The following is a 288358-nucleotide window of genomic DNA, read 5'->3' on the forward strand; positions in this document are numbered from 1 at the left end:
CTCAAAGATTCTCCTTTGGTTTACCAAATCTGTGGGTTAGAAGTCTGGGCTCTGAGTGGGGCAATCTAAAATTACTTTATTAAATCAATAAATCTTAATTATTTGTCTTCTGGTTTCCATCTAAAGAATGGGTAAATGGTGAAGCCTCTAAACATGAATTATTGTGAGATTACATCTTAAGTCTTTATTCATATAATGTTTTTGTTCCAACCCATCTTTCTTTCTCTTTCTTTCTTTCTTTCTTTCTTTCTTTCTTTCTTTCTTTCTTTCTTTCTTATGGTTATTTGTTTAAAGTATTTGATAAAGACTTCAGTCTAAACTCTTCATGCCGATGCATTTAGACAGATCCATATGCTGCGATGCAGCTGCTTTACAGCTGAGTAACTGAGCCTGAAGCCTTTTCACTGACATCCAATATTAGACAGGTGACTTTTGAACATCACACTTGGCTGCGCTGGTGTTTGGCTTCACCGATTGTTTGCTTCTATTCGCTGCACTGAATCTATGGTAAAAGGTCAAAAGGGCCATTTTAAGTCACTTCAGAATTTCACATATGCTTCTGTAATACAGTTGAAAACACAGTTCCTACTTGTCTGTTTCATCTTAGACTTTAATTTTTAGAAACCTTATTTCTTCAGGATGAGAGAGTCTATCTTGCACTCAATGTTAAATTGCAGTGATGAGCTAAGCAAGGTGATCTGGGTTGGAGCCATTTTGTTTTCTTTCCCCCTGTACAATTATACCTCATTTTGCTGCTTGTTATGAAGTCCCAGACTACTCAATGATGTTGTCTCTGGCACTCAACAAATGGACAGTCCAAAGTCAGCCAAGCATACCGTCACATCTGCTTTAATCTCGCCTGCCAATCCGGCATGCCACAATTATTCGTAATGTTGTTGCTTATTCCCATAGTGAAGGGGTTAATTATGCTCATGAGACGCCCCAACGATCTTGTCTTGAGTGTCTGGGACACAGCTGCAGGTCTGTGAGCTAAATCATGCGCTAAATGTGTCACCTAGAATTAGAATTTGGCCTCGGCTGACGGTGGTACTGTTCACAGTGAAAGGGGCCCAGGCAGCTGCCTGGCTACGGTCAAGTCAGGCGGGAGCAGGTGGGTGGAATCAGTCATTACCCACTGGCCTGGATGAGATACAGCAAGTCAAGCAGAGCTTCCACTGTATCTTCAAGATCATTTGGACAATAAAATTTTATGCACCTGTGAACAGGAGTGTATTTCATTTTAAGTGTGCTCCAGCATCAGAGGAGCGCAAAGATTCACATGGACAAATCAGACAACCTCTAACTCACTAATTAACTAGAAGCACTCAGAGAGCACAGACTCTCTGAGTGCTTCTAGTTAATTAGAAGGTGGTTCTAGAGGGTTTTGGTATGTTCACTGTTCAAGTGTTAAAAAAATTCCTGGATCCAGGCAGTGATCGGGGTCACCTCCAAAATTTAATCAGTTGTTTCTTATTCCATTTAGGAGATTTCCTAAAAACTTCATTAAGATCTGTCCCTTACTTTTTAAATTATGTTGCTAACAGACAGACAGACAGACAAACAGAAGTACGCAACCGAAAACATATCCTCCGGCCTGGCAGAGGTAACAAGGTAAATAAATAAAATTTGAATGTTTAAATGTCCCTATTGTAAACTGTACTAGTTTAACACAATGTTTTTCTTAAACAAAATGTTTGTTGTTTACAGTAATTTTAAAACCGCACATAACAGATAATTTATAGTACCATTTATACCCATGCCATTAATAAACAATACTATCAGTAAAAAAAAAAAAAAAAACAAGACAAAACTGCAGAAAATAAAACTGTAATTTCTTAACATAAAAAAAGAACTTTCCAACCAAAATACACCACCCACTCTCAGTCACTGACAGTGTAATTGTAGTGGGTAAATGATGAAGTCGAGTCTCCACCAAGAAACATATTTAATTTAAATTTAAACTGGTTTGTTTGAAGGAAGTTTATGATTGACAATAATGAACCAGTACATAAGCTTGATTCTTGAATGATTTATCTACTGCCACACTAACAGAGCAACTAAATGTATTGTTAGTGTGTAAAGGTCAATAAAGCTGTTGCTGATATGAAAATGTTAGCAAACTGATTACTGTATGAAGCACTGGCATTACAGTGACCTATAGCTTTAAATGGATCACTCCAAAAACGGCTTGGTTACTCACTTTCTAAAAACTTATTTCGAAAAAAATCGAAAAAATATTATATTTCTGTCTTCAGAATGCCTCAGAGGCTTTTAGGAAAAGCTGACGGCTGCTGTTGAATGCTACTGTTTTATAATCGTGCCAACAGTATTATTTTGAAGTGATCACAGCTAAGTACACAAATAGGCTAAGAATGAGCCTGCTTTTGGCAGAAATCAGAAATCAGTTCATCTTTAAATTGTTTTAGCTTCTTGGTGACGATAGAACATTCTCGTCATGCCATTTCAAATATAAATTGAACTAAAATGCTTTGTGAAGTGGTTTTATTGAGCCTTCCATAGTAGTATTGATCAGTATAGATAGTATCATTATGTTCCATGCATGTAATAGATGTCTGCTTATTCTGTAGGTCCAGATTTTATTCAATTACTGACTGACTGAGGCATTCTCTGTCGAGCTCTGTCAAGCTTTTTCTTAACAGCTAGATAAAATTTATTTTGAAGACACATTTTTATGGATAAAGCTCTACCTACCTAAACTAGTGAAAGCAAAATTGTCTTGCAAACAGCTGACAATCCACATGGCTGCCTCCATCTGTCAAGGGTTTAAAGATCTGCAGATTCAGGCTACAAATTGCAGCCAAATAAATGCTCATTGTCCACAAACCATGATGGTCATGAAAAACCTGAAAGGAATATAAGGTATTATATAAGGTGGACGAAATCTGTTCATTGTAATGTACTGAAAACACAGCAATTCTCATTTCCATGCAATTCTACACTAATGAAAACACGTTTGTAAAAATAGTGTTACTGCAAGTGAAAAACCTTAAGTGTTGCAGCTTGGCTCTTAAAGGGGAATTTCAGATTTATTTTTAAATTTACAAGAGGAAGAAAGTGGAAAAAAGAGTAAAGTAAAAACATCAACAACAAAACATTGTTTTGAGAGCAGTGGGAAAGTGTATTCATCCCATTTCAAACGATTCTGCAGTAGCTACTGGTCTTTATCAGAAAATCGGTGCATGTAGCCAGGTGCAGATACCATGTTTCATTGAGGATGCTGAATCCAGACCCACAACAATGGGCCCAGCTCATTTATCTTTATTGAAACCCACATGTAACAACCAAACATGGAGGCTTTAAAACAATAAAAGCACAAAAAAAGAAGCAAGACTGACTAATTTTTCCTATTAACAACAACAAGGCAGCGTTTGGTATTTTATGTCAGCAAAAGAGCAGCAGCGTGCAGGTATGGAAGCTAGTAAAAGAAGCAGACCAGAAATAGTTTCAGAAAAAACTAAAAAGCCTTGGCATCCTGCTAAAAAACCAAACAACAAAAAACGGAATAAAACAAGAATCAATATTGGAGAATCTTTGGCAAGGTGGAGAAGTCTGAGCTGGCAAAGTTTCTCCTCCACAGGTAAGCACCGGAATTTTGCTTAAATTAACCAAAAAGTTTATCTTGATTTACAAAGATTTTAGTCTAATTTATTTCTCGGCACTCAATAAATTAATTTGTGTGACTGTACGGATGTATTAGTGGAGTAAATTGGTAGCCCGTTAGTTTACAACAACAAATGTAATGATGTTTGCGCCAAGTGAATACTGTGTTTGTCCTTATAAACTTATGAAATTACTATCAAATTAATTTATTAAGTGAGACTAAGGGAAAACTGCCGCTGCGTGGCATTTGTTGATTAATGTAGCGTTTGTTTATACTCTATGCTAACGTAAATTAGCGTGTAAAATTAGCGCTAGCATTGCAAAGCATAGCAACTTACTGTGTGTGTGAATGATCTTCGCTCCTCATCATGATGCTTGCTGGTGATATGATCTCCGTCCTTCATAGACTGTATAAAAGAGCCTTCCTCTCACAAACCGCCAACCTACGTGAAACTCTCTGAGGGGGAGGGTGGTAGAGGGCAAGAACTCTCTCCGTGTTTTTCTCTTTCGACTGCAGTTCTGATTTGAAACACGAGGTGTCAATGCTACTTATTTTGCCTTTAATTATCCTACAAGGTTGACTATCACAAACTATTGGCAATACACTCGCAGCTTTTTCGAAGGACCGTAGTGGTATACTGCAGCTGTAAATTCAAGCTACTACTGGCAATGTGAAAGTATTTAATCTGCTTTTTAGTGGGCGTACTTACATTTTTTTTTTTTTTTTAAATCCATTTAAACAGACTACTTTGGTGTAAGCAACCACAAAGCTTTAATTACATGCTTCTCATTTGCATGCAAGAACAACCACAATGCAACATTTTATTTATTTCCAGCTTAGTAGACAAGCAATAAGAATCAAATGCACAGGGAGACTGTTGTGATTTAACTTCCACCAAGCTTTGGGCAATGTCTTTTCCTGTTTTCATTTGATTTTAATCAGCCTGGGATTTTCTTCTGCTTGAGAGTTGGCACAGAACAACAGAGTTAAATGCTTTGCTCCTCATTGGTTTTCACATATTTATTCAGATCAAAAGTAGACTATACCTGGAAGCGTCAACTGATTAATATGTCATCAACTTGTATCGTGTACACACATAAATCTCTTGATAATTTGCATGCAGCAACTGTATCACAGAGAACAGCAAACAAAACACAATCTGGGGCCTTCACTCTGGTGAGTTTGGCTCCTAAACTGCAATGAATTTTCAGCTCATCTTTGGCAGTTTCTATCCTGAGCAAACATGAAAGAATCACCCCTCCCCAATCATCCAACATGTTGGAAAATAGTAGAATTATGTTTGTGACTAATTAAAGGAAACTGAATTGAATGAAGTTATTTCTCCAAGGATACAGCTTAAGCATTTGTCTGATGACAAACACCAGAGAAATCCTCTGACACTGTGCAGGATCACAGGGGGAGCAACTAATTCTCTGCGTTTGTAAAATCAAAGTACCTAAAAGCTGCATGATATTGTCATAAAAGCAGTAAGAGCTTATTACAATTTGAGTTATTGTTAATAATCTTCAGTTAAAAAAATATATAATACTTACACAATAAACACAGATCAAAGCAAACACCCATCAGAAGAACAAGGGTAGGAAGTGATACTGCTGTGTCCTTCCCTTTCATTTTAACATATCATATTTTGGATATTGTCTCTATTTTTAAGGGTTTGCCAAGAAACGACATTTAAAATAATTCCAGGGGTCATCACTGGCCACATCTGCTGCTGTCATGCCATCACGGCAAAGTAAAGATTAGAATGGAAATGATGCACTGTATCTTTTCCATTTCATATACTCCTCATCGTCTTCTTCGGGGTCACACTCCTGCTGAGATGTGTCAGTAATTTGACAGTATAATCAGCTCTTTTTTCCACTACACATCTATATTGTTTTCACACTCACAAACATCAGAAATGAAATTGTTGACAGCACTTCAAATCACAGTGTGAACAACTGCTTCTGGGTATGGATGATTGGAGTTGTACACCGAGCAGCCTTAACATGCAGCCACCTGCATCATACTGATCAGGGTCCTTTTCATACCGTCATTGACTCATAAAGCTTTAGAGAACAAGTTACATTTAGCTGCATAGTACCTCCACCATTAACATACAATAGTTGCAGGCTAATAAATGCATAAGCAGCAGGTGGAGGTTTCTGTCTGCCAACATGGTTCTTTGACTGGATAGGACCAATCAGTGGATAGTTACTGTATTTCCAGATCCACAGGTCAGCTATCTGGGCTCTTAAACAACAAACTGATGTTATCCTTTAGATGCAAAAGTGGCTCAAAATTGACCCAGAGAAATGTTTCTCCAACAATATCTTCATAATAAAAGGTTACCATTTCATATTCCAGCTATTTCTTAATAAACATGTTTTTGATATGCTGTTTAAATTGTTAATTAACCCTTAGAGTAGTGATTCTTAACTAGTGGGTCCCGACCCAAAAGCGGGTTGCAGACCTGTTTTCAGTGGGTTGTGGGTCTTTACCTGAGCTGAAAACATCCTCAGTTCTCCTATTCCCCAGATCAATGTCTAAGATGTTGGTGATACACCTCAGGTTGCCGTGAGCTTGACTATATTTTCTCGAAAGGACCCTGTTTTTCAGATTTTTGTTGAAGCTATTTTAAGTTTGTGGTTAAAATCTGCTGTATTGGTTATCAAAGATTCAGTTAGTATTCCTGGCTAATTTGATTTTATTTTACATTTAAATACATATAAAGAACAAGCTTTTATTTACTTCCCAGTAATGTTGTGCTTTTGCATAAAAACACCAACTTAAACTGATAAAAATGGCTGTTATAGTAATATTTTGTTATGTTTAAAGTTTGATTAAGTGACTGAATAGCTTAAACTAGTACAGTGTTTGTTATATATTCAATGAGAGACTACTCTATGTATTTCTAATTTTTTAAAACTTCTTCTCCGTTAAGTCTTTCATTATTCTTTGTTGTGCTGTCAGCACTATTAATTCTGTACAATCTGAGGTAAAAACATTAAATAAATAAGAGAAGTTGAACATTTTTGACAACCTGGGCCTCGGCTTGTCATTAAGGGGTGATGGTGGGTCTCTAAGCCAAACCAGTTTAGAACCACTTGCCTCAAAGAATTGTAGTTTGTGAATTTCTACCCCAAGTGGGTCAGGAATTTCCCACACTGGAATTTCTTGATACCAATGGACTGGCAACGAGTCCAGGGTGTACCCTGCCACTCACCTGATAATTGCTAGGAAAAGATTAAACTTTCCTGTGACCCTGAATTGGAATAAGTGGTATATAAAATTAATTAATTTCATGGGAACCAGTGATTGCGACTGTCAGGAAAAACACATTTGGTGGGATACACGTGCAGTATTATAAATGTCACCCCTTAGCCTCCTAAAACCTGAATTTATTTACAATTATATCAAACAAAATAAATGCTGAAAATTTCAGTCTGAAAAAGACTGAAATAAAATAAAATTCTTTTTAATATTAAAAAAGTTTATTACAATAAATAATTGATAATAAATAATATAAAATTAATTCATAATAGTAGAGAAATAAAAATGAATCAATAAAATAAAAACAAATAATCTTTTAAAATACTGGAAAAAGTTTGTGGCAAAAGAGAAAAAGCTAGCTTACATGTACTAAATGTGTGTATTTCATGACTCATGATTCAAACTAGCCATAATACTGTTAACACTACACTGTGCGTGCATGTGTATGCCTGTGTGCATTCATTTATGGCTGCTGTTGATGAATAGGTTTGCTTGTCATTACATGCTCTTACTTTTATATTTCCTCATCTAAGGTGGGTGAAGTTCATAAAGTCAACAGTCGTTTTTGGAAAATAAAATGTACCTGTGTGCAATGATGACAGCCAGAAACAAGCAGGTTGCCACAACTGCACACAGTGAGTAGTAGTAATAAGCAAGAAAAGACTGCCAAACACACATAACATGCAACATGCAAAATGGAAGTTGACATTGTTCTATTGCTGCTGTACAAATTTTCAGTTTTCAGTGTTCTAGAAATGTTGAAAACTAAAAATATTGCAAAGCACTTTTCAAACATATTTAACATTTGAAATATAATATACATTTTATTATAAAACATTTCAGAATAGTACAAAATGCATACAAATGATCACTCTAAACCAAAACGACGTTAGTTAGATAAAAACACACTGGTTCTGATGAGTCATTTTAGTCCCACTCATGGATTGTAGGCTGCAGTTGCTCCAACTGGGTTAAAAACCAGTAGCGACAGCTGCAAACCACTTCTGTTTCTCCTCATATCACCAGTGCATGAGGGAAAAATGCACTTGAACACGCCACAATATGACTTCCAACTGCCAACTAGCACATGCAGTCATAACTGAGGACATAATTTTGCAGTAAAACGTGGGATGTAGTCTGTCCTTTTTTTCTGAAAAATTATTTAAAAATATAAATAATCCAGCACTAAACATTGTGGGTAAAGTCAGGACAGTTTTAGTTTTGGATTTAGTATCCAAAATAGATCTAGCTCAATTAGGCATGTCTTGACTCAGAAACCCACATTTCAGTTTAAACCAATGCATCATATTGATTGTTTTCCTCTTGCATGCTGACATTAAGCATCATGTGTAGTTAAATTAACTTTAACATAACAGGTAGAGTGATGTCTCATAGTGACATATTGCAAATCAGGATAAATTCTCCTGTGGGACCCATTATTAGGAGTTATTGGACGACTTGAAGGTCAGATCTGTCTGACATGAGCAGATGATTCTGTATCAGTCCACCGATTCCTTCAAAGACCATATCCTACTTATACTATGAATATTTGAAAGATAAGGTTGTTTTATATTTTGTCACTATGATAATCCAACAATGCTAAAGAACTTGATTAGTGACTGCACATCATGGATTTACAGTGACAGCTTTGAGGTCACTGCAAACTTGCTTGAATGATTGAGAAATAATGGAGGACCCAGAGCTTTTAAGTTAAACATTAACCTACATTTGAGCCCGCCATTCCCCAAAATATACTTCAGATGATTTAAGAAAAGAACAAATGGAACAACCACAGTTTCTAGTTACTACTTATTGTTCATACACTCAATAAAAATTAAGTGCTTTGGATGCTAGTTATGCTTTTTGTCAAAAAGAAAAAAAAAAAAAAAAAGCATTTTTTGAGCCCTGTAACCTTGTTTTTGTCGTTACCTCAGAGGACTTTCTGTAAAGTAGCAAAAAGCTCTGCCACCTTCATCCAAAAGTCAGCATCCAGGCCATGGAAGCTGAGACAGCCTGGGCTTAAATTAAGATAAAGTGTCACAACTGGGCTCTGTGCTCTAGTTATAACTTTCCTGCAGGTCGGAGGTCACACCTGGACCATTCTTTCTCTGCTCTGCCTCCTGTGTCACTTCCACCACTGAGGTCAGTCCCATAAGGACCCCATGTCAACACTGGACCAGTGTGTGCCTCACACGGTCACCCTGACCAGGCTTATCTGGCCCCTTGCTGCTCAACATTTGGGTCTTTTTCGCAGAGCCTAGAGCGACACAGTCAAGTTTTTGTATCATCTGATTGTAGGATAAATCCTTTAGATGTTAAATTTTCTGAAACACATTGTTTAAAAAACTGATTGACCATGCTAGTTAATGAAATGTAGCATGTGCCAGTGTTTTATTTTTTCTCTCTCTCTCTCTCTCTTTTTTCTGGGTTGTTCATCAAATGCAGTCTGCCTACTCAACATGCAGTTGATGTTTTTAAATGACATACTCTGACACACTTTCCAAGCTATCCAGGACTTGTCATTCTTCTTCCTGTTCTTTTACAAAGATGTCTTCTGTGTCTATGGAAGAAAATGGATCAAAGAATATGGGAAAAAAGGGAATAAAAATAGCTAAACAGAGTCAGAATAAGTCAGAGGTACAGGGAAAAGAGGCGGGGGACATACAACCTCCAAAATTAGCTTTTTCTTCATAGCAAATACAGCTTCTTTTGCTGTCTTTATAAACAACTAACAGGCTGTAATTTAGATGTTAAAACATTCAAATCTAGTGCAAAATATACATAATTCTCTGCGTGATGTACACTGTACGGTGTGTGTGTTTTTTAAAATAAAGGAGGTGAAACACTTCAGAAAGTGGAGGAACTGATAACAGAGGACTCCAAGGTACCTTTGTACAACAATCACACGGGAGTCACATGATTCAGAGACGTTACTAAAAAAGAGTTGTAGCTTTTCAGAGTATGAATGAGAGGCGTTGTGTTTGGAATATTTTCACAGATCAAACTTGGACGGTCCTATCTGCCAGTGGGAGGCCTTGTTCCTGATAAGCCTTTGAGACTAGAAGGATCTCTCCCTTTACTGTCATGCATATAGAGTATTGTTTAGCAAAAATAAGGGAAAATTTATCTCCCCTTCGCTGTCGGACACCCTGTGTGGATAAACGCATCCAGACCACAAGCACAATCTTCAAAGATGCATGCATTATCTCGGAGAGGAAGCGAGTCAAAGTTGAGGAGCAAAGCAAACAGCATGTCCTTCTCCGTCAACAATGCCTGCAGCAATACCTCCTCCACCCAACTTACAGCCCCTCTCTGCTCCAGCAAAGTCACGCTGGGGGGGAGCTGTTGCATATGCATGGCAGTCAATATGTTCAAACCTGCCTCCTTGGCGGCGTCATCCAGAGTCTGTGCTGCAAAAAGATGTTGTGGCAAGCAAGAGGAGTCCGATTGTATCTTACAAAGTCACAGCCGATTGACCAGCTGCAAGCCAGGCACTGCCGACACAGACCAGCAGAGTGCTCCTCTGTGTGGCTCCATCATGCTGTCAACACCAGCCAATTAAGCAGATGATGCCTCCCCACTCAGACCAGCATCAATGGCACAAAGAAGTGGGTGATATTCATGGCCCCTTATCAGACTAACAGATTGCCTCACAGAGCAAAAGAGTTCAGTTGGTGAGGGACATTGAACCAGTGGCAAAGTTCACTCTTACTAACTAGTCTCTTTTATTCCAGACGTTTCCTGTGGTGGTAATAAAATGTTTGGTGTAGAGAATGACATATTATGTACTTGATTTACCCACTTGAAATGCTGTTTTTAAATAAACTTCTAAACATAAGCAACAATAGCACACAGGCAAGCAATTTTCTATCACCTAAATATCCAGGTTTCCATTTCCTAGCGAAGCACATCTTAAGTGATGTTTTGAAGTCAGACAAATTTGCCTGAACTTGTCTGAGGTGAATAAAATAAGCGGAGTTGTGTCACTATAGGGTGGAGTTATGAGCTACTGTATGCTGCCATTACTTGTAATGTACGGATAATGAAAAAAAGCAACAAAAAAAAAAACAAAAACAAAACAACAGCAGTTGTTGTACAAAACCCAGACAGAAACATGGAAAGAGCATTTCTTGAGGAATTACATTTCCAGTCATTTCTGGGATGTTACATCATCTGCAATGATGCAATGATGCTGGTAAGTCACATGACCTTCTTTTGCCACGTCAGATAAGAACCGACCTGTTAATCAGGTCATTTTAATTTTCTACCAGGCTCAATGTGATCTGAGAAATTCTGTTTCTCCTAATATGTATAAAGTATTCTAATATGCAAAACATTTTTTTAATACATAAGTTATACTTTTATAAGTTTCAAGCAACTTTTATTTATTTATTCCAAATGTATTATTTTACCATTTTATAAAAATATATATATTAATGTATTATTTTAATTCTTTAATGTCTTAAATGTATTTATTCCATATATATATATACATATATATATAATTTTTACATGTAAAATATGACTATCCAAATGGCTTCTTTCTGTTTCCCTAATATTTGGCTCTTTACCATTAAAATTCAAAATTTTCATCGAAATTCGTAGACAACAGCATTGGTATATTGTCATTTACAAAGCAATACAAACTTCCACTATACCTCTGTAACCTTCTCTCTGTTTGCTGTAATACCTATCAGTTACGCTCCTCAAAGTGGTTACTTTTTAACGTTCCCAGAGTTGCAACAGAATTGGGAAAAACTGCATTCTCCTATTCAGCACCTCGGGGATGGAATAATCTACAGAAAGATCCTAAACTAGAAACACTTATGTCCATAAATGAATTTAAAGCTTCTATAAAGAATGTGGTGATGGAGACATGTGCTTGTTTTTTTTTTTTTTTTTTTTTTCAGATGTTTTTATGACTATGTACTTGTTGTCTTATTATGAAAATGTAAATTGTTATAATATGTGTCCTGCATTTACTTTGTGGTTTGGCTGCTACCTTGGCCAGGTGTCTCTGGAAAAAGAGATTTTGAATCTCAGTGGGACCTCCTGGTTAAATAAAGGTTAAATAAAAAAGTAAAGTGCTATTATTTAGCTTTTTCCGTTAGGTAGAGCTGTCATATGACTGAAGGATGATTAATTTATTTCACATATTTTTGTATCAGAAAATACAGTACATCTTAAATACATTGGCACAGTCTTCTTAGCATTAAAATAAAATCACTCAAACTTTAAACAATCTCTCCATACTTGAGTAACGGATGTGACGGGACCACATTAAGGAAAAGAACTTCCTTGGCACTGTCACACCTGATTAAGGCTAAGAAGTCCAAATCCTTATAAATGCATTAACAACAGTGATTTTATTTATTTTTTTATATTTTCACTGTGAAAAGCTTTAAAAGTACAGAACCTCATCTTACCCTGCCAGACTGAATTCAAGTTTCATTTGCAAGTGAATAACCTCAGTAGCCTAAAAAGCAGAAAGACCTAGATTTATATACAGTACAATAACATATACCACAGATCCTGTTTCCATCTATCAGAAGTGTGTCAGCACTGTTACTGACTCCGTCTCTTACACCAGAATCCTGGCAGCTTGAAACAGTTTAATAAAGCAGAAGCAGCTGCACAGATGAAATGGATATCTGCTATCAGATGCACACAGTTCTGTTCTGCAGCCCACCTCTAACTCCATAAAATCGCCGCTTACATTGTTATCATGTATAGAATGAGCAATACATGCTGTAGTTGTTGGAGGCGCACATTTGATATCCATCGGTACTCGGACAAAGGCAATTCAATTCTGAATACTATGTATACTGCACATTTGCCCGAGTCGCAGGCATTCTTTTGATTCAGCTTTTTCTCTCATCTGTCTGAAATGCAAAATTGAAGTAGGCACCTTTGTTTATGGTCATGTGGTTACTTGTAGAAATATTGGTCTGACATATTTTGTGAAATGGCAAAAATATTTAATCAAGACTTGGAAATGGATCTTGTGTGTCTGGATGTATAACTACTGTGGAGAGTAAAAGTACAATGTTCTTCCTTTTGCAGTGGATTAGCAATGAAAGCTTGTCCATTACAGGATAGTGCAAGGTGATATTTGAACTAGTCCCTCTGGAATATCTTACGGACATTGTACACAACAACGTAGATCATTTCTACAGGGTTTGGCAGCCCTGCTTGGATTCTCTTGGATATCATCTCTCCTCAATTATAGGTAGGGAATTCATTAACATGCACTCTTCTGACCTATTGTTATAAAATAGGTTATGTTCCTCTACTTTCTGTGTATTGGTGTTCTCAGCTGTTTTTGTTTTGTTCTATTTTTGTTATATGTCTTTTGAACTATTAATAAAAAATCTTAAAAAAAGAGAGATGCACATTTAAAGTACTGTTATTCACCTGCACAAAGTGCAACCAAACAGGAAATTGACTTCTGTTAGCTCCATTAGTTAAAAATGATGGATTCTATTTCCTTCAGAGCTGGAGTTTGGCCTTCCTAGTACCTCCTACACTACACACAGTATTGATTTAAAAGAGAAAAAGGCCTTGAAGTGCAAAAGTCTCTGTGGGATGCATCAGCTTTATTGTCTTAATTGACCATACCTGTTGCTAAAATACATTTCTTACTTCCTACTATGACAACATTACTGGTTCTGTCAAAAGCCTTATTAATATCAAATCTAAATATGTGAACATTGGTGTAAGCTTTTCTTCTTTTACAGCTTGGAATGTTTTTTTTTTTTGTTTGTTTGTTTTTTTTTTTTTTCTGGCTCCATTCTACAAACACTACCACCACTATTCTTGGCCCTGTCAAGTTGTTTTGGTTGCCTGATCTCAACTGTAACATAACTGACTTGATAATTTACATGCAGTGAGAACAGAAAACATAATGGCATTTTATTTCAGTTTCAACAACAAAAACAACCTTGTTGCATGGTGTTTTCTTACTCCAAATTGCATGAGCTTAGCTTCAACAAAACCCATTTTACCCCACTCTAAATAATAAATTGGCTTTGGCTAAGGTCCTTTCACCCTTTTAACTTTCCCTCAATACTTCAGCTCACATTTTCTGAAAATTTAACTAAATTTTCTTGTGTGAGCTCCCTTCATGCCCTCTCAGCTCAGTTGTTCTGGTTAATCATTGAGAATGTGAAACACTGCTGCTTGTGCATGAGGCAGGAACCATCCCTCTACCTCCAATGCCCCCCCACCACCACCAACTCCATTTGCAATGACCCCCCTAGTAAGCTCCACTTTCCCTGCAGCTGCCCAGTCGTTGCTCCACTTTCAATTACACTTCCCTCTTGGCTCTGCAACACTGGAATGGCCTTACCACTCCACTCCGGGCAGCGAGGAAACCCTGGCTCTTGTGGATGAACTGAAAATTCTCCAATTCATGAAATACATCACATTCTCCTTGCTTTCACCTGAAATGTGTTGACTTCTTTCTCTTTTCTCCTCTCCAGATCCTCTCCTCATGCACTAAAAACACTTCTATTCATCCCTCCTCTTGTGTTATTACGCTTATCTGCGTTCATGACATTTTCCTCACGGTGTGCTATCTCACATTCAGGGTTTAAAGAAACAACTAACATTCTCAACACAGTTCATGTTTGATTCAAAATGCTTTTAACCTGAAATTTCGGTGAAAAAAAAGGGTGCAAACGATAAGCAAACTGGAAATGCATTTTTGTCCCATTTGGTTGTTGAACTAGGTAATTAGTGTCTAAAAAAGCTGCTTTGAGAAATGTGTTATGTAGCAATATGTTTAGGATAAAATGCTGGTAAATCCCTTTTCCACTATCCACTTCTGAATAGGACTGACATAATGACCGTTTCACTAATATGATGTCAATATCATAGCAGAAACATAATGGGCTGAAATCTCTGAGGTCATGATTACAGCACATTTGTCATCATACAATGTGAAATCAAAACAAGTGGTTTATTCTCTTAACCCATCACTCAGTATTCAGTAATCGGTACAAATTGGTATAATTGTTTAATCAAGGCGTTAGCTAAAAACAAATTCACACTTAACTCTTGAACATAGGCATATACTCCCATTTCCTCAGTGGTAGTTGTGGTTTATGTCACCTGTAGCTTATGGTAAAAATATATTTTCATTTATTGTTATAATCTAAAAAAAATTATATAAATGTCTTTAATTTCCTTTATATAAAACATTTAGGGAACTATTTTCAGACAGTTTGTCAGTGATAGGCCATGAGAGTACAGCAACATGTGAGTTTGTCAAACAGATGTGCAACAGCAGCCAATATAAACAGCACTGTGTTGAAGAGCTGGGCTTGGACCTGAAGTTTTGGGATGGGATACTAGTGATGGGATTTAAGGCTCTTTTTAAAGATTCGGCTCTTTTTGTTGAGCTCACTTAAGGCCTATTTATGCCATATAATAAAGATGGATACAGAGCTATCTGTGAATTTTCTGCATCCTTTATGCATAAAATTTGATCTGTTTTGAGGGCCCTGGCGGTTGCCCTGGCGGATGCTTACCATTACAGAGCAAACAGATTATTAACACTGGAAACCATGGGAGCAGTGTTGAGCAGTATAGCTGATGCGACCTGCGAAAGTAACAAAGAAGAAAAGGAGGCAGTAATGTTTTGCTGTTTCTTTTTATGTCTATTTCTAAGAACTTACTTTCATGATCTCCACCAATGTTCATGTTTGCTATTGTCTGAAACTGATGGTGGTGAACTCTGAGCTCTGCACTGCCACCTGGTGGATGTAATGCCAAACAACCATGCCAACATAAGGGACACATGGAAGTATGAGCAGTGACGTTTAAAACGGACGTATGTACATGTAAAGGGAGCATAAATTGGCCATTAGAAGAGCCAGTTCATTTAGCTCTAAAATGGACCTTCATTTAGTGTCACTCGGGACTTCTTTCATAGCATTTATAGATGGTTTGTGTCGAAAACTATTTTTCCCAATAAAAAAAAAGTCCTAATTTTATGCATTATTCTTAAAAAAATTAAAATAACATTTTAATAAAACCTTTAAATGAACAACTAAATACAGAAACAAAAACAACAATAAAGGCCAAAGTCAAACATTTTATCACTAGATTCACTGATTTGTCCACTTTTTTCCTGAAACACTTGTATCTAAATGTGTCTCCCTGTTCCTGTTCTGTGTTCCTGGACTGTACCACTACATGCCCTATCATCTGAGAGTCTGCCCCCTTCTTTCTCTGACATTATGGACCAATCCTAGTCTTTACTTATGTATGACTGGCTGCATGATGTGCACATCAAAATGAAGTACTGCCCCTTCTGAAGAACTGTCTTTTCCCAACATGAGTTGGCTCTTTTCATTGACTGCACTCAATCGGCTCACAGAGCCTGCTCATACTTGAGAAGGAACTATCACTATCGAGTACTTGTTGAACTCCATAGCTGCAAAAGCCTGCTATGGCAAAAAGGAAAATTATGAGAGCCAAAGCTGGCAGGAAACACACATTGGGAGATCCTGCACTAAAGCCCTTTAGAAAGTGATATAGAGTGGGTGGTCTTACCAAGGGATGGGTGATGGGTGATTTCCTGTTGATACATTACCATTAGTTTGTAGTACTTTTCCATCAATACTGATATTATTTGCACCTTATAAGAAAATAACAATTGTATGAGTGCCTTAATATCTTTATTGCAAGAGCAATATGAAATAAAATAAAACTCAAGAACATCAATAAATGAAAGAAATGATTTGAAAACAATAATAAATTATACTGATGGATAAATTAAAAATAAGATTAAAAGAAATCTCTATTATAAAATGATTAAACTACAGATTAATATAAGATTGTTTACATTTATTAAATGGAAAATAAATTAATATGTAATATGGTAATATGGTAAACATAATAAAAGAAACTGTTCAATAACCTGCAGTAAACCAGAAACACATCAGCACAAAACCGCATCATCATCAACAGTAGGCACATCATCATAGCATCTGATAGGCTGCCATGATCCTGTGACACAGAAGGAATACACTGCTGCTGAACTTCACATGCTATTTTATTACCTAAAACTCTCAGAAGTAAAAACAAATAGAGTGGTTTCTCAATATTAAAAAAAAAAAAAATTGAATCTGACATTTAGAGTGGCTGATATTGAAGTATCGATTCCAAAATATCGATTCCAGAGTATCGATACGCCCGTCCCTAGTCTTAATAAGGAGTCCAGTGATTAGAACAGGTCATTTGTTGTGGATCACTGATGATGCGTCTGACAAAATCATCGCCGGTATATATCAAGGGTCTGTTTTTTTTTTTTTTTTTTGTCTAGCATCAAGGCTTAATATAATTGTTTTTATTGAGCATTTATTTAACCTCCAGTACATAAACATGGAATCATGAAAACTAAAAAGTGAACATTGTGGCTGTGGCAGCTGCACGGCGTTCCCTGCAGCCCGGATGATCAACAAAGCGGTGTTAGAAACTTGCTGCTCTTGCAACAGGCCTGGCACTGACCTGTGTTTAAAGGGTCAATCCAACTCATTAACCAAGGTTTGTTTGCTCATAACATCAAATACAAACTTGTTTCAGTGGTGGACTTTATCATGAAAAAGTAAAACAACCAATACTCGATGGAGGAGAGCTTCAGTCCCAAAGCCAGCACTGCAATATGAACAGATTTGGTCATTTGGTGCACTGCATGAGCTAGTTAACACTTCTTAAAAAGATAAAATAAAATAAAATAAAATAAAATAAAATAAAATAAATCAATAATGATATGGATTCATAAATGTAAGTTAAAACTGGTTAATCAAATCACTAGATTACATAAAGAAGATCCTAAAAAAAAATCCACTAAATATGTTGTGATCTAACAAATCAAGACTGAAATTGTATTTGCCAAACAAGGATGCTGTATCCACTAGGACCATCTGGCTTGAAATCAGTGGGCACTTCAAAAGCAAGCATCCTTGGTCACATGGGGGTGCATTTGTGTGCATGGAATGGGTAATTTATACAGAATATGAAGTAACATATGCTCCTCAAACATCTAAATAACAGGTCGAAAAGAAGGTGCCTCTTCTTTCAATACATTCATCCCAAACAATACTTTGCTTGTAGAACCAGAATTCCAAAATAACTTTAAAGCCTTGTAAAATGCAGAGAAATTAAAAATGTCAAAAACTGAAATGATTCTTTTTTTCTTTAGTCAAATAAAAAACTGTTTTCGAGGTTTTCAAGTGATTGCATTCTATTTTCACGAACCTTCCTGTTCGTGAAAATAGAAAGCATTGCAACAGTGTGGCTCAGTGAGAGTACAGCAGGTAAACATTTATCCCAGACCTTCCAGAGTCACTTTATAGATGAAAACTTTGACACAAAATTACAAATCTATACCAGATAACTCCAAATTATGAATAAAGACTGATGGGCATGGGTGTTGACGAAGCAGAAAGGTAATGAAGTACACCTGGGGAGTTTCTATCATCTCAGGTGCTGCTCTATCAATATCAACCATTTTAGCTAAATGAAAGTGCTTTTTTCTTAAACTGTTAGTGTGATACTTCCAGATGAAGGTAATTTTAGTTGACATTATGGATCTCAGAGGTGCAATTCCCGAGCAAACATAGATTTCTAACTGTTACTATTTTCGCATCTGATTTAAATGGTAAAGACGGAAAGTATGCCTTGTATAGTTTAATTAGGTCAGCTTTCAAGCCTGTAAACATACTGTGGCTGATATTTCTGCCAGCACATACTAATGCGCCACACCGCCCTCATCTAAAATGATTGTGAAGTTATTATGATTAGTTGTAGTCATGTTGCATTGTACATGAATACATCCAAGAGCTCCTGCATACAGCAATCGCTATATCATTGCAGATTATGGATTAGATGGTATATTTGGAATTAAATCCAAAGGAATTGATGAGGATTAAATCATCCAATGCTTGATGCACTTAAGTGACATTTTCTTCCTTTCTGAAAGGCATATTGGCAATCTTCAGAAGAGTCAGTAGTGTCTCCTGTGTTCAGTAAGTCTATATAATTGCATCTTAGCAGTGTTGACAATGTGCATCAACAGTCTTTAAAAAATTATTGATGGCCAACTCAGTATTCATTAAATACACAGCATCTATGACGGAGGGCATAATTCAATTCTCTTTGCACAGAGATCTCTGTAGTCAGGACTATGGCCACAGAATAGCAATGCACCGAGCTAGGTTATTATACCTATCAAGCACACTAATGATCTACCTCAGGGGCAAGCGTATACCCAAGTAATTTATTGGAGCTGGCAGAAATCTACAGGTTAATGCCCTCCATCAAAAGTCCACAGAGAAATGTGCAATATAACACACGTTGTGTCACTTTGCCACCCTCTCTAAACCACATTATATGCCGGCATTTTCTGTGATTGCCACTTTTGTTATCTTTAGTTTTTTTCTTTAAATACCACATGCCACTTGACAGCACTGCAAATGATATGTTGATGGGGCTGAGTGTTCCTGTCAGTTCATTGTTGGTTTGTGAGTGTGAAATGAAAGGTCCGCTTTGGGAGGCAGCTTTGGTGTGGTAGCTATCATAACAACCATAGCCCACCCCACCGCCCTCCCTTTCTTGTTTATTCCTCTCGCAGCGCTACGCTTGAACGAGCATACGCTGTGCTCGCTGGAGTGACGTAAAAAGCCACCCACCCAAAATGCTGTCACCGCGGTCGTCTTACCCTCCCTTCCTCCACCACTTCCCCCCACCGCCTATCCCCAGAAGCCGCCGAGGTGACAGGTCATAAATCCCTACAGACATGGGCATGGGGGTTTCAGAAGAGCGGGAAGGGGGTGGAGGGTGGTGAAGATGATGAGGGTTTGGGGAAGGGGGGTTTTGTAGCTGCAACACAAACCTGAAGGAGATTTCTCCTCATGCATAGAAAGCTGTTTCCCCCTCACCGACAATGTCTCCCTCGGGGATTCTCGCACCAACTCACTGCATGCAAAGTAGTCTCTCTCTCACTCTTTCTTTGTGTCGATCTCTCGCTCTCTCCCTCGCTCTCTCTGTGCAAATGGGGGACGGGTCTTGGGGAACTTTATGGCACAGGATAAAAGCCGAGGAGCAGCGTCTCATGGAATTCGCCACCCTCCCTATCATCCAGATGATCCTGAATGCCAATTACCCTACTCAGCTCTGCAGGGAACAGCCTGTCACTCAGGATGTGGCTGGTGTGTGTCGGGCACTAAGGAGTTTGCCACTGGATGAGTCAAAAGCTACATTATAGTACTGTTGACTGCTGGACAGCAGGAGTGATGCTACCAGCCATCTCAAAGGCATGGAAATAAACTGCCTACACACATTTGCACAGCCTCACTTGCATATCAGCGGTTCAACTCAGCCATAACTTTTAAATCTGGCCTTAATGCTAACATCTAAAACTTTCTTTGGGAGTGCGCTTTGGAACTAGTAATTCTCAAAAGAAATAACAGAAGACAACCTGCAGGTTATTACAAGATATATGAATAATATCCCATAGAAAAGTTACTAGTAACCTGTAGAGGTGTTTCTGCTCCAACGTTTTGAACAATATTTGTTCAAATTTATTAGTCATGTTTGGCTGCATAAACTCAGACATTTTCAGAGTCCATGGTTTTCCAGATAATAAGGAGCAATCAGTGCTGCCTTTTCAGCCTGGATGCACTTTGTGCAGGTGAGGAGGTGGGACTTGAAGCTAGAACAACAAACTAAAATAATGTGTCAGGAGAATTATTTACCTGGAGATTTGATGGCGTTAGATGAGGTTTACAGAGCGGAATCATGAGAGTTAATTCTATGTCTGTATGGACATCAGGCTACTGGGACACCAGTGTAAAACAGCATTGATACACAGCTTGACAGCTCAGGAAATATGTACTATATGTTTTGTTTTATAGTTCAGTAGTTCTTATTTCATCTCTTCATTCCCTTCCTCTCCTACTCTACTCTGGCTCTGTACAACACAGCTATGTCTGGTTGTACCATGTGATGTGACTAAGTAGCTCTTTGGCGTTGGGCTTTGATAGCTATTTATCATTCCAGTTGTAAATGTTGTCTGAAATGTGATGACAAACCGTACAGTACTGTGAAAACACAAGTTATCATTTAACAATGTAAACTAAGCAGCAAAGCTCAGTTTGCTAAAGCTTCTCCAAAACAACTTAATTTCCATCTATCTTATTTTCTATAGTTATTTTTACTTGTCAGGCTGCTGTCATTTATGTGCTTTTGCATGCAGTTTTTAATCTCCTCAGTATCAAAACTTCTGTGTGGTTCTGTGTTTGTTATAGTTGATTTGTCCTAGCCTGGCTCTTTTCTTGATGAATAACCTTTTTTTTTTTTTCACTTTGACTTTTTCACTTGATACCAAAATGGCTTGAATCAGTATTGTAACGTATAAATTGGCATGTTTCCAAACTCTACATCTTGTTCCATGTTTCTACATTTTAAACAGTTGAGGCTGTTAACCTGCAAGGCACATTTTAATGTTTGAAGCAAAGCACATTTTGCTATGTGACCAGATTTAAAAAGGGAAGAAATAAAAAAAAGAAAAAATGAATGGATTTTATTTTCAGAGCTTAGAATCATAAATGAAGTTGTTAATTAAGCTACAAACATCAAAACATGCATCAATCTTTAATTTTCTGAGAAAGATGCTCGAATTAAAGACACGTCAGTCACCAAATAGATGTTATTGCTTTTATTTTTCTCCACACAGTAAAGCAAGTTGTAACTTCATAGTCCATACCTTACACAGAATAACTGTGTCAAATGGCCCATTTGTACTTTACAGCTTATTATTCTAACAATATTTTGTCAAAATAACAGGGCACCAGGGGACCTCAGAATTCTACATTTATTGTTAAAACTTAACTAAACACAGAGAAAATAGTTTGAAAATACATTATAAAGCAATGCATTTTTAGTTCATTAAAAAAGGAGTGAATTTGTTATTTAATGAACTCGGCATATACTAATGTCAATGTTTGTGTCAAGTAAATTTAATTGTAAACATCACTGCAAACTCTTAATCATAATTTAACTTGGTGGATAAACTGAGAGCCAACAACATATTCCCTCTATGTGAGCCCTTTTGGTACATATTAGCTACATAGCTTTAGCATGTATGCTAGTAGTTTAAACAAACAACTGCTTTCATAACACAGTAACCAACTTAATGAACTGTGGTAATATTTATTGCTGTTTTTTTTTTCTCTCTCACACAGTGAAATACTGCAGTCAAATTATATATATGTGTGTGTGTGCATGTGTGTGTGTATTATTTATTTATTTATTTTTTCTTAACAATCACATAGAATTGGAAGGTCAGCAGTTATTAAACTAGCTTATCTTGAGCATTAAAGGTTAGAGCTTGGAATGCCAGCCTTAGGCTAATTACTATATCTGACCTATATCTCCTCATACAGTGAATTTACATTATTGGCTGAAATGAGGATTCATTATATTGTACTTTTTCCCCCTTCATACTAGATTTGAGAATAGTATTATTTAACTATTCTGATATTATCTAGGCCTTCTGTGTGTCTGCCTTCCAATGAATCTTCTGCTTCAGTCTGCAAGAATGAGGGGAGAGAAATTTAAAATTGGCTGCAACTGCATGGCTGAAACCTGAAGGTGAACTGCACACTTTTCTAATATAGTGAACAATCCAAGCAACTTCTGTAATGCAGCAATACCTGGTTGTTTTCATTCTTCTGAAACCCCTAGGTCACAATGGGAAAAACTTTCCAGGGTGGTGGAGAATGAGAGGGCCAAGATCCTGTGGGACTTCTAGATACAGACCAACAAAATGGTGGTGGCCAACCAACCAGACAGAGATAATGAATAAGCAGCAAAGAAAAGCCATAGTGATCGATGTAGCCATCCTCAACGATGGAAATATCAGGAAGAAGGAACACAAGAAACTGTAGAAATACCAAGAACTCGAGGAAGAACTGGAGAAATCCTGAAAGGTGAAGGCAACAGTAGTACTCATAGTCATCGAAGCAAGGGGGGCCTTGTGGAGGCCCCCTGTGCAGTGGCCCCGACAGATACCTGGAGAAACATGAGACATATCCAACCAGAAGAGTGCAGTCCTAGGAACAGCTAAGATACTCTGTAGGACCCTCAAGCTCCCAGGACTCTGATAGAGGACCTGAGCTGGAGATAAACAACCATCCAGCCTACCCAGGGGAGATGGATATATTCTAATATTCATGTATGTCAAAAGGAAGGAATCAACATCAAAATACAATTCATGCTTTTTGACCTGACAAAGCCACAGCACTGACATTTCATTACTCATGCTTATATTAGAATGGCCTGCATTATCTTTCCTTCATCTTTTTCTTTCTTTCTTTCAACCACTTTTTGATGAATCAAACAGCTCTGTGCTTTCGGTCATTCTTGTGCACAGATGCTACCCAGATCCCTCTATGTGCTGCCATTTTGCCTTTATTGCCAGCCAGCTTATCCGCCACTGATGGAATTGTTAAAAAGCAGATACGAGCAGAATCTATGAGGACCAGCCTTTGTCAGTGCATGCGTTCCCATCAGATGAGCATATGATGATAAGAATCTGAGCAACGCCTGCAGGTCGTGTCCCTCTATGCATAACAATCTATGGCTGTGAGGCTGAAGAAAAAACAGTGACAGAAGAGGAGGGGTTGTTGGAAAGAAGCGTTTTGGCGATAAATATGTATAAGGTGTCTTGAATCTCCTTTTTAGCAAACCTGAGTGATCAATATTGCACAGCGCTCTGTTTCAAACAAAGACAAATCAAGGTCTTGTTTGTTCTGTCTGGAGCTATATACAGATTTTTACAAGGTATTTCTGTGTATTTGTTTGTGCATACACAGGTAGAAAAATGGATAACAGAGCTTAGAGCAACTATTATCAACTCTGATTAATTAAGTTGGGTGAAATACACAAAATAATAAAAGTGTTATTTTTTAAACATATTTCAAACCAAATAAATAAGAACAATAAACTGTCCTGTTTAAGCACATGATCAGCATGCTTCGCATGGGTTTCGTTAAAGCTTTGTACCACAGAGACAAGCTACAGTAGAAAGGCCACTATAAAATTACAACTTATTATTAAAAAGTTTTAGCTCTTTCTGTTTGTAGCTGTGTCAAGTATTTTTAATAACACTAAAAATGTAAAAGAGGTTTCTACAAAATATGGCAATAGACTGAATAAATCTACTTTCTCCCTCAAAAGGCCTTGCCTTTGCCAGGCCACAGTTGTAAATAACAATTTGTTCTTGATTTGTCTTGCCTGGCTAAATAAAGGTTAAATAAATCAAATATCCACATAAAAAGGAAATCAGCAATACAGTCATATGGTAGCCAACTTTTAAATAGCTTCCCCGATGTTTTTCTTGAAAAGCATGTCACCTGGATTGAGCATAAATAACTGTAAAACCTGCATAACTTTCCGCACTCATGATGACTTTCAAGGTGTACAAGTAAATTTAACCCCAGTCCATCAGGGAGCTTTTGAACTGGTGATAACAGGTCAAATTATGCTGCTTCTTTTTAGTCCAGAAAATGTGCCATTCAATATTTTTTCTAAAATAATTAAAATTTTTAATTTATCTGATTACAGAACAGTTTTCACTTTTAATCAGCTTTGGCTCAGAGAAGACAGCTACACTATGTTTCTGGACAATTTTCGCTGATGGCCTCTTTTCTGAATAATAAGCTTTTAACCTGTATTTGTAGAGAACTCTGCTTACAGATGGTGGTTTCTGGAAGGTTTCCTAAAGCCAGGCAGCAACTGAGGAACATTTTTTTCTGAAATGGCTCCACAACTTTTAAATGTGGTTTCTCGCAGGTTGCTAAACCTCTGTCCATCTTTACCTCAATGAAAGTTAAACTTAAGTTTCCCATAAACTTATTTAGCTGTGTTCCTTTTGCTGTTTCTTGTTATTTGCACTTCTTCAGTCCATTGTTACCCCATCCCTACGTTTTTGATACGTCCTGCTGCCCTCACATTGAAGATGAGCTAGTATTTTTAATGGAATATTGTACAATGTGCTTTCATTGAATAGTGTTGGTTTGTGAGATTTGCAGATCTTTTTATTCTGTTATTTCAATTTTAGACAGTCTCAATACTGTTTTAGAAGGTTATAATTTATGCTAGAATTCCTTTTCTAATTTTTTTTAGCTGCTGCATCTAAGGAGAAGTTTTCCCATGCAAAGTGAAATTATTATGAGCTCAACAGAAAGGTGATTGGTTCAGTCATCGTAGCTGCACAATAATTGGTTGATGTATGACATTGTACCCTGAAACATTTGTTAGTGTTTGTCTCCATAAGCCTACACAAAAAGCAAAAGGATAAAGTTAATCATTTTAGCATAATGGCATTTCTTCTATCTGTATTGGTGAAGTCGAAGCTGCAGTGAAAAGCCCTCAAAGCTTTCAAAACTCTCCGGAGACCCCCAGTTCCTATACCACTCCCACTCCTAGTCCTAATACATTTTCTCTCTCATTCCAATAGTAGCAGAGATTTACAGAACTGGTTCCAAAGGAAACTTTCTGCACACCTCTGAAACTCTGACCATGAGAATCAGCTGCAAGACAGGAGCATGTAATCAGTCAGCTCTGAGAATTTTTTTTTTCTTCTCCTAAAACAATGTTGAACAACCTAAAGAGGTTGTACTTCTGGCCAGAGCCCACACAAAGATACAAACCATCTTCAAGTGTCCTGCTAGAAGACAAAACCTATAGAAAAGCACAAAAAATGTTCTCCTTCTGTTCTATCTTAAAACGTCACAGCACTGACATCGTTTTACCCATGTCCTGTACCTGTTATGATGGCCTTCATTATTTGGTATCTGGTTATCATGGTAAATTTTTTAACCATTTCTAGGTGTAACCTTTTCATGTAACCTTTTGTTGATTTAAGTAGTGCTGCCCAACCAGAAAACCAGTCAGCCAGTCTCCATAAGGAAAGAAGGCCTTTGGCACATCTGCTGTAACTTAATAGATTATTTAAATCCTGTGGTGTTTCATCTTGAGCTGATGGATCATTTGACAGGTTACATGGATCAATACAAGGAGATTTCAGTTTTGCTGATTAAATGCAATATTTTTTTGCAATAGTGGCAAGCATGGAATTTGTCTAATCACTGAAGTAAATAACAGCAAGCCAACAGATAACCAGGCTTATAATGACAACATGATTTACTGCTAGCCTGCGTGTTACAGTAAATACAACACTGAGCCACTGCTGCAGTCTGCACATCAGAAACCAAGTACAAAACTGCAGCGTATAACGCTAGGCCTGTCTATTCAAGTGGTAAACATTGTTCTTCCCCCTAGAATAACGTTCATTCCCTCCTCTTCATGATATCCATCCAGACAGTCCCATTTCAGAGTAAACCTCACTGCCTTAGTGGATGGGAATTCATTTTAGTTTCTAGTAAGTAGTATTAAAAATGTGAACATCAAATTTAACAGCAACTATCTTTAATCCATGTAAGTCAATCCAACCCATTTTGTGCACCACAGTGTCACAGCAAGAAGGTCGCTGGTTTGAGCCTTTACTGGAGGGAGTTTTGAAGAGTGGCCTTTCTGTGAGTTGTTGGTGTCTCTGTGTTGGCCCTGCGATGGACTGGTAACCTGTCCAGGGTGTACCTGCCTCTCACCTGCTAACTGCTGGGTCAGGCTCCAGCTTACCCGTAACCCTTAATTGGACAAAGCAGTATAGAAAATGTATATATATATATATATATATATATATATATATATATATATATATATATACATACATCATACTTTTAGATTGTATTTTATCTTCTCTATGCACAAAATAGGAGGGATCTTTTATATTAAATAGCAAATGCATAAAAACCCCTCTTTCCTGTGGTTTTTAAACACCGTTACTTTTGCACATCTCAGAACAGTCCTTCTGACCTTTGGCTCATGTCGCCTCACCATTCTTCTGCTCTTTCAGGTAGAGCTCAGTTGGAGAGGAAGACAGGAGCTGGCATGCTGAACAGCCCCAAACAAATCAGGGCTTCAACGGCGCGACGAAGCACATGCACTTGATCAATAGAGACAGTTGCCTGTAAAGGTCAGGCGGGGCTGTTAGGAAACACTGAAGTGAAACTTGGGATGAGGCTCGATTTTCCTACTTGACCTGCACCCAACGTTTTTTTTTTTTTTTTGTTTGGTTTTTTTGGCACTTTGTGCCCTTCAGAGCATTGTTGGATGGGTGTTGGTTTTTCTCTGTCGCTTTGTTGGAGCACAACATTAAGGCAAACACAGGAAATGCCACGAAATAAAGAAAAGATTGATTAGCTTTACTTTGACACACCTCCAACCGCCATCCAAACCACCCACACGAACATCTCTACACAGAAAGTGTGAGCGTGCACACATACACCGAATCGGTCTACAGGACGAGGCTTTGTTCTGCTTACTAGCAGAATGAATTCTGTTTTAGCTTGATTAGGGTTAACTGTAACATGTTATATGTTTTCCAAATTATTACATTCCTTAATTTGCAAGTGAGCCTGTAGTCTGTTAACAATACCAAATACAGAAAAATAGTCTGAATTTACAATAATTTGTAGACATCAGAGAGAAAATATATTTTTTTTCAAGAACTGATAAACATTTCTTTATGAATATTAATTATTTTGTTCTTCTGTGTGGGCTGATCATGTTTATACTGTCATATCTTTTAAGCTGCCCACACAGTTCGCTTTCTACACACAAACATATGTAAGTTTTCATAGTGACACCTGTCAAACCCAAGTTATATCATCTGCTACACGCTTGGAATCCAAATGTCATTTTTATGCAGCGCTTCTGCTTTTAAAGGAAATGAATTATGAATGCCAAAAAAACGAAGTCTTCATCCTCAGTTGCCACATCTTTTTTTTTTTTTTCTTCTTTTTTTTGGCAATGCTGTTGTCATAGAAATTGCTACTCTGAACAAAATCCATGACCAACTGCTGTACTATAATGTTACTGAGGCTCTGAGCCAAACAGATGAATTTCAGCATGATTGTGTCTGGGTTCAGGTGTTGTAACTGTGTGATCAATGAAATGTCTCCCAATACACAGCTTGGTCCCAGCTTAATTTCTATCAAGGAAATCTGAAACAGAAATCAGCTTATTTTAGTAGAATCACTAATGAGCTGATTTATAGAGGAGAAAGGGAATCATTTGCATAGCATGCCAGGACAGCATAACATCCTTTTACTGTAATCATACTTAGAATAAAGGGAGGGATTTTCTACAAATTTCCTTCCCATTTATTTGTATCTCAGACTTTAACACTGATATTTTTACATCAGCCCAATCTCACTCCCAATTTATCACATCTAGAGACTTCATCAGGACCCCTTACGTTTTTACCCACAGATTATCTCTTTCACATGTAGGGGAGTTGGATAGATTTCATTATGTCTTATAATGTATGAAAGAAGTGTTTTTACTTACCCCAAGGTAGAGGTCATATATTCGGCAGCGTTGGTTTGTCTGTGTGTCTGTCTGAAATGTGAGAAAGGAACAAGTGATTAGATTTTGTAGGTGATCTGGATCACTGTCTGGATCCAGGAATTTTTTTTAAAGGATTCCGTACTATGGAGAGATAGGATAATTTGGCCATTAGAGCTTCTAACTCAAAAATAATACAATCATTGTACCTTACCTGTGTGGTGCTTTTTCAGTCTTGTCTCCCCTCTAAACAGTGGTTCGTCGTTCATACAAAAACTCAACACACCTCTCATACCATATCATAATAAAGTTCCACAGTACACCTTTACAATATACTCTAAAGCTCAAAAGAACATCTTCATCATGTATATGATATCCATCCACATCTCCAAGACTGCAGCTTTTCAGACTGTAGCACATATTAGTGAGACCTTACTCATGCGTATTGCCAACTACACAAGGCAATACACATTTTGTCAAGCTGTTTATTGTTTTCCTTTCTCGTCAGGGCACTGTGTGTTGTGAGGAATCTTGCTGTAGGGGAGGCAGGTGTGCAACGGCTGGTCCTATGTGCTTTTCAACATGGCAGCGCCACACACAGGTTAATAAGATAGTCCCCTGCCTTATCTAATGTGACGACGCGCTTTTCTTGGCCGTGCCACAAAGCTGCTTTGAAGCATCTGTCACTGCCCTCCCCTGGATAAATGTCATGTGTAGAATATCTCAGGAGGCAGCTGCGCTTTTGCAATAGCAACGGCAGGAAGCCAGTAAACAGCCTAAAGCCCAACACTCCCAAGTTTGGGACAAATGAGGCTTCCTTTTTTCTCCTTTTATTATATCAATCTGCAAGGTCACACATCAGCAACGTGTAAAAGGAAATAAATATCTCATTTGATCCATTTCTTCTCTAGATAAAACTGCATTTTCTCATACACTGTTCGTGTCTTCCAGTCACCTGATTATTTGTTATTTTTATTTATTATCTAAATCATTGGTGCTTAGGCCCCCAAAGCAAGGCACTGCTGTTTACACAGTCATGGATCATAAGACTCACAGAGCTCCAACATGTCCCTTGCTGTAAACTTTGTTACCTGCTATTAGACTTTGATTTAGAAATGGAGTTAGCTTTGAGAATCAAATCAGTTTGTCCTTGGGTGTCATCCAAGGACAAGCTTATTTTCCAGTTCCGCACCATTCAGTTCAATAAGAAACCTTTCACTCGTGTTTTCTCTACATACTTATCATAACAGCATAACATTGACATTCGTAGCCCTCAATGATAAACTTGTCTTCACCAAAGGAAGAACAGCATTCATTGTATTGATGCCATCAGTGCAGTTTTGTTTTTTTTTGGAGCTAAGTGTGTGGCCATGATTAAATGGATTCATGCATTCTGAATGTAGCATTTATGATTAATGGAAATAAATGCTTTCAATTAAAGTTAAGAGGTTCGTAATCATATTCTTGTTCCATTAAAAGTACTGGTTGCTTTATATTTATGTAAAAGTGTCCAAAGTAATATATGTAAATGTATACACACATATAGAGTGTGAATCTGTTGAGCCCAGTTTCTACCAAGGGGTCCAGCTCAGCACGGGATTTTGCGGTGTGGTTTGGTTTGGTAAACTCTGATTTTTGTTGCATTTCCACTGCCACCCGGTACCTTCACCAGTATAAGATGAATGGCGAAAGATATTTCAGCTGGATAATACTGTGATGTCATAGTGGCGGGACATCTTTCTTGAATTATAACAAAGACTGCGGCACAGAAACAGAAGAGAATGGTGGACATCCAGCAGTTTGTTCTTTCTTTTTGGCATGTGGCTTTAAGCAACAAATTCATGGTGTATTTAAATATGGTGCTGTTTCTGCTTTGTTCTTTTTGGGGTCACGTGAGAAGTGATGACTGTTTTGACCAATTGATAGATTGCAGTCTGTCAAACTCCACAATTAACATTGGGTCAGTAAGATTGGGACCCCAACAGAAGAGTGCCAAAAAAGTGGAATGGGTCAAATTTGATTATTTGGCACCCTTTCCAGATTTTGCCTGTTGAAGAAAAAAAAAAAGAAAGAAACTTATCTGCACCCGTTGTTGGAAACAGGGTTGTACTTATTGTGGTTGACATTTTTTATCATGACAAGTTAACAGTAACCAACCAGAATGACTAAAACTGACCGCTTTTATAAACAATCTTACTTGGACCACACCATTCCCTTAGGTTCCCACAGACAGCGATATACAAAATAATGGAGGACACTGGTGGGAGGTGACACTGATGGCAGGTAAGTGACGCTAATGCTGTAGGTGACGTAGTTCCAGGGAGACGGCAGATTCATACTAGGTGTGCCCAAACATTTATGCTTTCATTCAGTTGTATTTTGCGCCAACCTAATCAAAATATTCTTTAAAGTAGGAAAATAGTGTCTTTAAAAGGTACACTCTGGAGCACAGCTGGGAGGACTTGGCCAGCCTGACAGATTTTATAGATCATTGTTACGACAGAATCGTCATGGGAAAACCAAACAACATGTCAACCCCCTCCACCACATCTAAGGCCAAGAGACAGCGAAATGAGGATTCACCTGGAGCTATTTCACCACCAGGGAACGACTCAACAGATGTTCTGATCTCTATAGATAAGAAACTCAGTAGTTTTGATGCGCGTTAGAGCCTGGTAGAAATTCTCCACAAGGAGTTCCAGGCGCTACGTGAATCATTAGAATTCAGCTAGAAGCAGGTGGAAACTCTGGCTGTAGAAAATGCTGGTCTCAGAGAGTCGGTAAAATCCCTCACCGAGGGCTTGACCCGTCTCTTGGAAGAAAATAAGAAGATGAAGGAAACGGTGATCGATCTGCAGGCCCGGAGCATGAGAGATAATCTGGCATTTGCAGGGATTCCAGAGCAGACAGAGGAGGACCCCGAGACCACGTTGAAAAACTTCATCAAAACTCACCTGAAGCTCCCGGAGGAAACGGTGAAAAACATCTCCCTTCACAGAGTCCATCATCGCAGCGGGAGGAAACCCGGGTCCAGCAGACCAAGACCTATTGTGGCGAAGTTCGTCAGCTTCAAACAGAAGGAGCAGGTGAAGAACCAGGGCCGCGAACTGAAGGGAACGAACTTCGGAGTAAATGACCAAAATCCGAGAGAGATTCTGGACCGACAGAGAGTCCAGTTTTTCATCAGGAAAAAATCCATCACTGAAGGCGCTTGCGCTGTCATCGCAGCAGATAAATTATTTATTAATGGACAGCTGTACCGCGACCCGTACATCACTCCGTGGCTCTACTGACTTGGTATGTGCTTTAATTTTCCTGTTTTTTTTGTCTGTTTAATTTTTAAATAAAAAGTAGGTGCTCCTTTTCTCTTGAGATCAAGTAGTGCATTTGTCATGTAACTAACTACATGGCCCCTAAGGTTCTAGGTAAAGGACTAGATGTCCACAAACATTTCATCCCCGAAAGAAAAGGAGCATTTAAATTGTGGAAGATTGAAAGGAAGGTCCCAACAGGAATTGGAATTGAACGCTGTTATTGCCACTAGTTTTTTGTGTTTCTCCAACAGAAGTCTGATGTACATTATCTGTCCCCTGTGTTTGTGTAGATCGTGGGAAAATTGTTTTTCAGTATGTTCTTCAAGCTGGAACAGTCTACAAAACACTTTATAACTTCAAGACCTTGTCTGTTAATCGTTTAAAAACTATATTGAAAGACACAGAAAAGTAATCATTAACCCACCACTGTTTTAGTTTTTTATTATATTGCTGGCCATTTGTTTTTATTCTATCTGTCTTTATTCATGTTTTTTAATTGTGATTGTCTCCTGTTTGTGGGGTATGCTGGTGCTTTTCTTGGGCTGGACTCCCTTGAAAAAGAGGTCTGATAGCAAAGGAACATTCCTGGTTAAAGATTGGCTATATAACACTAAGAAAACATTGAATATTTTGACCTTCAGCACATATTTCCAACAAAGAATTGCTGAGTGAGGCAGAGTGTGTAGGCTTTAGTGACTCTATCCCTTTCCTGTGGAAACATTGGCAAATTGTTGTTTACTGAGCCAATTCTATGCGATCGTAAAGGTAACTTTATGTGAATACTCAAGAAGGCATGCTTGGAATTTTCTTATGCAAAAGACTAAATTCTTGAGTATTTAAACAAGTGTTTAAATAAAGGTTCAAATCACTTTTAAAAAAGGATCAGACATGAGTCACAAGACTAAATTGAGATGCACACCACCCCATTATTTCTGAAACAGGAAGAATGTCACTGAAAGTTTTATCAACCATAGTTTCTCAAGTTCTAAAACAGCATCGTAAATCTGCCTTTCTAAAGCTTAGCCTCAGGAAAGTAAGAGCAATAGTTCCTTCTGTTACAGAGAGGTTTATTAGAGTCACCACCTTCAGAGACCAGCACCTCCGATTACAGTCCACATCAATGCTTAGGAAGCTACAGACACATCTGAACATCAGCGGCTGAGAGGAGATTGTATGAATCAGTGCTTCATGGTCAAGCTGCTATAAAGAAATAACAGATATAAAAACAGAATTAGAAATGTTACTGAAGTGACAAAAACAGAGCTATAACATCAGTTTAGCACCAATTATCACAAATTGTCAGCCTTAAATGGGTATTTACAAAAAACAACTACTAAGACTTATAAAGTTTTATATATTTGAATTCTTCACATTTATAGTCCTCATTGTTCATCAGGTTTTGAACTACAGTACCAGCACAATATATTCAAGTAGCTGATGATCAAAAATGTCCAAACTTCACAGTTAATATTGTTAAAACTTGTATTAATATTGTGCCAGAGGGGCCTGTTTATATTTGAAAGGCAACAAGGGAAGTAAAGGACATTTCCACAGCCTAACAGAAGGCACAAAGACAGTTTCTTGAAAACCTGTGGCTGTGCTCTTACCACACCTGCTGTGATCTGTTTGGTTCCTTTGTTGGCAGACACTAATGGGAAAAAGCAATTTGTTAAATTTCATCTCAAAAAAACAACTAAGCCCACAGTTGCATCACAATTAAACGCTTTAGACTAGGCCTGTCACGATAACATTTTTGCTGTGCGATACATTTTCTCAGAAATTATTGCGATAAGCGATAATATTGCGCAAAGCTGTCATGTGTTGTCGTTTTGAGACCATTTTCAACTAATATAATGACAATGCCATAAAGACACACTTTCAAAAATTATTAAACTTTAATTTCTAAAGAACATTTTACACTGGAACTGGAAGAAATTTTAAATAACAAAACAAAAATAATAATTAGAATGGACTCACAGTCTCATTACCAATGAATAAAAACCAAAAATAGTAAATATGATACATATTAAAATCTCTGTTCTGTAAACTACAACAAACAAAAAATATATAAAAAAAATATTAAACATGGGTTTCAGATAGGGAAAACTAGTGTGCCTCTAGAGAGAGAGTGGCGCCACCGGAAGCTCAAAACGCTTGCCGATCACGTGGTCCATGTAGCCTCCAAAAGTTCCAGGAAGTGCTTGGCGGCCAATACAAAATAATAGGAAAACTACGATAATCGGTAAATAATGATCAATGAAGGCTTTGCTCTGCAATATTTTTATAGTTGTGTTCATTGACATGAATCATCAAAGTTTTACTAAACCTGTTTGACATCAACAGCAATGTAAATCATAATATTTTCTGTTTTTTTAACTTTATCTTTCAGACTGAGGCATACCAACAGGTGAAGACAATGATTTATCAAGTGACTACACAATAAATCTAGGCTCACAGCATAATGATAACTGTTTTTACAGGAAATCTATATCCAATAAATAAAATTTAGATCCCCAATTCATTTCAAATAAATGGGTTATCTATTCTTACTTATTAGTATCTACTTGTGTGAATTGCTTTTAAGTCTTAAGACTTAAAAGACTCCATACGCCGCCATTGCTGTGAAAAAACTAAACCATTGCAGTGAACGGAGATGACGCCACTCTCTCTCTAGAGGCACTCTAGGGAAAACCACAAAACTGCCAGTTAGTACCATTTTATAAAAAAAAAAAAAAAAGGAAAAAAATTACTGTGCGTCGTTGCTGTTGGTGAAGCTGAAACATCTCCCCTCATCACTGCGTGTCAGACTGATCTATGAGCAGTGAGTTGTGGGCTTGACACACGGGAGGCGACATTCGTGCATGTGAAATGTTGCACTCGTTCATGTAGACATGCACACGGGGTTTGCGATGTGGCACAAGAAAATAAAAAAATGTTCAACTTTTGTCGCTGTCGCATGGCACTACAACCAATTGGCGGGGGGCTTCGTGGACTGACCAATGAGAGCAGGCTAAACAGCGCAGTCTGCAAACACTTTGAACATGGAAGAACAGATCATTTTAGCTGTGTCTGACTTTCCCACACTTTACGCAACTTCACACAAAAATTATAGAGATCTAAATAAAAAGGCAGCCGTGTGGCGCCAGAGTGAATTACTCCAAACGTAGGTTCTGGATTGATCTGGATCAGCCTTGAGGTCCATTCAAATGATGATATTCATGATGCTGTTTCCTATTTTGTAAACTCGGATGAACCCAGGGTTGTCTTTCTTTTATACAGTAAACAGCAAGATTTCTGTCAATTCGTGCAAAGTTTTCTGACTCTCCATCTGTCAAACTTTGTCACATCATGGACTGGTTTGAAAATGTCAAAACCCCCACCAATATCATAACCAATCAAATTTCTTGGAGAAAAGCAATCTTAGAGTGCGATGCACAGCATCGCTGCCGTCGCTGCTGTTTCTCGCATCCCGTGTGTTCGGTTTCACGAAGGTTGCAATGAGTTTCACCTGTTGCTGTTGTTGGTCACTTCCTATGTGTCAAGCCCATGTACTGCGCTGCTGCGACGTGACGCTGCGCTTTTTCACAAACCTATTGTCATACACAGTCTATGGTAAAGTAAGATAGAAAGGAAAAAAAAAAAAACAAAAAAAAAAACAAAAGTTGTCGCAGCCGGCAAACTCATCACACACATTTTTTCTTACCGTACAATTAATTGACTTGTGGCTTATCGTGACAGACCTACTTTAGAAATTTAGAGGTGCCATGCCATTGGACTGACCAGCTTAACTGAAACCATCCGAACGTCCAATCCGAACAAAATGCACCATGTAAAACTATGTTAAACCTCCTCACGCTCGGCTCAGAGGAACCATGTACATGTAATAACCATGTATACACTCATTCCAATAGTTTTGTGGTGTATGTTGTTTCTGTGCATGCTTGCACGGGGGTTACGTGACGGATTGAGTTTCCGGGAAGACTTGAACAATGGCGGCAGCAAAGCAGAATGGGACTGTGGCGAATACAATGTTCTTGTTAGAAATTTAATGACTTAAGGATTATTGTTAATTTTGGCGTTGAAAAGTTAAAAAAAAAAATTAAACAAAACAAATAAAACAACACTTCTTCCCAACTAGTAGGCACTGCACATAACAAAAGGGTTACGTATTGAATCCATAACGTAAATACAACTGATCGGATCACTTTACTTTCTATGTAAACATGTCAGCAGGAATCTCTGATCAGATTGATTTCAGTCGGACAGATAAAATATGTGTTCATGTAAACGTAGCCAATGTTTGTAACATTAGCTGCGTTTACATGAACACACAATGTAACACACAATGGCAGACTTCAGGTGAAATGTTTTTCTCTAATATTATAAACAAAAACACGTCCAGTCTTTTAAATGGTTTCTTCCATTTAACACTAATATCTATGCTAATCTAAAAAGATACAAGTCACATTAATCAGGGTTCCGTTCAAGAGAAAGAGATTTCACAACAAGTTACTTACAGTTTAACCCCATAATGCTGAGTATTTCGAATTTGCAATAAACCATTTCCTTTACAGTAACAGATTTTGTATTCCACCATTGCTGGTTGGGGCGCATGTTCAACACATATCATTAAAAAAAAAAATATATATATATATATATATATATATATATATATATATATATATTCAACACGTATCCAGAAATCTTTTGTAGGTGCTTGTTTTTCTAGCAGGACCAGTCAAAGTGGGAACTACATCTAGTCGAACAAAGCTCTCACTTTTGGTTTTGAAATTTGTGAAACAAGGTTGAAAACTTGGAGCAGTTGTGCTATAAGGTGAGTAAAAACAACAAATGTGTGTGTGTGTGTGTGTGTTTGTAGGTGTGCACTTGTGCCTTGCCCTTCCCGCCATATGATAATTAACAGATGAGCATCACCTGTGTCAGAAGACACAAGGCGAGGGACTGCATTGTGGGTCCGGCCCTTTATCTTTGGTGGTGGACACAGGTATGACAGGAGGGAGCTGCAGGAGGACAGCTGCAGAGTGGCGTCAGGAACCAGTGGTCAGGACGGATAAACACTGGCTAGTAGCAGTATCGTCAACAGTGATAACAGTGACTTCTCTTACCACTGGTCCGGATGACGCATCGGAGAGGACTGCACCCCCTCTGGTTGGTGCTAAGGGTTACGAAAGACTTATTGGTTTTAGTTGGACTTTTATTGTGTTGTAAATAAACTGTCTATGTTTTACTTTAACCTGACTTGTTGACTGAGCATTGCTCCTCAGCAAAACTAATCCTTCACCACTTGGGAGGGCGGACAGTTGTCCTACCAGTCAGCTTCTCCCCGTGACATTACCATTTTATTGTGTTCTTATACAGAGAATATAATGACGTAAACTCTGTGTGAAAAAAAACAAAAAAACTATTGAATATTTTGGTTTGTAGCCAATTATTAAAACTCCTCAGTGTATAAACAGTGTATTAAGGAGAATTTTAGTACTTGTGCAAATTTTCTTTAGGGACAAGTAGCATTTTTCTTTAGGAAATGCCATTCTAGTTCCTTTCTGTAATCATTAGAATATCATGTAATATTAATGCATTTTCTGCCATTTATTTTTACACAGATAAAAATTAACACATCAGTGTTTTATGGGAAGTAAACTGGTTTACATCACAGCATCAGTCATGAAAGCAGGGACAAGGATGAAGAATACCTTAACAGGGAATGAAAACAGCAGTAATGATGGTTCACTTTCAGCTACTTTATTAACACATGGCCATATGTTTATGAACATAACCAGTAATATGTGCTGTATTTATGTTCTAATAAAAATAGCTGTATTTTCTATTGTGAATATTTTTTCCCACACCAGGTGAAAGTAGAAGTAGTAAGAGTACTGACAGCAGGAGCAGCAGTGGCGACCAAGATGAACTTTCTAGCACCAGTGCACCAGTTGCAGGAGAGAAGTCAGCTGTTACAGCAACAAGTAAAAGTGGTGCACAGTGGTGTGGTAGTTTGCACCGCTGCCTCACAGCAACAAGGTTACTGGTTTAAGCCTTGGCTACAAGCCACTGGTCTGCCTGTGTATTTTGCATTTTCTCCCCGTGCGTGTGTGGGTTCTCTCCAGGTTCTTTGCACAGTCCAACATAAATTTGTTTTATTTATATACATGTTTATGTTATGATTCATGTCATAAATATCATAAAGGTTAAGCCCTGTGTTTTATATTGGGTTGCCATAGTTTACTATAAATTTACTTTTATACGTTATTATATTATGAAGTATAATAGGTGACATTAGTTATAAAAGTTGGGTGTCGCCAGGACAGAAAATAGTTTTGTGGCATCAATAAAACCATTTATATCCACTGAGACAGGAAAAATCTGTTTTGTGATATTTTTCATTACTTTTGAATAACAGTGTCACGAATTAACATTTTACCCAAATTTCCAAATTAACAAATTAACAGTCTAACCTTTACCATTTGACAAAAAGCAAAAACACAAATAATTTATTTTTGAATTTACTATAGAACTTTATAGGAAATATGTAGAACTCGTGTAATACAGCTGGAAAAGGTTTTATTATGACCCCATAAAGCTGGCTGAGAGAACGAAGAAAGGGCAAAGCTGTCATCAATACATGTTTCTAAATGTTAATGTCATTTTTCATTACTTTACTGTCTTCAGATTGTGTTATACACAGAGGAAAACAGTATAAATTAAATAAAATAAATAAAAGAATGAAATAACGCACTGACCAAAAATTTGACTAGAACTATTAAACCTGGTATTACTAATTAATACCTTTTAAGAAATGAGAAAAATAGACAAACATGATGAATAATCATACACATCACATCCATTGATTTTTACTAGTGTCACACGTGGACTACATCTGTAACCACACCTCTGGAGTGAATTACATTTTTTTCTCTAGCTGTGAGTAAAGATGTAAAAATAAGAAAACAACCTATAAAATATTTCCTAACAGTTCCACTGCCAAATTGAATCTGTCAAGTGCCAAGTGATCACTCCTGAGGCAAGGAGACATCATCTTCTGATGGAAGTACTGTGGATGGGTTTGGATTTGAACTGTCCAAAACAATTTTTGTAGCACAACACGTTTAAACTGAAGTTTCCAAAAGCAAAAATAATAAGAAACCAACTGTAAGCATGTCAGATTAAAGGCTTTCACAATTAAAAACAATAATTTAAACAGGTCAAAGAGACGTGCAAAAGGCCATCACTGTGGTAAACAACAGTTTTAAGAAAATGAGTAAAGAACAGTCAAATAACTGCAGCTCAGCGTGAATGTAAATTCGTGTTGCTCTACTTATCCCGCCAGGATGGAAAAGCCAATTCTTTCCACTCCAGTAAGGACTTGGATAATTGGGGTTTTGTATTAAGATTGACACCAGATGAAAGTTGGTTATTAACAAGGGGTGAAGCATGGCAGATTGTTTATTAGAATCCTGTCACTATTTACAACTCAAAACAGTAGTGCCTTGACATTGAGAGTTCGATTGAAAGTGAGCTTTAAATTTATATTCTAACAAGGCAAGTTGGAGATGTGGACCTTCGTCCCCCTGATGCTTTTAAGGTGATTTAACCACTGACAGGGTGTGGGGAAAAATAAAGTGTGATGTCCATTTTCAGCCAAGCTTTTTTTCCACCTTGCCAGTCACTGTTAGTGTGGAAGAAGTTCTGTATCACAGATATTTTAGGTACATTAACAAACAATGGTATCAATACAGTTAATTATTATTATTAATGTATATTATTATTCTTATCAGGACTAATTTTTTTTGACCATATGAAGTCATTGTATATATATATATATATATTTTTATTTATTTATTTTATTTATTTTATTTATTTATTTATTTTTTGTAGAATCCATTTTCAGAAAATATTTTTAAAAGTTAGAAAGCAGTGTGTTTTTGGACAACAATCTCTAACTTGGTCACTAAATCCTCCCAAGGAGTGAGCTTGAGAGGTTGTCTGTGTTGGCCCTGAGATGTACTGGACACCTGTCCAGGTTGTCCCTGTCTCTCGCCTAGTAACAGCTTGGACAGGCTCCAGTGTTCCCACAAACCTGAATTGGAATAAGTGGTATAAGATACTGGTTCCTACCTTGGTCTCTTGACCGCCCAATGGGGTTCCCCAATAAGCACAGGGGATCCCTGAGGAACACTAAGAGCTAGTGTAATTAATGTCCACACATTGTCCACATAAAAAAAATGTAAGGCTCTATGTTAATTTAATTAACTTAATTTAACTTTGGCTTTATCAAAGGACAGGACTACGTTATTTATGGTAAGAATCTCACTTTTCAAAGCATAAAACCAAGTATGGTTTCAGCAATGTTGGGAGTAACGCGTTGTAAAGTAAAGCCTTACAGTAACGATATTACTTTTTTGGGTAACGAAGTAAAGTAAAGCATTACACTTAAAATATTGGTAACAAAATTACTTTACTGAACTACAGTAACATGTTTTTCTGCGTTACTCGAGGCGTGTTTGCCTATATGTAAAGTTCCAGTACCAGTAAAAAGTATGAGTAATATTTTTTTAATCTATTTGTCTTGTCATTAGAAACTATGGTCATCTTTTCCTTTTTTTTTTTAAACACATTTTTAACAAATATCTACATCCCATTGAAGAAAGTCTGTGTACTGCAAAATGTTTTTCTTTATTTTAAAAACTAAAAATAGAAACAAAAATGTGGTTCTTCAAAAATGACAACAAATTTCCTATAGTAGATATTTATCAAAAATTTAAAGTTGTTTTTTTTTTTCAAAAAGTCTTCTAACATTTGCAGCTCTAAAGTAGTTTTATTTAGCTGGACTGAGAGAAAAATGGCTCTTTGGATTGTAAAGGTTGCAGACCCCTGCACTAAACACAAACAGATTTAGCAGCAGTTTTCTCTTTAAACAGCAACAGCTAAATTATTTCTTAAAGGTCCCATATTATACACTTTATTCCCAATCTGAGACCATTCATTAATATCTAAATGAAATATTTCCGCCATGGTATGGACAAATCGACCCTCAGTTTGAGTGCAGCGGCTTCTCTTCACCTCCCTCTTTTTGGCAGCTTCAGAAATGTGCCGTTTATGGTGGGCGGAACCCTGGTGAAGCAGCTCAGCTGTTGGCTCCGCCCATCGCATCGCCCGTCATGAGGTGATTGACAGGTTAGGCCTTAGCGGTAACTAGACGCTGATTACAGCGTAGTGAAGGATAAACAAACGCCGGAACACCGGAACCCATTCCTGAAGCCCCCATTACCGACCCAAACCGCGACGCACGGAGAACACAGCTAGCTACGCTCATCAATCTGATGCACAATGGCACCGGATACAAACAGTAGAAACAGTGACTTGGCTACATTTACAACAGTGCTAATATATTTTCAAGCTATCAGACTAATAAGGCCGAAACGATAAAATAACTGCCAGCTCTTACCTCTCCAGCTGTGTCACGGACAGTTGGTATTGAACCTGGCTTCAGCTTCAAACGGTTGGCGAAGCCTGCTTTCCATGCCCCCATGTTGTGGAAACAGTCCTCTTTGAAATGCTGGCCACAGACATGCAAAACCTTTGGAAGTTTTCCGGGTACATTTCCTCCAAAAATAAAATTAATCCACTCAGTCCTCGTGGGTTCAGTGGATGGAAGTAAAAAAACGTTTTCGTGTTCATTTATGCAGCCACAAACAGAACAGTGCTTCTGTCGCTTAGCCATGTCCGCTAACAAGGGTTGCCGAAGAGGGAAAAACACTGGGCGCTAGGTGATTTTTAGAGGGCGGGCTTTGAGAGCCGGTAGACGGGTCCATCGCTCTGTGGGGAGTGGTTATTGTCCCTTATGACGTCATAACGTACACGCTTTCAAACAAGCTCATTTCAGCGCTTACTTCCCTAGAGGTGGAGCAGGGGGGAGAGAGAGCGCCTGAAAGAGTTTCACACTTACGGGTCTCCTACACATGCGGGGGGACCAGTATGACTGTTCAAAAACCATTAAAAAGTGAATTTTGCATAATATGGGACCTTTAATATATACAAAACTTCAGTTCAGTTTATTTGCCATTTGCAGTATAAGAAACCACATTGGAAAACAGCTGCAAAATCAAATATTTATTACAAAGAAGGATGAAATTGTCAGGATTTACTAACTAAAAGGTAAAAAGTCAGCAGGATGGATTTAAAGCTGTGAAGCTGCTTCCTCTAAACACAGAAGGAACAATATCTGATGAATATCAGCATCAGGTGAACAGACAGAAAGCATTGTTAGAATCTCACAGCTTCTAGATGGTGAGGAGAAAGAAATATTCACAATATTTTCAATAACTTCCATCCATGCATCTTTAGTGGTTCGTTATCCAGATTTCTGGCCTATAATTTCTTTAACTTTGCATTTTTAGCTTGACTGTTTAGCTGAACCTTTTGCACTTGCATCCACTGCTGTGAGTTAAGGGGTTAACATCCAGTTTTACAGGTGTAACGTCAGGTCTGTAAATGTAACTATAAACATGTGTGGTGCCCACAGAAAAGTCCAGAATCTCAGCTAACAGCTCAGTACTGTAAAACCATTGTTTGACCAACAAATTGAGTTAAGACAACAACAATTAAAAACTGGGAACACAAAGTCCAAAAACTATGTAAAAGGAAATTATGGCTCCCCGTGTCTACCCGACGGCATGAACACGGACAAATGACTAAATTTCATCTCACCATGACCAAGATTCGCCGAACCAGAGACAAAAGAAGGCCCAATTTAAGCATTACGTTTGTAAAACATAGTCATAAAATGTCTTACCTTTGCTGTATTGTACAGAAGTAGGGAGCTGTCACCCAAATAAAAAATTATCACGTTATAATGAGATAGTTTATTGTAAAAATGGGAAACGTATTTCATTATAACATGATAAATTTTACTGTAAGAACATGCTAAAGTAGCCTGTACTGTATGCAGATGTTATACAGTAATGCTATACAGTAATACAGTAATGGTATGTCAAATCTGATTTATTAGAAATCCCACGGCCACCTCAAGAAAAACTGATAGAACCCATTTTGGTCACCGGAAAGCGTTTAGATCTCAACTGCATTTGAATTCATTGATGACTAATTGCATGAGTGCGCTAGTGGTGGTGTGTTGCCCTGTGCTGCTATTTGTCCTGTAATTGTGCTTACTGGTGTACATCCAAACAAACAAAATGGCAATTACTAAATATTTCAGAGTACATACTTGGCCTCTGTTGGTTGGGAGATAATAGCATAATTGCTAATTGTAATGAGATGTACTCTTTTGTGCATATGTATATCTACATACATATAAATATACACAGAGGCATATGTGACACGCCACGAGAAAACCAGGAACAAGTCGGCCTGACAAAAGTCCGAAAAAAAAATGAAAAACGTCTTTTTTTTTAAAAAAAAAATGTGATTTTCACTTTTTTGCAAAATATGCTAGTTGAATACATGAAGAAGGCACTCCCTGCTTCAAATAACAATATGGGCGGTTTTAAAACCGGAAACTTTGTGTTTGAATTTGGGTTGTTTTAGAGGGCAATCCCCCGGGAACCGCTTCCTGGTTTTGGGGGTGGGCATACCACAGCAGATAAACATATCGGCTTTCTTCAGCCAATCAACAGCACATTCAAGTGAAAGCACATGGCTACTCAAGCAGCTGTTCAAGCCAGGAGCTTGTATTACTATTCAGCTGCGTGTGTTTACATCATTGAATGAAGATGGACCAGGAGGAACGCAATGCACAAGCACAGAATCGTGGCCGTTAGGAAGTACTTATTCCAGAAGACAGATTCTTCCGACCATGCGACACCAATCTCACTTCTGATTCTGAATCTGAATTAGATAATGAAGCTGAAAAAATCGATGAGAGCGACTGCATTACACTGGGGAACATTCCTAATCTACAGCTGACCTTAGCTGAAGATGAGGAAGACGAAGAATCCATTGGATTTGCGGCGGAGGAGCTGGACCGTAAGAGTGCAGGACATGAGAATAATAGGAAATCTTGAAACTAACAGATGTACAGTGGTTATTGCAGAGATAACTACATCCACTGAGAAGCCCCCGATGAAAAGAAAGCATCCCAGAACCTCTTATATGATCAGAGGAAATGAAGGCTGCAGGAATACTTTTCAGTTTCTCATGGGGTGAGTTTCACAATGCAAAATTATGCACACATCGAAACTGCAATCACATAATAAGTGTTAATGGGATGTTTAGGTGTGAAAATGTGAGCAACAGCTATTAATTTGAATAACAGAAAACCGTGATGATGTGCTAACACACTCGTGTACCGAAAAAAAGTGTTGACTGTAATGATGTAGCAAGGTATTTAGGTGTCATGTGAACATAGTCACTTTAATAGAAGTACAGATTCTTTATTAAAAAATGGCCCAAGTAAAAGTTAAAGTCACTCTGAGTGCTAGTACAAGTCAGGGCCATACTTAATGCATACTGCAGCATTGGGAGCATGTTTTTTAAATGTATTATTTTATTTTGTGGGGTATATTGTTATTTATAAAACGGGTGTTTCTCATCCTTAATTGTGATTGGCTGAGCAGCGTTCCATGCCGTGATAAATTGAGTGTAACCCACACATAGACCCGGTAAGACCTCATCACAAAATATTCCTGCGCCAGTGTCAACGGGCGTAGCGTTGCCTAGCAACCAATAGCTCTGAGCGCAACTTACCTGTTCCGTTGTAAATTGTTTTTACAATTGCTAAAAAAGAAAAGAAATGTCAGACTTTGTGGTAAATTTCGATTTGCTGGATGGCCTGAGCCTTGATGAGTGGTTGGAGGAAGGAGGTTGATGCTGGCCTAGAGGCACGGCAGATTATGTCCGTGACGGGACATAAATCTGACAGTTCTCTCCAATCGTATTGGCATCCGAATTTTGACGACAGAAGATTGTGGAGCAACATCCTTGCCTCTGACAGCGGCACAACAGATACGTCCGGGCAAAAACGCACCTGTCCTGAAACACAAGCCTCCATCTTACCTCATAAAATTGGTCATTATTATAACAACTGCACCATTGGAAATGTTCAGCTCAACATTAATGAGCCCAAATAAGATATATCACTGTGTTTTTTGGTTGGCCACCATCCACTTAATCTGACGTGAAGGAGAGAACACATAGTTCTCAATTAGTTTTATTAGCAATAAATTATTACTTAATTTTCCTCACTGCTATTTATTATTATTATATATATATTATTATTATTATTTTTATATTAAACTGCCAATAAATTGTTAAATTGTTTTGTGTATGTGTGTGTTTCTTTAATTAAATTTATATTTTATAAGCAATATGAAGGGTAACCGTTTTATAAAAGCTATAAGCCCCTTGAATCCGTGGCTTCGCGTCGGGCCTTAGCACACCCCTCCGCCGTTGTAAAATCCCTGTAACCCACGGCTTCTCGGGGCTTATTGCTTTAGTAACCAGTTTTAAAGTGAAGACAAACAACAAACCAGTCACACTCAAGGAGGGTTCCCAGAGCACCTTTTGTCAACCACTGTGGGGGGTTGGGTTTATACAAAGTAATGCAAATGGACAGCTTTTGTTACCACCCCCACCTGGCTCCCTTAGGGAAGGTGAAAATCTTTGGAAAGTTTGACGCTCTTTTTCTCAGAATACTAGTCTGAGAAGTGCAAAAATTCAAATGGCCACATCATCTTCAAATATTTTCTGATTACCATGTGTTAAACATACTTGGAAAGTTTAGAATCCACACTTTCAGAATCTGTAAATAACTCAAAATGCCCCTTGGGAGATATGTTACTGGTTTTTCCATGGCTGGTCACATATAGTTGTAGCAGTATATGCAGTAATAGTGCAGATAGTATGATCTAATAGTGGAACTGTTGTTGATGAAAGTGGACTCTTTTCCCAAGATACACAGTATTAAGGTTATGATTTAAAAAATTTTTAATCCACACTTGAAATAAGTGTTTCCATTGATTATTGGGTTCATGGCAGATTGTGTCCTGCTCATTTAATATATTCATTCAAAGAGATTCAGTTGGTGTGTTATTTTTTTAAAAAAGGAAGATACCAGAACTGTATCATTTGCAAATTCTCTTGTATTCCTGACTTGTTCATCTTATGCCATGTCTCCTCATAAAACCTAGATGTAGATAAATCTGCTGAGTAAACATAGCCGCCAAGCAGGTCTCATATGGACAACACAAAGTACAATACTGTGCAAAAGTCTAAGGCCACCCCTCATCTCTTTATATTTTGCCTTAAATGAGCCAGACTTATCTGTAATGTATTAAAGTGGCTGCAAACAATATTTTCCCAGGATTTCTCAAGATCATTTAAAGATTTCAGACATTGGCTGCTTTTTCAGTCCTGTATATATATATATATATATATATATATATATATATATATATATATATATATATATATATACATATATATATATGTATAAGTAAACTTCAAATTCTTGCAGTGTTCTTTGACTTGCTGCAGTGTCAAAAGCAGAAATGGAAGACGCTTTCAAATCAGATATGCATGCTGCTGGGAGGCAGCGCATAATATGTGTGTGCATACCTGTGTGTGCACCATATGTAGACATGTTCTGTACGTGTTGTGAGCAAAGTCAGAGCAGAACCATGTGTGCAGTCTTGCTTCAAACTTTACTTCCATTGTATCCTAGGGAGCTTGGGGAAATACATTGGTGTGTGTGTGTCTGGCTTAGAGATTGAGAGTTGTGGTTTTACCCACCCAGTAAGTCACTGTGCAGCAATCTGCCACAGGTAAACCAAGGCTGACTCCATCTCTTTCACTTGCACTGGTAGTTACTCCTTTACTCATTCTTAATCTCTTTCTCTCCTTAACACACACATGCACAAACACACAAGTGAAAAATGTTAAGGCATTCTTATCTGAAGCACAGCAGCCTGCTAAAAACACCACAACATACCTAATGAATCTGCATGGATTTCACAAAGCATAGAGTCTGCCCCTACAGTATGAAATCCCTTGATGTGTTTTGTATTTGCACAGTTAAATCATGCAGCGTCCTGACTTCAGCCTCACAGCTTCAGCTTCTGGTAACTAATGATGACATGTAGCTTCATGCTTTTTTACAGCAAACATTGCAAATAAATTGGCTTACCTGCCATGCTTTACAAAAAAGATATACAAAAAAATGCAATGTTCTGCACCCACTCCACACCCCTTCCCACCACTCCTATCCCTTCCTTCTTCGCAACAAACAACCTGATTTCCTCAGATGGCTGCTAAATAGAAATGGGAGCAGCACTAAATTATGCACAATGGGGATATCTATTTTCCTGTTTCCTCACAAGATAGCGGCTTGTTGTTCCATCCTTTGTTATGGACGGTCTGTGCCCATGGGATGATTAGTAGAACAAAGAATGGGAGAAAGCAAACCTGCTTGTAGTTCAAAACAAGCTCTCTATGCCTTTGAAGATGCGCACTTACTTCAGGCAAAAGTGGGTTTGGTAGAGGAGATGTGCTTGTTGTCAGATGCACACATATCACACAAACACATGTATTTATGCACTGACAGCGGAGTAATAACCAAGACCTTCGCCCATTTTGATCCCTAACTTGCTGCCTGGCGACATGCACATGCAATCAAGGAAGAGCTCGATAGGTAACAGTGCACACCCTCAAGGTGAAGGTTATGAGATTGTTGTTTAGGAAAAATATTTGATCCATTATACATTGTTTGTGTCTACAGCTGGTGCAACGAGAATAATAAATATTGTATTAGCCATGGGACCTACATCTCCGTCTCTCAGACAAGTTCATAACATTCTCAGCAGGGAAGGGCGGGACCTCCTGTGGCTTTTTTCCAAATTATCTTCTGTTCTTTTCCCTCCTGCTCACTCAGATCAGTAGCAGAAAATCACTGTTTACAACATGCAACATGTGCACCTCACCTAGGCAATCGCTGCATTTTTATTTTGCCATTGAGCAAGCGGAACACCAGCATCAGAAGCTTGTTAACAATTATCACTTTGTCACAAATCAAGCTGTGGTTGCATCCGTTGCCTCCTAATTCCATGGAGGTTTCAGCAGGAGACTGGTGGGAGTGTTGTGGTGTGCGCTGTTGACAATGACCTATAAATAACAAATATCCCTACTTATTTGTCATGGAATCTTTATTTTTTTCTCAGTTTTCCAGTTTGACCAGATCCTTTTCATGATTGGAGGAATTTGGGGTATAATGGAAAATGTTTGGAGTTGTGGGTTGTCATATTTTCTTGTTCAACATCTGTTTCAATAAAGAGAAACTACAAAACTTGTTTGAATGAATAAACATTACAGTTTGTAAGTGCATCGTCAAAGGATGCATTAAATTATGCCATTTAGGGCACATTAACAGTGGTTCAGTTTGGCTCACTTTGAACAAACCCTGGTCTGCTTACTTGGATAATATGGTTCATTTGGAGTGGTGTGAATAGGCAGTTGTACTTTGGTGCGGACCAAAGAAGTGAACTCTGGTCTGCCTAAAAACTGGGTGTCTCAGTTCACTTGCAAGTGAACCCTGGTGCAGTATGCTTGCAGTGTGAAAGCAAACAGACCAACCCATGAAACAAAGAAAGGAAGTTGGGTAGAACCAACGACACGTCACAGCACAACTTGCTGGATATCACACTGCTTCTTCTGGTGCTTATGAACACATTCTTATGAAATCTTTATTTAGTCTGAACACCAAAGTAAAAACAGAAGCCTTGAGACTACATAAATATTTTCTTGTTTTGTTTACTTGCTGTGCCTCTTTTGTAGTCCTGGCCAATTGATGAGCTTCTTGATGAGTGGTTGTTTTTTTAGGAAATACCTCCCCTGGTGAATAGCTGTTGTACTGTGTGACATTGTTCAGATAGTTTGGTCTGCTTGAGTACACTGTGAAACCAAACCAAAATAAATTGCTAACTTTTTTGTAAATTAAGTATAATAAACTGAGTCCCCCAGACTATCCTGGTGTGAACACACCCTCAGTTTGCCTTGTGTATCCAGGAGAAGGTGCTCTCCTATATTTGAACAAATGTTAATACTGTTTGCAAGGTGTCTACATAAACATAGTAATAGTAAGAGCTTGAATAAACTGGACGCCTATTTCTTGGCTCTTGAAGATGTTTCATGTCTCATCCAAAAGGCTTCTACAGCTTATACGTATTAAAAGTACATTCACATAGGCACAACACACTCACACAGACATAAAACATTTTTTTACATCAGCAATGATGATGGGCGTATTTGGGTGTACCAGTTAAGTAAACTACATATTATGAATCAAACATACTTTAAATTTACTTGCTTTTCTCCCTTATTTATTTATTTATTTATTTATTTTACTATTCTACTATTTTTATTTAACTATTTTCTATAAATCACCTTACAACTGTGTGTCTATTTACTGAATAAAACCAAAAGTTACACAGGGTTGACTCCATGTATTAACTATCATTTACAAGCTAACAGTGTATTTGTGCAGTAAAGTTCACATTCCTCACTACAGGCTGACATCTGCCTGGTATAATAATTCTACAGTACAAATCACACTTAAGTTGCTTCAAACTGACGCTAAGTTACATTAGGAAATAATATTTCTAAGCTGCTATTTGTAGGTTTTATGAGTTGACAGTTGAAGTTGAGTAAAGGTAATCCCTACACTGGAGGACAAGGTAAATGTGTTAGAATATATCAGAAGAATTACAGGCTGCCACACAGCGCTGTTATTTCCCTAAAGGTAAATTTTGTGGATGGAGCATCTTCTCCACCACTCTGGAGAATGAGGGCTTCACCACAAACTGTTAGTCAGTCTCCACAACTGTTGCCATTGACTGGAGTGGCAGAGCCAGAGAGAGAGAGAGAGAGAGAGAGAGAGATGGATCATTTGTGTTCTTATCAAACTCACTATGGATTTAAAGGAAAGACATCAGGTAAAGCTGTTATGCACATTTAATTAATTTTAGATCCATGCTGCTGTGATTCACACTGATGATCACTAGTTTTATTGTTTTATCACCATCACTTCCATTATTATACATAAAATTGTGCATATGTTCTGCTGTCAACCTGCATCTGTTCTCAGAACATTCATTACATATGGAGGACATCCACTGAGCTCGTCATGCAGTCTGCTGTTTATAGCAGACTGCAGACTGCTCTGCCTCGACAAAAGGTGTTGACATGGCTCTATGCTGTTCTCTCACCTTTAAATGCCTTCTCAAGCAATTCATGTCTCAAACCTTTAATAGCTGTGCTGGTGTTATTAGGGCAGCACTCATACAATTCCCAGTAGACAACAAGAAAATTCAACTTAAAAATATTAGTTTTAACCAGAACAGCAAACTGAGCAGTGCAGATGTGTGAAAGGTTTAAGATAACCTTGATTTTTGAGACATTGCCAAATGACTGAATTCGCCACAGGTGGTGTGAATATATGCTATAGATGGATTATACTGATAAAAATACCTCATTTTTTTTTATTTTTCAACAATGATTAATATTGTTGCTGTCTTTTATTTCTATTTGCGAGAAGCAAAGCTTATTCAACATTCCCTCTTAGCCCTCAAGTAACACTAAATGTTGTCATCATGCATTGTGAGAAATGAAGAGGAGGAGGACCCAAATGCAGAACAGAACAACAGGCAGATGAATGTTGGAATTACGTCTAATTAAACAATAAACGAGGGAGTTCTTAGAGACATAAATAAATGCAAGCCTGACAAGTAGGGCCTTTTCGAAGGCCAACTTGGATTAAAAAACAGTTAACAAAACGATGCCGGCAAACAACTACTCTATTTTGTCCTACAAGGCCACAATCCAGGTTTTCCATGTCAGTGCTTCCTGACTCAAATCAACAAGTCATTGTGCAGAACTTGATAGGCTTTTAGATCCATTTTATTTGATTCAGGTGTGTTGAAGCAGGAATACATGGAAAACCTTCTGGATTGTGGCCCTCGTAAGACCGAATTTGTTGTTAGTTGTGTCACTTTCTTGTCGTCACACTTGTATGATGTTACAGAAGGCATTTGGGCTAAACCCTGCTTACATAGTGAGGGTCTGACTTGAAACGCTGACCTGACCAGGCCAGAACATTGCAAACCACATTGTACCATACCAACCAGAGCAGGAGCAGTTAGTGGAAATGAGGCTAGAGTTTACATCACTAATAATACATGCTCTATTAATCCCTACTGGGAAATAAGAAGCCTCCACATTTTGTCATGATCTATGGGTTTTGGTTTGTTTTTTTTTTAGTCTTGTAATTATGAGTTCTGTCTCTGTTTTGTAGTTTTTCCTCTTATGTATTCTGTTTTGCTTCCTGGTTATTAGCACACCTGGTTTAATTAGCTCATTTGCTTCACCTGCTCCCTCTTTGTGTTCCTGGTTTTAAGTAGGTCCTCACATTCCACTCACCGTGAAAGTATGAGCTAGCCAACCATGGACCCTGCAAACTGTGACCTGGAGCTGGACCCGGTGGTCCTCCTTACTTCTGAGGACTTCATGGCAGCACATAGGGTAGTCAAGGCCCTTCTCGACACACTCGCAGAGGACACTGGACCCTGGGAGAGACTGTGTGTGGCTGAAGACTTCATCAAACTGATTCGAGCAAGACCTATGCTCCTGTTTTCTCTGGGTATTTCTAAGCTGGTGGAAGAGGCTAAGGTGGAGCACAGCACTGCTCTGGCAGAGATCCAGCTCCTGTCTCCCTGGTGTCCGTCTCCATCGCCTTCCCACATAGTCTGCATTTGACTTTGTTGTCCAGTTGAGTGAAATACTGCAGCGTTGCTCTGGTTTGTTGCTTCTGCTGTACGTGCACAGTCAGGTAGAAAGAGCATTGTCAACATTAGTTCTGTGTCCCTGTATAGTGAAACACAACTCTCCTCCTGCCTCAAACATAGGTCAGTTGACTTATAAAAATAGTAACCATGTGCACCATTTCAACTTATCCATTAGCCATGCACATCCCTGACAATGACTAAATGAAACATGAGCAATACAGATGGCAGATCATACATGAGTTTTTAAGGACAAACGGTTTGCTGTGTGATCTCACCACAAGCTGTATTAGTCAAACATTCAGACACTGTAGTGAACATGAAACAGGTCAGTGTATGTTCTCTGGTTTGTGTTAAGAAGAAAGTTTGGGGTTCTCCCAAAATGTATTCTGGTGATGCAATAAACTGCAAATCCCTCCCCCCACCCCCCACCACCCCTTGCTGGTGTTTGCTGTGATAGAAAATGTTTTGGTGTCATGTTCGTGTTACAGTATCCAGGGGAAAATCCAGGAATATGCTATTTACCTGTAGCTCTTTACTATAATAGATAAGTAAAATGTAATTTCCTTGTGCAAATATGTGTGAAATTAAATACACAGGAAAGGACAGAGCTTTACAGGCCCCAGATTTATCCTGACCATATTTACTTAGAATTTCCTTACATGTTCAGTTTAAGAGAGAGAATTATCACAAATGAGTTTGTGACATTTCATGTCTGGATGGTTGTGTTTTGTGGAAGCAACTTGAAAGGAGATAGGTAAGTATATCTCTATTGACACTCTTGTCAACAGGATGAAGGATGGTTGTGATTAAAATAAGCTACAAACAAACTAAAATACTTTCTTATATTTCTAACAAGTTGATGATAAACAAGGTGGATGCATTTGGTTTGAAATGAAGTCAGAGATTTGGGCGCAGAGTTTTCAGGGGGGTTCTAGCCCCTTTTGCATTTACATGCCAACTTCCCCAGGTTTCCAAATTCATTTTGAGCTTTAGTCACATTTTCAAGTTTGGATTGGGCCATTTTGCCCGGAGAAGTTGTAAAACTACAATCAAACTGCACTAAACTTTAACCACTTGAAGTGCTTTCATGAGCTCCATTTTCTATACAAGCTGGTGAGGGACCTCATCCCTCAAACATTTCAGGGGAGTGTTTTTTTTAACAATGCCTGTCAGCTTACATGGCCAATTCAACATCTTGAGTGTAGCTGGCACCCAATTTCCACCCCTTACACGCTGAAGTCATCCTGTGGGTGGTTTAACATGAAGTAATGGAAATTACTGGCTTCAATAAATGCAGGCTGTGAAATGCCAAAAAAGGCACATACTGCTAAAAAAAAACTTCACATGTAAATCAAACAGTTGTGTGGAGTATATAATATGATCCCAACTCCAAAGACTGAAACATGCCGTGTCTTTGAGAATTTGGGGCTAATAAAATGTTTCTAAAGGTTAAAAGAGCGCTTTTAAGAGAAGTTTTATTCCATTTCATAAGGGCATTCTGGTTAGGGAAAAAACTAAAGTACATAACCCTAAAGTTTACTATGACACTGAAAAGAGATGGGAAAGATGTGCCATGCACCACAGACGCAGAGACAGCTTTGTACTGAAACTATTTAATTGGCAACTAAATTAAAAAAATGTAGCCATACATCTGCACTTCTTTGATTAATGCTGTGCAATAAACAGTGATTATTCTACCAGTTTCCTCTGGGAAATCCATGGTGTGCTGTGAATTTGCAATTCACTTGATTTATAAGTTTGAATGAAAGGGAAAAAAAGAATAATCAAACAGTGAATAATGTTTACTGTCTCCCTGATGGAGCCATCAATTGAATCAGTTTTGTACTTCCTTATGTGCTTGCCTTGATAGCATATTCAGAACCTCAAAGATTTGATGCAATGCATCTATTCAGCAGCACTTCACCTATTGATGTACATAACAGCTGTGCTGGCACTTCACAAAAATCCATTTCAAACAATGTCATTGGGGGTACCACTGATGGTGACTCTTGAACAAACCTGCTTCCTGGACAGTCAACAAAACTTACAATCTGTGAACAAAGATTGTGACAAGTTCAAAACCTACTGAAATATGACAAATGCTTTCACAAAGACCAAGAAGGATCAATAAATGGACTGTGACCCAGTCAACATATCTAAACAGTCCTCAGAGATGAGAAACACAAACAAGCAGATAACTTAATGTGATATTAAACTACATATGATACAGGGAAATAATGCTTTTACGTTTTCTGAGTTATTTTGCAGCTTTAAGCAACTGATATTAGGGTATATGAAGCTATGAATGCTCCCCAAGGAGTAATATCTTCACGTCTGTGCTGGGTGGTATGCATTGTCTTTCATTTTAATCATGTGATCCATTCCTACAGTTTTGGGCACAAGTTAAAATTTGTTTAACAATCCAAGGGAAGCAGAAAGAGAGAGAGTGAGAGACGGATGATAGGAGGATATATGATTTAATAAATTAGAGTTTTGTACAGTAGTACAAAACTTTATGAACCCAAAGCCTGTGCAAAATTATCCTTCATTAAAATGCAGCAAGTCTACAATCCTGCCTTTTTCTATTAATACAAACTGTATGGTTTATAATGCAATGAGCAATTTCTGCTGGAGACAGATTGAAGATGATGGGGCCACTTCCTTTTGTCATATTTTGACTAAATTTTCTAAGCTTATAGCTGCAAAACAAAGGATTCAGCTCTGTCACAGCTGTCAGAGACAATCAGCTGCTCATGACTAGTTCTGTTTTTGTTGACTGTTTAGATATCCACATACATTTGTGTCCTGGTAACTTCAGCGGGTCGACAGCGTAAATGTTGGAAAGAAGCGATTATCAAATTTTAGATAAAATTATCAACATGAAAACAAACTGGTTCAATCTTCACCCCATGAGCCTGCAAGAGGACCCTAGACTAGGGATGTTAGGATTATTTATTTAACAATTAATCACGGTAATAAACGCCACAATTAATTAATCATAAATATTCCTCAGTATCGTCACTTTAAAAGATCATGTCTGAACTATAACAGCAGATCAGCACATGCGCATGGAACGAAAGCAAAGTTATGTGATTTATCAAATGCGTGGTCCTTCTAATTATAAGGCTGGAACACTGTCAGAAACTTAATAAATAAGGAGGAAAAAAGGTTTTTTGGTGCATTCTGTTCACAAGGCATTTATATGACCAAAATCAGCTTTTCTCGCCGAGATAATGCCAAATTTCCTTTTTAAATACAACATAAGTTCATACACAAAAAAAGAAAATGCGTTAACTCCACAGATTAATCTTGCATTAACACGTTGATTTTGATAGCCCTAATTAAAACTTAAAGACCTATAAGGAGCGTTCATGTGATTTTACACATTTATAGTTTGGGTAAATTAATAAACACATAATAATCATGATAATCCTAAAATCATTTCTTTGACAATGACCGTACCAAGAAAATCTGTGATTGCGACATCCCTACTCTAGACCAGAACTAAAATCAGCACCGGTGATGAGAAAACAGCACAACACAGCAGAAAGTATACAGACAGCCATAAGGTGAAGCCCTCCAATGGCTGATGACGTTCACATACACCCAAAACAGTTTGGATATCTTCAAACTATCAGTGCAAAAGGAGCAAGTAATTGTAGGAAATGGTGATATTTCTGCTTGTGAGATCATGTGTAGGTGAAAGGCGGCAGAGAGACAGGATGGGAGGGGAATGGGAGAAGGAAAAAGAGCAATTTGTACTTCTCCGCCTACAGCTCTGCCAGCTCTGTGATGTGAGGGTCAGAGTGTGACTAACCTACTAGCTCTGGCTGGGCTGCCCTTTCTGTCTCACTGCACCTGTTTCACCACATTAAACACTTCACATGTTCCTCAGGGTCCCAGCCCCACACTCTTCTTTACACTCATACTCACAGCTTCAGAAAAGTCCTTTCACACACACACCAGCGGGCTTTCACAAACATTCATAGGCGAATGCAGGACTACTGTAAAATAGAGCGAGAATGAAGGTCGAGAATAATAAAGATGTATTGAGTAAAGGTTATCCTGTCTCTAAGATGCTAATTGTTCTGTCAACAGTATTCATTTGCCAGAACTCCCAAAGGGCATGCATCCATTTTGTTTGTTCCACACAGATGGATTCTTTGCAATCTGATGTGTGTGTGTGTGTGTGTTTGTGTGTGTGTGGGAAGTTTACAGGTTTTTGTATTTCTGCACAATTATTAGCTAAAACATCATCAAATTTTCATACAAGTGAAAAAAAAACAACAACAACAACAAAAAAAATACTGGATAAAAAAGAAATCCAGAAAAACAAATTAGGCAAAATGAATATACTGGTTGTTTATTTATTGAAGATAATTACCCAAAATAACATCTGAGTGGTGAAAGTATTTGAATCTTTGCTTTAGGTAATCTAATGTGACCATCTAATGCAGCAATAATGGCATCTAATTATAAACTCTTTATCAATCCTTTTCAATATCTGCAAGCTTCGGAGATAGGCTGGACTCCAATGTTCCTCTTTTTTGTCTTTTTAACTATGTTTCTTATTAAGCCAATGAAGTTTTCTTTAGGCCTTTGTCTGTGAAACATTTACTCTGCTTGGATACATTGACTGTAGACTGGTAGAATACAACTCTTGGTGGTATTTTTGTCCTTTTCCACCCTGATAAACATCAACATTTCTTTTTGTACACTTCTCAGATATCAGCCCAGGTCATGTTATCACACATTTGCGCAAATATGTGCTGTGAAGGTCAGATTTTGACAGATCCTTGTTGATGTTATAAAGCACGGCGTCCATTCACACCTGATGGTCATCTTGTGGACTGACAACACCTCACACTCACTTCACCATCAGATTAATTGCAAGTCCTAAACTTTCAGATACATTTGCCACTCACAGTTATGTAATACTGTAACAGTTCACTGATATTTTACAGAAAATATATTTGCTCAAAAAGTGTTTAATTGGGTTCTTTTTATCCACTTGGGTTTGGTAATATTCTGAAAGTTTTATGTGTAGCTTACAACACTCAACATAGATAATCAGAAAAAAAATGTTAATATCCTTCCTGATGCCATCAATGGAAAAATGACTAATTTAAAATATATAAAATGTTTTTAAAGTTACTCCACATAACTTTTCAACCTTAAAACTCTGTGATTCTGATTTTGTTTGGTAGCATTTGGTATTAATTATGTACATTCCTGGAGCCACCTGCTCTGCAGCGTCCTGAGACTAAGAAACTGCACTTCACAACTTTATTCCAGCTCGGAGCATCACGTGACAGCTGTGTTTTGCTTCACAACATCTTGTCACATGCCAGCAACCACACATCAACTCGTTGGTTACTTTGGATGTGCAACTTAGCCACTCGACACGGCCCCGTGGTTTCTGATTGTGCTGCTCCATTTGCTGCCGTGGAAATGAGACCAAATTATGCCCATATTGGATACTGAAGATGGACAGAAGGCATCGTACCTGTCTGTTGCAAAGAGCAGTGGTGAGGAACCCTGGTCCTCAAGGGCCACAGTCCAGCATGAGTTTCATGATTTCCTGTTCTAAAACACCTGATTCAAATAAAATAGATCCAACAGTCTATCAAGTTCTCCACAGTGACTTATTAATTTGAATCAGGTGTGTTGGAGCAGGGACACATGGAAACTGTGGAGGATGAGGGCCAAGGCTCCCCACCACTGGCATGGAGCATAAGTGGGTCTTAATGCTGTTAACTTTTGGGTTGTGTGATCAGTCTGTAAAAAATGTTTAAGTATGCAGAAAGCTCAAAAGGGTGGAGTGCATTCTCCGGGTCGGGAATGAGGTCCTGCCCCACGTGGAGGTCTTGTTCGTGAGTGAGGGAAGGATGGAGGGAGAGCTAGACAGGCAGATCGCGGTGGTGTCTGCAGTGATGTGGATATCGGTCTGTCGTGGTGAAGAAAGAACTGAGCTAAAAGGCAAAGCTCTCGATTTACCGGCCCATCTATGTTCCTACCCTCATCTATGGTCATAGCTGTGGGTAGTGGCTGAAAGAATGAGATCGGGAACAGAAGCAGCCGAAATTAGTTTTCTCCGCAGGGTGGCCGGGCTCTCCCTCAGAGATAGGTGAGAAGCTCGGTGATCGGGGAGGGGCTAAGAGTAGAGTCGCCACTCCTCCAGATCGAGAGGAGCCAGATGAGGTGGCTCAGGCATCTGTTCAGGATGCCTCCTGGACATCTCCCTGGTGAGGTGTTCCAGGCATGTGCAATTGAAAGGAGACCCCAGGTAAGACCTAGGACATGCTAGAGGGACTACATCTCTTGACTGGCCTGGGAAAGTCCCACATCCCCCCTGGCAAATGTGGCTGGGGGGAGGGAAATCTGGGCTTCCCTGCTTAGGCAGTTGCCCTTGCGACGCAACCCCATATAAGCTGTAGAAAATGGATGGATGGATGAAGAAAGTCACAAAGTAACTTAGATGTGACTGTAAAAGTCGGGATGCTCTGTAACAAAATAGGCTGTGATACCCATCGAGCTTTCAGTAGTTTTAAATTTGTGGCATTTCAGGGTATTTCCCCTTGTTCCAGTGTTACACTTAGCTTACAGTACTCACTGTTTTTTCCGAGCCAGCAAGACAAAAAGATTACACATCCATTGCTGCTGCAGCTTTTTTCACCACACATCTTAAAAGACCACTTGTCAGTCTGATGCTTGGATGTCATGTCTAATTAGTGTATTCATTATCCTGTGTTGATTGTTCCAAATCCTAACTAATATCTATTTTCCAAAAGTGTTGGGTTTGAATTAATCACACTTTAAATGAGTTACTGTGTGCACAAATACGAACAAATATGTCTATAACTCAAACCTGAATGGTTGTAAGATAAAGAAGCCTACACCCTTGAGTCAATCCAACATGTGCAAATTTATGTAATATTTAAGTGTTGCTTGTGCTTTACATGTATATGAAAAAGCTTTCATGTGAATGACAGTAAGACGTTGGGTCGAGTCTTCAATCTGGCAGACGTGGTCAGAGGTAGGAATGGAATAAATGGCTCTCAGTGGGAGCAGTAGGTTGGTCCCTTTGCCACAGGCTTGGTTTCAGTTAAAGAGACAACTCTGTCAGAGTGTGGTCGGTAATGAGGGGCACACAGCGACAGAGCTCACACTTACACCGTACAGTCTTAAGGTTAAATGATATGACAGACTCTAACTAAGTCTTTTTTGCCTTAAAGGTCAGCTGAATATTTTATTGCCAGCCAGGCTTGGCAGTGTATTGAAATGGTAATGTTAATACCACTACAGGACAGCTTCAGTGAGGGAGGTCTGCTGAAAGGTCAGCCAGTCTCCCAACTACTCCCTCACACATGCATACAGACAGAAACACAAACACACACAGTCACGACAAGTAAAATGCCGATTCTTACTCAGGCGCGTATGATGCCAGTATAAAAACACATTAAATTGCGCCTTTGTAACTGTCTATGCTTTTATCATTTCCCCCCTTTTCATTTCTGTGTTAAACTTCAATGCGCAGTTTCATTTTGCGGCATCATTAGAGCACAAGACAATTTCCTGCCCGGAGTCCAGTCATGGACATGCAATGAAAATTACTCTGTGTGGCTGCTGGAAAGAGGTAATATCTGAGCTTGTGACAAGTTAAGAAACATTTCTCCTTTAATGGAGAAAGCTGGTGGAAAGAAAGTGAACTTATTTCATCACAGTGGGAAGTTTTCAGTGGTAGGCAGAGAAGTGGAAATATACACTAAGACTGTAAGACTGCTTTGGTGCTGTATTTCTGTGTCATTGCATCTTCTCAAACTCAGATTCACTCATTGGAGGACAGAAGGGAGTGATCAGTTTTTTTATGCTGGAGGAACACTGTTCAGAGTATTTCTCAAGCTTCTGGGGGTTATTCACCAATAAACTATATTAAGTCCAACTTAGAGATGACAGCTTTATCATATGGATGTGTACTTGTTTGTGATCAACAATGTGGAAGTGTCATTGTTAATGCCATTAGTCACACCTGTTCCTAAGGGGATGTGAATCCTGAACACTGAGGTCGATTTGATACACATCTCAATATGTTGCCAGCAATACGATACATTAACAATACAGTGAAGCCCCTGTCGATATGCTGCAATACAATTCACCCTGTTCACAATATGATGTGATTTATTAATGATTTGAAAATGATTGCGATTCAGTTTGATATGATTCATGGTGTGATTAAAAATTATTCAACACAATACAAAGAATTACAAGCCCCCATCTGGTTTCTAAATAACATTACAATTATGATATCCTTGTATGTATGACTGAGTAGCACAAGGTGTCCAGCCATCCACTGGGAGTGGAACTCACCGTGCATTGTTCAGGGACTCAGCTATTTCTCTTCTCACTTTGTTATACAGAGCAGGGACGTGTGTGTCGGTAAAGGTCCACCTAACTGGTATTTTGTACCTAGGGTTTAAAATATGGAGGAGCTTCGTTTTCAACAACATTGTATGGCTGAATTTATTCAAATAAAATAGGCATTGCGCTGGTAATTGCCTGTGAGCAGCTGCCAGAGGAGTGTCATAGTCAACAAAAAACTAGAGATACTTCTCTCACCAGTTCTACTACTGTTTGCTTTGGATTTATGTGCATGAGTGAAATCATCTGAGGAAGAGATGGGGGAAGCAGTGTCCAACGTATCCACGCCATGCTGCTTTTTCATGTGAGTTGCCATGTTCATTGTGCTGCTAACATATTTTAGCAGCATGACATTGTTGGAAAATTGGCAGATGTCTTGTTAAATCTTCCATCTTCCTTCTTAAAAAACTGACATTTGACTAATGTGTCTTCAGGGGGGATAAAACCATGCAATAATCAATGTAATCTTGGATTTTACCAATGCAGACATGCTTAGAAAGATACATTGCACATTTAGTTGGCAGCTGGATCCGATTACCACTGACGCTACCAGTGCAGTTGCAAACCTCCACCGATTCAAATCGGTGAATCTATCCATCCCTACTGCTCTTCTTCTCTTTTCTGTCCAGCTCTAAAGATCTGCAGTGCCTGACAACTCCATTCAACCATGACTAAAAGAATCATCAAAAATCTGTTGGTACAGTTTTCCTAAACTTTAAAACTCACCATTAAACTTTTAGATCAGCTTTTTTCTCTTAGTGAGCTTCAAGAGATGGTCTTTTTCTCTCTAGAAATGCTTGATACCAGTAAGGCAGCAAAATGAAATGCCTTTTCCAGTGCCCTGTCACTGACAGGATGTGTAAATACTATTGGTTACCTTGTTATAATGCCTTGCATTGCAAAGAAATGTTAGCTGTTATTACATTACCGACTCTCTATGAGCTGCAGTTGTCTTCAAGCGCAAAAGTGTTAGGCCATTTCCATGAAGACAAGTGAAGTTTTTATTGTTTGTTCCATGTAGAATTGACCTTTTGTGAGCCCCAAAATGCTAAAAGTGAATAAATCTGAAAAAGAACATAATTTTGTGTCTGTGTTTTCAAGCCATACCCATCTTTAGGACACCTAAACAACACACTTCTACAATATTTGGAATGCAGAGATTGGTAGAAAAGATTAAATAATCTATGCGTTACCCTTATTCATGCAGATAAAGTAACAAGGAAGCTTTCTGTTATGGAATGGACCTCACGGAGTCAGATCTTGGTGAATGCAGATTTACCAATATTTTTTCAGGAAAAAGTCTTACTGAACAAGAGTCCGGGGTTTAGGGATCAGCCAGGGATTTCAAGACCAGGAAAGGGAAGGCAGATCGTCCATCCGCATCCAAACGAGGTCCGACGGCGAATGATCCAGTAGCTGTTGATTAAGAAGGCAGGATGGTGATTGGCAACAGGTGTGGGTAGTTAATACTCAGGGGAACGGTTTTGGTGGAGCGTTGCAGGATTTGGTGCGGGTGTGACACTTACATTACACAAATGTAGATCATTTTACAGACAACAGTTCTTTATATTGCTACTTTGCTGAGCGGAGTTCATTCTCTGTGTATCATAATGAGTATGCAGACATAAATAATCATTTTTTTTTATTATTATAGCCTATTTAAGCTATATATAAACACAAATTTTATGCAATCTCCCCTCTGATACTTACTCAGCTTACCTGTAATTATGCTGTATGCAGAGCTGATTCTGCAGTCTCTTCAGGCCCTAGGCAACATTGCTGAGGTCCTCCAACCAGCATTCACCAACCTTTTATTATATTTTATATTAATAACAATAACATTTTAATAAAATTATCTTTAAAGGCTGTGTTGCTAATCTAACAAATTCCACAAATTCAGTTGCTGAATGTTCTATGGTACCTTTCACTGTTTTTCTACTTCTACTTCATTCATTTCCATTTTCATTTAATTAAACAGGGGCAACATGATTTAACATGATGCCAATACACAATATTAAACTGTGTTAAGGCCAGTATTATAACTCTTTAGAATTACATTTACATCATAATACAGGATATAAATAAATAAATGTAGTTTTGAGAAGCATAAAGCCAAGTGCAGCCATGTGGAAAATATAATATTAACACCATCTGTACACAGCACACAGTAACTTCCAACAATGAAGTAGGCACGCAGTTTATTTGTACAGCACATTTCATGTACAGGACAAGTCAAAGTGCTTTACATAAAACAAAAGCATTACTGATATTAAATAGTGCATTTTTTAATTTCTTGCCCGTAAATTCTATAACTCAGCATTATAAGCCTGACAGTTCAACTGGAAACAGCTTTAATTTGATAAATAAATAACGTGTATAGTCCGAGTTATCTGTTTTTATTTTCAGCCTCATCAGGCTATGACTCAACAGGAGGACAGACTGAGCTGCTCTAAGCTAAATTAACTTCTGTGTTATGTACACATTGTCACTGCTCAGCAGTGATGGAAAGTTGGTTGGCCACGCCTCAATCTGTTTTTGGTCTCTTCCATAAAAAAAAAAAAAAGACCAATGGCTGTGATGCAGCGCTACTCCTAGCCACCCCACCCCTCCACAACTGGGCGTCTTATAATCAAACTGTATTTGCAGTTTCTCTCTTTTTCCCTTCACTTGCCATTTTAGAGCAGCTCTGCACCTGTGTTACCATTGAGGATTGCTGGTATCTTATGTTACAGTGTACAATGCATTGTGGGTAATGCAGTGTTAATTAGCTGTAGCACAGGGGGAATGTCTGTCCAAATATTCTCTATTTTCACTGTTTTGATTTTGAGGTTTTAATGTTTTAATGCAAACAATTTCTTCACTGCCTGAGTTTCCCATAGATTAAATCTTATATTCTGAAGTAGCTGCTATTAGCACCGTAAATAATTCTCAAATGAAGGATGAATATGATTTTGACACCAATATTTTGAAGACCTATAAGCAGTGGTGTAGTCTATGTGATACGCAGATATACGCCGCACACCCACTAGAAAAGGTCACAAATTTCCTATAACCACTAAAAAATGCGCAATGACGCATATCAACATGTTTGGTGACATAACTTTCATTTTACCAGTCATAAATTAGCCACGAAGCCGGCCCGTTTAGACCATGAGGAATTCCATCAAAAGTGACGTTGAGCCGCCGCAGAGAGAAAGCAGCTTGACCATCTGTCCGGATCCTGACCTGCGTTCCTATCAGCTGGTCAACCGTGAATTAAAGAGTGGCAGATGAGAGGAAGAAGAAGATGCAGCAGCAGCAGAAAAAGAAAAAGATTTTTTTGGCGGTACAAGTAATTAGTGGAGAGGGAACGCAGAGGAAAAACATGAGAATAAAACAAAGTCAAATCACACTGTTTCAGCTTGTCAGTGAGCGTGCTGCTACTGGTGCTGTTTCCACTGTCGATTCGGGGGACACTAGTTCAGAAAGGGAGCCTGATGACCTCAAAGAGGCTGCCACAGCTTATGACGGGCGGGGGAGGAGAGCCTGACGCTGTTGTCCAACCTGGGCCTCGTTTCAGAAAGCGGGTTTAGATTGGCACATTAATTGATATAAAACTAACTAAAGCGGTGGTTTCATACTACTGTTCTCTCTGTGTGTGTGGGTGGGTGTGTGTGTGTGTGTGTGTGTGTGTAGTGTGTGCGCGCATGTTCATAGACTTCAACCTAGCCGACCTTGTGGAGTGAGTCAGGTAGGGGAATTAAAAAGCCAGCATCCTTGGTTAGAGTGGAGAAACGGAAAGTTAGGTAAATGTTGGACATTTAAAGCTGGTAGAAACTATTTAAATGTACAAAGTTAAAGCTATATTTGAATGTTATTATAGTTAAATAAAAATGAAGAAAACCCATAGTAATCTTAAATGTCCATTATTACGACACCTTGTACACCATCAAATAAATAACTTATGTGTGTTATGTGTAGTTGTCTCATTATTCAAGCTATTCCAAGAGTGGAATATTTGCCTCTATATTTTTCATGAATTTTTATTTATTGAAAATGGATTTGTCTTGTTCTGTCAGTGGCTGTTCAGTGGTTAAAGTGCAGCTGCTAATCAATTTACATCAAACTTTATTTATAAAGCACTTTTCTTGCCAAAGGCAACACAAAGTGCTTTACATGATAATATATATATATATATATATATATATATATATATATATATATATATATATATATATGCATATTAAAGTAAAACAAGCCTTCACACACAATTTCACACAGCAATTTAAAAATACACCCATCATTGTCTCTTACAGTAACACAGATGTCCACATACATGCACAAAAAGGGCAGTCCTCCCTCCATTATACACAAACAAGAACTCTACAGTTTCTGTTTTTTAGTAGTACAAAAATAATAGTAATAGTAATAAACATCTGACTTGACGCCGCTGTGAGGAAACAATATCTTGGGGATCCGATCACACCAAGAGCCAGCCCACCCATTTCCACAGAGGGCAGCACAGCAACCACCCAGATCAGGGCAGCCCAGAGTCCACATCACAGCTGTAGGACTGCAGTGCAGAACCCCCAGCCACTAGCAGTTGCTGCTTTGGGAAGGGTGTTGTGGGACAGATGTTGTACCAGGACATAATGTATGAGGGTGGGAGGGGGGATTAGAATATACTAGAATAAACTAGACTACACCACTGACTATAAGGGCATTGTTTTTTAAACCCAATGCAGTTTTGATTTTTGTGCCTCCTTTCCACAGAATTTGCAATCCTTCTGTTTACTGAAAAGATAAAATCTTATTTGGATAACCATAGATATGTAGGGACAATATTCTTAGATTTAAAAAAGGCCTTTGATACAGTTGACTTCCGGGGGATTTTAGCAAAAATGACCAATTTTAACTTTTCAGGGAATGCCATGAAATGGATGACCTCATATCTTTTAAATATGAAACAATGTGTTTGTATCACTGGTGTCAAATCATCATACTTAGAATGCCCAGTAGGGGTTCCACAAGGCTCCATACTTGAACCCAACTTTTTTCTTTTTGTATATTAATGAGCTACCCAATGTTTACACAGATGTTTACATACATAGGTTTGCAGATGATGCTGTTATTTTTACTTCTCCAAATGACATGAAAGAAGCTGAGTTGACTTTATCCTCTCCCTTGACTGAAATTCAACACTGGCTGAAGAAATAATGTCTTCTACTTAATACCAAGAATGTATGCATGATGTTTTCAAAGCAGGCCCCAGAAATCACTCACTCTAAATGAAGAGCTGCAGATTGTAAACAAGTTCAAATATCTGGGAGTTATTTTAGATTCAACCATGTCTTATGGAAAAACATATCAATAAGGTTATGAAAACTGTAAAATATTAATATTCATAACTTAGAACATCAATGAGGCACCTTTAGTCAAATTTGATTGCATTCAAGGATATTTTCACACATAGATTACCGCATAACGAGCTGTCTTTTACAGGTTCAACAGTATTAAAAACTTCTAGAATCTCTTTGCAAGAAAGTTCTAAAAATATCAGATAAGAAACTTCACTCTCACCATCATTGTGGTATACTGTCTAAGTATAATTTGTGGAGCTGGAAACATTTTAGAAATTTAAAGTCTGCTGCATAATTTATAAGATATTACATGGTTTAGCTCCACCACCATTGAGCAAATACATTAATTAAAGAACTACTGGCAATTACACGACTCGTACCACCAGAGCAGTGAGTAGAAGTGATTGTGTGATGCTATTCAGAAAATACACCTTTTGAAAAAAAAAACGCTGTCTGTCAGGAGCAGCTTCTTATGGAATAGTTTACCATCTTCAGTCAGAGAAAGTCCCAGCTTCTCTGTAGTTTAGAGAAACCTGATAACTTTTCTGAGGCCCAATCAGGTGTCTTGTGTAATTTGTAACTTATGCAATAAAATTTGTACTGTAAAATTTTTACTTATTTTCTTGACTGGTGTAGTGCATTTTATAATGGTGAATGTGCAATTATAGGGATCAAACATACATTGTTATTTTATGTAATTATGTTTGTAATAATTTAATAATTTATGTAATTATGCATTTTAAGATTGTTGTTTAAATAACATCAACCTGCCCAGGGACAACAGATGGAAAATAGTCAATGGATACACAGAAGTATTCATTAATGTGTACTGTCCCTATTTTAATAAAAATTAACTAAAAAAAAAAATCACTGACAGTCTTCACAGAGAAAATTCCATTTATGGTGTTGATCTTTAACAGCTTAAATTGTTTTCTTTTTAATCTGAGCTATAAATAAATACCAGTCAGTCATCGTTTTGTCAATGAAGAGGGAATTATTAAAGTTTTATAGCCATGTTTTAATCCTCTGAAAATTGAAGCTTCCAGCCACTCCACGGGCATGTACACACACACAAACACGACTCCATTCTTCTTCCCTCTCGTCATCCCTCACCTCCCTCCGTTTGATTTTGTCTGGGGTCAGCAAAGCTTCCTTTGCTCTCTTCCTCATGGATGGATTCCAGGCTGAGTTTTCACATATGCTAGGTGGTGGGGAAAGTTGCTGACGCTGGTGTAACAATGTGGAGCCCCGTAGAGCACATCTGTGATTTCAGCCCTCAATGAGACCATGCTGCGCAGCAGAAATTAACCTACTCTTGTACACACTAGTGGAAGGCTAGAATTAGAAGTCAATTTTTCATAAATACCACCAAGTTATTTTTCCTTTCATTTCTCCATTGATCCTTGAAGATGAACTCATGAAAAACTGCACTACTGCAGATCAGCAAAGTGAAAAGTGCATCCCCTCAGCTAAAGTTTCAATTTTTCCTTTTCTGTCTCACAAATCTCTGTTATCCGTTTTCTCTACCAACAGAATTCACATAATTAAATGATTGAAATAAAACTCATCAGCGTTGGTGTCACCACCTCGAAGCTTGCCTGTTTTCTACATCTTGTTGCCGTGGTATCTTTTAATGTGCATCACAGAAAGCACAGACCATCTGGAGAGGTTAATATTCTTCTTGTACACTTTAAAACCACTGCATTATTGCTGCTCCTTGTCTATTAACAGCTGCCCTGTGAAAATGCACACATAAAACAACTCTGATAAGCAACGTGGGATGCAAAACCTGTTTGAGATAAATGCTAAATTTAATAAAAGGGCAGTTTGGGTAGAGACTTTAATTATCATTAGTTTATATATTTGAGAATTTAAACAATAATTTATCAGCAAGGAGATATTCCCTTTGTAACAACATGGCAGAGTTAAGGCATCCTTAGCACTGAATGGAGTCACACTCCATTTGTTTCATTTGGTTTAGTTTTTTCCACCTTCAGGGCAGATTAAGCTGGTCCACTCTGAAATGGTTTGTTCTTACTGGCTTCTTGGAGAGAAAAAAATTTAAATCAAGACAGCAGAGTATATTCTGATGGCAGCATCCAGACTTTCTTCCAGGTAAGAAACTCCATCTTTACATCAAAGTGTCTTAGACAAAGAGAGGATGATTTGTCTGCAGATGGCAAGAAAAGGATGTTAGATGTACACCAAAGTTGTTGAAATCACATAGAACCTGAAGAAACATCAGACAGGATGCTGCCTGCAAGATAACATTTTCTGTAAAAAGGTAGAGCCTAGAAAGTGATTGTCAACTTAAACCTCAACCTGGATTTCAGATGATTTTTCCATCTTTTTAACCAGCTAGGCCATTACAGCACAGCAATTTATACCAGCCGGTATACTGAAATAAAATTTGGATGTGTGCAATTTTAATTAATGTATATATTAGGGCTGGATAAGGCAAATATTTAATTAAAAGAAACCACATAGTTTATGCATCTGCCTTCTCTATATGCAGCTGTCCTGCTAGTCATAGCTCTTACTGAAGTATTTTGATCACCAACCAATTTGGCAAGTACATTCATTAAGTTACCAGCCAGAATTCCCACTAGCCAGATATTATTTCTGGGTAAAACAAGCCAAATTATAAGTGCAGCTGAATGCATATAATCAATCATGTTTATTTAAATTGTTTGTTTGTTTTTTATTTTATGGAAATGCTTAAAATTCTCTCGACGTTCTCTTTTCCTGCAAAGAATAAGGTGACTTACTAACCAGTTAATAACCATCTTTTTTTTTACACCGTCCAACCACCACGTTTTTGTCTTTGCTTTTAAAGATGCGCTTCTTAACTTTTGCCATTTTCACAATGTCATGCCCCCTATCGATGGCTAATCCAGCATCCTACGTGCACTGCAAGCTCTCTCCAGACAATTAAAATCCAGTCTTATGGGCTCGACACAAGGGAGGCGACCAACAACAGTGCCGGCAGCAGTATCGCGCATCACGCTCTCCTAACACTTTTCTCCAAGAAATTTGATTGGTTATGATATTGGAGGGAATTTTGCCAAACACTCACACAGCAACATTTTATAAAACACACTGAGCACATATCCTTTACCCCACACACGCTCACACATAATGAGGGGGCAACATGGGATTCTGAATCTTGCCCAAAGACAGGAGCCCTGTGGAGTTTTTGACCACTCAGCGCAAGGACAGTATTTTTATTTTACTATTTTTTTCTGCAAACATGCAGGTGCATGCACATATCTTATTCTGCCAGGATTGTAACTGCCTTTTGAATAATGAACTAAACTATAAACAAAAATTATTTGATGTCTGCATTTGTGCCCCAGCTTTAAGATTTGCTAGGTAGTTAATAATTAAATAAGAGTATGACATTATATATATATATATATATATATATATATATATATATATATATATATATATATATGTGTGTGTGTGTGTGTGTGTGTGTGCTTCTGTTTTAAGTTAAAAAAAAAAACACCTAAATGTCCCTCCACTGCAGTCCTGTGGCCACACATATTCAGATCAATAAGACAAATAGGACCAGCTGAAAACAAAGAGTGTGCTGTCCAAGAACTCCATGAACCTATTTATAACCGAGGCTTTGTCCATCGGAATAATGATCCCACAGCAAGGCTGAGACATCTCCTCGGGCTGGGATCCATATCCATATAAAGGCTACCACTGCCACAGCCAAACACATGCCAGGACCACGAAAATAACCCCTGGCAGTGGCCTTTGTCATGTCTTACACATTATTTAAACATGCATGGTGGGTTTCATCAATCTTCTCACTGCTGCAGAGGTTGGCTGTTACTTTCAAACTTGCAAAACTAGACTTCATCAAATCTGATAACTTCAGGTAGCAAGAGGATGTGGTCCAGTGGAGACAGTGATTTGGTTATTGTGGAAATAAATTCCAAATATGTAATTCATGCAGGCTAAGTAAAGTAAAAAGGAAATACACTTTAGAGGAATGGTTCAATGTAAATGTTTCATTTATGCATGGTGTAATGTGGTTTTCGAGGAAGACAAGGCACTTAAATATTAGTAAATTCGATAGATGGTCTTATCCACTGTGGTCCCTATGAGAAACCAAACACAGAAAATTAAATTACAAACTGTTGGTTTTTGTCTTTATTTCCATAATGTGGACCTTTAATGGAATTACTTCGCTAAGAGCAGAATTTTCATTTATCATTTGAAATTCAGATGGGTACACTGTGGGGAAACTTGCTGACAAAATTGAAACACATAAAAGTGAAACACAAGGCTGTTTCACCCCATTTAATTAGAGACAGCAGAGGAAGACAGGAAAAGAGAGGAGGCATGAAGACATTCAGTGTTCACACAGAACAATATTAATAATTGCAGTTTTTTTTTAGCTATGCTGTAGAAAATTAAGACTAAATACTCTGCTGGTTCTCTATTATGTTGCTATTTTTTATGTAGGGACACATACACAGCGGCAGACAGAGCTATTGGATTCATAATGCATCAAGCTAATACACTAGCACAGCCCAATCATTAAAGCCAAGGCCAGAGCTTTGACATATTGATCATGCAAGGATAATTCAGGGTTAATGTGTCTGTTTTTTCTTCCTGCATGCTCTGTATGAATAGATTGTATGAGATTTAAGTTGCTGTGAATGAGTTTCTTTCACTTCCTAAGGGGACAAACAAGGGCTCAGCTTATTTTTCTGAGGAGGCTGTTGGGGAAAATCTTGATATATTCTTTGCCTCTGTTTCAGTCCAATGTTTACATATGTTTTAGCTGATAATAGAAAAAGGTTTGAAGTGCATATATCACAGTGGTTACATGAAAAAATTAGACATAATAAAGCATTTTAGCACATATAGAAAACAAATGTCTCTGTAAGAGCTTTTGACAAGATATTAGGTATGACATTAATTTGACTAAAATAATGAAATAAGGTAGAGCATACAGTAATCTGCGGACATAATGCTCATCATTTGTCTTCTTTACGTGGCAATTGTGGTATGCTATAGTTAAATGCATCACATACTGCAGCATTACAGGTGCAATATACAACATTGAGAATGACTGGATGTCAAATAGAACTTTGAACCTGTTTGCAGTTCATAGTGTTTGTTTCTGTATTTGTGGGAAGCCTTTATGGATAAAATATTCACAAGTGATTCATATGCACTAATGTGTGCACTCCCTATATGGCTGCAACAACATGGTACAAAGAGACATGGATTATGACAACCACATCTAGGGATGTCAAGATCTAGATCAGGTTCACTGAAGCCAACACCTCAACCTTAATGATGTCTATTGTTTATGCAAGCAGTGCAATATTATGGTTTCCTTAAACAGTTGGGGTAGAAACTTGCTATCATATGTGCTGTCTGGAAATATCTTAAAGACAAAAATAAGAGCAGTCCACATACACACATAAGTACTTCACAGGTATTATGAAGTATGATCAGTTCGTGTTTTACCTGAGGTAAGCAGCAGTCCAAGTCAAGAATGGATTTTCACCATTATATTTGGATATGATATTTTAGATGATATCTAAGACAGATATTACCATTTGACACTGCACTTTGATTTTTGCAAGGGTGACATGCGACATTAAGCACAATGTGGAAGTTTTTCTCTTGAGAAAATGCCGTGTCAAAGTGAAACAAACATGTCCCAACATGGTTTAAACTTCAAACATCAAATGTTCATGAAGCTTTATTAGACGGGCAAACACCTACACGTCTCTGTGTTGAATATGTAGCTTGGCTAGCCATCACACTGCTGTAGCTTTACATATAGTAGCAAATTCTTCTTTTCAGGTATAATAATTATGAAAATCTCACGCACCAAACCATTATCACTATATTGATAATTTGTAGCCTAGATATGCTTTCCAAGCTTGATCTCTCATCTTAGTGATGTTGGCAAGAAATGTTATGAAGCTACTAGTGCAGAAACTTGAAGATGAATGAAATGCATAAGGACATTTGTAATCCCACCCTGAATAAGTGGTTTTGAGTTTATTTAATTATCTAAATTACTATCTAAGGAACACCAATTATCCATTATGCCTGTGATCAAAGTTTGAGATTAAAGGCAGAGTTTTTTTTTTCTTTCACCACAAATATTAACATTCTGACTTGTTTAACAATGTAAAATCTCTGCACTGTAGATACCTGTAATATCTGTAGAAATACAGTCTCAATGTAGAAAATACAGCTGTAGCCAGGTTAATGTAACAAAAACAAGTCAAATTTCTTTTTTAAAAAACTCTGATTTAAAGACATTTGGGACACTTTATAATATAAATAAAAACATTGATTTAAAAAATCATAAATATTAACAAATGTGGCAATGTGATATGTCCACTGTCACGTCCCCTGGCCTCTGGCCTGGGTACGTGCTAGTGAGATGCTGCATAGCCTGCACCCTGCACCTCGCCTCAGAGACCTCCTCCTTCTTCCTCCTTCCTGGGGATTGGTCGCCGTCGGCTCCACCTTCCTTCGGAGGAGACAAGCCTCCGACACCTTAGTGGACGACTCCTTCACCGCACTTCCTCCTCTTCAGCCAACCAGCACGACGCCTGGCTTATAAAAAGGAGGCAGCAACGCTGATCATGGCAGCTGTGTTCCTTCGGCCCACAGCTTGCCAGTGCTGGGATTGTGCTTGACGTAGTAGCTGGACTGAGAACCTTGGTGGTTTGTAGGAGCATTAATCTTCCCTTTAGTTATTTATTTAGACACCGGAATAGGTTGTTGTTTAAGATTCTGCGCCCTCTTTTGTATTCCTTGGTTTAGCGGACACCTTTTGTGTCCGCTAAATGCTGCATCAACAAATTTTGAAACAGTTTCTTTAATGTAAGGGCAGTTATGGACCAGATCATTTCTCATTACATCCGGATTCCTGAAAGCTCAGACCTTAAAGACATTGTGCTTTTTGTTTTGTTTTTTTTTTTTCCTTTTCCTTGATGTTTTTTTTCCTAATAGCTATGCACTTAAGCTAAAACAAAAAGAAACAAAAGTTGTGTAATATTAAAAAGAAACACATTTACCAACTTACAAATTATAGGATATCATAAATAATTTGTGGGACTTCTTTAGAAAAAAGTATTTCTTTATATTTTTAATATTTAGAAAGTATTGTGTACGAATCACAAAACACTTCAGGGACTTTAGCACTTTGCATACTCAACCAGTGGACTCAGTTCTGCTCTACTGCACCAGTTCACGTTACATCCTGCATTCACCTCAGCAATCAGCTACTATTTGCACCTTCCACTTGTTACGACCCACCTTTCAGGGGTATGAGGAAGGGTGTAACAAAGAATAAAAACATTGAGGACAGATGGTTAATTTAAAATAAGCACATTTTATTAAAACTCGTGAACGGTGAATGAAACCTGTAACGGAAAATACACAAAGTAAACAAGTGCTGGAGTTAGCGGACCTGCTGAAAGAAACAAACCAAACATCTCCCTAAATCCACCGAGTGCAACCCACAACATAACTGCAATTCGGGGTGAAACCTAAAACCAAATAAAAAGCAGCAGATCCATAAACTAAGGTGACCGTTGTCACAACATAACACGCTAACCTAGCCCAACACAGAACTAATCACAATTAAACTTAAACACCACAACACACACCCAGTGCACAACATGGGAGGGAAAGCCGCCTGAGCCATTCTGCCAATGTGCAGCTTTCTGCTTTGACTGGTTGGAAGGTAGGAGACTGTGCTAATGTGCATCCTGCATGATCCTCATGCATCCTATTGGACAGTGTGAAGTGTGTTCAAACCAGGTATTACTAAATCTTTCCTCACTTGTGACTGAATCTCAGTTACAGGGTATTTTTTTTGGAAATAAATATGTAACTTATCTCAGCTGTTGGCTGAGCAACAGGACATCAAACAAGCGTCAGATTTGCCTAAGGAAAACTTCTTATGGTATTAGTCAACAAGAATTTCAATGAGCTCAATAAGAGACATGAAGTGAGAGAGGAAGCATACATTTTAGCATAAAATGTTGTCCCTGTCAAATACATTTTAAATAAAAAAGAAATTATCTGGTGAGTGGAGAGGGACCACCTGGACTGGTCGCCGGTCCATCACAGGACCAACACAGACATCAACAAGACACTGGACCAAAGATCATTTACGCAATTTATTTCCATGTATTTCAGTTGTATCATTTCCAAGGAGCTACCCCCTGAGTAATCTCAGATTTATGTACTTTTATTTGTCTGGTTTGCATGAGAACATTCTTGATACAATAATGTTAAAGTCAGCTTTAATTGTGGTTCTAGGAGCTTCCATGTCATGTCCACAGCTTACAGTATTCATCTGTGCAGCAAGGAAATGCATGGCCGCCTTCTGCCATGTGCACACTGAGCCAGCTGTAAACGAGCTGTTTTGAGTGAGGCCTGTTAAAAAGTAAATTAACATCAAAGCATAGCAGGAAGTTGGTTGACGATGCTTTATTGCACAAAGTCATTTTTCCTAAAAACGAGAGAGAGAAAACCTCCTGGCGGGAGTTTAGCTTCTTGTGGGGAGTTACGTCAAGTCAGTGGGTGGTCTCAAAATGCGTCACCAGGATGGACTGCATTCAGGTTATCAAAATATGAAGATAGAAGAGGACTCGGATACTGTAGGTACACTTGTATATAGCATTGTCCACTTGTGAAGTGGTCAGGATGGGTGTTTGAACCAAGTGTCAGAAACAAGGACAGGACAGAAAAACCAACAAATACCGACTTCGAAACACCTGCTGGTGGAATAGACTAAGAAAGAATAAGTCAATGACAGTAAAAATGCCATGTTCATACAGAGTAGAGGCAACTTGTACTGTTTGCAAAACAAGTCAATAGTTGATTCTATTGAAACAGGAAACTTTTTATAAAAACTGTTTAAATAATTTTATATGAGAAAATATATTAGTACAATAGTACACTTTAGTACAATATTATTTAACTGTTTCCTCTTTGCTTTTGTAGGTGGTATTTATTTGTTTTATTGGTCTACATTTACAATATTTTATTCTTCTACATTTCAGTTTTGTAGTCTATAGTAGGGGAATGGAACTGGGGAGGCACAACAATAAAGTGATGTGGTGCCAACTTTTTGCTGTGGAACAAAACATAGTTTTCTACCAATATTTCTATTTACTCTGTTGCTTCTCTCTTGGTTATTCCTGTCATATTCACATTGCACCAAAATAAACTACTGATTCAGTGGCTAAGTTTTAAATTCTGCTTCATTTGGCTGAGTTTGAAAGTCAGTAAAACAAACTGTGAGTGAATTTTCTGGGCCACATTATTCTAATACAGAATGTGTCATAGCAATGGAAGTACTGCCAGAAAACTTTATACAAGAGACATGTCATTAAATACTCCTAAAAAAATATTCTGTGTTAGAAAAGTTGAAACACCTGAGAGGGCAGTTGTATAATGCAATTCCCCCCAAGAAGCCAATCATCTGTAAAACCAATAAATATATTCAGTCAATCAAGTTTAATCTTAAATCCGGGACTTTTCCGTGGCTGTTGTGACCTAAAAAGCCTGATTTTCATGGCAGCTCTTGTGAAAAGTTGAGGCAAAAGTTGTAGGTTTTTTTTTTTTTTGCAGAAGAACATTGAATTTATATAAATATTAGTCATTAAATTGAAATATTATTTATTGAAATGAGCACATAGTTTTTTTATGCTTTTTACTATTTAGCAGTGTTCTTAGAGCTGCAAATATTGTTCAAATAGTAAGCGCAAAAAAAATAAAACACAGGGGAAGGGAGGTGGTAGCGTATAGTTTGATTTGTTTACCATTCATAGCAGATCTGGATGATTTAGACTTTTCATGGTGATTTTTCTCATCTGTTTGCACATGTCATCATCTGGGTGGGTTTTGCTGTAGAGAAAATGTCTGTGAGTGGACCACTTTTATTAGTCTTCCACCAAATGTTACACACAGTACAAAACAACACAATCAAACACTGGGGGAGTATTTTCAGGCTCTGGGACCTTTATTAGACAGGAAAGGTGGGTCAGAGAAAGAAAGCCCCCAGCTGAGATCCAAAGCTGCTCCAGCTCTATGTGAGGGGGGGTGGGGGGTGGTAACACTGGGGAGGTGCGATGTACAGATCCTCACTGTAGTTAGAGATGGCAGATGCAACACATTCCTTCTACACGCATCTTTAACATCATGAATCAAACGCAGAAGTAAAATTGATGGCTTAATCAAGTAACGTGCATGCTGAGATTTGTCAACGTTAAAGTTTTGCCGAGTTCATGAAGATTGGCATTTAAATTTTTTTTTCTTCAGCTAAAAAACAACTTTCCATGAATGAACTTTATTTTTTTCCCCCCTGCACTGACTAATGCATCTTCTCCGGTTAAAAAGACTTCCACAAATGAGTGATATTAGATATGATTTTAGACAACCAGAAAACTCTGTGGTCTATTTCCAGGGTCTCCTGGTATGAACCGGAGATCAGGGATGAGGAATCTATTCATGCATTCATTTGCACGATTTTCTTTTTTTTTTTGAACAATTATAAAGTGAGAAAGCATTAACTTTAGCAGCTATAAGCACTAATATAAGAGACAAAGAGAAGAGCCTGTTCAGACTAAGTTTGTTTAAGGAATAAAGATATGGATTTAAAGTTGATTTTTTTAACAGTGGTTGTAATAGTTACAGTTAATATTAAGGCAGGTTTATTGATTGCAGCATCACATACAGACTCAAATTAGAGTTTATAAAAACAAGTGTTTAACTAAAAAGAAAAGAAAAAAGTTAAATTCACTTTCAATATTTTTTCAAAGGTGTGGCCAATTGAGACAGGTATTAGTACCCAGGACATGCTCCAGCATTAGAGTCTTGTAGCAGAATGGATCCATGTTTTAACATTGTTTCTGTCAAATTCTGAGCCTACCATCTGAAAGCTGAAAAGAAGACTCATCAGACCAGGCAGCACTTTTCCATCTTCCATTGTCCAGTGAGTCTGTGTGAATTGTAGCCTCAATCTCCTGTTGTTACCTGAGAGGAGTGGCACCTGGTGTGGTCTTCTGCTGCTGTAGCCCATGGATCCTTAACCCTGGTCCTCAAGGCCCCCTATTCTCCTAGTATTAGATGTTTCCCTGCTGCATCACACCTGATATAAATTAAATTGATCTCTGATGAGCTCTGCACAAGTCTGCTGTTTACCCATTAATTTCAGTCCGAAATGTTGAAGCAGGGAAATGTCTAAAGTCTTCAGGACCGTGAGCCTTGAGGACCAGAGTTAGGGATCCCTGCTGTACCCCATGACCTTCAAGATTGGATGTGTTGTGTGTTCAGAGATGGTAGTCTGTATACCTTGGTTGAAACCAGTGCTTATTTGAGTTACTGTTGCCTTTCTATCATAACCAACCAGTCTGCCCATTCTCTTCTGACATCCACAAGACAGTTTAGTCCCGACATCTGCAGCTCACAAGATATTTTCTATCTATTCTCTGGAAACTCTTGATATGATTGTGTGTATGGACGTTCCTAGGGGATCAGTAGTTTCTGAAATACTCAGACCAGCCAGTCATGTTCAAAGTCACTTAAATGCTGGCTTTGACACCTTAATGCATTGAATTGCTGCCATGTGATTCAAATCAAATCTAATTTTATTTATAATGCACTTCACAAAGTGCTTCACATAACAGCAATGATTAAATATCAAATTAAAATAATTTCAACATCAAATTAAGTTAGGTAAGTAAATAACATAACTGAATTATAAACACACACCTCATACATTATCTCTCACCCACTCATACAGATAAAGCACACAAGACGCCCCCCACCCACCCACCAATCCTATTTTCCACAGACAAACTCCAATCCCTATTATCAGGCTTGATGCTGCTGAGAGGAAGCAATATCTTGGTCATCCGTCCACACTGAGAGTTACCCCACCCATGACCACAGAGGCCGCTCTGGAACCACCCGATACATAGCTCTCGGCATGGCAACTGAACAGGTGCCCATAATAAAGTGACCAGTATGTGTATGATGAAAACTCCTTGCTAACTGAGCTCTCTCTGTATTTTGCTGTATGTATATGTGTTGTACATTTTTTAAGTAAAGCTATCTATTTGCATCTGCACCATTTATTTGCAGCACATGTGTTGTTTGTAAAAGCTGTTGTCATCCCCACAACAAAAAGTAACAGTTTCTATTTAAACACTCAAAAAATTGTAAAATAATCTTTTTCCTTCTGGCTCCAAAAATCATTATATGCCCACTTTTACCATCCTAATATAACTATATGTTTTATTACCGTCAGTCTGGATGTTTATGCTACATTGGCCACATTTACATGGGAGTTTTAATTCCTTTTTAACTCATAATAATATTAATCCTCTTTAAAATCACCTTGTAAACACCTAATTCCGAATGAAAATGGTCATTCTGCATTAAACTTAAATCCGAAGTAAGTGGCTGGTTGATTCTGATTTTAAATCTGAATTTAAGAATTCCTCGATCACGTATTAATTCTGCTTTAAATTAATTCTAGTCATTCTGCGCATGCTCGTTCTCTTGTCCTGTCTCGATGACGGTACAGTACTCTAAAAACTAGAATCAACGTGTTTACTTTTGGTAGACGTAAATACATCACATCCACCCCCTGTCCGATCAGAATCCTTCCCAACCCCCTAAAGTGGAATTGAATAAAGACAATTAAACGTGTTTCCTCAATTTGGAATTACTATTTCCATGTAAACGCGAAGAAGAATATTTTAATTCCGAATTATTTAATTCTGAATAATGAATTCCAAATTTTAAACCACCATGTAACTGTGGCCGCTATGGACTATCATGCCAAATATCAAAGTTATATCAGATAAACATTTCCCTTTAAAAACCAACAGCCGGTGTAAAATGTTTGATTCGGCTGGTTCACTGGTTCATGTAACTCTGAAAAAGATTACAAAGGCAGGCATGAGTAAATGTTAGTGGCATATTAATTGTTACATTTAGTATAAGGTTTGCTTTGGCATCCTTTCTATGCTTACTACTTTAGTGAGGCTGTATAAATAAATCTGTCCTGTTTAATTAAAAAACCATAGCAGCAGAAACACCAGAGCAATTTATTCCTTACAGTTTGTATTCAGTCCATACACCATTGTTTTATTAATAATGCATAAAAGCTCTGTTTGTAAAATTCTCTAAAGCTTGTTCATCAGTCCTGAATCAGAGTGTTGTCATGAAAGTAGAACACAGTTTCTAACCCCAGAGGTATTGTGTTTACTCTCGCCGATCACCATCACCCTCCCATTACTCCTAACAGCATGCCAGACTGGCATCTGTTGAGTGGGAGCTCCACTTCTTCAAGTTTAGACGGCCCTGTATGCCTTTGTAGTGGCCTTGAACTGTAAAGCAGAGAGCATGTTTTATTCAGATTTCAGACTGACTTGGAATCAGGTTCCTTTCACGTCCATCTGCAGCTGAGAGATAGCCAGGGATTGATGCACAATCAAGGGAGGAGAGTTTCAGTGTAGTGTAAATCATTTCTCTCTCCTTACCTCCATCTCCCTTCATCTCTGTTGGTACCTAAATGCATTTATGTTCATGTAGTTTTCTCAACTGTTGTCTGCCTCTCCTTTCCTCTTTCACTCCCTTTAGACAGTTCAGACTTACTTGTGTTACTTCAGGGAAAAATAAAAAACGTCTAAGCATTGAAAGAAAAGAACATTTAAGGTCTGTTTCCTAAGAGAGAGATAGGATGAAGATGGGTGTGGAGCACTGAAGTGGAATAAAAAGAGGGTTTGCACAAAAAGAAAGAGAAGAGTGCAGTTGTCCCCAGGGACCTAATTAGGTCTAAGAAGGCTAATCATTGGACATGAAATACAACCCCTCTTCGTGAATTAACACATAACCTCCTCCCTTCATTGCCGGAGGGATTGAGGACCCCGTAATCATTTATGTGGTGTCACATCACTTCCAGAGAGCCTGTGCAAGAGGATAGGACAGGAATCTTAGAGGAAAAGAAAAAAAAATCACTGCCATCAAAAGCCTCCCAAGTATCAAACACGTTTCCATAGGAATGTCTCAGCTCGAGCTCCAAGGTGGTTTGGGAAAGAAGGTGGAAGAACTACAAGACAGAAGGGAGGAAAGAAAGGGAAGCCTGTGTGTCTGACAAATTAGTCAGCCTCATATGTTCTGCCTTCCTATGAATGAGTTTTAAATCTGGCTGCCGGTTTGGTTCCTGTGGCCCCCTGCTGTTTCGTTGCGTGGTAGGTATGAGCCATTTGCTAGCTCACTGGGGTGTCTTTAGATCTGCCTCTCAATGGCCATATTGGAAAATACATGGTCTCGGGGTGAGAACATATTTGTAATGATTAAAACATGCAGCAGCCATAAAAGATTCACATTTTTGAACTTCAAATTTCTTTCATCAATTGCTGCTTGTTTGAGGAAATCCACTGAGTTTAATGATGCATGGATCGGAGATGAGGCAACACCATGTTTGAAAGAAGCTGCTGCTGACCTGAATACTGTATGCTTTTAGGGTCAACGCAGCAGGGAAAGTGTAAACTTGACAGAAATTCAGCTCAACCGGTGTTCAGCGTCTCTCAACAGCAACATTTGGCCTGCAATAATCTTACCCCCACTTTTTCCCCTCCTTTTTGCTATCTCTCCATCTCCATGTCTGCCTCTTTGTCTCCTTCTTTAAATACTTCTTTTTCTGGCTATCCTTCCTGCTATCTCACCTCCCGCTGACTCGGCGTCCCTTGACTCCACTGCATCTTTCTCTCCTCTTCCCGTAAAATACAATATTTATCTCAGTCTGTTTGAGTTCACTCACCCTTATCATTGGGTGTGCTCCCAGTGGCTCTGAGGTGGATTAGTCTAGGACTCATTGACATTACATTGGCCATGAAATATGCATATCACGATCAAAGGTGATGACAAGAGAGGCGGCATCTCTACAAGAGCTCGCAACCAGGAGCTGATGTGCTCCTTGAAACTCTAAGCGGCTGTGAATCACATTGTGCAGAGCTGCAACGTTAAAAATAAATTACTCATATACAACATCATTTGAGGATGATTTGTGGACTGGAGAGGGTTTGTGTGCATGAGAGGGAGAGCGATTTAAGAGAGGCAGTCAATTTATTTATTTCCCATACACATGCATAGAATACTTTGAATGCTTTGATTTGGATTTGGATTTAATGGCATTGATTGTTTATAACAGAGCCCAGCTGGAGATAAGTTGCAGTCATCTTTTTTACCTGAGGCTTTAGATCGAGAAGCTTGCCAGCTCTTTCATTCCCCACATCAAAACATCTCACAGGATGAATAATACATTGGGTTGGGGGGGTATTAGGTTTAAACCAGCAGGATAACAAACCAAGGAACATCCTTGAATATGTAAAGCCTGGGAAAATAGTTTAAACAAACACAGAATAAACACTTAATGATCTTGTATGTATAGATAGGTTTAACATGATAGTTTATGATTATTAAATTATTTCTGTATGGAAAGTTGATCAAAGTTTACTAAAGAGTCTGCAGCCATTAGAGAAGCGCTGTGGTGAATGTTCTTTTCCCTCAGTTAAAACGTAAAGCTAATGTGGCTAACATGATTTCTGAAGTATGACAAAGCCCCCCCATAGTTGTAATGAGCAAAGAGGAGGTGAAGGGAAATAATTATAGTTACATCTGGAGGCGGCTGGAAAGATGGATGCAGCAACAAAACACCAGAAAGCATTTTTTGTTTTTTGTTGTTTGTTTTATACAAAGTCATTGTATCTTTAAAAAAATCAATAATTTGTAAGTCGTTGAATTTATTGCATTATTTTATCTGTTGTCATGATTATGTGGGTGAGTTTTATTTGTGTGAATTTTATTGTTATTTATTGTGGCTGCAGCTGAAAGCCCAGGATAAATTTCCTTTTAGTGGGGCAATAAAGTTTAATCTTGTATCTTTCAACCAAAACCACTCAACAAATTTAACTTCTTCTTGATGAAGCCTCCTAAAACAAAACTACATTATTTTCAGTATAGCAGCCCGTTTCAGCTAAGAATGAGTAATGTCTCATGAAGAACTGTACAAAAGTAGAAGCTAAAAAATTAACCTGAGTAGTTTAACTGATGTTTTAATAAAGGTGTTACGCAGGTAAATACCTCAGAATTCCTTAGTCATGATCATAATCAATACGTCTATCAATCATCCGAGGCAGGAAAATCAGGGCATAGAACCCAGATTTAGCTTAGGGCACCAGAGTAGTCCAGGAGATTTGGTTTATTTGAGCAGGGATTTCTGAAAATGTTTGCACCTGTGTTTGGTTTGCTTTGCTTTTACACTGCACTCAAGCAAACCAAACCATGACCATGTCACACAGTTTTAACAGCTGCTCGCTTGTGGTGGTATCGCCCCAAATTTATCAAGTGACACAGAAGAAAGAAGAATACTGGCTCGTTCACTGCAAGTACTCAATGGAGCAAAAATTCATTTACTGAGTCTTTGGGTTTCTGTTTTTATTTTAGTGTTCAAACCTAGTGTAAGAAGCCATCCACCATGAGCAGCAGTAGGCAGCGAGATATCCAACATTTATTTGGCATTTGCTAGAGTTCACTTAAAAGCAAACCGAGACCCCTCGTTTCTGAGTGGTGCTTGAAAAGATAAATTAGCTGAAGCTCTAACGTGGACAGTCCTGTTCTCATGTTGTTGTTCTGTGCCCATGAAATTGCTTGGAGTTTGAATTGTGTTTTGCTTGGGTGCCAATGCGAGGTAGAGTCTCTCCCATCATTTTGGTATGCTACATGTTAGGATCAGTGCTTTCTAGTGTGCACAAAGCTCTTCTCTTCTGCACATATCTCATTCTTCCCCCTGTACAGGGAGTTCTCATTACAAAGAAGTTAAATGTTCCTTGGAGAAAGGAAGGTTTCTTAACTCAACAGCTTAAAGCAATACTAGATAAGTTTTCAAACCTTAAAACAATGTGTTTGACTAATTTGACTAAATCAACCTTTTGTTACACATATATCTGGGTCTGAATCAGCAGATCTGACGCTTCGAGTCAAAACTTTAGCTTACAAACCAGCACCTCCTGGCAGCTAATCACACATCAACAACTACATAGCAACATACTTTTGACATCCAAAATAGTCAATTATTTTATCACATTTTTATTCATTTATTTATTTTATAAAGAGGCATCTGTCACCGCTGCAAATAAAGTATATGAACAGACACATGAAAAAATGCTTTTCATGTTGGATTTTACTGCTGGAAAGAACTCAGAGCTAATGTATTCAGGGTTAGCTATGTTGTTGCTATCAATAAATAATGACTAATTAGCTTTCATTCTGCGTTGCATTTACTTTGACTCTGTAAAATTGTAGGTTTATAATCATAAAAAGAAATCATGATAATTTCTTCATCTCCCCTCTCCATGGCTTTGATTTGATTTGTACGACAGTGATGTTACATACCACAACCGTAGGGAATGTCAAAGAGGTCAAAATGAGCCAAACTCTCTATTGAGGCTTTAACAAACACAACCTATCTCATTTTCGTGGAAGCACAGTATCCACAGCAACACACCAAAAATGTGGAAATGTGACCAAAAATCACATATTTCAGCTTTAACCCAAAGAAAGTAAAAAAAAACAAAAAAAAACATAAATAAATAAATAAAACAGTGAAAAATGATGATTCACACAAGCATGAAAGTAAAGCCTATTATGTAAAACTTATTGCCATTTTGACTTGACACAGAAATTTTCTAATGTCCTGTGCCTGTTTTTTTCTCTCTCTCTTTTGCATCCAACAAGCTTAATGTGGGACATTTTCTGCATCTGATAAAAAAAAAAAGACAGATACAGGTTTATTAGTGTAGCTAAAAGATTATTCCAGGTCTCAAGAGGCTGCAATTCTTCAAAAAATGTATATTTACATTGCAAGTAAAATCATGTTCTGCAATTAAAAAGTCAATTATAAAATGTTTTCTAGGAGTTTTAATAAAAACAATTTAATTAAGTAGAATATATTTTAACCTTTTAAGTGCCAAAGTCTCACAACTGCAACTAGCAATTGGTGAAAGACAGCATACAGAGCTGATGAGAAAGCGTTTTGGTGATGCAGAGTGAATTACTGAGAAAACACACAACATATCCACTTTTTCTCTTTTTCTGAGGTACTTTCTCAGCTATCAGCCATCTCTGATTCTGAAGGCGAATATTCCTGCTGAGGTTGAAAACTGGTCATGTAGCAGCAGTAATGTGACGCTTCTCTTGGAAATCCTGGTACATCCATCCATAGTAACTTGGGGGAGATAAAAAACTCTGAAGCTTTACCTAACCGAGGTCAGGGAGACAGAATTCAAGAGTTTCTGGACGTGGTCATGGCAGCAGGGGTGAAAAACAGCACTGAAAATCTTTGAACCATCACATCAGATTCCAGTAACAAACATCTTCTATCTCCTTGTTGCAGAAGCAGGAGACAGTTAAATGGTTGAAACTGGTTATTGTTTGCAAGCTGGTGGGTGTGGCCTGTTAATTTACTTCTGATAAAAGCAGGTAAATTAGATTTTGTAAAATCTAATTAGATTTTGTAAAATCTAATTTTGGTGAAGTCCAACAAAAACAATTTTCTTATAGAAAATATTGTTACAAACACAACCACACTTTTTATGTTTGTGCTCCTTAAAAAAAACCAAAAGAAAAATAACACACACACACACACACACATAAACAATGATTACATACAGAACACACCTCACACCTTAAAAAAAAAAGACTTCTCAAACCCACTCCGCAGTTCCTTTCAGCTCCTTCCATTTGGCTGCAGTTACAAAGTTCCATTAGCAAGAACAGACATCAGAAATCATTCATTCCAGCTGCAATCAACATTTTAAATAAGTCTTCAATTGGGTTTTCTTCGCTTTGTTGGTATGTCTTTTACGTTTTTTATGGATCATTTAACTTGCATGTTTTTATTCTGTGAGCTGTTCCGTTGAAGACAAATTTCCACTACAATAAAATTAAAGCCTTAATATCACCAACACCCTTAATATAACAAGTAAAACCGTGTATAATATAATGTCCTAACCTACCAAACAAGTGGGGGGGAGAAGTGGCCTAGTAGTTAGAGAGGTGGGCTTGGAGGAGATTAATAGTGTTAAAAAAATTAAATAGAAAACACAGTGTGAACTTCTGAGTTGTAGGAATCGATTGCTTTGTTGTGGCTTTTAACTTCCAACTAATGTTTGCAAACTAGCACACCGTTGTTTATAGACTTGAGTTTGTGAAGTTTTTCAATAAAAACAAGCCAACTTTAGCTTCAGAAAACCAAGAAAGATTTAATGTAATTTTTTCAGCTGCTGTCCAACAACATGCAAGTACATTTAAACTGATGGTTTAAAACTGACTTTAGGTAAAGGTACGGATGTGTAGTTTTCTGCCTCCCTGTTTGTCCTGTATTGGACTGGACTCCTGTCCAGAGTGTGTACCCTGTCTCTCACCCTGACTATTAAAAAAGGCTTCAGTCCCCTGTGGGTCGCAATGAAAAAGTGTAAAAATGGATAATTCATCTGGGAGATGTTGGAATATTTAAAATGGACAGACATCGTCGACTCTCTTACCACTAGAACAGATAAAAATATATTCTTCGACACATCACCATTATGATCCTTTGTCGAATGCTTAGATCCACCAAACACTCTTTTGTAGTTTTTATTGTTTTGCTTCTTTTATTTAAATTCAGTAGTGTCACATAAGCTGCTGCAAACAGGACGCTTCTTTGATTGATTTTCCTTTGATTTGTCTCAACTTTCCGCTCTCAAAGAGTTGCCTGCATGGCAAACTGCACCCATCTGTCACATGAGTAAGGTAAACTGAAGGCAAATCCCAGTTCTAAAAACTTCTCAGCCAATGATCCTTACTCAAAGAGACACAACAAACATAAGACTTCACACTTTGAAGTGACAGTGAGGGTATAAGCCATTTTGTCCTGACCGCTGTTGCTCCTGCAATGCATTGGTTTTCTCTTTAAACTTCACATACTATTATATTTCAACAGCATGCTGATCCAATAATTACATTAGACTCTAAAGGGACATATTGCTATAGAACAGGGTAAAAACTTAATATGTTACTGAATATGTTTTTAAGTGTTAGGTTATATGCTGGTCATAATATTGATGAATTTCTCTAGATTAATACAGAATCTGGTGCTAAATGGCCTATAGTCTGTCATAGATATTTCTTTGTCTTTTTTTTTAAATTAATTTCCTTTTTTAAAGAAATGGCCTCATTTTGGGAAGATCTAAAAAAAAACATCATTTTATGCATACTTTACTTTCAGATGCTGTTAGGTAAATTACCAACCAGAATTATTCTTCACCAGTTCGTCTACTTTATTGTGATGATAAAGATGTTAAAAAAGAGAGATTTAAAACTATAATTTACCATGTAACGCAGAAGCATTTCTTTACATAATACACATTTATTCTTTACTCTCAATATACTCCGGGGTCCCGCTCTCCCTCTCATCCTGTCACATGAATAATTAAAATAATTTTATGTCTGTGTGTTAAAATTATGGTTGTAAAATGCTGGAGAAGGGTGATAAGCATTGTCTATACCTGAAAACTGACATGTGTTAACACTTACGTAAGTGTAAATTCTCAAACATCTATGCACTTAACTGTTTGAAAAAACAAACGAAATAAAGTTTATTTGTTTTACTTTTGTAAATCAACTAAAATATTCTCCTCTCAATTGTAATTAATTCACTTCAGCATCACTAAAGTGAAAACATGTTCAAGCCCAATAAGAGATGACTATACACTATCATTGTGCAAGTTCCCCAACACAGATCTTCTTTTCTGTAGTTGTCATTGCATTAGCACTAATGGATCGCATGATACACACACATGACCATATGAGAAGACTGAACATTTTATTGTATGTGAACTTCTATGTTGTGTGTAACTCTTGTGTAATTCAGGGGCTGCATTTGTGAACATTCAGATCGAATGTTGAAATTTTTGCCTGACAAACAACTGAAAATTCAATGCAAAGCAACAAAATGTAATTACATTAATTTGCAATAATTCTTAATATTTTATTTTATTCTTTTTTTCTTTAATGCAGACAGTATAAACCTGAAATATCTCATCAACTTAATTTACGTTCTTCCACTTTTAGCAACAGATTGTATTAAAAAATGGGACAGTAAAGGTTTTACGCTTTGGTAATCTTCCTGTTCCTGCTTATAATATGTCATTATTCAGCTTAATACGTCATTGTTCTGGCACTGATAATAAAAATAGTTTCAGTTATTTTGTCTTGTGTCTGTCAAGGTGTGCAAGAAAAGGAATTGTTTCATTTTTATACTTGCCTAATCCAATTCAAGGTAACAGGGGCTTGTCCAATCCCAGCTGTAATCAGATGAGAGGTGGGATACACTGTGGATAAGTCACCTGTCCATCACAGGGCCTTTTGTGACATTTTTCCTTTCAGAAATCTTCACACTGCTGTGGACACGTCAGAAGAGGTGGGAGGGCAGTCCAGTACCTGTACCTTCTTCTTTCTCAGTCTCGTGATGTGTTCATTGTAGTTATGCATTGTCTCATCATAAGTCCATGAATGTGTTTCTGATTGCTCAAAAACCTTAATGCACTTTCTGCATTAGTGCTTCCATTACTAAAGTAAGCTGAACTAAGAGCACAGATGAAGCCTCATGAACCTGGCTTTTGGACTTGCTGCTAAAAGGATGATCCTGTTGTCTTTGGTTTGGAGCAAATGCTGTCCATTTATCAACAAAAGACCTGCAACACTAATTCAGATCAGTAAAACTTTTTCTTCTCTGTTTGGTTTTTAACCCAGTATGAGTTCATTTTTACACCAGATTCACTTCCTCTTATTTTGTTTCTCCTATTTGAGTTAACTAACATCCAGGATCCTATTTTATCCCAGTTTGGCCTTTAAAAGCTCAGTTCAGTTTCTATCAGTCTACTGGTGCTTCTGCTGATTACTGTAATCACAGCAACAGCCTTCAGTTATCTTTTGAAATCAATAACAAAATAATATGCACTTTTAGCATCAAAGAAAAAAAAAAAAAATTTCCACAATCTCTGCAGTTTCCCACATTGGGTCCTCGCCATCTTGTCTCCACAGACTTTGGTAGGTAACCACAGAGAACTTTTTTACAAGAAAAAAAAAAAAAAAGAACATGGCCTGTATGTATTGTGCAATTTACAAATACACCAAATTTCAGACCTACGGAAGTTTGCACCTACAGGTCAGTAGTCACTCGGTACTGAACAACACCCTATATGGTGAGGGGGTCCAACAACCACACTATTTCCACTTTGTTTTTTATTTATTTATTTTACTTTTTTAACTTACCTCCCTTGCCTGTAACTCCTTGAATCATAATATGACTGTCAGTGATCAGCTGATCAGTTTTTCTATCGCAGGTAACATTGGTCCGCACCACTTTCCAAGTGGGCGGAGTTTTCACTCCATTTAAAATCGGCGATCAGCCAGAAGACCTGCACAGATCCAATGGCTTGTTCAGCGAGAACAAACTTTTTGTTTGCAGATAAACTTAGAAAATGTTCCAACTTGATAAATAATGTTGATGTTTGGCCTTTAGGTTCGGTAGATAACTTCACATTAATATGATTCCTCAAATGTCTAATGTCATGATTCTCTTCAGCTGCTCTAACAAAGTTATCATCCAATCCAACTAATTGTCCTCATTTGTTAGGAGACCTCCAGTGGACGCTGTTGCCTTATGCAGACTACAACCTGAATGAAATGTGTACAAAATTATAGCTTTACTGTTACCTTTTTATTATTTTTTTGATTAATTTTGCCTAGAAAACAAAACAAAAAAAAAGAGGATAAACAAAAACAAAAGAGGCATGGATTTTTGATGAGGGGGCCAAGCAGGGGCACTGACCAGGGAAAAAGAGGGGCACAGAGGATATTATCTTTCTTTTAAGCCTTGGATTTTAGTAAATAATTTGTTCATTATTACAGCTCAAGTGGTCATCAGATGTTAAATTTGTAAAAATAAACAGCCAATGACATTTTTCACTCTTCACAGGTTGAATAATATATCAAAGTACATTACATGCTGTATGTACTTACTTACTTTCTACACTAGTGGCTCCTGGTTCAATTCGTAATTCAGCTCAAAATCCTACTGTTTGTTTTATGTTCCATCCATGTCCTTGCACCTCTTTATCTACAGTATGTGACATGCTGACCCTTAAATAACCTAATACATTTCTCCAGGCAGTTCCATCTGAAAAATTTAAAACCGCGTTTCCACCAGTCTGGGTTGGAACAAGACAGGTCTTTATGCTTTTTTTTTTTATTTTTTATTTTTTTTATTGTGTCTGTCTGCAGTCAAAAACTGGGAAGGATGCCAAAATATTGGACCAAACCCACCCTACTTTTTTGAGACCCCTTCATTGACCCTAAAAAGTGGAGCTTGACTCTTTGATTGGTTGAAAGAACTGTGACTTCCCTTGCATCTAGGTAATGAGAATAAAGTGGGAACAGTGCCATGTTTAAATATACCATGGATGTTTTGTTATTTACATGTCAAAAAGAAAGAAGATGTACTACCAGATGTCAACCATTCTCCTCCATTGTTTCAATGTAACATTCTTTTTCATTATAATTAAAGACTTTATCCTGCTATGACATTACACTATTGTGTACCTGACACATGTATCTTACCCAGCACTGGTAAGAGTATAGTTGGCTATGGAAATGCAAGGGGATTTAATGTACCAAACAGTCCTGTCCAAAGCTGGATCCCTTGGTGGAAATGGGGCGTAAGATCACAGGGGTCCAGCGCAGGTTTGCGCTGTTGCTCTTAAATCTCAAACTATCATCACTTGTTGAAAGGACATAATTTAAATCTTTTTTTTTTTTAACCTCCTTCCTTACACCAGATTCTCCCCATCCCAGCTGTTTTTGGAAGGTGTTGCAGGCCTGACAAACAAAATTATGCTGATGAGAACAAACATTTTTATCTTTGCTTCAAATGTCTGCAATGACATGAAACTCGAAGTGTGTGTTGGGATCGCTGCATTATCAACTCAAGCTCAGATCCATATACTCTAAAAGCTGACACTAGATTTTAACCATTGTCTTCTAGACATGAGACTTTAGTGAGGCAATGCTCTTCAGTCAAAGATAAATCAACCTGCTTTAATTCCACAGCATAATTTTCTCTAATTTTATCAAAATTTTGTTGTGAATTGGTGCTATTAGAATAAACTCAGTTGAACCGAAGAAACATCATAATACAGCATGGAGACTGTAATGCTGTATATAAACATTAAGGACCAAAAAATGAATGCTGAAGTCTGCAACACTGTTAGACAACACTAAAGGTGCTGAAAAGAACTGACGATACAAATACCAAGAAAAATACAGACTCGGGTATTAAGTATAAGCACACCTTTGCACAGTTTTCTTTTGATCCATTATTATTATAAAATCATTCATCAACACAAGACCAAAGTCCTACATTCTTTGCTCCATTTATCCAGTTATGGAGGTTATTAAGGATTATTTTATTATTTCATGAAAATAAAATGAAAAGAGAAAGGCCATTACAGCATGATGTAGCTGCAGAGTAACCAGCTGTAATAACTTCCAACAGAGCAGTGTCAAACAAAGATAATCCAAACACAGCCTCGTGCATCTGCTCATGAGACTAGCTCTGTACTCCAGCAGAGCCAAGATGCCTTTATATGACGAGCAGCTGTGAGGGGGCTGGACTGCTCAGGAACCGATTTCGATTTAAGCTGTCTTTTTTGGGGGGGGGGGCTTAAAGTGACACAGTGGTGCACGGCTGAAACAGCGGGACATTTATGATGCAGGTCTGTTGGCTGTGACATCCACCAACAGAGGTGATAATTAATGCTAATTGCATGAGGGGGTCAATTAAACCCTCCACGGTGCCTGATTAGGACCACCATGTTAGCGACCAATGAGTCTAAACAACAGCTATCATCTCTGCAGAAACCATCATACAAAAACATATTGGTGGCAAATTGAAGATGTTAAAGAGATTTTTCTTTCCCCAAACTAACACAAAATAACAGAAATATTTCACTAGAGGAAAGATTGAGTTTCAACTTAAAACTATCCACCATCCTAAAAATGAATCAGGTTTTTCTTCTCTTTACAACCAAATTTCCTTTTTTTTAAAACAAGAGATTTACCCACATTACAATGACATCACAATTGCATTTCTTATCTTATCTTATCTTATCTTATCTTATAAGGTATACATTGCTTTTACTGGGCTAGATCCCCCTTTTGGCTGCAGTTTTTCATGTGCAGCAGTTGCCTGCACCGAATATTTTCTTTTTTCAGACCATGCTCTGTAAACCCTAGAGATGGTTGTGTGTGAAAATCTCAGCAGATCAAAAGTTTCTGAAATACTCAGCATCATGCCATATTCAAAGTGATTTAAATGCCCTTTCTTTCTCATTCTGATTCTCGGTTTGAAACAATTTGTCTTGACCATGTCTACATGACTGAGTTCCTGCCATATGATTGGCCGATCAGCTGGTTGTGTTAACATGTCATTGAACAGGTGTACCTAAAGTGGCAAGTATGTGTACAGACAGAGCTAAAAGTTGTAGCCTTGGCACTTTGGCTGTGCAGTCCTTTGCATCAACACAACTCTAAAAACAATGTGTGCAATGAATTAGACCATCAGCTGACACCATGGGGTATTCATGTGGTTTGGTAGTCTAAAAAGCAGCTCTGAAAACATGCAACGGTGACATTAGTGTGATTCTCTCTCAGCACAGAACATTAAATGGACCCAAAGAAAATCTCTGTTCACTCTTGAAAACACTTTAAGATGGCCTGCCTTTAATCTCAGATGACTTTCATTATCCTTTGTTTGAACATGTCCACATATTCCACCACATATAGCTGCACCTGCACTCTGTTTACTTTGATTTTCTTGTGTAATGATGTTGTGGAACATACTGTGCAGAAACCTGAGAAGATGAAAGTGGACTAAATTAGATACGTAAACAATGTTTGATGGAATATAATTAAAAACTTACAGTTTAAGGTTATCCTGTCGGAATAAGTTTAATCATAATGAAGGAATAAATTTGATGATAAAGAAATTGGTTTATTGTATACTCTGGTGGGACATTGTTATTGCAGGATAAGTAAGAAAACTATTTGTCTTAAAAAAGTGCACACGTCCTATTTTTTTCATAATATTTTTTTAGTTAATAGGGCTAACGGACTAGTACAAAGCATTGTTGTTAATTGGGTCACAGATGTATAGTTAATCAGACTCATTACTGAATTCTAAAACAGAAATGTGTAAATACTGCAAACACTTGCTTGCAATAAAAAGGGCATCATATACCTGAGGCACCTTTAAAAAAAATGTTCAAACCTCTTCTGAGGCCCTTTTGTTTTGAATTTGCATTTCATCTGTGAGCCTCTTTTACTCCATGTGTTTCCTGTCAAAGTCCAATCAGTTTCATGCAAAAAACAAACCAAAAAGCAAACAAACTATGACTTTTACTGCTGCTGATTTAATTTGACAAGAGATGGTCTATGTTAAGCCCATGTTAAGATGTCCCTGAGCAAGACACCGAACCCCTAATTGCTCCTGATGGGTCGTGGTTAGCGCCTTGCATGGCAGCTTCCGCCATTAGTGTGTGAATGGGTAAATGTGACGTATATGTAAAGTGCTTTGGATAAAAGCACTATATAAGTACAGTCCATTTAAAATTCAGCACTGGTTCTAGAGTTGAAGATAGCACAGAAAGTGCTCTGATTAATGATTGTCTTTTGGATCATATGGAGTCCTGGGTTGAAATTAAGTATTTGGCTCTTTGCTTTTCACATTTGTATCTCTCCAGCAGAGAGGTACAAAAGTAGTACACTTTTGGTGTACCACAGGGTACTTGGTCTACTCCTGCTCATTGATTACACTGCTTCTTAGCCAGATAATTCATGGCCAATACATGCATTTTTATGCAGATGAAAGTCAGACAAAATCTTGCAGATCTCAGCAGCCTTGCAATCTGGCTTGTTGGCTTGCTTTTTTCACCTTAAATCCTGCTAGGTTCAAAATTTTCTTAAAATCACTAAACATAAATTCAAGTTTTCTTGTTTTTCTTTTCTTTTTTTTCAACTTTAACTGGATTTTTCAGGTGATTTCTTTCATTTATACTTTTTGATGAGTTGAATATTTTAAATCCACTTACACTAAAAGACTGCTAAAACATGGTTCAGATCAGGCTTTCAAACAACTGTCTTTAACTTTACTAACTCTAAAGTCATATTCAACGGACTGGAAGAAACAGGCTTGAGCTGAGAGACGTGGAAGACAGGATGGATACGCATGGACTGGGGCAGGCGCAGCCTCACGACCGCAGGGCTCCGCACCTCCAGGATCTCAAAGGGCCCGAGGTACCTGGGCGACAGCTTACGAGACTCCGTGCGTAGGGGAATGTTCTTCGAGGACAGCCAGACCTGCTGCCCAATCCGGTACGGAGGTGCGGGAACCCTGCGCCGATCCGCCCCAGGGCCGTCCTGGTAGCGCGCCACAGCCGGCGACAGCGACCCAGATGACGCTGCACGGAGGGAACAGCGAGCTCCGCCTCCTGGTCCGGGAAGAGCGGAGGCTGATACCCCAGAGAGGCTTCGAAGGGGGAGAGACCTGTGGCTGAGGAGACATGGGAATTGTGAGCGTACTCCACCCAGCACAGGTGACTGCTCCAGGCAGAGGGGTTATCGGCAGCCATGCAGCGCAGGGCGGACTCCAACTCCTGGTTCAGGCGTTCTGCCTGACCGTTGGTCTGTGGATGAAACCCCGAGCTCAGACTGACGGATGCCCCTAGCTCTGAGCAGAACGCCTTCCAGACCCGGGACACGAACTGGGGCCCCCGGTCAGAGACAATGTCAATAGGAATACCATGGAGACGGAAAACCTGGTTGGACATGATATCAGCAGTCTCCAAAGCGGTGGGCAGCTTGGGCAGTGCCACAAAGTGAGCCGCCTTGGAAAACCGGTCTATGATGGTTAGAATAGTTGTGTTACCTCGGGACGGAGGGAGTCCGGTAACAAAATCCAGAGCTATATGGGACCAGGGCCGCCCAGGAATGGGGAGTGGTCGAAGGAGTCCTGCGGGAGCTTGGGAGGACGTCTTTCCCCGGGCACAGACTGGACAAGCCCCCACGAATTCCCGAACGTCCTGTCCCAGGGTCGGCCACCAGAACCTCCGCCTGATGAGGGCTGCCGTGCGTGCTCGACCAGAGTGGCAAGCCACGCGGGATGAGTGACCCCACTGAAGGACCTGGGAATGGACATTGTCGGGTACAAAAAGCTTGTTAGGCGGACCGGTACCTGGGTCAGGACGCGCTCTCTGGGCTTCCCGGACATTCTGTTCCACTTCCCAGGTGACGGCAGCGATTATACAGGATGCAGGCAGGATAGGATCAGGATCTGGGGACGGGCCTCCGGAGCCGAACTGGCGTGACAGTGCGTCTGGTTTCACATTCTTGGTTCCTGGCCTGTAGGTCAAAGAGAAATTAAAACGTCCGAAGAATAATACCCACCTGGCCTGACGTGCATTCAGCCGCTTGGCCGACTGGATGTATTCGAGGTTGCGGTGATCTGTCCACACGATGAAAGGCCGAGCTGCTCCCTCCAGCCAGTGGCGCCATTCATCCAACGCTAGTTTCACGGCCAGCAGCTCACGGTCCCCCACATCGTAATTGCGTTCCGCCGGGGAGAGGCGACGGGAGAAGAAGGCGCATGGGTGTAATTCGCCTGTTTGCTCCGATCACTGAGACAGAACTGCCCCCACCCCAGTATCCGACGCGTCCACCTCGACCACGAACTGCCGGGAAGGGTCAGGCTGCGTGAGGACCGGAGCCGAGGCAAAACGCGCCTTCAACTCCTTGAAGGCGGAATCGGCGGAGTCCGACCAGCGAAACGGAGTCTTGGGGGAGGTCAATCCTGTGAGTGGGGCTGCCATCAGGCTGAAGTTCTTGATAAATCGGCGGTAGAAGTTAGCAAAGCCCAGAAAACGCTGCAGAGACTTAACGGAGTCCGGTGTGGGCCAATCCAAAACTGCCTGAACCTTCGCCTGGTCTGTCTGCATCTGCCTGCTCGTGAAAACGTAACCTAAGAAGCTGACCGTGTCCGAGTGGAAATGGCACTTTTCTGCCTTTACGTACAGTTTGTTCTCGAGGAGTCTCTGGAGTACTAATCGGACGTGTTTCTTGTGTTCTGACAGGGTTTTGGAATATATGAGAATGTCGTCCAGATAAACGAAAACAAACCGGTTGAGGAAGTCTCGGAGCACGTCGTTTACCAGGGCTTGGAACACCCCCGGGGCGTTGGTGAGGCCGAAGGGCATGACTAGATACTCAAAATGCCCCAGGGGGGTCTTGAAGGCGGTTTTCCACTCGTCGCCCTCCTTCACGCGGACCAGGTAATAGGCGTTACGGAGGTCGAGCTTGGTGAAGATGGTGGAGCCAAGTAGTGCCTCAAAAGCAGAGTCGATCAGGGGGAGAGGGTAAGTATTGCGGACGGTGATCTTGTTCAGGGCCCGGTAGTTGATGCAGGGACGAAGGGTCTTATCCTTTTTGGTGACGAAAAAGAATCCAGCAGCTAACGGGGAGGAAGAGTGTCGAATTATCCCGGCATCAAGGGACTCCTGGATATATTTCTCCATAGTGTGTCGTTCCGGCCCGGAGATGTTGTACAGTCTACTGTTAGGAAGAGAGGAACCGGGCAGGAGCTCTATGGCGCAATCGTAAGGTCTATGAGGAGGCAGAGATGACGCTTTGAGTTTGCTGAAAACTGCGGCTAGGTCGTGGTAATCGGCTGGGACTGGAGTGAGATCAGGGACTACTGTACTGCTGGGGTCTGTGTCTGCTGGGGGAACGGCTGATCTAAGACAGGCCTGGTGACATTCTTCACTCCAACCCATGATGGATCCGGAGGTCCAACTGATTTGGGGATTGTGGAGAGATAGCCAAGGGTGACCGAGGACCAGCGAGGAGTTGGGTGCTGAAATAAGCTTAAACTCGATTAATTCAGAGTGATTTCCGGAGAGCTTCAATCTGACAGGAACAGTGGTGTGAGTTACCTGGGCGAGGGTGTGACCATCCAGGGCTTTGGCTGTTATGGGCTGCGGCAGCGGTACCTGGGGAATCTGGGCTTCTTCTGCCAAACGGATGTCCAGAAAACTGTCTTCTGCACCTGAGTCGATTAGGGCCTGTACTGTGTGAGACTGACCGGATAGGGTTAATGTGGCCGGGATCATGGTCTTGGTTTGGGTCCGGCCCGTCAGAATCCCGACCTGAACTGACGGGCCTGGTCTTTTGGTCGAATGGGACAGGAGACTCGGAAATGTCCCACTTCTCCACAGTACAAGCACGCTCCTGCTTGTAGCCGTTTCTGCCTCTCCATCGGGGTCAGGTGTGTGCTACCCACCTGCATGGGTTCGACGGCTGAAGCAGAGAGGAAGGCCGGAGATGGTTCGGGTGGAGAGAACGAACCCCGCCCTAGGGACAGGCCTAGGTGAGGAGTCCGTCGTTCACGGGATCTTTCACGGAGGCGATTGTCCAATCGGATGGCTAGGTCTATCAACTCATCCAGAGTCGTCGGCAGATCCTGAGTGGCCAGCTCATCCTTCATGGTATCTGTGAGACATTGTAAGAAATGGTCCATTAAAGGTCCCATATTATGCAAAATTCACTTTTTAATGGTTTTGGAACAGTCATACTGGTCCCCCCGCATGTGTAGGAGACCCGTAAGTGTGAAACTCTTTCAGGCGCTCTCTCTCCCCCCTGCTCCACCTCTAGGGAAGTAAGCGCTGAAATGAGCTTGTTTGAAAGCGTGTACGTTATGACGTCATAAGGGACAATAACCACTCCCCACAGAGCGATGGACCCGCCTACCGGCTCTCAAAGCCCGCCCTCTAAAAATCACCTAGCGCCCAGTGTTTTTCCCTCTTCGGCAACCCTCGTTAGCGGACATGGCTAATGGACAGAAGCACTGTTCTGTTTGTGGCTGCATAAATGAACACGAAAACGTTTTTTTACTTCCATCCACTGAACCCACGAGGACTGAGTGGATTAATTTTATTTTTGGAGGAAATGTACCCGGAAAACTTCCAAAGGTTTTGCATGTCTGTGGCCAGCATTTCAAAGAGGACTGTTTCCACAACATGGGGGCATGGAAAGCAGGCTTCGCCAACCGTTTGAAGCTGAAGCCAGGTTCAATACCAACTGTCCGTGACACAGCTGGAGAGGTAAGAGCTGGCAGTTATTTTATCGTTTCGGCCTTATTAGTCTGATAGCTTGAAAATATATTAACCTGTCAATCACCTCATGACGGGCGATGCGATGGGCGGAGCCAACAGCTGAGCTGCTCCACCAGGGTTCCGCCCACCATAAACGGCACATTTCTGAAGCTGCTAAAAAGAGGGAGGTGAAGAGAAGCCGCTGCACTCAAACTGAGGGTCGATTTGTCCATACCATGGCGGAAATATTTCATTTAGATATTAATGAATGGTCTCAGATTGGGAATAAAGTGTATAATATGGGACCTTTAATGCAGCAGAGTTCCATCCTGAGTCGGGCAGCCAACGTCCTGAACTCCACTGACAGTTCTGCCACGCTCTGATTCCCCTGCCGCAGAGACATCAGGCGTTTGGCCGCCTCTCGGCCCCGAACTGGGCCATCGAAAACCTTTCACAATTCAGCTGTGAAGGTCTGATGAGAAAGAGTGTGGAGGGGCGTGGTCTCCAGGAATGCTTCCGCCCAAGTTAGTGCCCTGGCAGTGAGTAGTCCAATTACATACGATACCTTAGAGCGATCTGATGCGTACGTGTGTGGTTTCTGGTCGAAGATGATAGCACACTGGAGTAGGAATCTCCTACACTTCCCCAATTCGCCGGAGAAAAGTTTAGGATCCGGGATGTGTACTTCCCGTGCTGGCGTTGGCGGAGTCGGCGCAGGGACAGGCTGAGAGACTGTGGGAACTGAGAGCTGAGATGGCTGATTAAACAGGGCTGACAACGAACGGGAGATATCATCTAATTGTTTTTGTAAAGCGAGTTGTCCTTCTCCTAGAGACCGGAGTACCTGAGAATGTTGACCCAGTAGCTGTCCTTGTGCAGACACGGCGTGATGTAGGTCTCTTCCAGGTTCGGTCTTTCTGGCGGCTTGCTCCGTGGGATCCATGTTTTGGCTGGATTATTCTGTCAGGGGGGTGGTGTATGGACCCAAGGAGTGAAGCTTACGGAGAATGATAAACAGTTTATTGAATGTGCAGAGGAGATTGCAGGGTTCGCTGAACGGACGGGCTGGAGCAGGCAGACAGGACTTTCCGGGATGCAGGCGAGGTACGGACAGGTTCTTGGGAGAGAGATGTCAACAGGTTAGTATCAGTTTAACATGACAGGATCAGACAACGTGCACGACTGGTTACCACGATGAGTAGTATAATCCAGCGATGACTGGATGTCCGTGTGGTGGTTATATGGAGGTGAGGTGATGATCTGATGTCCTCCAGCTGCGCCGTCCTAACAGTGGTGTCAATTGGCAGTCCGAATATGGGCAACAGGAAGCACTGATTGAAGATGAGCATGGGCCATGACAGATGTCTCTCTAAGTCTGGAGCAATCTGGAGGTGCTCAGGTATAAAATCGATATAGAAATAAACAGATCAATGTTTGGGAATTTACCAATTAAATATCCAAAGAATAGTTGGGAATTAGGTCCTGTTCCAAGTGGAGGAGTTCAAGTATCTTGTGGTCTTGTTCACGAGTTAGGGAAGGATAGAGCGGGAGATCGACAGGCGGATCGGTGCGGCGTCTGCAGTGATGCAGACTCTGTATCGACCTGTCATGGTAAAAGAAGGAGCTGAGCCAAATGACAAATCTCTTGATTTACCGGTCGATCTAGGTTCCTGCCCTCACCTATGGTCATGAGCTGTGGGTAGTGACTGAAAGAACAAGATCGCTAATACAAGCAGCCAAAATGAGTTTTCTCTGCAGAGTGGCCGGGCTCTTGCTTAGAGATAGGGTGAGAAGCCCGGTGATCCGGGAGGGGCTCAGTCACTGCTCCTCCGCATCAAGAGGAGCCAGATGAGGTGGCTTGGGCATCTGGTCAGGATCCCTCCTGGATGCCTCCCTGGTGAAGTGTTCGGGGCACGTCCCACTGGGAGGAGGCCCCGGGGAAGACCCAGGACACGCTGGATTGACTACATCTCTTGGCTAGCCTGGCAACACCTCGGAATCCCCCCGGATGAGCTGGTGAATGTCGCCTGAAAGAGGGAAGTCTGAGTTTCCCTAATTAGGCAGCTGCCCCTGCGACCCGACTCCGGATAAGCGGCAGAAAATAGATGGATTGATAGTTACAGTTAGGGCTCTATGTCAGCATCCAAAAATCCACCAAATGTGGGTTAAAATTAAATTCAGCAAGTATAAATAAAAACAGACTAATTAAAGGTGACTAATTAGTGAAGTGTCTTTGAGGCTGACGAGAAAAGCTGAATATCATCATGCCAAATCTTCAGCCTGTTGAGTAGTAGGCAGGGTTGGGACTTTAGTCTGATAGACAAACCATGCTCATGAGTCACATGCTAGAAAGACTTGGGCCATTCCACTGCATAAAAGAAGGAAGGTCGGCAGAAGTGACAGAGTGAGCCATGCATGCATGTCTGGAAAAAACAATTAGCAGCATCTGACTGCTTTTAAAAAAATGTTGGAGACTGAAAAGCTGAGAGCAGAATTTGTAACATGAAAATATCTCTATGTCTCTAATGTCCAAACTTAAAATGTTAAGTTCAAGTTGAAGTTTATTTATATAGCACATTTTCTGCAACAGCAGTTGCCCAAAGTGCTGAACAAAAGAACAACACTCCACAGTTGAAAATAAGGCACTACACAATAAAACAATAAAAACCAGTGAAAATAAAAACAGAAATAAAATTGATAAAAATAAAGATAAAATCAATAAAATAAAAACAACAAAACCAGAATTAAAATCTAGAATAAAACTAAAATAAAATTAAATAAAACACGCAAATGACAAGCTCAGTTTTGTTCAAATGCCAGCGCAAAGAAGTGGGTTTTGAGTAAAGACTTAAAACCAACGACAGACTGAGCAGCTCTAATGTGAAGGGGAAGGCTGTTCCACGGCTTAGGAGCGGCAACAGAGAAGGCTCTGTCACCCCTAAATTTAAGTCTAGCAGATGGGACCTTTAGTAGGAACTGTGAAGAGGACCTCAGAGTCCTGGCCGTGGCATGCTGATGTAGCAACTCTGACAAGTATGAGGGGGCCAAACCATTTAAGGCTTTAAAACCAATTAATAAAATCTTGTTCTGGGTCTACCAGTGGACCGGGGAGAGCTGGAGAAACAGCAGTGGGGTGGAAGAAGTTCAGAAAAAGCAACGGACTCACCATCATGAAGCCAAGTCTCTGTTATAAACATAAAATCCAGCTTCCGGGATTCAAAGAAGTCTTTGAGCAGGAAAGATTTGTTTGCCAGCGATCTGGCATTGACAGGTGCCAGATGCATAACAAGGTCCTGCTTTACCCTTAAATCCACATAATCCAGAGGACGAAGGTTGGAAAAATCCACTTCGCGCTTACGAACTTGGTGGCGACGAGGAAGAGGCGCCGCCATAGGAAAGGGCTGGCACCAAGCAGGTAGTGGATCAGGAGCAACAGGCCAGATCCACCGTAAGCCAAACTCAGCTGTTCGACAAGAGGGGCAGGATCCGGAGAAAAAAATCCAGGAAACCACCACTGGTGGAGCACAAGCGGGCCCTGAGCCTCACTACAACACCATCCCGCTTTCCCCGTTTCCTGTAGCGCTTCCTGCGAGGAATGACGCAGGGAGCACGGCACATGTAAGCTGGAACCACAGACAGGCGAGGAGGAAAAGGAGTACCAGCTGTAGGAATCTCCAACCTGATCTGTAGAAGCCGTTCACAAGCCACTCGGATGTTAAGAAGCAACTAGCGATCATAAACAAAACGAGCAGAAGAAGTATAAAAGCATTCACTAATTGAGAGTACCAAAAATAAAACCAGAAGGCCGAGGAAACCTGACAGACGACGGGCCAGTAAACTATAGGAGCAGTTGTAACAAAAAAATCCATTAAAAAAATAAGGTTTTTATGAAAATACTAAATAAAAGAAATCTCACTGACAGTCATTCATAATTGCTAAAAATGCTAAAATAGAAGCGAAGTAATACTAAAAATCACTGACATATTTGGGAGCTGGAAGAGACACTTCTAAGGAAGCCAAATCTTTGGAAAAAAGAAGGACCTCCCAACACTGAAGCAAATCATTACTTTTCTTATAAAAACTGTTCAATGATATATCACACATCCACTGGCTCTTTGGTTGCTTTGGTTCATTGACCTGCTGCCTGAACAAAGTGCAGCTGATTGAGAAGAGAGATTTAAATGATGTATGACGTGTAGGTGGTTGGACAGGGAAAATAATTAGACTTTCTGGCTGGAAAAGAAAACACAGAGATAATATTGTAACAAAAACATCAATAAAAACAGTTTAAAGAAAGATGTAGGATAAAATGCACTCATTTACATCTGTAATGTTATATTCATGAAACTTAAAAAAAAAAAAAAAAAAAAAAACGATTCAGTCACATTTCATCACTTCACTGCTGTTGTTTTAAAAACTGTTCCTTTCTGTGCTTCTGGCATTTCAGGGTCCAACCTGCAACTGCCTCCACCCCCTTCACCTCAAATTTCATCAGTCCACTGGGGCTTCCACTGAGCTCATCAGTAGTCCTGCATTGATCCAGATCCTTGTAATCATTCTTAACCACCATGGGGGGATTTTCTTGCACACGTCAAGGCATAATCTACCCCTTGAAATTACAACTTCACGATGAGGTCTGATCACCAAAGAGTCATCACATATTTCTGCACCTTTCATATTTTGTGTACACCATGTCACATGATTTCATCACCCTGTAAGACATATTTGGAGAGTTTTTTGCCCAATAAAACAGAATTTTCTGACTTAACTCACAAACTTTGTACCTGTCATGTCATCAACCCCAATATTATCCACCGTAGTTCACAAAACAGCATGGTGGTTAAGGAATAATTTAACACTTTTCTTTGAAATCAGAACTTGCCATGTGCCATATATACATGTTTGTGTGTATATATATATATATATATATATATATATATATATATATATATATATATATATACACGTGTGTGTGTACACCACAGTACTTTAAAATGATACATTTATAAACATAAACATTGTTCTTAACTTCTTTAATGAGCTTTAACTTTATCTTTTTTATACAGTTATTCTGAAAAGTGCCTAGATAATGCAAAACCTTTATGAAATTAAAATGAATTACTCATAAGGTGTGTCCCAATTCAGGGTCCTCCGTAATCTACACACTTCAAAATATTTTTAACGTTCATGAAATGGGACAGCCTAGTCAACAAGAATTTCCCATAGCAACAACACAGGACGTTGAATCACTTCAGTGGACAATAAAACCGACCGGTAACACCGACAGTTCATTAACCCTTAAAAATCCATGAATATCAAATATTACTGAATTTTAATGTCACCATTTAACAAACATGCTTTTAATCTACTTTTTTTTTTTGTTTTTTTTTTTTTGTTTGTTTGTTTTTGTAATGTTTCTACCAAGGTGTAGTAAAAAAAAAAAAGTATGTTTTTTTTTTTTTGTTGTTTTTTTTTTAAACCTAAAATGTACTCTTCTGAGCTTGGTTGCTGATTCACCACCATCTTGTGTGCAATGAATTCTGGAAGAAAAGCGGCCACAAAGGATGCCTTCAGTTGGGGTCAAATGAATTTCAGATTTGAAGGGTGGATACAGAAGGTCCTTCAAATTCTGTGAATTGGGACAGTACTTTGTGCACAGCGATGACATTTGTGCACAGCGATGACATATGTGGCCGACAAATCCGCACTTCGAAGTGTGTAGACCCTGAATTAGGACACACCTATAGTGTGCCTGGTTGTGCCTTGTAGGTTGTATGTCAGCATTTATTGAGAACTGGTCATAATTGGTTAATTAATTTCTGTGTAAATATTGTTTCATGGGCAAAGGGGAGTGGAAAAACGGTTAAAGAGAACATGATAGTTTCTTCAGCAAAAAAAGAAAAAGACGATTCCCTTTCACATTTCACATGGCAGTCACTTTGGAATAAAACAGAGATTAAAGGATCTTGGTCCAGACTTGATCATAAATCCAGCAGCAACAGGTATGTGGCCGGTGGCAAGGCTTCATCCTCTTATATTATGAACATCTAAGTTAGCTAGCTAGGCTAGCTAGCTGGATTTGTTGCAAGCGGCAACCTCCACCTGTAAAATGTGACGCCTATGCGGAAGTGCAAAGATGTCATGGTTCTGCTAGTGAGGATCGGACTTCCCAGCTGCCCTGAACGCACCCTCGTTCCACATGCTAATTACTGATGCGCTTCACCTGCACAGTGCTCTTTAAATACCTGCTTGTGACAACTTCTCTCCGCCAGATCGTCTTGGTTCTTCCCTGCACGTATCCAGCCGTTGTGCTACCTGTCTGCCATTGACCTTGTTTTTTTGGACCTGGATTCTGTCTCTGCCTGCCCCCTGACTGATAACTCTGTCTTGTTTGATTATTGGATTCCTGGATTACTGACCTCTGGACCGATCTTTGGATTTGGATTCTGGATCACGGATTTATCTTCTCTGCCCCGACGGAGATATTCAGAAGCACCTGCTTCTGTTGTTTGGAGTCCCTGACCCCCGCCAGTTATTCCCTCACTAACCTTTTCTCTATCCAGCAGTTGTCAACCCCACTCCAGTGGACTCCCTCCTGAATCTTCCGGTCCTGCCAGTTCGCTCTCACCGACTACACAACAGCACCTGGTACGTGGAGCTATAATATCCTGCATCATTGCCACAGACTCCCTGCCTTCTAACACCTGTTCTCATACCCCCACAGAAGAGCTGACCAAGTGAGACCGGATAGAACACCATTGCATATTCTCATTTTTCAATAAACCACTTTTTACCTTTCTCTGGAATACTGATTTTATTGAATCCAATCTCCGGGTTTGTGACACAAAGAAATTGCATTTCACCCCTCATCCGCTAAGGGCTGGTTCCAAAACAGAGCAAATCCCCATAGACTCCCATGCTAAAAAGGCCATCTTCACAGCAGAAATAAACATGTTTAAATGCTAGTACAAAAATCCATTTTAGGATTATTAGGTCATGTTTGCCTTCACGATAACTGTGAGGTAGGTGATTTTTTCCTAACTCATCCATTTGGATGTTATTTATTCTTTAAGTTCGAAATAATTAGGGGCATGACCTTTTGATTGACAGGTATCCAATATCCACGGAAAGAAGGGAGAGTGCAGCACAACCACGGTTTTTAGCCAGCTAAAAGCGTGCCTTAGCTTTAGCCCGCCTACCTCTGTTAGCTGGTTAGCTACCATTGCTCGGGGTTAGCTCTTATCTACAGGCAGATCAGAGTTTGATGGTTGTCAATCATCCACCCTATCTTCAAAGACCAACCCCCTCCCTCAGCTCGACCTCTTTGACCTTTTTTGGATTTTCCGGGACTAACGACACACATGATGCTACCAAGATGGCGACGGTGGGAACGAGCTTCACTTTTACTCTTCAGAAACCTATGGGTGACGTCACAGAGGTTCCGTCAATCTTTATTAAACAGTATATGATATGATGTTAGCAATGCGTTTTATTGTTTTCCATTTTTGTTACTGAGATGGCTGACTGTAGTCAGAGAGTGATGGAGAAATTTGCTAGCAAGAAGGAATTTATCATCAGATTGTTCTTGTTTTGTCTTTTTAGAGTGCTGTGTATGTTTGATCAATTATACTCACACACATAGACACACACACACACACACACACACAAACACACACACACACACACACACACACACACACATATAACTGTTCCCTACTCCAATTCATTTTGTTGTTTTTTTTTTTGTTTTTTTTTTTTCATTTTTTTTTCATCAGCTGCAGGAGCTGAGATAACAGCTATGTGGAAAGGGGCAAAAATACAGAATTTTTCTGCCATCTAAAACAAGTCAAACCTCAAAGATGTCACTGTTGTTAAAATTCAAGATACATAAAACCCAGAATTCTTAAATTTGAAAAATTGTATTAACCTTGGGATATTTTATTGATAACACACTACTTACATGAGGAATATTGCTAAATTAATGTTTAATAGCGTTATCACAAACTAATTTGTGAAAAGTAAACCTGAGGACCACATACAGTGTAATTCCAGCTCATGAGGACTGGAAGGTTCCTGGAGCTTTTAGGCAAAATGTCATTAATATGCCATGTGATATGCATGTGGTACTTGAAAGGGCCAAAGTAATGTGCGGAGAAAAGTGAAAGAGGCAGGGGTGATTTTTACATCTACAGCCTAACTTTGCTCTTCTAGTCCCTGAAGGAGTTAATCTAGTCAATAAAACAGTACACTGATAAAATAAAAACTGCAGGGGTAAAGACAGAGCAACATGTGATTGTGATATCCCACAATTCAGAACAGAAAGCAGCTTTCTTAATTTGTATTCATGTAAGTTTGCTTGTAATTGAGGGCATCTCTGCCAGGAAACAGCAATTACAGTTTCTACACCATATGAGCCAGAGCCACAGGCCTGGCATTAAAAAAAAAAAAAAAAATCTGGCACATATCAGCAGGGAACAACGAGCACAAGGTTGTCACCCAAGGGATGTTTCCATTACGTGACAAAAGTGGGTAGGTAATTTGATTTACTGTTTAGTTAAGCAACCCCTGTCAGACCTGCAGCCATACACAGCAGTGGGGGTGCATAAAGATTGACTGTTAATGAGAATGCTGACCTGCCAGGGTTGCACATTTCAAAAAAACAGTTTGCGCTATCATTTAGCTGGAGATATTAGTTGGTAAAATGTGTTCCATAGCCGATTTTTTGACTAATGGCTCAGGAGCATAAAGATAATAGCCTTAGGGTTTAAAACCACTTCCAGTCCCCTAGGGCAAAAGGATCTTAAAGCCCAGCACCACTTTGACTAGTCTGGAGAAGGGAAATATAGACATATGCTGCAATGTGGAATCAGATGATAAGACTTTAAATATTTAGGATTTATGACACCATATTTGTCTGATCTATATAACATTGTTTTCATTGTGCGCAGCATCAATTCTGTGTTAACTGTATATATCTGAATATACTAATGTAAAGGCTGTATTTATGAGCTTTTGTGGATTAGTGATTTTGTGCCTTTCAGTTCTGCAAGGTGCTGTCAGTAATTCATACAACCAAGAGCTTTTGTTATTTATAAGAAATCTCTTTTGAAATAAAACCTGATGAGATTCTCATCTTTCAACAAGATTAACAAAAAGGAGAGAATGTTAAAATAGAAATCCATTAACAAGGAAATAAAAAGGGAGAAAATTCAATGTATTAATAACATATCTAATCTTCTGTTCTTGTAAGAAATAAATAAAAACAGAGGCAGGTGAGTGTTACTATAACATAATTCTACAGTGTACATCCAGACTAATTAATAAAATGAAAGACTTTCTCACAGAAAACTAGATCTCGGGTAACATAAATGATTTCTCAAATGTGAGATAATTCAAAATGGCTTCCACACTGTCTCCGAGGCTCAGATAACAACAAATAGCTTAACATGTTGGATTTATGTGATAAGGCTGCGGTATACTTGTGGAGATTGTAATACTAGCATAGATAACAACAGCAACATGCCAATAATACACTCTTTTTTTGGCCCCTGATGGCTCATTGGGGCCATATTTGTAGAACCTTCCATCTTCATATGACACTGCGGCCCAGTTTACATGAAAACCTGTGATGGGGGAGTTTGAGCATATGTTCAAAAGGCTGTAGTCTCACATTGAAAACATAGTAATTATGAACTGGCTGGCATCAAACAGTATTCAGGCAATGCAACGCCACCTTTAAATATACGGTATTTCTTCATCTGTCTCCACATTATGTAGCTTTTAAGCCCAACCTAACTCTAATCAACCATGAATGAAATCTAAATAAAAAAGTAAGTCCTCAGACAGTGTTAGGTCAGGTAGAGCTGTAACTCATTTCTATTACATTACAATCCACAATGAAACAACAACCTCCACCCCTTCCTGCTGCCCTATAAAGGTTTTGAGTATGTTCTAGTTTTGCTAAATCATTTGAATAACTAACTCACCTAACGCAAAATGTTGCAATGTTGTAACAAAGTGTTTAAACAAGCTAAGGAAAACATTCACTCACCTGTCACTTGATTAGGTATACACGCTCAGTTGTTTTTGTCAAATTAAGGTTGGTGGTAGCACCTGCTTAGCATTTCTTCTTTTTTCACCTCCCCCGGTGCCTAAATACCAGGTGCAGGGTCTTCAGCTGGCAGCCATCCTTCCAGTACATCCCGGGATTTTGGTTCTCAGGACCTATTATGTGGCTGTTCTGGTCCCCCAGCTCTTGTCTTTTCTCTGTAATCAAAGCCAAATGCTCCCTTTCTCCGCTTCTTCAGAGAGGTCTTTCAGGGCTTTCTGATCTTTGAGCTGATGTCTTTCAGGAAGCACTTAGCTGAAGGCTCCACAAAGCCATGGCAGCCAACTTCCACTGGATAGATTGTTGCTCTCCAGTCCCTCTACTGACACTCAGCTTCCTAGACTGTTGTTATGCTCTGTGCAAGGTAATTCTCAGAGGACGAACCCCCTGCAATGAACCGGACAAGAGGCTTCTGCTGATGTTGGGCTTGCCTATTTGTAGTGACTCTTTTGCTCTCAGTGAGCTCTGCCAGCTTCCTTAGCACCTGGTCATGCCACCATCTGAAACGACCTTGTGCCAAAGCAATCTTGCAGCCACATAATATGTGGATGAGTGTGGCCTGGGCCATTCCACACAAGCTGCAGTTCTCTTCTGAGCCAAAGCATCGGGCTAGATTGGCTGGGCTGGAGAGAGTGTTATATGTTGCTCGGATTAAAAAGCTCAGCCTTACCTAAGAGATCTTACACAGGTCACTCCACCCGAATGCCCTCCTGCTTTGTTCACTGTGCTTGCTGAGATTGGTTGATTGACTTGATTAAGAGCCTGTCTTCCTCCATTCTTATCACTTATGTCACCACCATACTCTTTCGTTTGCTAACAGAAGCTCTGGACCACAGCTTCTGAGGCTCTCCCTAGCCCAGCCCACACCTCCCTTGTTGGGTTTTCCCAACCAGCTCTCATGCTCAGTCTTGAGATGGCATTGTCCACACAGTCTTCTGCCTTCCACGCTTTCCCTGTTCGGATCTTGACGCCAGCACTCCTGACAAGCTGATCACTTGAGTGCCTCAGTTCAAGCACCAGTCTGGTCTTCTCCAGGCTGTAGGCGAGAGAGATGTTTGTAGAGGTAATCGCAGTGCATTTTTCAAGAAAAGAGCAGTCTATGAAAGGTATCTTGGAAGTCCCAGCGACTTTATATAAAATGTAATCAGCCAATCACATGGCAACAACTCAGTGCCATGACATGGTCAAGATGACTTGCTGAAGCTCAGTTTGACTGCTGATCTACTGGGATTTACACACACAACGATCTCTAGAGTTTACAGAGAATGGTCTGAAAAAGTGAAAATATTCAGTGAGCAGCAGTTGTCTGGACCAAATGCCTTGTTGATGTCAGTGATTGGAAGAAAATAGGCAGACTGGTTGGAGATGAAAGAAAAGCAAAGGGACTAAAATAACCACTGGTTCCAACGAAGCAGTGGTTAGCATCTCTGAACACACAATACGTCCAACCTTAAAGAAGATGGGCTACAGCAGCAGAAGACCACACCGAGTGCCACTCCTGATAGCTAAGAACAGGAAACTGAGGCTTCAGTTCACACAGACTCACCAACACTAGACAATGGAATATGGGAAACGTTGCCTGGTCTGATGAGTCTCCATTTCAGCTGTAATATTCAGAAGGTAAGGTCAGTATGAAAACATGGATCCATCCTGCCTTGTATCAAAAGTTCAAGAGGTTGGTGGTGTAATGGTGTAGGCAATATTTTTATTATCACACTTGGGGCCCCTGGGTACCATTTAAACACTGCATCCTACCTGAGTATTGTTGCTAACCACATCCATCCCTTTATGACCACAGTGTAGCATCTTCTGATGGCTACTTCCAGCAGGATAATGCACCATGTCACAAAGCTTAGATCACCTCTAATTTGTTTCTTGAACATGACAATGAGTTCACTGGACTCCAATGGCCTACACAGTTACCAGATCTCAATCTAATAGAGCAGCTTTGGGAAGTGGCGACACAACGAAGATTCTAATAATGGACAGCCGGCAAATCTGCAGCAACTGTGTGATGTTGTCATGTCAATTTAGAGCAAAATCTCAGAGGAATGTTTAAAATACCTTTTTAAATCTGTGACACCAAGAATTAAGACAGTTCTGATGGTAAAATAAGGTCCAACCCAGTGCCAGTAAGACACACTAACAAAGAGGCTGATAAGTGTATTTGTAAGACAAATGTGGACATGAAATGATTTTTGACCATTTTTGGCTACATTTTATGGTATAGACCACATGTGTCCACCTCTTGTCCTCAAGGGCCACAATCCTTCAGGTAGGTTTTCGATGTTTCCCTGCCTAAATACCAGATTTTATTTAAATGGATCCAATAGCCTATGACGTTCTGCACAATGACTCATTAATAATAGTCAAGTGTGTATGTGCAGGAAAACATTGAAAACCTACCTGAAGGATTGTGGCCCTTGAGGACAAGAGGTGGACACATGTGGTCTATACCATAAAATGTAGCCAAAAAACCTGCAGGCCAGCGGCCCTCGAGGACTGACTTTGGACACCCTTGATATAGACCAACTCACTCCAATATTTTTAATAGGAGTGAGCTCCAATGATCAGGATGAAAGAGCTTGTGTTCCTATCGTATTGCTAATTTTGTGGTGCAGACTGAGTCCAAAGCTGCAATAAAATAATCTTTAATCAGTGGATTTGATGTCCAAGAGTGCTTAACTGACAAAGCGAGGAGGAGGCCAGTAGTATCACAGGACTACCTTTGTCTTCATCATGGAGTCTAATGATGCTTAGAAGTACCAGAGGCTTATTTAAAGAGCTGACATTCATTCGGCTCTGAGGATGGGCTCTGTGTCTCCTGCTTTTACGTCGCTGTCCAAGGCTTTTTAGAAGCATTTTGTGATAAAAGATATCAATATTCTTTTTTTTTTCATTTTTTTATTTTTGTTCAAAACAGAATGTATGGTGTTTTCTGTGAGCAATTCAAAGCATCATTGTACAACCATAGAGTTTAAGGACTTGCAATAGACCTTTTGATGTCTCATTCTTAGTATGGGCAGCGCTTTCTTAATTTTTTTGTAACTCAAGGTTTCTTTTGTACATTTCCAGTCATCACTGATGGCAACTTCTCACCTGAATTAAGAAAGAAACTGAATCACAACCATTCAGCAATATTTATAAAAATATATTTCACAAAGTAGGAAACAATACAGGGTATCTTAGGTTACAGTACAGGGAGTAAATAATTGAACATACACATTTATAAGCATTAAAGCACAGTAGAAAATATGATCTGCATGTAGGACTATTCCATATATATTGTTTAGTCTACTGAGAACTGCCATAATACTGTTTCAGTACAAACTGAGTATGCACGCAGCTGTAGTGCCATTGAAATTGTCATTATGTGCAAGAGCTAACGTGCAGAGACAAAACCTACCACCTCATTGAAAGCTAATGACGTTAGCAGTAACTCTATGTACAGTACAAATCTTTTTATTGGTATCATACAGAGTAAGCACAATATGCACATGGTCTCAATTTGTGTTCTCATTTGTCTTGGGCTAATGCAATCTGTGGTTCCTAAATGGGGCTGCGTGTTTGAAGGGAGTCACATACTTGGGTATCAGTTGGACTGTTGTGCTCAGAAGATCACTGGCTGCACCTCAGATATCTATAGTACGAGTTATATTTTACACAGAATTAGCATGTGTATAAAAATCCCACAGTCCTAATTTATTAGTTCATCTTTAATGTATAACTTGGAGCTCCCGTTTACCGGTTTACATGTAGTCTTTATCATCAACTGCAATGAATTAATGATAGGATTAGGCTGTTATGAAATAGTGTTGAAGTGAAAAAATCTGAATGTGAAATAATCTAAGCACGCTCACTTCAAATAGCACAGAAAAAATTACTTAAGAACAGATATACAAAAACTGATCAAACAATAATGAAGCATCAACACATTTCTTGTCAAAAAACAGTAGATTACAATTGTATTTAATGTTGCTTCTGTAAAAAGAAGGCCTCAGAGTTTCTACATTTCTCTTTTTTGTCTTTACATCAGTCTTTTATAGGCTAGTAACACTTGCGACCCACACCTGTAGCATGTAAATACAAAGAGTTGTATAAAGCAAGCCTCTCTGGGCTTTAGATAGTTTATAAATGTGGCCACCAGAGAACATATCAAATTATGACAAACTCACCTTGAAGCCAGTACTGGTTTGTCTTTTTGCTTATTATTTTTTCCGTTCCCCCCCTAAAACCATACATACATTCATCAAGGTAATGTAGACCATATATTGCTTTTTTCATTTTCATTTTGTTCCCCTTCACTGTTCAGCTGGGTGGCTTGGGGAGACAAGTAATGAAGAGTCCTTCTGCAGCTTCTGTAGTCCAGCTTGGTGCCCATGGAGCATAGAGTATTGTGTCCGTTCAAGCTTCAGAGAACCCCATAACACCCGTTCATTGGGCAACTACCAGAAATGCCAGGATTTTTCTGCTACTGGCAGTCACAGCAAATGACTAACACCCAAAATACTGCTAGACACTCCACAACGGAATCTAAGTTACACTCCACAAGAATCATAGATCTCCTAATAAAGACATTGTTTGGCTCAACAATTACAATGCGCTTGACATAGTGGATGACAACTGCTATACCTCACTCTAAAAAGAATACAAAAAAATGGGCCTCTCCTTGTTATTAACAGTTCTTTTAATCTTTTAAACACCTGTTTCTAAAAGCCAGCAACCCCCCTAGCGTTTAATACACAAGAATTTGGACAGAAAAAAAATCTCAATGGTCTTTAAATCTAAAAAACCAAAGGTCAGGTCTCACGGTCGCTCTCACCCACAGAATAGAGCTCCCCAAGTCTTCTGAAGCGTGGGCCCCACTCTCTGAGATAGTCATAGTTCTGGTCTGAGTCTGATGACGCTGTCTCCAGTGAGCTGAGAGACCCGGCAACGGATCCCCGACCCTCGTATCCATAGATCTGGATGGAGTCATAAGGCGGCGCTGTTGGATCATTGTCTGCCTCATGGAGTCGTACATTGATGAATTCGTCCACGTCCACTCCATTTGGGCCCGAGTGCTGACCTGCCCGTGGCATAAACTGCAAGTCAGGCTTGATATCCTTGCGTGGCAGGTAGCCGTTGATGCCATCGGGGTTCTGCAGCGTGGCAATGTCAAAGGCCTCCGTGTCCTCCTCACCGCCTCCTTCATCGTCGTATCGAATTATATTTTCCCGAACATCTTCATCATCTTTGATAATAAGCGGCTCATTCTTGTGTCTCCTCAGTGTCACAAACAGTACTACTATTACTATCAGAAAGAAAGGGGGGAAAAAGGGGGGTAAAAAAGGAAGAAAAAGGAAAGAAAATCTCGGTCAAGCTTTAAAAGTGGATTTTTACTTCATCAGGTAGGCCATTTATCAGGATCAGAAAAGGTCAATGTTATCCAAACCAATTAAACTATGAGACTGTAATGATGAAGTAGAAAATTTAAAAAAGAAAAGTAATAACTCACCCAACAGCAGGATAATGCAGGCTAGTATGGCAATGAGGGCCCCCATACTTAAGCCAATAGGTAAGACGTAAGCTTCCACATTGCAGGATTGGACAATCCCATCTTTGCTGCACCCACAGACTCTGATGGTCAAGGTGTTGGTACTGCTCATCGGTGGATTCCCGTTGTCAGTCACGATGATTGGCAGGAAGTACATCTCCTGTTTCTGTCGTCGGAAGGTATCATGCTTTGCTAGAACGCTGATTGAATTGTCTGTCAGAGAGAGGTAAAGCCAGGAATGATTTTTTTAAAAGGGATGTGTGAAAAACCCATTATTATTTGTGTTAGTGACAGACTGAAATCCAATTATTAAATTGTGTGAAGATCAGTGCAGCATGAGGGTAAACTAATTTCAAATCAATCGTCACCAGGCTTTTTAGCATTCTTGCATTCCCTTGCGGTAGATGACTTCAGTTGCCTTCTTTTTTCTTTCCTTCCTGTCTCAGCAGTGATATCTAAGAATTCTGAAGGAAGCTGAGCCCAGGTTTGCTATTCCTCTTTAAAATCTGAAGAAATGAAGGGACCATGGCAGGCGACATTGGCTAAGAAGATGGCACATGTCGACCCAGAAAGGTGCCAGCTGCTCTTTGATGACACTTCTGTGAAGCTGTCTGCTCATTAGCTGGCACTCCTTACCCAGCTCACATTATCAAACACTCACATTCCCATAAGAATCTACTCCTGGTGATCTTATTGAAAACGTACAAGATGTCTGATAGTCTAACCTTTGCCTCATTGCTTGAGGGTGCACTGAAGACGGGAAAATAAGAGCTGCTTAATGTGGAAAAAAGGGCTGGGGTGAAACTTCAGCATCGACAGAACAAACTTAATCAAAAGATGGAACGCTTCATGATAGAATCACTTGCTTTGCACAATCTGTAATTGATGTGAACAGATGCTCAGATTTATTTTCTTACAAGTGCTGCCACTAAGTGGTACGCTCTGCTTTGTGAGTACCAATATGTCCTACTTTGTTTGGATCATCATACTAAGTATGCAAGTATCAACTATACAGTACTAAACTCTCACGGCACCTCCTTGTATACAGGTCATTCTCATTTTCTTGGCTAATATTGGTGATAAAAATAGAATTAAACATTTCCTGCCTGTCAGCCCAACCTCAGAAAGAGTCACATCCTCAAAGAGTAACACAGCTGTGTAGATAACCTTCAAACAAACTGAACTTACTGTTTGAAACATACCATTTTTATTATCCTTTATATATTAGTCCACATTAAGAGTGTTTGATCCACTGACTATTAGGTTTGATTAACACTGTGTACATTGAAATATTAATTGTCTCCATGTCAAAACCTGAGGTGTATTCAAATGAATATTTTTGCTATAAATAACTTAATATGTGGGAGGCTACAAATAAAAGTAATGACAACAAAAGTGCTGCCTCACTATGAATCTGCTGAGGTGCCTAATGATCATGTGAACAGCAACAAACTCCAACATTCACAAATGGAAAACAGTCAGAACTTAATTGCTTTTAAACTTATGATGAGAAAAGTTGAAGAAGAGTTTATTTGGTGAGCTTGACTTGGGCAAGATTGAAATCTTATTCGTTTTTTAACAGGGCTTTGTATCACTCGTTTTCCCTCAATTAAGCCAATTTTCTGTTCAAGAGATTTACCCTGTAACTGACTGTGCTTAAATGTCAGCAATGTGAGGTCTTTTGTGAGTGAGCAAATCCGGGTAAAAACATTTTTAGACTAAGTACGACATAGTATTATAATGTAAAGTCTGACTAAAAAACAATTTTGCATTAACTATTCAATATTTTTAGAGCATTTTTTAAATCAGGGCTTTGTGTTCTAGGGGAGAGGAGTTTAAGGCGAACAACTGTGGATCTGACAGCTAGCTTTCTAAGACTTTTGCAGCCATCAAGGAAATGTTGAAAGAAAACAGAATTTGTAAAAATAGTCAGCCTGTTCAAACTGCAGGATAATGTTAAGTTAACTGCTGACCTCAACTTTTTTTCTGATCACCAGCCAGTGTGGCTTGTAGATTCCTAAAGTTACCAGCCAATCAGAATTTCCAAAAGCCACGTTTATTTTCAGGAAAAATAATCCAGATTGTAAGTGAAACTGATTGATTATACATGTTTCTTTTTTCTTTCATGAAAATGCTGGACAATAAGTTTGCTTTTCAAACGAGGAACAAAGTAACTTAATAAGCAGTTACTGACCTGCTTTGTTTACTTCATCCAACCATTGCAAGATTTTTGCTTTTCCTGCTACATGTCTGACTCCATTTTAATTTCTTATCTCATTTAATTGCTCTTTGTTCAGGCAGTAGCTTGTGAACAGGTACAGGAAAGTATGCATACAGCCAATGCATGCATGATGCATGGAAAGGTGATTAGCCTCATTCATCATGGCAACAAGAGATCTGGCTCTTTTCAAAGAATCAGCTTCCTAGAAGAGCTGATTCCCCCAGCTCCATAACGATTCTTCATCTATGGCCATTCAGAACTTCTTTCTTAACTTAATTAAGTTTTTATAATGCTGTGTTTGTGTGGTGCTAACATTTTTTTTATTTTCTGTTTTCATAAAAAAAAAAAAAACAAACAAACAAAAAAAACAACGTATTTTATGCATTTTTGTTAAACAGAAAGAGTTAGGACTGTTGTTTAACATTTTAACCATACCTTTGAAAGACAAACTGAACACAGAACCAAAGTTTACAAATCAAAGAAAAACAAGTCAAAACCTGAACATTATGACACGATAAAGATCTTTAATATTCTTATTTTCAGCTTTTCAGTCTCCAATATCATTTAATTGCTGACAGATGCTGCTTATTTTGTGCGTTTGTTCATTTTTATACTTTTTCTGACGTCCTTGTATTAAAATCAGCTACCCAGTCTTTCTCTGTTGCTGGTCTGTACCATTACACCATCTTAGGAACACCAGCCCCCCTATATTCTTTCTGACATAATCCACTCTTCCTAGCCTGTGATTCACTGCATGGTGTGTCCATCAAACTAAAGTCTGCTGAGCAGCAGTGGTTGTAGAACATTTTTCTTGTCGGTACGATATCATTCGTTTATGGTACGTTTTCATCATCATCATGTCTGACACTATTGCTGGCCTTCACATGCAATTTTATTGCCTAAAACTCATGGTATGTTTTGTGTCAGCAGAGTGGTATCTCAATGCAATATTTTGATTGGCTGATATCAAAGTATCACTCTAGAGTATAGATCTGCCCATCCCTAGTTGTAGATTTGGTTTTCTCCAGTGGGAGTTGGTGCTTCTCATTAGCTTCAAAGAAGCTTTACCAATTCAACAATTCATCACCAACAAAAATGGCCCGTAAGTTTTCATTTATACGAGCCAAATTGAATTTTAACTTGGATTTGGAGGTTTGGTGAGTGTTAATTTAGAGCCCTGGATGCCATTAATGTTGGAGAATCTACGCACCAGCTTAGAGATTTACACTGATGTTTGGTAGATTTAAGGTTCAAGTTAGATATCGCTCACCATCCTTGTTTCTCATGCTCTGCATGCTGACACAGTTGTCCAGTGGGTTTTAATACTAAGTGATAATTATTTATTTTATTTTTTTTCCTGTGAGTTAGTATCTGGTCGCTGTTATGTCTTTTTGATTTGGTTATTATTTAAAAACTCTTAATGACTAGTTTTTTTCTGTGTGTATGTTTCTGCCTTTGTAAAAGTTGTAGGAAATTTTCTGGTGTGTTCATGTACAAGTGTAACAGTTTGTTGTTTGTTGTCTGGTGATGGTGTGGATTGAAGGGTTGTTGCCTTCTGTCTGTGATCTTTTTGTCTCCTTTCTTCTTTCCCTTTTGCTCTTTTTGCTATTAATCACATTATCAAGAGGAGCCTTACCCATAGGCCTCCTCTTGGCAGAGCAAATTTGCTTACTGAGGTAACGTGCCATAGATTAAATGTGTGAAGAGCACTGCACCACAGAGGTTGGCTTGCTAGCACCTATCCTGAGAACCAGAGTGACAGGAGTTAATGGATACTTACTGGATTGATTATGTGAAAAGCCACAGAGGTGGAGTTGGTGATCATCACCTAAACATACCTTCCTTAGTCCGATTCAAGTGTTTCATGTAAGCTAGTCTGAAATGTATCTGTCAGTATCTGCCATGTTCTTGAATTCTCAGAACAGAGAACACTGCTCAGTTTGTCATGGTTTTGAAACCTAATTTTCTAAAATTTATTAATTTCAAGTCAAGTTATGTCAAAATGAAGTGGTCAATGCCCACAAAATAAATCAATAAAAAAAAAAAGAAAACAAACAAAAAAAAAACATAAAATAATTACTCTATTGTTTAAATGCCAAATGGAAGTATTTTTTACAAGAGTTGAGTGGCACAGTCTTGATTAACCTACCACTGTTTGGACAGTTTAGCATTTATACTTCAGTGCTAGCAAGATATCAATGTTTTGAGTCAGTCTATGATCTGGAATAATTTATTGAAGATAATGCCTAAAAAGCAGACTGCAAGCTATCACAAATTCATAAGATTTTGGAAAAGCGCTGTTTTAGTTCAGTTGTATTAGAACTGCAACATACATGCTAGCAAAGTGTCATGCTAGATTACCAGCCATGGTTGACATTGGTGTAGATGTGTCTGCATTCTGTCAGCCACCATATCCCAATGCCAACCTTCTGTCCTGGTGAAGCTTCAAATAGGTGCAGAAAATGCTCACCAAAATATCAAACTTCAAACATGGTAAAAGCTAAAACATTTAGGTTACTGACATTAGCATACACAGAGAGAATGCTAGTCAGTGAACTGTCTCTGAAACCTAGTACTGAAGCATTATCTACAGTTAGCTGAGGTACAAACCATGTTAAGCTGAGCTTTATATTTTGTTATTTGGTCTTTTTAAAGTTAATCTTAAAGTTTAAATAGGTTGTCATTAATTTTTTGTACCATAGCAATCATTTTCCTTTGTTAATTGGATGCTCTTGTCTGTTGCAATCTTGTCTACTGAAGTGTTTGCCAGAGAGCTCAATATCTTGCATACAGCTGGTCAGAACCTTAGCCATTTTCCCCATGGCAGGCAACCCTTAACCTATTCACTGTGCAATCCCTACAATTAGACTCATCATCACAAACAAAAGCTGCAGAGAGGCTCGCAGAGGCCCTGCTGCTCTTCTCTGAAGTGTCTCCCACAGCTGCCGACTCAGATAGAAACAGTCAGTGAAGTGCTGGGGGATATGGTGTGATGGGCTCCTCTTCTCTGTTTGGAATTAACAATATTACAGACAAGTGGTGGCAGTGCTGTGGTATGTGATCTATGGTACAGAGCTAAACCACAACACATATTTACTGTGGTTTCAGGCAAGTGAGGAAAAATGAAGGCATTTTGTTGTTTGGTGTTATGCATAGCTCTTTTTTCCATTGTGGAAAATTTGTAGTGGGGGAAGTTATGGTGCTATATGTTCAGAAACTATTACAGATTCTCTTAAAGCATCAAGGCTTTATATACGGTGAGGTTGATCAATAATAGACAACAATTAATATGCAGTGAAACATGTTTCTAGTTTTCTGACATAAAAAAAGGATTGTATTTGTCCTTTTAAAAGATCACTGCTTGATGTGTCAAAAAAAGAATGATATACTTTGCCCAGACTATTTTTAGGTTTCTTGTGATTACACTAACATCTCATATTCTTGCCTGCTAATGTAAAAGAAAAAAGTAAAAGGTTTTTATTTTCGGCAGAAGATAGCAAGTCCATTTCATGACCTGGTTTTTATGTACTTTCCTCCTGCAGTATGTTAGCCTGCAGTCCCTACACGGAAACAGAAGGCTAGTACCATATGAAGAATTTTTTGCCCCAAGCAGAAAACATTACACAACATCATTGTGAAAACAGCCTGTTCAGAAACCAGTAGTGGAGGGGAGACAGAGGAAGAGGAAGAGGAATAGAAAACGGCAGAATATTTAGCAAATAAATGTAAAAACCATCTGCCTTGATGAAACAGCTCCTAGGAAGTCACCCTACATTGAGCTGCAAGACTACCACGAAAAGCCATTTGGATCCCATTCATTTAGTTTCCCTCAAAATGCACTGGGGAGTAAAAAGAAGCTGGTGTCCAGACAATTTCACATCTGCTGACTGTGAGCTACACTGAGCTACCAGATTTCATCTCCAGTTAAGCTAACGTGCCGTGGGTTAGAGAAGAGACAGAAAAACATTTAGATAAACTTCACTCTGTCACAACAACAAAAAGCTTTAACAGACTCAACTTCTCACCTTGGTTGTTTTTGATAGTGAAATTGGGATTGTTGAGCATCTCTGGGACTAGGCGATAGTCAAAGTAGTGGCCCTGAATTGGGTCGTCTTTGTCTATGGCACTGACAGTCTGGATCACCTGTGTTGAAAACAGAGAGACAAGAAGATGTACAGAGGAAGGCTCAGAGCCATTAAAGGAGGCAGTCTATTCATTATTGTGTTTTTGCCACCACAGATTGCCTCAGTGTAATAGTGGCTGGATCTCACTTGATGAAGTATATGCGCTATTCATTCCCGGAGTTTGAGATTATTATCAATGAGGGGCTGTCTAGTTTGGCACACTTTGAGGCTCCTAGCTCTATCTGTTAATCTGTCGTCACAGGTCTTATCACGCTATATGTCTTTATGATTGATTGGAAATTAGAATTCAGGACCTGCAGGATAGTTTCCCTTCTTTTTTAGTCGCCCCCCCTTCAATAAAGCTCCCAATTGTATGTATGCCGGTCCCCTGAATGAGGTCGATTGATGAGAAGGAGAATGCTAAGTACTTGTCCAGGATTTTTGGCGAGGGAAAGCATTGTGCCATCTGGAGGAAGACATGAAAGACTGTCTTGAATTATGATCCACTCTGATCAATCCTGACTGCTCTCATTTCCCCCTTGCTCTGCGCACACTGTGTCAGGGGAGGACTGTTTCAGAGAAAAAGGACCGTACTCCCACCTCTGTGGTTTCTCAGTGAAATAAATAGGCTATAATTCATTGTAGCCAATCATTACAGGGGTGGGGAGAGAGAAAAAAGAAAAGGACAGAAAGTAAGAGAGTGATAGATCACACCTTTGATGAAGGAGTCATTTCTTTCCTTACCTGTCCAGGTTTTCCATTTTCACACAGAAAGGCCTCGTATTCGGTGGCAAATTCTGGGGCATTGTCGTTAATGTCCATTACTCTGATGGCCACAATTGCCCTCGATATCTGACTGTGGTTTCCTATGATAGATTGATAGATAAATAGATAGACAAAGACATTCAAAGGAGGGGGAGTAAAAGAAAAGTAGAGATTAATCAAGTGGAATAGATGAAAGCAAAAGAACTGAAATATAACAAGGTTATACATAAATTAAAGCCAAGGTAAATTCTAGGACCAAGTTTTAATTTCCTTTAGTTTTCATCTTTATGTTTTCCTTCATTTCCTTAGTTGATGGGAGGATGGATGATAAGCCACATCAGTCTCTATTTCAGAAGGCATCAACAATGCAAAACAGAGATCTGGGCAACAGAAAGGAGAAAAGGAAATATTCAAAATGCTTTTGAAAATCCCCTGTACACTGTAATGTTTAAAACATGAGGATTAAAACATGCATATTAATGTCATTGGTAACTGAAGACCAAAAATACAATAAAAGCCAATTTAATTAGATGAGATTTTGAGTGGAAATATTCATCACAGATAACTGTCAGTCTCTTTCAAGTCTCTGTGAACTGGTGTATTTATTAATCAGTGTAGCAATTGCCAACTTTTCAAAAAATGTATTTTTAATTAGTCCCAAGTGGTTTGTGACATTGTGGCCGATGGCACTTGTGTTTTTTTTTTTTTTGTTTGTTTTTTTGTTTTTTTGTTTGTTTTTTTTTATATTATAGAGCATTACTTTAACATGTAGACACAAACCTGTCTGAACATGATCCCCCTAAGATATGTAATTAAATGCTACTTTAAAGACACCACCATTCTGCAAAACTTTTACCAAACCACAGATAAACATGAGCAAAGTAGAAGAACAGTAGAGTCAACAATGAAGTCAAAAGTTCCAGGGACAAAGCACCAGCTCATACTTCTCCGACTTTCCTAACCTAGCCTTCCTAACGATCCATCCATCCATCCATCCATCATCATACAGTCTTAATACTAATCTAAAAGGACGCTGTAAACTCACTATCAATGCGACCTGGTGATGCACCTCATTTTTCCCATGGAAAACAATAAATTGTAAACAACTCATTCTTAAAGTCAAAGTAACTAGCAAAAGAAACTTCAGTGTTTCCCCTAGATTGACTCAGAAGCCCCCAGTAGTGAAGCAGTGGTAGGGTACTCCGCTAACAGACATCTGCTCTGTTTGTGAACACAGCATGCAGAGTGCTATGGTGTTTCTTTCAAAGACATATCTATGGTGTATTTTAATTTGTACTGGAAAATGCCGTCATCTCTGGAACCTGTCGGGTGATGATGGAAGGAAATACATTATCAAATCCTGTTACACATCAACAATGCAGACTTGCAGAAGGTCCACATTGTGTTTTGGTTTTAAACTATGAGCCTTAAGCCCCTGGATTAAATGTCTCTTACTGATTATGACACTGTGAGTAATCACAAAATATCACAGGATATTACTGTAATAGACCACAATGTTTTTTTTCTTTGTTTGTTTGTTTTTTTCTTTGTTTGTTTGTTTTTTTTAAATTATATAACACGATAACTATCCCCCTCCCCCGAGATGTTGCCACAGAGTACGCAGCCTGTTGTGTACCTGGTGTCCTGTCCTGTTTTGTTTCAAACTGCTCAGCCAAGAGAAACCAGTAAGCTCTGTTACATCATTTTAATTCATTACAACATTAAAATAAAATTAAATTAAATTAAAATTATCCATATTATGCATGTGCTATAGCCATGAATTCCTATGTATAAATATGGCATATCAGGAGTTAATTATCTTGTTCCCACATGCTAATAATCCATGGTCCCAAATTAGTAACACATGGCCAAGCATCAATATATTCTCTATTGATGTTACCAGATGAGATTTGTGGATATCCAAAGGTATGGTGTGTAACTTAGAGAAATTTAGATTACGTGGACATTTTGTTTGTGACTCTAAACAGGAGTAAGATTTACACTCAATCCTGCTAAAATATCTACAAATAGACAGTTATTTTTTTTACATAATTCAGTTGTTTTTATGGTTTGATATGAATGGAAGTAATTGCATAAATCAGCATGTAATATCGTCTCATATCATATACTTACTACGTTTGCCTGAGGTTGGGCAATAATGGCTGGGGTAAAAGTGTTTAAAATCCATTGTGTGGCATAAGCACCATTTCCATCTCACAAATAATTCACTTCTATTGTGACATTAATTCTTTGACATTTGGATAAAATTCCAATAACACATGATTTTGTGAGACTGGGCTCTTGCAACTATTTCTTTTTCTTTTTCTTTTTTTTATGTTTGATGTCTTTTCAGTAAAGCCAAGGATACCTCTTGAAATTCAAGGCCTTCAGACCTTCCTAGAGACGAGTTGAAAAAGAGGTAAACAGTGAAGTGAGTGGAAATTGACAGTCAGATAGACAGTGATAGATGCATTAGAGCAGAGGGAGGATGAGACACAGCCCCTCCCCACACAAGTGATTTTCCCCCTGCAGCAGACAGGGAATAGAATCTGATTAGTCAGACGTCAACTGGTGCGAGGCAGCAGAACGAGCCTCCGTTTGGGTGGCAAATGGCATCGGGATAGAACTGGGAACACATCTATTCCTTTTCATGCCAGAAAAGACACCGCCTTCTACTCTCCATCCGTGAAGAATAGCAAAACCGCCGTATTTATTTGAGCAAATTCTTATTCTTAATAGCTGTTCTTCGAGATGCCACTATCTCAAGCCACAGTTACTTTGCCAAGGGGCATGAAAACATGCCTTCAATGTATGGGTGCACGTTAAGACAAGAAAAAAACAGCTTATCAAATGATACACATTATGTTCTTCCAACGCGCTGCTTCAATGCTGCGTGGCCAAAACATTGTGACAGCGTTTGGGCTTTGATTTATTTTAACAATTAACAAGTGCTTCCTTTGATTAAAGAACGAACAGGATAGACAGGGAATGAAACAGAAAGAGAACGAGGGAGAGATACAGCAGGAGCACACAGAAAAGTTACAAGCTGTGTAAATTTCTATTCCAATAGCTTAAAGGGGTACATTAAGCTTTATCACATCATACAGCCCCCCCTGAAACAATCTGTATGCAAATAAAGCCTTACATATGGTTGGAGCTCTTTGTAGCTCTGCCGGCAAGATTTTCTACGTAGTCAGTGAGTTTTGTGGTTCGCAGATGTTCTTTAATCTGTAATGGATGCTGGCGTTGGAGCAATCCACTCTGGAGCATGTCTTTAAAACTGTTTATTTGTTATGTCTTAATGTTATTGCACTTCCGCAAATTGAGTACTGAGCTGTTTAATTCAATCAAAACTCAGCAAATTAGAGCGTTTAATGCCTCTGTGGGTTCCCATGCTAATTGTTTGTAATATACAGTCACAGAGTTACCTTAAAATGTGATAAAAACATTTGAACAGAGTGCTTTGCAGGTCAGCAATTCCTTTGACAGAGGTAGCTAGTGAAGTTGCTCAGAGGAAGGAAAAAGGAGTGCGTGTCCTCATGCATTTACCTGTTTTTAAACCTTGCGTGTCAGTGCATGTCTATGCTGACTTATAGGACATTACAATTCATGAGGCACAATGTGCACAGTGTGGGACGGTCAGGTCGGGGGGAGGTTACTTACTGACTTCTGTGGCAGTTACTGTGATGTTGTGCCACATGTCTGTCTCCCGGTCCAGCGGTTTGGCCAGTGTGATCTTCCCGTCGTCCACATTGATGTTAAACTGCCTCTCCAGATCTGTGTGCCGATCGATGAAGTACCTGCAAAGATAAACAAACACAAGAAATTTGAGCCAAACCGCTTTAGCAGCAGCTCCACTGAAGCATCTTTTGAAATCCTCTGGGTGTTGTGGCTAACAGAGCCTTATTCATCAAGAGAAACCTGTAGATCAATGCACATTAAAAATGGTACAAAATCAATAATTATTATCTGAGGAATAATTACAGCTTTCACGTGAGCAGAATTACAGCCTAATAGTGTCACAGAAGCCCTCCCTGCAATCAAGCCCCCACTCCTGGCTACATCCTCCTCTTACAAAAAATGACTATTAGTACATGTTACTGAAGGTCAGGGTAAGAGATGCGGGGTTGTTAACCCTGTTTGGCATCTCTCAACACTCAATGGCTCCCGGAGGCTTTGCATTAATGAGTTCGGACGGCACTGTGTCACACGCAAAACAACGTAGCAGGGGGATAATGGATGTAATAGGGATGAACCAATGGCCTGCGTGTCCTTGTCTGGTTTTAGCAGAATGTTGTTTTCTGTTTTTTCAACCACAAAACACTTTTCAATCGTTGTAGAAAAATACAAAAGCAAACTTTCTTTTTGAGTTTTTGCTAGCTTATTTTTTTTTTTTTTTCGATAGTCCATGCCTGGATCTGGTCCTTTGAGACCTGTCTGGGATGCAATAACTTTTTGAGATGTGTACTTAAAAATACAGGAGCAATACTTACAACTCTCCTGAACAGACTGAAGCAGAGGGTATGAAATTGGAATGCACATAAAAGAGAATTTTTTGATGCCACTTGAAGCTGTGAAATTGCTCTTTCGTGTTGCAGCGTGCACAGTGCCAGTGCTTGGGACAAGCCCACACAAAACGGATGTAAAAAAAAGTAAAAATAAAATAAATCTATCATTACTGGTCATCTTTGGTTTCACACGTTTCATTTGCCACCGTGTGCGACTGTCATAAACAACCTAATCACCCAAAATGCAAGGCCGCTCTGATTCACGTGAGCTAATTACACCATGTGCTGCACAAATGTTTCCATACCTCCAGGACAGACTGTCAGTGCTCATCTTTCGCGGTCTCACTCTCACGTCCTCCCTCACAATCTTTTTTCCCCTATAACAATACAAAAGGTTTCTTTTTTTCCCATCCAGCTGGGTCTCAAGCTCTTTCTAATTCAATCCCCCTATCCAATTCTTTGCAAGCCCCCTTCCCAACACAGGCATCCCCCTCCTATCACCAGGCGCCCTGCTCACCCTGGGTCTCATACCATCTCGCACTGGAACTGCTCATCCCTATCAGTGCTGACCTGGTGGCAGGAACCCTGCAGTATTTGTACGAGAGAGAAAAAAAAAGGAAAAAAAGAAGGCGAGAGAAAGATTCAGGAGGGAAGGGTTGTAGACAAAAGGAAAAAGAAATAGAGAAAGAACACCAGACAAAGTGGGCAACAACTGTTTATGTGGAAGGAGGATACTGCTTATACAAGAACGGTGGGAAATGAAATAAATAAACCACTGGCCCAGATTCCAATTGTTGGGGAGATGTACCGAGCCGTGACATTTCCATTTTTGAGATGAAATGGTGTAAAATCCTCTAGACGCCAGGGCTGGGAGAGGTCCACAAGGACCCCCTCCAACCCTCCATTCCTCCTTCGCTTTCTCTCTTGCCCTGCAGACGCAGAGCACTTTCAAGACAAGCAGACAGCAGCAAACCACCTGGGAGCAACCTCTCTCCTGAAGACTGAGTGGATCCCAGTCAAACCCTGACAGCCTCACGTGGAAGCAGGGAGACAGACCCTGAAATGTTCTGCCACCTGTCACTCAAACTGACAATGTGATGTGAAAAGAATTAAAAGCAAATAAAAAAAAAAATGATATCCAGCGTTGAGCGTGCATGCGTCTCTGAGTTTGTACCATGCTATTTCAGCTTTGCTTCATCTTTAGAAAGACTATAAAAGGTTATTGGGGTGACCCTGGTGCCAGAGTTAAACATAATGAAAAAAGAAGCTGTTTGGAGCCTAAGTGACTCTGCATGCATTTTCAACATCACTGTATCAATATGAAAGATATTGTGGGTATAAAAAGAAAACCTATAAGCTGCAATCAGTGAAATGCTAATTCTTTGTGCCATTCACTTTTGGATCTTAGCACTGCTTTTCTCCCAGTTTGCCTGTCAATCAAACAGTATGGCCAGTACATCTTCTCTGTTGGAGTTTCTGTGGGTGGCAGTCTTAAGTCTTTTCAGCCATGCTGGCCCTCATTGTTCTTGTTAACTGCAGTCATTTTCATTTCCCATCACATTCTACAAATCATTCCTGCAGGAAAAATACATGCTGATAAAGAAAAAAGGCGGATTCCGACAAATAATGCATCAAACTTGGTTGCCATCTGCTCTTTCAAACCTCTTGGTCATAATGCTGTCATGCCACAGCCAGAAAGGGAATGAATCATTTATCTATCAAGACATCAAAATCCTCCATTCATTGATTAATGTCAATTAAGATCAAGGATGAGCATCTTGATCATCTTAAGGATGAAACTGAGTCCAGGTTTATCATATAAAGAGAGTTATCTAGAGAGTAAAGAAGTAATCCAGATTCTACGTTGAGATTGAGCTAAGACCACAGCACAGCAATTGTGGATTTAGTCAGAAAAGATAAAATCTGGTGGAGAGCTGCAGAATGTTTTATGCTAACTGTGTAAAGCATCATCTAAATTGGCTCAGATCCTGTCACCCTATCAGACTTCTTCCATTGTAACAGAAGCAGAAATGTAAATTAGGGCCACTTTTTTGGGAATTCAGCTGTATTTAGATATTGTGTATGGATGCACTAAAAAAGGGAGCAAACATACTGAGTTCAGGTTTATCTGAAGCACAGAAATATCTCCCATTTTGTCTTGTGTGGTTTTCATTCAGTCTCAAAGTCTTTTTTTAATTTCTTATTGATCCACACCATTACAAGCTTGACATAGCTGTGGACTTCAGGCATATAATCAAAGCTGGAGGTAACATCCATTATGTAACCAGTATAAAGGAATTTCAGGTTATTGTGAAGACACATTTCCAGATTTAATGCAATCCAAAGCATCTTTATTTTCTTGGCATACAATTACAGACAGCAGAGGTAGCTACAAAGGGAAAACAAGTGTATCTGAAACAGTACACTACGTAGTTCTGGCTGTTAAAATCCATTGGAACATGGGAGACTTCCAACATTAGTAGCCTGTTTGAACTAAAATATTTTAGTCTTTAAGTTCTTTAGACTACAGACTATGTAAGACAGATACAGCTTTATTCAAGAAAGTATCTCCAAAAAAAACAAAAACAAACAAACAAACAAATACAGACAAATGAAGAACTGTATTTTTATTTGGTTTCGGTTGGGTTTTAAAAATAGCCACAGCACTAATGACCGCTGATCAAATCCTTATAGGGTTGTAAAGTTTGGAGGCCCTCTGTAGTTCTCTGTAGTAGTCAAACTACACAGTGACAACACTGACAATGTTAACACTTATTATTTTTAACCTGAAATGTAGTCATAAGATCTACAGTGAAATGCACATACTATACAGCCGTATCTAAGAATCAGCCTATGCACTGCACAATCTAAAGGTTAAGTTGCAATGGAAAGGTTTTTGAGAACCAATTAATATCTGTTAGGAATGAATGTGTGAATGTGAGTGGATGTATATGCAGGACGAAGAGGAGGTGAAAAGATGAAACACATTTTCCCTCGTTTTTTTTATTATGTCCACAGAGAACAAAATGCCTCTGACATTCCTGCTTGTTATTAGGTCAGTAATTCCACCGAGAGGATCACAGATGTAGAACTAATTTAGCCGTCCACTGAATGCTGACCATTTGTGTTTGTTCACCACATTTTATTCAGGCTGCTTCCCAAGCCATTGGGAAGGTCTAAAGTAATCTATAATGTAAATAATAAAAAAAATATTGTGGAACAAAAAGCCTTGGTAAAATTGACAATAAATTTCCATTTGTTTCAAATCTGTTTCATGTATTTGACTGCTAGTATTACCATTATGCAGCATGTCAGCTGTGCTAAAGCCTAACAACACAGCAAAGCCTGCAGAAATAAACACACTACTATGCTCCTGGAATTTCTCACAAAAACAGAAGCAAAAGTGGGGAAAAGGTGACAAAATATGTATAAAATATGAAGCAGGTTTAGGCAATTCTTGTCACAGTATCAATATTTTGAAATAAAATCCACTTGCAACTATTCTCTGAAAGCCATCAGTTCATTTCCGACAACCTCGGTGACTGCCAGATGTCACATTGCTTTTTATTTGTGATCAGTCAGGTAGAAAATGACAGAGCACAGGCTCCAGAGAGAAGCAACACTGAGGGAGCATTTCATGAGTGCACCTGAAATGTTATTGGTTGGATGCATTAAGTACAGCTAAGGGGTTGTTTGTCTCCTGAGTGCAGTGAGGACATGGCAGCCCACCAGAGCACTCGCCCCGAGTGGTTTTGGGCTCAGACTGGTTTGGGCTGGTCGGGTGGGAGGGGAAGAGGAGGAGGAGCTTGACAGAGAACAATTCCAATCAGAAGGGCTTGTTTTAACAGTGACAGGAGAGCATCGACACACCCATCTTCACAAAAATCTGCTTTCTTTTAGAAAAACTTTTCTTTTTAATATCTAAAACACCAAAAAGGTGTATAAATAAGTAGTTAAATGGCCAAAGAGGGAAGAGGAAATCATTGGCTGATTGTCATTTATGATTCATTCATTGATACTGACATATGGACTTTTTTGTGTTTTAGTTTCGTTGTTATAAAGTAACATTTTATTCTCATGATAATTGAGACAAACATATTTCTCAATAATGGAAAAGTCTAACATTTGGCTTTTTGTCTGGTGAGTTTTTTCTTTTTGTTTTTCCTCCAAGGGTTGTTCTTTATTAGAAACACTTGAGGTTTAGTAAGAGGCATCAATAAGGCTCTGACCCGTCTTTCAGCCCGTATATTTTGTAGGATTAAAACCTCCCAGCCTGTAATCATTTTATCAGCACAGAGCTCAGAGTTACAGGCTAATACAAACCGTGACTGGAAGTACAATCAAAATGGTCTTTGAGGGTTAGGATGATGCATCATTCTAAGCCGTCTACAACATTACTTTGTTTCATCTCATCCCCCCACGAAGAAAGCGCTCAGCATCTGTGATACATCATGTCACAGACGTTTCAAGGCCGGTGGAGATAATAATGTAGAACTGGACTTCAACAAAAAGAATAGAAAAAAGCCATTTGTTATAACAATGCAAATACAGGAACATGAACATCTAGTGGTGTTTTTAGTTCTAAAGGATCTATTTTCTGTGGTATTACTGGAGTAAATAATTAACATGACTGTGTATGTGGTGCTTTTCTTTACATCATGAGAATAAAATTTAGTTTTCTCCAGAACATTCTGAAAAAGGCTCTATTCTGTTTCTCAGACTGTTTCTTTTTTTTTTCTTCTTTTTCAGCCTGACAATCCCACAAACCTCTTCATGAACACTTCTCTCAAAAGAACAACCTCTCTACGAATGATAAAATCAGTGATTAAAAGTTGAATGGCTATTTTGACTTCACTGGGTTTGAACGCAAAAGAAAGAGGAAAAGTAAACGGTATAAAGACGAGCAACCTGGTGCGTAACGATGGCAGCTGATGACTCAGTTCACACTGTATCAGAACCTTTTACAAGTGCCAAGACCGGATGTTTATATCTGGACAGTTTTAGTAGCAAATGTGCAGAGAGATCATGACAGCAGGGTGCTGCCATCTGCAGTCACGCTCATTCATTATTTAGTCACTTTTTCTTTCAGGACTGATCCAACCATGGAAGTAAATAGTAAGAGTAAGTCAATAGAAATAGATTCTGCATGAATAAAGCATCCTATTCAGAATGAAATGCAATTTTAATATGACTGAATATAAAGACAAACTGGGCTTTTATACACTTCCGATTGAATAAGCTAATGGCTAATTCAAACCTTGGCCAAAAACTTAAGAAAATAAGGGATCACCACTCTGGCTTGTAAAACATGAACATTATATTACATTACTGGTGCTGTTAATGGCATTTATTAATTTAAAAAAATGACAAAATCATGAATGAAATTTATGAAAGAAAAATCCCAATAGCTACTTTGTTGATCCTCTTCTGGCTCTTATGACAGCTTGACTTCACTAATAAAATTCAGCTTTGCAGATTTTCTAGTGTATTAGCTGACACATCAGCTTTGCAGAATGAAGCCTTTTCACGGACCACTTTTTTTTTCAATCAGATTGAAATCTGGACCGTTTGCTGTTTGCTGATATGTCCTTCCTCAGGAAATGTTGAGAATGAAGAAGTATTATCATCCTGAAAACGAACCTCGACTTTACCAAACCTCCATTCAACTGACAAAATTAGAAAAGTGCCCAAACTGTCAATGTCCACCAGCACGTGTACCGTAGCGGTAACTGGAAACTCTCCTGATTCTTTACCTGACTTCAACGTTACATCATCAAGGATGATGACAATGTGCTTGTTTACTGGACCTGCACCAAGTAAAAGTTCATGCAGGTTTATGATTTATCTATCACTATATCTTTAATCAAATCACCAACCTTTATAATTTGGATTGTGTCGGTTTTTTGTTTTCTGTTTATTTATTTCTGTTTTTTTTATATACATATTCTGGATCTTGTTTCTCTTTTACAATCTTCCCAACTTGCTTGTAATTGCTAAATATTTGTCCTACTATACAGAAAAAACTGTGTTTATTATTAGCACACAGTTTAGATTTTAATGCTCACAAAACAAAACAGACAGTATATTTTAGTGCAAACTGTAATGTTGAATTCTTTTGTGGCTGAAGTTAATCATTGGTGTATGTGTACATGGAATGATTGTTTGCATGGTTTTATCCTCAAATCAAATAGAAGGGCAGAACATGCGAAGAGCGATATTTCTCATTTTTTCTCTGTTTTACTGCGATTTACAGTAATAGATGTAATAGATACAAACTTTTTGACAGGTCTGAGGTCTGAGAACATGAATATGAACTTTATTACTGTGGATCAATTCTTCTCTTACTTTGGGTTTGTCTTCTTAGCCATTTTTTCTGAAACTAGTGTTTAAAGGGTAAACACCATTACCAGAGAGAAACCAACATCTTTTACCACTTTTTGTGTTGAATTTCTTTCTTGGAGGAGTTTTATGATTCCTTTCATTGTTTCCATGGATGTTTTTTTTGTTAGGGTCCTGCCTCCTGATCTTTAGACTTCATATTTATTTTACTAAAATGGTTTAACAAGATAAAAATAAGATTAATTGTCATCATTTCATTATTTAAATCCCTCTAATTCTATGTGTTTGGCATGGTTTGTACAAAATGCTGAAAATACTCATTTCAGGACTTATTTTGGCCGTCTGCCTCCTTGCTGCACATCTATAAAACACAGACAAGCATAAACGGAACGGGCATCAGGACGTGAAATAAGGACAAACAGGCAAAAGATGTCATTACACATAAGAAAAGAGGCATCCTGTAACCTCAGGGACCTGTTCCTCCTCCTGGCAATCTCATCACTAAACATGAGGATGCTGCCAGAAAAGCATAAAAAAAAGAAAAAAAGAGGAGAAAGTACAGTAAAAGTGAAATGAACCAGTCCTGCTCTATAGCATCATCCAATCTCTGAAACCCAGCCTGCTCTCTGCTCGCCAGGCAATTACACACAACCTGTTGAGTGTTGTCCCGGGAATGCGGTCAGCAAGTCACTGGAGAATTAATGAAATGCCAAGGTGGAGGGAGAGAAATTGCCTGTATAACCTATCCTCAAGGTGCCCTTGTGGTATTTCCAAGAATAAGTCACACAAGAGAGCGCACTACACTATAACTGGGCAGATCACATGGTGAAAAAGAAAGTTGTGTTTACTTCAACTCATAATCTTACCCTTTTTTTTTTTCATATTTGTAAAAATGAGAGCAATCATCATCTGCTCTCTGCCCAGGACACTCCTGCAGTCTAGGTCAGAGACATGAAGAGATTTAATTGCATGCCTCAGTGTCAACTTTGTCATTAAAAGAAGTGATTACAGTCTGAAAAGAATAATTTGTAAACCCAGAATATTCTATCAGATACTTCTTGAAGTTAAGCTAAAGAGCCTTTTTTTGCCACCACCTTGCTGAGGTGAGTCAGCAGCAACACGTTCAGTAAAGGCTTAAACTTTTTCAATACCTCACTGTTAATTGCTTCTTACCTGACAAGGCTCCCGGATGCGTCCGGATCCCTGGCGGTGATTGTCCCGATGACGGTGTTGATGGGGGCGTTTTCATTCACTTCCAGTAAGTACATGGGTTTGGAAAAAACAGGAGGCTCGTCTGAGTCTTCCACCACGATCTTCATGGTAGCCGTGTCCTTGAAGGGTCCGCCGCTGCAGGGCTCATTGCAAATGTTGGCAGCTTCAACCTTTAGGGTGTAAGCTCGCTTGCTCTCAAAATCTAAAGGCTGTAAGAAGAACAAATATTGAAGAGATCAGCCACTGATGTAATGTCTTCATTTTAACATTGAAATACACAATCCAAAACGTACAGAATGGAAATAATGTACAGCTTTGATTATATTTTATGATAGAGGATCCACTGCATTTTGTGAAATGTTCATAAAATGAGTTTTTATCAGCTTTAAAAGGTGTAGTACTTCATATTTAGATTTATGACCGTCTAGACTGGTGGCAAGCAGTCGTCCGAGACATGAGAAATCTTTCTTCACCGTTGGTAATGAACCGTGCTCTGGATGAAAGCAGGCATGGATGCAGCTGTGTCTGAGATTGTAAACTGCTGATTCTTGTCTCTGCTATCAGAAGCAATCCCCTACTTTGATCAGATTGTCTGCACTCTTCAGATCAGAGCGTTGTGACAGAGATCTGAAGTTTTCAGCATCTAACCTGCCTTCATCCAGAGCATGATTCATTTCTGATGGTGAAGGGGGATTTTCAAGTTTCTTTGTTTTCTGCCCTTAACATTTGTTTGATATTTCATTTTTGCCTACCAATTACTGATCAGTTAGGCTCTGATATAAAAATGTTGCTTGCCTTACAGTAATGTTTCTGTTCAGTTATTTTAATTTATGTATATATATATATATATATATATATATATATATATATATATATATATATATATATATATATATATATATATATATACATATGCACTTTCCTTACAGGGTGATGAGTATTGCTTATAGTAGTAAGTGGTCTTTTTTATTGTCTTTTTTATGCTGACGACTGTCTATGAGTAGCTGGGATGTAGCCTGATCTTTGATGATTGGTGTGGAGAACTGAATGTGGTTCTATAATTTCATGGACTAGCATACAGAGGCATGTTATATGTCTAGTGAAGTGTACAAATATGGTTCTTTGCCCAATAAAAGGTTTATTTTGCTCCTATTTGACAGTTTGTCTTGACACCAGGCTGAATGTTATTGTTTTAAATTAAAAGGGGTGTACTCCATATATTCTTGACACTTGACATGAGAAGTATTATTCAGCCTGTTTGGCCCCAAAGGGTGAGGGACAAACACCCTAATATTTTTTTATTGGGATTATCTGGACTTGGTTCAGAGAGTAAAATCCAACATTACAAGCCAGATGTTGTGAGTATAATATTTACCATCCAAAGGGGGTTTATCTGAAACTTGTGCTTAGTACAAAATATTAGTTGATTTGTTACCTCAAACTAAATGAGCTGGTAGAAAATTAGGGAGTGTTGATCATGATAACGTTAATGTTTAGCTAATTTACCATATATTGCATAAAATACTTTTATTTAAAAGTGTTTGAAATGGAAAACTTTCCATCTAAATGAATTAAGTCAGCTTGAGCTCTGTTGCATGAACATTCAAATATTTAGCATCATGAGCAACACGAAGAATCTACAACCTTGAAGTCTGTGTTCGGAAACATGTCTAACTAAATGTTTGGATCATAAGACGCTGGTAGAAACCAGCACATGCTGTTACCATCATTCATTCTGGGATAATGATTGTTAGTGGTTGTGATCATGTTGTAGGTGTACCTGGTTTGCAAGCAGTCATTTGATCGTTATTTGGATTTAGATAAATCAGTTCCTCTAGTTGCAGCTGTCAAAACTCAACAATCTGAAAATATTTTCCAACTCATATCAAACTGAAAAAATGAAAAAAACAACTTCCTGCTATGCTCACAGTGACAGCGTATTCATTCACTCTGCTATAAATCCACCCACATAAAAAATAACAATGAAACGAAACAGTGCTTATTTAAAACTATCAAGGAATGGCATATTTTCAAACAGAAATAACATTTCATACAGGTAATGTCATTTTGTGCCTGACACAAATGTTTAATCCTTTTTCCCGTAACAATTTACAGCATTTTCTTTACTGAAGCCTCATCATAAATATTTAAAAGAGAGAAAAGATTTAGAATTTGAGTCTGCTGGCATCTCTGAGGACTGTCACAATTTCATTCTGAATCACCTCTGGCCACTCTCATACTACTAGAATAATGGGATCAAGTCACTTCCACGCTCCATAACCAGGATTTATAGGGAAATCAAAAGTGGGCCTTGCCGCTTGAGGGGACAAGAGCTGGCTTGAGGGAGACAGGGCGACTAAAAGGAGAGAGATGAACAAAACGAGAAATGTATTCAGTTAGAGAAAGAGGACTTGCACATGAGGAAATTGTCCCTGAGGTTAGACAAGGCCAGTGCTGCGAGGGGGCAGGTGGGTGGAGGGGCGTCAGGGGGTCCAGCTATGAGACGATAGCAGCATTCGAGGGGGATGTTGGAGACGACCTAAGGCTTTGACTTCCACACGTCAGGGCACTAGTAGAGAGACCAAAGCCCCTAAAGCCTCTCCAATCCCCACTTCTCCACGGTCGGAGAAGCTCTTTGGAACACTCATTATTAACCTCCCCTTCCTCTTCTCCACATCCTCCTCTTCACTTGACACCTACCCCCCTCCTTCAGTCCTTCCTTTTCACTCCCTCTGATCCTACCGTCTGTGCTAGGAAAGAGCGAGTGGCTAGAACTGGAGCCAACAAATAACACTTTAATACTGAAGGTAGTGGAGAGTATGCATTATGAACAGTTCAAATGAAAACCTAAATACATGCATGCACAAGGCAGGTAGGTAAACATCAAAAACTGAGTTTAAAAAATTAGAAAATGATCAAACCAAACTTTGTGTAAAGCAACTAATCCGAGGAAGAAAAATCCACAAAACAAGAATCCTGAGCAGCTAACAGACGGATAGAACGGGAGTGCAACAAAAGGGCCGAGAAACAAACGGTCAGTCAAACAAAGGAATCTGTACAGTATACTGATGTAGGACGTGACTAAGGAAACAAACACTTTCCCTACTTTCCATAGTGTGTGACAAACTGCTAACTAGGTGCTGTTGTGAAGTAAATAAGAAAATCCCAACAACACCGGAAAACCTTGACAAGAAACAATCATAAGAAACAGACGACAATTATCAGGGCTTGCATAGAGTCTGGCTGAATACTGAGGATTGGCATTTCAACCAAAAGTACTATTCTTTCAATACCCTCACCTCATGCGCTTTCTAGATCAGTATGCAATGACTTGACATTTATTTATGACTATTTTAAGTCATGAATCTGTGTTGAGACAGTTTTTCAAAACTTGCTAACTGAGTGTTCAGCTTACCTACAGTATCATAAGTGTCCTCAGTCTTGTTCTAATGTTTTTTCTTGATGGGACTGTATACTCAGGCTTAACATATTCCATTAAATTTCAAAAACCTACACCTTCAACAAAACTGATGTCTTTAGCTAGCATCTTTGAGACGAGGTCTGCTTAACATAAAGCTTTGTCTGCTGACAAAGCTAGTTGTGGTGGACAGATAATATGCTAGCTTTTTCTGGCAGAGGTTGTACTGGACCTAATTTTTGCATATTTTCTTAAAGGGGGCCCCACGCAGAATTTTTTGCTGTTTGTTATATTTGGCAATTTATGGTTCTCATATTTATTCTCCATTAGCACAAATTGACGCTACATTGTGGTGGTAGCGATGCATTCGCACCAGGTGCTGGTTACAACAAGACAGTTTCATATTCAACTTCTTGGTTTGCTGCTTCTTCAATAATTAACTTGTTGGCCCTGAAACCAAAGCAATAAGCTAAATGTGTTTAAAATGCTGAAAAGCGGAATATAGTTTGTTTCTTAATCTTTTTGGGTTAATAACCTGGAAGGTTTGAAGAGATAATATACCACAACAAACATGACCAAAAGTAACAGTAAAACCTTCTGTAGACCTTCATGCAGCTTGTAGAGTTCTAGCTCAACCCACTATACCTCCACAGATAACATGCTAGCATCTGTATTGTAATTTAGCATATTGTATATTTAACATTTAAAAGCAGTAGGATATTTTTGTGAGCTCCTTGTCATCTTAAAATAAATATGGGAACGTCCTCCCTGCTAAATTTATTCAGTATAACATGCTTTGCTGTCCTGATAAGGAAATATTTCACTATTATTCCCACATGACAGCATGCGGAAACAACTCATTACATTTGCTTCCAGTGTCCTAGCAGAGAGCGGAAAGGAAAAGAGGGGGGGTTTTGGCATTGCTATTGCTGAGAAATTTAATTATACCAGATTCACTTTAAGAAAAACATAGTGGTAAACAGCTTCTTTAATTACACCAGCCAAGTTTAATTAAAATAATTTTCAGTATCATTTACGAAATCAAATAATGCATCTATGCAAGCTGCTCTTTGCATTGTACTGCATAATATCCTGACTACAGAATAAGAATATAAGTCATAGTGCAAACCTTTGATATAATTAATTAAAAATTTAGGCAATGCTTAGCGTAATCCAGGAAGATTAGATTGCTATTTATATGATTAGTGGTACTGATATAAAGCTACTGCTGATTGTCAAGAAATTCATTACAGCAATGGAAAACAGTTGGACTACTAGAAAATATGCAGTAAACCTAGTATGGCTCTTACACTCCCATATGTTCATAGTAAACAACAAGGCCTAACTGATTTGTCTTGTTTTCTAAAGACAGAAAGCAGTATTACATGAAGTGTCTCTGCTGTTAATGCCATTCTTTGGTCTCAGTCAAGAGTTGGCATCACATCACTACGTATGCACAGGTCATTTTGAGACTTGAAAGTTCACCTGTAGCTGCAGGGGTGAAAGCTCAGCATCTCGCTAACATCCCTCAACAGACCTGAGGCCTAACAGATAAAAAGCTTAAAACTGAAACAGCAAAGAAATGTTTCCCCTAGTTTGCACTTCACCAGCCTGAATTAGATCAATTTGTTTTAACCTTGCCCCAATAGACATTTAAATAGTTTAAATTCTATGTTAAATCAAAGTTTATGAACCCATAAATCTGTTGACGGGGACAGGATGTGGTACAGAAACAGTTATACTTTCATCTGTGAGCCTGGTTTGGATGGTAACACTGGTTATAAGATGTACAACTTCTTCTAATTCATATTGAAACAAAAACCATGTCATTTCCCCAAGCATGTTTTAATTTTGTAGACAGTCAACTTGGTGGCACAAAGAGAAAAATGAGCAAACATGGGAAGATTGAGTCTCTCAGTGGGACATACATGAGGGGTTTTCCTGAAGGTCTGACACATATGACATTTGCTTTGTCAACAGTTAGAGATTTTATGAGTTTTTGTCAAATTTGTTTTGCACTGCTAATGTTTCCTTTGTGGTACTGTATTATTGTCCCAGTAGATTGCTTTAGCTCTTTGCATTGCACCTTCCAAGCAGTTCATTGTTCACACTGAAAAAAATCACACCACGTGTCCTTGGGATAATGTCTTTGTGTTTACATCACGCAACAACATTGCACATTAAAGTAATGTATAGCTGATGTTGGTTGACACTGAACCAACCATGAGTTAAGACTTAAGATCACCTATCCATCAGTTTTGCAAATTATTCAGTATGCAAAGACTTCTGCTGCACAGTTAGGATATAAAAAGCTTATCTGCATGTGCTGTGTTTGATAGGTTTAACACTCACTTTGATTTTCTGCAGATATTGTGATACAGGTGGATGTAGACTTGCTTGTAGGTCACAGTTGTATTAAAAAGTATTGAGGTTTTCAAATTTAAATTTAGCTAGCTCTGGTTTATAAATCGGACTAGGTACTCTAAATCACTCAATAAAATTATTCATAAAGCACTTTACAACAACCCTACTTGATCAAAGTGCTGGACAGAGATAAAAATGAGAATAAAAAAAAATAAAAATAAAAACATAGTACAGGTATAAATGATAAATATCCCAAGTTTCTCAAATGACACTATTTTGTGTCAAAGGCTGATCTGAAAAAATAGGTTTACAGTATGGCCTTAAACAGAGGCAGGACTATTGTGGAGCATAACCACAGGGGCAGGGAACTCCAAAGTTTCAGCACTTCGACTGTACAGGAATAATCGCCCCACTGTTTGCACCTGAACCTTGGGACTACCAGCAGGTGTTGTTCGGAGGAATGCGGGGCTCTACAGGGCTTGTGAGGGGTCAGCATGTCACAGAGGTCAAAGAGGTGCAAGGCTGTGGATGGAACAGAAAACAAAGCAGGATTTCGAACTAATTCTGAATTAAACTGAGAGCCAGTGTAGAGAGTACTGGACAGGAGTGATAGGGTCACGTTTACTGTGTGCTGGTGAGGAACAGGCCAGCTGCATTCTGCACTAGCTGTAGAATATGCAGAGAGGCCTGGTTTTTTACAGTGTAGAGGGGCGTTGCAATAGTGTGAATTGATAAAGGCGTAGATTGGTTTTTTAATGTCCTTACGGCTGAGGAGTGGTTTGACTTTGGCCAACAGGCAAAGCTGAAAGAAACTTACCCTGACCACAGAGTCTGTTTGGTTATTGAGTTTGAGATTACTGTTCAAAGTCACTCCAAGATTCCTGACTGCATTGCTAAGGTTGGTGGTCAAAGGTGTGAGATCTTGGACGGCGTTTGTTGAACTGGAGGCTCCAAAGAAGATTAGTTCAGTCTTTAACTTATGTTGGGGAAAACAGACAGAGGACGTTCTGTGACAGCCAGTGTTTAATGTCATGCAGACACATTTGGATGGACTGTGTGTCTGGGGACTTCTGGGCAACTGACAGACAGATTTGTAGATGTCTGCATACAGATGGAATGAGATATTATGACGGGATATCGCAGAACCTAAGGGCAGCATGTACAAGGAAAAAAGAACAGGGCTCAGAATGGAACCCTGTGGGACACCAGAGGATAGTGGGTCTGGACAGGAGGAGAGATTATTGATCATTACAGAGAAAGTTCTATTTGTTAGGTAATACCTGAACCACTGCAGTACATGTTTTTGAAGGCCCACTCGCTGGGTCAGGTGGGTCAGGAGGATGGAATAGTCAATTGTGTCAAATGCTGCAGTAAGGTCCAGCATTCCCAGCAGCATAGGGACTTTAGCGTCCAAGGACAGCAGGACGTTGTTCGGCACTTTTAGTAGTGCAGACTCTGTGCTGTGGCATACTCTAAAACTGGATTGGAGTGTTTTGAATATGTGACTTTGCTCCAAAAATGACAGTAGTTGTGTGACGACGAGCTTTTCCAGAAAAAAAAGAAAAAGAAAAAAAAAAAAAGACAGATAGGACACTGTCTGAAATTTGAGAGAACTGATGGGTCAAGATTAGGTTCTTTGATTGACGGCCTCACCGCAGCCTGCTTAAAAACAGTTGGGACAGACCATGATCTTGGGCTGGTGTTGAAAAAAGGGAGAAGGCATGGCCTTACTATGTCAGAAACCTGTTTAAGCACCCTAGATGGAACAATGTCCAGAGGACAGTTGGTAGGTCTTAGCTTCTGGACAACCTCAGTGAGCTGCGAGAGTGAAACTGGCGCAAACACATTAAAGATAGCAAAAAGAGCAAGTATTCATACTGGACTGGTATAAACCTGTCACTGTGTATGACATCAGAAAATCAAACTTCTCCCCATATCATGTCAGCAACAGACCCCGCCCTGAAAAAAAAAAATGAAAAATACAAACAACAAAGCAACTCATGTATGCCATAGTTTATGCAACATGTGTTAGTTTGCATGTTTTCTATTGACTGTATATTGGGTACATCTAAATGAAGTAATTTTAAAAACATGTTCTTTTCTCTCCAAACTGTGGCCAATCTTCCCTTGCACAAGATAATCAAGGTTCAGCTGATTCACTTAAGTTGGTGGGGGAGTCAATCTGGAGCGTTCACTTTGGGATATGCACTACAACCTTGGATTAAGTCCATATTTTCTTTATGATCAAGTTAATAGAGTCAGAATGTAGAATGCAGAAAAAAGCCATTTAGTCTCTCTCTCTCTCTCTTCATATATATATATATATATATATATATATATATATATATATATATATATATATATATATATATATATATATATATATATATATATATAATGGCTTCACGGTGGTGTGGTGGTTAGCACCGCAGCCTCACAGCAAGAAAGTCGCTGGTTCGAATCTCGGCTGGAGGGAGGTTCGAACCTTGAAGGCAGTGGCCTTTCTATGTGGAGTTTGCATGTTCTCCCCGTGTATGCGTGGGTTCTCGCTGGGTACTCCAGCTTCCTCCCACCATCCAAAGACATGCATGTTAGGTTAATTGATAACTCTAAATTCTCCCTAGGAGTGTGTGCGAGTGCGAATGGTTGTTTGTCCCCTATGTGTTGGCCCTGTGATGGAATGGTGACCTGTCCAGGGTGTACCCTGCCTCTCACCTATTAATGCTGGGATAGGCTCCAGCTTACCCGCGACCCATAATGGACTAAGCGGTACAGAGAATGAATGAATATATTCCACATGATGCACTGAACGTCTACATTTGCCTCTAGCAAAAAATCACACTGAAAGTGATAATTAAGTTATTTTTTAGTTGATATATTTATATATTTTCACAGATTTCTTAAGCAATATGAATGTTAATATGGAAATGTGTTGAGAATCAAACATTAACATTTATGCAGTATATAGTTCTGTGTTGAAGTGTCTGTCATAGCTAAGATCATTTTTAAGTTGTCACTAGTCAGTGTGCTGTTCCCTATAATTTAATACTGACTACATGAAATAGGGGATGTTACATTTTCTTTGGGGGACTCATTGAAAGTATCCACTTAAGAATTAAACATTGAGCTTTATGCAGTTTATTCCTGTTGTAATGGAGCTTTCACAGCTAGCAAGCTCGTTTTCAAGTTAGCTCTAGTAAGTGTGCTGTGGCATATAACATAGACTATATGAAAGAGGTGATGTTACAATTCTTTTTGTGGACTGCAGTTCTAAAGTGTCAAGTTTAGAATTTGACAAGAGTCCTCATTATTAAACACTGACCTTTTTTGCAGTATATTTCTGTTTTGATGTAGCTGTCATTGCTGGTTAGCCTATTTTCAAGCTAACATCCCAAGTGAATCATTACAGCTAATATAGATGATATGAATTAGGTAAAGTTGCATTCGCATTTGTATGCTGTCATTCCAAAGTGCTGAGTTTAGCATTTGTTGATTTCCATTTTATTTTAATTGGAAATAGCCAAATTAGGAAAAGACATATGTAGAAAAATATCTGTTCTGACTGGACAAATGCACTTTCCTTAGGATGACAATGACATTGATTAGAATAACTGAATCTAGCAGAGATGTACCATGTATAATTTTGGACAAATCTACTGACATGAAGCTGAAACTTTATGTCACATATACAGTACAGTAGTAACTCCATCATGCTACAGCCTGAAAAGTTAGGTTTTCCAGAAAGATTCCTGGTCTTACCTTTCTTAGCCTAAGAATCCCCTCCTGTGTCTGTGTGTCTGTAACAATCTCAAATGTGCCTTGGTCGTCTCCCTCTATAACGCTGTATGTCGATTTGGCGTTCTCACCAATATCTCGATCATTGGCCTTCACTTTGCCACCCATCCTCCCGACTGGTAGGTCTTCAGGGATCACAAACTCATACAAACCTGGAGAAGAACACATATAGGTCATTGGTTTCAAGAAATGTTGATCAAATTAGCCAAATTATACAGTGCTGAATCATCATGATATATTACAGCAGTTGGTGGAATTAGCTTCAGAGGAGTTGGTTTGATGAAATTTACAGCATAACATTTATTTTTCCCAATTATGAGAATTACTCATATAGAACACCAGCCATTTGTTCTGCATCTTTATTAGATTTGGGAGTTTTGAGGTTATGAAATTACTTACTTTTAGAGAACTTTGGTGGATTGTCATTAATATCTGTTAGTGTGACGGTCACAGTTGTCGTTCCAGACAAGCCACCCATATGACCTCCCATGTCTTTAGCCTGAATGACCACCAGGTACTCCTCTCTCATCTCCCGATCCATCCCTTGGAGAGCAATTTTTATGGTTGCTGGAGGTGGAAACAGTTCATAACACACAAATCTAATTAAAAACATGACTGATATACTCTGCACATCACTTTAATGATGCTCAGGTGAGCATGCTCAAGCAAGCACAGGCAAAAGGACGGTATTAAATAACCTTCATGACCACTTTACTCCCTGGGTTGTATAATGGATTATTTTAGATCATGACTTTAAAAAACAAGGACGTCATACTAAGCAGCGGCATTGAATTTTCTGCAGCTTTATTTGAGAAAGGGTGTGTAGAAAAAGTAGTCATGATTGAACCAATCCCAGCCCTTAGAATCAGCTGTGTTTGTTTCCCAATGTATTGTTCTGGCGTCTACAGCCATTTGTATTCTGATTGAGTGTGAATTATGCTGTCTGTCTTGTATAATCTTGAATATTGTATGCAGAACGGACCTTATTGACTCTGCCGCAGTGCTGAATATAAAAAGGGCTCAGCACTGGCATATACGGATAATCCACTCAGGAAACAGAGGCCTGCAGGATCATCAAATGAATATAAAACCCCTCATAAAAGCCAGGCATTGGCATGACACCCTGCCTTGGTCCTGAGCTGCTTCAGACAATGATAATATGCTTGGCTATGATGAAAAAACGTGGCAGGGGTGGGACCGTTGCCTGTGCCTGCATTTTGTTTAAGAGATAGATTTTCATCAAAAAAAACCCAAAGCTTAAGGTCATTTTGCTTTTGAAGGTCAAACACAATAATTTGCTAAACAACTCGGGGACATAAAGAAAAAGGAAAGAACAACAAGGTAAATTGCATGCTTTTATGTAGCTACATTTGAGCTTGATGATCTAGGATCAACAGAACACATGATTTGTACATACTTTACATATTATAAGAATGATGTTTCGATGTTAACTCTTGTTGTTATTGTGCTGCAGAGTTTTGGTTTAAAATCCATCCGGACTGTGATGTTTAGGAGGACTGGATTAAATGGTAATGAAAATTCCCTTTTTAACAACTCAGAATGCATCCTATACCATATATATATAAAGTCCCACCATCAGTAAAGATTTGTAAACTGTTTTGGCCTATCCCATGACACTCCCGCCACCATGTTTGAATGATGTTGTGTGTGTTGGATTGTTGACCCAGCATGTTCTTCTCTTTCCTACAAGTTCATTTTGGTTCAATTTGTCCAAAGAACCTTTTTTTTAAATCTGGGATTTCTGCTTTTGAATTTTTCCATGGTTGGCACCTTAAGGTGAGATAATACAAATGTCAGATTTTTTTTAGCCTTTTCTTCTTCTTCATTTTCTTTTTTTTTTTTTTTTTTTTTTACTAGTTAAACTGCAGATTCAGTTCACCCATTCGCAAGCATTGATATGCCAATGTTTTCTCTGTAAATTGAGCTGGTTTGTCTATAATTACCCACCCATAAGCCCAACAGGAGGTTCAGTATCCATCAGCTAGGTATCAGTGGATGTCCACTGTCGCTCCTGAACCAAAGCCTCTCCAGATGTGGTTTTCCAAACTGTTTGGCACTGCTGAGCTCTCTGGTGCAGTCCTCCTTTTCATAATGGACTAAATTTTCATTTTGGTTCCATCTAAAAGGGTCGGACTATGCAACCCTGATCTGTGAGGTGTATTTTGTTTTGCTTAGCCTCCTTTGCTTTAATTAAACCAACACATCTTTGAACTGAATATTAAAAATTTTCATGTTACTTTCATTCTCTCACAAATCAGCTACTGAATACAAATTCAATACTTGGTATAAACCCTAGACTTTTTATCTCCTTACTTTGTAATGAAATAATGAGGAAACAGGCCATGAAAATGCTTAAAAATCAAACTCTATTGAGCCTGTAGTTCTTCAATGATTGATGCAGCATTTTTGTTAAAGCTCTTGAATTAAAACTGGATTTATGCTCTTCAAACACTTCTTGATTGCATCATTTCTTATATCTAATGGTAGATGGTGTTTAAAAGTAAGAAGCTTTAAAATGACGTAGTTTCATTTATGCTGAGCATTTAGATGTTATCTTTCATTATTCCAATGCAATCAAAGTGATAAAGATTCATGTTAAGTGTGCATAAGCAGCGTTTGTATCTCACATGCTAAAATTTGCTTTATGTAGCGCATGTCTGATTTCAGTGTGAGTTCTGACTGGCAGCAACAAGGTGGGTTTAGCTCCCCTCAAGTCATGCAAACAACTGAATCAGTGAGTAAAAGAGCAACACAAGCATCACATGCACACACACACACACACACACACACACACACACACACACAAACATACTTCAGTCCTCCTGCTAGCAGCAACACTCTCATCTCTGTTGATCATCGTTAATTATTCAAATTAATTCCTAATCACTGAAAAAGGAGGATAGACAAACACTCATTTCCATAGATATTTGCTTCAACTTTCTTTCTTTTTCCTTTTTTTTTTCACCGACCATTAACCAAGTGATGAATTGGGGCATGATGTTTATTTATTTATTGAACGCTTTTCATTTCCAGTGCGCGCTGTAAGTGTCAAACGCATTCTAATGGTTGTTTTCTTCTTACCTTTTATTTTTCATTAACATTCATTAAAACATCTGGCTCACTTGAATGAGCCATCTGCGAGAGCGCTTTGGCAATCACACAAAACATGAATGCTAATCCTAAAAATGTCCATTCAGAGTGTTTTCTGTTGCCACTTTCCGGCTGCACATGCTTAGAGACTGTGACACCCACCTTTCACCAGGGCACAAGTACTATGTGTTGAACTGAAAGCTCATCCTAATTATGCAAATAAATTCCAAGGCTGCCTTTCTCAGAAAGTTGTTTATTGTGTGCTGTTTTCCAAAATTATGAGCCGTCAATTTCCATCTCATTCCTTATTAATGTAATTTCACCATTATTTAATCATATTGCTTACAGACACATGTTAAAAAGTCAGCTGAAAAAGCAATTAAAGATCCAATCTGGAATCTGTTTTGAGATAACTCTATGCATGATGGCGCTGCTGAGTCTGAGCTTGCCTCACGAAAGGAAGAATGAATTATTATTATCACTTATTTGGAATTCATAACTCACTGTCACAGTACACAGTAGCATATGAGAACTGGCACATTTAAGATTTAGGATGAGCTGGTAGCTAAGGGCAACAGTGCAACTCATTCTCCAATCAGAAAAAGTTAGCTTCGAGAAAAAAAAAAAAAAAAAATGTTATTTTGTCATTTGTTAATATAAATCTGGTTTTGGATTAAGGTTTGCAAAGCCAATGAAACAATGGAGGCAACGCAGGACTAGTACTAAGTTAAGAAAAAAAAAAAGCAATTGTGATAAATAGGTGAAATCAACAGGTAATTACAGTCATGATGTGGTATGACAGCATCATCCACAACAGACTGAGTCTTTTAGAAACTAAGATGGGTGGGAAATCTCCAGTTTGTCAACAAAAAATTTATGTAAACTAAAAAAAAACAAAACGTTCCCCATAGAAAGATAGAACATAGAAAGATAGCCAGGTTTGCTTATTTTTCACTCCGCAGTAAAAAGTATCTTTGAATCATCCAAGGAATCTGGCAGAATTCCATCAAGTTAAGGGCAAGGATACAAAGTTATGCTGGACCCCCCATCAGCTTCACCCAATGACTCTCTGCATGAAGTACCACAACTGATGCAACATAGAAAGGAGGCACTTTTTCCAGCACCAGAGAACAGTTACACAAAAGCCATTCAGTGGCGGCATTGATTTTTCAGGGCTTGGAGGCATCTGAGACAGATCATCACAATTTGGAAATGTAAATCGTGTTCAAACTTCAAGATCTTTCTTTTTCAAAGAAACAGATAAGATGCTCTAGACTAAAAACTAAAAGCTCTGTGATGCTATGATGCTTTATCAGGATCCCTGGAAAAGCTCATTTATACTTCTGTGATGGAAGCAATAATGTAATAACTGAGCAAGTACACTAAGGTTTAAGGGCCAACTACACTGCCTTCCAGACAGCATCTTTTCCAGGGCCGCCCTTCCATTTTTAAACAAGACAATGAAAAACCACTTTCTGCACCAGTTAAAAAGGCATAGCTGGGACTTGTTCCCAACACAGAATATGTAAGGAATTTGAAAAAAAAAAAAAAACAAACACAAAAAAAAAAAACAAAAAAAAAAAAACGCGGTGACGATGACCTCATGCTGGTGGGCAGCTAAAGATGTGTTTGGAACACAATTAAACTTCAAAATAAAACTTTTATCGCTTTAGTATCCTTAATGTCTGAATGTTATTTCAGCAATATAAAAATCTTAACTCGTCTAATTTTTTTTTTTTTTTTTTTTTTTTTTTTGGAATGTGTTGCAAGCCTGAAATTAATAAATGAATGTTCCTTGACAGAGAGACATTAAATTAAATATCTTGGGCTCACACAGTTAAATAAAAGTCAGAGAATTATATTTTTCTTCATGACATCCCAACGTTTTTTCTGATTTAAATTTGAAGACATATTCCACTTATTGAATATAAGAAAGCCCTATGATGAACTCTACATCAGTGAAAATCAGAACAAAAAAAAAATCAGAACAAACTCTGGGTCTTTATTCGTCCTACTAGCAAGTCTAAATTTGTCTTCAGCCACCTACATTTACAATCAACAGCATCAGTTAAGAAAATCTATATATTTATCAATCTATGCATCATTCTGACTGGCTAAGTAAAGACACACTATTATTTAATTTTCTGGATTCCACTTAGCACATCAGTATATGTAATATTGTCTATTTGTGATGTCATTAATGAAGCTTGAACGATATCTCAGTGAGAGCAAAACATGGCTTTATTTATTATGTATCAGGAGCCACATTGTGTGCAGTATCTCTCTATTTCACTCAGCAAATTAGCTGTGAGCTTTTTCCTAATCAAAATGTGTACTTTTTATTACCAGGTCGCTGCATTATTTTCATATTTTATGTGTCAGTTAAGCCTGTACACTCCTCAGTGTAGTTATAGTGTGCCCCAGTAATGGATGTGTTTGCCCGGTGTAGTGGTTTATGTTTTGAAGCGTGCATGAGTGAGCAGCTGTAGAGGAAAACGATAGAGAAAGCATTGGGAGGAGGAGGGGTGAGCCTGGCAGCAGCCTCATGCAGCGATAATCTATAAGCGTTTCAAAAAACAGATGGCCTGAGTTACCTTACAGTACTGGTGTTGTTACACAACTTTTCAAGCAATGCCCAACATTGTCAGCTCCCCTTAAGCACGCATTCTGTAATGCTGTCCCTTATGGGCTTGCTGAATACAGCTGAGGTTAAATAATCATGTAGACATAGTGTTTGAACAACATATTCATCAACATACCACACATCTGGTAAGTGGTTTGCTGTGACTCTGTTTTTAAACCCTTTTGGAGGCTGCATGCACTCTGGGCGTAATGTACAGCAGCGGAGTGAGATTACATCAGGTGGGCCAGCAGGTGGGGAAGCTGTTGCATCCCCACCTGCTGAAACTTGTACAACCTGTAGCAACTGCAGACTGCACACATGTACTCTAAAAGCAGGCTTTCACTCACTGCTGCCCCCTTAAATTCACAGCATTGGCAGAGAAACGTTTCCAAAAGGAACTTCATTTCTGAATTGTTGTTTCTCTTTATTTTGCAAGTTACTAAAAGAAGGGGGTCTAAAAGTCAAATGCATATGAAAAGAAATATATGACATGAAAAAATCCTTGATGTCAGTTCTTCATCTCACCTTTTGATTTTGGGGAGCATGAAGGTCATGGTTAAAACACTGCTTTCTAACCAGTTTACGTGGTTTCAAATTCAATGTGCAAAAATAAAATGATTATTTATTAAACATTTTTGTTATTTTTAAAAGTTAGCAAGTTTATTGTGCTGAAATTGGCTTTCTGTTAATGGTAAGATGAACAAAATCCGCAGCTAAACACTTATCAAAAGTTATAATTCTGACAGAATTGCTGCTCATTTTCACAGGCACTCCTAATAATTTCCTAGAGCTTTAAACATCTTGGAAATGGACTGATAAATCAGTCTACAGGGTTTATATTAACTTTGCATTTAACGAAATTTTGAATTTTAGTAATGCTGATGCTTTTCATACATGCACTGCAGACTTTCTTATGAACATTTCCAAAAGAAAATACTCAGAAGATCAGTTAAAGTAAAACTAAACATGCAAACGTAGCAGCAAATTTTCCAGAGGCATTTACTATGAGCAAGCAAGTGCCGTGAAAAGAGTTGCTGCTTCATTCTGTTTTCTCCTGACCTGTACATGGTTTTCCTCTCACTCTTCACTATCATGGATACATTCCGACACATGCTGTATCCATATCCACCTCATCTGCTGTTTCCACCGTGTTGTAAAGAAAACATCCTACCTCTGGTAATCTACTGACCAAACATCCCCCTCAAACATTCACTCTCATCTCTAGAAGAAAATATCCCACCGTGAAGTACATGTACCACCAGCACAATGAGAAAAAGTTCAGTTCAAGTAGTTTAACACCTGTGGTGTTCATGTGTGAAAACATGAAGGTAATCATGGGAACTTTAGATAGCTTAAAACTGTCATGATCTCTGGGTTTTTTTTGTTAGCTAGTTGCTGTCCTGGTTTCTGGTTTGATATTATGCCTGAGTTCATTCCCTGTATTAGTCTGTTGCTTTGGTTGTCTTTGAATGTCATTACCTGTTTTATTTTGAGGTTCATCCCCTTGTTAAATACATACAGTTTTATTTCCTGTCCTCTACACACCAAGCTTCAATTGCTTCTAATATCTAGACAACAAATTAGCAGATTGTCATTTTCATTTCGTAGTGTCTTCCTCATGTTCCTTGTTGTTTGCATCTTAGTTTGTTTTTCTTGCATTGCTACTTTTTGGCTTTCCTGCCTGTGCAGCACCTTTGTTTTCTTGCCTGCATGTGGGTTCCGTATCCTCCATGCATCGTTAAAAAAAAGACAGGCATTAAGGTTGAGGCAGAACAGGTCAATTATTTGCGTATATGTACAATAAGTTTGGCCATCCTAGTTTTAAAAAAAGTTATTCCCATCTAACAGTTGGACATATAGGGACTGGGTCAAATTGTGATGGACTGCACTTTGACTTGAGGTGACACTGTAAGCTTGTTTATGTGAGAGGAAGCAGCTAATGGAAAAGAACGATGTTTAAATACTAAAAGGTTCAGCATAGTGTGCAGTCTACAAGAAAAAGACTATTGAAATAATCCTCAGATTTAATGACTGTCTCACAGTGAAAGCCTATTTCTTTCCTTTTTGTCCCATAATGGGTGTGGCTTTCATTCATCTTGTGAGAGATTCTGCACTTCGTTGGTTAGAAGCTGACAAAGGACCTGCACACCATATTAAAAGCCACCATTAAATCTATTGAAACAACATTTCGATCTTGCGGATATCTTCGTGAGGCCTCGTCAAACAATGAATAACAGCACAAAAAGCTTAGCTAGCTCCATTGTGGTTCCTTCTTTTTGACTCCTTTTTAAAACTCAGAGTGATTAGAGTGGACCTGGTGTGCAGGATTTAGTTTATGATTTAGTGCATAATGGGTGAGAATGAGCAGCTTGATGTGACTACGTTACATAAAGCTATTGTGTCATACATAACCTTAAATGACTTACTGCATGTGCTGGTTTCAATTTAGATGAATTACAACTATTATTACATTTGTAAAGATTAAGCTTGAAATATTAAATTATAAGCAATAAAACAACCGTACTTACCAGAGTTAGGATCAACAGAGAAATATGGTTGTCCATCCAATATGCTATAGACAAGTTTAGCACTATTCCCGTACACTGGATCATCGGCATCTGTAGCTGTTACCCTGGTAACTGCAGTACCTGTGGTGCAGAAAGAACAGAGTTATAGTCTGCAACTCTTAGCAATCATCTCTGCATAGCTGTAAACCAAAATGTGGAAGTACTGAGCCAATCAGGATGAAAACTATTCAACCCAATGTGGGGTTGATTGGTTCAAAAATCCAGTCCCATTTGTCCCATCCTGATCAAAGTGACAGGCAGAACTTTGTGTTTCATTTTCCCTTCAGTCTTAGTTCTCCCTATTTTGATAAAAACATGTTCAAATCCTCCCCCTAACATAAATAGAGAAAGCATGTTTAATTCCTCATTCTTTTAATTCATTGTTCAACTGTGTGTGGAGAGTTAAAGGTACACCGTGTAAAGAGTCTAGCACTTGAGACAAGTGTGACATGATCTCAGGAGAAGGATGTAATAACGGGGGTTTGGCCTAAGTGAGCAAACCAGCCATGTCAGTGTTAATTAGGTGTTTAATCTCTTGTAATGCCAGCTTCTGCTGGATTTGTTTTCTAGTGTACAAATTAACATGACAGTGATGGATGTGTCATAATCACAACATAGCATGTAAAGTAATTGCACCTACTGATGACCAAATGAGTCCTATTCAAGCTTTTCACAGCTAACATTCTTCCTGAACTACAGAACATGCTAACAAAATCCAACCACCTTAAGGTTCTCACTAATGGGCAAAGTTTAAGGGCATAAGTAGTTATTATTATTATTATTATTATTATTATTTGTTTTTGTTGTTGATTTTGTTAAAGTGGAGCTGTGTAGAGTACTTTTTTACTTTTGGTGAGTATATTATTTGCAGTGCGAGCGCTCTCACTTTAAAGAAACTGCACCAATCCAGAGAGGCAAAAAAAATAACTAATCTGGAACCACAACAAGAGTGGTTTTCTCACCATTTAAAGTAACTCAGTCTTCAAAGATTTAATGGCAGCTGCACCACATTTACATCAGACTGTAAATTAACTTTTTGTTGATTTTTGTCCACCATACAGTAGAGCGTCTGTGGCAACCTAGCTTGACAAACCATGTGGCAATATAGCTACTTCAACAAAGTCTTTGCACTGTACCTGTTTGATGCAGATGTGAACATTTCTGCAGAAGTATTTTTTTAAAAAGCTGTGTAAAAATCTGCCAACATAGCAATTACTTGAACTGCAAGGAAATATTTGAGATCTGAGATGTTTTTAGGTGGGAAAATGTTTGCTCTTCTTTGTAGCTAGCTCATATTTAGCTTAGCTTAAGAACACTCATATATATATTTTTTCAAGTCTTATGGATATCTTATATCCAAACAATGTGGATATTTTCAATTTATTTTACACCAGCAATACTAAGAGCAGCATGGATCAGGTTCTTTATTAAAACAGCCTTATTAGGTTTGCAGAAAAAATATGCAAGGGCATTAATCAAAATTCCATCTCTACCAAGTGCTCCAGGCCAATCAGCCAAGAGATTAGTGGCAATTCAATCTACCATTCACAGCTGCATTACAAAGTATCTGAGAAAATTTCACAAAATAAGAATATGAATACACAATAAATGCAATTAAGCCCATTCAATTTAATTCACAATGACCCAGCGCCACAGTCTCAGGATGAGGGAGTAAGGTGAGAAAGTAAGAGAGAAAAGAAGCTGACACACTGACGGTGAGCTCCGTGCTGGCAGGAGGCTGCAGATGGTATGGTAATTGTTTCTGTGAAAGATGTTTAGAGGTGTTCTGACAACAAAGGGAGATGTCCCTGGTCGCAGACGGCACAAGTCCTTCCACAGGCAGTGAAATCTGTCCCCCTGCAGATGAAATAGCTTGTAGGCCTGTGCCAAGTATGAGTTCTGGCTCCAGCATTGTGATTCAGATGGTCCAGTTATGAATTTAGACAAAAAAAGACAAGCTGCTGTGCCAGATGTGGCGACATTTTGCAAAGTTTACAGATTGCGAACCACAAATCAGACATCTGTATTTTGTTGGTGCTGGTTGATACATGCATTCTATGAGAAATTACATAGAAAAAAAAAACAAACACACACTCAACACAGTGGAGGATTTTCACCCTGAGTTGTTGTGTGTAAAGTTTGTACAGTTTTCGGACTTCTCTCCAGCATCGTGTGCCGTCAGCTACACGTGTCAACCACTGATTAATAGTCACCGCCGTGTCTGCTGTATTGTAACAGCAAAACATAGCAAGAGCCACCTTTGCACTCTAACTGGAGTAGCAGTTTCACTGTTGCAACCCAATTATTTCACAGTGAGGGAGCCTCAAGTGGTCCTCTGAGACAGAGGTGTTCTAGTAATTCATAGTCTTATGATGACCCATGCTGTTGTGTTGCCAAAGCTTACCTTGTAAATTTCATACTGCTTGTTATACCCCTTGCCTTTTGCTGTGTTTAGATCACCACAGATGAATGAGCTCTTTTTCTTTCTGTTTCTGCTGTTTCTGCTGGCTGCGCTATAGCAACCAAGAAAAAAAAAAAAAGAAAGAAAAGAAAAGAAAAAACACCTATTATATATCAGCTACTGAGTTTTTCTTCTTTACTCCACTGCCTCTAGCTCATATTGCTTACTATCATCAATTTAAAGTGAACAATAAATTCCACTTTTAATCAACAGAAGCCGCATGTCTTGTTGGAAATCTCACATCACCGTCATCATTTTTAGCAACGAGACATCGGGATGAGCTTCTCCTTGTCAGCTATAAACAGCTCTGTGTCAACACATAACATGAAAAGTTGAATTTTCATACACGCCTACTGGTTTTAGAAATAGCATATCAAATAATTTGGGTGGCAGATTGTAAGGAATTAGAATAGTTCAAATTTTATCCCACAGATGTGAGCTTTAATCCAAATTGATGCCCGCATGCTGAATTTCCAAGAGGCAAATTATATCCTGTGTGTTATAGGTGTTTGCCAATTGTCAAATGAATAAAATGAAAGACAGCTAAGGAAATTGCACCTCCCATTTACAGAGATACAGAGTCTTATCTGCCTTAAAGTTAAATTACTGCTTCTACAGAAGGAGAAAGCAGCCATCTACACAACCCTAATTATGGAAAGTACCTTAACACTTCCAGAAGGTGTCTGACTATTGCAAACTGGCTTTCTAAATTCAGTTACACTACGGATTGAAGAGCGGAAGTAAGGGTTGGAAAAAAATCTTCATAAAAACAGTGGAATCAGTGAAGCATGAAATAACTCCCTCTTTCTTTCCCTCCCACAGGGGTAAAATGCTCATCACCACTCCTGATAAAAAAAAAGAGGGATTAGAAAAGCCAGTGTTTTGGTCCTATTGCAAATCAGTGCAGATTAGCTCGTCCTTCCCCTTGATAATGCTCAGAAATTTCAGGGACACTGCAGAGATGGATGCAGCTGTAGCCTAGGCATTGGCCACAGAGACTTGTCTGTAGGAGGAATATTGTCTCAGGCTTTTATTTGAAGCCTGTAGCATTGTGGAGATTACAATAATAGCAACACAACACCTACAATATAAACTTAAAGGGATGAAAATGCTGAATGGTTTTTAAAAAGAAAAGCTGTGCAGAGAGGTATTAGCTGTGTAAAAAGCCTTGTACACTGTGTGGAATGCAGCATATGCCCTGCTCTTTGCATCACTTCTGCAATCTTTCTACCTGGAAAGTTTTGCTGGTCTTTGTCAGATGACACATGGAAGGAGGTAAAAATCATGCCATCTCATCTCTAAATGGATTTGTCTCACTTTATGTCAGTTGTCAGGAAGATTTCCAGACAATGAAAGCGCAAATATAACCTTCTCTAAGGAGAACAGATCTCTTTTGGTTGGTTTGGGCAGTGGCCCGCAGGGGGACTCGCATTAAGCATTTATGAAAATACAGCCTGCATTTACGATTGTTTTCCCATGCTAAGTGTAACATCATTAATCATAAGCTGAAGTTCATAGAATTTAATGCCACAGCAATAATTTAAACACACATCATTTTCAAAGGATGCCATTAATGTATGTGAACCATTTACATCAAATTTACAGCTGCTGTTCTTTGGTTGAAGGGCATTCACTGGCTAAATGGGGCCTCATAATAAAGATGTAGGTCTAGCCTTATGTTTTATCAACCGACAGAAATAATAGGGCCCACACTTCCCATTTACACTGTACACTGGCTCACTGATAGCAAATCAATAGGTATCTTCCCTGAACCAGAGAAGGTGTAAATTGGGAGGGATGCAGCGCGTTGTGACACACAATGGCTGTGGAAGGACACTGCAGCTTTGCTGCAACACAGCTTCATCAGTATAGCCTCCTCATTTCCTTGCAAGTACTGCAAGGATAATCAAACAGAGTGATGTAGCTTTGGGCCGTCAGGAGATGCTCATTTGCAAACACTTACTGTCCTCTGTGGGACGGCAGAAAAAGGACATGATTTAAACAGTACACTTGTCATTGATGCGTGTCAGCATTATTTTTACCATTACTTCATGTTATTTGAGTTGAATTCTGTGTTTTCTGTCAAAATTAAAACGTGATTGGACTATAAAGTACAACTGTGAGATAATCCACAAAGTTTAAAACAAACCTGGCTAAATTTAGCTCCAGTTTCCAAGAGAAACGGGAACATGAGATGTTTCTTTTCCCCACATGCCCACATTTCACCCTCAGCATGCTTAGTACAGCAAAGGAAACCATGGCACAGGGAAAGACTCCCACCTCAAGTACCATCACACCTGCAATATAATCACTCCAGAAAAAGTGTCATTACAGTTCATTTCCAAATATTGGAATGCAACAACTATCCCTCATATCCCTCTGTACAGCAAGCAAGGCAGCTGTGTAACATCTCAGCTTTTCTTAGCTTGGACCAGCTCAGAAGCGTGAAGGGTAGAAAGACGGGTGGCATTCATATGTATGCAAGCACTGAGCCATAGAGAAGGGATATCACTGAGGCATGGGGAGAGCTGTGGGCTGCATGAGGCGTGGGGCTAACAGTGCCCTGCTGTGAGCCCTACCCGGGTAAAACAATACTGTTTATGTCTGACTGGCTTTACACTGCAGGGGTGGAAAGAAAAAGGTAAAACACTGGAATAAATAGAGAGAAGGGCAGAGGGGAAGTAGTGTGCAAAGCACCTCGGATGGTTTGTTACAGAAATACTATGCAAAACATTTTGTATTAGATACTTTTCATTTTCTTGCTTATTTTTTTTTGTAGTTGTTGTTTTCTTCATGAAATAACCTCCCTGCCGCCTTTCTGCCCCTGCAACCCCCATTATTTCCCATCTGAAGCCTTGAGAGCAGCGTTCCTGGTCATCGTCATCTTGCTTCTTTAAAACCAGTTAAATGATAATAATGTAACAGCTACAACCTGTAGATCTGAAAACTAAAGCCACTATGGATGTGCCTCAAACAGCATTCAGTTTAATAGCCAGCAGGGGGCGAGTTCTCTGCAGTGTGATGCGATTAATGTCTGCTAGAAAGAAATTCACTGAATGTCTATTCATGATGAAGTACACCAATTAGGATATTTGTAACGTCATTATGTCAGATTTGATCTATTTCCTTTTCTACCATTCTTAAGTAGCTTGTGCAGTATTTGAATGCAGCTGAACGTCTTATAAAAGTGTTTTCAATAATATATTTTTCTTGTTTATGTTGTCAGAGAGAGAAAAAAATTCTGAAACTCTGTCTTAAAAGTGGTGCACTTAGATTAAATGTTCATCCCCACTCTATTTGAAAGCATCACACAGCTTCTTCTCTAATAAAATCTTCATGTTTTAAGCACAGCTTCATCTAACAAAACTAACAGCCAACTGATTTTGGCCATATTTACATGTACAATAATAGTTCAGAGAGAATGTGAGTAACTCCAGAATGTCTTGGATGTGACGTCTGTCAGCTGCATGTGCAGCTGATGCTGCTCCACCTGCCCTGTCTTTGTCATGCAGCTAAACAAGCTTCTGTGTTCTCGGTGTGTTAGAAAGGAATGAAAGAAGCCATCAGCAGTGTTGCCTTTTTCACATAATGGTTACACCTCATTAATAAAAATCAGACATCCTTTTTAACCTGCTGTTGTTCCTCTTTAGAAGTTAACGTGCCAAACAGAAGCGGCTCAGCATTTTATCAGTGTGTCTCATGATGGCAGCTATTCCTTAGACACATAGACCATGTTGTTTATGTGATCCCAATGCTCCACAGAAGATTATTAGTCCCAACTTCAAAGTCACGTGTGAAAAGGCCTTAGAGGGGAAAAACTGTTTTTAACAGTGTTTAAAATATTACCTAACTCTTAAAACATAGCCATGACTCCTCTTCAGCTGGCTTTACAACCAACTACCCCTTGAATCATGTGAGCCAAGCCGCTCGCATCTCTTCTTTGCTACTCCACTGATTATTCTTTGCACAGGTTTATAATCTCAGTAGCTAATTTAACATCTTCTGTGGTGCAGTAAAGCAGAATATACTTTGGGTTGAAGCTTATAAGTGATGAAGAAGTCACTAAGATGTGTGGTTTGTGGTTTTCAATAAAGTCCACTCCTGTTACATCCAAGGCTGTGATAATCAGCATGTTAATTTACACTATGTAAGCCAAAGGGCAATAGTGTTAAAGTTTCAAGCCTGTTGTGGTGCCCTAAAGTGGACAAAAACCATCTGTGAATACTAAAGTACACTGATAACAGTGTTTGGTAAACACCTCTGAAACTCTCATATCCTTATTATATACAAGAGATGATGCACAGACAAAGAATGACACGCACTACTTGCTCATGAAAGTTCAAGTCATTGTCAAGACACCATTATCAGAACGTTCAGCAAACTGCAAATCTCTTAAATCCAAACAAGAATGGGAAAACATGAAGAGCTAAATGAAAAGCTAAAACTGTGCCTCACCAGACCCAATTGTTGTCATCATTTCTGCTTCGGCAACACTGGCATGCCAATTGAAAGGACACTCAGGCAAAACTACTCCACTTCTGTTTGGTCTGTGTGAATAAGGTGAGGAGTGGTGGGTTATCAGCAGAGCTTTATTTGCTGCATTGTGGAGGAATTGGTGTGCAAAGTTCTTCTCAGAATTTCCCATTAGTCAGTTTGTCTGGGTCAGTTAATATTTTAGGGTCTCATATGTGTTGCATTTATTACAACAGCACTGACAACTTAATATAATGTATGTATGTATTCTGAAAATGTAATACTCTCATAGCAATGACTGTTTAAATGAGTCCAAGCCTCACTTAGCCACCACTCGCCCCCCTTTTCAGCCTTTCTAGGTCAGAAAGATGGTGTGCCAAAGCCTTTTTCTAAAATGGCTGGTCTGTGGGGCCGGACTGTCCCCTGATAGCACCATTGCGGTGACAGGAAAGTGATTATGTATTGATCATGATCACATAGACACTAGTGTAGCTCTCTCTCCTGTCTGTGGGCCGAGAGGATAATAGCTCATGATCAGACGTGGAGACTGACAGCCCATCTCTCCAGGCAGTGCCGCCAGCACTATTTTTGGACAGCACCACCTATGTGATTGAAATGCGTGTGCACGGATGGGGAATAACGCAAGAATTAAGAGGCGATTAGCACTGCGAGGCAGAGTATTGTCAAGCACAAAGTGAAGCGCTGTGCTGCAGCGTAGCAGGCCAAAGCTCTTGATAACACAAGAAAACGGTTGTAACGAGGTGGAGACAACAAGCGTGTCGAGGCATCCTTTCATACATCCATCCCCGTCTCTCCATTCTCTCAGAGGAGAAGATGACATACTTGGAGCATCACCAGTTGATTTTTTTCTACAGTAGTCAATGCCAGTTTAGGATTCCTGGGCTGCAGATGGGCATTAAGGGAAACCCTTAAACAAATAAGCATGCTCATAAACAACTGGCATGTGTGAACTTTCTTGTCAATGCCAGCACAGCCTCAAACCTCCCACCTCTTCAGTTGCTACAATTTCCACAGTAGCACTCATCTACAGCCCGGGCTGTGACTCAAACTGGATTTCTTCTGCATTCATTATTTATATCTGGAAGTATTTGAGATAAAAATTAGGCAGAGTGAATAACTACAAAGTGGGAAAAAAACAAAACAACAACAACAACAAAAAACAACAAAAAAAAAATACAACAAAAAAGAAAACAAAAACAAAAAATTGGTCCACCTAAGTCCATCGGCCTTCCTAACTGGACTAATGCATAGTCACGCGAAACTGCATGTTTCAGCAGGCCGAAGGACAGGGCCAATGAATGAGGAAGACCCTGCAGAGGCTGAAGGATATGTGTTTATATCAGGCTGTAACACACCATTTGAAATTAGGCTCGGCCAAATCCAACGTGGGCCAAAGAAAGGCTTACAACAATGAGAAGAAAGAAAAAAAAAATCTGGAAGATAAGATATGGTTGTCAGGATCCAAGAAATTGTTCCCCAGAGCCAATGATGGATAAGGGACACTGCACTTTTGAAGAGTAAGGGGACTGTCACACTTAAGCACTTACACTGTCATTGTTGTAGTACAATTACAAGTCTTTTATATGACAGAAGGGGAGCCGTCACAGAGAAACCGGGGACAGTGTTTGTGTGCTTGTCTGTTGTGTCTGTGTGTACATGCTCAGCATGTGCCTGGTGTGTGCTTGACACCCCCTTTTCAAGGAGTCAGCTACTGAGTCTGCTGCCTTGACAAGCCATTTACAGGAACGGCAGGAACAAAATAATTAAGAGGGTCCTTTGTTCCCCACTGATGGCCATGACATATGCCGCCATTTTTAAAGGGTTGTGTCATTGATTCACTTTAATTAGTTCATAGGCAATGTGTGCAACATGCAGATAGAGTTCAGGACTGCAAGCCGCGGACGGAAAATTGGGCACTTCACATGTTTAATTGCTCCCAAGGCATTCACAATGGCAAGGTAATAACAAAGAATAAGGCAAAGTATATTGTCTAATGAACAACTTTATCATGGGTAAATGAAGAAAATGTTGCTTAATTGGAGAACTCTGCCACAGGGCAAGGGTGTTTAATGTGAGTTATGTTTACTCAAAAAAAAAAAAAAAAATCAGCATTTTGTGAAACTGTTGTGTGAAATTAACTTGTAGTGAGTATTTCTGTTGTACAACTTCAGCATGAACCCCTTAGAAAGGAAACCAGGGTTCATTATTTAGTAGTAGAGACAAATTACAAAGGTATATACTAATACTGAAGAGACTTGAACACGCCATGTAATCCATACAGTTCCAACTGAGCTGCTCAGTGGCAGACTGTAGACTACTCCCAGTGTGTAGGTTTATAACCATGTATTAGCACTGACAGTAATAACAAGCAACAGAATATGATTCTGGCCAATAAACAATATGAAATGCAACATAGTTATGTATATTACCAAAATAACTGGTAATGTATAAAAAAAATAACCTTTACAATAATGTGGATAAAAAGACAGCCAGTACCATGCATGTTTCTGGCATGTGAGAAAAAAAAGAAGCTTTTTATCATTTCATAAAATGCAAAGTGAGCAAAAAATTACATTAAATCAGCGTTTGGTGTGGTCACTCTTTTCCTTCAAAGCATCATCAATTCTTATAGCTGCACTTGCACAAAGTCAGGAATTAAAGTGAGGCATGTAATTAACCAATTATACCTAACATGTGCTAAAGATCATTATTTTCCTACAGTAGAGTGTGAGCACAGCATCTAACAGGGTAGTTATTAAATCAGCAAGGTCTCAAACCTACCGTAATTTTTAAGTACGGTAAATTTGGGATTTTAAGATGTTTGTTTGTTTAAAAAGAATTGAATACCGTTGAAGACTGTAGATGCAGAGGTTGGCCGAGAAAACTTAATGTGGCAGATGAAAGACAAACCATACTTCCTTTACTTTGAAATCAGAAGATATACTTCTGAGCCTTTAGCTCAGAAAACCTGTTGAACCCAAGTTAATCCATCTACTGTTCAGACAAGTCTGGCCATAAGGGGTCCTTGTGGAAGAGGCATAGCCAAGATGCTGTACCTTCAATGTAAAAAGAAAGAAAAACAAACTCAGCTACGCATGAAAACATGATAACTGGGGTGCAGAAAAATGTCATGAGCTGCTTTGGACTGATGATGAGTGTCTACAGGCAACAGTGAAGCATTGTGGAGGTTATGTGCAGGTTTGAGCCTGCATTTCTGCAAATGGAGCTGGGCTTGGAATAATGGTGCCCTCAATGCTGAGAAATATAAGCAGACGCTAATCTACTGAGCAGTTCAGTCAGGGAGATATATGATTTTATCCAAATTTATACTACAGCACAACAACTACCCTAAACATACAGTCAGTGTCACTAAGAACAAACTCCAGAGAAAAGAGAAAATAACACAATGATTCTTCTTAATTTTAGTATTGCTAAAAAAAACAAATAAAAATTAAAGCTGAAAGCAGCGATGAAGGCCCTCGCACCTCTGGCGCCGCTCCGGCCTATTGCACCGCCCCATCAGCCGGCAACCTCCCTCCTATAGCACAACAAGTCTAACTCCCGCAGCTGTGTGCCCATTCTTCCAGAGGTTGTCTGCATTAAGGGGGGATTTTCCTCATGAACGTGATCAGCTCTCACCTCAGTCTGACCATCCGAAGCATTCATGACCTTATTTCTTACCAACTCCTGAATTCTTATAAACCAGAGCATGATTTCATAAAGGGGAAAATTCCACATGGCCACTGGGTGGCGCTATAATCGTTTTTCATGTAGAACCATGGTCAGGTTGGAACTCTAATGAGAACAGGAAAATATTACCTCATTGGTCAACTGACAGCAGGTTTAGAGCCACTTCCTCTTTCATGGCGAATGATAGAACCACCACAGGAAGCCATTTTAATCATGATGCTGCAAGAAGTCAGTCATATTTTCAACCATGAGTTTATGAAGGTGAAGATAATAATAATGAGTTTGAATTGGTTTTACAGGTATTAAAGGGTTAAAATGGTGGGACTTCCTGTTGCCAGGGGGTGGGGCAATGGTATTGACAACATCAGGACATGAAGAGGCTTTTTTGTATCTCATGGCATGCTATATCACTATACTGAATTTCATCAATGTCAGTCAAAGCAGTGGTTGGAGCTGAGAGATAAAATATTTATAGAGGGCGCTATAGAACCATATTACCAGCATATGTCTATTTGAATCAGTTCCAGGCCTGATGACTGTCCTCCCTGCCAAGTTTGGTGGAGATCAGGAGTACATTGGGTCAGTTACAAGTACTTCCTGTTTCATGGCAGTGGACGCCATTCACCATGGTTTTGCTTGATGAAGGAACTTGAGGTTTTATTTCTTTAGTATCATGAAAGGGTTTGACCTGATCTGAAGCACTTTTGAGTGTGTGAGGTTCATTCCAGAGGAGAAGGACCCCGTTGTCTGAAAAAGGCATTTCCTGTTTCAAGTGGGTGGGACTTAGGCCAAGACCAGAAGTAGTTATATATCTGTTCAGGAGCAGACCGTGATTAATCACTTTAAATGTGATGGTGATTGGATGAAAATTGAGGGATTTACACTGATTAATGATGTCATGGCGTCTTATCCAAGTTTGTCATGGTGCCACGGTCTCACCATGCAGCGTTGAGCAATGTCAAGATGACAACATCTGGACAAGTAGATGTGGTCGGCATGGAACTGAAGTGAAACGTGCAGTTTGGTGCAGGATGAGTGTTGTATGCCAGAAATAAGGGGGCGCTAAAGAGCCATATTGCAATTTTTTCAGCATATGTCAATGCGGCTGAGTTCCTGGCCTGACCGCGCTCCTCCCTGACAAGTTTGGTGGAGATCAACAGTACAATGGGTCAGTTACAAGTACTTCCTGTTTGATGGCGTCGGACCACTATTCGCCATGGTTACGTTTGGCGAAGGAACTTGAGATTTTTGTTGCGGTATCATGAAAGGGTTTGACCTGTTGTGAAGCACTTTCAAGTGTGTAAGTTTCATTCCTGAGGAAATGGACCCTGGCATCTGAAAAAAAGCACTTCCTGTTGAAAAGGGGTAGGGCTTAGGGCTAGACTGGAATTGGTCATATGGATCTGTTCAGGGCCAGACTCTGATTAATCCCTGCGAGTCTGATGGGGATTGGGTGAGAATTGAGGGATTTATACTGATTTATGATGTCATGGCGTCTTATCAAAGTTCGCCATGGCACCACAGTCTTGCCCTGCAGCATAGAGCAACAGTTTTCACTGGATATCTTCACCAACTCTGTCTGACCCAGTTTGGACCTGGTTGTGTCCAAAACGTCAGACAAGTGGGTCTTCGAGTAAAAACTATGACTTCCTGTCGCCAGGGGGCATGGTCAATTCAAAACCCAAATGTTGACATGTAGATGTGTTCAGGATGGGACTGGCATCATACATGGCCATTTTGGTTCAGATAAGTTGTTTTATGTGGAAGTTATATCACTTTCATTTTTCATGGCGAGACATCAAATTTTGAGGCCTCGCCCCCTCTGTACCCTTTCTCCTATTAGAAAACTTTTGATAACTTTTAAAAACACATGCCTTCTGAACATCCTGAGCCATTTTGGTGGCAGTATGATAAAATCTCTAGGAGGAGATAGATTTTGAACAGCATTATTAAACGCCAAAATGGCGACTTTGACCCAAAATGGCCAACTTCCTGTTGGTTTTAGGCAATTGCTCCAAGAGGATTTTTGTTCGCCCAAGCGTTTACAATATGTGTAGCGAATTTTATAAAGATTGATGAATAGGTGGCGCTCTCGTTCAAATTTGCCCGAACAGTCCCGAGCACCCCAAAATATCAAATTTTTCGCCTTCCTGTAGGGGGGGTAGGAAAAATTTGGTGAGCATGTTCAGGTCTCCAAAAATGCCAAAAACTTTTAAGAAGAAGAAGAAGAAGGAAGAAACAGAACAACTACAATAGGCAATTGCACCGCCTTCGGTGCCCGGGCCTAAAAAACAGCAACAAAAAAAAAAACAAAAAAACAAAAACAAAGCTCTCCTTCAACCTCTCCACCAGCTGAAGGGGCAGCACCACTTGATCCAGCGACCTTTCCCAGCACCACCAAACAGTCATAAACCTGAATGGAGGTGGTTAAGGAATTTTTTCTAAGGCCCAGATTAATCAGGATGACAGGGGGACTGAACCACCAAATTTCCATTTACTGGACAAACTGGACTACCAACCTGAGCCACTACCACCAAGTAATCTGTGTGATAGTCCTGATAGCAGTTATGGGCTGGATTTGAGGGTATTTCACCTAACAAAGGACTTGGAATGAGTGAGAGTGTTTTTTCTTATTTCAGGAAACCTGAGTTTGAGATGTTGCTGCAAGATCTTGAAACAAGTTTTTAAAGTTTAAATTTGGAGTGATAGACAGAATGTGAACTCAACCAGTCTCAGTGAAACAATTTAACTTAATATGCATGTAAATTAAACAATTTTAAGATTCAGGTACTAAGTAAGAAGGGTGTGGAACAAATAGGTAAAAATAAAATACAAACTCTGAAAACATGATTAATAATCTTACACATTCTTCTCTTACTAAGTATATTGCTCTTAAAACAAGATCTTTAAGACTTTTTGGCTGAAAATAAGATTGTAAGACCTGGTTACACAGACAGGCCAAAAAAAAAAAAAAAAATGTCTTATCCTCCAAGATGTTTAGAACAACCTACCTGCTGAAAACTGCACATTTGTCAAATGCATATTTCAGTTTTTTTTTTTTTGTCTAGCTCTCCCTGATATTTCTGAAGTATTACTCCATAAATCTGATACAGTTTTTTTTTTTGGAATATGTTTCAAGGATCTTGCTGAGAAATCCATGTTTACTTGTCTGGAAAAAGGAAGCTTGCCAGGCGTAGCAACTGTAACCATGTGGGAGCGGGACTTAGCGAAGGGTCAACTGGTAGCAAAAAAAATAAAAATAAAAAATATTGATTCTTTTTTAATGAAGCCAAATCTTTAAGATTTTCTTTGTTTGCTTACTTTGCATTTTGTTAGTTTGCATAAATGAACAATTATGGTTAATTTTATTCAAGAAAACATTCTTAGCTTTTAGCATTTCTTTACATGAGCCTAAAGCTGTTGCCCTCTACTGGTATGCAGAATATATCCATCCATCCATCTATCTATCCATATTCTATACTGCTTAGTGCAATTCAGGGGGATTGCACACACACACACACACACACACACACACATGTGTTCTGCCCAGTAAAACATTTTGTTCAAGATTAAAAAAAAAAAAAAACACAAACTGTGTCATTTCCTAACTGATTTATCAAGTTCAAGCTCCTCACAGAACGATAAGATCAAATCTTTCTGCCAACCATCAGGCCACATCAGTAGGGAGAAAAGGAACAGCAGATAACTCAGTGATCTACCTGTGAAAGCCAGACTAAAAGAAAAAAAGAGACAGAACTGTGCAGACGGGCAGAAGCCTTGCTGATTCATCGCGGGGAAAAGAACACTGCCAAACCAAAGCAATCCACAAATACATTTTTGCCCCAGTGTGGTCGGAGGATGTTCAGCTGTAGTTATAACGTTAAGCTTGGAGAAGATTTTTAAGGCCTTTAAAAGACTTTTTTCCCATCAACTTCTTACTTTGAGTTTTAAAAATCAAAACAAAATGAGGTGCCAGTCATTTTTCCTGTGTTTGCGTTTTCTTTTGTTTTTTTGTAAATGCTTTCATCTGTGGCAGAGAAGAGTGGTTAAGCCCCATCTTAGTGGGATAAAGTTGTCCATTCATCTTGAACTCTATATTTGATATCGTATAATATCATCTGCAATGAAAGTATTCATAGAAGAAAATAAACCTTTATAACCATGCATGAGGGCTGACAATTTAACAAGCAACAGAATACGACTTTGGTCAATAAACAATATGTAATGCAACATTTTGGATCACCACTCAGTATTGCATATTTTTCAGTATACAAACCATTTAAAATGTTTAATAAAGGAAATAAACTAAAATATTAAAAGGACTTTGTCCAATAGTTGTTGTTTTTAAGTCTTGCAGTTCCATTACTTGTTACTTTCTCTGACAAACTCTGGTGCAGATGACATTTTGCCATATCAGTCTAGGTAAGTTTTGTTCCTGCAAAACCAACAAATAAGTAAGAAAGAGAGAAAATGAAGGTTCTTGACTTGCTCTTTATCTCTTCCATTCCTCAGCTGGAAGTCACTTCAGCACACATCAGCGCGCAGGTGCAGTTCACTTTCCCAGCGGGATGCCGGAGAGTACACTGGTTAAAGTTATTTTGAATTTGTGGGTGAAAAGGACAAAAGCAGTTGCTGTCAAATAGATATTATATTTGGGTGATAACACGTGTCTGTCAGCAGAGAGGAACTCTACTTCCAAATTGAAGAAGCACCTGCATGCTGAGCTGAGCTCCATAAATGTTTGGTGAGGAAAAGACTGCAAGGGGAGTGGAAAAGAGCTTCCTATGGAATAAAAGCATAAAAGAAGTTACTTTTCTTAGCGCTTTACACAGTTACTAATCTTTATTTCTTTTCTTTTTTAATGACAGTTTTCCATGCTTTCAGTGTTTATATTTGCTGAATCCAGTTCAGGGTTGTGGGCTGGAACTAATTCCAGAAGACATGGAGCAGGAGGCGGGACACAACCTTGGACAGGTTCTTGTCCATCATGTCGTCAAAACGGAGAAAAACAAGAATATAAACTCAGCAATCACTGAAGAGTACAATGGTTCCCAAACGTTTTCTGCATCCCCCCACCAATCTCACTACCACAAGCACCCTGATGTTTACAAAGAAACATAGAAAAGAAATGTGCCACAAAATCAGCTTTAGTTTATTGGCTGCTACTTTTTTTTGTATTTGTATGTTTTTTAATAGTCCTCATCTCTCCCCATGTCTGAACTGGTGGAAACGTGAAACAGTGTTTTTACCTGTGGAAGGATTTTTTTTTATAAGCCACTATGACTGAAAAGGAAGTGAATTTTTAATCATTGTTTACTTAGACAGAAACGATTTAATATCACCGAACAAAAGGAAGGAAATAGAGGAAGGAGGAAATAAAGTATAATATCAATAAATAAACAGCTTACTGAAGTAAAAACAGTGCCACCATCTTTCTCAGAAACTCCCCAGGTTGCTGAAATGACATGTTCTCAGTCCCTTACATATTTTTAATGAATGTAGAAGTAAAATAACCTATTTATATATGTGTACAAAAATAGATAATTAAATAAAAACTTCCTGAAGCCAGTGATTGACATCTTGCATGCTGTCTGTAGCCCACAGCCCCAGCAAGTGGTCCATATCAAAGTAATGGGGGACAGAAGTCCTCCACCTCCCACACAACTGCATTAAGACACTCAACCAAGTCCCACCACGCTGCTGGTTTTAACAGAGAGCACTTTCTAAGTAACACACGCTGTCATCTGACAGCCATCCTGGAGAGCAAAGGGTTAAAGAGTTTTCCCAGAGGAATGCTGAAACGTACTCTGTATACGTGACTGGTGACTTAATGTCTCCGTCAGCCGGTGAGAGCGGTGCTCTGCTGCCGTCTGACAAGCAATCCATCATAGAGAACACACAGACAGAGAGCTGCATGCCGCCACATAAAGGGTCCACACGGCAGACATGCTAAAATACACGCCAGCAGAGCACACCCACACGTGCACACCTGTAATGCTGATAGACGCACATTAATGCACTTGTTAAGGTGCTGACAGTCACAAATCACAGACACACGAGCATGCTGCAAACTCTTCGCAACACACTCATAAACTCATAAAAAATGAGGAGGCCAACAGACAAAAAAGGCAGAAAAATGACTGATGGGGGGAAGCAGAAATGGTGGAATTTGGATTTACACCCGCTGCAATCCCAAGGTTTGTTTACACTCCCAGAAGTAAAGTGAAATTTTAAAGGGCTATCTCCGCAGCAGCGTGCTGGAGAGCAGACTCACCCAATTACACAGCAGCCCCCAGTGTGACATTGCAAACCTGCTGGATTGACTCTGTGTGTGTGTGTGTGTGTGTCTGTGTGTGTGTGTGTGAGTAGACATCAGGATGTGACTCTGGTAAAACCACAAACTGACAGAATACATACTGCAACGCTACAGCTGCAAATGCTTCGATATGCAAACAGCTGAGCACAAGACACCACAATCAGCCACCTGCATGACATCCACCCAGGGGGGCCAAACACAGAAAACAGCAAAAGTAAATTTATTTATTTATTATTTTGAACTCTCTTTAGTGCATCAGACAACTAGGGTGTGGCTGTGACTGCACAACCGGTGTCTCGCAGGTTTAACTGTAGTTGATAGATTTATGTAACAGTTATAAGCCTAAAAAATGAGTTCTGTCAAAATGTTAATACAAAAAGATTGATCAGTGGAATAATTTTGTTTAACATATTAACATATAAAAAAAACAATAGACTTACCCATGCCATATTAAAAATCTGAATTTGACAGAAGCTGATTTCGGGCCTGTAGTGGTGAACCAAATCCACAGAAAACTAGTTTAGGTGTATTTTTTCTTTAAACATTTCCTTCAGACAGCAGCCAGATCAGGGAGGACCTGCGACTGCTGCAAAAATTTCATCTTTCCAGGGACCAAAGTAGACGTTTTAAGGCAGTGTGGTTTCAGATTCACATCTGGCTTGAATATTAAAAACAACTGGACTGCATATTATCATGCTTGCAGACATTTTAGTCCTAAAAGAAAAATCCCAGACACTGATGATGCACCATCTGAAAAAAACTGGAAGAGGCTACTTCTATTTTTTCCATTCAAGCCAAATCTCAGAAGCACAAACATGCAATGATTGCATCGCAGAGCAGAAGCCAGTGATGCAATGTTGGCTTTAATTGTGATTTTGTTAAGGAAAAATGTGTTAGTTGTGTTTTCATTTAACCAATGTTGAGATGAAGTGCTGAGACAAATACTGTTTCACATCCTCACTGAGCTGGAGAACTGATTAAATAGTTGCATGTTGAAAATATAACTACAGTAATTAAGTTGCTGTTATAATATTGCCTTAATTATACAGTACATTTTTAAATTCTTGTTGGCTGTTTTATTTTCTCATGAATGTGACTCTATATCCCCCCCCTCTAATGTTGGTCTTCAACCACCACTGCAGTTGAGGGCTTTAGTTAATGCGACAGACATCAAGAGGAGGGCCTCGCCCGCACTGGAGATTTGATCCTTTTCGTCTTATCAGCTTCTTTTTCAAATGACCTTGCTGTACAGACTTTCATGCTTCTCCCCCATTCTTCTCTGATTGGATGGACCTCTCTTGTCTGAAATCTCTGCCACCTTGATGAATGCGTTCCAGCCCCATTTATGTTGCTCTCACCAGTCCTTCTCTTCCAGCAGCAACAGCATGCAGCATGAATCTTACCTGTGGCCAAGTCGAGATCTACTCACACTAACAGGCCTGTGAATACAATATCTGCTAATGTAGCTGCCGTATTTACCAAGCCCCCTTCATCTTTTCTACCACTTTTGCCTTTTTTCAACTGCAGTTTAATTAAGTCTACACTCTTTTGTGGGAGCAAATTTAACTTAAAAGACTGTTATTATGGCTTTCAGTAGGAACCAATTGCTGATTTAATTTTAGGTTCTGAGCCCTGTGTGCCTGCAGGGTTTAAATAGCTGCGGTTGGTACCTAAGACAATTAATAATGCAAGCATGGAGGGATGAGAGTATGTGGATCCTGCTCCTACTGTTCAGCACTGTAAAAATCACCTAAAGCATGACACACAAGCACACACACTCATGTTGACTTTTGACTACAGAACCAGAGAACAAAAGTTTTGCCTTTTTTTTTTTCTCCCCAAAGAAGCAAAACTAAGGGGGAGTACAAGATACAGCAAGAAATAGATGGAAAGAAGCAAAAAGGGATGAATGCAGAACAAGAAAAGTGCACCAAAAAGGCTCTACAACACAACATTAAATATCTACAACTCCCTTTCTGAATAATTAATAGGGCAGCCTTGGCTGTGTACTGAGGAATGCGAATGAGAAAGCTTCCTGGCATCTTAGCAGATATGAGTAAGCATTTGTCAAGTCAGAGCTGTAAACTGGAGCCTTCTTCAGCTTTCCTGCTAAAGTGATGAAGCAGAGAGGACCTCCTACTCATCATCATGACTCCAAAGAGTACCTGTTACTTTTAGCTGATATGAAGCACTGCTGATGAGAACACATGCACACAGATCACATAGAAAAAGTTTGATCACCTACAACAAACTTCTGTAATGGATCTTCATTCACTGACAAAGTTGTATGCCTGTTAGATAATTCCCTTTAATATCAGGGGAAAGATAAACAGTTTATGTGTGTGCCAGGCCAGGACAGTGACAAGAAAGCGTGATGTTCGCCATGCAAATTAATCCAACTGGTGGTTTTCACAGCAAACTTCTCAGATCTTAGAGGCGTCTGCAGCAGAAGGTATCATGAGACATGTTACCATCCGTTAGCCTAACCCGTTCTAAGCCTACACACTTACAGGAATGTTTCAGCAACTTTTTGGGCCTAATTTATCAGTAGGGACAAAATTCAACGTAAGCCTCAGGGATGATCATCTGTACTTTATTTAGCCTTTGATGAACTCTGTATTTAACCAAAAATGAACACAGATATGAGAAATTATTTCATCACTCATCATCTTTTCATATTAATCTGTGCATGCCAGCTTGTTTACAGGCTTTTGGATACTTGGCAGTTATGAGATGATGGATTACCCTGTGAACCATCATAAGGACAATGCTAAGAGATTTTAGTTTAACGGTGGGACTACATTTGAATCCAAAATCCATGGATGAGAAGATAAATCAAATGGCACATAAAACACGAAGGAAGGTTCTGGTTGCTTAGTCACATTATTACTGCTGAGTTGAGGAAGAAAACTTGCTGAGGAAATGAGGACTTGTTGATGCCATATCTGAAAAAAAAAAGCCTAGAAAAAACAAAACAAACAAACAAACAACAACAACAACAAAACAAAGTAAAGCAAGCAGTGGGACTACTACAAATTAATATGCAGCTTTATCAATGGAACCACTGGTTAATGTCCTCAAAAAGGATTTGAAGGAAAACACCAAACACCTGCAGGACTGAGCAGCTCAGCACCTCATGCTGTGGAACTGCACAGCATGTAATTTGAAATCTAGACACTTGCAGACATTAATAATTATGAAATGGATTTATATAACACTTTTTTAGGCAGTCAAAGCATTTTTCATTGAATCCATTATTCACTCACACACTCGTGCTGGTAAGCTGCATGTGTAGCCACAGCTGCCCTCGGGCAGACTGATGGAAACATGGCTGCCAGTCCACACCAACAACCTCTCCAACCACTAAACATTTATTCTCACTCATACCCCATTGTTGACGACACTTGAGGTGAGGTGAGTAAAGTGCCTTGCCCAAGGACACAATGGTAGAATGACTGAGATGAACTGTCAACCCTCCGGTTATCAGACGAGAGCTACGGCTTCCTCCTCAATAACCATCCTGCTTGCTGACTGCTGAAACACACTAAATAGAAAACAAGCCTCAATTTGAGGTCACAAAACTTATTTTCATGGAATAACATTAATTTTCTCATTTTCTCAAAGTCTGCTTTTTGTCATTTTTGAGATAATGACCCACTAAAGCTGGTTATCAGACGATAACCAGCTTGGTTTCTCCAGATTACAGGATGATAAAGGTAAGATAGTAAAATAAACAGTTACCCCCTAATGTGATCGATAACTGGTTGTTCTGACTCTGTAACAGTCAATTAAATATTTACTGTTATTTTGTTCTTTTCTCGCTTTCTTAAACTTTAAAAAAACAAAAACTTTTAAATAAGTACACAAAGATAATAGAAAAGGTAACTTATTTTGATATAACAATAAAAAACTGACAAACAAAAATAAACAAATAAATAAATACGCTAACAGCAGATAATTTCAGTATTTATCTAATGATGTAATAATTCTGGCCAGTAAATGGTATGATATCAAAGATGTGATTTACACCCTGAATCTGTGTGAATGAATGGACAGCTAACATGGACAGACATGCAGGGTTTATGTGCACAGCTCCAGATGGGACTTATATATAAATGGGGCACTGTGGAAAAATATAAAAAGTCATTGTAAAGATAATAAAAGAAATGAATCTGGCTTGTGGAGCAGCTGAAGCAAATAAAGGCCTAAATCATAGAAAAGTAGAGTATATGGTAAATACATTATCTGCATGTTGACTAACCCTGTTTACTTACAATGACTTTGTTATTACTTATTGTTACACTAAATCCTTATGAGAAATGTCAGTCCATTCATTAATCCATTCACACAGCTAGCTTTAGCCTCTCACCTCACGTGCAGCTCTTACAGTGTCTTTCGATGACACACTGAACTGAATCAGCTCTTCTCCTCCCCCGCAGAACTCAGGATGCTGCGTCCTTGTTTTCACTTTGAGATTGACTAACTATCCTTGATACAGAGATCAGGAGTGTATGTCAGTATGACAGCAAGAAAAGGGTTTCACATGCACTTCAAAGTTGCAAAAACTTAAAGCAGAAATCCATAATTGGACGAGGCAGAAACAGGAAGCTGTGACAGCTTATGTGCGTCAGACAAAAATCTTTTTCCATGCATCCTTATAAATATGTATATATAGATATATCAATACACGTGTGTTAAAAAAAACTGCATTCAGCTAGACAAATTAGATTTTTAACCTTTGAGTCCCTCATGCCCCATTAGCCAACTGTTGACCTGGCTACATTAAATTCATTCAATCACACTCACTCCTCCACAGCACTGAGGGTGGCACTAGTGACAGTCCTGGTTATTCAGATTTTTCTCCTTCAACAAACAAAAAAACAAAATAAATAAATTAAAATAAAGGCACAAGAGGGCTGGTGCACATGAATAAACACACACACGCACACACACACTGTAATTTACCTTCTCTTCCATGAACTTTGTTATTTATCTCTTCCCCTTTTATTTTTCTTCCCTTTGCTACCTCATGGGCAAGGCAAAAAAAATAAATAAATAAATGTAAAAGATGACAAAAAGGCGACTTTGTTTGAAAAACGACACTGTGGCTGAGGAGAAGGCGGCTTTTTGTCCTTAGTCTCATTGAGAGTCTTTTGCTATTCATTGATGCAAGGCAGCCATGCCAGCTAGAGAGGCAATCTTATGCAGATCACATTGAAGGGCTTCATTACCTAGAAGCCAGCTACTTTTTGTTCTCCCTCAAGGGAAGAGAGAGAGAGAGAGAGAGAGAGAGAGAGAGAGAGAGTATTAGCTTAGCAAGGGAGACCAACGGTGAGCAAAATGGGAACGAGAGGAACTGATGGAGAAACACATAAAAGGAGGAGGGGGGGGGGGGGGGTGAGTTGTGAGGTACACAGGGGAGAAGGACATATCACACCTGAGCAGCAGCATCTTTACACCTCCACAGTAGCTCCAGAAAAGACATATGTCTTAGTGTACATGCCCATGTGAGACTGTGTGTGTGCATTATGAGCATGCATGACTTCTGTGCACTCACTAGAAAAAAAATTATACTCCTGGGGTTCTAAAGAGCTCATATTACTGTCTCTGGACCAATGACTGATGATGGTACATACATAATTCAGAGCTACACTGGATAATAAATAACATTTGATGAATTAGTAATGCACATTTGTGTGTAATATTGAACAGCTGTAACGATGTGTGTGTGTGTGTGTGTTTTGTTTCTTTCTCTTTTTTTTGACTCCTGAACATCAAATGTGTTGGTTCTGGGAATATCTAGTTGTCCTTTTTTCCTCTAATACGGGCTGTGTAATCATTGGGTTTGAATAAAGTTATGCTGAACTAGCAACTGGCTAAATGTAGATACACACATGTAGGAATTAAGGGGGGAAAAGGGAACATGGGCACCAGTTTCAGAGATAAAGAGAAACTTTCGTTCATTTTCTTTTTGCATACACACATTATTCTGGCTGGAAACACTGGGCAAGAAGCAACGTGTTCTTTGCACTGGTCACCAATTCATCACCAGAGGTTGGTAGAGTAAAAATATTATTACTCAAGTAAAACTTAGTCACAAAAATGACTCAAGTAAGTAAAGAAGTATTTGGTGAAAAGACTACAAAAGTACTGACTGTCTGATTGTAATGCAGACAGACAAAAATGTAAAATAATCTGCAAATTCTGGTATTTCTAAATAATAGACAACATCTCTACAAAATAATGAATTAAAGGAACAAAACCCCCAAATTTCAAAATCTCTTTTTCACAACATAAATGCTTTTAGAGTTCAATGTGTGCAGCAAGAGCCAGAGAGGGAATCAAGGAGCTGTGCATTCTTCAAAGGTGGTTCAGTAGAAGAGGAAGGCTTTTTAATTTCTGCAAATCTATTAGTTCTGAATACTTAATTTTGTTGGGGTGAGTTCTCTTTGGAGAGAAAAACCATCAGTCCATGAGGCTACAGGGGATTAAGCCATTAAAATGCACACATCACACATTCAGTTGAATCTGCTAAAGTTAACTTAAAGTCTGATTTGTGGTGATTATTGGTTTTAAATCTGAGGCCACACTGACAAACTTTATGTAAATACTCAGCAGAACAAATTTCAGAAACTTATATTTTTGGGCCGTTAGCTCAGTGGTTCCCAACTGTTTTCTGAAGGGCCTCTTTCATTGATAACAATAGTGTAACATTTTTCACATCATGCTGTCAGATACTGTTTGAGACACACAACACACTGTGGTCTCTCTTACCATTACACTGTTCAAAACCAGGATGAGATATGTCTGGTTTCTTTGTTTGGTTGTTTTCTTTTTTAGCTGTTGCAATGACTGTTGTTGATTCATTATTGTTTGTCCATGAGTACTTTCACAACTTTGTCCATGTTTTGTTAGAAGTGCAAAAACTACACATTATACTTAGCCTAGCTGGGCCCCCCATGTTGTAGCTGGTCCCAGGCTGGGATTCACTGCTCTGAATGTTTGCTGTATGGTGACAATGCTGCATTAAATAAAACAGCTAATTGATTTGACATTGGTTTGTTTAGTAGGAGACATCATTTTATTGTTGTTCTTTTGCATTGTGTGTCTAAGCAAAACATTTTTAATAAGGTGATATGAAGCGTTCCTCAGTTTTAGACAGCTGCCTTTGCTATTCTTCATGTGTTTATCCATTACCTGTCTGTTCTCTGGTTTGTTTGTGTGCTCATGTGCTATCATCACTACATCTGATTTGCCAATCTGGTAGCAAAAATTAAGCACATCTAAAGGAGTATATTATGAAAAAAGGTTGCCATAGGTAACAAAAGAAGAAGATTTCTTTTTCACCAATTTGTTCAAGGAAAAGTAAAAGAACTCACAGAGAAACGTGAAAACTCCACACAGAAAAATCCCAGCTGATAAATTTAAGTGTCCTACTAAATATTTAAGTTTTGCAACTACATGCATCATTTAAAATAACATGCAATGGTAATTACAGTGTGTGATAAGTTTAATTTTTAAAGAATTTATATGACTGTAGACATCAAGGTTATCTACTAAAAGGACTTTCTGTGCTATGTTCATTCATTTGTCCCAGTTCTAGTTTGGAAATTCATAGTAACTAATGGTCAACTCATGGTTAGCTTGTAGTAAATAGCTGCTAGCTCCATTACCTCTGGGTAAAGGGACTGCATCTCACACACGCCCGTGGAAAAATATGTTCCATCTACAATTAAACTCATCATACAGTAGTATTGAAATTTCAACCAATTTTCAAGCTGTTTGTTCAAAATGCTGCATCTTTATTTATGATACAAAATTATATGCAGCTGCATTTTAAAAAGTTGTGTTTTTATACCAAAAATAGTTGCTTCTATGTGCTTTTTTATGTATTTATTTATGTGTTGTTGTACACCTCTTCCCCCTTAATTTCTGAGTGACATTTCTGCCAATGGTACAAACAAACAGTAAAGAAGAATGCACAAAGAGACTAACTGACTGGTGACAAATACCAGAGAAACAAGACAAGGTGACTAAAAACAAGCCTACAGTGCAGCACACACACAGAACTGAGGACTTACACACAAAAGGACGAGTGCAGATGCTGCTGCCAAATGAGGTGAGATAGATAGGAGTAGCAGGTTATTTACAGAGAAACTCCAGCATGTCAGTTAAATCCTTTCTGCCTCCGAGGCCTGTCCTATCCCCATTTAGCACGGGCAAAGAAAAGGGCAGGCTGGCACGCAGGATCTGGCAGCTAGACAGGCTTCAGAAAGCCGGGGCCTTGGCCAGGTTCATTGCTCTGACCCCCTCTCACCCCTAGCTCTGCTTATGAGCCGCCCACCACCATCATCACAGTCCCGGTCTGCTGTGTCCCTGTCCAGCCCAGAAGCATGCTCATCAGATGTGCTCCAGCCCTGCACTGGTCCAGCTCTGGCCCAGCTCTGGCCCAGCTGCCTACTGTGTTAAAGGGCCAGGGGCCCCCTGCTACTCAGCCCATCTGCCAAGCTGCAGACCAGAGTCTGGGATCAGAGAAGAGAGAGAGAAACGGGCTCTTAGCTCTCAGCTGAAGGCTCAACAGAGAAATGTTAGATAAAAGATGCACTTTAAATGTGTTTCTTTTACTTGTGGGTTGCTGTGACCCTGAAACACTGCAATGGCTTATCCAAGTTAAACTGTTTTTAAAGCATCCACACTCAGACATTCCAAGAGCAGCATATGTTTGAGATGTACTGCAAGATCAGCATAGGACAAGAATATTTCTTGGTATATCAAGTAATAATTTTTATATATTTATTTATTTTATCTTATTTATAGAACATCTGGTCCAAGTGGAACATGAAATAGTCTGAAAATATCTCAGCTTTCCTTTTATTGATCCACAAGACTGACAGCAATGTGTAAAAAAAGAGAAAAAGAAAGAAGAAGAAGAAAAAAAACAAGATTAAGATAGATAGATAGATAGATAGATAGATAGATAGATAGATAGATAGATAGATAGATAGATAGATAGATAGATAGATAGATAGATAGATAGATAGATAGACAGATAGAACTGGTTTGTTCTTAGAGTTGTACTGAAAGAAAGAAAGAAAGAAAGAAAGAAAGAAAGAAAGAAAGAACGAAAGAAAGAAAGAAAGAAAGAAAGAAAGAAAGAAAGAAAGAAAGAAAGAAAGAAAGAAAGAAAGAAAGAAACATATTAGGCACGGGACTGGATTGAATCGGCAGCCAATGCCCAAAGAAAAACTTTGAAAATAACCTTTTATTAAACCTGGAGAGCTTTTGTTCAGGACCACTTTAAAAGATTACAAGAAAGTCTGGTTCCTTGGAAATAAAATATAATGAAACGAAGGGTGATTCAAGACTTTTTCCTGGCTCTGTAGAGGGATATGGACACATGCTTTGATGAAACATACAGCAGGATTTAGCTGTTATTGTTCATGCAGGGTTACATATCAGTGTATGAATTATAGAACTATGAGTGCATCAAATCGACTGTGATCAAATCATCTTCTGCTGCATATTGGAAGCATGAGACGATCAGCTCTGATACAGGTCTGCATCTTGCTCATTTCCATATGTCTCCTCTTGATCAAGTCTGCTCATTCATCGTCCAAATCTGTGATGACAAGCCTTTACTTATTTTCCCAGCTGCCGCAGCTGATGAGAGCATAATCAGAAACATCATTAAGACCCTACATAGACGGCTGTGCCTGTTAGTCCTGTTACCCACACCCATAATAACTCTGAAAATGCAAATCAACTCCAAGTAATCTATTAATGTCACTTCAATTTAATGTCTTCGTTCCAATTTAGCAGATCCTGACACATTTGGCAAGGGTCTGTGCTTCAATACAGGTATTCATTTTCCCGCGGTTTCAGAGAGCGCGGCCCATGCGAGGGAGAGACGGGCCATCTGTCTACATGCTTGCTTATTAATCGGCCTGATAATGAAGCTCGCTCACAGCCCAACGCTCCTGTGGCGTCTCTCACGTGAGTGTCATGCAGCAAAAACAACTTTTAGCAAGTTTGTTTCACAGTGTAGCAATTATTGTCACTCGCACCCGCCTTAGCACAGGGAGGAGGGTCTCGCGACCTCCTCCTAATTACCTGAAGTGTCACTTCAAGCAGACTTTGTAATTTCCATCTACATCACAACCCCCTTGTTAGTTGCAGACGGTGGCAGAGCCTCATAATTCCAACATATGGTCGACAGTCATACAAGGGAATTTGTCAGCTTGTATTGGTCTTAAAGTCGAAGACCCCATTAACAGGAAAACAGGATCTTCTAATCCTATGAGATCTGTGCAATCCATGCAGAGGAATCACATTGCTTATAATGGCTTGGCCTGCACAAAAAAAAAAAAAAAAAAGAAAGAAACTCCCTTTAGCTGAAATAAAACTATCAAACGAATGGATTTCTATAGCTAAGAATATGGACAAGACAAGGAGAGGAATTGTACATCAAATATTAATCAGCTGTGATAAAACAAAGCGATAATGAATGACTTTTGTTATTTGCCTGAGGATTAGGAGCAGATATTACATAAACCTTGGATTTGGAGAACACAGACAACAAAAATCAGCTTGATAACCTGAAAGAAAGGCTGTATGAGATTATAGCGGTGCTAATTAATATTTTTTATACTAATAAAAGATAAAATTAGCATGTGTAATGTGGAAAAGGTTTATCATGGTGAAGAACAAAGAAGCTGAGCTAATGTTCAGGTGTCTCAGGGAATTATATGAGGCTACACGGCTTCAGTATTAATGAAAAAGCAAAGGATTATTCCTTGGACCATAAAATGAGGAGAATGGTTGTTATATGTATTTGATTCAGAACACATTTAGAGTTAAAATCAATATATACTTAATTCTTAAACAAGTACTTCTCAATACCTAATGCAGACCCAACCTAAAAATAACAATGTAATAAATAGTTGTTAACCTAACCAATTACTACTCAGTTTTGACATAAACTTCTGCTTTACAGACCACAAACCTCTCTGCCCTGCAAATTCCAGTGTTAATTTGCTCACTAATAGTTTCCATTATGTATATTTCTTTTCAACCAGTATTTTTATATGAAAATGAAAAGATAATAAACTAAAACCTAATGCACAACAACAAAAGCTGTGACAAAAATCTCCAACTCTTTTGTCAAGTATAATCAAGATTAAATATTTAACAGAGACAAGATCAAATCAACTGTTGTTTAGTTGCATGGAAAGGCAGGATGAGTCAGAAAGGGATCCAATCAGGCTTGATCTGTGTTTGGTAAAGAGGAAGGTACACACACAACATTTACCTCTGGGGATGATAGTTCAATTAACTCTGAGTTTTGACAAACACCTGGAAATCTTAAGTAAAATCTGCACGCCGGTCATCCTGAACTCAATACAAAGCTAAGAATGCTAAAGCTAATGTTATAAGTTATAGGTGGTTTTGCTAAGCTGCTGTTGTAAAGACATACAGCTGTTAATGTTCATGTCACTAATTAGAGAAGTAAATTAACCATTATTCTGAGAATGCAATCAACAATTGACTAAAACTATCAAGAAATACATAGATGCATACAGTAAGTCAAAAATGAAGACACACTTTCCCATCAAATCTAATTTAATAAGCAAGTAAGTAAAGGGTTTCCTGAATATTGAGTCCATACAAGGGGGAAAAAGAGGATAAATTTGTATTTGGTGAATCCCATCTGTAAGATGCATCGTCTTGGTTTTATAACTGAACTGATTTAAGTTGGTGAAAGTTCTACAAACTTCAGTTAAACAGGGTTGACCTTAAAAGCGTGGTGTGGAGCTGGTTAGGTCAGCTAATTTCCTAATTCATAAAGACTAATTTTAAAATGAATTTTTTGGAAAGCTACCAGGAACTCAGACCTTTTGCTTTATATATAAGCCATGTTGTATGATCTATTGTTTTCTTAAACATCTCCAACAGATGAGGAGAGTACAAAGTTAGCATGAGCATTTGAGCCACAACAGCTAATTTAACATAAAATAAATCAGGTTGAAATCAACTTTAAAATACATGATTTTTTCCTCTCATTTACTAAAATGATACAGTTTTATAGATGACACCAGCGCCATGCAAAAAAGCCTGCCATCACAAGAACACCACTGATAACTGACTTACCCTAGTTACTTAGACTAATGACATCAAATCCTTTCCTGACACGCTGTTTCTCCTCCAGCACAGCCAACACCTTTGCTCTGTGCTTCCTCTCATTGTTGCACTGTACTTAGAGAGACAATCCACTAAACAATTAAAATGACAGTCACCTCTATTCTCAGTCATTCAAGAGGATGAAAGTCAGAGAAAAGTCACATAAAGCCACACATCTTATCTGACTAGCCCTTTTAAAGGAAGAACAAAAAGCCTCTCTCCTTCATTTCCCATTAACCTCTATGCTCCTCCACACACAGGAAACATGGCAACCTTAGTGGCCCATGTCACATATCTCATCCGGCTGTGGGGACCGCTTCCTATTGGGGATGGTGACATTCAATAAGGGGGAGGTTTCTATCTAGACATAGTCCTTGACAGATAAAAGGTGGGTGTTGATATTTGTCCCTGGTCTCAGTGATATTGTGTGGATACACTCTTGATAAGCGAAGAGCTGCTTAGACTCTGATGAAGTCTGGAGTGGAACTGACAGGCTCTATAAGTGGATAACATCGTCAGGAGAAGCAGCCTGTTGTGGTCTGGATTAGGTCTTTTTATTGCTCCACGTAGGTGGGTTCATGCTGAACAGAAATACTTGAATTCAATAGAAGATATAGTGCAGCATCTTTTCCTTGCGCTATAATTACATTTGAATACTTCCTAGCTTCTCATGGAGATTTGCTCATATGCAGCCGACTCCACCGACATTTGTTTATTTCAGCTCCCTTTACTGTGGACTTTATTGGTTATCCTCTGCTCAGCACACTTCCAGTAATCCACTGAGTCCCGCTCACATTCTTATTTCTGTGTGACAAAGATGAAACAGAGTTTTATGAAAATGAGACGAGAGAAATGAGAGAGTTCTTGTTTGTTTGTCCAAAGTGTCTAATTCTTCCCACAATGCCATGGCACATGAAAACTTCACCAGGAAAACTCATTGCTGAAGAATAAAAACCTTTAACAGCAAAGAACTGAGCATCCGAGAATGTTTAATTAATCAGTAGTGACAAAAGGGAACAACAATCAACAAAGAGATGCCGACTTCCATTTCTTATGCATTATTCCCACTGGCAAATCACAGAGTGCTGTCAACTACCACTTTGCTCTCTACCCTGTCTCTATGGTTGTCTCTGCTCTGCACTGGCAAAACCCTTGGAGAGCTACAGTACTTTTCAACTGAGATCCAAAGGAGTGAGCAGCAGGGATCGCGTAGCAGATTTCAAACAAGAAGAGTTCACTGTTATTCTGTGTTTACATGCATACTTTTGTAACGTCTTTTGTTCCTTTTTGTTTCCTCCACATCAACAGCTGATACAAATCAGCTCCAGTCTTCATGAGTAGCTGGAGCTAAGTCATCACTGCCTGAAAGAACCACTGTAAAAGGCTGCATCTTACAGATGGGATTCACCAAACAGATTCCATTACATACCTAACACCATCTGCCCTAGCATGTTGTGTCAGCTTGGTGACAGTTAACAAGAGGCAGCTGGATGAGGAAACACAATAACAAGCACATACCGCCCAGCAACAGACCCCAGCACTCTCGTTCAGCTCCTCCAATGTCAAAACGGCATTAAGACACACTCTGATCTCCCTCCTGCTACTGATGGAAACATTTTTCTACAAGACTCCTGCTGCTCTGGGGGTCAGCTGTAAGGTTTCTCTAAAAAAGAAAAACACACTGTAATGATATACTTACAGGTTCAATTCTGTATCAGCTATACATTAATAGCAAATGTAAAATATAAAATGAGAGCATATGAATTAACTATCAAACAGTGAAGTGGGAAGTGTTGGTAGTGGCTTGTGTGCTAGTTTGTGGTGGCTTTCAGAAGCAAGCAGCATCAGTAAGTGTTGTCAAGGAGAGGGATAAATCATGAGGGTACATGCTGATTTTTTTATTGGCATCTTTTGCTTCTCAACAGCTGTATTTGTTGTGTTTGATTTGCAGCAAAGAAATCCCACTAATATGTGTACTCGAGCTGGTTTTAGAGTGCTTGAAAGAACACTTGATGCACATTGGGTGCATGATAACATTTCTGGAAATAGCAACAAAAAATTCATGTGACTGACTAAGTATACCTGGATACAGTATTTCACATCTTCCCTAAGATGAAAGTAATGTTTGAAGAAAACCTCTCATCATTTCCCTCTTGAAAATGGCAACTTCAGCTAATTATTATTTTGTTCCTTGAGAATAGTTTCCACTTAAGACAGCTACTTCTTCTACTGAATTACAATCACTTACAATGCTGCAACTCAACCTAGTTTCAATGGTTGTGCAAAGATGGAAATGATGAACACTGGAAAAAGAAATTACACAAAAAAGTTTACTTGAGCTGGTTTAAGCTTGCTTAAATGAACACTTGATGCACATAGGGCAACAAAAAAATGATGTTACTGACCGGGTTCTATATGGGTACTGCAACCCAGATATTCCCTGAGATGGATGTAATTCTTAAAGAAGACCTCTTTCCCTTTTTCTCTTGTTTATATCCATCTCATTATTTATTCTGAAATTTGTTTCCAGTTCCAAAACAATTACTTCTTCACCTGAATTACAACCATTAGCGATGTAGCGATGCAACTTATTTATTGGTGCAGATTTTCAAAACATCACTTCTGATCTGTGTTACTAATGAATAGAAATCTGTCAATTCATAGGCGTCACAACGGCATGTGCTCCGGCATTAGAGGCCTGTGCCCTGATATAATCTCAGGAGTTAATACAAGAGTTAACCAGTCATCTATGAGGATAATGTTATAAAATCATGATAAAATGAGAAAAAAAACTGTGAATCTTGGACTAATGTGTAAAATCAAATTGAAGCTCCAGTCAATTTCAGCTTACTCCTAATTTACAGTAACGATGGATGATCTCTGAAGCCTTCAGTCTTTTAATAGGGGCAAAATAGTTTAGTCTACACCTGCACCAGGTGTGTCTGAACAAAATACGCAGCCTGCCACAAAGTCTGAGTTGATACAAGCAGCAGGTTAGGACAACACAGATCAGAAATTCATCACAGTATCTGCCTCTCGCCTGCTAGTTGCAGGGACAGGCTCCTGCCCCCCCCATGACCCTGAACTGTACAGAAAAAAGTTCTTAGGTAGCAAAAAAGTGTTTACCAGGAGTGAAAGTCAGTAAGATGAGTAAAGTGGACAGTTTTACTTTCACACCCTAAAAGTTCAGGTGAGAAAGTGAGAAATATGACATGACCTAGCTGAATTTACCACAACAACCTGATATTCAAGTAAAATCATCTCCTAACATCTGATTAGATTATACATTTTCAGTTTGCATGTTTTACTTTTGGTGGGAAACAGTGAACAAAAGCAGGGCAGTATGTTTTCAGAATTTTTATCTTTTTATTTTATTTCTCCCATCCAAGTACTAAGTCTCTGGGGCTGCCCGGTGGTGTGGTGGTTAGCACCGACCTTCACAGTAAGAAGGTCACTGGTTTGAGCCTTGGCTGGGGGGAGGTCCAAACTGGCGGGAGGTGGCCTTTCAGTGTGGAGTTTGCATGTCCCCCCCTATGTATGCATGGGTTTTCTCCAGGTACTCTGGCTTCCTCCCATTGGCCAAGGACATTAGGTTAATTGGTCTTTCTAAATTCTCTTTAGGAATGAACGTGAATGTCATCTGTCTATATGTTGGCCCTGTGATGGACTAGTGACCTGTCCAGGATGTACCCTGGTAAATGTTGGCTTAGGCTACAGTTTCCCCACAACCCTTATTGGACAAAGTGGTATGAATGAAATTTTATTTCTTTAACCATATTACAATAATTATTTGTACTATTTGTATTTCAGCAGCTGTTCTTTGGAAGCAGCAGAAACAACAGGCTTTGTAAAGGGAAGTACATGGAATGTAATGTTTCATAAACATAGCATGTTATCAATATATATTTTATCTATATAATGGGGGGTCTGTGTTGTGGTAGAGCCCTGTGTGTAGCAACGCCCCTGTGGCGATTCATTATCTTAAAATCTACATAAGACCATTCATGTTTACATATCCAAGCTTATACACTTAACCCTATCCTCTTTTTGCAAAGGTAAGTCTTATTTTATATATTTTTGAGGATCAAAGAGTGTTGTAATCTACGTCTTTATCTGGGGGGTGCCATTTTGATAACAAGATGTTCACTACAGCTTGACCCTGAAAAACATCTGTGGCATGGCAAAAAAAAAAAAAAAAAAAAAGAATTGTTGAAGAAAGGAACAAAAGGTCAAATTTGGTACAAAATGAACTCCACAGTTTTAGTCAATTTAGATGTTGACTTCATTCTGCACTTCTAAATCTTTTCATAAATGTTAAGAGTAGACATAGCCAGCTTAAAGCACACATAACTGCAGCACACAAGAAAATGTTAAGGAAAGCAACTTGTTTTCCCAAATGGTTCAGCTGAAGATCGACTGCCAGACAAGCACAGCTGCATGAGCTGATGTGGCTGTATGAAATATGCCAATGGTGCTTCTTTGACTCATGCAGAATTTTAGTTTAGCAGAGCATTACTTGTTTTTTTCTTTATTGAATTCATCCATATAAAGTTGTTTTGCACATTGTTAGCTCTTTGTGCGTGAGCTGTTTGTAGAGGACCCTTCCCCTAGTGTGTGTTGATGCTGACGAGTCGCAAGGTCTTCGTGATTTAATTTGATTTATCATTCTTGTATTTTCATTCACCAAAGTGCTCGTGGCAGCGAGCATGTAAATAGGCACACTCATTTCCTCTTGTTCTGTTTCACTCATTATTTCTATGCAATAGTCCATTAGAGATCAGCCGTCTTGGAAATCTAACACACTGATTAGGCGGCTGTGTGAGGCGGAGGGGTAGAAATGTCTTCTGTCTCTGTGACTTACCAACAGCAGACATTTCGGGAACGGATGCACGATATGGGCCTTCAATGAACTGTGGCGGATTGTCATTTATGTCCTGGACTTTGATGATGAACTCGGACGGCGGCTCCAAAGGCTCGTCTGTGTCAGCGTTAACGACCTGGGCTGTTAGCGTGTACTCGGCTTTCTCCTCACGGTCCAGCCTCTTCATGGCATGGATGTCACCTGTTAACTCGTTGATGGCGAATATGGTGCCTGCCCCTTCGCCTGCAAGGACATATTTGATGTTCCTGTTGCCCACATCCAAGTCCGTGTGAAGCTGCAATCAAAAGGAGAGACAAGATAAGAGATCACGTTAAAAGTCAAACTAGACCCCTCCTTTTGTTCCCGGCTTGTAGGCACAGATTGGAGGTTTTAATGAACGCAATATTCTTTGCTCAGCAGATTCAAATACTTCTCATCATGTAAATGCTGATGGGTGTAAAACATGACGATAATGTGTTGTCATTGCTGCTGTGTTGTGTTGAAAGTGGTGTAGCATAGACGCTTAAGCTTAGCCTAAGCTTTGCTAAATGAGGCCCGCAGGGTACAATAAGTTTGTAAGTAGCGCGGGAAATAGACCAAAGCCTACATGGCTCCTCATTATGCATCACAAATGCATCATACACACACAAAATGTAAGGTATATTGGTCCCTACAGTCTGAAATTCACAGAATGAAGCTGGATATGCTTTAAACAGGGCAAGAATAGAAAATCCATAAAAAATGAAAGAGGATCTGCATACGGTGATTCATTCTCCCAAATAACTAGCCCTGAAATTACTGGACAATGCTGCATGTGCCTCATTATTTTTTGTAATTACAGTTTCATTACTGTAGTTCTCTAAAGCCGCAATATGTGTGAGGCCGAGTGGTTAGATCCCACTCGCTGCACGGGATAGTAAAACTAATAAGTCTGACAATGCTGCTGTACGGCACATCGTGTGGAAATGAGTCGGCAAACACCTCTACTGTGTTTATTTAAAAATGTTGAATTACAGAAGAAACAGCAGTGTCAGAAAAGAAACTGTTCTGTTATGGCGTGAAAAAAGCAAATAAGTTTGTTTTGTTCACATAAGCAGACAGATGACTTCCTCTACTGTAAGTCACCTTTCATGTAAGCCTCTTGATCCCCCGAGGTGAGTGACTTTCAGAGGGGAGGGGAGAGGCGGCGTTTACAAAGCCAGCAATGTTCCATGTTGCCAGGGCACGGCTGGCAGCCCTCGTCTTCTCAGGCTTTATTTTTGTTAACCTAGGTGCCGCTCAAAATAAATAAATAAACAACACACAGGCTCGCATACAGCACGCACACACAGGCAAGAATCAAAACATCTGAATTCAGCAGCTTTAATTTCATTTCCTGCCACAGTGTTTCAGCAGACGCTCCTGTGGGAGTGTGGATGGGATGCAGGAAAAGCAAGGCAGAAATCTGTCGGTGAAAATCCTGACCCCTAAGCCCCCCGCAATGTTCTTATAAGCCAGCTTTTATGCACTTGCTGTCTCTGAGGTGTTGTTTGAAGACACTGACAAAGCACATTCACTTAAATTGTCACACCTTGCACTTTTGTTTTCCTAATTGTGCCATCATTTCACATGAATGATGTAGCTCATTAACACAAATGCCTTGCAACATCCTGCACACTGAGAAGCTCTTTAAATGAGCTCAAATTAATGATGGTCTGTCAGTTTTTTGTTTTTTTTTTATTTTATGTGTAACTTCCTGTGTAATATTCATCTGCAGCTTTGTGTATATATCTACATGTCATTGTTTTTTAAACAAAGGTGGGTAAATTGAGTTTTACATTGGTTTTGGATAATCCATACAGTATACTATACTGTCAAATATTTGGACACACCTGTCTCTACCTGTTGTAAGCTGCTGTATGATGGGAAATGTGCATGCTTAGACAGGACTTGTGTATGCATCACAATGAACTAACCGTCCCCCTATTCCTTACTCTAATGGACATGATCCGCTTTTATACATACAATTGAGGGTTAGATGTTGTAGAGATGTTTTGGAGCAAATGCGTCTGAAACATTCCCTCCCAAGTTCCCTCAGCAGATGAGACAATCTGTGAACATGTCAGTAAATATTCTGGAGGTTTGGTGCTGCTGTGCACCATAACTCACATTATTCTCAGTCTTGTTATTAATTTTGTGTTAAAGTAAGAAATTGGATGTCACACTGATTATGTTTGAACTAACATCATATTAATGGAAATATCTTGTAATTTACTCCCAGAGAACCAGGTCTGACTGTTAGATAAATCAGTATAACCTAGACACTGGACAAGTATTGGTAGATTCTAATCACCTCCATCCCAGATTTAGTAGTGTGACAATGTTTGTGTAGGCTAATGGCATACTGTACATCCAGCCTGCAGGGTTTCAGGATTGATTTTAAGGTTCTTTTAGTTGTTTATAAATGTCTTAATGATCTTGGACCTTCTTATATATCAGACCTACTTTTGAATTATGAACCTTGTGGACCCTGAGATCCTCTGGTACCAGCCTCTTAGTTTTTCCAAAGTCATAACCAAGATTTATGGTGAGGCCTCGTTCCACCACTACGGGCCTCGACTGTGGAACAGCCTGCCAGAGAACGTCTGTTTGTTAAAAACAGGCTCAAGACTTTTCTTTTTAGCTTATCTTATAGCTGAATTTTATTTGATTATTGATTATTTGTTTTACTCAAATACACAATTTTTATAAACCCTTTTTTATTTTATTTTACTCTGTTTTTTCATTTTCCTGAATTCCTTTATCTGTATTTTTATTCTTGTCCCCCTTATCAGTTCTTATTGTTACTAAGTTTATTTATTCTTGTTTTTACTGTTTAACTCTATTGTTTTCCTCAGTGTAGTCTATCCCAACCGCTTTGAAGCAGGAGGCAGGGTTCATGGATTCATTAAAATTGTATTTGACTTTTTAAAAACACAAATACTTTACACATAAGTGTAAAGTATGAAGCTCTGTTTGTGTTGCTGATTTATGGCCCTAACATCTGTCTCAGAGCATCACAAAGCTGTTCATTATCTCAGTTTAGTTTTTACTTGATCTATAACTGTTAAAATGCAAGATTATCCTCTTAAGGCCCACACAGTTTTTTACATGCATTTTTTTTTTATTTTTCTTTGCTATTTGGGCGTTTTAACCCATTTAGAATAAAAACTAAGCTTCATATATTGATGTTATGTACTTTTAGAGAAAAGTGATGTCCACATATGTGGACTAATGTTCTGAATTTCCATAAAGTGCTGTCCACATATGTGGCCACTATACTTAAACCAGATGAGCCGCTGTGGATAGAGGATCAGAAAAACCAGTGGGTATGGGAGAAAAGTGATGGTTGAAGGAATCATGACTATTTTGTTTAAGCGTGTCTGATAACTTTATATAGGCATATATCCCACCTCAGTAAGATGTTCAGTATACAGCACCTGTTTCCCTCTCCCCCAAAAAGGTCAACAAGAAATCATATATTCCCTATTTATTTGCTTTGCTTGTAGAGAAAAGCAGGTGGTTTATTCCAGCATTTAAAAAGGACAGATATCTGGCTCTCAATCAACAGACTTGTGTTCGTATCCAGTTTTGCCACGGCTGTGTTTCCCTCTCTTCCATTTATTACATTTTCTTCACTCCACTTTTGTACAGCTTTGTCATTCTTTTCTAAAAGTGCCCACTACATTCAAAGCCAGCCCTCCTGACCGTCAGTGTCTGAATTTTGGGTCTAAATGGCTTGTAAATGAGATGATTCTTTACGGTTCACAAACTCAAAGTAAACAGCCTTTGGCGTGTTCCTGAAACAACAGGGGACAGTTTAACATAATATGGTGCTGCCTTGCTTATATGAATTAAACTGAATTACATAGTCGCGCTCTAGTTGGGGGAAAATGAGGCTGGCCCCAATGAGTCAGTCAGGCATTTACTGTACTTTTTTCATTCATCAGATGCTTTTATCCAAAGCAAATTAAGCTGTAAAAACACAGAAGACTTGACTAAACAACTCAAATTAAATAAATCAAAATGTAATTAGCAATAGAAAGCGTTCTAAATTAGAATACAACAATAACAAGAAAATGACTCATTCTTATCAGAACTGTGCTAAAGAAGAGGCCTTTTAGCTCACATTGCCCACATTATGCCCGCCATCCTTCCCCAGTAGCAGCTAAGTCCCAGCCATGCGCTGTGCACAGACAGTGAGGATCAGCAGCAGATCATTTGGTCACAAACCAGATGGCCATTCTTTAATTACACAGGTTATGGTGTCTTGAGAACATTTAAAGATTAACACCACTCCCATTAAAATCTCCCAGGGAAGAAAAACAAAAAAAGACTCTATTCTCTTTTAAATTCTCATCCATGTCTCATTCAGTCCCATAAAAATAAAATGACCTCTTGTGCTTTGGAAATTTCTGAATAAATTTGTTCATGATGGTGTTTTTTTTAACTTCATTTCACTTTCACTTCAGTCCTGACCTGCATCTAAGTTGAGATTTAAGTTTCTCAGTTAAATTTTCTCCAAGTCGCCAGCTATTAACAGCATTAGTTTCCTTCTCTTTGGATAAGTCAGATTTTAGAAGAGTACAGACAGTTTCTCAGCTGTAAGCTCGGGGAAACAGAATAGTCTGCTGTGAGAAGCTGAACACAAAACACTGTGTTCAGTGATAAAACAATGTAGACGTAACACTGTTTGAATGGTTTCAAAGCGTTTTATTTTTATCCTTAAGGCCCATTTATGCTCATTGCAGAAGATGGACATGCAGAAAGATTCTAATTTTGTCAGTTTTCATGGAGCTTAGCCATACGTAGCTTTATGGAGAAAACAAAGCTATACCACCAGAAGTTGCGGGGCAGTGCTGAGCAGAAAAGCTGACATGCAACCAACAAAACAAACAAGTCAAAGAAAAAAGAAACAAGAAAAAAAAGAGGAGAAGAAGAATGATGACAAAAAGAATAACTGGCGGCTGGATACCTCAGTTGGCAGAGCATCTGTCTCTAGTGCAGGAGACCAGAGTTTAATCCCCAAGGAGATGAATATTAATACCTTCCAGTTGGGTCCTTAGGCAAGACCCTTAACACTACTGCCTAACCACTTCAAGTCACTTTGGACAAAAGTGTTTGCTAAATGACTGGAAACACCTTTATAAAGGAGCATTATCGCCACCAACCAGTGTTTGAAACTGACATAACTGACATGGCACTGCCCACCAGTGAAGAAAGTAACCTAACAACCATGGCAATGGAAAAGACACATGAGGATGGCGACGTATGGAAATGTTTGAAACGCACATCCCTATTTATGTACGTAAGGGAGCATAAATGGGCCTTTACCCTGACTTGACTTTCATCATTGCATTGCTGAAAAAGTGGCTGAAAACTAAAGATGAATAAATGAGTTGGAAGCAGCTGCTTTACTTTAAACTGACTCAAAGTTGAGTTGAACTCCGTGTTCGCCCACTTCTTAAACAGTCTCTACACGGAGTGCACAAATGGTCATCTGAGAGTATAATTACTGATGACTTAAAAAGAAGACTGTCACGGGTCCTAGTCATTAAGTCAGTTGCCAGGGCAACTGAAACAGCACCAACAATCAGTGACATTGACTGGAAACAGATAATAGATAACACATTCAAGTGATCTTTATGTGTTAAGATGCACTACGATGAACATTTTGCTTTGAACAAAATCCACTATACAGACTGGTGTGGCCTTGTTGATTTAGTATTTGACAAGTAACAATCAAGATGCCAACTGCAAAGTCAGATTTCAAATGAAATGAAATGCAGTCATCGTTAGCAGTTGTTCTGTTTGTAACTGGCATGAATGGTGATTTTATTACTGCATGAAAGTAAACATAATCGATTGTATGTCTGTGGATGGAGTGTGTGTGTGTGTGTGTGTTCAGACTGGAAAAGTAGTTTTGAACTCCTCCTTTAACAGCTCTAAATGCTAAAATACAGATATCAACATGTTTGGAAGCTGCGGTTCTGAGTGATGAAGAATCCACTCTCATGAACACACCTCCATTTACCAACCACAACTCCCAATCCATGGCATGCATGGGGCTGCTTAAACTGTCAATGGGGGACAAAATATGTCAGCCTCCGCTGAAGATGAGCTTTTACAGCAATCACTCAAGCAATTACTGTCCTAATGTGAAAGATTCAACAGTTTCTACTCCCACACAGTCGCACCCGACTCCCTGCCCCCGCCTCAGAAGCAGATCCCCTCGCTGCTGCCACACAAGGAAGTAATGATTTTGCTTCTTGTCAGGGCAAATGGTTGCTGGGACGTGTGCTCCTCCCTATGTACATAGCAGCAGGACTGGAGAAGGAGAAGGAGACTGAACTGAGGAATAAGAGGGAGGGGATGCTGTCACTGTGATGAAGAACAGATTGCACACAGTTCGTCAGACTACTGTCTCCAAGTTCTACCTCAGTTAGTACTTAGTGAGGGTCAGAAATTGCTTTTGTTGCTGCGTTTAATCTCTATCTCTGTTTACGATTTATCAGTGGAGGAAGCAGTACAATGATGCTTGACATCAACTAATGTACCCATACAGTAAAGTTAAATACCTTGTTTTTGCATGTGCACATACATGCAATACAGTTAAATCCTTAAAAAAAAAATACTTCAAATATCTTTCTTTGTGAAAGATGAAATATTTGTTAAAGATCATGGTAAAAAAAAATACTTTGACAAGAGATGTTTAGTGGAACTGCTGACATGTTTAATATAGAAAATAATAAGGCTGTCGATTAACAAACAGTTTTTAATTGCAATTACTTGCTTGACTGATTGATTACAAATTAACCACACATTTATTTTGTTTAGTAATTATTTGAAAGTTTTACTTTAATTAAAAATCCGGAAATGCAAATTTACTCCTTCTATAATGTGCAATTACAGGTGAGCCTTCTCCTTGTGGAAGGTTGCATTGTGGTTAATGTGGCTGTGATGCACTTTTTTTAGGGCATGCATGAGTAATCAGCAGAAGGAAGCAGCAGAGAAGAAGCTGAGTTGGTGGGACGCGTGCCGACAGGTGATTAGCTGCTAATCAGCCACTAAGTGTTTGACTGGGCTCAGATATTAGGAGCACTGTTATGTTATCTACTGTGTTCAATATAGATGGAAGTGGAAAAAAGGATCTGTTTGATGCAGAGCTGTGACGTTCAGACCTAGAGCTCAGACTTAGCGGTAGTTAGCCGCTGTTGCTAACCTGACTGATTTGTTGGCACATTTAGTTATTATATCTTTCAGCTGACACAACCAGGTCAAACTTTGGTTACTTTATAGAGTTGGCAATATTACTCTGTGAGGGGCAGAAAGTAGCTGTTGGGCTAACCCCCAATTTCCACGAGGTAAATGTGTGCCCCGGCCTCCGCAGCTGTTCACGCCATTTTAGTCAATGGTTCGGTTTGGAGAGGGGGCACCGCGGTGCGTATCAGAAGCATCCCAGCAGCACCTTGTTGCAGCTCTAAACATACGCTTCGAGTCTACTTTTGACAGACAATGCGTCAAAGTCAGCAGTTCAGATAGGGGCAGAGAGGAAATCAGACACAGGACCAGTATAAAAGCATCCGGTAATTTTCAAAATAAAAGCACCCGTGCAGATTTGCAATCTCTGAATCATTAAACATTACATCATTAACCAGGATGTCTCAGTGTTTTTTTTTTTTTTTCATCATGGACGACAAGACTTTTATCCTGGAGTGGAGAAACACTAGCGGGTCGAGCTAGGGGGACTGCACTTGTTCACCTGACATGCTCACAGTGTGGATAGACGCTTCAAGAAAGTCGGGACAAAACTGTAGTGTAACGCGGCGCACACGCACCCCGTCGAAACTGGTGGTAACTCTTGCTTGTTACACTAACACACTGCAGCTGACCGATCAGCTGTCTTTTATAAAACAAGTTATAAACATTCAGCCATTTCTAACTTTCTTCCTGAAAGATCATTGTACATGTAAATAAAACAAACAAACAAACAAGAAACTACAAAGCTGATGTCTATAACTTGACTAGATGATGGTTTCGTCAGATGAAGCTGTTTATAAAAACAAGCAAAATGATCAGATAGCCAATTTTCCTCAGAGTCTCAGAGAAGAGAAACTCTTCTCATTTTTGAGTGATTTTGAAACCTATTTTATATATTTGTTGATTGTTTTAATATTGTTAAGACTTTTTTTTTATAATCTGAAAAATTTAAATGCACATTTTCTTTTGCTTTACCTATTTTTTTAAAGCAATGTATTGAAGTGAAAAGAAGAACACATCACCCTTTTTTCTGTAAATGTAAATACTCATCATATACTCATCATTACTAAAAGAGTCATCACAGAAAAGTACGCAACAATGCGAGCCAGTGTTGACTCTAAATGTCATGTTCAGTCCTGATATGGTAAGGATGGTGGATTAACCAGGATTGCATAACCAGACCAGGCAATCAAACTGGAGGGGAAATGTCATGTTCACCATTAAATATGGAATAGACGCATGCTGTTATATAAAATGTATGGGAACCCCAAGGCAACATGCTGCATGAACTAGTTTACATAGCACCTTTTGTAACAGCCAGATGTTGACCTTTTTCTGTTCAGCGCTGTCAGTTATTATGGCCTAATTCTCCTCATCTGGTCAATTTTATCTGGTTTCATAGAGCAAATCCAAAATGTTCATTTGAGGGACTGCAATGAGAAATCCAAAGCGGGTAATTTATTGCCAAAACTGATAAAATTAGAGCTTCTGTGCACCCTTTGGCAACTGCAGCCTAAATAGTTACTCCAGATAGATTCTGCTCAAACATGTCTGGAAATTAATTGCAGCTTCCTCCCATTTGTTGGATTTTGACTCTGTTAATTACACCTACATGAATAATCCCTAATTCTAAATATTGCAATAACATTTTGAATGTACGGAACAGATGGTGCGATGCATGATAAATGATATACTTAGCTATTCTTGGGAACATTTCCCTCCCAAGTATGTCTCATGGCACGTAGCGGTTTGTCAAATTGGACAGAAAAGTTTCCTTCTGTTGTGAACCACCACAGAAAAGCCATAGAATGAACATCAGCAGCGCCATAAGAGACGCTTGAAATCAGCAGCTTCAGCCAGAAAAGTCTCAACCTGAAATGCTCTCAGCTTTTTAAATCTGTAGAGCAAATGAAGCCAAAATTAAAAATATTAAAAAAAAAAAAAAAAAAAAAAAACTCTCCAGTCTTTATGCAATGAGCAAATATGGATTTTTTCCACAACTCAGTTAAAGAAAACCTCTTGTCCTCTTAAACTAGCCACAAATTAATAAAATCTTGAGCAATTCATGAGTGTCTTTTGCTGTAGAACAATAATCAATATTACTTTTCTCAGAGGTCAGTCGCAGTATTAATGGAGGCCAAAAAGAGGAAGAGTACCTTGAATGTTTTCCTGTTCATTTACTGTAACCACAGACACTCTTGCTTCATTGAGACAATAAGAAAGAGATGGTGTCATGACCCAGACACAAGCAAAGGTGATGGTTTGTAATAGAAACAAGCTCCACTCAGAAAAGATACTGTAATTACAATCAGTACAGACTCAGTGTCATACCATCTCCACACACAGACACACAAACCGTGTATCTCTTTTTTCTCTTTTATTAGACAGAGAACTGAATAACTGGCGAGAGTTCACCCTCTGCCTTCATTTTGTTTTATTTTTCTCTTGGATAGACATGAATTAATGAGACAAACAATAAAAAACCCACAGAAGAAAAAAAAAAGAGGGCATTCTTGCTGAATTTGTGTGCGATCTGTACCAAGGTCAATCAGGGCTAATGTGTTCCATGTCCATCCCTACACTTTGAGCAATGGCACGTGTGTTGCAGTCATTGCCACTGGCGCTTTATTGCTTCTGGAGAATAAGTCAAAGTCAAAGCAACTACCTTTTTGCACAGAAGGGCAACACAATTAGATTTAGCCAGCCATGAAAAGTGTTTTGTTTGCAAGCGTGAATGCATGCATTTTAAATGTAGGAGAGCACAGTGTCACCACAGAGCCAGAGTGGAAAATGAGAAGATAAAGAAGAAAAAAAAATCTGTATAATGCTAACCAGACTGTTGCCTATATCAGGTTTCACTTCGAGAGCACCTGTTGTGTGGAGGCAGCCTTCGGTATGGATTTTTTAGCACCTGCTCATTACATCCCATTGTTAAACGAGAGAACATTACATTGTACAATCAGACTGGTCCTTTTTATGCAGCCTCTCAACACCAGAAAACAATTCAACTTCATGGCAGCAACACATGAGTCCTCTGAAGAGCTCTGCAGCCAGACTTAAAACCTTTTCCCCCAAAAGCTCTAATTCCAACTAAACACATAAAACAGGAGACATTGCTAACAGTAAAGAGACAGAGCATGAAAAAGTGTAAATGAGCTCAGCTACAGGGGCTGTGGGGCACATGCTGGGTGTTAAATAGAGGGGGATCTTTTAGCATTAACCTCACCTACTGTCATTACCCTACCTGTGGGCCCCAAACTCATCTGTATACACAGCGTGCCGGAGGTGGGTGTCTTCGGAGGGGTGCTAAACAAAACAAGCTTAATCAAGAAGCACAACAGTTTCTCTTTCTTCTGTGGGGCTGACCTAATCAAATCAAGGAATGAGATTGATTTCACGAGGTGCAGATGGATCCCGTAGCAAGTCTAATTCCACGCACCGACTCTTCACTATGATGTGTGTTTTCTCGGTCCAGATGGTGCTGCTCGGGTTTGTAATTCATATTTTAACATTTCACTCCCCCTCCTTCTCTTCTCTCACGCCTTCTTTCTTTCACATTCTTTTGTTCCTTCTTTTATTGCTCAGGGTTTGACAGTGGAGTGACTCTGCATTGATGCGGGTAAGTTTCACAAGCTCATCGTCAAGCAGGCGGTCCTGTGATCTTGTTAAATGTCACAAACAACGCACGACGATCAGAAGAGTTGGACTCATGTTTAGGAGGGAAAAAATAAGAATTTGTAGAAATTGAACCTGAAAATAAAGCTTGGGTTATACTGTGCATCTTACTTAAGTTTAATAATAATAATAATAAAAAAAAAAAAAAAAAAAAACTAAAATTTTTAATTAAGTCATTGATATAAGGGTGCACTTTGACATATGCAGAGGTCAGTGTCTTTGTCTCTGGCTTTATTAAAGTGGACACACATTCAGGAGTTCAACTAAGATTTTTAGGTTTTAATTAATGCAACTAATATAAAAAAACGGGTAGAAGATTGTTAATCTTTACGCGATGTGGGAAAGGTTTTGTAAAGTTTTAATTCAGGACAAAGAATAAAATTCAAATATAAATTCATACAAGTGGCATTAACAAACATCTTATATGAACTCATTTCATAATGAATATAAAGACTTTTTTTTATCTATTGCAGTCCTCAAGGCCCACTGTCCTGCAGACTTTTGATGTTTACTGCAGCACTCCTCACTCAAGTTATTGGGTCAATGGCAGACATGTGCCTCCCATTTAATTTAAATCATGCGTGTTGCATAAGATAAACATCTAATACCTGCATGATAGTGGGTCTTGAGGACCAGGGTTGGGGATCACTGATCTACTGTGAATCCACAATTAGAAATAACCAGAAAAAAAAAAAAAAAAGAAAAAAAAAGGGGGGTTAAAAATTGAAATAAATTTGGTGAACAAATCTTCAGTGGACACATATTACAATTCAGATTTTCTTTGCATTCCAATTAGCATGTTTTAAGATGGATTTCATATATGCAGACATGCTGAAATTTCCATAATTGGAGGGCACACAGAGTCGGAGCCATTCTGTTTAAGGCTTGATCCTGCAGAAAAATGCAGATGTGCTCCACTGTGCCTGTTCAAGCTGTCAAAGTCATTGTTCTCAACCTGAGAAGTCTTGCAAATGAGCTGGTTTCATTGCCAGCTGCCGGTGCTGGTATGGCATACATTGCTGGCATAGAGGATTTCTTCAGGTACCGTATACAATAAGTTCTCTTATGGAGGCTTGAATAATGGACTCTGACAGCTTTGGCTAAGTACTTTTGTCGGTCTTAAAGCAAAATCTGCTGTGAGCTGCTTCTCAGAACAACACCACAGGCTATGGCATTATTATATCAACTGTTGATGTGCTTTAAATAAACACGATCGCTTAAATCTTTGTTCGTGGTTGGAATCGAAGGGTTTTGGAGCGAGACCAAGTCCTATCAAATTTTACTTTTTTTTAAAAAAGGTCTGAACTGCACTGAGGAATCTTTATTTAGAACTCATGCCAGCAACCAGATTTATAAGTGAGATGTACAAAGAGTAATATATATCTCACTACAGCTTGCATAAGGAAAAATAAAATGGTACTGGAAAGCAGTATTTGCTTAGGATTTAGAACAAAAGGCAGCGTAAATGAGGGCTTCATTGGCTATATTAATAATCATCTCTGCCTTCTCCTTCGAGAGGCCTGTGATATCGAGTATCATTAGACATGCAAATAACAGCTCCATTTTCCCATCCCTGGGATTAGGGAAGGAAAGAGAGAAAAATGAAGAAGAGGCATGGCTGTGGCAGAAACAATTAAGCAACCCTCTTCGCGGAAGCACTTGGCAGCAAGCTTCAGACTGGTAAGGAGAGGTGGTGGTGGTGGTGCGGGTGGGGTTGTCCTTTGGCTGGGCTGCAACATCAACACACTTGTCTGAGTAAATGTGCTATTGCACAGAGCATCAGTTTAAGATGTCAGATCACCTTGGAGTGGACAGCAGTGATGAGCACGAGCGCTCCCTCTTAGTGTCATGATGCCACCATGCATGTTTCATACGGTGGAAAGCAGAGACAGTAAACCAGGGAAGGAGAGCAAATGAATAAAGAGACTCATGCAGCAGACAGCAATGGCATGTTCCTTTCATCCCTCCCCTTACCCCACATGGACAACCACAGAGTACATGGCTCAGAGTCACAATCCTCCTGCCCTCATCTGTCACATTTCTCTCACATTGTATCTCTTGGCTAAAAGGTCCCAACCACTGCTTCCAGTTGCATCATCTTAACACAAAACCAACAAGTAGCAAAATAAATTGTACTAAATTTCCTCCTTGAGTTGGAGTACAACTAAATATTTTCTTACACTAAAGTAATTACTCTCAGTGCTTGTCTCTGAAATTGCCTCTCATATCCCATTTCCCTGATTCCCTTGTTACTTTCACTTCATTTCCAAGTCGTCCTCATATTTCTACTTCTTGCCATCACAAGACAAAGCTACTGGTACAGCAGAAGACAAAAAAAAAAAAAAAAAAAAAAAAATCAATCTTTGGCTATTAAAAGGTTACCTAACAAAAAGCAAGAAAACATGTTACGTCTAGGGAGTATTATTCAGCAGCTGAATTAAAGGATCTTATTTTAAGGAAAAAAAAAACCTGTCTAAATTGTGTTCATCAGTCCATTAGGATGAGGAAGAAATATCAAATAAGTGAAATAATGATAATAAATTTAGGGATGAAAGCATGCGGTGCTCCTAGTTCAGTGCATCTTTCTAGTGAAGAAGGCAAAAAGTAAAAAATCTAAGAAAGTCAGAAGCGACTCCCTAAAATGCTCACATCTCCTCATATTTCTCTCTTTTTTGCTCCCTTTCTCTTTTTATCACTCTTTTCCTCCTCTCCTGCCCTCACTCTGTGTCTTTTTCTGGAATCGCCCGTCGGTAATGTCAACAGAGATTTCACGGCACACTGCTGGTGTATCAGCCAGGCCTCACATTTCCCCTACCTGTGATTTACATCAGAGAACAGGCTCAGGGGGATTTTCCACGCCAGTGAAGGAAGGGGAGCAGTAAAGATGGTGCTGGGTAAGTGTAAGAATGGGTTGAGGTGGATGGAGCTGGTACCCTGAGGCTTGACGGAGTGAAGCACTCTAACAATGGTGGCGTCGACCACCCGGCTGAGAGATGCTTTTACAGCTAACCGAACCTGTCTGACTGCATTTAGGCGGTGCTCCTTAAATGTCACCATCCTCTTTAGACAGCACACAGGTCGGACTGAGTTGTTTCCAGTGCAGGCTACGTGCATGGAAGCATTAAGTTTGCATCACTTGGCAGTGTGTTTTCCAAGACTTGAACTTTATATTTGCCCTTTTTTGGCCATTTTGAGGACATATTTAAAAAAAAGAATTCTTCTAGTGTTCTTTTTTTTATTGATTCTTCGAAGAAATGATAGATAAATAAATAAATAAATAAATAAATAAATAAATAGGTTTGTGCATGTGTATACAGAGACAGGATAATGGAGTTGTTACTTTTATTGACTTACAGAACAAAGTAGATAGAAAAGTATTAAAAAGAAACCTCAGGTGGAAATGGCCACTTTGTTCATCTAGATGAATAACAGTCACATATGGCTCAAACTGCAACTCTCCCAGGAGTGTTACACCATGCTGAAGACAAAAGCAGGCTTTACATGAGTTTTTTTCTGTTTTGTTCATCCCCAGTCACATCAATGAGAGTTCCTCTGTGGTTTGGTCAGCCATGAGATTGTGCAGACACATGAGAACGATTTCATTCTGAGGTCTTTGTATAGCTCTGGACCAAACAATACTGAAGAGTGATCAAATGTGTCATCAGCTCCCTTAACAATTTAAGGCTCATTTATGCTAAATAGATATGGTAGGCATGGATTTTTTAATGCTGTTTTATACATTGTTTTTGTGGGCATTTTATTATGTAAAGCACTTTGTGCTACTTATGTATGCAAAGTGCTTTATAAATAACATTTGATTTGATTTGATTTGATTTAAGATGATGATAATCTTCAATTTTAAAAGAGGCAGAGCAGTAGACGGCAGTGTCTGTATGGCCATTGAATACATCACAGCTTTGTCTTTGTTTCTTTCGCTGGTTGCACGTCGCTGCCATTGACATGCTGCTGCAGATAATGTTTTAAATACCAACCTATGACACTCATCAGAAACACTGATGGCAAGAGTTATTTTAGAGTACTGTTTGGTGCATTTTTTGTGCTTTCTTTTTAAGTAATGATGTGATGTTCTTAAGAGCACTCAGTGTGGACAGACTGCTCACTGACTGAAAATGAGGGTGGATTTCTAATTAGGGAGCAAAGTTAACAGTTATTCAGAAAATAAACACGGAAAAACAAATTACAGTATCTAAAATAGCTCAAATCTAACATTTCATGGTGGATCAAGTCTGCCATGAGTGTTGCTTGTTACTTAAGATGTTAAGTGCTTGTGCTTTTTCAAGACTTTGGCAGATTTTAACTTTCATTGGAAGTTAAGTATTAAACTAGCAGGAGTGTGAATTTGATGACCAGAAACTGTGCATGCAGAGATGCAGAGAAACATTACGTTCTTTGATTTAGAGAAAAGTCACGAAATAAACTCAAAATTGGATTTATAATACTTTTGCTCATGATGCTTTGAAAAATTTGAGATTTGAGTAATTTTCGAACATGACACTATCCTCTTCTGTCCCGTTAGCTCCACCTTTAGAAATCCTTTTAATTTTTCTCAAAACTGAGAGCAATCAGCTCATCATTTTATTATAATTTCTTTGAAAAACCCTGCTTCAGAAAAAAAAGAATTATGCATATGAGTTGATTAAAATGAACAAATTAATTTCAATTTGACTGCAAAATCTCAAAGAGATAAAATCCAATTTATTATTAAAATCGTTTTGTTTGCAAAGATTTTCAGGATTCTGTCACGAATTAGATTAAATTTATTATTAAAATAGATAGAAAGTAAAAAGATAAATGAATAAAGTCGCGTTCTAATGGTGTTCCTCATGTATATACTTTCTATAGATGGGCCTCCTTCTTCCTTTTAATGCATCCATTTTCATGCCTGAAAGAATAACTAAGTCAAGCAAAGACCAATACAGTACAGTCTGGATAGTTCAGCCTTTTCTCTTATGAGCAGGTATTTAATTTGTAAGGCTTTTATTAGAGCATTATTTCCATCACCTTTTTTCCATTCATTAAGCCCTGACCACAAAGCCATGGTGAAAAGCCATTATAATCTGTCTCCAGAACTAAGAAAGGACCACATAATGAAATACAAAAAACAAAACAAAGTTAAACGAAGAGAAACTTCAAAGCGATCCCTGTCCAGAATAAAAGTAAAAAGGTTTTACAGTAAGTAAAATCCAAACTTAAACTTTACAACCTGCTTTCATTCCAAATTTACTGGGCTTAAAAATAGGATTGCATTAAATAAAACTCAACTGCTTAAGGTTTATGTTACTAAGTAAAACTCATCACATCACCATAAGCATCGCTTTGATGTCCATCAACATCTTTCTTTCTAATAAAACCCATATTCAGAAAGTACAGTTAAAAACAATTCAAAACTCAAAGGTTTTGAGAGGGCCCTGTGTATGTCAGGACTCTGTTGACCTCACAACAGTTTTTCTCACTGTTATTTTAGACCATCTTATATTCTTAAAGAAATGTGTTAAAAGATTCAGTGTCATCATTAACATAATGCAGCCACAGTCAGAGAGCTGTATTACGGTAGGAATAATTGAATTTTTATTACATAACTGAGACTCGTGCAGCCACAAAGATGTGCGGATGATTGCATGCCCAGTCTGACCACATGTGCTGTCTGAGTTTCACATGCTAAGACCACAGAGGAGGGCGCTCATTGCAGTGCAATGTGTTGTGATGGTTGTCATGTCCGGAGCTAACGAGTCGGGACACGACGTTAGTACAACATGCCATTTGTCTCCTGTAATAAGACATGAGAGCTCGCAGACATTTGAGGGAAGTCAGCATTGCAAAATGACTTCTTCCTGGAAAGACACACAGTGAGGGTTGCCAGGAAAGCTTTTTATTTATTTATTTTGTTCGTTTTTTTATGAGTCTGTTTGTGTGTGTGTCTGCTTGAATGAATGTAGGCATACTGGCTTCACTTCTCAGCCTTTTATGTGTGTGTGTAGGTGTACAACAGACGTGTGCAGGCTTCCAAGCATGCTAAAATGTTTGGAAATCACAGCCTATGTTATGGGTTTGTGTGTATTGGTGAGTGTGTGTCCCTGTACAAATGCCCCCTCCCTATTACAGCTGACTAGTAGATGGATGCTGGCTGTCACACCTGCCTGACTTTGTTCCTGCCAGATGCAGTGGGGTCACAGGGAAAGCGCCCAAACACTCATCAATCTCAACCATTGTCCAACATTCTTTCGGCTCCGGCAACAGCTTCCAATATCCATTTAGTTGCTCCAGATGCTGGCAAAAATGCTTACATATACAGAAACAGGGTGGTCGAACCTGTTGACCTGGACTGTCGGAGCGTGCGGATAAAAAACCAAAGGACGTCACAGGATCAGGAGCAATCTCTACTGTAAGAGCTTCTGACAAATAAGAGTTTAACTTTGCATTCACTCTGCAAGGTTGTCACTGTCATTAGGCTGGCAGTAAAAGAAATTGAATTTGGTGTGTTCCCAAAGCCTGCCATCGAGCATGATGCTGTGAGCCAGTATGCTCATGGGAACTTGAGGTCTTTTCATTTAATAACAAGAAAGCTGAATAGAAAAGCTTTGGAGTCACTTTGGGAAAGAAAAAGTGAGGGTGGACTCCTGGGTATAAAATGTTGCAGATGTTAAACAAAGCCAACACCTTCTAAATATGTTCAAGGTGGACTTTGGAAAAAGGTGAATACAGTCGATCTTAAATATAAGTGGTATTTTCAAACAGTGAGCCATTCTTGGTAGCAAAACCCTTTTTATGCCTTTATAAAAGTAGTAAACTTGACAGACACATGGCACAGTGTTGACATACTTCCTTTGTATGAGCTAAGCTAGCAAAATGTTTGCTAGTTCAGCTCCTTCCACTGTTTAGGTATCACGATTGTGAAAAGAAAGTTCATAATTCAGGAAAGTTCAGCGTAATATCCTCCTGAGACCCGACAATTCATTTTTGTCCTCTGTGAAGGACATGAGTCTCAGACCTCTAAGTCAAGCATTGTTTATAGTATGTGTGTGATTAATACTTTTCCTTTAAGAAAACATCTTGAACTCTCTTCTGATGCCCCTGTTGTGGGGGTGTGGCCAACAAAGCACATGCAGTGTCTTTTCAAAATGGAGGGAATTTCAATTTTCATGTTTTTCATGTTTCTTCATTTACTGTCTTAATCTTGTTAAGTGGTCATTAAATGAAAGGATGTTTTTAAAAATCCATACAAATAATAATACACTATTATAACTGCACCATAACAATGTGTATTAAGCAAGACATAATAAACATTGTTTTTGAAAAAAAAATGTTGCAACATGTTTCTTGTGACCACAATACTTGAATTGTCATAAAAAGATTAAAAAAGAAAAACTTTTTTTCTCCCGGGTCTCAGGAGGATATTGCTGTGTGACTGTTAAGTGTCAGATAAGGACAGCAAACTAGGCTATTTAATGGCACAACATTAATCATCTCAACATTACTTAAAAAAATTTAAAGGAAAAGGAACCTGCTACATGGACTAACCTGTTTTTAGCCTCCCTGAAAACATTTTGAAACTGTGAGACTTTTCTTTCATTTAGAGCAAATATTTACCTTTCATCAAACCATTATTTGAAACTAAGGTCCATAACCATGTCAGGGATCCTTTGATATAATTAGACACAAACCCCTGCATAATTATGCTAGCATAATTTAACATGCTATTTGCTAACAGGTAATGTGAAGTGTTTATCATTGCAATTATAGATATAGTTCTTAAGATCTTTGTTTTTGTTCTTGATCCCATGAAAACAAAATGACATCGTTTTGTGCTCCTTTCCACACCACATTTGAGGTGGATGTGGTTAATGCACATAAGCATGAAGCAAAAAGTTTTCACTTACGCATTTCTACTGATGCAAGGTCGAACAGATTTTTTACTGAACAGCTGATCGAAGTGAGGAGAAAGTATGAAAATGTGTACAACGTGGCATTTAACGACACGGACATCACCATGTGCACGACCCTGCCACGGACAAATATGAAATAACTCGGCCGATTGTTCATTGCACATAAAAACTGTTTATGAACCTCAGTTTAAAAATGAGATTCTAACCATTTCCATGGTTAGAATCTCATTTCCATCACTGGGGACCTGGAAATTCAGCTACATCACAAGAGTAAGTATTTAAAAGAAAAAGATTTATTGAACAGAAGTCAGTGAGAATGTTGTTTTTAGCATGTGAAACTGAGGACTCTTTTCAGCACTCGTCTGTCTGTTGAGTGCTCCCCCAGGGGTGTGACAGGCACTGACAGGTCATAAAAAGCAGGAGTAGTCCAGAAGAACAGCTTTAGAGTTAGGACACCAAAAATGTTAAAGCACAAGTCCAAATTCTAGATGCGTGGTCAATAAACAGGCAGTGGTCAAACAGAGAAAGGCAGATTGCAGGATGCTTAACAAGGGGACAGGCCAGAATGTAGTCAGCAGTCAGAGCATGGGCCAAAGTCCAGACAAGCAGAAAGCAGAAGCGGTCCATAATGGGCAAGGCAAAGAGAGAGGAATCCAGGGACGTAAACTTGGTCAACAACTTGAAACTAAGAACAGGGAAAGACCACTGGGCATCTACTGGCACAAGGTTCCGTAATCAGGTAAAGAGGTAGCGGCTGGAAAGAGATTATGTTATGCACACTGCTGGGACAGGAAGATAATATGAAGACAAAACATGTTAAACACAGACCATGACACTTCTGTTACAAATGTGAACACAGATCCCGGCTTTGTTATGCTAGCATCAGCTAGCATCAAAGGCTAATAATGCCAGGGCCTCTGTGATAGAAGTAAACACAAGCATGCTTTTAGTTTACATGTAATGTGACGTGCTTACAGTTGTAATTGTGAATATAGTCTAAAAACGTCTAAATTTGCTGCCTTTTTTTATTATGGACATATATACAGTAGCATGATTTTTAAAACTTGCAGCTACATTGTGAACAAATGAAAGTCTGGGAATGAAACAGTGAAAAGTGCCACAGTCAGTTCATTTGTAGCTCTTGGAGCTCCTGAGCTGGCTGATATAAAATCAGAAAAATATTGTGCATTTAAGCTATTGCAATGTGATATGTGTGCCTGTTCTGATATTAGTGCCACACAAAAAAGCCAGAAAAAGTAATTTCCATCATTCATATACAGTTCCTTTAGTAGGAAACAGCACTGCAATAGCCAATCCACTAATTAGAGGAAGGAAAATGGAGATAACAAATATAAACCTGACAAATAATTCTTATCCGTCTGGACTTTATGTGTGCTACTATCCCAAAAGAAAAAATAAAAGTTTTTAATGAGCTTGTTGTGTCTGAAATATTCATGCCAAAATATGCAATGTTAGACAAATATGGACAAAAACTTCATTGCTGCTGAGTAATGCCAACTTACTTGTGGTCTTAGATGGCAGATCATTCAGGTTGTGTGCATAGTTGGCCAATCATTGCTGGGATGGGTTACGTCTTATATGTCAGAGAGATGTTTTTATCCAGCAGCACTTTTTCTTTCTTTTTCTTTGACGTAGCATAGTTTCTCATGGTGCTAAAATGTTCTTCACATAGTAATGGTGTGAAAAAAACAGCTATGTCACATTTCCCCCTCTTTTCCTGTCTCTTCCCACCTTGCTTTCAGTTGAGTTTCTCGTAGAGTCTTTTCCATATTTTCACCCCTCAGTTTCTCATCTCCCTTTTTAATTTTCTGTTTCCTCCTCTGGGTCTCCTGAGGGTTGCAAAATAATGTACACAAACATAACAGACGAACGGGAGAAGCGCTCATGTTGTTGACGATAGGAAAGAGGAAAAAAAAGAGTGAGAAAGGGAGGAGGAAGGAATCATCACAGCATGCATTTCCATTCCCTCACCCACTTTAATTGTGAAGAAATCAGAAAGTTGGGAGAATTCCCCTCAGTATGCAGATCCACTTTGATGCTGTCACTCACACGGTGTGAGGCTTTTGATTAGGCTTGTCTGTACTCGGGAGGCTCATGACCACACTTGGCAAGCAGGAGCCATTAAAATCCCAGCAACTCTGGCTCCCCCCTCAGTTTATCTGTGTCTTTTTGTCTCTTTCCATCTCCCAACTGGGTCACCCCTGTAAAAGGAACTAAAGGAAATACCACTAATAAGTCATGCTTATAATGCTTCAAAAACAAAAGGGTTATGGCACAGTTAAATTTTATTCAATGAAAAATAAAAAATCTGTAAAAAGAGAGAAATATTTATCTGTATTCATCATAGATTACAGTAATAGGTGTGACTTAAGACTCTTACATATTCCCCGAAAAGTAAGAAAGTTCTTGAGGCCACAAGAACAAAATGACGTGATGTGGGGGCAGTTCACGGCACATTAGCCGAGCAGATATTTCTTCTCAGGGGGCTCCAAGAAGTATTGTGTGATTGGTCAGACATTTGATGTGGGCGTTGTTAACGCGAAAAAGAATAAAGCGAAAATTTATGGCTTCCACATTTTCCCTGATGACCGGTTGAAATGATAGTTTCAATAAACAGCTGATCGAAGTCGTGAGAAAGTATGTACATGTAAACAACACGTGGGATTTAAACCGCCTGCACAACCCCATCCTGGCATGGACAAAGTTTCTTGTTAAATATGAAACAACCCGGCCAGCTGTTTTTTTTTTTTTTTTTTTTTTTTTTTTTTAACCTGTCTTGTCCAGCATCGTTGCAAACTGAATGATTGTCTGGCTGCCGTCTGGTGCTGGGCAATTTTACTCTATCAAGCAGGGATTTATACTACATGTATAAAGTCCCTCTTGATGACATGAAAAACTTTATTAAATCAGACTCTTAATGCTGGACTCGACCGGAGGGGACAGAGAGAGAGAGAGAGAGACAAGAAAGTAGAGAGAAGAGGGAGGGGAGAGAGAGGGACAGAAAGGGTGTGGGGAGTGCGGGTGGGGACTTGAAACATCATACAGAAGACCATGTAATCCATACTACTTACAACATATATAGCTAAGATCATCCTAGCCAGTAGGTCATTACACAGCTAGTTGGTAATAGTAACGATAATAATAATAAGAGTAAGAGTAATAATAATAATAAGAACAGAAATAATAAAAAAAAGAAAAAAAAATATGATAATAGATATAAGTGAAACTGCTGTATTCAAGAACACGCGCAGAGAAACCTGTGTGGATATGCTGGAGAACTCGGCCACACGGCGACGCAAAGACTGTGTGGAGACGTTCAGGAAGGAGTGACCATGCAGAGTGATCATGCAGATGCCACCTCACTTGAACAGAGGCCAGAGTCAGGCCAGCGGTCCCGAGACCCAGGCCACCAGCCCCCCCGCAGGCAACAGATCCCGACCGGTCCACAGAGACGACCACTCGCCCGCCCAGGAAGGCAGCAGCAGGAGACCCCAGCAGTCCCCGACCCCCCCGGGCACCGGCCGCCCGGGACAGACGGGGCAGAGGCAGGGACACCCCCCTCCCCCACAGGCCGAGGGCCAGCACGCCACCCGGGGGGACCAGGCCCGCCCAGACGGCCACCACCAGAGGCCAGCCCCACACCCCAGCGCCCAGCCGCACACCCCGAGAACCAGTCCTGCCCCCCCCCAGACCAACACACACACACACAAACACACACACTCTCCTTCCACTCCTCCATTCATCCTCCCACACATACACCATTCAACCCTCACATACTCTGTCCTCCCACCAACACACACCATCCTTCCACCATCCATCCTTCCACACACACACCATCCTTCCTCCCACACACTCACCATCCTTCCACCATACACTCTCCCACACCTACCCCATCCTCCCACACACACATCATCCCTCCACCACTCATCCTCCCACACATACACCATCCTCCCTCTCATACACCATTCATCCACCTTCACACCTCCCACACACACACACACACACCATCCTTCCACTACCCATCCTCCCACACATACATCATTCTCCTACACATACACCGTCCTCCCTCTCCTACACCAAACATCCGCCTTCACGTACCCCATCCTCCCACACACACACACCACCCCTCCATCACCCACTCTCCCAAACATACACCACTCCCCCACACACACACCATCCTCCCTCCCATACACCATCCATCCTCCCGGCCAGCTGTTTGTTCCAGATAAAAACACAGACCTCCCTCAATTATACCCACCCTATCGTAGACGAAGGTGTAAATTGACTTGACCGATAAAAACTTTTTTCTTGTTCTTGTGGCCTCGAGAACAAGATCAAACTTCTCACGGAATGTGGAACTAGCTTTACTAAGTAAGGACAGTGCCGGTCTTTTATATAGGAGACATGGGTGATTGCCTAGGGGCCATCTACTGTGGTGATGCCACACTTGCAAGCAAAATCTACCAGCAGGTGTTAACACGAGGCTACATTTGCACTGCAAGTTACATTCATGCTTGGCACAACTGATGTAGTTAATAGACATCAAAATGAAGAGGCATAAACCATCTGTATTTATATGTAGTCTTATTAACACAAGAGATATTTTATCGTTATAATGAGAAGCTCTGTGACGATGCAACTTCCCACCATTTAGTGGCAGTAATGTGTCAGTTAGTTGTTCAACAAACTGCAATAAGCAGAAGAATACCCAGCTAGCCACTAGCCTGTAGTGGACGTTATGAAGAAGTATTTAAAACAAAAAATACAAAGACAAAAATGATGGTAACCCCCCCTAAAAGACACAATATTGTGCAAGAACAACCCAATTCATTAAGTACTTTGTAAATGGAGGTAACAAAACTGAGCAGCGATATCTGTAAGGTGTGTTAGCTAACTCTATTTAGCACGGAAGCCTTCAACACTAAAGCAGCATCATGTAACCAACCATCCAAAACTCGTGGGAAAGAAAAAAAAAAAAAAAAAGGGAATCTATAAATTAATTGTATAATGAATTTATTAAATACATCTTGGTTTGTATTTCTTGCTGATGCAAATTAGAAGTAGGTTAAAGTACAAGTAGAAAAACTAGTTTAAAAAGTCTGGCAACTTTTGAAAAACGTCTAAGAGGAGTTTATTAAATAAATAGTTTAATTTTGTATTTAAATACAGCTATAAATTTATTTACTAATTATTTAATTTGAACTGTATTTTGAATCCATTATTTGCTGTTTTTGATTTTGTGTTTATAAGCCTGACCTGAGCTTTTACATTTGTTTTTGTAGGAGCCTGATTTTTATTCCCCATGAATTATTATCCTATTGGGCATCTTACTGTATGTACACTTTTACATAAAGGTGCTATGTAAATGTCTTTATGATAATATCACTGTACCATGTCATATTGGGTTACAATAATTTTTTATCATGTAATATTTTGAAGGGTTTTAGCTTTTAAACTACAAGTGGACTTGGTTTAGTTTTTTAATACAAAATAAACCAAAAGCGAGATCAATTAAACCCAAACAGTATTAAGATGTGAATGGGCCCTTAACTGTTTTGTATTGGAGAAGTTGGGCCCCAGTGTAAAAAAGGTTAAGAACCCCTGGTCTAGACAAGGTGATTAGTCCTACAGAGGAATTGAATGGACTATATTAAATAAATGACAATGCAATATTTTTTATCATGAAAATTTTAGGTAATTACAAAACTACAAAGAATTATTGATTTTGTTGTGTGTGCTGACGTCAGCAGCATTATAATCCAGTAAAAGATCATCATTGTGCTTTACTTTAAATAATTAGTAGTTCAGAAGACAAAATTGAGCTGTGAGAGAATTTTGAGAGATTTTTATTAAATATTTTAAATGCACATTTTAAAAGTACACCATTTCAATGCTAAGCCTGGTGAAGGGCCAAACACTGACTCCTCCGTGTTGCTGCTGGAATTCCAGGTAAACAGGAATGTGTTCATTTTTTTATATATTTTGTTTGTCGGGGCACCAAAGTAGAGGTTTCCCTAGCACTCCATGTTACCTTCGACCAGCACTGAATAAAGAAGCAAATTCTTAAGCAGTTCACTAAAATATGAAATATCTTTGTCTTTCAATTATGCAGCTTTATATTATCTGTACAAATTTGATTAAATTAGGATTTGTTATGTGGGTGGTTCTATGATTTCAAGTCTTGCAAAGTGTGTGCAGACTATAAAATGTGACTGACACTGAGAAAATATAAAGAAAGGTGACACATTCCCCTGGTGCGCCTTTTTCTGTATCTGCTCTGTAAAATGGTTTAGTCATCACAAAAGGAATGAAAAATAATATAAAAGAAACATGAATAAAACAGCTTTTTTTCAAATCTTTGCATTAAAATAGAATGGATATATCTTGCAAAATACATGCAAACACCTGCAAAATGCTTTCCATGACTCGAGCACATTGTTGAAAGAGCCCTTTCTTGAAAAGCAGATTTTAAATCAACTCCAAGGCTTTTGGCACATGTCAGACATCTGTTTAAATGTTCATACATGTTATGTGAAAATGAGTTTGTTAGATGAAAGTCTGTTTATATGAGAGGACAAAAAAAGACAAATGTTATTTTATATCAACCAGGAATTGGGCAAACTAATGTTCTAATAATGTTGGCAGTTTTTAAGCAAACATGCGTTATGATGAATTTTGAACTTCATGTAGCTTAATTTAAGTTAATGGATGAAAAGTTTTACTAATTCTTGCAAGTGTCAGTACAATTTTGTGTAGACAAACACCAGTTTTCATGTTCTATTACATCCTTGTTTCAAGAAAAATCTTTGAACAATAATTTTGCAGAAATGATGTGTTCATGATGAGAAGAAATAAGTATTGTTTCCACATAACATCCAGCAAGACTTTAGAAGAAATGTATTTTAATAGGATGTCTGCTTTTTGAGTACATTTTGTAGGGCGCTGGACTTAGCAGTCAGTAATAAAGGAACAGGGTATTTTAACGCAATAGGTTATCGATTGGTTCATTTTAATGAAAGCCATTATGTTTTCCTACACTTAATTATGTTGTTGTAACACATAACTTTAACCTATTATTTTAAACATGATCCTCCATTGTTTTGTTACAAACAAAAAAACAGGAAAAAGTAGCAGCTCAATGTAAACAAATGTCAAAGTGATTTTAGTTTAGAAATTAGTTTAGATCTAGAAAACAGAAGCTGCATACAACAAACATTTATCAGAGTATTTCAGTTTTTTTATGCAAGATTGCATTGTTTAACTAAATATTTTAATGGCCACCCTTTCCATCCGCATATTGCTCAGGTAAAGAAGCAGGTGCTCTAAGACTAAACTAAACCTTTTGTTCTTAACTTGTACATTTGCACAGAAAATGCATAACAGACATTTTATTTGCAGCACTTCTGCATTTTTATTTGCATCACTCTATATCATGAAAGCGTTTTCATTTCAGTTAAAGTCTAATAATAAATCTAATAATAAAAAGTATTATTTTGACAGAAATAACACTAAACAGCTCTTCCTTTTGGAGGAGGGGTATTCCATTTATCCTTTAGCACTGTGCACATGCATGTTACTTTTGCAGACATGAACAAAAAAACAAATCATTATTTTTCTGCAGAGCAGAAAATAAATAAAGAAAGAAAGAAAGAAAGAGAACGAAATAATGAAAAAAAAGAAAAACAAATTAAATGCATTCTTTAATATGTCTTTTTCCCTTTATGATGGGATGATCCTCATGTTCGTGGCATGGTTACCTTTTCCCAGAGTGTACAACAATTAAACTCTTCCTTCATAATGTTGCTGGGTTTTACTCTCTGTCCTACGGTGTTCGGTGGAAATATTAGAAACAGATTTGTACCTCACAAAGAGCTAATTTGTATTAGAAATGTGATTTTTTTCTCATTTTATATAGTGGAACATCTTGTGGCTCTTCGTGAGTCCTGGGGAGGCAGAGAGCACCATTACAGTTTAGAACACAACACCTGAGCAAGAAATATGTGTGTTCTTCCTTATGATTCTTAGCTATATCTTTATGAGTTTCACGCTGAATTTTCTGTTTAATTCCCTGCAGGGACAAAGAGAGAAGAGTCTGTGGTAGTTCTCTACCAGCCCTCATTAATCTATAAGAGACAAAACTGGATGGAGTTTTCTTTTTTTTTTTTTTAATATCTTGAATTTATATAAAACCAACAACAGAAAGTGAGTAAAAAAAAATGTAGAAAAATTTAAAAACTTGCACCAGCTGGATAGTTCAGGGTTCATAATAATAATAATAAAAAAAATGTAAATAAAAAAAGTCCATGCATTTGTGTAGAGAGACATTTGGAAACCGACATCTAGTGTGAGGCACAGACACAGTAGCCATGTGCGTTAAGGAGACAGGCAACCAGAGACTGAGTGACACTTACAGAGAGGATGACTTTCACTTCTCTGTGCAAACACACTTCCTCTGTGCCTTTGCAGAGTCCCAGGGACATTTTCCATGCATGCTGGGTGTCACAGCAGACGGATGACTGGCTTCAGTAGCACCATGCCATTTCCCCTCCTTACACTAAACTGTCACAACCACCTCTTCCATGCCTTCCTAGCCTGCTGGGGCCCAGCCGGACCCCCAGTTCCCCTGCCCAGATTCACTCACACATACAAGAAGGGATACATATTCATACATTCACACTCTCACAAGAACATGGCTCTGTCTTTCTGGCTCTGATTTATACACAGAAGGAAATCAAATAGTCACACAGCCATCCCACTAAACAAGGCTGGGAACTAGAGCTGGGCTTAAAAAAACCATTTATCCATTTGAATCGATTCAAATCTAATAAATCCAATATTGATTCATAAAACTTGTAGATCGATTTTTTTATACATCCTTTTTTCCAGGAACTGGTTTCCTGTGTTATCCTGCTGAGACAATGTCAAATTCAGATGTTTTCATTCACCAGTGTGGCTTATATTCATCTGTGAAGTATTTTGCAGTGTATTACCGCTCACATTAGCAGATAATGCTTAGAACGCAGGCACCTCCACATTCGACAACAGGAAGTGATGTCACCATGCACGCATGTACTTTGAAATAACTCCTACATGGGCATTTAAAGTCACATTTCCTCTAGAACAGGTTTACATTTCATTCCTTTCATCAAATAGTAAACAGTCTGATGCTATTTTTTTTATTTACATGACAGCATGTCATAGCTGCTCTCTGTGTCCACAGCAGTGAGCACACACACACAGACACGTGCGCACACACAGGTGCACACGTTGGAAAACATGTCAACCAGCTGGAAATAAGACAAAAATATGAGTTTTCAAAACTCTCAAGCAGGTGACGATGGAAGCATCTTGCTCCAGTGAGGAGCAGATGTCGTCGTCATGGTCGTAATGGGATGGCGCACAGCTAGTGCTGGACGATATGACGATACATATCATGGGGACGAAAAGTGTCTATCGTGCCATTTCTCTTCTATCATTTCTATCGTTTCTAAACTAATTTTATCAATTATTACAACAAATATATCATTAAATAGGCTGCGACGATTTTATTAACGTTGTCTTGTCACTATGCATACTCTAAGTTTATATAAGTGGTAATAAAGAAGAATAAAAAAAGATTTTTTGCAAAGAAACTCCGTCGGGTGGTTTTGCGACATGACGCTGCTTTACGTTCTTTGATTCTCACGCGGGTTTGCAAAATGCTTTACGTCATCCTCCAAGTTTGTCTTGGCATGTGATCCTCTCCTAACAAGACCACATCTCCCACCTTCAGTGTAGTGGGTGTAGGGGCATCACATCTGTGAGTTGATCTCAAGTCCATTAAATAGTCTTTGTGCCAGCTGTTCCAAAGTCTGGTTAGCAGTCTCTGCCGATACTGCCATCTTCTGCACATGTCCCTCCTGTTTAGACAGGCTGCTTGAGGTGGTGGTATAACAGTCCTTGGTGGCAGGGAAGTGAGCCTTTCCCCAACCAACAGATGAGAGGGTGTAAGTGGCTCTGGCTCCAACGCGTCCTCATACACATAGGTGAGGGGCCTAGAATTCAACACAGCTTCCACCTCTGCAAGGATGGTTGTCAACTCCTCAAAACTCAATAAAGCCTTCGCTAAAACCTCCTTCAAGCATCCCTTTACTGACCTAATTAGTCTCTCCCAAAAACCACCCCACCAAGCAGCTCGCTCAACGATAAACTTCCAGGTGACCCCCTTGTCAGCAAAAAACTCTTGGAGCACTGATGTTCTAAGTGACCCCCATAAGTCCTTCAAATCCTGGTCTGCTCTTTTAACACTAGAAAACCCAGAGATTTCTTACCCCTCTACCATGCCCAGAGTACAGCCAAAAGGCTGCCCGGTTTGAAATTAACAATTCAATGGCCAACAATTAGCCCCTTTACATTTGTAAACACAGCCATTACCTGCCGTTAGCTGTTCAAGCATACTCCTTGGGGGGAGGAGTGTGCTTGAAAAGAGCCTTGTAGGGACTCTGCTTTCTACTGTGCTGTATAGTTTCACTCACCACAAACGGTATATGTGCTTTTGACCATTTCTCACATTTTCATGTACCCTTTATTGAGCATTGGTCATGTGAGTTTTCATCGTCATCACACTATTGTACGCCCAGCTTGCTTTCAAGTGAGAGATTATCACGTTTCTGTTTCCACAAAGGCCAAAAGGAAAGCATAATCAAGTATTTCAAATGAGAGATAATTACATTCCTTTTAACCTGGGACCTACAGAGCTTCCTCTGCTTCATCACTCTTGACATGCTTCGAACTGTTCAGGAGTGGACTGTTCAGCATGGACGTCGGACAGAGGAGAGCAGTTGGTTCATGGCCGTCCCTGAACTAATGGCGTTTATTGCCATTCTTCTCTTGCGAGGGGTAATTAGACTTCCATCACTGCGTGACACATGGTCTTCAAAACTGGGACACCCACTGATCACCAGGATCATGGCTCGAAACCGCTTCCAAGACATCATGCAACACCTACGCTTTGATGACATGGACACACATAGTGAACGAGCTGAGACTGACAGGTTTGCTGCAGTTGCTGATATTTGGAGGTCTTTCGTTTCCAACTGTATCTCATCCTACAACCCAGGCAGGCACATCACCATTGATGAACAACTTTTTCCGTCAAAGACTCGCTGCTGTTTCTTGCAATACATTGCAACAAAACTGGACAAGTTTGGTATCAAGTTCTGGGTGGCATGTGACCTGAAATCTAAGTATGTGTGCAATGTCATCCCATATCTTGGAAAAGACCCCAGTCATCCTTCTGGAGAGAGACTTTCTGAAAATGTGGTGATGAAGCTGATGGAACCGTTTATGGACAAAGGAAGAACTGTGACCACAGACAACTTCTTCACATCACTATCACTGGCGCAACGACTGCTCAACCGGAAGACCACTCTCCTTGGCACAGTCAATAAGATTCGACGGGAGCTTCCAGGTTCAGCAAAACAAGCTATGAACCGCCAAGAATTCAGTACTCAGGTGTTTTCAACCTCTGGTGTCACACTGACTGTCTATGCGCCTAAACGGAGAAAGACTGTCTGCATCCTCAGCAGCATGCACAGCGTGGTTGAGACTGAAGACACACGAAAGAAGAAGCCAAACACAGTCACCGACTACAATAGCATGAAGTGTGGTGTCGACGTGATGGACCAGATGGTGCGAGAGTACAGTGTTCGCTCAGGAACACGGCGATGGCCAGTCGCTGTGTTCTACAACATGATTGACATGGCAGCATTGAATGCCTATGTGCTTTATCAGGCGTGCACTGGGGTGCAGGAGAGGCGGGTGGACTTCCTGGTGGAGCTTGCCAGTGAGCTTGCTCAGTCACATTTGGGAGCCAAGAAAGTCAACAAGGAGAACCTTCTTTGCCAACAACCTCCCACACCGGACCAAGGGAAAAGAGCAACGTGCCAGGTGAACTGTCGTTGCAAGAGAAATCACGCTACTGTGCGCTGTGTAGATTGCTACAGGTACACGTGTGGCAAATGCAGAAAGGAGGTGGCATGGCAGTGCCAAGTCTGCTCAGACAATGCAGGTCAAAATCACTGAGAACATTCCACCATCATGGAACATGTGAAATTTTTGTAACTTCATTGAGTGTTTTAAATGTCAATCACTTCACCCACATACTGCACTGATTTATTTGTACACTTTCTTGCATCTATAAGAAAAGATTCCTTGTTCAAATCTTGTACATCAGAAATAAAAGTCATGAAGGAATGAAAAAGACAGACTGTGTTGATCTCTTGCTTAAAAAAGAGGGTAAAATAATTTTCTGATCATAATGTGAAAATATCATTTGTCGTTGCAGCTTGCTAGACAGGTTGTGCATACACTGGTCTTAGAAATATTGTGCTGAGCATCTCCACTGTGCAGGGGAAGCTGGTGGACTTCCTGGTGGAGCTTGCCAGTGAGCTTGCACATTCTTATTTGGGAGCCAAGAAGGTGAATAGGAGAGTGAGAGTGAGCAACCCCCCACAACTTGGCCAACGTGTGGGGGGTTGCTCACAGAACATCTCATTTACAGAACAATAGTGTCGTTCACACCTGAGTTAGGACATTAGCTAAAACTAATCCCGCCATTTGGCTGAACTCTGGGCATGGAAGGTAGAAACTCCAAATGGCGCAGCTTTGGTTTTTCTAGTGTTAAAGGTTTTAGCGTTGTCAGGATATATAACCTTACACAATCCATGCCTCGCAACAAACCTCTTCAAAGCCAGAAGAAAGCTTTCAGTAGTCTGATCTGAAACCAGCTCTAAATGAACTGCTCTTGTAACTGCACAAGTGAAAAGTGCAACATACGCTTTCTTAGGTTGACTACCACCTCTGACATACAGCGGCCCAGCAAAATCCACTCCTGTCACTTCAAAGGGAGGAGACTCTGTGACCCTGTCTCTAGGTAAAGGAGCGGAAACCTGCTGGGCTGGTCTCACCTTCAGCTTTCCACAAATGTAACAGCGTGACACCACCCTCTTGACCAGCTGTCTCCCCTTTAAAACCCAGTATTTTTCTCTCACTTGCACCAGTGTGTCTCTGACCCCTGAGTGCATCACCCTTTCATGACAGTCCTGAACCAACAACTCAGAATATCTGTGGTTTGTGGGTAGCACCCATGGATGTTGTTCCCTGAAACTAAACCCAGAGTGTTGCAATCTACCTCCCAAACAAACAAGATTGTTCTCATCTAAAAACGGCTGCAACTCCCTGATTTTAGAATCCTTCTGGAGGGCTTGCCCACATCTCAACTGACAAATTTCTTGACTGAATGCATGCTCTTGAACTGTTTTAACCCAGTACACCTCCCCTGCAGTGAGCTCTTGGCTAGTTAACTCTCCCTGAATCTTCTGACTAGATCGGGCATTAGCTATGAATCTGTTCACCCATGCAGTGATTCTTAGCACAGTTTTCAACCTGCTGTACATACCAAGTCAAACAACGGCTCAGCTGATTCACTACCACTGAGCTGTACTACTACCTGAAACTCGGACCGAAGCTCAGAGTTCACTTCATCCACCAAGCTGTCCTCAACACAACTCTCTGCTTCATCCTTTGATGATGAAAAACTGGGTCCTCTCCACCACAGCTGACTCTGAATAAGACACTCGACACTCTGGCCTCTGGTAGGTAGATCAGCAGGATTATTTTTACCCTCGCAGTGACACCACAGTTCTGGGTTCGTGAGACCTTGTATTTCAGTCACTCTGTTTGCCACAAATGGCTTCCACCTTTGTGCTACTCCTCGAATCCAATGAAGGGTGATTATGGAGTCTGTCCACATATGGAGCTGGGCTCTTTCCAATTTCAGTGGGCTAAGGAGATTGTTCCCCAGCCTGGCTCCAATCAGAGCTCCCATGAGCTCTAAGCGTGGTAAAGTCAGTTTCTTTAAGGGGGCTACTCTCGACTTGGATGCCACAAAGCTTGTCACAACCTCTCCCTTATTGTCCTGTCCTTGTAAGTAGGCAACAGCACTGTATGCCTTTTTACTCGCATCGCAAAAGACATGAAGTTTCATTGCGTTTGAGTTTGGCTGGATCTCAATCTGATACCATCTTGGAATAGCCACCAGGTGGAGCTGCGGTAGTTCTGCACACCACTGATTCCATTTTACAGTCAGGTCTAGGGGTAGTTGTTCATCCCACTTGATCCCTCTTTCCCACAACTCTTGGAATAGACACTTTACTCGTACTGTAAATGGGGTGAGGAATCCAATCGGGTCAAAGATGCGAGCTGAGGTCTGGAGCACACTTCTCTTTGTGTTTTCCCTTTTCTTTAAAATGTCCAACAATCCACTTAGATCAAACACAAATGTATCTGTCTGTGCTCTCCACACTAATCCCAGCACTTTCAATACACTGCTGTTGGTGTCTGCATCAGTCATACATTTCAGCTCTCCTTCTGCCCATTCGGCCCTGAGCTCTGGTGAATTTGTTACCCATTTGCACAGGTTCATCCCGGCATGAGAAAGAATCTCCCGAGCAGTCGTGGTGATTGAAAGGGCTTCATCCACAGTGCAGGAGCTTGAAATAAAATCATCCACATAGAGTGACTCTCTTAGTGCCTCCACAGTTCTGGCCTGCTCAGTCTCATACTGCTTTAAATGTTCTCTTATTGTAGCAGCTAACAAGAACGGGCTGGGCGACACTCCGAATACCACTCTGGTCATTCTCAGGATGCGTAACTCCTCTTTACAGTCCTTAGTTGGAGGTCCATGCATCCATAAGAATCTGACAGCATCCTTGTCTCTTTCTGCTAAGGCTACCTGCAAGAAGGCCTTCGCGATGTCTGCCGTGAAGGCTATCTGGTGAAGTCTGAACTTGATCAGGACATCTAGCAGATTTGGATTCAAGTTGGGACCTGTCAGCAGGCAGTCAGGGAGGTAGTGATTGAGAGCCTTCTTTGTGTGAGGATGCGTCAAAAACTACTCTCAATTTAGTTGTCACCTTATCTTCTCGAAAAACAGCATGGTGTGGCATGTAATACTTCACTGTTTCAGGTTGTTCTGCTGATGAAACATTCTCTAGCACAGGGGTGCCCAAATCCAGTCCTCGAGATCTACCATCCTGCAACTTTTAGATGCAACCCTTCTCCAACACACCTGAATCAAATGACTGGCTCGTTACCAGGCCTCTGCAGAGCTGAATGACATGCAGATAACCTCTGATTCAAGTGTGTTGGAGAAGGGTTGCATCTAAAAGTTGCAGGATGGTAGATCTCGAGGACCGAACTTGGGCACCCCTGCTCTAGCACGTCCTCACATATGCCTTGCTCTAGATAATCTTGTATGACATCATTGTATCTTGTGTACAAGTTTGCATCCATATTTAGTCTCCTCTTGAGGCCTTCAAAATGTCTCTTTGCAACTCAGTAGTTGTCTGGGAGATCAGGCCATTCAGATCGCCATGGCAACTCAACTCGGTATTGGCCGTCCTTGTATGCCAGAGTCTGTTCAAAGTGACTGAGCGCCTGTGCTTCTTCTGAGTTTTGGGCTCCTTCGTCGACAATACCCAGCGACTCCATATTCCAAAAGGCATGTAGCTGCTTTGAAATCTGTGCGCCCTCACTTACGCTAATATGCATACATGTGGCATCAGTCAAGCTGGACGCAGACACTGGTCCTTGCAGAGCCCATCCAAAGCTGCTTTCTATGGCTACTAGAGAATTGGTTATTCGCTGAATTTTGCCAGACACAATCTGCCAGTAATAGTCAGCTCCTATCAGCAGTGCTAGCTCGGGACCCTCAGTGCTTTCAAGTGGGAAATCTGCGAGCTGGAGGCCCCTTCTCTTCAGCTCCCCTTGGACAGGTTCACCAGGGACCTTTATCACAGCACCGCACACTTGAGAAGTTTCCACTGCTTCAATCTCTATCCTTTGCTGTGTGCTCCAAACACTTTCCAGGGACACCTTTACAATATTGCGCAGTGTCTTTGTAGGTGTGGCAGACCCAAAGGTGTGTAGATTCAACGCTTCTTGTCTTACGACTGGCAATCTCAACATCTTCACCATGTCCTTGTGGATAAAGCTTCGTTGGCTGCCCCCATCTAGCAGGCAGTGTATGATCTTTCTCCCTGCTGGGCCTTCTGACCATGCCTTTACAGTCTGTAGCAGCACTGTGTTCTGTACATTTGCTTGGGGGTTCACTGTGCTAGTCACGGATGACACAACCACCTCTGTGCCACCATTCTCCGCCTTAGCTTCATTTTGATCACAAACTGACGGATGATGTCTACAGCTACATAAGGGACATGAGACACATTTAACTCTGCAGAACTTGGCTATGTGTTTTGGCCCAAGACACACATAACATCTTCCCATTTTTCTCAATTTTTCCCTGCGGTCAGCTGCAGAACCTTCTGCACAATGTTCTGCCTTGTGGTTGTCATTATTACAATATACACAGTTTTATGGTGTATTACTTGCAGTATGCAGCGCAGCTGCTGATGGCACGCTCCATTTTCTTGCCTTACTTTCACTGAAAGGGATCACCTTTCCTAATCCTAAGGATTCCAGGCTAATCTGGATTTCGCATTCATCATATAAGGCTCTGAGGGCAGCCACATCAGAGGATTTTCTTACAGGTGTCAGACTCAGTAATTTGGACATATGTGCACTGATCACAATGTCCTTTCTCCCAAAACGGCTCTGAAGTAGTTGCACTGCTGTGTCATAATTACTATTCGAAATTGTGAGTCCTGCTACACTTTTTTGCAGCTGCTCCAGTCAAATAAGACTTGAGGTAAGTGAGCTTCTCTCTTTTACACAGTGCATCATTACAGTGAATTCATATTGAGACCAGAACGCTTGCCACTGGCTTATTTCTCCACTGTATTTCTGTATCTCTAACTTGGGGAGTTTAACAGTGCACTGGGCGTTTTGTGATCTGGCTGCACTCACATCACTTATCCATGCACTCACTCGTTCTCATTCCCTCTGAATGAGTCTACTGGAGCGGGCCTTCCAGGTGACGATGCGGTCCTGGTACTCCTGAGCGCCCGCAATCTCTGCCTCTAATTCCTCGGTCGGCGTAGCGTCCTCAACGCCTTTATCCAGGTCGAGCAGGGTCTCTTCTTAAGTCGCCAACACTGACAGCATTTCACAGAGTCTATCACAGTCGGGCGCATCTTTGCTCACCTCCTCTTCAAGACGAGTCAACAGCTTCGTTGTTGAGGTCCGGATTATAGCCCGCTTACGTTTCATCCGTTCTATTAGCTCAGCCATCCCGTTCTAGCTAGCACTTGTCTCCAACTTCGGCATTTCCAAGTCAGCGGTTTTGAGGGACTTCCCGGGTTTCGGCACCAAAATGTTTAATGTCGAAGGAGGTTCAATGATGACGATCAAGGGTAGCTCAAAAGGAACATTTATTGAGCCGAACACTGTCACGTTTTTACAATTGCGTGAAGGAAAAAGTGGCTAGTTTCTTCTTCTATGGAAACATTACGACTGGAAGCAACTTACTCTTTCTCTAAAAAAAATGCCATACTTCCGGTCCAAAGAATATCAAAATAAGAGCATGTTACATGTACTCAAATGAAATCGTATGAGCTTAACTAGTGAAAATAAACATTTCACAACACCCTTATTAAGTATTCATCTATCCAGGTCTGAGAGATACACTGGGGTCATGGGGATTGCAAGAATGCCACCTTGTCTGTGTCACCACAGACTACTAACAACATTTCTGCAATGGATCTGAATGAGTGGGAACGGCTACAATGCTTTGGTCACCGTCTACAGCTAGCCATTGGTAAGTGTAAATCAATCTAAAAATGGTTTAGTGCAATATTGCAATGGGAATATTATAGTAGCAACAAAAATATTAGTGAATTGAAATTTGTTTGGTTATCCTGTGTTATGTTTGATCAGCCTATGTACAAAACATTATTGAACAAGTTATTCTCTCTATTTTGTTTATTATTTTGCCTGTCATGGTAAAGAATAAATTGTGATACTAGCTGCCCCTAGTATCTAATTATTAAATCAATCCATAAAACATTTAAGTGATACATGATTATAAAAATTTAAATTGCTCTCAAAATATGTTATTACATTACATACTTTTTTGTTTTATTTCAACAGAGAATGCTCTAAAAGCTCTCACACAAGCATCTACAAAGCAGGCTGTAGAACGAGCCGTTGGAGTGTGTAAAAAGGTGATGAGTGCCTTCTCCAACTCATGGAAGAGACAACGAGACTTGGCCAAGGCGCAAGCAGTGCTGGACTTGCCTCCCCATCAGCTCATCACTGAAACCCCGACAAGATGGGGCTCGCGGCAGATGATGATTGCGAGGTTCCTAGAGCAGGAGAAAGCTCTATCACAGGTCCTCCTTGCAGACAAGAAGGTGAGATATGGCCACTGGACAATGCACATTGATTCTTTTCATTGTGGATTCTGATTATGTTTGCAGCCTAGATTCACCTCCTCATGAAAGTAACCTATTTTTTTTGCTATTTGACTTAGGCAAGACATCTGGTGCCAAGACATGGCATTGCTAGAGTCCTTGAACAAGGCACTGGGTCCACTGTTCGAGTTTATTGACGCTTTTTGGGGGAGAGGTATGTCAGCGTATCTTTTCTGAAGCCAGTACTGCACCTCTTCAACAACGAAATCCTCAGCCGGAAGGATGGGGACACAGAGCTCACAAAAGCAGTCAAAGAGGGTATCCTCAATTACCTCAATGAAAATTATGATGACCATACCACCGACAACCTCCTAGACATGGTGACGCTTGTTGGCCCACGGTTTAAGACGGCCTACATGAAGGAAGAGAGGGTGGAGTTCACAAAGATGAGAGCTGCAGCAGAGCTGGTGGACATGGTGGCCATGGCACCAGAAAGTGCACAAACAGCAGCAGCCTCCAGTTCACCCCCAGCTGCTGAAGATGATCCAGAGCTTACCCATCCCACAAAGAAGACAAAGAAAAGTTTAGGTAGCTACTTCAAAAAGGCAGGTCAAGCAGCCACCCACTCCCAAACAGAGCATCCATTGAACTGGAGCTCTCCATGTATCTTCAGGCACCTGGGCCTGACTCAGAGACCGACCCACTGGAATGGTGGAAGCAGCATGAGATGACCTTCCCATTGGTGGCCAGGCTCGCCAAAAAGTACTTGTGCATTCCTGCTACTAGTTCTTCATCTGAAAGGGCCTTCAGTGCGAGTGGGAACATCATCACATGTAAGAGGTCATGTCTTAAGCCAACCACAGTTGACCAACTTGTCTTCCTTGCACCCAACCTATAAATTTGACAGAAACTCTTCTACTTCTACAAAGTAGCCCTTTATGTTTGCACTTTTATTCATGGTTAATGCCTTTAACAGAGTTCTGTTCAACCCTGATGTTTACTTTATACACTTTATATTGGGTTGCAAACTTTGCACTCCAAGGTTACAGATTTCAGAAAGTTGAAAAATAATTTGGTTGTTTTTTTTATAGCTGAACTTTTGTGCAAAAATGTGTTTTTCTTCTCAGAAACTTGAAACTGTTGTGCACTTTAAAAATAGTGTTTATTTTGACAGTTGAGTTTAAAAAACTGTATGATTTTGAAAAAAATGTGAAGGCTACTGTACCTCAACCACAGCTGTTTTCAATTGATACATTTATATTACTGCACTAAAATGTATGTTTCTCATTTGTGACAGTACAGTTAAGTGTCACTTCAAAATAAAGCTGGAGAAAAGTAAGCAATGAAATTTTTGTCAAACTTTTCAGAGAATAACTGAAAACATACTTTATTGTGGTATATCATGATGTATATCGTTATTGTGATATAAAATAATCCATATCGTGATATATGATTTTTTCCATATCGCCCAGCATTACGCACAGCTGAACAAGCTGAATCTAAGTCATTGTAGGATTTTCTGAGTTGTTTTATGGCTTAAAATGGATCCAAAATTCTAGTATTAGTAGGTTTTAATAGCATCAAAACATTATCTGAGATCTGAACTTTAAGAATATTTAGAGCGACTCCACTGAATGAAACAGTTTCATCAGGACATTTAAAAGTTTTCATCCTAAATGAGTTAATTTTTAACTACAGCCTGTCTAGCTGGGAATCTGGGGAAACACTGTATTGTTATGGTAATGGTATGTATTGTTTTTACAGTAATCTGATTACTCCCAGTTTGCTGATTTTGATTGTCAAGTAAACGCAATTGGTGTTTTATAAAGATGAGAAAGCCTTTAATATTCAAGAAATTTATTCTGTGATGGTTAATGCTATGCTACTAAATCTTAATCCATAGACTATGTTGTACAGAACATGAGCTACCTTTTTTATGTTGTAGTCGTTTGGTAACATGTTACTGAGTGACAACACTTGCTGTGCAAAACTCTAACTTGTTTTATGGTCGCCATCATGATGGGGACCAACATACACACACACCTACACACACTCACACACACACCTACCCACACACCCCTGAACTGTGTGCTGGAGTTGTTTCCACTATACCAGTAATAATTGTTAGGACAGTCACAGCCACTGCCAGGAAATTACCATAAGCAGCCTAGTGCTGTTTTCTCTGTATTCCAGTGATTGGAGAATAAACTTGCGAAAAAACAAAACTGGGCATAAAACAAATGCAACCCCCCCAAGACAACACACAACAAACAGAAAATTCAAAAGAGGAAGAAACTATTCTACAGAAAGGGATAAAACTGTCTTGCTCTGAGAATTTAAGATTTGCCAATGGCAAAGCTGCACGCTCTTACAAATCAAAATTTGCCACCAATTTGCTCTTGTTCAGATTTCTTTAGGGGATGGTAGCTTGTTTGTGTCCCCCTGTCAGACTGGAGGCTTCAGAAATTAAGCCTGTGACAAAACATGCACTGTTACTGTTCTGGAAAGAGGGTTTCTATCTGCACTGCAGAGCACCATTTATGCTTATCGATACTTGTGCATTAAAGTTAATTTGCAAAACCACATTAATGTATCGGGTAAAATCCACCCCTGTTCTGCCTCCCCTTTAAGTCTCTCATAAATCTCAGAACATATCTCCCTCCGACAGCATCACTGCAGAAAGCCACACTTTTCAATTTCTGGAGTGAGAAAAGGACAAGGGGTAAAAAGCCTCTTCCAGTATTACATCTTTTCTACTTTATTACCAGTCTTGTGGGAAAATGGGGGCAGCTTTTCAGCTTGGCTATCTGTTTACATTTTCTTTACAAGACTATATTGGAATTATAATTGTGTTCTATGGCGCCTTCTTTTGGTGCCTTGCTCTGTTTAAAGGTCCTGTGGACCTGGGGAGATGAAGAAAAATGGACCCCTTTTGAGGGATTCGATTACTGAGGAAGAAAATGCAGCTGCACACTGGCCTTTTTTTTTTTCTTTTCCCTTTTCTGTTTTCCTCCAGGTGCCAGTCTCTGGGGATGCTCAATATTAGAGCTGGAACGACACTGACGCAAACACGCTGGGAAATCATTTCTTTGTGCAACAAAGGTGGAAACCAGTAAAGGTAGTGAAATGGGTCATTATGAAGTAAATGACTAAAAAGAAGTCTCCTACATGTTCCTCCCATTGACAACAGATGCTGCTGGAGTGACATTAACTGCTTTATTGACTTGTGTTGCGTACTTTCTGCTGCCTGAGCTGAGGTCACAATGCAGAAGTGATGTTGCCTTATGTTTGTTATGGAGTTGCAACAACTGTGAAAACCATTTGTACAGCAACAAATATTTCTATTAGTAATACTTTTTAAAGCAGGTACTAAAAAACATAATAATGCAAGTAATACGTACTGGGTAATCTCCTTAGCTAACCTTCATTGTATATTTTCTCCCCAAGGAGCCAGACTTACTAGTAATCTCTAAAAGTGGTCTTGAGTTGTAGTTCTCCAAGTTTTTTGAAGGTTGTTTAGTTTTTTAGTCCACAAATATGAAAGGGGTTTCTGTGTTGTGTCTAAATTTAACACGACTAAGAGCCCATTTTAAAATTCTTTCTTTAAGTACGTTTGCGAACAACAGCCGGTTGCAAAGGAATATCATTTCTTCCCATTTCTTAAATTGCATCAATGGAAAAGGCCAAAGGCGACACAGATTGAAAATATTTTTGTACCAATAAGATGATTCCAAATACCTATTTGCCAAAAACTTGGCATATCTCAATCTATTTTGCAGTGTGCCCATAAAACAGTGTCAAGCCTGAAATATATATTTACAGTAGATAAAATTGAATCTGAAAAAGAGTTTTTAAGAAAAAGAAACAAAACAAAACATATGAGCAACAACCTCAGACACAACCTGAAGATTAACTTCACTTAATCCACCTACTGTTGGCTGAAGCCACATCAGAAATGGTCTCCATGGAAGGGTGGAGAGAGATGAAACAGCGAGTGTCTGTGATCATGTCACCTGCCACAGGGACTGCAGAGGAAAGCTTGCTAGAAAGCTATGCTGTTTTCCTGAAATGAGGCATGTCTCAATACTATATATTCTAAATGCATTCACACCTTTGTGAATGCAAGCTGAGATTATGACTCAACAGAGGGAATCACATAGCAGCAAAAGTCCCTAAAACATTTGCATTTTTGCAGTTGCATGCATCACTTTTTTTCCTCTTTATTTTCACCATCAGAAGAACAGTGAAAAGAAAAGCTTTATCGCTAGTCATGACACAATGTGACATGCAGGTTAAACACACACATACAGCATAAATATTCCATAACAATATGGATAATTGCTGATATTTCTGCAGCTCAACTACGCTGTGTAGTGCAGTGAAGTGAGACAATGAATTTGTATCCTTAATAATGTTAAGGAATATATTAAAATGCAAAGCCACGAGCCCAGAGTGCAACCACAGGTGGCGGTGAAGACAGCGCAGCAAGAACAGCCTTGATGAGCGGGAGCCTCCATAACTCATGTCCATTTAACTGATGATTTCTAATTTCATTATGGCCATTCTTATTATTTTTGCCACCATTACAATGAGATGAGTTTGCCATTTTACACAACAATTTCCTGTGTAATATCATTCTGTCAATAAGTAATTACTTGCTTGGCAAATTGCTGTGCAAAATGTTCATTGGAGGAGAGAAGATCCATATCAATTGTTCATTTGCATAATGCAAATGAATCCTCTGAGAGGAAAAAAAAAAAAAACAAAAAAAAAACAACATTGCTGCCATCGGTGACAGTTGGGTGAAGTACTGCTGTTAGAGAAGCATAAGTGCCTTTACCAAAGAGCAGCACAAAGGTCTACAGCACTATGCTCTCCGGAGCAGAAACCCCCAGGCTGATGGAATTTTATTTAATTTTTTTCTTTTCTTCAGATACAAATTCAGTGGGTTAGACAGAAGAAGAAGAAAAAAAAGGATAAAAAGAATAAAAAAAAATGTTATCAGTATTTGACAAGTGGAGCTGGGGTTTGTGATTACTCGTCCATTTGCCGACACATTAGCAGAGGATGAGCATCCCGCCACTCCATTAGTCTTTCCCCTGATAGAGTAACACCATTTTAGCCCCCGTTTACTTAATATGCAGGATCCGGCCCGTCTATTTGTTTCTAATCAACTGATAAGACGAAAGGCCTTTTCTACAACCCCTGGAGGATGAAAACCAAACTCCTAATGGTCATTAGTAGCAATTATGTTCCGTAACTGGCACACCCTAGTCTACTTTCGCTGTGTTGGCTGCTCAGGCGAATGCAGATCTGATGTGGGCATGTGGGACTGTGACTGTAGCTCTGGAGCGTTTCAGGATAAGCTTCCATATGCTGAGGCTGAACTCAGCTCCTATTTGATGATAGATAACTTCAGTTTCCTGTCTGATTACCAGCTATGATTAGGATAAGTTTGCATTCTCACCCATTTGCACAGTAAGTGTGTTAGCTCTATTTAAAAGTTTGGTTACAGCACATCCTTGATTACTAACAATCCCCCTCTATTCTCCTCTACTTTGAAGGAATCATTAACACAGCGCTCTGACTTTACTGTAATTGTTGTGTTGTCAAAGGCATCTTGAGGGCACTGCTTGAAGCCACAGCTTTAGTCCATACCAGCATGCTGGAGCACCTCTCAATTAGACAACTCAGCTCCTTCACTACAAGATTTGGGAGACTTGTGATTTTTATGCAAAACCACCAAGATCAAACAGCCCCTGCCCTAATCCCCCAAGTTGAACCTGGGTAGTGTGATCCTTATCGACTGATGTCAAGCCAGTACAGAGCCTGATCCCATTAGTCATGCACATAGACCTTTTTTTAACATGATCTTTTCCCCTTCACACCTGTGATGCAACAAAGACAGGAATCCCTCTGCTTACTTTTGCATTGTATATATAGTGTGCATAGTGTGTATAGAAATCCAGATGGAGACACCTGATCTGAATCTATAACATTATGCGGTATTTGTTGAGGTCATACAACACGCTCTGGTATCTGCACAGTTAAATCCCTTCATCCTATTTTCATCTGTGAGTTGGACTGGATTTGATCCATTTATGAATCCCTGGAGATAATTTCTAACAAGCTCCTGGTGAGGAATAACTGCATAAGAAATTGGATATCATGAATATTACTGGTATTTTGGAGCTAAACTGATATATAAATTGAAGCAACATCCCAATATAAAGCATTGTCTTTATCAGATTTGTATAAGGAGCAGCATAAGAAGTGTTCATGTGATATAGGATTCAGCTGTGCAAACAGAACAACAGAATAGCCTCTCACACACTTGAATATACACACACACACAACATGCACTGGTGATGGGGAAGGCCATTGTCAGAAAACTAATAAAGAGGCAGAGTGTTGCTGCAGTGCAGTAATTACATATCCCTGGATATCAGCACGGTATTTATAAAAAACACCGGGCATCAACAGAAGAGAAAAGGTCATCCCGACAGATACGGCATTAGCATTTTGAATGTACACACACCGAAGAAGTGCACTCATTGCACATGTGTGTGTGGGTGCGCACTGGCGCCAAACATAACAAAAAGATAATGTCATGTTTTCTTATCTGGCCACTCAGAGAGACACATAGATGACGTGTGTTTGTATGTGCATCTGTGTTTATGTGCTGGAGTGTTGCTGTGTGCAGAGGGACGCTGATAAACACGCCCCATCTTGGCAAGTGCTGGTTCAAGCGGGTGCCGGCTTCTGTAAACACTGAGAGCTCTTCACAGATTGAGATGGAGGGTAATGAGGACCTGTGTGTGACTGCTTCCATCCTTCGTCAATGGCAAACCATTCAAAGATCTGAATTTTTGCTGCCTCACCACAGCTGTTCCTTGTCTTCATCAGCCAGCGTGGCTTCATGACGTAGATAAAGCACAGAGAGTAACATAAAAGGGCACTGTGCCATTTGGCAGGGTTCCTTAAGCGAGGAGAGTCATCTCCTGAGACTCAGAGGGGTTTCCTGCTAAAATACAGCTCCTCATTTATTTGAGATTTTAAAGAGCCTTTAAGCTTCTTGTTTTCACTGCTGAGTACTTAAGCAGAAGTTCTGCAAGGGATGATATCATTGACAAAGCTGTGTTTGGGGATTTTCAGTTCAGTGTATCAAACTAAATGCTATCATAAGTCACAAAAAAATTCAAGCTTTTTTGTGCATTTTTAGCATATTTTCATTATCCCGACGTAACATCAGCATAACCAAAAGAAGGATCCAACTAAAAATAACATTTATAAATAAAAGATGCAGCATGCTGCAGTTTCCACCCACAGACACAGGTTGGGTGAACTGGCAATACTAAATTGTCTGAAAGTGTGAATGTGTTGTGTTGAGTGTGTGTTTGTGTGTGTGGGTGTGCGTTCAACTGTGATAGATTGGCAGCCTGTGAAGGTGCCAATCTACTGCCTCTTGCCCAGTGCATTCTGGGGCGGGCTCCAGGCCCCCTGTGACCCCGAGCAGGAGAAGCTTAAAAAACTGACTTATATTTGTGTTACATCATTATGCCCAACAGAAAGGGGAAATTTAAAAGCTATGAAATTTAAATTAGAAAAAGAAAACTGTATAATATCTGTTTGATCTAATTTTTGTATCTTTGGATTTGAATCAAAGAAAAACAACAAAGCCCTGACAGTCTTCTGCAGTTAGATTGCATTTTGGGCCCAAATTGGGGATATTATGTAATTTGATTGTTGCAAATTGTGTGTGGGTGAGGTGTAAAAATAATTTAGCTTTTATTCCAATGACCACACAACCCGTCAACCAGCTGGTGGGCTGAAATTTGAAGCAGTCCTGAGGTCCATCTGCTGTTTGACATTTAAGTACTTTATTTGTTATTCTGAGAGGATTCAGTAACCAGGTAACATCCACAATAAGGAGGCAAATGACTAAAAAGGTACAGTTAGACTCCCCTCTTTTGGTCAGTGGGAGAGAAACACAGAATCAAAATAAGTCGCCACAGTCATAACAAATATTAGTGGTAGAAAAGTGACCTTTATAGAGAGGTTTGCATATTTTTACCTACAAGGCAACACAGGAGCAATCTTAGACTAATAAGTCATATTTGACTCCCATTAAAATAAAATAAAAAAAACAAGAAACTTCTGAAAAGATCATGCAGCAGTGATGCATCCTTTAGGTAATCTTAATAAAGAGTGTAATAAAAATGTGTTTGAAGGTTTTCTGTGACGGTAAATTAAGAAGAAATGCAGCTGAAAAGGTACTTGCAGACCACAGGAACATAACCAATGCTGTCACATTACAGAATATAATACACTAAGTATTTGACTAGCAGACGTGCATATTGTAACTATTATATGTTTTGTGGTGAGGCAGTGCTATTAAAAATGTTTACTCAGTTCATAAAACTCCTCTAAAAGGGCCCTCTTGTAACAGTTTGTTTTAGAATGAAAATTCCCAGCATTAGGGGGATTTTCTGTGACATAACTCTACAGTTATTGGTGCAGATGATGTCAGTCACTACGGCTTGTTGGACATATCAACACAGCACCTGAATCTGACATTATGAACATATAAACTTCTGTTTATTTGTTTTTCACTCATATAAACATTAGTTCTAAATATCAGTTTTTACAAGTTAAACAAACCACAGCTGAATGGGTCAACATAACACAGAGTTTACTGAGGTGACATTAGAGATGTTACCTGTTACTTGTCCAAGATTGACTCAACATCCATAACTCATTCTAATGAACAGTCTACCTAGAAACAGCATCACAGCAGTGGAAGAAAAACTGGTAACTCAACACTCTTTTATCACTTTTATCTTTCTTCTTTATCTGATCTCGCTTTAAATTTACCTTTACTTGAAGACCTGCCCACCCAACTCCAGCAGTGTGGCAATTAGTTTAATCTGAAAAGCTACAACTTGATTGTTACTGGCCGAGTTTGTCGAGGGCAAGAGCTGCAAAATATTTTCCTTCTATCATGACATAATGGTAGAGAAGTAACAATACATTGATCTATATCAATACGCCAGATTACAAATCAAGAATTCAATAACATTGATGAACAGCATAGTATACAGTAAACAGTAGATGTGCTTAACAACCAAAATTTCTTTATTCAGTTTAAAGGGGAAATGCTGATATGTAAAGGTCTGATGTGTAACTATGATAAAATCAAACTGTACTGCTTTGATTAACAATATTTGTTTTGTCTAAGTTTGTCTAACTTGTCTAAGTTGGAGTAAGCATTTATATCCTGCTTTAATGTCAGCAAATATACTTTTTCTTTTAAAGCTCAATGGACAGAATATGGCACCATCTATTTTTCTTAAAAAAACAGGGAACAGAAAATGATATTTTGATATTTTAGTTGCTTTTTTGTCATTTGACATGAATGAAAGCGATTGGGTTGTAATATTGTATCATCAGACTTGTGATTTACACCTCCTCCCAGGTGGCTGCATTGTTCCGGTGTTCTTTTCTTCAATGCAAAATGCAACCTGATAAAATATTCATAAAGGTATGTTGTCCCTCAGGGATCCACAATGTCCCCTCAACCCTCCTAGAACCACAGATTACTGTGCAATTAATAAAAATGATTGCTTATGGATAGAAATGGAGAAGATTAAAGTTTGGTCTTAGCTGCTTATCCAACCTCGGAGACACTTTTGCATAACAAACTTGTGTGACCTTTTAGAAATAAAAGGAAGAATCAAATCTTGTAACAATAGAAAACATTTACCAGTGTGGGGGTCACCATGGACACCTGGGCTGCAAGCTATGCAGGCTCTCTGATATCAGTGAGCTGCTGCTGTGGGAGCTTAGACACCATTTCCACACGTAAAATCAATTCGCCTTTGAAAAGCAGGAGAAAAGTTCCAAAACAACAGCTATTTCAGGGTTTCATTTACCTTATAGATGCACATTTCAGTTTGCACAAAAAGTTCCACTAAGAAGCACATCATTATTTGTATTTTTAACCCATATAGTAATATCTCAAGCGTTAGAGTTAGCCGAGCTGCTAGATTCTACCTCCAAAACCAATCTTTCATCAAACTTAAATGTGACAATGTTCCACTAATTGGATGTTCTATAATTCATGACAGCAGACATTTTGCTTGGAACTTTGCATTCCATGAAACAATAGTTGAGCGTGGGCATCAGCAGAGATTTGTTAATATTTCATTAGATAGGTAATCAGTGTATGTCCACGCCACAAGCAGAACAACAAGCAGTTGCAGCTCGGGATGAAGGCAATTAGCCATACTTCAACAACAGAAGGCCTCTAGCCCCTAAAAGCTTTTCACGGTTCCTCCATTCACTCCCTCAACACCTCATTTTGTTACCATCTAGAGAGCAGCTGCGAGGGGCGACGCAAACATGTCGTGTCCCTCAATATGCGTACGATGCTGGCAGACGACGCACACATGGCAGGATTCTTTGAGAACAATTTCAACATCCAGCATGCTCGTCCCTGAATCCCATTAACCATTCATGATTCATCTGGATTTTATATTATAACGTTTTGAATTTTTCATGCTGCCCCCACCGCCTCCATCCCCTCCATGTTCCACCCCCTTTTTCTAATGTGAATGAAAAAAAAGAAGACTTAATCAAACATAAAGGCAGAAAAAAAGTGTCACTTTCTCAAACCCACACATGCGTTTGAGGCAGCGTGTTTTTCCATCACCACCTGCTTGTTATATCCATGGTTCTTTCTCTCCAAGTTAGTTGATTTATAAGGTGCACACTGGATGTATCACAGGCACCTTGGAGACACAAACACATGGAAGTGGTATTATTAGAGAGTCAGGTGTCCTCTTGGATTCTAAGCAAGGCTGGAGAATAAAGCATGAGGGGTGGGGGGTACTGGCCTTTTACACCACCTCCCTCTCGTGTCCCTTGCCTATTATTTTAGCTATCATTTTGTTCTTTCTGCAGAGGGGATCATTAAACCAAAATAATTCATTTGAGAAAAAGGTCAAAGCCACAGTCTGTTGGCACCCAGATACCAGAGTTAGGATTTTTTTTCTATTGAGGAAGAGAAAAGTGCAAAGGACAGGGCCATTGATTCTCCTTTCTTTCCCTTTTTTATTGCCAACCCAGTGATTGAGGTGAGCAACCCTGTGCATTCCACTCGGCTGGGATGATTATCATCATCTTTAATACCTGTTATAGGTGAAGACTCCGATCTTCAAGTAAATGTCACATCTATTGTTTACTGATGTTGCTTTGTTGCTATTACTGTACGAGAGTGAGGAGGGGCTACAGATGAGCTGAGAAGGAAGAGTGAAAAGGCTGGGGAAAAGAGGACTGTCATCTTTTAAGTGCCAGAAATAGGCACTCACCACCCCCCAACCACACACCCCCTCCAACCGATCCAAAGCTTCCTCCCCATTGTCTCTCCTGCTCCAGCCCACGTGCGCTCCCAGCAAACCGTGAAGCCAAATGCTGCACATCCAGTCGCACAATAACAACATCCATTCTTAACAAGATTACTCCGGCAGTCCCAGTTTGGCTGATGGGACGCGTTTCGGAGCAGAGGCACAGGGATAAGCCGCCTGCAGCCGCCTGCAGCATTTCGCATACACTGGGATCTATCCATAGGAGAGGAGCTTCCTGGGGAGTTGAGCCAAACATCGAGCCCACAAGAGCACATTGGCACAGGAAGCAAGAATCTGTAGCTACTTCTGCTGTTGCTGCTGCTGCTGCTTATGGCCCACAACAACTATTTCAGAGGAAGGGGCCAATTAGCAGGTTTCAGATAATCATAATCTTTTGATTTTGAATAATCAGATTTGAATAATTGTTACCATATTTACAGCGACTAATTCTTGGCCAGAGATTTGACAAGAGAACAGTCCATATTCAGCTGAGTTCTGCTCACTTCCTTTCTTAATTTAGGCATCTAAACTGTTATAATATGATTATGCATGGATGGATGGTTTTGTCTAAGAAATCAACAATCACTTAAATCTCTCAACAAGACAAAAGCCAAGAGGCTTAAGTCTGTTAAACTGCAAAAGCATCTCTTGATGCTTTGAAAAGATATAATCCAAAACAAAACCAAAAAAGAAAGAAAAAAAAAAACATTTTGATAAGAAAAAAGGCTAATTTTGACAAGACGACAGCTGAGCCTTTTAGGTGAGCTACTTTAATTCCTATAAATTAGTTAGAGCAAAGTTCAAGGCAGAGAGCCAGATGATTTAGCCTGCTAAGCGCTCCACCTCAGCACCGCCAGCGCAGGCCAAGCCCGATGAGCCACGGAGAGCAAGGCGGACTGGAGGAGATGAGAGGAGAGGGGAGGGGAGACAAAGCAGTTAAGAGAGGGGCCGGGGCGGAGATTGGGTCTTAATGAGTGTCCGGGAATTCTCCTGATTTCAGCTGGTAGAGTTACCACAAATGCTGACATGGGAGCGTGCCTGTCGTGGTGATGCAGTTTAGGGCTAAAAACCATAAAGGGGCCATTTGCTCTGAATTAGCAGTGATGTAGAAGCTTGGGAAAGTGGCCCCCGCATGAGCTGCTCACCGTACAACATGGATTTAATCACGCCGAGCCACAGATGTGAGTGATAGCACCAAGCTTGTTATTTTGCTCAGGGACTCTGAAGCCGTGTGAATGGATGTGCTTTCCTGTTAAATTATTATTGCAGCTGATGCATGTACACAGGAGAGCTGGCAGGCAGCGCGGACGAGACGCTCCATGTGCCTCCTTATGATACACTGAGCTGAAACATGATTTCAGCTCCCATATGAAAATCCACAAGGAGAAAATGCAGTATGCAATTTAATGCACAGCAGTTGTTTGGTGCATGCGAGGGAAAGACACGAGCTTCATGGTTGTAAGTGTGGGTGTGTTTAAAAAGACATAAGGAGGGGGAAAGAATGAGGGATATTTCAGGAATGGTAAAATGCAAATAAACACTACAACACATCTTCTAAATCATTATAGACAGGCTGGTAAAAATGAAAATACTTAGTAATAACATTTTAAGATACAAGCACTATCAAAATATGGGAAAAGTAATAACGCCAGAGAGGATAAGGTCACCTGTAAATTTGAAGTACCACAGATTCAAACCAGCAATTTCTGCTCTGAGTACATGCAGTGCAGTTTGGAGCGAAATCTTTCATAAATATGACCACGCTGACACCTCGGCAAATGTTTGCGAAGACACACCGGCCATAAAGCTTCACGGACACACAGTATTTACTGTTGCAAACATAACACTCATGTCTAAATATACTCCATCCAGGCCTGCGTCCACTCATCTCATTTCAGTCTGTCTCCATGCTGCTGAATGGGCTGGTGCACAGCACACACATGCGCATACATATACTCAGCTTGTTAATGGGAACCAGGACGACGATACAAAGCCATAGACAACCTGTCAAGCTCTTCAAGGGCAACACTAATGTGATCCCACAGCTCTATCAGAGCCATCTCTGTGCCCAGTGTTTTATTACAGACCAGGAGGGACAGACACAGAAAGAGATTGGAAAGAAGGAGGGAGGCTGTGACCATGGCCCATTGATATAATGGCCCTACTGGCATTAGTGATATACTATACAGGTGAGCCCTGGGGAAAGAGAGGAGTGTGGTAACAGGGAGGGAAGAGGAAACTGTGGCCAGAAAGATGTTAGCATGCTGTTGTATTTTTTTATTTTTATTTTTTTTTTCTAAATTACACACAAGGTGGGAATGGAGATCTAAGGGCCAAGAGACAGAGGAGCTGCTGCTAGACTGCAGCTCAATACAGATCTTTGTGAGGCTGCTTGAAGAGAGATTATAGAGCTGTATTTCAGGAGCTGTTGTGGGTGTGAGAAACCAAATGGAAATGAAGTGAAGTCCAACTAACACTGATGGGCTTTCCTTTCCTGGATTTAATAACAGCTTTTAGCTTCAACCCTCTCACTATGGCATTGGAACCTGTGTCTAATTTGGGCTATGTTTCAGAATGTATTATATCTGAGCCAATGCTTGTAATTTACATGTCATAATGGCTATCAATCACTGGCAATAATTTGGCTAATATTCTCATTAACACCCACTCCTCATCCATCAATCAAAAGGCAGATACCAGCTAAACCGCGGGAACTGGAGTAGATGCAAAATAAAAAAAGATTAAAAAAGGTGGGGGTTTGGCAGTTCTCACAAGCAAAATGGGCGACGCTTAAGTCGAGAATCAACTCGAGTCATTGGATCAGCCTTTGATCTGTTGTAAATCAGCGACGGCCGGGTCCCACGCTGCATTCAGAGCTCAGTCTGGCCTCACTGCCTCACACACTTGGAGAAATTCTAACAATGTCACTGTACCACACCGCGTCAGCCCCGGGGGCAGGCTTTTACTCCGGCTCAAGAGTCGCTCTCTCCATAATCACCCCGTCACAGACAGAAAGAGAAAGAGATGAGGGCAGAGGTGGAGGACAGAGATGAAGAGAGCAGCAGAGGCGTGTATCAGAAATGATAAATGATGTCCCACAGCTTGTAGTGGCAGTTAAGATCGTACAAACTATCTTTAGATAAAAAAAATGTTATAAATCAGCTTCAGACCAAGGCAGTAAAGATAAAAGAAGTGTCACAATATAAGGTTGAAAATAATTAGATGATGAAACGTAACCAAGCTTAGCATTCGCTAAGTATTTGAAATGTTCATGTGACCCTAAAATTGTACTTTTCCAAGCCCTTTGTATACTTTAACTCTGATCTCTAATGAAGAGTAATGAATTTGAGCAGGAAGGGGAAGTTTAAAAGCTAAAAGAAGTAGAAGCTGCTGTGTAGGACGGAAATCAAACCAGCGATGATGTACGACAGTTATCTGATTCATTCAGTCACAAACATCATGTCATCTCAGGTAGCGTGACAAAAATACATCATAGCGAAACGGGTCATGAAAACATACTACTTGTACTTTTTTGATCAGATCATTGCACGATCAGATTGCATTTCTTCTTTTTTTTTTTTTTGTCAGGAGAGACGTTTGCAGATTTTAAGAAGTTGCTTCTGTTTTGTTTAAAGAACATCAGCTGTACTTCCTGCCAACCGCCATGTAAACTCCTTACATTTCCATCCTGGTGCTAATGTCACTGACAATCCTGTCAAACAGTTTGTAAAGAAACCTAAATCTTTGGTTTCCTTCCCAAACAGCACCCACCAGGACAACTGCCACATCCGTTTTCTTTTGCTGTATCAGTAATCAAAGCATTTTTTTTTCTGGCTGTATCAGTGTCAGTCCTTGCAATCCTTCAGCTCGGCCTGAACTGATGAATATTAATGGTTTATTACCAATTCTCTTTGTAGAAAAACACACACAATGTTGTAGTTGATAAAAGCGTTGGACAATGGGACGAAGGATCAGTCAGTTTATCACATCTGCGCTGAATTTCAGTGCTGAAATCCATCATTGTTAATCCTAACGCACCATATGCTAAATGGTTGGAAGTTAAGAGGTATAAAGAAGTCATGTCTGAGACTGTTTAAAATTTCAGCTGCGATCAATCTGCCTCACACTACAAAGAAAATAAATCCTGATATCTTTCTGGTGCAAATGCAACAATCTGTTCATTGCTTGTCTTGTGTTCTGCCTTGTCTGACAATGTTCTGCCTTTAATGGGCTGCTGTAATTCAGTTGTCTTGTTGCATGTTTTAATCATTGAAATACATTTGACAAAAAAGGGAAAAATTGTAGTAAAAAACATGGATGACAATTTGGATTAGCTTCAGACCAAAATGAGGGAACGTCCCCACTCTATTACCTAATCAATGCAATGCTTGCTTGGCCCCTTATTCCTGCCTTTTTTATGGTTTATAGTGGCTCGAGCAGCATTGGTATCTCCTACTTGTTTTTAGAATTAAGCTCATTATGCTCTGCCCAAGTGAGGAGTTAAAGTCTATCTACCTTTACACATTTTGCCTATTTCTGTTCTTAATGATGGGATATTTCTGAGCCATCCTCAGCTCATGATGAGTAATCCTAAAATCCTTTCCAACTCTGCTCATTTTTAAGCCACAGCCGAGCAACAAGCTTTCACAGCTGTCTCCCCAGGTTCACTTTAACAGGTACTGCATGTCTGCCTCCCCGACGCCAACAGGACTGATGGGGGCTGATGATCACGCCGCTCAGTGAATCACAATGTCAAGAAACGATGCGCTCAAGAGGAGCAGCTAAAAGGGAATGGAAGGGGGGGTGGGGACTGTCACGCCTTGTGGCCATCCTTCTCACTCTTCCACACCTCCGCCTCCACCTCACCCTTCTAACCCCCCTCCTCTCCTGCCTTTATGCTAATAAGCTATGCAGAGAGAGAACACCACGGATAACACACCATAAAAAAAATCAATGCTAGAATCTTTCACGCAAACACTCCAACTCTCCTTCCTGTGGTTGGTGTAGATGCGCAGAGTCAGCTCACAAGGATGCAAATATAATTAAAGCTCAAAGTGCATCAGTAATAAAAACAAAAAAATAAATAAATGAAAAAAAAAAAACTAACTAAACTATGGGATGGAAGGAGTCTAGTCTTGGCCTGGACTTTCTTGACAATCGGCCCGCCACTTCAGACACCGGCAGCCTCACACGCTGCAGAGAAAATTGTGCAAAATACACAGAGAGCTCTATGACCCATTTGATTCACACCTCCCACCCATTTGATTCATTTTTTAATTAAGCGTGAGAAACACAGAGAAAAGGGAAGAAATAGAGACAGAGGGACTGAGAGAGAAAGAGATTTATAGTGTGAAACCGATGCAGTGCCATCTTGGACTAACTTATCTTGGCTCTGCCAGGCATACTCATGAGCACTTAACCTTGCAGTGAACGCAACCCATCATCATTGCTTTTGCAAAAGGGCTCGCCGCATTCTTTCCAGAGATGCCCCCCTACCGTGCACCCAATCCCTGCATTGTCCTTCAACTGGAAGGTGCTTGTTACCTGTGACCAACCTGTTCTACAGTCAAGTTTATGCTGTATTATAAAGGCCTTTAAAGAATGCATCTTTCCCAGCCTGGAGCATCACTTGATTTCACCCACGCCTCAAACCAGGAGTTTAGAATAATTCTTTTTTCTCTCTTTCCTTTCTAGAACATTATTGTACAAGTTTTTTGCTTGGTGATATGTCCTGGCAAACCCACATGTGGACACCGTGGCCCCTGAGAGTGTTTGTTTCCTTTTTGATGAGCAGCCTGTCGAATTCTGCAGAGGCTGCCTAATTGACTCGCCTGAAAAATTAATGCATCACTTAACAGCATTTTTGTGTTTGTACTGTATGCAGAAAACACAGGTGCAAATCCCGCATGGTGGCAAATGTTTAATTGATGCAGCCATATGACAATGCTTGTGATGAAAGAAAAAAAAAATAAAAGGAGGAAGTGACATTTAAAGTATTTACTTGGACTCAGGTGGCTTATGTTTCTTGTGCAATAATAACAGAAGATGAACAAAATAATTTAATTGTTTGGGAAAATTTCACAAACCAGTGATCAAATATTAGGAGCTGATAAACTGTTTGCTAAAGCGATTACCAAACAAGATCAAATATTATTCTTGATGACCTGTGTTCCTGCCTATGCCAGGGTGGCTGGATGATATTCTAAGAGGGAGGGGGGATGCAAGCGTGGCTGCCAGACTGATTCTCCCCAGGTGAGTCCCAGCAATGAGCTGTGAACAAGCTGCTTTGGCCGGGCTGGCCGGCAGCCTTCAACTCCGCCTGAAACCTGCCTGACACTTCCACGCAGGCCAGGGAGCAGGTGGCCCTTAGCTGCAGGATCAGCCCCGCAGCTCATCTCATTGCAGAGCCGTGATGGAAAATATGACCACACTTAGTTCATGTATGCCACGCACAGTCTGTAACACATTCCTTTAGAGGGCAAAGTGGGAGAACGAAGTAAGAAAAGAATGAAACAAAGGGAAGACCGTCTTGCAAAAAACTGTGACAGAAACTAAAAATCTGTTTCTTTCAAGGACGTCAAAATGCACCAGCTAAAATGTGCCCACTATTATTTGATGGGAGTTTAATTATTTTCATAAGCATTCTGCAACCCCCCCCCCACCACACACACACACACACACACACACACACACACACACACACACACACACACACAGACATCCCCTTCTTCCCTTCTTTTCACTCTCCCTCTTGTCCCCGTATCTCTGTTTCCCCTTGACAACCCCCCCACCGCCCCAACTGCCCATGGGAAGAACAGAAAAAGAAGGAAAAAATGGAGGGAGCATTCAGATGGCCGAATTAATGTTTCCACACGATAAGCGAGCTTAATATAATGCTGACAATCACAACACTCACCCTGCCAACTAGAATTGGATCTGGTCCAGAAAATTCCTCCAGCACAAACATTTGATTCCAAACCCATCCTCTCTTGGCGCGGCTCAGTAATCTTTGTCCTTCGCCAAGACCGCTCGCCACCACTGCGGACCCACCAGTCTGTGTACTTCTGGACCGGCCTGTGATAGGAGTCATAGAGACGGAGGGAACACAAGTAATCCACACCAGCAGCAAGGACATCCACAGATCCAAGAGCATCTCTTCGGACCGCTTTGGCATCCTGTCGTTGTGTGTTCTGCTTGTTTGTTTGTTTGTTTTAGGAGATTCGTCTTCTCCCTCTGTCTCTTGTTCCCCCTCCCCCCCCCTCCCCTCCTCTCTTCAGATCAACAGCTCCTTCTTAGATAACAAGAAAAGGTTACTTGTGTCCTCTTTGAACGGCGGAGCTTGCATTCATGGTGTGATAAAGGTCACTTGCATGGCTTGGCATGCCTCCATAGTACTTGGTGAGGGGGGGTGAGGCTCTCAGCACGGCATCCATTTGGCTTTATTCCGAGGAGGAGACCTAAAAGGAAGCAATCACAGTTCGTTAGCCGTCCCTTAGTCTTGTGAGGACTTGTCAGGAGCTGGAAGGAAAGACAGGGGGATGAATAACAAAGTAAACAAACATTTGGACAAGTCAGATGTGGCAGAGAGAATGGCACAGAAGAAGAATTGTGTGTCTATAAAAAGCAAAACAGAGATGAATCTTGCATCTCTTCTTTTTAAAAAAAGGTCACTTCATCATTTCAAATGATCCATCTGTTAGCAGCCAAGACCCTTTGTCCCAGTCTTGTTTTCACATTATCCTGCTACAACTGAACAACAAAGAGGTGTGCCTTTCCTCTGAGGCAATTCATCCCAGAATATTAGATTCCTTTGCTTTAATCTCTTGTTCTGGGGATTATCCCGGTACGATTTTAAGAAATCACATGTTTTCATGAACAAGGTTTTAACAATACATGTAAGGTTAAATATATTGTCCCAGATCCCAGTCAAATCCACACACATGCTGTAGTGGGAGGTTTTCAAGGGGAGAGTCCGGCTGAAGGTGAGCCACCTCAACACAGGAGATCATCACAGAGTTATTCATTTTAACCCCTGAGCTCAAATGACACAAACACTGCTGGTTTCTGAGAAGTTTCGACACATTTTTTTCCAGAAAACCTGCAATCAAACAAACTATTAGACACAGCAAAATAACCCCTTTGGAAGAAATTAAAACAGAGAGTGCAGTCTGATGGAAATTTTGCCCTTTAATCAAAAATAGTTTAGAGTAGGTGTAACTATTTCAGCAGCTCATCCTGGTTTGCATTTTTCCTGCAGAAAGAGATGAAAAGCAGACACAATGGACCGTCTTTGAGTTGTCGCCAGCTCCAACTGATGCAGGTGGACGTGCATTGAGCGCACCAAGCGGCAAGCTTTTAGCACAGTGTCAGTGTTAGCTCTGGTAACTTTTACTACATGCCGGTGTGTCACTGTGCTCATATGCCGTCACAGTTACTGCGGTGCATTTCCAAGGACAAGAAGCTGTAACGAATTCCTCCTAAAGTCAACTGCAACATCATAGATCCTCGGCAGTTACTGTAACCTAAAGACTAAAAGATGCAGGTTCCCCTTCACGATAAAAATTAAATAAATGAAAAATTATATATATATATATATATATATATATATATATATATATATATATATATATATATATACCTAATTATAGAAAACATGATTGTATATTTAATTAATTTTAACAAATGATTTGGGATCACAATCTGAATTGTGTGTTTTTTTCGTAAGCATTCAGGCCACTTTGGTGCCTGGCTGGGAAAGCGTTTCAGCACCACGGGGTGAGGGACAGTTTAGCCGCAAACGAAGCGCCGGCGTCGGGGGAGCTCTCCAAGGTGTGCAAGCCACATGCAGGAGCTATCCAGCCTTTTTCCCCTAATGTTGTTAAGCGACATAATCAAACTCAGAAAGTTTTTCAGGCGTAAAGACTGTAAGATAATCAGCAGCTTCTCTGCACTAACTGCAATCGCCATCTCTGAAGTTTTACCCTTCGAGGAGCCAGAGTGTCTAATCAGTCTGTCTTTGCGCATCAACTGTGGAGCTAGAGCGCACGGTTCCATTTTTTAATTTTATTTAAATATTTATTTATTTTTGGATAAACTGAATGCTGTGAGCATTTAACAGACTTCTACTACCACAGTGAAATTTACTAAAGATGCCTAAGTTGCACATCATCTGAAAAACGTTCAAGGGGGATATCGCGCTGAAGCCTCGCGAAAAAGACAGATGAAGTCCTCTTCAGCTTTCCCGTGTAAAAAAAATCCCCATACGTATGACTGTTAACATCCTACCTGTTAGGTTTATCTACATGTGTGATGGTGCCGGGTTGTACTTACTCGTGAGACTCGGATCCTTTCCTGCTGCTGCATTATTTTATCGGATTTTCTCCCCTTCAAAATACGCAAAAAAACTCCATTGTGTTTCATTCGAAGCGGACAGAAAAGAGGTAAAAAAAAATGAGCGAAAACAGCGAAGAGGCTGGAAATCCGTCCTGCAGCTGCAGCTTGGAGTGACAGTGTTGGGCTCGTAGTTAGGAGAGCTCCGACAGGCTCGCTGGCCAACTGGAAAAGTGAGGAGGAGATGGAGGAGAGATGCGTGGTGGTGAAGAGAGAGCCTCCCTCTACTGCGCTCATTGGGTTGATGAGCAGTCGGGTCAACAGGCGCACAAATGAATGCACGCAGCTCTGCCCAGGCACGGGCGCGCAAAGGTTATCGTCTCACGTCGCCGGTTACAACTGTTAAGAAATTGGCGCGTGCAGGTAAAATGTTCTTATTGCTGTATGCTGTCTTCACCCCCCCAACTCATCTTTCCTTAATATATATTTATATAAAAGGAGAGAGAGACTTGAACTGGCCCTCGCTTTACTCGGTTAATTGTTAAATGAAATAGAGCAGGCGGGCAGTGAAACGGAGCCGAGGCTGCTCATTTACAGTCATTTGATAGGGTTAACCAATGCACAGATGGATACACACGGTGTGGCCCTGTTGGCTGAATGAAAAGTGAAGAGCCATATTATCCAGCCAAGCTCTCTTCATTTCTAAGCTTTAATTTATTTGCATTCTTGTGGCTCGAAAGGAAATCCCCCACTTGAAATAAAAAGAGAGAAAAAAAATCCAATCTGAGGGAAAACTGTTACAAAGGTCCTTTAAGGACAGTTAGTGAAAAGGTTGTACTTATCATTGCATAGCAGAATCAAAGTGTTTGAATGACAGCAGAGGGGGCTCGCGCTGCTGCCCATAGAGGGAGCCCTCTAGTGGTTGTGCGGCTGCTTGGCAGCAGTGTTGCAGGCCTGAGGGGTGAGAAGCCTTTATTAGTGCAGCAGCAAAAAGATGGCCTGTTGACTGCCTGACACATGTCACTTTGCATGCTGCACTGGCATCCCTTTGCACCAACAACATCCTATTATCATCACGCCTCAGCCGTGTATTCAACACGAGTGTGCAGCGGAAACGTTGGTGAGAAGACGTTTGTCTGAAGAGCACAACTTTATATTGTGCCTCAGCACCTTAAAAACAACAGAGCCGTTCCTCATCGGCTTTGCCCTGCTGGAAGCCTTTTGACCCAAGTGCCAGAGATCCCAATTAGCAAAGACATCAAGTCTACCATTATTTATTTCTGTACCATTTAATTTTCCTCCCACTCACGCTTTGATGCTGCAGCTGCATTTCAGACGGGAATTCTCCAATCATCTTTTTAAAAAGGCTCTGTTGCATAATGCATTAGGCTGTAAATGTTGAGCCATGTTTCTCTTTTTCAGTATGAATGAAGATTTCATTGATGGACACTGGGAGGATACTGGATATGCATGGATAGAGATAAATGTATGAAAACTGCTCAGGGGCTGCTGTTCATTTCAAATCCCTCTAAATGGGAAAGTAAATAAAAAGCCAAAGAGCAGATTTCAGTAACTGAAGCGAGCTCTTCTCAGATGCAGTCTGATCTGGCGTGCTCTCTGTCACACCACGCCAAACTTCAAAGGCGATAGCTCAATATAACGTTATCAGAGGAATCAGAATATCCTGGTTATAAGTTCCACTGACAGCAGGTGAATCTTAAATAAACTAATCATTCAAAATTTCCTCCTGTGTGCAGACTTCCCGTACAAATGTGAAGGTTCCTGCTTTAAATCAGTGATTAATTCCACTCACATGGTCCCCGCCAGTGATCAAAATATCAGATGGCTTTGAAAAAGGCAAAGTAAGTGAAGGGGAAATGGTCTTTAGATCCCGAGCATTTTCAATCGATCATTAGTTACTGTGTTGTCAGTAGTATTAATCACAGAGCTGTTGCCGTGTGCGCCACAGACTTCCATGTCTACAAGTTTCCTTCACAGCGACTGCCAGCAATGTGGAGGGTTTGTTGCTTGATTTAGATTTTTTTTTTTAAATTTATTTTTATAGCAGACACTTTCGTGCCCCTCTGTCACAGCCGCCCCCACCAATTTGGCCAAGTTTCTGACTCAACATTTATTACTCATCTTGATGAACAGTCTACCTTGAAACAGCATTACAACAGTGGAAGGAGAACTGGTAACCGAACAGTATTTTAGCACATATTTCTTCTTTATTTGACTGTATTTAAATGTACTTTTACTTTAAGGCCCTCACACCCAACTCCAGCAGTGTGACCTCTGGCTTCATCTCAAAAGCTACAACTAGATCATGACTGGCATCGTGCTTCAGAATTGATTTCAAAATACTCCTCAGTCCTGAGTATTTATCCAACTTGCTTTTAGTTTACGAGCCGTCCCGGGCCTTCAGGTCGTCAGGGGCTTGTCTCTTATTTATTTCTAAGTTGGGGACAAAAGCACATGTCAAGGTTTTTTTAGTTTTTATGGTCCTCCTGTGGAACAGCTGTCCACATGACCTGAGAGCAGCTGGACGTGCTGATGTTTCTAAAAGTAAACCTAAGACTTACCCCTTAACTAAAGTGTTTAATTGGATATCATTTTAGTATGCAAAGTCTTGTATGTTAAATCTTTTTTATTATTATTCAGTGATTGTGTTTTCCCAGTTTATTCAGTATTTACTTTTTCAACATATTTAGACTTTTCACATTTTAAAAAGAGCCTCCTATTTCATTCTTAACAATCTTTTATATTTATTTCTTTCCATTTCTCTAACCTTATTTTATTTTAGATTTTTGTTGTTACTGTTTTTAATGTAAAGCACTTTGTATTGCAAAATAAAGTTTGCTTGACAGATTGACACAGTAGTTATTTCTAAGACACGTTCCAGGTTTGATGTGTATGAAGTCAGACTTTACTACCTTGTTTATTATAACTAATTTATAAAACTATTTGTTTTTATATTCTTGATATTTTGCTTTAATGTCTACAAAAATACATTTTTTATCTTAGTTTCTCTTACGTGCTGAGGAGTCTGTGCTTCTGACTTATTTTGATGGCACAGTTACATTTACTGTGTACCTTTCTGGAGCTCTGCAATGTCCAGAGGCAGAAAAACTGCACTTCACAACTTTTTTCCAGTCCAGAGCTTCAGTTTACAGCTGTACTTTGCTTTGCGGCACTGTGTCACACTGCTGTTTTGGAAGCAGAACAAGGCCGATTCAGCAAAGAAATGCAAGGACATTATTAGAGGAAGAGAGGAAAAGGCAGAGAAAAAGAGACAGAGCAGGAGATAAGACATGGGGCAACATTGGACTGACTTTTACTGGCTGAAGAATGCTCAAAAAGGAAATAGGAAACAAGGCAGATGCTGAATTAGCCGTCGTTAGAGGGCACCAGAAGTGGGGTTTTAAAGCTCAATACAAAGGACGTGGTAATCCTTATCATTGATATAATATTGTACTCTTCGGATTGTGATGATAATGAATCTTTTTTAAAACTGGAAGGTTATGTTTGGTTCTCAGTTGATAAAGAAATGAATATCTCAGGCTCAAGGCAAAGCTTTCATATTTCCAACTGAGAGAATGAAAAGACTTTAGATCCTTAAATTCAGTCGGTAACAGCTCCACAACTGTAAGACCAATGATGAACAACCTTGGAGTCTATGAATGAGACACTTGATCGAATTTTAAAATATATAGAAAGAGTCTTTGTGCTGTTCAGAGTAAGAGCTGGAGAAACTCCATCACTGATCAGCATTATTACTTCCATTAATCAGTCTTCCACTATGGGGAGTAAGTAAGAGCAAATAACATTCTTACAAAAGCGATCTGAAACCTATTCTACAATAATCTCCACTGAACCCCATCAAATATAAAGCCACATGTTGGATTGACAATGCTGCATTCATTTTTAAATAAGCAAACTATTCTCTCAAAGCTTTGATAAATGGAACTGGGTTCCACTTTAATACCAGATCTAACCAGGTCAGGAACCTCCAGCATGGAAAGGATTTAGTCCTAATATACTCTAGTCTGAGTGAAAACTTTGTTCTGATTGGCTGCAGGGTGTGCACTAATTCCTGTTAGCTGACATCTATTAAGTATTTCCACTCAAACAGCCTTTTATGTGTTCTGAATTAATGAGCTGGATCTTCCCCCCATGACTGGCATCAAGTGTACGAAGACAAGTCAACATTCAAAATGAATGGAGGGGGAAACCAATGAAAGTATCGCTGAAGCCCACGACTGTATCTGAACACCACAGAAAGGAGCTACGCAGCTACTCTGAACTTTCATGAAAATCATATCCTGTTAGCTTCTCAAGTCGCTGACCATTGCTGTCAATGGTCTAGAAGGTTGAGAATTAACTGGGAAATGTAGTGTAGCTGATAGCTAGCTTGGCCAACTCTAAAGCAAACCAAAAAGCTGTATTTAATGTCTTTCACCATTTCAGCTTTGGATGGACATCAAGCATGATGCTTTATTTTAATTTACTGAATTATAATTATTACTTTCCACAGTTACAACTGTGCTTACATTAGATTACTGTAAGACTAAATATATATATATATATATATATATTATAGAATAGATTAACTTCTAATGTTGAGTTTATCCCATGCGTTCGATTTGCAGCATCTTCTAGAACTGCCTCCTGGAATTGTCAGTCATTGTCATTGAGGTGCTTTTTATTGCATAAATTCATCAATGAATTACTGATTAAGTTTAAATATGGCAAAAAAGGTACAGAAATGCAATAGAAATCCAAACAGCCAATGGCAACAATGACAGTCTTTGAAAGTTTCTTGTGGCCAGAAACTTCTTGCACTTGCTGGTATTCCTGCCACCGTTTCAGCTCCTTTCTTTTGTAGGAGCCTTTTTTCAATGCCAATTTGTATTTTAATTTTCTTAATAATGTTTTTGTTTTCTATTTATTTATTCAAATAGATGTATGATGTGTGTTTTAAATTGTTGTCCTGGAGTAAAACTGTAATGTGCATCACCTAACCCAATAAATAATGGAAGAATGGTGGTCGGGTGTTGTGCCGAACAAATTCTTTGTCAAGCGGAACTCTGAGGATGTAAAACTCCTCTTTATAATTTAAATATTATTCTAGATTATTATTTTTTTTTTTGCAGTTTCTCTATTGCTGAATTGACATATTAAGGCTGGACCTGACAAGAGTAGTGGGAGAAAAAGTAAAGGAGAGAGTAAATTTGTTTGTGAGTTGGTAAGCAATGTTTTATTAAAACTTAATGTTTGCATTTTTTTCTTACATAGTTATTATTGTGTAACAATTAAACCTTTAAATCAGTAGCTCAACACAGAAACACAACAAACAAATCCAGTAATTAAAGACCAAAGTCTGAACATTGAGACACTTTAGATAAACGTGACAGATGTTTTCATTCTGCTCAGTTTTTCCGTCTTCATTTAAACGCAGCCAGATGCTGCTAATTTTTCATTTTTGCTTTAATTTTTGCTCTATTTTTTGCTCATTTCTTCACTTTGTCCATGAAGAAACATGCATGCATTTAAATCCTCTCTGTCTCTGTTGCTCTGTGAAACTTTCCTGTACCACTACACCATCTTTGGAATATCTGCCCTTCTTTCTTTTTAGACATAATTTTATGATCCAAGTCTTCCTATAATGTGATTTGCCCATCTACTGGTGTACCTCCTCTGCCTCCAACTGGGAGCGCTCTTAATGTTCACTTCTAAGACACATCACAAATTCAATGACCACCAAAGTGGCAAGCAAGCAAGTTTACATCTGCACTGTTCAAACTAAATCATAACCCTTATTTAGCAGGTGTATAAGCAATAATAATAATAATAATAATAATAATAATAACAATAAATAAGAAAAGGTTTTTTACTATTAAATAATACAATAGTTCTCAGAAACACTGTGTTTCAAAAATGATACATTTGACATCAAAAGGTTAAACCTTGTGTTATTGATTCTTGGTCGCACATTTGATTAAAGGGTTAATGGATCCTAATTATTATTATTTTTTTTACATTATGTTAGACTGCAGCACAAAATGAAGAGGGAGAATACCTTTTGTTCCTTTTTCCAGGATTTTATAGATGACGCAGAGATTTCAACTACCAACACAACCGTGTTTCACTGGTCTTTGGTCCATTGCCACAATCTGTAGGGCACAAGAAAGGTTAAAATGATGGTATAAGTGAGTTACAACATGGCCGGGGTGCGAGTGTGGTCTGTGAGATAAAAGCTGGTGGGAGAGCTCTGTGTCTAAAATTGTCCTTTTCTACTTCCTCCTCTCAACCTTGTTCTTCCGACTTGGTCAATGCAACATTAAAAAAAAGCATATCAGTAAAAGTGTTCCACTCAATAGGCATGTGGCGGGTAGATATGAAGGGCCTGAAAATACTCATTGTTCTTCATTGTCAAGTGCTGCCCTCTTCATTTGACAGTATAATATTAACATCACAATAGAGTGTCCAAGCTGGTTCCTTCCACCCGGCTTCTTCACAACTGCTGTGGCTGATTTCAGGCAGTTTCTTGAAATCCCTTTTAGTGCTGCTGTGAATTGCTTAAAATGTCACATTATGCAAATCACCCCTGACTACTTTTGAATTATAAAATGCTGCATAAAAATCTCGCTTAAATTCATCTTGAGTGTGAGAAAATGATGAAAAAAGAGATCCCTCCTGCTTAAAAATGTTGAAAACTTGTGTTCAGTTGATATGTAAAACGCACAGCAAGCCCCTCATTCCTGAAATCATGGAGAAATTTTGGGTGACACGTGTAGGAGAAGGCTAGGATCTAAGTACCACATGTGGCACATTAACATTGCTAAAAGTCACTCTTTAATTGGTTGCAGATTAAAGATAATTGATTTAGCTGATAGTTTTAAAGCTCCCAAAGATAATTAAGTGCAGTGTTGAGAATTCTGATATGTTGACATTTTGAGAATGAACAACCTGTAACGTGTGGGTACAACATAACGTTAACTAACATCTTAATCATGCAAATTGAAAAACATGGCTGATTTAATTATCACCGGTCCAATCATTGGTCCTCATTAATTACATCAGGCTTATTTATTCATAATCACATATCTATTTCACTTACCTCCCAATTATGCAGGATAGTCTCTCAGACCCCTGCTGATATAACAAACCTAAATTCCATTTCTGTTTCGTTAGCAGAGGCATGTTACAGGATGCCAAGGGGATGCAGGGACAAATGAGCATCCAAGGTTGAACAGCAGCAGTAACAAGAACCTAAAGTGTCACCCTGGTATAGGTGTCGAGTAAATCCAACAAATTTGTTTCTTATTAAATTTATTACTATGTTAAGTAAAAGATGTGATGTGAAGCATTTAATGTTTGTACGAAGCATTGAATAAATATGGCAAAAACTGAGTTATTTAACGTCAGTCAGGAGTTACGTGAGTTATAAATGAAGACAAGTGCTTACAGAGGAACTCTATGATTAGATGAAGACAGCCATCAGCAGACATTGATGGTTGTAATGAACAGACAAAGTGCTGCAGTAATGACTCTTTACCTTTAATAGTGTTCATTAAGTACACTTGCCACTTGGTTAACATGAATGAGAGAGGGTCCTGCCGTTTATCATCAGACTGTAGACAGGTGAAGATCATGGTCAGTGTAAGAAAAGGATTTATTTATTGTTGGCGGTTATAGGTACCTGTCAATGCGTTCATGGTTCATCTTCTCAGTTTTCTGCTGCAGATGAATGGAAACTATTTGCAGCAGAAGCTAAAGATCAGTTCTTTTATATCACTCTCATCTTTTTAAAGTTTGGTAATAGAAGCACTTTGTTATTGTTGCACCCACTTTTAGCCATAGCTTGTTATACTTGTTTTATGTGTCTATTTACAATCTATTTTAGTTTGGTTATGATATTGTATTGTTTGATGCACATGTATGCTGTTTGCTTCTTTTCTTTTTCTTTCCGTTTTTTTTCCTGTGCAGATTTTTTTTTCTTGTTCTTCTAGTTTTGACCCCAACTAAAAATAATAAACTTTTTTATATCATGAATTGTATTCTCATCTAGGTGTTCAACACAACTTACAAACATAAAGGCAGTAATTAGTCAGTTCCACTTTTACTTATTTGTTTATTTTAACTTAAGCTTTAAAGCTTAAACCAGTGAGCTAGATAATAAATATAGTGGTTCAATAAATGTCAATGATGCCAATTTAATGCTGGTTTTATATAAGAAACGTTCTGTGTTTTCTTTCTGTAGCAAAACTTAATAAAACAACCTTCTATGCAGGTTATATATGTACGGAGCGAGACAATGAACATTTACAGCAAATATAGCAGAAAATATCAAAGACAAAGGCTGTCATCACAAAGCATAAGTAAAAGGCTTGAAACACCATATATTTAGCTCACAATGAAAATTATTTTGCATGTAATAGGTTAGTGAGTAAGCGAGAAAAATAAAGGAATTTGCTTGTGTTTGTGTTTCTGGAAAGAAACAAAAAAACGTTCAGCCCATGTTACACTGTATAATGGTGAGTTGTTTTCACCCATATTTTACTTGCATGTTATGGAATGAAAAACCTTTATGCATGTTGCATGTTACTTGATTTGCTCACCTGGTTTAATCTAGTTGTGCACATGAGATAAGTAAGTAAATACGAAGTCAAACTGGTGCCTCAGTGCATAACACAAGGAAAAAGGTTCCTGTTCTATAAGTCACAAGCCCTTAAAACAGCTTTAAATGTCTCTAAAATAACGATTAAACCCTCCTTTTCCTATGCACTATATCCCTTAGAAATCAAACCTGCACTGTATTTTAGAATAACTAGCATTTATTTTCTTGCCCAGTCTTTAAAATGGAAATCAGCGTTTTCAAGACAAACATAAAGTGTGACATAGCAGAGAAGAAGTCACTGAATATAAAACAATGATGATTGTGGAGTACATTGCACAGGGTCCTGGTGGTAGCTGTCAAACAAAACTAAAAATAAATAAATAAATTTTAAAAATGGGGAGTTTTTATTTAATAATCAGACTGTTCACAACAATCTCATGGGTAGTGATTTTAACCTGGCCCTATTATATTCTAGGATGAGAATTTGATGTAAGGCAAATTCTCCTCTGTACAGCACATTTCATGTACAAGACAAAACAAAGTGCCTTTAATCACTGCAGGTTGCAGATTAAAATTTAAAAAGTACATTGAAAACAAACTTCAAAAAGAAATAAAAAAAATTAAATGAGATAAAGCAGAATAAAATTAAAATCAAAAACATAAAAGTTGCAGTGTGAGGAATTAACAGTAGTTATGATAAAAGGAGGGAAATAGAAAAGTTTTTAACCCTGATTTAAAACTGCAGAGTTTCAGCAGACCTGCAGTTTTCTTTAAGTTTGTTCCACATGTGAGGAGCATAAAAGCTGAACGCTGCCTCCATGTTTAGTTCTGACTCTGGGAACAGAAAGTAGACCTGACCCTGATGACCTGAGAGATCTGGTTGGTTCATAACGAATCGGAAGATCCTGAATTTGGTCCTAAACCATTCAGGTCTTTGTAAACTAACAGCAGGATTTTGAAGTTAATTCTTTGATAGACAGAAAGCCAGTGTAAAGATCTGAGGACTGGAGTTATATGATCCACTTTCCAAGTCTTAGTGAGGACTCGAGCAGCAGCGTTGCGAACTAACTGCAGCTGTCTGACCTGTAAAGACAGTGCGACAGTAGTCTAGTCTACTGTAGATAAAATCACAAATCCTTTTAAGACATCAGTCCTTTATTTCTTGAAATATTCTTTAAGTGATAACAGGGTGACCTAACATCCATTTTAATGTGACGGCTGAAATTCAGGCCTGAGCCCATGACCACGCTCAGATTTCTGGCTTTGTTGTTAGTTTTTTAATTTAGCTGTTTGAAGGTGAGTGCTGCCTTTTTTTCCTTATTCTTATTCTTCTCATTGTCATGTAAATTTGTGTCATCAGCATAATTACTGTAACATATTTTGTTGTTTTTCATAAATGGGAGTGGCAGGGTGTAGATGATGAACAGCAGTGGTCCCAGGATGGAGCCTTGGGGAACTCCACAGGTTATTTTGTTTGCTCAGATTTATAGTTACCTATAGACACAACGTCCGTGTCTTTAAATAGGACTCATACCAGTTAATTGCTGTGTTCATTTATTCAATCTCACGGTAGTACAGAAAAAAAAAACAAATAAATACTAGCATATTCGGTAATAGAAAACATTTCAGATAAACAAAATAATTCCTAATTTTGTGGTTTGTATATTAAAATGCTGCTGTTTACATTTTTTTAAGTTTAGAAGTAAGGGAAATGTTTTATTGTATTTTTTTTAAATGGTGGTGTAATTTTTGTTCTGATTTCTGTGCTAATGTGTTTTGCTATTCCAATGTTACTTTATTTGCAGTTTTCCTACAGTAAATTAAGAATAGATCTAACATGTCTCGACCATCAGTATATTCTGATGTCTTCTTCTTGTGTTCTAAATAAACTAACACAAGGTGTAAAATTGTCTTCAGTATACTACACAGACTGTTGGTTGTACTACATCAGCTTAATGATTTCTTGAGCTAGCTTGAGCTAAAAGTCAGAATTGGCTGCATTAAACTTACTTCATAGTAGCTTCTTAGTAACTTGTCTTTCAGCAGTGAATCCAGCTCTGAATGTCGCAGAATATAAAACATTCATTTATTAAAGCAAGGACTGTGCCAAGAGCAAACTGTTAATAAATCCTTTATAAACTACACCATCACAAGCCTTTGAACCAAGAATGTCTGAACACAGAATACTTTGTAGATCACCCCCTCATTTGTCAGTCAGACAGGACAAATGGTGCTGCCTAAAGCAAAGAAGGTAGAGAAATGTCACAGGTCAGTAGCTGACATGGAGATCTCATTTTGTTTCTACCCTCAGCGACAATTCAGATGAGACTACATAAGCTATTTGATAATAATAATAACAATAATAATAATAATAACAATACTACTAATAATAATAACAATACTACTACTACTACTACTACTACTAATAATAATAATAATAATAATAATAATAATAATAAGAAGAAGAAGAAGAAGAAGAAGAAGAAAAATGAAAGGATTATAATGAAATATTGTAAAATGTTTTGTGTGAACAAACTTTTTATTATAGCTAAAATGTTCATGTTTCCTTAAAACAGAAACAATAACATCATTCGACTAAATGGTTTGTATTCTTTTACTTTCATCACCAAATCAGCTAAAACTAAAGATGAAGAAGTGCAAGAAGGGCTGCAGGAAAAAGTTAGAACATGTGGACATAATTTTCAACAACGTCAGTTCAAATGTTCAGCATTATCCCCCCACTCGCCCACCCTTCCAGAGTCCTGTCACACCTCCACCATGTTGCCCTGCAGCTCAGTCATGGACCTTATTACAGCCTCATCTCCCTCCACATCAGAACACACTGAGACCTCCTCTGCCTCCACCTCTAGCCTGTCTGTCTACTGCAGTTAGACGAAGAAGCAATAGAGAAACTGAACCGGAACAAGGCTGCGGGATCAGATGGTGTCAGCCCCAAGGTTCTGAAAACCTGCTTAAAACAACTATGTTGGATTCTACGGCACTTTTTATTAATCAAGATTCAATCATCTACCTGCTCCAGAGAGTCCACTCTCATCTGGACCAATCACGTTCTTTGATTTCTCAAGTGCTTTTAATATAATTCAGCTGCTCTTTTATGTGAGAATCTCCAGAAAATGCTGGTAGATATTTCTACAACTGCCTGTTTGTGAGTCTGTTATTTTATTTAGTTTGTGTGTCTGATTAAGAAGGCTGGTTCTGCGCTGGGGATAACTCTGGCTCTTCAGGTCTACTGCAACATGGAAAGGTAGACGAGGTCATTCCTGCTGACAGCTATCAACCATAGGGGCAGGCATAAATAAATGAAAAATTATTCATGATAATTAATTTATATAAGTAAAAAAAAAAAAAAAAACAGCTGCAAAATTATAAATTCACTTTGGGGATTAATACAGTATTTTTCCATCTTTGGTTTTGATTTTATATTCATTTTATATATTTCCCGCCTTTTGATTTATTTTTTTGAACTGTAATCAACATACAAACTGGAGGATTATGTGCAACTCAGTTTTTTTTTTTTTTTTTTTTAGTCTCACATCTTATAAATACAATATAATCTAAGTAAAGATGTGTTGTAATATTCTCTATTCATACAGCTCCCGTGGACACTTGGCAGCACACGCTGTATATGAAGAAGGACTTCAAACGGCCTTCAGCTTGGTAACTATGGGACTCCCAAATTCTTTTTCTTTTCCTTTACCATGACAAGACCTCAGAGGAATTTTCCATTTCTAATTAATAATTGGTACATGTGGCTGACGCTCTGAGAGATTTTTTTTGAAGTCATTAGAAAACACCCCCTACTACTGAATCTTAGAAGAGAAAAAGGCGACCAGAACTCCTGCAGGGATTGTACAGCCGCGCCAAAAGAATACTGTTCAGGAAATTTAATTGCAGCATCTACAAACTTGTTCCTGTGAGTATTACACAATAATGACTCTGTTCTAACATGAAATTAAAAGCAAATTTTCTTTTCTCTTGGCTGGGATAATCTTAATGGAAAAATATTAGCATTAACACCCTAAATCCTGTTGTTTTCAATACATTACTTCTTCGTTTGATGATAAATTGCCACTTGTCCTGACTCCCAATCAAACTCCCTGTGCGTTTGGTTTTCCATTTCTCATTGCTTTCACAGTGCAAAACAAGTTCTCCCTTGCTGCTGCACGCACAGAGCTTCCTTTGTTCTCTGTAAAATTAACCAAAACAGGCAGCCAAGTGTAATGTACTGTTTGATAACAAACACTGGGAAATATTCTAAGATACTGTATCTTGACAAATTAGCAGATGACGCAATTTGCTCAAGCTTTTAGATCATGTCTGACAAATTGGCTTAAAATGAAATGAAAGAGACAAAGAGACGTAGATATCAAAAATGACATGTTGAGAGCTGCAAAAAGAAAAAGAGGTACTTCAGGACAGAAGCACATGCAAAAGGCTAGAGGAGAATGGAAAGCACCAGGACAAACACATCCAGGCTATTGATTTATTGGAGGGTATAGTCTTAGAGACGGGTGCAAGATTGATCAAATGGAAGGTTATCCTTACTCACAGAGGCAAGCTGTTTGCCAATACCCATCACAGTAAACTCAAAATGGTTCAAAAGATCCTTGACATTCACCAACACTGCAAAGCCGGTAGCTGGCCAGTTAAGGAGATTTTCTGATAGAAGAAGGATTGTTTTAGACTTTGCACTGCTGGAACGGCTGCATCTTTTAGAGAGAGAAAACTAAAGCCAGTCCACACTCTTTTTTTATTATAGGAGCAAAATGACAAGGTTATTTAATTTTTCCTTATATGGAAAAGGAATTTAATTTTTACTTTGATTTAATAGATGTGCTCAACTTCCTGACGGATTCAGCGCTTTTATTGTCTGTGACTTGGTCAAGTTTAAAAATATCAGTTTAAAGAAAACTGAAATCTTTCTAATGTGCTTTGCTTCACGTTCCAAATTCCAACAATGCAAGGTGGTGCCAGGTGAAGTGTGATGGTCCAAGGACTGCTGGTGGTGCACTTGCACCTTGCCTCCTAACCTCTTTTTATGTTTTTCAAAATCATGTACAATAAAAAAAGTAGTTATTAAACTGGCATTCAGTACCACACTGGATGACTCTTCAATGGTTATTTATGAGGGTTTTGTTAGTAGAGCTACAGTACAGCTACAGCTCACTTTTTCCTTTTACAGAAACTCACATTTATTGACAGTAATGTCTCACATGGAGTCTCTGAAATTAAGGGAAAGTAGATTAATCTTGTCTCTTTTTGTTAACAAAAAATAGCTTACTCAGATATCAACCTGTCATGTGTTGGCTGGTGTTATGCACAAAGCCTGTATTATTCCTTTGCTGTGGTCAAAGGAATGATAAGGACTGCTGGTGGTAAACTTGCAGTTTGTCTTTCAAGCTCTTTTAACATCTATCGAAATCATCTGGCCTTAGAAACAGAAAAGTGTTTCATCGGCGCTCAGTCTTACATCGAGTGACTCCAGGATGTCAGACTCTGGAGTTAGTAGATGAACCTGCTGGAAAGTTTGTTTCAAACTTTGATTGTTTGGTATTATTCCTCATAAAAATGAATCATTGTTGGACTGTTGGTTTTTACTAACGGCTTCTCACTGTTCAAGGACCGAGAGGGACATTAAATTAGATGCTAGCCAAAACTATTGTAAGGCTTATATGGTTTGTACTGTATGTACACACTTTCAAAGAGTGCAATTAGACCAAGAGATTTGGCTGGAGACCTCATGAACAGGACTGAGAAAGGATTATTTATTGATTATATTAGTTTACTGGAATCTAGGGGGAATGTGTGCATGACTCCGGCCAGGTGCTTCATTAAGCTGCAATGTTGAAATTGCATTCTGAGATTCATCAGTCAATGACTCAGAGGAAAAAAACATTTTAAAGACATATATATGCTGTTTACAACACTTCAGTTCAAACTGAGAGAATAGTTGACAGTATTCCAACATAGCAGTGTTTTAGTGCCATAACAAAGTGAGAGATTTGTGTTTATTCACTATGTCTTGTACCTGCTCGGGGTGCTCTGAGAAGTAATGGCCTGTTAAGCATCTATTAATTTGCATCTGGGCTCATGTTGACAAGTATCACCAGCAGGTTTACAGCCCTGATTGTTTCATTTTTGGGGGGCATGGGAGTAAAATAAAATGCAATTAATTCTGCTGAACCAAATCCAGCCCATCCATCAATCTTGTAATCACACCACAGCAGTGAAGGAGACTTGGTAACCCTAAAGATTCTCAGTAAACTCCTGACTGTGACGAAATTGTGCATGTGTTAAATGATAAATCTTATGTCCTTTTCTCACCAGTTGACAGTTTCCTGGGATTTAATGATACATTTGTAAGAAGATTTGGTCAAAATACCAAAGGATTATACCCTAGCATCTTTCTGACAGCTGTTTTTACTGATTTGTTCAGCCAGTTTTAGGTGATTGTTTAGTGAGTCAGTTGATTCCACTCAACCCATCTTTTTAGATCAATCATTCAGCTTTGAGCTAAAGTACGTATGCACAACTGAATACAAAATCCACTCATAAATCCTTCAAGTACCTTCCTAAAAGCTCACTCTAGCCCACACTGTTGGGCTCTGAGGGTTTTCCTGTTCTCTTTTGCCTCACATCTGCTCCTGGCTTCCATGGATGTGGCTGATGACTCATCTGACTCACCTGTGTCTGGTCTGTCTCCTGCTTATTAGCCTGGGTCTGCTCCCTAATCAGTGCCAGTTTGTTTGCGTTTTTGCAGTAGTATGCAGACATCCAAATATCTGTCTAGTGTTCTGTGAGGAAACCTCTCAGTAATCTTGTTTTTCTTCTCCATTCTCAGGAATTGTGTGCCCCAGTCTGTACTTTAGATTTTTTCATTTGCTCATTCAGTTCAGGGTCTAGCTACCCACTGAGGGAAGATCGTGCCATGTTTGTATTATTCACCTGCCTGCTCTGCCACTGCCAGCTCCACAGGAGGAAACCATTCCACACCCAGTAGGAAAACCTTCCCTGCCCGCCTCGTTCCATTCCCCTGCCGGCTATTTATCACAGCTCCTCAAGACCCAATTTTTGTAAATTAACTCCTTTCCAAATTGTTATTTAGTATCTAGTTGCTGTTCAAAGGTCCTGCTGTCCTCACTTTTCCTAACAACAATTCCTTCATCTGCTGTTTGGCCATGGAAGTTTGGAACCAGTCACTCCTTTTTGGGCACAGTCACATCACAAGTCATTAAACTGGCCAAAATTTCTAGAATGTGACAGAAGATGGCAAATAATGTAACAGAATGTCCATCTGGCATTCAGAACGGAGTCAAAATTACTTTCTAAATCTTTACAAAACAACACAAACTCAGTTCAATTCAGCTTTATTTGTATAGCACATTTAAAGCAACCTCATCGCTGGGCACTTTACATGCAAATCAAATTGAGCCAATTCATTGTCATCCAATCACTGTTCATACAAGCCTTTAAAATAAATAATAATAATAATAATAATAATAGCCTAGCTAAGGAAACCATAGAATTGTGTGCTGAGCATGCACAGGGCGGTAGGTGACAGTGGAAAAGGAGAAAAAAACTCCCTTTTAACAGGAAGGAAAACCTCCAGCAGGACCCGGCTCAGGGAGGGCGGCCATCTGCCTGAACCTGGCACGATGGTGCAGAGTGTGAGTGGTTTCCCATCTCCCACTGTCAACTTTGTATTTGTGTCGCTTCTGTCACTCCTCATTTTATACATCAACTTTTAACTGATGTATAATTGGCAAACTTTATTGGACCTTTTATTAGCTGGAAAACAAATGCAGTTTAACCCATCATTGATTAATGGCTCTAAATTTAAAGTAACATTGAAATTGACATTTAGTCTTTCTGTTGTTTTCTGGTTTTGTCTTTATCTTTTCTTGTAGTTCTGAAAGGGTACAACACTTTGCTCTGTGTCTGTTTTATAAAAAAGTGTTTTTAAATAAACATGACTTTACCCAAAACAATGTTCATGGGCAAAGAGTCCCCTTTTCATTTTGTTTTTTTTAAAGAGGTTATTAACAAAACATTAATTTATTACCAACCCCTTTATTTATTGAAAGGAGTTTTAAGATCAAAATACTCTTAGACTTAAAGCATCAACTGCTCCAATCTCAGAAAAACCACCTAATTAAATCCATTTATGAATTTGAATTCAAATTGAATAAATCCAATATCAATTTATAAAATTTGGAGATACATTTTTTAATATGTCCTCTTTGACCCTGCTCAGCAAGATCTTACAATACATACAACTCGTTTCCTGTGTTTCCTCTGTCCAAAATCAACTTCTCTTGCTGAGATGATGTACCATTCAAATGTTTCCATTCACCAGTGCGGATTATGTTAAACTGTAAAGTATTTTGCAGTGTATTACCACTCACATTAGCAGCTAATGCTAAGACTGCGGCCTCTCATATTAGCAGCTAACGGTAAGACCACAGGATCTCATGTTAGCAGCTAACGGTAAGACCACGGGATCTCATCTTAGCAGCTAACGCTATAACCGTAGGCTCTCATATTAACAGCTAATGCTAAGACCACAGGCTCTCATATTAGCAGCTAATGTTAAGACCACAGGCTCTCATATTAGCAGCTAACGCTAAGACCGTAGTCTCTCATATTAACAGCTAACGCTAAGACCATGGGCTCTCATATTAGCAGCTAATGCTCAGACCGTAGGCTCTCATATTAGCAGCTAATGCAGGGATATCTTATTGACTTTTGTTGTTTGTTTGTTGTCCCTCAGTGCAAGCCTCTGACAGTTGCAAAAATAAATTGGAAGTTTCAGAAAGAAGTTAGAAAACAAAACAAGTTTTCTACTTTCACAAAAACATTTTGCTTTTGTCCTTGAAATTTATTTAGCACTGGCGTTATAGTCCCTGACTGACATAAGAATGACTTTCTGCGAGAATTAAATTCCTTGACACGAAATAAAAAAAGATAAAAGGAAAAAGAAAACAAAAAAAAAAAAAACAATGACAAAAAATGTATTGAGTGTATCTTTATTGTCCTCAGAGGATAATTTGGTCTGCAGCCAGCAGTGAAAAATAACATACAAAACAAAGACATTGCATATCAACACACTGACACAGATTATACTGATATTTCATTATTAGACCAATGATAGCAATGATAAAAGACTTTTAATCAGATTGTTTTGCATCACGGCAAAATATATCAGTATATCTGAAGGAAGTAGTACAGACAGTTTGGGTCAGCCAAAAGAGATCTGGAATTTGACCTTATACAGCTCATTAAGGTTTTAAACGGATGTTTCAGAAATTTTGCTGCACACACTAACAATGTGATTATTCATTTTAAAATAAAATGACCTATGCCAGCAGATAAAAGAAAAGACAGAATTCAATAAAACAAGAAAAAACATTTGCATGAGTGGTGTCCACATTAAAACCACGAAGTGTAAAATAAAAAGGAAAAACTGATGAGCATTTAAAAGTCGACTAAGCTAAAAGTTGTAGTAAATGTTACATAATGTGTATGTATTAAATTTTCCTGCTTTATTGTTTGAATGATTTCTGTATTTAAGACCATGTAATGTGTGACATTCTACCACAGATCCATGCTCTTAACATAATCAGATAAGTTGTACCATAAAAATCACATATGTGCACCATAAACATGAACTGTAGGCAAAAGGAAAACTACCTATATCACATATGTAGTTACTGTGTTTTTTATTGCATTTACTCTAATATTAACTGACAAAATGAAAGCACCCCTTAGTATCATCAGAAAATGTATCCTTTGAAGTGTTTAAAACTTTTGCTCTGCAGTGCACATGTACTCCAAATGCCAGTGAAGATAAATCACTAAAGCAAAATAGTTGCATATTAACATCGTCTGAAAGACTCTGGGGATGTGAAATGAGCTATTTCTTGAGGAAAAACATGTTCCACTTAAATTTGTGTCCTCCGTGGATCACCAGGAGTGAGTGGAACACGAGAAGGACACACTCTCTTGTAAGTGTAATTTTCCAGTGTTTGAACACCATAAGCAAACCTTCAGTCGCCTCCAGTGTTTTGTGGTGGAAGTAAAATGCTGTCCACAAAGCCAAAATGATCTGCCTGGCCAAGATCAGGTGAATCATCAAGTTTATTTTGAGTTGATATTATATGTATAAAAATGAATTAAACACAATGTGCAATGGCACATCTGCCGTATGGCATAGTGTGACTGAAAAACTTGCATAGTATTTCATATTATGTGGTGGGTGGCTGTTCATCTCAAGCTTGGGTCTCCTACCAGAGACCTGGGAGCTTAATGGTCCTGCACAGGACCTTAGCTGTTCCTAGGATTTATCTCTTCTGGATGGGTACTGTTGATAGAACAAGCCAGTGCAGCACATAAAAATAGACAGACAGACAGGTAGACATAATAGATAATAGATAGATAGATAGATAGATAGATAGATAGATAGATAGATAGATAGATAGATAGATAGATAGATAGATAGATAGATAGATAGATAGATCTATTTCTATCTGACTGTCTGTCTGTCTCTCTTTGCATATTCATATACATATATGTGTGTGTGTGTGTGTGTGTGTGTGTGATTAAAATGTGGAAGCATTTCCTGGTTGTACATTAGTTAAATATTTTAAATGAAACTGAAAATGAAAATGTTTCTCTACAGGTGTAGCAGTTGGTTGTCTGGTGTTAGGTTGGATTGAAGGTTGTTGCCTCTGTGTAATGTATTCGCTCTTCCTTTTTTCCACTTTTCTTTTTACTTCTCTCCATTACTGACTTTTTATTTTATTTTATTTTTTTTTTTGTTTTTGTTTTTTGTTTTGTCTGTCCTCTCTAACAAATAAAGAAATAAAAAAGGAGATTGTCAAGCGGAACCTTATACCCATAAAGCTCCGCTTGGCAAAGCAAATTTGTTCGGCATAACACAGCAGCCAGACCGTCATTCAGCTGCTACAATGCTGGACAGGACAAGTAGAAAAAAAAAAAAATGACATTGTGAAATACATTTATTGTTCTTTCTGGTGAATAGATAATGAATGTAATGAGCTATATACTTATTATAAGCCTCGACACAATGTGCCACATACAGAGCAATCAGTGAACATGAGCCAGTATTGACTTATTTCTGATCCAGAAGCTGCTTTGTTCTGTATGATGCTGAGATACAGTTTAGACTTCACATGTTTACTGATATATTTCCAGTTCATTATGTCATTAATTATTACTTCAAGGAAGGTCTGTCAATTTAGTTTCTTTAGTAAACTGCACTAAAAGAAGCTGATGTAAAGACAGTGACTTTTTAAGAGTTGTTGTTTTGGCTGCACTGTGTCCTTGGGGGGGGGGGGTATTCTTCTTTTTCTCCTTTGAGTTGTTTTCCTCCAAGTCAGGTCAGAATGGCCCCATCTGTCTGTCTTATCCACGCATTTAGAAGATTGTTCTGCAGAGGAACTTTCATTTTCTAGATGACTCGCAGCTCTGCAGATGGACTGACCTCCTCTCCAGGAATAAAACAAATAACATACAACATCTGATGCTCCAGATCTCTCATCACACTGACATTAAGCTGTTTATTGATTTGCTATTGTTGGTTTAGTGAACTTTTGGGTTTTTGTAGCTGCTTCACCTGTTTATGCTGTTTTTGATTAAATTAGAAATCCTTTGCAGCCTGAATCTCTTCTCAAAGAGACGTGCCAGGTGTTGCACAGATAGCATGATTTGTCATCTGGTATGTTCTGTGTCTGTGTAGGCTGCTGTATTATATGAAAAGTCCCACAGTTTCCACTGCAGGCTCTTGTGTCACGCTCATCACGTTTGACAGCTGTTCAAACTTCACTGCATCTGCTTATTTAGAGAAGTCTGCTGCTATCATTAGCACATCCACAACATTGCCATATTGCCCTCTTTTTGCATCTGTTCTCAGAAGTAAAGTGTAACTGATGGTATTATCTAAAGCCGTGATTCAATAATCTGGCAAATCCTGTGGGACTTCTGAGCACTGGATGTTGTAGGACTGAACACTCGCTGTGCTCTGGAAAAATAAGAAGCCTCAGAGTCAAGAGTTGGAATTATGGTGTGCAGGATAAGACTATTTTTGGGATTAAGAATATTTTACTTGGGAAATTAATGAACATCCTCTGCCAAAGCTAAGCAAACTTTTATGTTCACATAGATGCTGAAAACAATATCAATCCTCAAAATTAAGGAGTAAGACATAGAGTAAAACAAGTTAACATTTCCCCATTAAACAGCAAGCACAAACAGCAGTCCAACCGTGTGGCAGCGATTAAAATGCATGCTTGTTAAGGGTTTGCACTGGATTGGATGGCTCCACGGCTCTATGTTTAGACTGGAGGAAAACTAAGGTCATAAGAAGCTTTGGGGTGAATAAAAAAGAAGACATACCACCTCCTACCCTCCATCCCTCATTCCTTCACACTTTTCTGCAAACCCTGCCATTTTAGAGATTTATAAATAGTGTTAAGCCTGTTCTTGGCTCTCTTGTCGTTATGGGCCGCTCAGTTTGAGTGGCGCTTGTCACAGACAATTTCTATCATACTTTTATAAAAAAAGCCTGTTCACTAAGGAGTAGAAAATTCCCTTTGAGGAGGCAAAGTCTTAGTTGGAAGTAAATTGGGGACAACAAATGGTGATCTATTTTAGCAAGCAATTGTAAAAGGGATAAATATTCTAATTTTGCCTCATGTCTTCAAAGCTTTTTATGTTAGTCTTTTACTTGAAGGAAATTATTTTACTCTTAAGACAACAAAGGTGGCCGTTCCAGATGATATGACAATCCAACACATCTTAATAACAAATTAAATTTTTAAATATAGACAAAAAATATCTCCTAATTAATTAAGCTACATGTTCTGAGGAAGAGAATAAGCCTGGTTGTTTCAGTAAAAACCTAATGATGTTCATGATTACAAGGCACCAACTTCAGCAAAGATGTTCTATAGTTCTTCTCACTGTGTTGAAAGTGTTCAGGTAGAAGAAGTCTGCCAGGGACTTGTAGCACAAACTGGCAAATCCCTTGTTACACTTGACGCCGGGAGAAATAAATGACTTAATTGGCAGAAAACGTCTCACGTATGAGGGTTTAAGTTTTTTTGGAAATTCTCAATTCACTCTAATGGAAGGACAAGATTTATACACCTACGCCAACAACTAAGAAATTCTGCTTGGCTCTGCCCGCGAAGATCTTTGCCTCAGGTCCAAGATGAGCTCTGAGATCTGAGATCTGTGAAGACAGTCTGATACGTGTCTACTGTTCCTGCCTCCAAGCTCAGTTACAACACACATTATATCACTGCTTATACAATTTATTATGTTATTCTTACAGCTCATAGCTATTGTAAGGCTGTGGAACGAATGAAAAAATAACCTTCTTTAATTTCCAAGGTTTACAGTATACATAAATAATCATCTGGTATTTAACAGCTGTTAAAATATAGTAAATATGACCATAGAAAACTACCACCATGAGATACTATACAGTATGATGACTTAATTAACAACCAAGCCAAAATGTAGAAGCAGTTTAGATTCTTACTTCTGTAGGTTTAGGAGTTAAAGCACTGCTCATTGCAAATGCAAAAAAGAAATTCAAAGAGCTACACCTCAGACTTGACAGGCCTTAGTTAGCAATATAAACATCGTAGTATGGAAGAAAAGGCTGGACAAGTCTGGTTTATTTAAATGTCTTACCAAGAGGAAGCATCTTTACTCTAAAAACTCACAAACCACAGAACATCTGGAACAATCTCCTTTGTACAGATGAGACCAAAGTGGGGACGTTTGACCATAATGCACAGCAACAACTTTGGAGAAAAACTGATCTAATACACAAGCACGGAAGTGAAGGGATGATGGCTTGGGCCTGTTTCTGCAGCTATACAACTGGGGCGTATTAAACTTAGTCTACTGTGAAGTGCTCTTTGTACCAAAGTCTATTTGATAACAGGACATGATCCAAGCAGAGCAACAAGTCTTCAAAAAGGAAAAGAATCAAGGTTTTACAATGGCCTAGTTAATGATCCAGATCGTCAACCTTTTTCTTTACTGCTTATCCAATCCCAGCAGTTGCTAGATGAGAGGGCCAAGACATAGAGACAAACGACCACTCGCACTCAAATTCTGATACATCATTGTGAAGAAAAACTGGCCAAAATTCCTTCACAATGATGTAAAAAGGTCATAATATCATCCAAAGGAAAAGTAAGTTATTGCTACTAAAGGCTGTTTAGTGGCAACAGTCAACATTATGGGGTATACTTAATTCTTTTTTACACTGTTTTTCCATTTTGGTTTAGTTTTTCTGTAATTTTGTAAATATTTATGTTTTGTTGTTCATCTAAGTTTGTTTTTCATTATTTTAATATCAATTGGAGGCATTTTTTTTTTCATTATAACCCAATACATAAAACTTTAGAACTAAAAAAAGACCCTTTTTCCACATGCTTATAAATGCTACGTTATTTTAAAGAGTTTGACAGACTCATCCAGGAGGCAGTTTATGGAAGAAGATGCACGCTCTGTGTGTAATTGTTTTTAATGATTTTGAGGCATAGCATCCAGCTTTTGCTCCACAGTCACAATACATTTACTTGCCTCAGGCAGTCTACAAGAAAAACCACAGAGTTGACAATTATGCACCTGTTGATTTTCCAAAGTAGCTTTAACACTGATGTCATTATTTTCTCTACTTGTCAAACCACATAACACTGCAGAAGAACATTTCCTCTGTAGTCCCAGTTTAAGTGAGGTGTGGTATTTATGCCCTCTTTACAACAAATTTAAAAAAATAAGAAAAAAATTCAAAGATAAATTAAAGTAATAGATATCATTTTTAGGAGATATAAGCACAGGTTGGTATTGGATGACATACATTATCATTTCATACTATGTATGTACATGCATTTAAATACTTAAATACTATATATAAATACTTACATATAACATTGCAAAAAAGCAGCCATGTATATATATATATATCATATTTCATATATGTGTATATATATATATATATATATATATATATATATATATATACTGAATGTTTTGCCACTCGTGCAAAAGCTCCTACCCAGACACAGTTAATGTTTTGTGGGATCTTTATTCCCCGAGTACCCAACAGAAATGTGGAAAAGAAATAAATAAAAACAGACATAAGATGGACAGTGTTAAAATAATTTAGATAACAGATGTTACACTCTGGAATATATCCTCCTCTAACAAGGAGGTAATTAACTCCTCCTAAGCTGGTTTCGCTGACATATTTACAGCATTAACACTGAGGCATGTACAATCTGAGTATGAACACTCGGAAACATAAATAGGCATATGAACCAAAAATAAATTAATTAATAAATGAACAAGGGTAACAGTCTCTGTATAAAGAAAAGACATAAACACGACCACAAATTAGTATCCGGTACAAAACACACAATGCTTAAACCGAGAATAAAATACAGCAGTGTAAACAGGATACTCACGACATGAACATGTCCATATCAACCCACACATACAGGTCGCACCAACACACAGGTTCGTACAGGTCTGTACAGTAAGAAAGTAAACATTTTATAAACAACCGAACATGGTTTTGCAACAGAAAACACTGAAACATTCTTCCTAGCTTAGCCTACAGCATGTAAAGAAAGCTAGCATGCTGAGGTAGCTTCCCACGCTTCATACCCGCTAACCCATAAACATCTGGTTAACTATTTATCAGAAGACTCAAATCCAACGCTACATCTCTGCATATGGTATTTACACGTAAATATCCCGATAGTCATGTACCTAAAAATTAGGACAAGGGACATATTTACCTCTTTGACCGAACGTCTACTGCTCAGCTCAGGACATGCGTGTCTCACGCATCTCATGTAACACAAAGCATTCTCTTCCGTTTTTTTCTACTTCACTTCCTGTCTTGTTAAGCACCCACTGGTTTAGATGTATAACCGTACACAGAGGCCCCTGGTGCCCACTCGTAACCCTCTTTTCATCCGGCTATATATTTATATATATGTACATATATATATATATATATATATATATGTATATATATATATATATATATATACACAGGGTGTGCAGAATTATTAGGCAAGTTGTATTTTTGAGGATTAATTTTATTATAGAACAACTATGTTCGCAATGAACACAAAAGACTCATAAATATCAAAGCTGAATATTTTTGGAGGTTGGAGTGGGGCTTTTTTAGTTTTAGTATCTTAGGAGGATATCTGTGTGTGCAGGTGACTATTACTGTGCATAATTATTAGGCAACTTAACAAAAACCAAATATATACCCATTTCACTTATTTATTTTCACCAGGGAAACCAATATAACAACTCAAAATTTACAAATATACATTTCTGGAATTCAAAAACAAAACAAAAACAAATCAGTGACCAATATAACCACCTTTCTTTGCGAGGACACTCAAAAGCCTGCCATCCATAGATTCTGTCAGTGTCTTGATCTGTTCACGATCAACATTGCGTGCAGCAGCAACCACAGCCTCCCAGACACTGTTCAGAGAGGTGTACTGTTTTCCCTCCCTGTAGATCTCACATTTGATGAGGGACCACAGGTTCTCTATGGGGTTAAGATCAGGTGAACAAGGAGGCCATGTTATTACTTTTTCTTCTTTTAGACCTTTTCTGGCCGGCCACGCAGTGGAGTACTTGGATGCGTGTGATGGAGCATTGTCCTGCATGAAAATCATGTTTTTCTTGAACGATGCTGACTTCTTCCTGTACCACTGCTTGAAGAAGGTGTCTTCCAGAAACTGGCAGTAGGACTGGGAGTTGAGCTTGACTCCATCCTCAACCTGAAAAGGTCCCACAAGCTCATCTTTGATGATATCAGCCCATACCAGAATCCCACCTCCACCTTGCTGGCGTCAGAGTGGAGCTCTCTGCCTTGTACTGATCCAGCCACGGGCCCATCCATCTGGCCCATCAAGACTCACTCTCATTTCATCAGTCCATAAAACCTTAGAAAAATCAGTCTTATGATATTTCTTGGCCCAGTCTTGACGTTTTATCTTGTGTGTCTTGTTCAGTGGTGGTCGTTTTTCAGCCTTCCTTACCTTGGCCATGTCCCTGAGTATTGCACACCTTGTGCTTCTTGGCACTCCAGTGATGATGTAGCTCTGAAATATGACAAAACTGGTGGCCAACGGCATCTTGGCAGCTTCACACTTGATTTTCCTCAGTTCATGGGCAGTTATTTTGCGCCTTGTTTTTTCAACACGCTTCTTGCGACCCTGTTGACTATTTTGAATGAAACACTTGATTGTTCGATGATCACGCCTCAAAAGCTTGGCAATTTTAAGAGTGCTGCATCCCTCTGCAAGACTTCTCACTATTTTTGACTTTTCAGAGTCCATCAAATCTCTCTTCTGACCCATTTTGCCAAAGTAATGGAAGTTGCCTAATAATTATGCACACCTGATATAGGGTGTTGATGTCATTAGACCACAGCCCTTCTCATTACAGAGATGCACATCACCTGATATGCTTAATTGGTAGTAGGCTTTTAAGCCTGTACCGGTTGGAGTAGAACAACATGCATAAAGAGGATGATGTGATGAAAATACTCATTTGCCTAATAATTCTGCACACACTGTATATATATATATATATATATATATGTGTGTGTGTGTGTATATATACATATATATATATGGTTTGATATTTTAACACGTTAATTCCGATTGATTGATTAATTAGAAAAAATAACGCACTGAATCCCAGTTTGCGTTCCAAGCTATGCAGAACGTTTGTCAGCACACTGTTTCTGGTATACCAGTTACAGCGTAACACACTTGAAAGCTTTGGCTACATTTAGTGAGTTTTCATACCCCTCTAGCTATTCTGTTTAAATTAAAAGTGACTAGCCGCAAACCTAGAGGCTTTTTCTGGTGAACATTTATTCTTCTCAGTGAGCAGCAGTGCTGCCTCAGGTCCCTCCCCCAACATTCAGCAGCCTCTGTCCTTTGTAGCATCAGTTCCAGCTCCAGCCCCAGCTTCAGCTCCAGAGCAGAAGATGTTCACCTCTGCTCCATGACCAGACTCAAAGTTGCTGCTGGCTGATGCCACCCTGGCTTACTGTCAGATATTAATGCCTATTAATGAAGAATGTGGATGCAAACAACTGAAAAGTACTGCAAAATATTGTGGACTCTTAATTATAGAACAGACAGAGAAGTTAAAGTACTTAAAATGACACTTTAACTTTAGGTCTAATAATTTCTTTTTCTACTATTTTCAATTGAAATGCAATTAAATGCTTTTTATTGGACATTACTAGAACTTGAGTTTAAAATATTTATGTTTGTGTCTATTATTAGACTCTGTCGTCCACTAAAAGACATTTAAATTAAAAACGTTGCTTTATATAGCTTTATAGTGCAAAGTTTGTTATAAGATTAAAATGCGCAAAAAATTATATTTTTAATCAAGTCTCATTTCTCCTGAAATGTTTTAATCATCAGAACTTTTACATTTATTGTTGCCCAAACTTCCAAAATTAAACTAAATCATTACCTGAACTTAACTTATCCAGTTGTTATTTTAAAGCAATAATCCCATTTCTCCCTAAATCAGAATTAAAAAAAAAAAAAAAAAAGAACAAAAAAAGAAAAACAGCTGTCAGGCGCAAACCTCCTATGTCCAAAACTGTTTTTTACAAGAAATTAATAAAGCTGCATGGTTTTTGTAATAATTGGACATATTGTAATCAAACTTGGTATTGTGTTTTATATCATATATCTTTGATTAAATATTTGTAAAACTAAAGACAAACATAAAGGTTGACCAATAGAACTGATTTATGAAGGAAAAAAAAAATCAAAAATATTGGACATAGGGGGTTTGTGCCCAATAGCAACAAAAATGAAAAAGAATGAATTCATGTAATAATAATAATTCTTATCACCTCCATCAGCCCCTGTGAATCTGAACCCCCTACCTTCCCTTTAGATCACTTGCTCCTTGTTAAAAGGTTCCAGCCCTGGACGGAGTGGGGGTGGTGATACCCCTAATGAAGATGAATATTCAGCTGCTTCAGAAAGCCTCCTGGAAGCATGCCCAGCTTGCAATTGCTGTTCCAGTCAAATTGGCAGCAGGGTGGGGGTGGAAGGAGGGGCCTACAGCACTGTACCGTAGTGGTGGAGGCCAGTAGAGGGGCCATGTGGAGGTGACTTGGGCAATAGACTTATACAGTACATGTGGACACCACAGTCCTTTGTCTAGGAAAGAAAATAGATATTATAGACTTAAACATTGCCTCATTAAAAATTCCAATATAAATTGTTCTGATAAGCAATACCATGAGCTGATGAGCAGGTTTAGGTCAGAACTTCAACACTGAAAAAAGCCTCTGCAGAAGGATTGTTTGCCAAAAAATATTGAAATCATACTATGATATACATTGCATCCTGATAACATTTCTGATGTTAGCCGCTGGATTTTCTTTACTTGCTCTGTTTCAGCAACTTGTTAGACAATGATCCAGTTTTTGATCAAGAAGGATGACAATAATATGCTCTTCCATAATCTGCTGGAACTGATTAAGGATAGTCAGATTCTTGACAGCTGCGGAAAGAATGAAAAAACAAAAAACAAAAAAAAAAAACAAAAAAAAAACAAGAAAAAGATGTGAAAGAAGGTCTTTTGGTTCATTGAGCCAACAAACAAACCACAAATGTGTGATTCCAAAGGATTGGATAATTGATACAAACACTATATACTATATATGATCTTTTTGCAATTGTTCATGAAAAATCAAAGAATGGTTTGAATGGCCGGACAAAGAAAAGCTCTGCAACAGGGAACCAAACTGACCTGAACCCTGCACACTTGAAGTTACAGTAATTTCCAATGAAAAGCTCAAGGGATGCTAAAACCCAAAATAGCATCCATCATAGATTGTTGAACAGTACAAGGGACATATTTCAGTCCTAACCCTAATGTCTTGTAACCTCAGCAAAGTGATTTTATTTTTACCAAGTAATGTTAAGTTTTGAAGGAGATGGGAAAATTCTTGCTTTTACCTTAACCAAGGCAACCAGTGAATATAACGATGTGTAAGTCTTTAAGGCTAATCAGCCAATCAGTGCAGCAATATGCAACTACTGATACAGACCTGGTCAAGATGACTTGCTAAAGTTCAAACTAAGCATCATGTAACCCACCTAGAAATTAGTTAACTAATTATTTGTATTCATGTCTGATGATTATTTCTTTTAATTTTATAAGTACTGTGAATTTTATTTTGAAAACCCAAAACTTAACCGGAAGTAGTCTGCTATAACATTAGCGATAGCTTAAGATCGCAAATACACAGACTAAGCCCTGCCCCTGGCTGTGTCCAAATGTCCACCCTACTCCCTAACCCCTCGTTCACTACATAGGGCTGCACTACATAGTACACTACATAGTGCACTCATTCTCTTGGCGATTTGGACATGAAGCTGCCTATTTTTTCTCCACAGCAAACCACAACCCGCGTCAAGATGTCATTCCAAATGCAATCCAAAGTTGTGTGTAACTATTTTTGTTTTTATTCCTTATGTTATATTTCATTCTTTGTTTGTTTGCTTATAGGTAATTTCGCTCAGCAAAATTTTTTCGCCTCCTTGTGCCATGTTGAGCTTCAGCCCACAATGCATTGTGGTCTATATTGACCCGTCTAGTGACCATCGATGCTCACTACTTTTTAAGATGCATTGTGGGTAATTTTGAGTGCCCTACATTTTTTCTCTCTGGACTTTCGGACACTCCGAAAAAATGGCGTGGCCCCTATATAGGGCACTATGTAGGGAGTAGGGTGCACATTCGGACACAGCCACTGTTTCTTTTGGTTGAAAACGAAAAACGTGGTTACTTTTGCATGAAATGATGTACTCAATGATGTAAACTGATTAAAATTCTATTTTAGTGGTCGGAGAGCCGTCAAAGAAGCACTTTATTTGTCCTGGCGTCTCCTGAAGAAAACTCCTCGGTAAGCTAGTTGGACCATGCTAGCTGCAAGTGAGGATATCTCGTGTTTTTATGTTGTTTTTGAAGGAAGTAATATACTGCAAAAGCATTTATTGGATGATTTGAGAAAAAAAAATGTATTGATTTGCTCTGTATCACTAAAATAAGCACATTTTGAGACTTTTACACTGAAATGCCTTGTTGTTTTTCTTATGTATCTGAGGATTAAATTCATACATAATACGATCAAATAGAAAAGTCATTAAACGTTATTTAAGATGGATAAAAGGAACACAGCTGTAATTTATGTTGTTTTTGTTAATTAAAATGATGTAATTAATTATTTAAATATAAAATCCTACGTTAAAAATGTGTTTTAAAAAAGAAGCGACAACACACATGGAAATGTACAAATTACCTACAAAGGGTTATGTGTCCTACCTAAAAGAGCTCATTGGCAATATTTAATCATATAATTTAATTACAATTTAATAACTATTTGTTAAAATTACATAATCTGACACAATGAGACCCTATTGTGAAAATAACTATGGTTACTTACCTGTGAACTATATTGTGTTATTTTTCTTATTGAAAGGATATATTTAATGTTGTACAACACTTTGAATTAACCTCATTAGATCATTTTGCATCGGAACTTGGAATGAATGAATGAAACCTTATTGTCATTGCAACAGGTGCAACAATTTTTTTGCCTGTACAAACCCGCCCAAACAGGATCAGGCAGACTGAGGCAGCAGCCGCCGAGCAGTGCGCCATTTTATTATTTTATTATTTTTTTTTTAATGAATAAAGCTTTATTGTGAATGAAATCTGTTTTGTAAATACAGGTCAGGCCTTTTGACTCGTGGAAAACACTGTTGTTGTGTCCGACAAGGTTTACCAGAGACGCAGTTGATGCAGTTGATGCTGAGCCTCCCTTGTTCCAGCTCCACCACATCTTCCAGTAAACTCTGTGGTAGAATTGTGTCAGTCCCCTGGATCGACACCAGCAAGAGCCAACTTTAAATACTTTCCTTGACTTAACTATCCCCCCTGACTTATCGAACTTGAACTTTGATTTGATCTGCAATTTAGGGGTTGAAACTCTCCAATTTTTTTTTTTTTTTATTACTTTTTTTCTTAATTAATGGGCCCAAGGGTATTGTAAATATTGTACACTGTTACAATAGTGTTCAACAACTAAAAGTTACAATTCCATGATTATTGCTAATACTCTCAGCTCCTACAAACCTAGGTAGCTATGTGTACATACTCAGAAGTGTGTGACAATCAGAATGAGAAAGAAATGGGATTTATGTGACATGGAATGGGGAATGGTTGGGTTTCAGAAACTGCTGATCTACTAGGATTTTCAGGCACAACCATCTCTAGGGTTAACAGAGAATGGTCTGAAAAAAAGAAAATATCCAGTGAGCAGCAGTTGTCTGGACCAAAATATCTTGTTGATGTCAGAAAGGCAACAGTAACTCAAATAACCATTCATTAAAACCAAGGTATGCAGAACAGTATCTCTAAACACAAAACACATCCAACCTTGAAGCAGATGGGCTACAGCAGCAGAAGACCACACCTGGTGCCTCCTGTCAGCTAAGAACAGGAAACTGAGGCTACGATTCACACAAACTCACCAACACTGGACAATAGAAGATGTAAAAACATTGCCTGGTCTGGTGAGTGTCCATTTCAGCTCCACATTCAGATGGTAGGTTCACAATGTGGTTGACACAGCATAAAACATGGATACATCCTGCCTTGTATCAACAGTTCAAGCAGCTGGTGGCATAATGGTATGGGTGATATTTGGGCCCCTGGATACCATCTGAGCATTAACCACCACAGCCTACATGAGTATTGTTGCTGACCACATCCATCCCTTTATGACCACAGTGTAGCATTTTCTGGTGGCTACTTCCAGCAGGATAATGCACCATGTCACAAAGCTCAGATCATCTCCAATGGTTTTCTTGAACATGACAATGAGTTCACTGGACTCCAATGGCCTCCACAGTTATTAGATTTCAATCCCATAGAGCAGCTTTGGCATGTGGTGTAATGGAGATTCTCATCTTGGATGTGCAACAACTGTGTGGTGCTGTCATGACAAGGTGTTAGGAACATTCCCAAACTGGTACTTATGTCTGCTAATGATGCTGATGAGTGTATATTGTTGTTGAACACACATTCCATGGTGGACAGTGTTTAACTGTGTCATCCACATTTGTGGCTTAATGTAGAAAACACTTGAGGCTAACGTGTGTTACGATGTTTGACATTCATATGAGCCATGTTTCACCTCACAGGGCATTGATTTGGGATGTGTCTAAGGGTTTGATCAAACAACATGTTTGGTTGTTTTGGTTGTTGTTAATTAATTTACATAGAAACACTCCCAAATGTCACACATCAAATCATAATAGTGATTCGAGAAAATGTGTAAAAAATAAAAACAATAGGCAAAGTAAACATTTGACTTAATTAGCATAAATGGTTAATATTGCTTCCTATCTCTGAAACATCAGTTGAAGCTGCAAAAAACTGTGTAATATGTATTTAGTGATTTCCAAGCATGAATAAATAAAGAGAATTGTGCAACAGAATGTTGAAAGCTGTCTTGACTCAGAGGTCCATCCTGCGTACTGTTCAGATTTGGAAGGTGTCCACATTAACTGCCGTGTGATCCTCAGAGACTGACAGCGACACATGAAACCATCTCCTCCTTCGGCTTTGCAGAGTTGTTTCTGTGCATCTACCTAAAAATATGTGAAACTGCCTGTGTTTCATGGCCATACGCAATAGTTTCCTGAGGTAACACAAGAAGAAATAAGAAGAAATGTGTCACTAAGAAGAAACTAATAAAGAGAAGTCTGTGAGGGCTGGTGCAGATTGTAGAAAAGGTCCATGCAAAGATATCTAAGAGCTTCAGGCTGACCGGGAGCACTTGGGAGTTGATTTCAGCCTTGCTAAATCAAGTAGGGATCCTGAGGCAAAGGCCTCAGAGGACACTACTAGATGTATGGCACAGAAAGAGGGAGAGATGTTAGCAGAATGTAAAGAACCCTTCAATGTGAAATGTGTTCTTCAGTTTCACAAAAGTAAGTTTAAAGAAGTGATTTCAGGTCTTTGTGCAAGTTAATGACTCAGATCACACAGCCTGCAAACGAATGATTCAACAGGAAACATTGGACTTTAGTAATCCAACCAGTAATGAGTCCAGGCCTTAATCTAATTGAAAATCTTTGGGGAGAGCTGAAATCTGCAGACTTAATAAGATTCCCTGAAAATGTTAAAAAGTGTGAATGTATAGCAGCAGAAGAGATCCCACCGGCAATAAAAAGCTTTAGATATAAGAAGTATTAACATGGTGACACTGTTGTGAAAGATTCTGCAACCAAACTTGGAACACTTGTTTAGATAAAAAAAACATTATGTACAGTAAATAACTTTTAATAGGATTGTCATTATAATTGAGCCTGTAGAGTTCAAGAGTCGGCAGACAGCAGTTCAGGGGAAGGATGTTACATGTTCTAACTCAAGTTATGATGCTTTTTTCATTCATCCCTGTAGAATATAAAGTCTAAGGAGTTTGGTATGTGTGAAATGAAATAGAGGCAGAAAATGTTTAAAACCGAGGATCAGAAGTTCACATTTTACAGCAGAGTTAATGGTTGACATGACTCAAACATCTGTTGTTTTGAAAAAAGAAAAAAAAACAAAAAACAAAATCAAAATGCCACACTTCACTACTTTGGGCAACACTTGACTCTATACCTTTTGTCATAATTTATTAATTTAATATGCTTTGTTTTTCAGAGATATAGATCTCCCGCCTGAGTCTTTCACCAATCAGACATTGTAACAATTGTCACATGACACTGTTAAACCAATTAGATGTAGCCATGAAGTCACATGACCACCCATGATGGCCAGTGTTCCAAAATTCGCAACGTTGTCACTATATTTAGCGAGTATTCAGACCCCTCTAGTGATTTTTTTTGTTGTTTTTTTTTTAAGCGACTGGAAACAAATCTAGTGACTTTTTCTAATTTTATTGGAAATTGATGTAAATCTAAACATTTTTAGGTTGTCTTTTCATCACTTTTTGCCTTTCCCACGACATCCCTCTCCAAAGCAGCATCAAATTACAGCTATATGTACATGGCTGATTATGCAAACTAGATGATGACATCATTTAGCCACTTCTGGCGACTTTTAGGACAGCCAAAAACTACTTTTCATACTGAGGAGTTGGCAACAGTGATGGTAGCACAGCAGCACAAGCTCTGGAATGAAACAACACATGAAAAATAGCCAAGGCAACTGTCTCATCATGCTTAACAACTCTGGCCTCCTTACACAAATAACGTTTTGCTTACATACAGTGCAAAAGAACAATGACAATGTTGTATCTTCTGTGTCTGCCTAAATAATTTTCAGCAAAATAAAAAACTCAATGTCTACTCTAAAGCAGTGGCTCCCAACCTTTTTTTCTCGGGGTTCCCCTTCATGCATATGCTAAAATGCCATAGCTCCCTGCTCCACCCTGTGCTTAAACCGTGCTTGGTTTTAGGCTTTCAAAAGTAACATTCTCTCCGTAAATTATGTATTCTGGTTAAGTCCTGTCCTTTGATAAAGCCAAAGTTAAATGAACAACATACAGCCTTACTTTTATTCATTAAAACAGGGACAAGTTGTGGACATGAATCACAATAATGTTCAAAGCCTCAGGGACCCCCTGTGCTCTTTGGTGGACCCCCTTGGGGGGTCTTGGACCCCAGGTTGGGAACCACTGCTCTAAAGGAAAAATATTTCCCCAAGTTTTACTTAAACAGCTTTTTTTGCTGTGGTTAGGTGTGTGCTGGCCTTGTTTGGTCACATAATCCCAGTCTTAAAAAGGGACCTTTCATATCAACTCTAAGGGGCTGAGTTATGACGAGGGCAAAACTGCTGCGCTATTTAACATTTGCTGCGCAGTTTTGCTCTGGTTATGTTTCTACGATTAGCGCCTGATCTATTAAGACTGCTCCTGTTATCATTTGCGGAGCAAACAGCAGTATTTAAATGAGGATTTAGCGGCGCTGTTTGCTCTGTCATGTAAGGTTCTGGAGAGCAAGGAAACCGCAAACGCAAAATTAACTTTTATCCGATAGAAGTTGAGACAAATAAAGGAGACAAATAAAAATATTGCGGAAGTCGAGGAAAAAAATCTAAATGTCACCAGAAATGCTGCAATATAGTTTCATATTCAAGTTCAATTTATTTATAAGGCACACTAACAACAACCTTTAGGAACCAAGGTATTGTACATATAAAAACATGCAAGGAACAAATAAGAAATAATAAAGGTTTAAAAGCTATAAAGAAATAATAATAATAATAATAATAATAATAATAATAATAATAATAATAATAATAATAATAATAAAAGACAGGCATGATAAAGTCTTTAAACTTATCCAGCAATTCTAATATTGCAACGCTGGATCGTCTCCACAATCCTCTTCTCTGGCATTCTAAATATATTAATATAATAGAAAAAAATGCATTATCTTAGTCGCCTTTCATGGTGTCTGTGCCTCCTCCTTAAAATTATTACTGCAGCCATTGCGCGTATACTGTTGTGCCAATTAGCACCTGCTTTTCAGAAACGCTATTTTTAGAGCAAACATAAACACCGCAAACTATTTGCGGGCTACATGAATCCCACTGCTGCGTAAACCAGATTTATTTGCATAGTCTCCTCCCACTAATGTGCACTTTCTGGCCGGAACGCCCATAATGCATATGCAGTAGCTTCAGAAACGCAAAGTGGAGAGCGGCGCAGTTTTGCCAGGATAACTGACGCAGTTCCATGTTTGCGGCTTTGATAGATAAGCTTGGGCCGATTTTAGCGGAGCAAAGCCGTCTGCACCTGTTTTAGTACACGCAAAGCGTTAATAGATCAGGGCCTAAGTGTTTAATCAGACCTCTATGCATTTACTATGGAAGAATGGATTAGCATTAAGTACCAACTGTTGCAAATTATGAATGGTCACAATAGCTTTGGTAACTTGTTCGGTGCGTTCCATTTGCCTTTGGAGATTGTTTTTTTTTTTTTTTGCCAGAAATGACAAAGTGAAATAAAGAACTCATATGTTGCAGAAAACCGTGAGATTCCAGATATAAGGATGGCTGCACCCAGTACCACCTGTAGTCCACTGTTTTTATTAAATTTCTCTCCAATAAGTTTGTGTCCACTAAGTTTTTAGTGTAAATAGCACCAAATTGTTATTGATACTTACATTGTTTAGGTGGGATTGTTCGTGAGATGACAGGGCAACATGTACAGTTTATTAATCATTACTACCGAAACTGGCTGTTGGCTGTTCTCGTGGTGCACATTTTTATAGTTCATAATTTTCTAGTTCTATATGGCACTGGCTATTTTGGAGGCGTTTATTTTTTCGAAGTCGGCACAGCGGGAACGCCAACTGGCTGGTAAGGAACGCACCAATACAAACAACTCCAGTCATGTAAGGTCAAAGGGTGATTAGAAAACATTATAATATGAATATTAGCTTTTTATTTAATGTAGCATTGTTAACAGATATTGTATAATAAACAAATGAGCTAGAGGCTAAAAAATATATAAGTCTAAATTTGTTCTGCAGAACATGTATTTTGATAAACTACCACCTTAGTTTGCCAGTGTGGGCTCAGATTTAAACCATTAATCACCACAAATCATACTTTAATTTAACTATCTGTAGCAAATGGGAATGAATGTGTGATAATGTGTTTATTTTAATGGCTTAATCTCCTGTAGACTCATAGATGAATATTTTTTCTATCAACAGAAAGTTCACCCTAACAAAAAGAAGAAGTATACAGAACTAATAACTCTACTGAGCCACCTTTGAAGAACACAAAATTCATCTATTCTTCTGACTCTCAGCGGGTAACACAGGCAACGCCTGACAAGCTATATGTTTTTGAAATTTGTGGTTTTGTGCCTCAATTTATTTTGTAACAATGTTATTTGTTTTATTCTATCATCTGAAAATACCTGTTTACATAATTTATTAAAAATAAATCAGACATTACAGACCCTCAGTAGTTAAGTAGTCTTTTCATCAAATAGTTTATTACTCTTACCTGAGTATTCTTTCTACTTTATCCTTTTACTTGAGTGATGTTAGTTTAAAGTAACTCAAGTGCAATTATTGACTATTTCAGAGTAGCTTTGTATGACTATAAAAACTTCTTTATAAATCCCTGTGTAGGGAAGAAACACACACACACACACACACACACACGCAGTCTCACACACACACACACACACACACACACACACACACAGTCAGTCCAGGATTTTCAACAGTGACAAAGTGTTTATTTGCCAAAATAATAAATATAAAATTATTTTAATTAGTAGCAATAGTGTTACCACAAAAAAGTAATCTGAGTACTCTAACATGTTGCTTGTAATGTGTTACCAACCAGCACTTTTTCACCTCAGACTGTTAATATGATGCAGACTCTTCTTCACTTTGTCAGAAACAGGGTTCATCTCTGGAGATTCTTCCATGTCCAATGTGGACATGAATCAGTCATTTCCTGAGAGAAACTGTCAGTATTTATTGGAGTTTTTGATTCAAAACCAGCAACTTACACAGAAAATTGTGTTTTTTTTTGTCTGCTGTTGTGGTAAATTAATTTAACTAAAATGATTAATTCAAGTAATGGAAGGTCAGATTAACTTATTTCAGAGAAAATTTCTCTCCTCTACTATTCATTTTGAACCTGAGTAGCATTCATTTATTGATTTTGTAATAAATTAATTAATTTTCTTTTCATTCCTTTTTATTTCGTTATTGGATGATGAGAAAAACAATATATAAGTAAGAAAACATAAAACAATAACAAGAAATCTGAAAAATAAAACCTGATTCTATAAATAAAGGCCATTTTTAAAGAAACTAAAGAAATGACCGCAATCCCGATTTAAAAGTGGATGTTGGGACTCAGTCTAAATGTTGTATGCTGTGCCATGTGCTGTCATGGTTGAGGCTTCCTTTGGCCACAGCTGCGAGCCCATTCCCGCTGCCAGGTGGAGAGGGGAGATGGAGAGAGCCGCCGGCCATTAGCGGTGTTGGCTATTGGAAGTGAAAAGAGAAGAAATGTGGGGCAGCTTTGCCACCCGTTTGAAGTAGAGACAGCTTGTTTGTGAAGTGGAGGCAGAGCGTTCAGCTTTCATGTCCTGCTCTCATGTGACCTGGGGAGACCTCAACTTCATAAACCATATTGACTATATCCCCTGGAAAAAAAAAAGAAGAAGAAATGACACAATCTATTCCAGCTCTTATGGGGCTCGGAGGCCTGAAGCTTTATGAAGTGAGATGAATGAGTGAGCACTGGGAATTTCAAGGCCAGTCCTTGACACGTCTTCCCAACAGACACACGTTAAAATATCTCCAAGTCCAAGTGTTGACTCATTACCTGAGTAATAAATAAGAGCTTTAAGGGAATGATGTGACAGTTAATTTCAGGCTGCATAACAACACCAACACTGTGACATTTGATCACGATTCTTTTAATGATACTGTCACACTCCATCAGCACTCCCTCTGTGATGCTGTAAATGATTGTGTGATTAAACATGAATTAAAAGTGAAACCATGAAATTGCAAGTCCTCCCACCACCTTCTCTGAAGCTGAGACGCAGTGGTCTTAACAGGAGTTTTTTGACACAACTGCTGATCCAGCTCTCGGGGATGAGGGCTTGAGAGACTTAGACATTTTTTTGTCGTCTCTGCAGTTCTTGGGAGGGAATTGGCAGATTATTTGGTCAACCTCGATCAGTTCCACCACAGCTTAAGGGGATACATGCTCGCTGACTAATATTGCCGAGAAATCCATCAAAGTCAAAGGGCTTGTCCCCCCCTTTAAAACTTGTGTGCTCCAATCAAGGACTCAGCGCATCAAAGCCATCACAAACAGAGGCCATAACCCGCCTGTGACTGACGCCGACAGATCCTCAAGAAAATAAATTACACTTTTCTGTGAGCATGAAAGTACCTACTGTAATGTCGAATGAGGCGACAGTTCACTTTAATCTTTAAAGCTTCCCTGTGATGTAATGTGGTTTTCTTTACTGGCTTCATATCCAAAACAAGCTAATATGCTTTTCACCTTCTCAAGAGCTTTGCCATTTGAGTCTCCAAATGGTTGGTGGGATTTCATTGTTGTACGTGTTGTGCAGTCATGTACGCCACGCTTGTGAGTTGATTAGGTTCTTGGGAGGTGATAAACCACAGAATTCATCTGAAGGACAAAAAAAAAAAAAAAAGAGAGATATGGAGGCTCTTAATTCGTCCAGCTTTTAGCTTTCAGTCAAATTTGAACAACTGCATCAGTTAAAAAAGGAAAATATTAACTTTGCAAGCTCTTATATACCAAGCTCGCACTACTTGTAAAGTTTTAATAATGCCTCTTAATGCCTTAATTACTTTTAACCGTGAGCAGGTGTTTAATAAAACACTTCTGTTGTTTGCAGATCTCAGTTTTTTTCTGGACATTCACAGAATTAAAATTTCTCCGGAAATTATTTTCAAACATTCATTTACAACCACAAAATCTTTATGACTCTATATTGAGCCGATAAAAGACTTGATCAACCCTGAGCTTCACTAAAGCTCCATTCCTTTGTTTTTTATTTTATTTTAGGATTTCACCGGCCAGGGTCGACTTTTCTCAAAGTTTAGTATTGGTTTGTAATGGCAGGTTCCTGTGCTGCTCTCGTACATTCACTCATGACTGTACTCTTGCCTTGTCTGGACCAATCACAACACAGCTGTGGCACAGATGTTTGCCACTGCCATGGTCTTCACCACCAGGACAGCTGATCAGCTGCACGGAGAGTGGATGTAGGCCTGTTTGCGGAGTACAGCTTGGCAGAGTCCTCAGACAAAGGCCTGCAGGGTAAGGTTTTCCTGCACCGCCGTGTCCGCAATAATGTGTCCGCTGTGAAAATGCCCAAGCTCTCGCTGTCAAGGGGTGCCATCAGTTGTTTAGCCACTCTCTGGCATGCTCAGCATAGATCCTTCTCCCATACCAGGGCAAGCCAGCTGTGGCATTCCTCCACCCGCTCCACCAAAAATGATCTAGAGGGTGCACGCTTTTTAGAGTTACGGTAACTTGCACTGGAGTCTCCTCAGGTGACCAATCATACAGTTCAGCAGCTGGATGAGGTGACCATCAAGCGTCATCCGCTGTAGCTTGGAAGCTTGGATGGGATCGGTGGTCGGCTCGGAAGCAGGGCAGAGCAAGTTCCTTCCTCAGGTCAGCGTGTTTCTGCTGCAGTCATCCCGTCAGCCATCATCAGCTTAAGTGTCCAGCCATTCTCTTTTCTAACTCTGTAAGGATGTCTTCCATTTCTTTCAATAATGCCATCCTATCCCACTTCTGACCCCAGCATGGCCCTGAGCTAGATCAAAAACACCAGAATGTATTTTACACAAGTACATGGTCACAGGATTGCACTTCACTTCCCTCATAGTGCAACACAAGAACAGGGGGTGCCACAAAGCATGATGGGAAAAATATACAACAAACCCACCCCCGGAGGACCAACTACAGAAACCACTACATTATTTGTCCACATTAAGTCCATTAATTAAGAGTGATTTAGTGGGAAGTAACTAGGTTTTAAACAGATGTGCAGAGATGAATAAATGCTTCACCAGTGCAGGATCCACCAGTAGGTTTATGAGTGACCAGTGCACAGTATTTGAATAACTGACTTAGGAACTATTACAATTCATTAGATATTGAGTTAATTTTTTTCATAATTTATTTTTATGTTCTTTTTAATTATTAAAAAACATACATTTATGAGGAGATAAATACTGAGACATTGTTCAAGAGTTTAATAAAGGCCTGGGAACAAACATCTGCTCAGTCAATATAACATACATCAACCAGCACATCCTAAAATTCATTACACTGGGACTGCCTTGATTACAAAGTGTGGTTTCAACAGTTCTTCAGTTCTTGTTAGGAGTACATCTTTAAATATAAAGAAATGTACTTGTATGTTTTTTTTCTATCAAGCAGAGAGAAAGCGACAGCACTTAGTGTCAGGTCTGATTTGGAAAAGCAAATGGTTTTTAAATAAAAGCTCTATTATTCCTCCGGTTGAGCATTTTGAAACTGGAAGGTTTTTTTCTTCTTCTATAGAGTCTAAAACTGATGAGTCATGGTAAAACACTATTATAGATCTTTGCCTTCCAACACCTCACATACATTAACTGTTCTTACCTGCAGCCATTACAAATATTCCCATTCTTGCCCCAGCAGGACGCCCAGCCCTTAAGTGCAGGCCTGCACACGCTTACAGTTTCTTACTCCTTCTGGACTGGGATTGCAACATGTGACAGAGAACAGTTATTCAGCACAGGTCCCATGAGGTGGCCGTCTGCTCGTTTGTTAATGACAAGCATTTGGGAGAGCCATCGATTTCTTGTGGCACTAATTAAGAGTAGGCTCATTAAAACGTTTGCAATACATCCTGTGTTAACTTTGCACATTGTTTTTTTGCTCTTTCCCTTCTCATTCTGCTGGGATTGTTGTTGTTCTCTTGTTTTTGGCAAATGCACATTCTTTACACTGATTACAGAGGAAACAGCTGAAAACTGATCCATCATTTCCCATCCTGCTCCTGTCAAAAACAGCTACACTGCAACAATTGAAACTAAGCTAAAGGTTGTGAGTTATTGTGTGACAGAGAAGGATCACTTTTGGACTGTTTATGGTTGATATAAATACACTCACTCAGCCATTTTCTTTTTGGCTTCAGAACTGTCTTAATTCTTGGTAGCATATATTTAACAAGGTGTTGGAAATATTCCTTGGAGATTTTGCTCAATATTGACATGATAGCATCACACAGCTGCTGCACATCTATGATGAGAATTCCCCGTTCCAGCACATCCCAAAGCTGCTTTGTTGGATGGAGTTCAGGTAACCGTGGAGGCCGTTGGAGTACAGTGAACTGTAGCCTGAGTTTTCTGTTCTCAGCGGATGGGAGGGGGCCCTGGTGTGCTCTTCTGATGCTGTAGCCCATCTGCTCCATAATTAGAGATTGTATTCTGCATACCTTGGTCGTAACCACTGGTTTTTGAGTTACTGCTGCCTATCGTCTACACTGTAAGAAAAGTCTGTAAAAAAGGGCAAAATGTACAGTAAAAATGTAAAGAAATTTTCATTTCTAACTTTTTACAGTAATTTTACCAGCATTATTTATATTTATTTATTCATTTTAATTTTTTTAACGGACAACAAATATCAATGAACACTTTTTAAAGAAAATGTGTCAGATTTTAGTCATTGGCTAATTTCCATCTTCCGGGCAGGTTGGTGTCATTTTAAACAATTGTCTTAAAAAAAACAAGATAAACATAAAATGACATAGTGTGCATTTGATCCATATTAACGCACCATTATAAAATGCATTACTATGTCAATAAAATAAGTTTTTTTTTAAAAAAAAAAAGTATTTTTCTGTTCAAAGTTCAACAGCTAAGTCTGGCCTACATATCCTAATGACATACACTTTTCTCCAGAATCACAGATCCACAGTAACAAGTGTGCAAAGACCACAAAGGCAAATGGAAAATCTATAACTTCTTGTGATTGATCTTGGATAAACTTCATTCACTTACTTATTACTAATGCAAGACATTACTTTGGCTCAATTATTTCTCTCTTTTGGTAATTGTGTTGTCATTCTGTGAATGATTGAAAGTACAGAATTGTCACTTATTGGATTAACAGACGTGTCCATGAATGCAACGCCATTATCAATTTCATGTTTTTGGATTAGTGGAAGCCTTAGTACACTTAAATGTCCTGATAATTTTCTGCCAGGACATTCTCCATTTTTCTACCAACCACCAAAAAAACCATCCCACATTTGCATTTACTGAAATCCTATTTTTCCCGTTTCCGGTGCTCGATTTGAGCTTCAACAAGCTGTCTTGACCATGTTTACGTCTTGACCATGCCTTTTAATTGGCTTATTAGCTTTTTATATTAACAATCAATGGAACAGCTATGCTTAATAAACTGGCCGATGAGTGTATAAATCTAATTAAAGCTTCCCCCCGCCCCAAATACTCAAGCTGTGGGACAGCACAGTGTTCAATATTTAATATAAATAAGAACTAGTGACATAAAACATCCTGGCTCTGATTCCAGCTAAACTGACTAACACTGGGAGGCATTTGAGGAGACGTCCACGTCCATTTAGGACTCCAATCTGTCTTAAAAGCTCACTGCCTCTTATTCTGTGCAGCCATATTGATCCATCCAACTGTTCTCTCTTTGAGTGTTTATGTCTGGTGCCAGGTCAGATATCTGTTCCTGGTATCTGCCCATTTTCCAAGTCCATGTGCCGCTGCCTGACTACACTTCACAAGGTGATTATATTGTTATCTCACCTTGTTAAACTGCTGTAACAGTACTCATGATTATGAAGATCACAAGGTCAAATACAATTAATTGAACTCCAAAGGAATATTTTTTCTTGATGTAATGCAACAAGAAAAAGGAAAAGGTGCAATGAATATGTTCTGAGTCACTGTTTGGTGGCTTTAAAGCCATTTTCTCATGCCTGGTAGATCAGTAATACAAATTTTTACAAGTGGCAGACTTTTTAACAATTAAAATTCCTCATATCTCTGACAAGAATATTTCTCTCCTTGCGGGCAGCTTATGGCTATGATGCCATACAATATGCATGATAGTGTTATTAAAATTATTCTGCAAAGACAGGCCTATACATGTCCATGATCCAGACAATATTGCAGACTTACATGAAATCATTACTGTGTGAGTTTATCAACAGAAACGTTTGTTTGTTTTCTTGCAGCTGGAAGATGTTACATATTTGTTCTAGATAATATTTTTACTTTTCTTCTCCTTGTACATGGCTCACTTTACTCTGTTTCATGTCTGAATCTGCGAGCATTTTAAACCAGAATCAATTGACCAAAAGAAAAAGAAGAAGAAAAGAAAAAAAAACCAAAAAAAAAAAAAAAACTTATATTTCCTCACAGTCCACATGATGAGCTGTGGCTCCATTGGCACTTTCTAAAAACATGTGTCCCATTATTATGGAATAAGCTCCCTTTTTCTAGTTGTGATCTGCTGGTGGGCAACTCAGGGAAATATATGGAGTGAACAGCCTGCAACAATATCAAGTGTTAGCAGTCAACTCAACAAAAAGCTAATGAACCATAGCAAACAGCTTGTGGGGTGTTGCAAGAGAGAGAAGTTACATCAAAAGCCCGTCATCTGGGGCTTGAGCATGCTTAAGTGAGCAAACTATATCCTGAGGTTAGTGGAAAACATAATCCATTGATATATATACAAGTCAAAGTGAGATAAGCAGCAGACAAAGAGCACACGTCTAACATTTAAACTCTACTTAAGTTGCTGTGAAAATGAATCAAATTGACTTTTATATAGTGATTTTACCCGGTTTATATCCTTTAAACATGACAGACACCTACATTTATTTATTTGTGTTTTTAACAAATGTTTTCATTTCAGATCTGTGGGTATTTGCCATAATACCCCATTAAATAAGAAAAGCCGTAATGAGCTGGCAAATATTTAGTATCAAAATGAGAGTTTTGCCAACAACCTTTAACAGTCCAATAAATGAGCTTTCTCATTTTACTCTTTTGAAACACATTAAACTTACCGAAAGGAAATCATATTAATGCCCTTTTTTTTTAAATAATTCTGTGCTTCCCCCAGACGTAAAGCTTTGAGGGGGCATGCATGTCACTAATTAATTCCTCTTAATTTGCAAAGTATTTTTATGTCATTTCATTTCAGTTCTCTGTAGGAGATTTTCATACTGTGCACATAAGTTGTCATAATATTATAGGAATGGTCATTTGCATTCCTATAATATTAAATGTTATGACACTACAGTTATAAATTTACCCCACCAAGAACAAAAGTCACAAAACTGTGACAAACACCAGGCCATATCTCCAGAAAAAGAGCTTAAACACGTTACCTCTTTCCACCACTAGTCAATGTAAGACAATCAGTATGCAATGCTTTTTCACTGTTTATGAAGTACTTTCTCAGCTATCTGCTGTGTCTGATTCTGGAGGGGAATAATCCTCCTGAGCAATGTTATTATTTTATTAGAGCAAAGCAACAGTCTGGAAATGTTAACCAGAAGTTAACATGAACTCGGCTGGTTTTTAGTCAAAATTTGTGATGCGTTTATCCATCAGACATAAAGAAGAAAAAAGTGTTTTAAATAAGGATAGTTTCATTCAGAGTTTGGATGTAAAAAGCGTTTTTACTTCAGTTTTACTCAATATTTATTCAATGCAACTTCAGTTTCGAATCCTAAGTAATTCTCCTTTAAAACGTTGCAACCATGATGTTCTAAACTAGCAGGACAAATAATTTACTTTCAGAAAAGCTTAGTTATCTTTGCCCATGACTGACACACCACCAAGTTTATAGTTTTGCAATAAGCCTTGACATTATGTGTTATATCAAAAAGTACCATCAAATGTCTTTGTTGATTTAAGCATCAAGTGCATATTTTATTTAAAGACTTGTTTGTATGTGTCTGTGTTGATCCACTTCCTCAAGTGAAGGAGTTTAGGTATTGATTCAACATAGACAAACATCTGTGTAGTAGAAATTTAAACCTCTGATAGTTTCACATATTTATGAGACTGCCCACAAGTACAGCAAAAAGTTACAGCATGCATGTGTTCATGAAGCACTAACACAAAGTGCTTCATGAACACGTGCTTCCTTTCAGAAGTTTTGGCCTAAGGTGCCAGGCTATCTTATGAGACAAAGCCAGCAGTTCATGTTTGTGTTTATTTACCAAGATGCGACTATACTTTATGACACAGTCTGCTACTATAGAGGGAAATGAGCATGTTGCCATTAACTGTGCTGAAAAACATTACAAGTATTCATAAAGGCAAGCTTTAAAACTTAATGTCAAGAAAGACAAGCAAAAAACTTAAAGAAAGGATTTATGTATATTATTGTTAATATTAGTCCATAATTACCCATTCCATTATCCACATCTAGTGTAGTGGACTACAGTGAAAGAACTTTCTGATGTCTTCTTTAGTGTTATTCTTTGCTTTGTCTTCCTTTTGTGCTAAATGTAAAAACAGAAAGCTAAGTTAGAGAGTCCAGGTGATCAGTCTGGGTTTGTCTAACTGTTAGTGATGGTGGTGGCAGCAGGTGGGGAGATGGTTACTTTGCCAAATTAATGCTTTATTACCTCCGCCAAGGCAGAGGTTATTTTCTCAGTGGCGTAGGTCTGTTTGTCTATCTGTCTATCAGCAACATAAGTAAAGAAGTTATAGACCGATTTTGATTAAATTTTCAAGAAATCTTCAAAATGGAATAAAGAACAATTAATTAGATTTTGGGCGTGATCAAGATCACCGCCTGGATCCAGGAATTTTTTTGGACACTAGAACCTCCAGAGGGGGTGATTTTGACACTGTGTCGATGCCGTATAAATATGATAAAATGATGAACACACAGTGGGTCATTCTGGCATTGATGCAGCTCCGGTAGTGGACCCACGCATTCATTGCATGGGTCATCACAAGGTGACATCATGATAGATGTCATAATCCAACATTGTTTGATCCAGATCATGTTGATATTCTGGATCTGGTGATCCAGAAGGTTCAAACAATATGGGGTACTGAGTGGGCTGTTGAGCCTTTTGGGGCTTTTCTTAGTGACCAGTGGAGGTTTGGCTCTGTAAGTGATTCTAGTTAATAATAGTTTCTTTGGTATTTATGCAATATTACAGCTTTTCTTTCTGCATTTGTTTTGTCATTTGATCACCAGTGATCCATCACTTGCAAGCTTGGCCCCTCTTAAATTAGCCTTCTAATATATTTTCTTTTCTCTGTCTCTCTCTCAACTGTGAAGCACATACAGTAAGTAATGAGTTAGAAAAAAGAAACCAAGCAGCTATTAAATTAGCTCGCATCAGCAAATGAGCACAGCAAAAGTGAAAATGTCAGAATATTTAGCATGGCTGATATGGGAGCTAATTTAATAAAACCAGATTCAGGATCCATTCCAATCTGATCCATTGGCATGGTGTATCCCTATCAAATGGACATAAATTTGCAATTCTGTTGGACTGACATGTTAATTGATGATGAAAGTGAGCGTACACGATGGAAGTAAATGTGCTATTTAATCCTATTTAACTGAAATTTGCAAAACATGACAAGACCCAATGTGCTAAAATAGAAAAAAGGAATTGACCAAACATTGGTGATAAACTGGGACTAGTCCCACTCTTTAAGAAGAAGTGCTCATTTTATAAAGTTTCAGAAAAACTGGAAAAGCAGTGGATGTTCTAAAATAAAAAATAAAAAAAAAGATT

General features: G+C 39.0%; 2 protein-coding genes across 3 annotated transcripts; one reads left to right on the forward strand and one right to left on the reverse strand.

Moving 5' to 3' along the window:
- Positions 1-109822: 109822 nt before the first annotated feature.
- On the reverse strand, positions 109823-241617 carry cdh8 (cadherin 8). Of its 2 annotated transcripts, none has more exons than XM_041975391.1 (12): positions 241233-241617; positions 238819-239359; positions 183270-183564; positions 149232-149351; positions 141369-141536; positions 140934-141121; positions 131354-131601; positions 122997-123133; positions 119313-119434; positions 118470-118587; positions 112185-112436; positions 109823-111974 (listed from the first exon to the last, which is right to left on the reverse strand). In XM_041975391.1, the coding sequence occupies exons 2-12, from the start codon at positions 239074-239076 to the stop codon at positions 111487-111489; spliced, it is 2394 nt and encodes a 797-aa protein (XP_041831325.1). In that variant the 5' UTR covers positions 239077-239359; positions 241233-241617; the 3' UTR covers positions 109823-111486. The 2 variants fall into 2 exon arrangements, with proteins under 2 accessions (XP_041831325.1, XP_041831236.1); XM_041975302.1 differs by having other exon boundaries at positions 109823-111980; positions 241233-241616.
- Positions 212881-214807, forward strand: LOC121634792. The gene is made up of 2 exons (XM_041977751.1): positions 212881-213477; positions 214169-214807. Exons 1-2 carry the CDS (start codon positions 212909-212911, stop codon positions 214236-214238), a joined length of 639 nt encoding a protein of 212 aa, XP_041833685.1. The 5' UTR covers positions 212881-212908; the 3' UTR covers positions 214239-214807.
- Positions 241618-288358: the final 46741 nt, after the last annotated feature.

The sequence above is a fragment of the Melanotaenia boesemani genome, chromosome 1 (genome assembly GCF_017639745.1).
Source record: "Melanotaenia boesemani isolate fMelBoe1 chromosome 1, fMelBoe1.pri, whole genome shotgun sequence".
NCBI classification, from domain to species: Eukaryota; Metazoa; Chordata; class Actinopteri; order Atheriniformes; family Melanotaeniidae; genus Melanotaenia; species Melanotaenia boesemani.

Bases quoted from the DNA above. Each gene is read 5' to 3' on its own strand.
- LOC121634792 (XM_041977751.1), top strand. From the start codon at position 212,909: ATGCTTCGAACTGTTCAGGAGTGGACTGTTCAGCATGGACGTCGGACA. The intron at 213,478-214,168 runs CAAAGGAAGAAC...GAGGTGGCATGG, and splicing joins CTGATGGAACCGTTTATGGA to CAGTGCCAAGTCTGCTCAGA.
- cdh8 (XM_041975302.1), bottom strand. From the start codon at position 239,076: ATGCCAAAGCGGTCCGAAGAGATGCTCTTGGATCTGTGGATGTCCTTG. The intron at 183,565-238,818 runs GTGAGTGTTGTG...TTTTGATTGCAG, and splicing joins ATCCAATTCTAGTTGGCAGG to CTTCACACGGACTTGGATGT. The intron at 131,602-140,933 runs GTAAGACCAGGA...TTCTTCTTACAG, and splicing joins GGATTCTTAGGCTAAGAAAG to CCTTTAGATTTTGAGAGCAA.